At 36.5% G+C, this 238,338-nt stretch overlaps 15 protein-coding genes and 2 long non-coding RNA genes across 19 annotated transcripts; 1 reads left to right on the top strand and 16 right to left on the bottom strand.

Moving 5' to 3' along the window:
* Positions 1 to 1,181: 1,181 nt before the first annotated feature.
* LOC114529952 (deleted in malignant brain tumors 1 protein-like) lies at positions 1,182 to 11,732 on the bottom strand (the record flags this gene model as incomplete). The annotated part of the gene is made up of 8 exons (XM_028551518.1): positions 11,558 to 11,732; positions 10,568 to 10,665; positions 8,058 to 8,387; positions 5,813 to 6,133; positions 4,240 to 4,575; positions 3,785 to 4,123; positions 2,685 to 3,029; positions 1,182 to 1,556 (listed from the first exon to the last, which is right to left on the bottom strand). Coding segments are annotated over exons 2-8 (2,110 nt in total), but the record flags the coding sequence as incomplete, so codon positions are not given.
* Positions 11,733 to 13,917: 2,185 nt separating this feature from the next.
* On the bottom strand, positions 13,918 to 25,911 carry LOC114530002 (deleted in malignant brain tumors 1 protein-like). The gene is made up of 11 exons (XM_028551575.1): positions 25,793 to 25,911; positions 24,581 to 24,679; positions 23,323 to 23,652; positions 20,481 to 20,801; positions 19,868 to 20,203; positions 19,413 to 19,751; positions 18,955 to 19,290; positions 17,458 to 17,805; positions 15,273 to 15,653; positions 14,976 to 15,020; positions 13,918 to 14,414 (listed from the first exon to the last, which is right to left on the bottom strand). Exons 2-11 carry the CDS (start codon positions 24,645 to 24,647, stop codon positions 14,203 to 14,205), a joined length of 2,715 nt encoding a protein of 904 aa, XP_028407376.1. The 5' UTR covers positions 24,648 to 24,679; positions 25,793 to 25,911; the 3' UTR covers positions 13,918 to 14,202.
* A 3,556-nt stretch (positions 25,912 to 29,467) lies between these two features.
* On the bottom strand, positions 29,468 to 30,255 carry LOC114529984. The gene is made up of 2 exons (XM_028551559.1): positions 30,205 to 30,255; positions 29,468 to 29,795 (listed from the first exon to the last, which is right to left on the bottom strand). The coding sequence occupies exons 1-2, from the start codon at positions 30,252 to 30,254 to the stop codon at positions 29,498 to 29,500; spliced, it is 348 nt and encodes a 115-aa protein (XP_028407360.1). The 5' UTR covers position 30,255; the 3' UTR covers positions 29,468 to 29,497.
* A 6-nt stretch (positions 30,256 to 30,261) lies between these two features.
* Positions 30,262 to 31,155, bottom strand: LOC114529982. Its single transcript, XR_003687718.1, has 3 exons — positions 31,133 to 31,155; positions 30,508 to 30,690; positions 30,262 to 30,284 (listed from the first exon to the last, which is right to left on the bottom strand). It is a non-coding gene; the product is annotated as an uncharacterized LOC114529982 (long non-coding RNA).
* A 9-nt stretch (positions 31,156 to 31,164) lies between these two features.
* On the bottom strand, positions 31,165 to 34,898 carry LOC114529950. Its single transcript, XM_028551517.1, has 11 exons — positions 34,866 to 34,898; positions 34,704 to 34,753; positions 33,727 to 33,790; positions 33,355 to 33,392; positions 32,933 to 32,990; positions 32,684 to 32,727; positions 32,386 to 32,546; positions 32,152 to 32,249; positions 31,925 to 31,972; positions 31,294 to 31,508; positions 31,165 to 31,171 (listed from the first exon to the last, which is right to left on the bottom strand). The coding sequence occupies exons 1-11, from the start codon at positions 34,896 to 34,898 to the stop codon at positions 31,165 to 31,167; spliced, it is 816 nt and encodes a 271-aa protein (XP_028407318.1).
* A 1,087-nt stretch (positions 34,899 to 35,985) lies between these two features.
* Positions 35,986 to 50,206, bottom strand: LOC114529949 (deleted in malignant brain tumors 1 protein-like). Its single transcript, XM_028551516.1, has 19 exons — positions 49,984 to 50,206; positions 49,331 to 49,657; positions 48,758 to 49,084; positions 48,084 to 48,410; positions 47,514 to 47,840; positions 46,245 to 46,571; positions 45,567 to 45,893; positions 44,849 to 45,084; positions 44,330 to 44,488; positions 43,636 to 43,730; positions 42,454 to 43,051; positions 42,012 to 42,133; positions 40,775 to 41,046; positions 39,933 to 39,999; positions 39,273 to 39,697; positions 37,615 to 37,953; positions 36,940 to 37,269; positions 36,466 to 36,792; positions 35,986 to 36,341 (listed from the first exon to the last, which is right to left on the bottom strand). Exons 1-19 carry the CDS (start codon positions 50,204 to 50,206, stop codon positions 35,986 to 35,988), a joined length of 5,511 nt encoding a protein of 1,836 aa, XP_028407317.1.
* Positions 50,207 to 51,130: 924 nt separating this feature from the next.
* On the bottom strand, positions 51,131 to 60,694 carry LOC114529948 (deleted in malignant brain tumors 1 protein-like). The gene is made up of 7 exons (XM_028551515.1): positions 60,661 to 60,694; positions 58,228 to 58,554; positions 57,221 to 57,547; positions 55,993 to 56,319; positions 54,757 to 55,083; positions 53,499 to 53,825; positions 51,131 to 51,492 (listed from the first exon to the last, which is right to left on the bottom strand). The coding sequence occupies exons 1-7, from the start codon at positions 60,692 to 60,694 to the stop codon at positions 51,131 to 51,133; spliced, it is 2,031 nt and encodes a 676-aa protein (XP_028407316.1).
* A 29,959-nt stretch (positions 60,695 to 90,653) lies between these two features.
* Positions 90,654 to 98,083, bottom strand: LOC114529947. The gene is made up of 6 exons (XM_028551514.1): positions 97,097 to 98,083; positions 93,204 to 93,293; positions 92,638 to 92,811; positions 92,003 to 92,084; positions 91,201 to 91,346; positions 90,654 to 90,987 (listed from the first exon to the last, which is right to left on the bottom strand). The coding sequence occupies exons 1-6, from the start codon at positions 98,081 to 98,083 to the stop codon at positions 90,850 to 90,852; spliced, it is 1,617 nt and encodes a 538-aa protein (XP_028407315.1). The 3' UTR covers positions 90,654 to 90,849.
* A 2,019-nt stretch (positions 98,084 to 100,102) lies between these two features.
* On the bottom strand, positions 100,103 to 104,886 carry LOC114529965. Of its 2 annotated transcripts, XM_028551537.1 has the most exons (6): positions 104,129 to 104,886; positions 102,860 to 103,020; positions 102,206 to 102,379; positions 101,571 to 101,652; positions 100,766 to 100,915; positions 100,103 to 100,552 (listed from the first exon to the last, which is right to left on the bottom strand). In XM_028551537.1, the coding sequence occupies exons 3-6, from the start codon at positions 102,298 to 102,300 to the stop codon at positions 100,415 to 100,417; spliced, it is 465 nt and encodes a 154-aa protein (XP_028407338.1). In that variant the 5' UTR covers positions 102,301 to 102,379; positions 102,860 to 103,020; positions 104,129 to 104,886; the 3' UTR covers positions 100,103 to 100,414. The 2 variants fall into 2 exon arrangements, with proteins under 2 accessions (XP_028407338.1, XP_028407339.1); XM_028551538.1 differs by lacking the exons at positions 102,860 to 103,020; positions 104,129 to 104,886 and adding an exon at positions 102,766 to 102,838.
* A 16-nt stretch (positions 104,887 to 104,902) lies between these two features.
* LOC114529964 (scavenger receptor cysteine-rich type 1 protein M130-like) lies at positions 104,903 to 117,571 on the bottom strand. The gene is made up of 7 exons (XM_028551536.1): positions 117,320 to 117,571; positions 113,083 to 113,409; positions 112,129 to 112,392; positions 108,413 to 110,705; positions 108,154 to 108,195; positions 107,862 to 107,913; positions 104,903 to 105,942 (listed from the first exon to the last, which is right to left on the bottom strand). Exons 2-4 carry the CDS (start codon positions 113,297 to 113,299, stop codon positions 110,413 to 110,415), a joined length of 774 nt encoding a protein of 257 aa, XP_028407337.1. The 5' UTR covers positions 113,300 to 113,409; positions 117,320 to 117,571; the 3' UTR covers positions 104,903 to 105,942; positions 107,862 to 107,913; positions 108,154 to 108,195; positions 108,413 to 110,412.
* A 786-nt stretch (positions 117,572 to 118,357) lies between these two features.
* Positions 118,358 to 123,613, bottom strand: LOC114529946 (deleted in malignant brain tumors 1 protein-like). The gene is made up of 6 exons (XM_028551513.1): positions 123,397 to 123,613; positions 122,803 to 123,138; positions 121,988 to 122,320; positions 120,790 to 121,122; positions 118,461 to 118,796; positions 118,358 to 118,365 (listed from the first exon to the last, which is right to left on the bottom strand). Exons 1-6 carry the CDS (start codon positions 123,611 to 123,613, stop codon positions 118,358 to 118,360), a joined length of 1,563 nt encoding a protein of 520 aa, XP_028407314.1.
* A 4,931-nt stretch (positions 123,614 to 128,544) lies between these two features.
* On the bottom strand, positions 128,545 to 137,987 carry LOC114529945 (deleted in malignant brain tumors 1 protein-like). Its single transcript, XM_028551512.1, has 6 exons — positions 137,969 to 137,987; positions 131,244 to 131,328; positions 130,549 to 130,878; positions 129,722 to 130,067; positions 128,616 to 128,789; positions 128,545 to 128,557 (listed from the first exon to the last, which is right to left on the bottom strand). The coding sequence occupies exons 2-6, from the start codon at positions 131,311 to 131,313 to the stop codon at positions 128,545 to 128,547; spliced, it is 933 nt and encodes a 310-aa protein (XP_028407313.1). The 5' UTR covers positions 131,314 to 131,328; positions 137,969 to 137,987.
* A 600-nt stretch (positions 137,988 to 138,587) lies between these two features.
* Positions 138,588 to 141,058, bottom strand: LOC114529962 (piggyBac transposable element-derived protein 4-like). The gene is made up of 2 exons (XM_028551534.1): positions 140,903 to 141,058; positions 138,588 to 140,660 (listed from the first exon to the last, which is right to left on the bottom strand). The coding sequence occupies exons 1-2, from the start codon at positions 141,043 to 141,045 to the stop codon at positions 138,752 to 138,754; spliced, it is 2,052 nt and encodes a 683-aa protein (XP_028407335.1). The 5' UTR covers positions 141,046 to 141,058; the 3' UTR covers positions 138,588 to 138,751.
* A 203-nt stretch (positions 141,059 to 141,261) lies between these two features.
* On the top strand, positions 141,262 to 187,681 carry LOC114529966. Of its 2 annotated transcripts, none has more exons than XR_003687714.1 (4): positions 141,262 to 141,351; positions 142,165 to 142,228; positions 142,773 to 142,866; positions 185,527 to 187,681. It is a non-coding gene; the product is annotated as an uncharacterized LOC114529966 (long non-coding RNA). The 2 variants fall into 2 exon arrangements; XR_003687713.1 differs by having other exon boundaries at positions 141,262 to 141,356.
* LOC114529963 lies at positions 171,109 to 173,695 on the bottom strand. The gene has a single exon (XM_028551535.1). It carries the CDS (start codon positions 173,350 to 173,352, stop codon positions 171,610 to 171,612), a length of 1,743 nt encoding a protein of 580 aa, XP_028407336.1. The 5' UTR covers positions 173,353 to 173,695; the 3' UTR covers positions 171,109 to 171,609.
* Positions 187,682 to 190,399: 2,718 nt separating the features above from the next.
* LOC114529961 (deleted in malignant brain tumors 1 protein-like) lies at positions 190,400 to 211,758 on the bottom strand. Its single transcript, XM_028551532.1, has 12 exons — positions 211,657 to 211,758; positions 208,114 to 208,199; positions 207,001 to 207,321; positions 204,998 to 205,321; positions 204,483 to 204,818; positions 197,925 to 198,260; positions 196,061 to 196,387; positions 192,751 to 193,014; positions 192,090 to 192,353; positions 191,586 to 191,849; positions 190,941 to 191,204; positions 190,400 to 190,761 (listed from the first exon to the last, which is right to left on the bottom strand). Exons 2-12 carry the CDS (start codon positions 208,181 to 208,183, stop codon positions 190,415 to 190,417), a joined length of 3,117 nt encoding a protein of 1,038 aa, XP_028407333.1. The 5' UTR covers positions 208,184 to 208,199; positions 211,657 to 211,758; the 3' UTR covers positions 190,400 to 190,414.
* A 2,930-nt stretch (positions 211,759 to 214,688) lies between these two features.
* On the bottom strand, positions 214,689 to 222,831 carry LOC114529944 (uncharacterized protein KIAA1958-like). The gene is made up of 3 exons (XM_028551511.1): positions 222,684 to 222,831; positions 214,924 to 215,592; positions 214,689 to 214,705 (listed from the first exon to the last, which is right to left on the bottom strand). The coding sequence occupies exons 1-3, from the start codon at positions 222,829 to 222,831 to the stop codon at positions 214,689 to 214,691; spliced, it is 834 nt and encodes a 277-aa protein (XP_028407312.1).
* Positions 222,832 to 238,338: the final 15,507 nt, after the last annotated feature.

Here is a 238,338-nt window from a genome sequence, read left to right as displayed (position 1 = left end):
AAAACTTTCAAATTCAAATTGGCTGTAACCTGTTGTACGTAGCAATTAAAAAGATAAAAAACCTAATAATAAATTCTAACTAAATAAAAAATTTACTGGTTGGTAAATTTCTGAAAAAATTGGTTTGGAATATCAAAAAATTTCCCGTTTATAACAATGTTTTCATGGCGTATTGATTCAATAGATTACTAATTTTCCATACTTTGTTCCTTCCTTTGTCTTCCTAAGTGCTATGTTTTTGCAGTCTCATACAGCAACTTTATTACACAAATTGCAACCCTTAATAATTCTCAGTAGCCTACGATCCTTTGTTTTTTAATAGAAGCAAACATATAAGAATATTAAGAGGGTTGCAGTTTTTTTCATACACCCTGTATATATTGTTTCATGAACAACGAAACTATGTTAGGAATCTACAATAACGAAAGTTCAGCTTATCACGAACGTGACATGTCTATTCTACGGCAAAAATTTATCTGTTCTGGAAATACCGTTCTGGAAATACAATTTCAGTTTACTTTTCCGCGCCCAGTTGCGAAGTATGTTACGAGATTGGCAACTACGTTTCGAATTACGGAAGTACGTTGCCAACTTCCGTATCTAATTCCAATTGTAAATTTGAATTTACATCGCAACGAAGTACGTTGTTTTACCTTGTTACTTACAGCTTTTTCTTGCGTTACGAAGTGCTTCGTTCCATATTTATAATTCAAATTGATTCAATTCCTGTATACTTTACATATTTACATATTTGCATAACTGCTAAGAACAATTAATGTACTTTGTTGCGACCTAAATTCAAATTTACAATTGGCAACGTACTTCCGTAATTCGAAACGTACGTAGCTCCAATTTCCTAACAAACGTCGTAACTCGGCGCGGAAAAGTAATCTGAAATTGACGGTAACAGAATCAGTTGGACTGCAATTAAAAATGAAAATATGAAATATTCAGTCTATGATGCACCCTAACTTCCTGGTCCAGCATTTATAACATTTAGTGCTGAACAGATGGTCATGAAGTAGTTTATACAAGCAAACCTCTAATCTTAATTCCTCTTCTTCTAATTCATTCCCCACGCCAAATACCTTTTTTGCAAAATCTACTATCATGGTAGTACACTTCAATGCAAACTGGAGAAGTGTATAGTTCTCTACGTCGGTAAATACGAAAATTCTTACCATTTGCTGTACATTCAACTCCGACGTCATTCTCATGCGAGCAATGATTATCCCCCCAACTACTAAGAGAACAATTTTCTATTTTTTCTTCATTTCCTGAACAATCGATGGAATCCAACCATATTCTCCCAGAACCGAGTGGAACCTCGTCTCTTTGTAGAGCCCTAACAGCATCATAATACCCAAGCTGACGACATATAACCCTGTAGCTAGCATTTGCTACAAATCTCGTGAACAAGGGCCATCCCTTCGATCCCTTATGTTCATGTCTACAGATTGTTCCCCACTGCCCATAGTAGAAGACCTCAACACGGCCACTACCATTTGCACTCATTGGTCCTTGTAACCTCAGTCGCAATGGTATAGCGGTAAAATCTTAAAGAAATAGTAATGAATGGTAGTCGTACCACAGATAGCCTCCTAACAATCGCGCACGCCGTGGTATGTATTATATATCTATATTGCTTCATAAGGTTGGCAACTCCCGCTCAAATTTTCAAATTTACGAACTGTATAGACAAACTTACACATGAAAATACGTGTACTTAAATACATAATATACACAAAAAATTAATCTATGTGGAAACTGACTTTTCTAAAACATTTGTAAAACATTTTTTCTTTTAAGAGCCATCGCATATATAAGAAATTTTTGAAAATACAAAACTTTTTTATTGAATTTTGTGAAAAGTCGTCAGAGGGGCTCAGGATCCTATCATCCTGCCTACGTCACAGCAAATACGCGATCTGATTGGGTGGTTGATGTAGACAAAACTCAAAACTGGACGAATCAGATCGCGTATTTGCTGTGACGTAGAGCAGAGTAATGGGATAATGGCGGCTTTTCCAAAAATTTAACATAAAAGTGTTTGTATTTTCGCAAATTTCTCATATTTGCAACGGCTATTATAATAGAAAAAAAAACTGGGAAATGGTTTAGGGACATCAGTCCCCAGATTGATTTAGCCTTTTTGTGTATAATTTTGTATTTAAGTACGAGTAGTTTCATTTGTAAGTTTGCGTATACAGTTCGTAAATTTGAGAATCTGAGCGAGAGTTGCGAATCTTCCAATTTCGTATACTTTGTAAGCAAATGCCTCAACTTCCAGTCTTTGATTTAAAATTATTTGGATTTCAAACATCTCATCCAAAAAACGTATTGTTTTATACTTTTCTTAAACATTTTAAAATTGTCTTCTTTTTAACCCAACTTTTCAGGTCACTTTGCTACCCCAATGATCGACAAACCAAAAAACGTCAGAACTGATTTCATTGTTATAGAGAATAATCATAAAAACAACCCATTTAATAGGCTATATATAGGAAAGCAATTTAAAAAAATATGTCTGCGTTAAGGAGATAAAGTGGAATGTTTTTACAAATCATGGCAAATCTAAACGCAATATTTAAATACTTTTTTAAACATTAATATTTTGATAAAATTTACACGCGATTTTCTGGATTTAATTATTCGTTGCATTGCATTATTGTATTATGACTTACCTGTCGGGGAACATTGCACACCGGCAATTCCCCCCCTGGGATGGGCTTCTGAAGTAAATTTAAAATCATCGTGATAACAGTTTGTAATGTTTTGTTCATGCCCGGTACAATCGATATTTCCATACCACATCGGTCCAGGACTATGAAGAACAAGATTCCTTTTAAGAGTCGTTGCATTATCTGGATTATAACCAAGTTGACGGCATGCAACCTTAGCATTTCTTTTATTCCAATAATAACCAGACATTTTTGCCCAATATCCGTGATAGAGTATTTCAACACGACCAGTACCATTTTCACTCAATGGTCCTCGTAATCTTAGTCTCACGGGTATGCTGGTAAAATCTTGGAAGAATAATGGAGTGTTTTAGCTCAAGCCGCGGTAATCGTAAATTTGATTAACTGTTTTTTATGATGTGTTTTATAAGATTTACAACGAAATGAAGGCGAGGGCATGGTTGTAGAATCGTATCAATCACGAACGAACTATTTTAACATTCTTTCTTATCAGTTTATCGGTGCAGTTTGCAATAAGCATTTAAATAGACTTGGAATTCAAGTCTATTTTTCTCTCCAAGGCTTTTTCTCAGTAAAGTTTTCACATCCACTTTAAAACCGCCTTAGCTCACAAGCGCAAATGGTTGGTACAATTATGAATTATTGTTACGAAGTTTCAAACCCTTTAATTAGACGAACTTATACATGGAAGAAGCACCCTAAGATTTATGGGTGGGAATGCATGTGTCACTAGCTTCCACCCACTTTTACTTAAACTATGCAGCTACAGTAATAATTCATTCTGTCCTTAAAATTCGGACAAATGTTCCCGAAGTACCTCAAACGCCCTGCCTGGCAGTGCTCCCTCTTCCCCCTATTTTTTTATGCCCGTAAGCTTTGATGAGATGATTGATCTTAGTTTTTTAACATTTCCATAAACACAGTTGGTGAAGGGTTTATTTCTTTAACTTTTAACTTTATACAAGTTCAAGATATAAATATACGTGATCAAAATATACTGGGAAAAATGTGAGTTGAGTTTTGTAATATGTCTAATATCTATACACATCCAATTGACGAATTATTCATTTTTAACTTTATACCTGTTGTACTGCATTCTACGCCAACGTCATCATCATGAGAGCAATATCGATGCTCCCCCCAAAGAGTGTGACGACAACTTGTGATATTTCGTTCCAGTCCGGTACAATCGAGGCGGTTTAACCATATATCCCCTGAACCAGAAGAGAACTCGTTTCTTTGAAGGGTCCTAGCAACGTCTTGATAACCAAGTTGACGACATACAACTCTGGCATTTCTCATATTCCAACCATGATCACAGATTGTTCCCCAATATCCATGATATAATATTTCAACACGGCCAGAACCATTTGCGCTCGACGGTCCTTGCAACCGTAGTCTCACAGGTGTATCTGTTAAGTCTTAAGAGTGTATGCGATTTGTTAGATCAATGTTGAAAAATCCTCTAGTTATTATCTTACAACATTTGATTATACCTCCGATGATTGATGAAGTAAATTATGCGGTAAATTCGTACCTTGTGTACTGCATTCTACGCCAACATCGTCGGAATGAGAGCAAAAATGAACACCCCAACCCCTATGAGTACAACTTGTGATATTTCGTTCTTTTCCAGTACATTCGACGTCAGATAACCATATCTGCCCTGAAGCAGAGGGAACCTGGGTACCACGAAGGGCCCTAAGAACATCTTGGTAACCAAGCTGACGACACGCAACCCTGGCATCTTTCATACTCCAGGCATAATCACAGATTGTACCCCAATATCCATGATAGAATACTTCAACTCGACCAGTTCCGTTTTCGCTTAGTGGTCCTTGTAATCTGAGTGGCACATCCGCATCTGAAAAGTCTAAAAAATATGTGTATGCCATCAATCAACGAAAGTAGTGGAAACACTTCCTTAAACACAACTATAATATTCTTATAGAATTTAGAAATGCGGCGCTGTTATTGCTTAGATCTTCTATCATAGTTGAAAGTCCTTTAAATAACCCAGGGTGTATAATATGAGATACTCCAGGTAAGAAAAATTATTATATTTTGCCCTGACTAGCAGAAAAAAAGAAAACATTTCCCGCCATTTTCGTGATACACGGAGGCTCGCGTTTTCCGCATATTGATATTTACCGGTGAACATGAGTAATATTTACTGGTGAATGTAAATAAAACCACCGCTGCAGCGAATACGGATGACGTAAGCGCGATACGGTTAAAAATTGCATGATCACGTGGCAAAAATCTAGCTTTCTCATTGGACAGTTGGAATTTGAGGTATAATATTTAACACTCATTTACCGCGACCGAAGGAACAACTATGTTTTGTGGTGCCGCGAGATCGGTCGATATTAATATATACCGCTTGTCAATAAAAAAAAAGGAACAGCAAGGTAAACAGCAAATTTCGCCACCCTCGCATGATTCGCACTCACGAAACGCTACAAACACCAAACTTTGATAAGTGGTATATAGTAATTTTATTTGACAAGCATCAAGCATTATTTTTTGTGAATTGGATTTATGATCTACTTAGTGATCGTGAGAAGAATTTTCACCATTTTTCTGCAATAGTCGCAATTGACAGGCGAGATGAAAAACAACGAAAACGGAAGTCTTTGAACTGTTAAACGTACAGGTTATATATTCATATTTTCCGTAAGAATGCACGAACGTTTGCTATTCTTGAATGTTTTAATAACTAATTAAAATTAGGAACGTATTTCTAATATTTGAAATATTTTTGTTGTAGAAGTGCTATAAACGCACTTAGTACTGCAGTTGACTGTAAAAGATGAATTTTTATTGCCTCCAATACATCTTCAAATGTCTTATGGTTCCCCTATTTTTTTACTGCCCCTTTCATCCTATATAATTATCATTATGAAACCTCTTTACGAATAGTTTACAACAAAAATGAAATTCAAAATGTGTCATTCACAATGAAATGAATGTAAAACTTTCTCTCGTAGCTATTCAGGGGGGATGGTGGTTATAACGTTTCACATGTTCTGTCACAATACTTGTGTGTATTTCTAAATAAATTAAAACATTATATTCCGAACAAATCAAATTAATCGTCAATTTTCTACCTGTTTTTGTACATTCAACACCAGCGTCGTTCGAATGCCGCCAATAAGGAGAACCCCAACGTCTGTGAAAGCACCCCGTTATATTCGGTTCTTCCCCAGTACAATCCATTCCAGACAACCATATTTTCTCAGAACCAGAAGGAACCTGGCCGCCATGAAGGGCCCTAGCAACATCTTTATAGCCAAGTTGACGACAAACAACCCTGGCATCTTTCATATCCCAATTATCGTCACCGATTGTTCCCCAACGTCCATTGTAGAAAACTTCAACACGACCTGTGCCATTTAAACTTGACGGTCCTTGCAGCCTTAGGGGCACAGCTAAAAAATCGTAGGAGAAATTGAACATGAATGTCAATGCATCTGTACGAATTAGAGCTAAAACAAACCAATAGGTTATGTTATTCCAGAACGATATACTCTTTATCGAATCCCGGAGTGATACTCTTTGTGTTTTTCTATTACCACTAGAAAAACATGCATGTATTACGTACAACCTCTAGCCATTTCAAACCGAGCAAACCATTTTCTATACATGCTAGCAAGTCATTTCGATTAAATTTACCAGCCGCATACATTAGCTACAATACCGACTGCCGGCAAAATAAATTATGGGCGCATTCATGCTATCTTATACAATATACAGACCAGATGGAAAATAGCATAAACTTATAATTAAACACAAATTTATAAGCAAGTAGTGGAACGTGTAAAACTATAAAGGACAAGGGATTGTTTTTTATCTCGAAGCTTTTGATCTTCTCTAAGAAAAGCTATCTTTTTCAATCACTCTGAATCTTTCAATTGGCCTCTGGTTATCGCGTAATAATCCGAGATAGATCAGAATTATTACGCGATAATCGCTTACTGTACATAGATAATATTATAAATAACACTAGAGGGGGCAGCGAGGAAAAAATTGGGGAGCGCGTTAATGGGTGGAAAATTCAAGTAGGGATTTTCACTCACTCACGATGTCCGAGAACAAAATAAGTCGTTTTAAAGGAGTTTTTAATTTCTAAATGTTTTTTGCCTAAAATATCATTTCAGGATTTCTAAGGTAGTAAAACAAGTTCCAAAAAAACCCTGCCGGTTCTCCCTCAAATTCTCCCCATAAATTTTTAATACAAATTTTAGTTGTTGCTAACGTGGTTGCTATGGAGGCATTGACGTAGCCAATAAGGGCGAGGCTTGGCATCCGGGACTTGAACTTGCCCCACATTAAAGCGCTCCCTTTTTCGACTGATGCTTCCGATAACAAATCCTCTAGTTTTATTTATGATCACTATGGTACTGTAAGCGAATTTTTCAAAATGGCGGGGAGTTGTTTTTCGGTTAAAGTGACATATGAGAAAATACGTCATTTTCGCAAAAATACTGTACCTGAAACCACAAAAAAGTAAAAAAAGTAGAGGAAAAAATAGAATTGTTTTCAAGGTAAAAATTATTTTCTAGAACGCTTATCTTGCGAAAACATTGTTATATTTGAATCACCGCGAACTGTGGACACATTTGTTTACATTTGTAAAACTGTTATTAGGGGCGATCACGTAATTAGGGCCCCCCCCTCGCTGGTAAAACCTGTATTTTCTTTCCTCTCGGTATTTATTCAGCAATACTCACCTTGCCTTCGGCAAATAATTATTATTTATAGACTTGGGTGAGGGGGAGTCGACGAAATATTTCCTGGAAATATTATTACTCAGGAAAATATTTTTCAAATTCACTCGAGCGAAATGTCTATAAAAGATATTTTATACGGAACTGAGCTTGTAGAATAGCCAAACATACAAACAGTAGAAAGGTTCAGAAAGGATTTCTATAAATCAGTAAAAGTACTCGAAGAACTAGGCGTAAAAAATTACTGCAAAACGTATTTTAACACAAGTGAACTTTTTTCTGTTTTTTGTATGTCTTTCGTCGAGACTATGGTTAATTCTCTCATTATATAATCGTTAATTTTTTTATTTCAAACAAACAACAACACTATTCCCGCCATTTTCTTCATACATGGAGGCTCACGTGGTTTTTCTGCGAATTGGTATTCGCCAATGAATATGAGTGGTATTCACCGGTGAATATAAAAAAATCTGGCACTGCAGCGAATACGGTTGACGTTAGATCGATACGTTGAAATATTTCATGATCAATTGGCAGAAATCTAGCTTTCTAATTGGACTATTTGAATTTGCGGTATAATATTGCTTTAAAATACACTAGAATAAAGAACATGATGTAGCTATACCTGTTTTAAGACATTCAACTCTGACGTCGTCAAAGTAATTGCAAGAATCACTAACCCCCCAGCCATTGTGGGAACAACTTGTTATTGTTTCTTCTTCACCAGTACAATCGACATTTTTTAACCATATTTTTCCAGAACCAGAAAAAATCCAGCTTGAATAAAGTACCATACCCGAATCTATATACCCAAGTTGACGACATACAACCCTAGCATCTCTAATGTCCCATCCATCATTACAAATTGTTCCCCATGTTCCGTTGTAGAATACTTCAACACGACCAGTGCCATTTGCACTGCGTGGCCCTTGTAATCTGATCGGCGCAGTTATAGCTATAATTGAACAAGAATAAAAATAAACGATAAAATATGAAGTCAAATAGTCAAATGGGGAGAAATTTTTCATGTTCACAGACCTTAAAAACAATCTATTTGAAAAGAAATAACGTAAAACACGAATATATGATTATGTCCCCCCCCCCTTATGAAGCTGGCGAAACCACTGGTATTAGGTCAGTTTCAGTCAAACGTGCCGAACGCAGTTAAACAAATGATCGTTCCTTGTCTTGTTGTTTAATGCGTTCGGCACATACGAGTTGAGCCAACCAGGTTTGAACTTCGGAACAGGCTTTATTTGATACGACCACGCCGGTCCAAATTAGCTAAATTTCTCCCACCTGTGCAGGCTAATATTGTTAGCGGACAACTTACACAAAATTGAGAGTCGTGCCCAAAGCAAGAGTGGGAATTTTGTTTGCGCTGGTAAAAAAAATGCGGGCGTGAAGCTTCTTTTTATAGTTTTTACGTTCGAAGTGGGTTTTTGCTTTTGCTTCTGTTTTCAGTCTGGCAAGTCAACGAGATTTTGCTGAGATTTGTTTTCAACAAGCATTCTTTTTAAGTTCAGACCAATCACGAACTTGGATTGTGAAGCCAGATACAATTTAAGCTGCGAGAAGATAAGGCAAAACGCTTGTTGAAAATATTGTCAATTTTTAAGACAGTTATGGAGCAAAAAACTTTCTTCGGGAAACTAAGGGTAAGTGAGTATATATATGATTTTTTAACTCACAGAAAATGTTTAAACATTTTTTACTGGATCGTCACACAAGATGATTGCCGTTCAAACTTCGTTTTTTTCGGTAATATCAGATATTTCAGGAGAATTTGTGAAAAATCTAGTCAAGTGCCTCGAAACGAGAGCCGCTTTAAAAGAGCCTTTATTCTATAAACTTTTTATTTTTACACGAATTGTATAGTCGTAAAAATTCGGACTGATGCGAATTTCGACACATTTTAGGACTGGGTGTTTCATTATCATTATTAATTTGTGGCCGCTCAAATGCGCTTTAAAATCATATTATTTTGTTTAGATTTGTTTGAAAAAAACGTAAATTATTTTAAGATTTTGCCAAGTGCCTCAAAAATGAAACAGGGATAAAAATAATGTCTCTTAATCATAGTTCTTGTACACAAACTCATGATTGCTTTCAAAATTCGGCCTCATATAGATGATAACATGGGCCTATTAAAGCGAAATTTCGAAACGGGTGGAAGACATGAGCGCTTTACCAGCGTACTCCGACCGCCGCCCGAGCATTCAACGAGTGTGAAATTCCTATTGCTTTGATTTAAAATTCTATTTATTATCCAACAAATATCTATTCAAATAATTCTATTCATCATCCAAGCAAAAGTCGAAAATATCGATACGTGCTCAAGAGAACAAAAAGCGAAGAGAACAATAAGCGAAGGTTCAGTTTTCTGTGCATCATTTTGTTTATTTTGGCTTTTAATCTCTTAAATGCCTTAATTTTCCCGCGCTTCCAACGGAAAACTTTCTCGCGTCTGTCACGCACTGACGCGTGTGTCACGCGCTGAGCCCTCTGTACTGAGCCCTTTTTATTAGAAGAAAATTTACCGAATACGGCCAATGTGCTTGGACAGTATCAGCAAACACAAAATACGGCTAACACAAAATCAAAATAAATATCCGCTTGGAGAAGACTTTACAAAAAAAATTAAAGGGTTTTATGAGACGTCTGACCTTATATTTTACGTAAAAATAAAAAAAAACTTTTACCATAACACTAATGATAGTTGAGTAATTTAATTCACACAATGGTTTTGCCGTAACCAAAAATAATTGGTCACTTGCATGCATATGTAAGAACCAGTACGAAATGGCTGTTTTAACCAATAAAAATAAGCGTTCTTAATAGTTATTTTAACCAGAAAAAACTGGTCAACACAACCAATATATTGGGTTGGTTGACCATTTATTACTGGTTTAAAATAACCCAGCCAAATGACTAATGCCTATTCAAAAAGCTCACTCATACTCATTGAGTACGATCAAGATTGCTGATTAATCTGTTTTAATCTCTGGAATGATTCAAGATTGAAAATTCTTATTTGTGAGAAGATTGAGATCTCCCATGCACTCAATGAGTTTGAGTGAGCTTTTAGAATACAGGCGTAAGTGAATAAACAATAATATATAAAAAAATATTTACCTTCACAATGGTGTGATACAAAATGTAAACCAAAAATCACGCCAGTTATGATGGCGAGACTCATTATTTTGTGAACCAGCGAAGCGAAAGACACGTCACTTGAAAAAAATAAGAATTTCAAATTGTACGTGAAATCAAGGGTAAACTATCTATTGCATTAAGAAAACCTGCCGTGATGCATATGAGTAATATTTTCAGTTTATAATTTTGATAATCTTTAGGCTAAACTAGTCAGTTGTGAAAGTGTGAAGTATAGCTAAAATAAAACATGTAATAAAAGATGCGTTTCATGTACAAGCATTTTCAAACGTGAGGGTGCATGTTCATATTGAAAAGCCGTTTAAATCGTTATGAATTTTACAAATTGAATGGCAATGAATAGATTTAATGACAGATGTATATGTACTTCTGTTTGGTTCGAAATCATAAACAAAGCGTTTATTTTCTTATAATCATTTGGATCCTTTCTATGTTTTGTTGAGGGATATATGGAGCCGTATAATATAATATAAGTTTTAGATTTGGATGTATATTGGAAAGCAAATAACCATGCGATGTTGAGCATCGATAGGGACTTTCTCAGCTTACTATTATTTTTGTCGCTTAATACAATTTGATAGCTTTCCAAACGTAATAAAAAGATCATCATATATGACACGAGACATTAATAAACATAATTTAAATAAGCCAAAAGAAGCGACAGTATACGTAGGACTACTATACACAGTAGTTATATTACGTCTTAAAGCTCATATGTGAAGGCCCCCTATAAAATGCGCATAGACCAAATGTGGTGAATCAATTCTGATTCTAGATTTCTAAAGGGGCCGCCAAAACTGCGATCATGAGATAAGATGCATGCATGGGGATTTAAAAGATTTCATAACAATACGTTGCCACAAGGTTACAGGATAATCAGTCTTTTTATTATTAACCGAAAAATAGAAAGATGGAGCCTCAACTATATAATTTTAGCAGAAACGTGCTTACCGTATGTTCTATACTGCTGATCGGTTTCCTGATCTGTTTGTTCCCTGATCTGTTTGCAATATGACCTTTCTGTCTGGACCGACTCCCTATATCGTTAAATAGAATTAAGCCTCTATAATAAACGTTAAAGTATAATACAAACGGCGCATACGAAATATACAATCCGTATTCTAGATCTCGACTGCGTTTTAGACAGAGATAGCACTGAATTACATCAGATTACAGTGAAGGTTAAAACGGAGTAACATTATACCAACAACTTCCTGGATACAACATACAAGGAATGTATAAAAAGTTTTCTATAACAACAGCATAGGACAGGTAATCCTGACGCTAAAAAACAAAGGCGAAAATGTTGTGCTAAATACAAAATTCTCGAAAATTGGTCTCAAAATTCTCGAAAAATTATTAACTCGACCTAAATTGACGCTGCGGACAAAGGCGTTTAATTCATACTTGCTCTAGAGATAAATGAGACATCTGCTTTTGAATGAACCTGAGATATTACGGGGCGCAAATCCGATCTACTTTCTCACTTTTTTTAACTGACATGGAATGTCAGTTTAAAAGTAAACATCAGTATATTAGGCATAGATAAAGCAATCTTTCATAATGGAATGCGCATTGTGGGATGCATGGACGCATATTCTGCTTATTAGGGGCGACTTACACGAACCCTAAAGAGAGAGTTCGCTCCATCAGTATATATAGGGCTAGTTCGTCACCCTCTTAGTACGGCTGGGTTCGCTCTCAAAAACCTCGTTGAATAGCTTCTCAAATCATATTATGAATTATGTTGTTTAGAAATAAGCAAATTTTTGACGACTGAATGTAATTAGTAGACTGTAGTGCTGCATAAAATTATTTGAATGGAAAAAGTCGAATGTGCTTGAGGCGAATACGGTGGTTTTTAACTCAGCCTTATTAAAATAGAAGGGCCAAGCTTTCCTCTCTGAAGTATACGAGATCTCGCCAAACAGCATGCACTTCATGTAAGGCCTATACGTTATAAACAGACTCTATATTGACAAACTCCGAATTTCAGGAGTGAAATTTGAAATTACGAACAAACAGAATGCAGAAATTTAATTTCAACACACAATGATGACATAATAAAGGTTTTCCTGTGAAGCGCATCAAGATTTCACGACGGCCATTATTTTGACAGTTTGTTGATTTGTTTGATCGTAAATGATCTTACGCTAATGCACCTTTGTTAAACCACATTAAACACTCGACTGAACTTTACGCAACCATCTATCGCTTTTGTTCTAGTAAACAAATTACAATTTACAGATTACAAGTTTGGCGCCAAAGATATATAATACAAATCAACAATTACAAGGATTAAACATACGTATATAGCTACCTAAAAGTACAACGAATAAGGGCTGCTTTAATTTCACTGTCGCGTTTTTTTTAACCCGCGGAAAATGCTTTCAAATTGTTATTATTTCACAAATGGGTCAACAAATTCATACTAAAATATGCGGAAAACCAAGTTCTTTCGATTTATTTACCTCGCTTTTCCAAATATGAGGTAATAATTATTATATAAGCATTTAGACTTTTACCTGCGTGTGCGTGCGTAAAAAACGCGACTGTGGATAGCAGCCCTATGAATTACTCACCAAACGTCGAGGTCAATAGCTAGTCTTGTATAACTACGCTCTGCTCAATTCTGAAGTTTTTGTAATTTAGCGGTTAGCGTTTCACCAAATTCATGCCAAAATGAGCAGCAATAATGGGACATGTCGCAGCTCTCGGAAGCATTCATCCAATTGGATAATGCTTTTCTATGCTTTCGAAAGAACGAAGCTATGCTATTGGTTGAAACAGAAATGTATTGTAAAGTTCAGCCAATGAAAACCAATCTTGCGAGAAGCTGCGATACTACCCGCAATAATCAAAGAGAGGTTGGATTAGTGCATTACCAATTATAGTCGTCAAAGACGAGGTGATTACTAGCCTGCACTCACCAAGCTCAAGGCGAGGTGAATATAGGCTGTTAATCACTGAGCATGGGGCGACTAACGCCTGTATTCTAAAAGCTCACTCACACTCAAACTCGTTGAGTGGGAGATCCTAATCTTCTCATCACGTTTCAATGGCGGTATTTCCAGCCGAAAAGGGGCTTGATTTTCAGTGATTTACCTTATATCTTTCCATCTATTGAAAGAAAACTTTCTCATTTGCCAGAATTAACAAAATTCATATGCCACACTCGATGAGTGTGAGTGAGCTTTTTGAATACAGGCGTAATTGTTTAGTATAAATTTCAAGGTGTTTACTATTAATAATCAACACAATTTCATAAAAAATTTTAATTATTTTAAATTTTTTATTTAAAAAAACGCAACAAAAAGCTATAGTCACCGACCATGCAGTTACTATCACTTCCCAGACAGTGATTTTTGACTAATCAGAATGCAGGATGATTAATAGTCACTTTTAAACTTGCACTGAAAGATATTGTACTTTACAAATATTGCCATTGCCTGATAATAGTATTTAGTATAATCGTAAACGTACTACAAACTATCATTTATCGCTGGCTCTGATTGGTTGCGCTACTATTAAGCTTTCAATGATAACTCGGCTTCAGCTTGTCGAAGATCACCTTATGGAAAACTTGGTCACGTTGTCTAATTTTTTTTATCGAGGATTATAACATGCTCATCTTTTGGTAAGAAAAGGATAGCTGGAGTTTTGGAATCTAGTTTAATGTATTTTATTCTTAACCTTCGACGGTGAAAAAATATCGCGACACAGACAACGATAACGATAATGATTGCTGGTATTGTCATCAATAAAGGCCATTTGGGTTTATTTGATTTCTCGCCTGATTTTGATTTTTCTGAAAACGAAAATAGAATATTTTGGTATTGGTAATTGATTGGTCATGGTTATCATTATATATACTGGTTTTTTAAACAGCTGAATCATTCAAATTAAAATGGCTGTAACCTATTGTAGTAATAAAACAGAAAATAAAACAGCTAAATTCTAACTAAACATTAAATTTACTGGTTGGTAAATTTCTGAATGAATTGGTTTGGAATATTAAAACCATTTCCGTCTATAACAATGTTTTCATGGCGTATTGATTCAGTAAATTACTAATTGCATGTCCATACTTTGTTCCCTCCTTTGTTTTCACCCAGAATTTTTTACAAGTGCTATGTTTTTGCAGTCTCATACAGCACCTTTATTATACAAACTGCAACCCTTAATAATTCCCAGTGGCCTACGATCCTTTGTTATTTAATAGAAGCAAACATATAAATATTGAGTGGGTTGCAGTTTTTTTTATACACCCTGTATATTATATTGCTTCATGAACGAAACTATACTAAGAATCTACAATAATAAAAGCTTGTCATGAACGTCGCATTTCTATTCTATTGTAACAATTTACCTGTTCTGAAATTAACTGAATCAGTTGGACTTGCTGTGGTAGTTACTGCAATTAAAAATGAAATATTCAGTCTAAAACTAAAGCTGCTAACTTCCTAGTTCAACATTAATAACATCACAAAATATGTGGTGCTGAGCAGATGGTGATTAGTCTCCATAATTTTTTAAAGAGATTTCCAAAGAAGTAGTTTATACCAGGGAATCCCTTATCTTAACTCTCTGTTTGATACCTCTGTTTGCAAAATCTACAATCATGGTAGCAGCTACAATTTTTTAAAACAAATACGAAAATTCTTACCATTTGCTGTACATTCAACTCCGACGTCATTCTCATGCGAGCAATGATTATCCCCCCAACTACTAAGATAACAATTTTCTATTTTTTCTTCATTCCCTGTACAAAAGACGGACTCCAACCATATCCTCTCAGAACCTAGTGGAACCTCGTCTCTTCGTAGAGCCCTAACAGCATCATAATACCCAAGCTGACGACATATAACCCTGTAGCTAGCATCTACTGCATGTGTCTTCTTGTGCCATCTGTTTTGTCGCATCGATCGCCTGTACTCACTTTCACAGATTGTTCCCCACTGTCCATAGTAGAAGACCTCAACACGGCCAATGCCATGTGCACTCAATGGTCCTTGTAACCTCAGTCGCAAAGGTATAGAGGTGAAATCTTTAAAAAATAGTAATGAATGGTAGTCGTATAACAGGTAGCCAGCTAACAGGCGGGCACGCCGTAGTATGTATAATGTATTACATGTATTGTTTCATAAGGTTGGAAACTCTCGCTCAAATTTACGAACTGTATTCAAAAACTTAGTAGTGAAAAGATTTGTACTTAAATAGCATACACAAAAAAACTAAATCTATGTGGGAACTGATTTCCCTAAAACATTTGCAAAACATTTTTCGTTTTGAAAGCCATTGCAAATATTAGAAATTTTCGAAAATGCAAACAATTTTTCATTGGATTATGTGAAAAGCCGTCAGGAACTCAGGATCCCATTGCCATGTCTACGTTACAAGAAATACACGATCTGATTGGGTGGTTGACGTAAACAAAATTCAAAACCGGGCCAATCAGATCGCGTATTTAGTGTGACGTATAGCAGGGTAGTGGGAATCATGACGACTTTTCAAAAAAATTTAACAAAAAATGTTTGTATTTTCGCAAACTTCTCATAATTGCAACGACTTTTAGAACAGAAAAAAATGGGAAATGTTTTAGGGAAGTCAGTTTTCATGTGTAAGTTTGTGTACTATTTACTTCGTAAATTTGAAAATTTGAGTGAGAGTTGCCAACCTCATGAAACAATGCAGAGATTTAGCATGAGGACGTGGACGTCAAAGACGACGTCAAAATGGCGAGAAACTGGCGTCGCATGTCCACATTTGGGCGCATCACGCCATTTATTCACCATTTTTACGTCGCCTTTGACGTTCACGTCCATGTGTTAAATCACCCTAATATAAATACCACGGCGTGCGCGCCTGTAAGCTGACTACCTGTGATCGTATACAGTAAAGCTCGTTTTCCTCTGGAAGAATTTACTCGCGCGACGCGAAGCGATATCTGAAATCCTGTGATCTGATTGGTTTGCAAAAAATTCGCCGCGAAAAAGTAGAAACGCTTCCCACTTTTCATTTGTTTGCGCAAATAAATTTGCCTAGTGGAAAATGGGCTTAATGTGGAAAGTTTTGCGCGTGCGTCCAAAACGTGTGAAAATCTTTTTGGAAAAAAGTCAAAGGTCTGAGTTCACAGTCACTGTTTTTCTTTTGAATTGGGAACGCTTGCGAATAAATTTATTTATGGCTTTTCAAAATTGGTTGACGAGCGGTCTGGACCAGTATCCTGGATGCCTCATGCAGTTCAGCCATATAATCGAACGTTCATTGAGGGCAACCATCATTTCATTATATATATTGTTATGCGTGGCTGAACTCTGTTGAGAGTGATAATGTTTAAGAAATTCGCCAGGCATAGGTAGAAAATATAAAGTTTAATATGGCTCCCCTCAATTGACGTTCGATTGACCCCAATGGTTGTACAATTTAAAAAATTCGTATACTTTGTGAGCAAATGCCCAAACTTCCAGGCTTTGATTTCAAATTGGGTATCAAACATCTCATTTAAAAAACAATTTTTGTTTTATATACTTTCTCAAACATTTAACAATTGTTTTCTTTTTGACACTACTTTTAAGGTCACATTGCTACCCCAGTGATCCCCGAACCAAATAACGACAGATCTGATTTGATTGTTTTTGAGAACAATAATAAAAAACCACCCATTTTATAGGCTATCTAGCAAAGCAATTTAAAAATTTGTCTGAGTTTAAGGAGATAAAGTGGAAGATTATTACAAATCATTGCTAACCTAAATGCGATATTCAAATACTTTTTAAACATTTCGATAATAATTACACACGACTTTCTGGATTTAATTGCTAGTTGCATTGCATTGTATCATGACTTACCTGTCGCGGAACATTGCACACCGGCAAATCCGTCTTCGAGATAAGAAGCGTCCGAATGAAGTTCCCAACTAAGGTAAGAACAGTTTGCAATGTTTTGTTCATCCCCAGTGCATTCGACATATCGTAACCACGTCCGTCCAGAGCTATAAGGAACCAGATTCGATTTAAGAGTCTTCGCATTATCTGGGTTATAGCCAAGTTGACGACATGCAACCTTAGCATCTCTTTTATTCCAAAAATAACCAGATATTTTCCCCCAATATCCATGATAGAGTACTTCAACACGACCAGTACCATTTGCACTCAATGGCCCTTGTAATCTTAGTCTCACAGATATATTGGTAAAATCTTGAAAGAATAATGGAGTGTTTGAGTTCAAACCGGGGTATCGTAAATTTGATTAATTGTTTTTTTATAATTTTTTAACAATCACTATTAACTTGAACGACTGTGTTTTAAAAGATTTACAACGAAATGAAGGCGAGTGGTTGTAGGATCGTGTCAATCACGAACGACCTATTCTAACAATCTATCTTATAAGTTTATCGGTGTAGTTTGCAGTAAGCATTTAAATAGACCTGGAGCCGGTTGCATCAAGCTTGTTTAGCTTAAACGGTGGATAAGTCGAAATTAAATGCCACGCTTACATCTCTCTGGAATGAGTCAACTTGAATATTATGCACTAAATATGTAGTTGTAGACAGTATTTTTGTATTAAGGTGAAAAACATTTAGTTCGCTTGTTGAATAAAACGATTGACTTGCTTTCTATTTTGAACTTAACAACCGTTTAAGCTAAACGGGCTTGATACAACCGGCCCCAGGAATCTAAACGCACCTTTTCACATTAAAGCCGGTTTTCACATTCACTTTCCAACCTCAGTTAACAACTGGCATATGGTTGGTAGAATTATTAATGCAAACTTCCAATGAACCCTTTAAGGAACTTATACACGGACTGATGGGTACACTAGCGGTGGGAATGCATGGGCCACTAGCCTCCCCCACTTTTAGACTATGCAGCTGCAGTAATAATTCATTCTGTCCTTGAAATTCGTACCATTTTCCCCGAATACTTCGACCGCCTCCCCTGGCCCTGCCCCTTTTTCCCCCTATTTTTTATGTCCGTACGCCTTTGATGAGATGATTGATCATAGTTTTGATGATTCATGAAAGGTTTATTTCTTTAACCACGGTTAATTAATAGAATATTTATGCAAGGTTTATGCAGGTTTATGCAAAAAATAGTGCCTTTCTTGTCACGTGTCTATTGTATTTTAGCCTAAAATACCAATGGCATTCATCTTGCTAAGCTCATCAACCTTGACTTGAAAAATATGTTAATTATAAGATTGCTATTGGTTTATCTGTGCAAAATGCAACAGACACGTGATGAGAAAGGAACAATTTTTTGCATAAATCTACCTCAACATAGTTAATAAGCTGTACTGTAGTTTCATGTGGTCTCCAAACCATTTATATTCTATTAACTTTATACCTGTTGTACTGCATTCAACGCCAGCATGTTGAGGATAAGAGCGACACCCCCAACCCCAAGGCTTATGAGTACAGCTTGTGATATTTTCTTCTTCCCCAGTGCAGGCTACTTTGGACAACCATGTCATTCGAGAACTGCGAGGTACCTCGTTAGCTTCAAGAACTCTGGCAACATCTTGATAACCAAGTTGACGACATACAACTCTAGCGATTTTCATATCCCACCCATCGCCACAGATTGTTCCCCAATATCCATGATATAGTACTTCAACACGACCAGAACCATTCACGCTTAATGGTCCTTGTAATCTCAGTCTTACGGGAGTAGTTGAAAAATCTTGAAAAATATTGTTCAAGAGCATGTGATCAATATACTGGGAAAAATCGAAGTTGAGTTTTGTAAGATGTCTAATATCTATACACACCCAATTGATGAATTGATCATTTTTAAATTTGTACCTGTTGTACTGCATTCTACGCCAGCGTCATCACCATGAGAGCAAAATGGATACTCCCCCCCAAGAGTGTGATGACAACTTGTGATATTTCGTTCCTCCCCGGTACAATCGAGGTGGTTTAACCATATATCCCCTGAACCAGAATAGAACTCGTACCTTCGAAGGGTTCTAACAACATCTTGATACCCAAGTTGGCGACATACAACTCTGGCATTTTTCATATTCCACGAACTGTCACAGATTGTTCCCCAATAACCATGATACAATATTTCAACACGGCCTCTACCATTTGCGCTCGACGGTCCTTGCAACCGTAGTCTCACAGGCGTAGCTGTAAAATCTTAACAGTGTACGCGATTTGTTTGATCAATGTTGAAAAATCCCCTAGTTATTATCTTACAACATTTGATTATACCTCCGATGATTGATGAGGTTAATTATGCGGTAAATTCGTACCTTGTGTACTGCATTCTACGCCAACGTCCTCGGAATGAGAGCAAAAATCAACACCCCAACCCCTATGAGTACAACTTGTGATATTTCGTTCTTTTCCAGTACATTCGATGTCAGATAACCATATCTGCCCTGAAGCAGAGGGAACCTGGGTACCACGAAGGGCCCTAAGGACATCTTGGTAACCAAGCTGACGACACGCAACCCTGGCATCTTTTATACTCCATACATAATCACAGATTGTACCCCAATATCCATGATAGAATACTTCAATTCGACCAGTGCCGTTTTCGCTGAATGGTCCTTGTAATCTGAGTGGCACATCCGCATGTGAAAAGTCTAAAAAATATGTGTATGCCATCAATCAACGAAAGTAGTGAAAAAAAAATTAAAATTCAACGCTTCCCTAAACACAGCTGTAATATTTTTATAGAATCTAGAATCGTGGGACTGTTATTGCCTAGATTTGATAATTGTATATACCTAGATCATAGTTGAGGTACTCCAAGTTCAGTACGTCAAGGAAGTACATTTATCATTTATGGACCAGGATTTAGGGGGATTTGGCGAAATATTTCCTGAAGTACCCAGCACCGAATTGACCGTTAACCTGTACCTGTTGTTGAACATTCAACACCAGCGTCTTCCCTATGTTCACAAGAATGAAAACCCCAACTTCTGTGAGAGCACCTCGTTATATTCTGTTCTTCCCCAGTACAATCCATTTCAGACAACCATATTTTCCCAGAACCAGAAGGAACCTGGCCATCACGAAGGGCTCTAACAACGTCTTTATAGCCAAGTTGACGACATGCAACCCTAGCATCTTTCATATCCCATTTATCATCACAGATTGTTCCCCAACGTCCATTGTAGAAAACTTCAACACGGCCAGTACCATTTAAACTTGACGGTCCTTGCAACCTTAGGGGCACAGCTGAAATATCATAAGAGAATAAATGAGTGCAAGAGATCATTGATGATGATGGTCAAAGTGTACGAGTTAGTGCTAAAACAAACCCGCATGTAATGTTATTTCAGAGCGATACTCTTTATCGAATCCGGGAGTGATACTCTTTGGGTTTTTGTAGAAAACACTAGAAAAACATGCATGTATAACAATTAAGAGCCGGAACCCCTAGCTATTTCAAGCCTAGATTTTTTAAACATGCCAGAAAGTCATTTCGATTAAATTTACCAGGCGCATACAATAGCTACAACACCGACTGTCGGTGACATAAATTATGAGAACTAGGCATAAACAAAGTATTGAGTTTATCAGGGGCGCTAGCGGAAGCAGTTTGGGGGGGGCAAGAGTAGAATTTGAAGATATATAAGGTTAAATCGTTCACGTGAGATGTCAATAGCTAAAAATTATAAATTAAACATAAGTGCAAGATGGCGAAAGGTCACTATGAAACGAGCTCGATCGAATCCGAAATAAACTCCTTAACATAACTCCGAACATATTAAACTCAATCATGTGTGTTATGATGGAAAGCGGATCATGTGGTGCCATAGTTATGAAACCCTGCAAGATTTCGTTTAATTTGCCTTAGGTCAACAAGGCAAATGGTGGCTTTCTGGGGGAAATTCGAAGAGGTTTGATGCACTTGACTTTAGTATGACATGGCACCCAGGCAAGCTAAATACGTTGACATTTAAAGGTGTATAAGTTGGTGGTTAAATTAAAGAAATTAAGCCTCATAGACCTATGTTAAGCTCCAACGTGTGATAACGAACACACTGCCAATACTGCAAACGGGTGCAATGAGTGTCATGAAAATAATGAAAATATGATGCTCGAGTTTGAACTGTTGAAGTCAGAGTAAAACGGACGCAATGTAAAGCCTTATCGACTCCCAGGGTTCTTCCCTGATTGAACTGAACAATAATATTGGACGAATTTATGTTGAGCTTGATGAAGAAGGGCTTAGAAATAGGGCTTTGGAGATCGAAGTTGGTTGTCTGAAAGACGAAATCATCATAATTAATTCATATAGAAATGGCTCAGTGAGCCCTAGGTAACCCAAAGGTATTTGTGTTTTAATCTAAAGCGTCCATCCAGTTTAATATCGCGGTCTGTGACGTAAACACCAATTGCTATATTTGTATTATAATAAGATAAGGTTGGGAACTAAATATAAATTAAAGACGTACAGCTTCAAAACTATCGACAAAAAACATTGAAAATATGAAACATAACTCACAAAAAACATAATAACAATAAAATTTGATGTTTTTAATTGCTCCCCAGTACATTTTCTTGTTGAAAACAACTATAGAAATACGAAAAATTTAGCGATACTTTTCGTGTTGCCATGAATTTTTTCGACATTCATAGCAACACGAAAAGTATCGCCAAATTTTTGTATTTCTAGAGTTGTTTTCAACAAGAAAATGTACTGGGGAGCAATTAAAAACATCAAATTTTATTGTTATGATGTTTTTTGTGAGTTATGTTTCATATTTTCAATCTTTTTGTCGATAATTTTGAGGGTGTACGTCCTTAATTTATATTTAGTTGCCAACCTTATCTTATTATAATACAAATATAGCAATTGGTGTTTACGTCACAGACCGCGATATTAAACTGGTTGGACGCTTTAGATTAAAACACAAATACCTTTGGGCTACCTAGGAGTGAACCTGATAAACAATGTCTCTTTGAATGAAGTTAAATGACGTAGATAGGTTCCAAGATGCCTGTCAAAATACAGAATTAGACACTAATCAATTACCCACTGATAACAGTGTTACTTTGGTGAATGAAGCAATCACTGACCAGAACTGTTCAGAACTTAACTGATGGCATTACAGAAATGCACAATGTTGCCAGACCAGACAAGAAGTTCTCGGGGCAGAAGAGAGTTCGAGGTATAGAAATGAAGTTAGTAGAGCAGGCCCTGGACCCAATCAATCAGTGTCTTGGCTCAAATACGAATGTATCAACGTCTTGTGAAAATCGATTAAACAAGCAAATACAAGAGTATCGGAGAAAACAATATCAGCCGTTTCTGCGAGAACAAAAAAATAACAAGAGTACAGTGAAAATCTACACGTAGTATCTTATACAGAGCGCCAATGTCCTGAGTCAGTCAATCAGGTTCGACTCCCAAATAATGAGCACCTTAAATCAAAATGTATCACCGCCTTACGAATATACTGAGTAAACAAGCAAATACAAGAATATCGGCGTAAACATCAACTTACAGAAGTTTTTGCAAAATTACAAGAAACACCAAGAGCGCGATAAGAATGTGCACGCGAGATCTCGTACAGAGCACAATTGTTCTAAATTACTTCGCCAATATTATCCTTTGGCGAATAGTTTACGAAAGAATAGGGATCAAAATTTTCTAATACGAAAGTCCAAAAAAAATCATCGGTTATAGATTCAACATTCGGTGAATAATGCTTTAAAATACACTAGAATAAGGAGCATGATGTAGCTATACCTGCTTTAAAACATTCAACTCCGACGTCGTTATAGTGATAGCAAGAACCAGTAACTCCCCAGCCATTGTGAGAACAACTTGTTATTGTTTCTTCTTCACCAGTACAATCAACGTTTTTTAACCATATTTTTCCAGAACCAGAAGGAAACTGGCTTGAATAAAATACCATATCCGAATCTATATATCCAAGTTGACGACATACAACCCCAGCATCTCTTATGTCCCATCCATCATTACAAATTGTTCCCCATGTTCTGTTGTAGAATATCTCAACACGACCTGTGCCATTTGCACTGAGTGGCCCTTGTAATCTGATAGGCGCAGTTATAGCTGTAATCGAACAAGGATACTTACAATAAACGATAAAATATGAAGTCAAATAGTCAAATGCATGAGGGACATATTTTATGTTCACATGCAGACAGGAAAATTAAACAATTCATTTGAAAAGAAATAACGTAAAAACGAATATATGATTATGATCCCCGTTATGAAGCTGGCGAAGCAATTTGGTGTTAGGCCAGTTTCAGTCAAACGTGCCGAAAGCTTGTTGCACGAGGTTTGAACTTGAAACAGGCCTTATTTGATACGACCACGCTGGTCCATTGATCATTTCGACCAATCAGTTTTTACAGTGTATATTTTAACTATTTTATAGGCAAAACTCCTTGAATAAAGTATTTAACACAACTGTTGCCCCCGCTTTACAAAAATATGAATATAGTATTGGAATACAATAAAAAGTAATTTCAGGCTTAGAAATTCTCACACTGATTTGGCTGTTCCAAATTAACACCAAAGTTTCAAGTATTGCGCTGTTTGCCTGTAGAATATCTCAATCATGAATAATCTCGAAGCCTGCAAGCACGCTGACTGATCAATTTTCTCCACCAAAAGTTTTTCATAAAACAAAATATTCATTTTAGTAATAGTTTGAATTTTTTATTCACACATTTCTGGACGTTTCTGTGGCTTTTAGTCAAATTTTAGATATTGTATGGATGCTGCATGTTGATGTCATTCCCGCGGAAATCAAATTTTGTACCTGTCGCACTCAATGAGTGCGTCATAGAAATTTTAACTTGTTATTACTGATTAATGAGAAAGTTCTGTATTAATTAGTGGAAAGATCCAAGGTAAAACACTGAAAATTAAGTTCTTATTTGTGAGAAGATTGAGATCTCCCACTCAATGAGGTTCAGTGAGCTTTTAGAATGCAGGCGTAAGTGAATAAACAATATTATAAAAAAATATTTACCTTCACAATGGTGTGATACAAAATCTAAACCAAAAATTACGCCAGTTATGATGGCGAGAATCATCATTTTGTGAACCAGCGAAGCCAAAGAACACGTCACTTGAATGAAATAAGAATTTTAAATTGTACATGAAATCAAGGGTAAACTATCTATTGTGTTAAGCAAACCTGCCTTCATGAGTAGTAGGTATTTGTATTATATGAATTATAATAATTATATGCATGATCACATATGGTAATTATTATAGATCTGTATTTAAGTAGGGGTGTGGATAATGTGAATAGATTCCTTCGACAAGTAAGCAATACGAGTGTGCTTGGTTTATCACTATATAAACGTTCACTACAGTATTCTTTTAATTTAGAATTTGCATGTAGACCAAACTATAATCGTGAAAGTATGAAATATAGCTAAAATAAAGCATGCCATAAAAGCTGCGTTTCATTTACAAACGTTGTTACGCGTGAGGGTGCATGGTTCATATCGAAAAGTTTAAATCGTTATGAATTTTACATATTGAATGGCAATGAATAGATTTAATGACAGATGTATCTAGACATGTACTTCTGTTTCTTTCGAAATCATAACAATGATTTGACAATGATCTTATAATGAGATCCTTTATATGTTTTGTCAGTGAGGGATATATAGAGCTAGTACTATATAAATATATGGTGTATAATTAAGCGTTGGATTTGCATGCATTGGAAAGCAAACAAGCATACGAAGTTGAGCATCGATAGGGACTTTCTCAGCTTACTATTATTTTTGTCGCTTGATAAAATTTGAAAGCTTTCAAAACGTTATTAAAAGATCATTATATATGACACGAGGCATTAATATGATGTACCAATAATCAAAATCAGTAATTCAAATCGGTAATTCAAATAAGCCAACAGAAGCGACAGCCGCTTTGTCACTTATTTCTGGTAATGTATACGTAGGTCTACAGTAATTATATTGAGTCCTAAAGCTCATATGTGAAGGCGCCCTATAGAATGCGCATACCAATGTAGTGAACCAATTCTGATTCTAGATTTCTAAAGGGGCCAAAACCGCGATCACGCAAGATAAGATGCATGCATGGGGGTTTAAAAGAGTTCATAACAAAACGTCGCCACAAGGTTACAGGATAATCACTCTTTTTATCATTAACCGAAAAATAGAAAGGTGGAGCCTCAACTATATAATTTTAGCAGAAACGTGCTTACCGTATGTTCTATACTGCTGATCCACGGTTCCCTGATCTGTTTGCAATATTATGACCTTTCCGTCTGGACCGACTCGCTGTATCGTTAAATAGAAGCCTCTATAATAAACGTTAAAGTAATACAAACGGTGCATACGAAATATGCCATCCGTATTCTAGATCTCGAATGCGCTTTAGACATCGATAGCGCTGAATTACATCAGATCAAAATAGAGGCTAAAACTTATTAATATTATACGAATTACTTCCTGGATACAAGGAATGTATAAAAAGTGCTCTATAACAACAGCATAGGGAAGGTAACACTGAAACTATAAACAAAGCGGAAATTTTGTGCTAATTACAAAATTAACATGATAGATCTTTTCTCGAAAATTGGTTACCAATAACTAACATTAACTCAATTTAAATGAACTCTGCGGACAAAGGCGTTTAATTCATACTTGCTCTAGAGATAAATGAGAGATCTGCTCTTGAATGAACCTGAAATAGTACAAGGCGGAAATCCGATCCACTTTCTCACTTTTTTTAACTCTCATGGAATGTCCGTTAAAAAGCAAATATTATATTAGCGATATAAAGGCCATGTTTCATACTCTTAGCTATATTTTGCATGTCAAGGGCGACTCACGTGAGCCCTAAGAAGACAGTGCATAGGCTCTATCAGTATAGGACTGGTTCATCAGCCCTCTTAGTTCGGCTGTTTTGCTCTCAAAAACCTCATTGATTAATGACTTTCCGAATCATACTATGCATTACGATGTCCAAATTTATAGTTCAGAAATGGCCAAATTTTTGTATGCTAACAAACAGACGACTGAATGTAATTTTTATATTGTTGTGCTGAGTATTTGAATCGAAAAAAGCGTCGTAAAGTCAAATGAGCGTGAGGCGAATATGGTAGTTTTTAACTCAGATTTACTAAAATAAAAGGGCCAAGCTATCCTCGCTGCGTTTAAATGCAGTATTTTCAGCCCTTCTAGACGAAATCTCGAGTAGTGAATAGCGAGATGCCGCCTGATAGGATTGGCCAGCCTTTCATAATTATAGAAATTTTGTCATGAAACTTGACAAACAATTCCGAATTTCAGGAATGGAGTTAATAAACCGGATGCAGAAAGGTAATTTTAACTGTAAATCATACCCTAATTAAGGTTTACCTGTGGAACGCATCACGATTTTATGACGGTGATTATTTTACCAGTATGTTGATTTGTTTCATCGTGAAGGAGCTTACACTGATGTAGCTATGCACCTTTCTCAAACACTCGACTGAAATTTACGCCAGCTTCTAGTGCGGTTTCATTCTAGGGAACAAATTACAAGTTACAGATATAGTAACAAATTTGGCGCCAAAGACAATACAAATGGAAAATTACAAATATTAAACATACGTACGTAAAAGTACAACGAAGATGGGCTGCTTTCCACTGTCGACAACAAATCGGTCAACAAATGCATACTAAAATATGCGGGAAACCAAGTTCTTTGGATTTATTCACCTCGCTTTTTCAAATATAACATGCATATATAAGCATCTAGACAAAAAAAACGCCACATTGGAAAGTAGCCCTATAAATATTACTCACCAAACGTCGATGTCAACGATAAACTTAGACGTATAGTAAACATTACTGTTAGTCTGTCTGTAATACCCACAATACATGCCTTCGAGAGGCCAAAGTTCATGTGTTCCGGTCCGAATAGTGCTGACCTGTATCATAGGGGCATGTCATAAATTATGACTCATACTTGACATGGATGGTTGAATAACTTGTAAAATGGCTGTAAAGTCTGTAATCTAAGAGCTAAACGCTAGCTTAAACTCGAGTAAACTTGAAATAGACCTTATGCATAATGACGTATCAGGCCGTGACGCCTGCAGGGAATTCTGGTTTTAGTAGTCACTGCGAAAAATTCAAACTTCAAAATTTCCTGCCGTGACTACTAAGACCTTTGCAGGTGTCACGACGGCTTGTTACGTCTTATGCATAAGGTCTATTGATCACACATTTTAAGAACTAATATACTAATTGTTAATAAAAGTCATTTTCAAAAGAAAACCTATAAAAATTATTTAACAAAATTTACAATGCTATAATATCAATGATATATATTTATTAAAATGCATCTTACATATTCATAATTTCATGCACTGACAACTATTTACGATGATGTTTGCAATTGATCTTATACAAACATTTGCACAGCCTGTTCTCTAAACTAGTTTAATAATGCTCCTTTACTCTCCTGCAATCACAGTCAGACCATTGATCTTATAATGGCCTAGAGACTTCTCAACAGAATACTCTCAGACGATTCATAGACCTGTAATTGTCGACACAGACGACACTTGCCGTAACATTCTGGTTGATCAAAGCAGCTCCCTGCACATAACCGCCACATGGTTATGTTAGCTTTCTCCGGAATGGTGCAGGTCAGGTGAATGTCCAACTTCGATTGATCGACCATTGAAGGAGGAGAGCACCAAAAAGAACAATTGGCATTAGGATGATTGACCAATCACCGAGAACATGAATAAGTTCAGATGTATAACTTCAGAGCATTCGCTTAGTTCTTCAACACTGCTCGAAAATATGTTCTTCCTACTGGCCACCAATGAGATGTCTTATTTGATGGCAGAATGGTATGACAGGATATTCAGCTTGGCGTTCGTGGCTCCGGGTTCGCGAATTGGTTTCATACAAACCGATGTGGCCGCTTCGCTTTTAATGGAAATCAAAAAATTTAAAAAGGCTATTTTTTGTTATATTGTTAAGAACATGGCCGAAAATGAGAGTTTTATTTCATTTAGTTTGCTCGCAATAGATCCGTAAAGTTGGCTAATTTTTGCACAAAGTTGACTGGTCAGCGGCATGGGCGACAGCAAGGCTTTATAAAAGTTCGATTTACTAGCTTAGTTTTTGTAAAAACCAAAAGATGGCGATTCGAGAGAAAGCTTATGAGAATATCTGACTTCTAACTTTCTTCTAGCTTGCGAAATAACGACAGGAAACTTATTTATTAAAGTCTAGCCGTCTGATTTCATGCACGTACCTGTGACATAAATGTAATCCCTTCGCGAAGGCAACTAACCCGGTTTCTGCAAATTTTTGTTTTTCCACATAGGTTTTTCCACATATGATCAATGTCAATGTAAATGTCATATGATCAATATAACAATTGATCATATGACATTTACATTGACATTGATCATATGACATTTACAGTTCAATAAACCTATGTGGAAAAACGCAGTAACCGGGCTAGTTGCCTTCGCGAAGGGATCCGGATTAAATTTATGTCACGGGTGCGTGCATGAAATCAGACGGCTAGACTTTAGAAGGTTAGAAGTATAAGGATATTCTCATAAGCTTTCTCTCGAATGGCCATCTTTGAGTTTTTACAAAAACTCGTCGTAAAGCTACTAAATCGAACTTTTATAAAGCTGCCGCTGACCAGTCAACTTTGCGCCACCTTTAAAAAAAGCCAACTTTACGGAGCTACTAAATAAGACTCTCATTTTCGGCCATGTTCTTAAGAATATATATAACATTACAAAGAAAAATTAAGGCCTTTTTAAATTTTTCGATTTGCAAAGCAAAGCGGCCACATCGGCTTGTATGAAAACTAACCACTCCAACTCCGTTTTCGCGAACCTGGAGCCGTAAGCCTGGAGCTGAATATCCTGTCATCAGAATGGTAACTACTGGTCGCAATGGCTGGCCGGCTCATCGACAGTGATCGGCCATTCCTGGTAATTTTCTTCCATAGACGTCTCCAACAATTCCTGACTGTTTATCTGGGATTGGTTCGATGACTGGCCAACAGATGACTGGCCACTAATTGTTGGCGATTTGCTTCCAGCTGTTTGGTGAAGAGCCTGGAATGACGTTTGTTTGGCCATGGCCACGGCAGAGACGTCGTACGAACCACGACGTCTGTGGAAAATACGACGGAAAAAGGATGACAGTCGTTCAGTAAATGAACGCTTTACTCGCAACCTTAAAGAGAAAAAAACATAATTTCTATAATTGTTGCTGTAGACCCCTAATCCTGATGATTTGAAGAATATTGTCATGCTAATAGACACAGCAAAACAACTTTCACAACAACACAGCCTTGTTTCAAAGCGTAAACGATTAGACAGAATTTATACGGAATTCAATATCTCATAAAGCGTAAACGATTAGACAGAAATAACGTTGCAAAGACTTCGCAACCAGCAAAGGTGGATAGTAACAAACATCTAATGATCTAACAACTCAGTATTCAACATCAGTACATCAGTAAAGCAGGTTTACATCGTCGCTGCGACCACTGACCAGGAACCTAGGCATATTGTTGCACTATTTCGGGATCACACCGTCTCCGAAATACATATTGATATTAGTTGAAGGCGAAGTTACTCACCAGGAGTGCTTTGCAACTTTTTTTATACTTGGTCGGGCCGCTGGGTCCATGCTAAATTTTTCTCATTAGGTCTTGCAAATCTACAGATAAAAAATTCGAATAGAAAATCCTGGATGGCCTTGTCGTATATATGAGAAAAACGAAAAAACAACAAACAAGATTTAAATATTCTTAGCAACAACGGTTGGTGTGATTGATATGCATTCCAACTTCAAAAGGGAATTCGGAAATATATGTATGAATGCTGATCTCTATATTTTCCGGCTTTCTCTAACCTGTTATAATTTCATGAATTTAACTCACCTTCAGATAAATCATCCAGTTTTGGCGGTCCTGATATAACATCTGCAAATGTTGTGTAATCCGTAAAAGCTGGTTCGCCGTGCAACATTTCATATATCATGACTCCAATAGACCGCACAGCTTCCTTGCAAGGATCATACAATTCATGCAGAATGTATTCTGGAGGCATATTGTATGGAGTGCCTGAGGGAATAAAACATGTACAATGCAATTAACCAGTCTTTTTGAATGGAATAAAACTACTAAGCAATGACCGGAAAAGTTGAAATTTAAGAAAATGAGAAATATTACTGGGGTTGATAGTTTTACAACAGATTAAACCTGACTAAAATTAAAGCCAGTATTTTGAAACCTGAAAAAGTGAATTCTCACAGGTTCGATCAAGGATTTTTAACAATGTAGCTGATGAATTGCTACCTTGGAAGAGAAATTGGAAAGACAAATTTGTTTTATGATAACAAAATCTCACGCTAAAGGTGCATGGGAACGGAATTTGGTGATTAAAACTCAGACAACAGAGATAACAACCTCGTACCCAGGGTCTTTTTACCTCCGCTCCAAGGCCCACGCTGGTACGAGGTTGCAGAGGTAAATTATTCATGACATTCCAGGAAAGTTTACTCACCACAGAAAGCGTCAACTAGATTGCCAGGTTTATTATACCCTGCAAATCCAAAATCAAGCAACTTGATTTCGCCAGTATCAAAGTCATAAAGGATGTTCTCCAATTTCAGATCACGATGAACGATGTTCTTCTTGGACATCGCCAATACAACGTTGACCAACTTCTTCATGCATTGTTGAGTTTCATCCTCGGTGAAGAAACCTCCTACGTCCCACATGAGGCTTCGGAGATCTTTGCAATGAGTCGGTCTTTCGCAAATGATCACAAATTCCTCAGATGATAAAGACTGATAATGATAGAACTTGATGACATTTGGATAATCTTTCATCTTCTTCAGGAAATACACTTCACTTGGTACATCACCGAGGTCTTTATCCTGTTAAAGAACAATTGTAGGAGAATTCGATATCGTTGTTTAGCAAACGAATGACAATTGTTCGATAGGGTGTCCTAGTACAGTACCCGCTTCTATCCGCTGTTTCAAAAGTGGAGGTGCACAATGCGAAAATGATTACTTTTCTTCATGCTACACAAATCTTTGATACGATCAAAGAACCATTGCTGATTTCACGAAATTTTAGGTAACTTAATTTAATTTTGAAATTCAGACTGGAAATTAGATACCTCTTTGATTCAAAATGGTAATTCAACGTCGTCATGAGTGGAAACGGCTAACAAAATTAATCATTTAATATGTTTGCAACACTCAATTATCACGGACTGTATGCTATATCATCTCTTATGCCCAAAACTTCAACCTCGTGGAGTTTCTACGACCTTACTGTTACTCACCTTGCGATACTCACGAACCGTTTTATAATCTATAAATTTCAGGGCGACCTAAGAGAAGAAAAAAATTAACCACTTACATCGATGGTTTTCCTGAAAAATTCAACGGTATGGCTGACAACTAGTAAGATTTGGGCATTTTACTTCATCTCAGAAGCATGCAGAGCAATATGGCAAATAACGCCGAGGATTGTTTGTTTTTGGAAGGAGAGACATTTTGTAAGAATTACCGGTGTTTTTTTGGTTCCTTTTATGGCATAACCCTTGAAAACTCCACCAAATCCACCTTCGCCAATCAAGCCATTTTCGATATAGTAGTATGTCACACCTGAAAGTCAAAAGCAATTGCTTGTTAATAAAACTAAATAACAAAAGAAATATGTAAAGTAAAATGGATTTTAGAATAAAAAAACAAATGCTAAAAAAATAGGTTCGTGATTTCTATAACGTTAGAATCGACTTGCCTTTTGACTTGCAAACTTCAACAAGGTTTTCCCCATCGACAACTCTAGTGACGCGTGGCACATTTGAAGGTTGGAAAGGTTTGACTTGGCATTCTTTCATGATTTTCCACTTGATGAGTTTTTCTTTCAAAATGTTACGCTTTCTCTTCACGTCATAGATGCTTGGAATATAAATTGAAAAATTTTTTGTGTGTAATGGGAATATTTTAATAAATACAGCTGTTGTTAACTTGTTTGTTTACTTTACGGACTGCATGTAGCTACACCATCTTAAATTATCAATAAATACCGCGCCTACCATTCATTTGTGCTATCCGGAACTGCAGTTGAGCAAGATTGAAGCTATGAACATAAAGAATATCGTTATGGATTAGTGAGTTGACTTGTGCTTATTGTGTTTCTGTTTAATTGCATTAATATCAAAATATTATTGAACAAAAACTTGTTAGAATCAAAAGTACTGAAGTTTGCCGATCTTTCATTGCTATTTTTGAGATAAATTTAATCTTCAAAAAGAGTTTTGGATTGTAAGCTGCTCATTTCTTACCATTTGTTGAGACGACTGTGAGATTTGGAAGAGTTCACCGGCAGAATGTTGGCTTCCACTGTGTATTAATGAAAATGAAGAATATTTAGTCAAAGACTGAAAGATGAAGAATATCGCATTTAGAAATTGCTGCCATATCTTTTACTACCTAGCTAGATGTTTGTCGACGTATATAATAAAGGGTGACCACAAATATTGCGCTGAAGACAGGCGCAAACAGGGGCGTGTTCTAAATTTTGATGAAGGCTGGCGCACACTTCGCAAGTACAAGATTAAGTCAAAAATAATAATGAATACCCCCCCCCAACTTAGCAGTTTTCCGCGGCCCCTAAATAGCCCCACTAAATTCGCCTTGGAAAACGCATCATAAAACCTGCAACTAGCACTTTATAGACTGAAATTGTAGAGAAATAAAATCTTACCAATCCCAGGAATACTCCATGTCAAAGAAGCGTAAAAACTGAAATAGTAAATTTCAAATAAACACTACATCAGTTGTGTCATATTCAGCTGAACGAGCCATGTTAAGATAGCAGCTCAATACGAGAGAAGTGACTTCATCAATTTCAAAGCTTGATTAATTGAAGAGTTGAATTGACTTCTCAAACTCAAACCGCAAAGACGCGCCTTTGAAATAATAACATGTGTCATTTCAACATTTCATAACCATACTACTTCCTAGAATATTTATTCAGGGATTTTACAACATCAATTAGAGTAATTTCCTTTGTTTCGAACCATGAATTATATCAGGAAAAAATTAGAATACAACCTAAAATTAAAGAATTCTTTACCTCAGAATACTCCGAGATTTGAGACGCGTTTACGTAATCAAATGAACACTGGACACTACCAGCACTAAAAACGATATTTTGTATTAATGTAGGGGACTTGAAGTGGTAAAAGTCTGTAACCTCACCAAATAAAAGAACAGGTTTATATATTGAGAGGGTAAATCAATTACGTTTATTTAAGTCTTATATTACGTAATATATTAAGTTTTACTCAAGCATCCCAAATTCAAGCCAGGAATAGTCGAGAAAAAAGTTGTCAGGTATCGTTGCCTTGTTAGAATTCAAACCTACGCCTTTGCGATGCCGACATTACCATCGTAAATACACACTAACAACGCTCGCTCCTATGAGCTACCCGTGTTGCCCATCATTGCACCGGCATCATAAAGGAGAAGGTTTGATTTCTGCCGAAGGCCACTTCTAAGAGGCATCAGGGGCCGGTTGTTCGAAAGGCGTTTAGCTTAAACGGCGTATAAGTTCAAAATGAAAAACAAAATTATTCATTTACTGAACAACTGAGCTGAAATATTTCGATGTAATAGTTTAATTGTCGATGAAAGTACATATTTAATGCATAAATGTAGGTTCAATCATTTACAAGATGTATGAAAGTATTTTTAAACTTTGGCTCATCCACCGTTTAAGCTAAACGCCTTTCGAACAACCGCTCGCAGAAAGTTTGCTAAATTTTTTGTCTAGTACTGACACTAGAACAAATTCCACATAAACTTAACATTCCCCCCTTGCGTTGAAAGATGAGGGTAGCTAAATGAGTAAGAAGCGCTTGTATGGTTTGTCGTGACGCAAGGAATACCTTTTTATTATTATACTTTATAATAAAATATTACGTATTATTATCATCGTTATTTTTTCGTATCACAGATGAATAATATTTCCCCAAAATGAAGACAAACACGTGTCAATATAATAAAACATCCTTATGTTATAGCTAGACGCAATGTAAATAAAGATCATACCTCAGAGATCTCTCAAACGTTTCTTCTTCAAACGAAAATACTGATTCCTCCTGTGAAAATTAGAACGTTTATAAGCTTATTAAATTACTGCTTTAATTCCCGATTTCCAATTCAATCTTAAAATCACAGAACCGTCCACAAAAGAAAATAACTAATTCATACCTTATAGGAGATGCGAGAATCATTAGAATTCATATTCCTGGACAGAGGGGAAAGAAAAAATGCATGAATAATGTTAAAAAGTTTTAAACAAAAATTCCCTTAAAGATCGAAGCGCAGTCTTAAACATTTAGAGAGTGAGAAACACGCAGAACCCAACTCTAGGCCATTCATACGCCTAAATGTAAAAATATTACACATAAATTCTTATTACAAAGCCGTGAATTGACGTGGAGCGGGCGTTTGGATTTACGCGCGCGTTTTTATTAGCGCATGCATTTACTTTGTTCGTTGCGCTGAGCAGCCGTATTTTTAGTATATTTTGTTTTCCATTTCTCAAATCAAATCTCAAAACTTGTTTACGTTGTCACTTTCGACGGTGAACTAAATTCTCTTCCTTCCGAAACACAAACGGAACTGTGTAAACACTTTTCTCTGTTTATACTTTATAAATTAAGCCACTTAATAATACGCAAAATGAATTAAAACAAAAAATATATGTAAACCACAATTATTTTTACACTAAACAATAAAATCTTAAATATACTTACAATTTTCTCGATAATTTCAATGTAGAATATTGAACAACAATATGACAACGCTTTTGAAAACAATTTGCAACGAACTAACTTCGCGAAATGTGAACCTCTCGAAAAATTTCGACAAGTGAGCGGTCCTTTGTTGACGTAGATAATTAATACTTTTGCGCGCGCGAGTTTTGGTGAGCAAGCCAGACATTGAGTCAGCGTTCGCGAATACCTCGTAATATTGAAAATGTTATAATATAAATTACTACATACAATTATATGTTATGTGTAAGTACATATTTATGCTAAAGTAGGCAATCTGCAATCTTGTTGTAATGTTCAACGACTTCTTAGACCTCGTTTACTTTTGCTTTTTAGTGCGATTTTCGAAAGAGCTCTCAATAGAGAGTTCGAAAAGTGCCTATATAGCATACGTGACGAAATTTGTTTAAAAAGTTAGAGCTATAATATAGCTTATTTTTAAATGGATTTTTTAAATCAATAATCCAACGAAAGATAATAACCCCCCCCCGGTTGATTAGAATTAATGAATAGATAATTAGAATGAATGAGTGAATAATTAAAATGAATTAGCATTAGCCTTTGATTATATTTGGAATAGCTTTGTCTGTTGTATTACATTCCACTCCAGCGTCTTTTATATGATCACATTTGTGGATTCGCCATCCGCGATGAATAGATCTTGTTATTTTATTCAGTTCTTCTCCATCACAATCGATATCATCCAACCAAATACCTCCAGATCCAGGTGGCACCCTTTGAAGGGACCTGACGGCATCAGGATAACCAAGTTGACGAGATACTACCCTTGCATCTCTAAAATCCCATTTATTATCACAGATTGCTCCCCAGGTTCCATTGTAGAGTACTTCAACCCGACCGGTGCCATTTGCACTCGGTAGTCCTCGTAATCTTAGTGATACAGGCTCATCTAAAAAAACGTGAAAGAATGTGAAAAGATTTAATAAAGTTCATGCTAGTTTTACGTAGATCGAATCATGCAAAATGTACATCAACCATATCTTTTCCGTACGAAATTTACTATTATTTTATACCGGATGTGCGGCATTCAACTCCAGCATTTTCCAAATGTGAACAAGGATGAACCCACCAGCCTCGATGAGTACAGCTTGTTATATTCCGCTCTTCCCCTGTACAAAAGACGTTGATTAACCATATCTTCCCGGAACCAGAAGGAACTTCGCTTCTTTTAAGAGCCCTAACAGCATCTGGATAGCCAAGTTGACGACATACAACCCTTGCATGCCTGAAATCCCATCCATTATCACAGATTGCACCCCAGGTTCCATTGTAGAATACTTCAATACGGCCAGTACCTCTTGCACTCAGTGGGCCTCGGAACCTCAGCAAAACAGGTTTGTCTACAAGTACGAACAAGAGTCAGATGTTTGAGCATGGTTAGTGGTTCAAGGCTACCAATAGTTAAAAACAACGAGCTGTTTCCAACAATAGTAAATTCTGTATGAAGTACAGCTGTACAGTTGTGTCAAGTGAAGTACATACCTTACTTTCTGTTGTACTGCATTCAACTCCAGCGTCTTCATGTTGTAAGCAACCATGAAATCCCCACCCGCTGTGAGGAGAACTTGTTATGTTCTGTTCTGACCCAATGCAGTCCACCTCATTTAACCATGTTGGTCCAGAACCATGAGGAGTCTGGTGCCCTTGAAATGCACCAACGGCGTCGACATAGCCAAGTTGACGACACACAACTCTGGCATCTCTGAAATCCCATTCAAGATCACAGATTGTTCCCCATTGTCTACTGTGGAATTTTTCAACACGACCAGTACCAACGGCGCTTAATGGTCCTTGCAATCTTAGTGAAGCAAGACTACCTGCAAAAATTTAAAAACAACAATCAACGTCATGTTATTTTTACCGAATTTTCTTTTTCCAACAGTGAAATACGAGCCGCTAATACAACGTTAAACAATATCTTAATCTCAATCCTTTAAGGAATAGAAGTCCGCAGTTTGAAGCGAAGTTCAAAAGCTTATGATTGTTTTGAAATCAGTTTATTTACGAAAGAAATGTGTGTGCAGTCAACAATGACCAATTTGAAAACGGGAATGAAAACCAATTTTCACCCGGATCGTTTTTCGTTGGTGGAAATGACTACGACTAAATATACACCAGGATCAGGAGAACACCGAAACATGGATATAAATATAAATTTCTACCAATATTTTTGCCTGTGCTACATTCTACCCCAACATCTTTTGAATGATCGCAACCATGTCTCCCAGAGCCTGGATGAATACATCTTGCTATATTTTCTTCGTTTCCAATACAATCGACGTCTTCTAACCATACACGTCCAGAGCCAGACGGAATCTTCCAAATCTGAAGAAATCTGACAGCATCTGGATAACCAAGTTGACGACATACAACCCTAGCGTCCCTCATATCCCATCCCTTTTCCCAGATTGTTCCGCATTGTCTATCGTAGAGTACTTCAACACGACCTGTACCTTTTTCACTTTTTGATCCTTGTAACCTTATTGTGACCGGCTTACTTGCTAGGAATAACAGGAATATGTGGTCTGGTTGTAAATAGAAAGTTTTGTAGAAGCAGAAAATATTAACTCGATTATGTAAGTGAAAGCAGCTTGTATACTAGATAAGCCTGGTTTCCATGCAGTAGTAATTGTCGCGAACACAACAAGATGGCTGATTCATATGAGTTCCAATGAAGAAAAAAAAGGGCGCCTGTATTTACTTAATTTATCGATATCAAGGTGATGAGTGATTTACCACAAATGCAAATTTTGTATACCCAGGACTTGACTGGATGCGACGCTTGGCGATTGAAGAGCGTATGTGGCGGTATTTATCTTTGTCAAAGTTTTGTCTCCCAAGAGTTGTGGTGCACCACTCCAAATCTTTGGCGAATTTTCCGATTCGAGATTTGATTTCACTCGCATGATACGGCAATTCCTCCAAGAGGAATGCATGTAAATTTAATACATGTAAATTCTGGTTGATTTTAATAATATCGCTGAACTTCAGTCTATTCTTTTTAAAGTACGACGTGCTTCTGAATGTCGAACAAGATTTAGCCGGTTCTCAACACTTCTATATTTTTAAAACACAGTGTGTTGTCTGAATATCAAACAACATTTAGGTTCGCAAGGCTTCTAAATCAATGAGTATAAACTGCAGTGTTTATATTCACAAGCTTTATATTCAAGACTTGGACGTGCGGCACGCCGGAGTTAACGCCAGAGCAGGCGTCTTGTTTAATATTAGATTTTTAGCCAATTGCTGCTTTTAATATACCCGAAGTAAGCACCTATCGCGAAACCAAAAAAGTGGGTAATTTAAACTAGATTTATCGAATAAAATCTTTTTTGGCGAAGAAATATTGATAGTTTTAGAATGGTGGCGCCTGACAATTTTGTCCTGCTTTTCTATTATGGTGGTGTTCATTGACTCTGAAAACAATGAATTTTTAAAGGAATGAATAATGATAATAACTAAAATTTTCATAGCATGACTACAACCCGATTATAGTGGCTGCTCCACTGAATATACAGGATATCAAAACTTACAACAGGTAAATTTCTTTCTTACGTTTTTTCAACCGCGTACCCAGGACCTTCTCGTAGTGAGGGAGTAGAAGGGCCTAAAAAGGCTGCCCACATTTGCCCAAGTGACTCCTATTTTTTGCGGAATTCGGTGAATCCAAATACTCGTATCTGAATACTGCAAAAAGCTCGTCGCGTGGGCTGCCATCTTCATGGCTTTTTCCTCCCCATACGATAAGGGCCTAGGTACGAGGTTAACGTTTTTTATGACGTTTTACAAGAAAATGGTTACACGTTTGCAACAGTGTTACGTGTAGGAGGCATGAGAGAACTCTCCTCTTTCAGCTGCTTCCGTCGAGGATCGCGACGTTGGACTTGTGTCTTTTTCCCAGCAAACTTTCGAAGTTGTTGTCTTGTACCAGTGGGTAAAATAACAAAGAAAATAAACACAAACAGTCCTTGAAGTGAGTTGAAAATGGCAAATAAATACTGAAATACGACTTTAGCATCATCAATCGCAAGGATGCCAAAAACCCAGGTCAAGCCAAGGAGAAACATAATCGCAATTCCTTGTTTGGCTTGCTGAAAACCCGATCGTTTGCAACTAGATGTAACTCTCGTACCGGAAGTGAGCAATGACCGAATGATAAAGCAAAAGGCAACGATATTACCAGTGAAGATCACAACAGCTGGAGCGAGAAATGCCACAATGAATGGCAAGCCTTGTAGTCGACAACTAAAAGAATAAACAATTCCCATATAACCTTTCCATTATGTTCTTCCTATGATTGATAAGTTTGAATTGGATGAAGAAGCTCCGTTATACTGAATATTGTCAGTGGCCGCGGAAGATCGATGAATTATCGGCTAGCATTCATATAATATTTATTCCTGTTAACAGACCGTAACGAAGAGAAAACTTAATATGATTATGACAACATATATTAATGAGAATACTCAATTCTACTTACTAATTATTGTCGCCATATTCATCCATGGCAACCACCATTGTAATTGCTACTATTATACCAGGAGTTCCTAAAATGTACTAGGCATTATTAGGAATATTTAAGACAAATAATACATATTATATAACAGTTTAAAATGCAAAAAATATCATAGGCAAATCGTCTTACAGAAGACTTTACTCAGTCTTTGCATTATTGCAAAATAATTGCTGTAAACTAAACTTTTTATGTTCATTGAGACAACGTTTTATTAAAATTTTGAAACGTTTTGTAAGTTATTTACAAAGTCACATCATGTTATTTATATCTTTCAAATAACATGTATATAACGTGTGTTCTGACTTGTCGAAGTCCATGTTTGGATCAGGCCATACAAACACAGAAATTGATTTCCTTATTGAAATCAAAAATAGAACACTACCTTGATGTTGCTATTTTATAAAACAATCACTTAATGATTTCCCGCGTTTGGACGGCCTGATCCAAACACTTGGCAATGTTGCCTGAGTTAGGAAAAGCTCGCAATATCACTCGCCTTCGGCTGTTGTTTCGCGCGCTTTTCTTACAACTCTCGCAACATTCCTGCGTGTTTTGATCAGGGACATGTCGCAGCACTCGAAGGCTTTCGTCCAATTGGATAATAATTTTCTATGCTTTTTAAAGAACGAAGCTATGCTATTGGTTGAAACAGAAACTGTATTGTAATGTTCAGCCTATGAAAATCATTCTTGCAAGGAGCTGCGACACTACTCTTTGATCAAGCCATCCAAACACGGAAACCACTACGTAACTGTTTAATACAAGCTCTTCCATTTCCTCGTTATAATATATTTACTAAGACGTACCCCAGGCAAATAAACAGCACTTCAGCATGAACTTGAATTGAGACGAATAAGAAAATACTTTAACAAAAGCCAGATACATATTAAACCCTTCCACAGCCATCCACAAAAACGCTGCTAACAAGAAGTAATGCAAGGCGACTGCCGCTGCTCGACAGCCGAACACCGGCAATGTTTTTGGCAACTCGGCAGAAACCAGGAAAACAATCAGCATTAATGCCAACGCGATGCAGAAGTTTAACAAAATCTGGCTTGGAATTTTCGTTCGGAGTTCTCTAAACAGGGGAAGTGAAAGTTTTATTAATTTAAAGAGTATTAGTTGTCTTTATTCAGTGTCTTATTTGAATTAGCTTTTAGAATTATGATGAAGTTCCATATCAGATTTTCGTATCGTGCTTTATTTATGAAATATTTCACTAAAATTAGCTAACTGTCCGCCATCTTGGATTATCACGGATATGCATTATACGTCACATGTGGGATCACGTCATCAACATTTTTATACATAGTTTGGAATATACTAAATAAAAGTAAAATACAAGTTATACAACTCATTAACCATGTTATTGTACAGGGGCCGGTTGTTCGAAAGGTGTTTAGCTTAAACGGTGGATAAGTTCAAAATGGAAAACCAAATTATCTATTTATTGAACAACTGAGCTGAAATATTTCGATGTAAATAGTTTAATTGTCAATGAAAGTGCATATTAAATGCATAAGATGCAGGTTCAGTCATTCGCAAGATCTATGAGAGTATTTTTAAACTTTGGCTTATCCCCAGGTTTATGCAAAAAATGGTTCCTTTCTCGTCACGTGTCTATTGTATTTTAGCCAAACGTACCAATGGCATTCTTTTAAAAGACTGCCATTGGTTTATCTGTGCAAAATACAATAGATATGTGATGAGAAAGCGACAATTTTTGGCATAAATCTACCTCAACTAGGCTTGAAAGTAAACTTGAAAAAGATCCCATAGACCAAGTCTGCATACTTATTCTATTCGCTAGAAGTAATTCTAAGCCAGCTTGTGACGTAATCAAAACTGTAGTTAATGAGGCTAGAAAGTAATCCAAGATGGCGGACAGTTAGTCACAATATGACAAAATTAATGTGAAATAGAACTTTATCATAATTTTTAAACCTACTTCAAAGAAGACATTAATGCCCATACCTTGTAATGATCAAAAGGAAAGATTGTGTGAAGCGACAATTCTTAATGGCAAGTAATAGTTTACATTACCTCAATATTGTAATCGTAATAATTGTCAAGATGAGACCAAGCAATGAAAGCGCGCAACCAATAGTACTGATTACACTAAGTATTCTGTCATGCGTCGTAGCCTCTGCAGGTGGGCTGATGTCCTAAAATGTAGAAAAATCAAAATATTCAGTTCAATATTTACAGGAACTCTGATAAAGAAATAATTCAATGCCTTTTCTCACTCACTTCATGCACTCACAACTGATTACCGATTATTGGTTACGTTATATCTCTTTAAAAACTAATTTTATTACTTACTTCATATTGAAGGTTTTATTATCTTCCTGTCTCGTTCCAAAAAATTTTTCTATTCATTTCGCAAATGCAGGGATCGAAAAAATTCTAAACGCTCTAAACTCTAATACGTTTTTTTTGGAGCAATCGCTCCTTTTTTCATATCTTGCACATTGTGACGACTTACCATCAGCATCGCAAAGTTGGTAAAATGGTTACAGTTACAAAGTACTCTGCCATCTTTAAGGGCTCTTTCAAACCAACAACCTTCTTGTGACCAATCCTGAAGACTGAATTCCCAGTAAGAACACAAAGTACTGTTCATGTCCCCGGGAGAAATGCTCTGAAAAGCGATTTTCACAGGTACCTTTAAATTTACAACTGATACGTCCTTAATATCCACAGAAATTACGAAACTATTCAAACGGTTCAAGGTGTTTCCATCCGTAGTGAAGAAGTTTGTTTCTTTATAAAAGATAAAAATGAATGTGCAGTTTCCTGAACAGTTTGCGACAGCTATTTCGTCGAATATCGTTCGTGGAATAATTAGCGAGGTTGATAAATAACTTGGAAGACTGGCGTTGGATTCGACTGAAATGCTGTTTTCTCCAAAAGACTTTACTTCACGTTTCCAATTAATCCCAGTCCCAGAAAACGTTATCCCGCTAAAGTTTTGTTGTTGTATAGCTTGGAGATTAAGAGCGTAATTCTTTTTGACTTTTTCAAACGTGCCGTTCGGATGAAGGACTAAATTATGAGCAAATTCATTCAAAGCTCGGACGATCCTGCAATCCCAGAAAAAATTAACATAGAAAATTAGAAATGTGCCATTTTATTTCTCTTCAAAACCGAAAGGGCAAGAATTTCGCGCGATAAAATAAATTAATGTCATCTTTTAGTCGAAGAATTCACCCATGATGTTATCTATCTGCAGTTGCACAATTCAACTTTCAGTAAAGGAACATTGTCCCTGCTTGCCACATTTTTACAAAAAAATAAAGAAAAAATGTGTTTAAATCTGTTTCCACACATTGGCTATAAACATCTCCAAACGGATTCGTTTCTTTTTGCGGTCATTCTTTCAAAATGGCGTCTGTAAATTTTAGTGCATGTGAATCTAATTTTTGACGCCAAATTAGTGCAGAGAAGACCAAATTCACCAAAAAGACACTGCAAAAAGTGAGAAAAATGCAAGGAAAAAGTTTGAAGTGCATCTGAAGTCTTGGAATTGACGACCTTCAGCAACGAAAAGTTTGAAATTTGAATATAACTATATGAGGTGATGGACAAATTCACGGATTCACGCTTCGGAAGATTCTTCAAGGTAAATAAGACAAGAAATATTCCTGCAAAATATTGATATATCTACCTGGAAGAGGAATTGTGTTGCCGTTCACTTTGGATAATATCTTCACCTTTATTACTTAGGACATTGTCTACCGTCGTAAGGAAATCTTCAGAAATCTATAAGATATATGCAAAATCCAATACAATTCGACATATGCGTATTAAAAAGAGCATATCCCAAGACGAAAATCTTATAGTTACTCCATAGGTCTGTTCACACGGTCCACTTTGTTTGATCCAATTCACTTTGATGGGTGTCAAATGGCCTGTTGACTTGCAATGAATATGATCAGCAAATTCACTGAAGCCAATTCAGTATTGCTTTATTGATAATACAGTACATCCCATGCATACGTCAGAAGTGATTTGATCCAACAAAATTGGGTCGTGCGAACAGACCTTAAGGATTAAACTTATACGAAAAGGGAACAATTATGACTACTAAACTTCGAATATATAACTTTCTAATTCCTATCCTCTCATCCCAACTTATTTAAAGATAGCCCGTCGCACACTGGAGCTATCAGCTGAGCTAAACGTCACTCGTGACGGTTGGCATAAGCAGGTTCCTCTAGTCTGCGGTGGCGATTTGAGCCCTTTCCGGCACGCGTGCCATCTGCGCCAGATATTCAACATGTTCAAGTTGTTATTTGAAGTTTGTTTCGTTTTACTTTTTATCAAATTGCCGGTTGGTAAAGAAATATGAAGTAACAAACCTCGTTAGATTTCTGTTTGACTGCGACAATTTTCTGTAATGTTTTTGCGATATTGTTAATTTCTCCAGCTTGAGAAGTTCGAATCTTCTCGGGATCAACAACAGACAATTCCTTCAGTTCCTCGGTGGCAGTAACCACGTTTCTGGTATTAATATCTTTCTAAACATAAATTCCAGCATTCAATGACTCAGGAGTCGATGTTTCTAATCTAATTGCGCGCAGTCATTTGAAATGAATAATGAATGAGCACAAGACAGGCACTTAGGGGAAAGATAAAGAGTATATACGTCGTTATAATTTGGCATCCTTTTGCCTGTAAGAAAAGTTACAAGAAATATTTTACAACGAATTTATCCAAAAAAGAAAATTACTATGGAGAATTAAACTTCGACTGGCATATCATATCTTAGACTAAATATCGGAAGAAAAATATCATGGAGTTTAGATTCTTTTCATATTTACAGCATTAATATTACTAATCGCTCGTAAATCCACGTTGTTTTGCAGACGTTTAACTACCTGTGACAATTGAAAAAGATCTTTGCTTCGTTTGTTTTGAAATTTGCAACTACTTGCCACAATCCCACTCCAGATGCTTCCACTTATGGTTCGGTTTGAATACAAACATTCACGACTAGCGGTGGACTTGTCGTTGTAAGGACAAGGAAGTGTTGCACTTTTTCCGATTGGTGTTTCAGGCCATTTGAAAATGCCAAATGCTTCGCGTGTGCCGACTATGTCGCTAGCACAAGGACCTTTAAAAAGACAAAGTGGGGAAAACTGTATCAAAACAGTCATACAATATTACAGTATAAAATATAATTTACTCACTCGCAATGTGTTCTATAGAAAATCTGAAGTTATATACCGGAAGCAATAACTGTTTTCAAATACTGTGAACCAAGGCATGAACAAAAAACTCTCTTTGTACTCTCCATTGATTGTTGCGATTTCCTTGACTACATGTATTTTAACCACACCGTATTCTTATGATCACGTTATTTGTTTAAGTTGCTTTACGGTATCTCTGTCTGCAGAATTTTTTCATTAGATCATGTGAAAGCAATGATATTATCATACTTTTGGGGTCAAACTGGTTTAATGTCATGAAATGTGAAATCAAACAGTACAGTCGTAAAATTGTAAAACAATCAAGAGATTTTAGACCGATATTTAAGACGTTTTGCTAAAACACCTGTAATAACGAAGTGAAATTATCAGCACACGCATGCTATACCTGTGTTAGTGCATTCTATTCCAACGTCTTGCGAATGCACGCAACTATGGTTTCCCCATCCATTGTGAGAACAACTTGTTATATTTCGCTCTCTTCCATTGCAAGCAACGTCATCCAACCATATACGCTCAGAACCAGGAAGAGCCTGCCTCCAATGAAAATGTCTGACGGCATATTGATAACCCAGTTGACGACATACAACTGTAGTATCTCTCATATCCCATTCATTATTACAGATCGTTCCCCATTGACCATTGTAGAATACTTCAACACGACCAGTACCTTTTGCGCTCTTTGGTCCTTGTAACCTAACTGAAGCAGGGTTACCTGAAAGAAAGTAAAATCTATAAAGGTATATTTGTCGGATATAGCAGTTTTTACGATAAGTAAACATTATATAGAAACTTTCTCCGGCACACTATTTTGAAAACAAAGTAAATTATAGCATTCAAGGATATCTACATGGGTGTATGAGGCAAAATATATAATAGTTATAAATTTATACAACAGCGTAAAACGATTATGTATATTGTATTGTAGCCGAGTAAACGCAGATAAAAATGGGTATACTAGCACAATTTTTTTCTCGTACCGCGAGTGCAATTAAGTCGACTGTAGCATAAACTTAGCTGTTGTAATAAATCTATAGCTTGAAACAGACATATTTCCTAACTTCACCTGTTTTACCACATTCTACTCCAGCATCTTTCGAATGATCGCAATTATTCATTCCCCATTCGGGATGAGAACAACTCGATATATTCTGTTCTTTTCCTGTACATTTGACGTCAGCTAACCATATATGTCCAGAACCTGATGGAACCTGCCCCCCTTGAAGAAATCTGACGGCATCTGGATAACCAAGTTGACGACATACAACTTTAGCATCTCTAAAATCCCATCCATCGTCACAGATTGTTCCCCATAGTCCATTGTAAAACACTTCTACTCGACCAGTACCATTTTTACTTGAAGGCCCTTGTAATCTCACCGACACATTTGAAGCTGTAAAAAGGGAAAAACCATTCGAGTACGCAGATATAATGATAGAAATTAAAATAGGTATAAAAACATTTCATGACCAACTAAACGTCATTGCATGGCAGTTCAAGCCGATGGAAAAAAATGCAAATGCTTCCAACGATTTGAAATGTCCAAAGTGGGGAAAACTGTATCAAAATAGACATGCATACAATATTACAGTATAAGATATTATATCTTCAGTGGCGTAGCCAGCCTGACGATTTTTTCCGCTGTGTAAATTTCGTGTTATTATAATTATCATTTCTTTGTAGAAATTCATTGTTTTCACAGTCAATAAACACCAAAATATTAGCAAAGCGGGAAAAATCGTCAGGCTGGCTATGTCACTGCATATCTTATCCACTCGCAATGTATTCTATAATTATAAGCTGTTGCATAGAAAATCCTAAACGATGTTACCGGGAGCAAAAACTCTTTTCAAATTATGTGAACCAAGGCATAAACGACAAAATCTGTTTGTCGTATCCGTACTTTTTATATACGAGCCAGGTCAATATTTAACAAGAACATTGTCAGCTATACGGGATGTCGTCTCTGAGAAACAGTCACTTCAAATTCAAATCAGCAGCTACAAATAATTGTGTTTACTTGATTGTTGTGATTTCCTTGACCCCATGCATTTACACTATACACCGGATTCTTATGATTACGATATCTGTTCAAGTTGTTTTACGGTATCTCGTTCCGCAGAAATATTTCATTTGATCATGTGAAAGCAGTCATATCATCATACTTATAGGGTCAAACTCGCTTGATGTCATGAAATGTGAAATCAAAATGTATAGTCGTAAAATTGTAAAACAGGCAAGAGATTTTAGACCGATATTAAAGACGTTTTACTAAAACACCTATAATAACGAAATTATTACAAAAAGTGAAATTATCAGCACACACATGCTATACCTGTGTTAGTGCATTCTACTGCAACGTCTTGCGAATGCACGCAACTATGGTTTCCCCATCCATTGTGAGAGCAACTTGTTATATTTCGCTCTTTTCCATTGCAAGCAACGTCGTCCAACCATATACGCTCAGAACCAGGAAGAGCCTGCCTCGAATGAAAATGTCTGACGGCATATTGATAACCCAGTTGACGACATACAACTGTAGTATCTCTCATGTCCCATTCATTACCACAGATCGTTCCCCATTGACCATTGTAAAACACTTCAACACGACCAGTACCTTTTGCACTATTTGGTCCTTGTAACCTAACTGAAACAGGGTTACCTGAAAGGACGTAAAATATATAAAGGTATATTTGGCGGATATAGCAGCTTTTACGATAAATAAGCGATAATATTTTTCTGGTACCGAGTGCTAGTAAATTGACTGTATAGCATAAAATTAGCCTGGACGGGGTATTTGGAACGGAAAAACATTTGAAGTATATATTATTACTAAAAACATCGAAGTTTCAGTTGGTGATTGGCAATAAATCGATAGCGGAAAACAGATATTTCGTAACTTCACCTGTTTTACTACATTCTACTCCAGCATCTTTCGAATGATCGCAATTATTGATTCCCCATTCGGAACGAGAACATCTTGATATATTCTCTTCTTTTCCTGTACATCTGACGTCAGCTAACCATATTTGTCCAGAACCTGATGGAACCTGCCCCCCTTGAAGAGATCTGACGGCGTCTGGATAACCAAGTTGACGACATACAACCTTAGCGTCTCTAAAATCCCATCCATCATCACAGATTGTTCCCCATAGTCCATTGTAAAATACTTCTACTCGACCAGTACCATTTTCACTTGAAGGCCCTTGTAATCTCACCGACACATTTGAAGCTTTAAAAAGGGAAAAACCATTCGAGTACGCAGGTATAATGATAGAAATTAAAATAGGTATAAAAACGTTTCATGACCAACTAAACGTCATTGGCAGTTCAAGCCGATGGAAAAAAATGCAAATGCCTCCAACGATTTAAAATGCCCAACGTGGGGAAAGCAGTCATATTATCATACTTTTCGGGTCAAACTCGCATGATGTCATGAAATGTGAAATCAAACAGTACAGCCGTAGAATTGTAAAACAGTCAAGAGATTTTAGACCGATATTAAAGACGTTTTGCTAAAACACCTATAATAACGAAATTATTACAAAAAGTGAAATTATCAGCACACGCATGCTCTACCTGTGTTAGTGCATTCAATTCCAACGTCTTGCGAATGCACGCAACTATGGTTTCCCCATCCATTGTGAGAGCAACTTGTTATATTTCGCTCTCTTCCATTGCAAGCAACGTCGTCCAACCATATACGCTCAGAACCAGGAAGAGCCTGCCTCCAATGAAAATGTCTGATGGCATATTTATAACCCAGTTGACGACATACAACTGTAGTATCTCTCATATCCCATTCATTATTACAGATCGTTCCCCATTGACCATTGTAGAATACTTCAACACGACCAGTACCTTTTGCACTATTTGGTCCTTGTAACCTAACTGAAACATGTTTACCTGAAAGAACGTGAAATATATAAAGTATATAATAATTTGTCGGATATGGCAGTTTAGTTACGATAAATAAACGATAATATTTTTCTCGTACCGAGTGCCAGTAAATTGACTGTAGCATAAACTTAGCATGGGCGAGGTATTTGGCATGGAAAAACATTTGACGTATATATTATTAAAAAACATCGAAGTTTCAGTTGGTGATTGGCAATAAATCGGTAGCGGAAAACAGATATTTCGTAACTTCACCTGTTTTACTACATTCAACTCCAGCATCTTTCGAATGTCCGCAATTATTGATTCCCCATTCGGAATGAGAACATCTTGATATATTCTCTTCTTTTCCTTTACAACGGACGTCAGCTAACCATATTTGTCCAGAACCTAATGGAACCTGCCCCCCTTGAAGAGATCTGACGGCATCTTGATAACCAAGTTGACGACATACAACGTTAGCGTCTCTAAAATCCCATCCATCGTCACAGATTGTTCCCCATAGTCCATTGTAAAATACTTCTACTCGACCAGTACCATTTTCACTTGAAGGCCCTTGTAATCTCACCGACACACTTGAAGCTGTAAAATAGGAAAAACCATTAGAGTACGCATATATATTGATAGAAATTAAAATAGATAATAAAGCGTTTCATGACCAACTAAACGTCATTAGCAGTTGAAATCGATGGAAAAAAATGCAAATGCTTCGAACGATTTAAGAGCGTTGAAATTTTTGTTGAAGATGAGCAATGAGTAGAAAATAAGAAAAATAGGAAAATAAGCGATGCAAAGATTATGAGTCATGGCTTCCAATATTGTGTGCTCCATTTTTGTGTTTTCCTATATATTCAAGGAAAATTATTTTTATTAAGGATTGATGCTAAGGTATTTTTTGGAAACTTCACCTGTTTTACTACATTCAACTCCAGCATCTTCCGAATGAGTGCAATAATTAATTCCCCATCCGAGATGTGAGCATCTTGATATAACCTTTTCTTTTCCTGTACAACCGACGTCATCTAACCATATTTGTCCAGAACCTGATGGAACCTGCCCACCTCGAAGTGATCTGATTGCATCGATAACAAGTTGACGACATACAACCCTAGCGTCTCTAAATCCATCCATCATCACAGATTGCTCCCATAGTCATTGTAAAATACTCTACTCGCGGTACCATTTTTACTTGGAAGGCCCTGTTCGCACGGACACATTTATAGCTGTAAAAATGCAAAAACTACTTGAATACGCAGTCAATGAGAGAAAATATAGGTACAAGAGAAGGTTTGAGTGACTTTCGTATAAAATAGCATAAACATAAGACATTAAACACTCCGCCTGATATATATGAAAAAAAATATTTTGATCCCCTCAAAGTTTGGCCACAGAATAACAAACATGCATCACGTAGACCGTTAATTTCGGCGTTCTTGAAGTCGAATAATACGATACTAGTCACCATCTTGAGTAGGGCGAATAGTTTTTTTACAAAAAGCCTTTATATGAAAGAGAACACGCAGGGGATAGCAGTTAACTTATAATTTTAAATATAACTTTCATGTTCGCGAAGTCCAGCGAAATTTGGAATAAATTGAAAAGCATTTGAGGCAAGACTACAAACAAGAACAGAATCAAGACTATCAAGAGCTTAATGATTGTTCTATATGGCCAAAGCTCAAGCCACAAATGCAGGATTTGAATATTAATGAAATGTTTTAAGAATGAAATTAAAGAAAACTTGGTAGTTTTTTGGGGGCATAGCCAGTGTTATCAGTTGCGGTATGAATGCATGAGACTGTTGCTTGAGAACTTTCACATGTCACTTGTCAGCGCTCTCAATTTAAACCGGCGAAATTGGACTTGGACTACTAATAGACACTTTAGGCATTCATTTGTGCAATTAATGATTGCATATTTTAATTTGCCCAGCCAATCAGCGCTATACTATAGCTACAACGAAGCCTCAATGTATGTGGAATATGAAAACAAAAATGCATGATTCTTCCGACGGTTCAACAAACACTAAATTTTCATTTAAAAATGGGCCGTGAATCAATAAAGTAAGCAAATATTTTTGGAAACTTCACCTGTTTTTGTACATTCTACTCCAGCATCTTCCGAATGATAGCAGTTATTTATTCCCCATCCGCGATGAGAACAGCTTGATATGCTATTTTCAGTTCCGAAACAACTAACATCATCTAACCATATTCGTCCAGAACCTGAAGGAACCTGATCCCCTTTAAGAAATTTGACAGCATCCAGATAACCAAGTTGACGACATACAACCTTAGCATCTTTAAAATCCCATCCATCATCGCAGATTGTTCCCCAAGTTCCATTGTAGAAGACTTCAACACGGCCAGTACCGTTTTCACTCGAAGGTCCTTGTAATCTGACCGGCACATCTAAAGCTGTGGAAATGCAAAGGCTAATTCAGTACGCGAAAAATTACCTAAAGAGTATAAGGCAACAAAGTTAGTATTTAAATAGGCGAAGACCTCAAGCCTCGTTCTCAATAATAAACAATAATAAACTAAAAGTTTTGACTATATCCGTATTAATTTTGGGTCGAACTCGACGCAGTTAACCGAATTTCTATACCTCACAATATTATATAATCATTTTTGCACTCACTTTGTACAGTATATGTATACTATATAATGTTGGCGTTCCATACCCTAACGCCGAAAGTAGCCTTTTTATACGAATATGAACATTACATATTACAACTTATGACTTCAACGCTACACGTCATGTCGTCGTTTTCATATCCATTTCAAATTTATTGCACAAAGCCGTTCTCGCGTATCCGCTCAGTGGTTTTCAAATTCCGCAGGTACAACACCCTCGGCATGCTTTACAACAAGCCTTCTAACTGCAACAGTCACGAAAACTAAAGAGAACTCTATATTATGTGAACAGGAGCGATAATTCCGGCGGCCCTGTGTTGAAGCCATGCATTTTTGGACCGAATTGAAGGAATTAAAAGTCCAGTCTTTTAAATAACACTCTTTAATTTACTTTTGATCTTGTCATTTTTATTAGTAATTTGTTTGTCTTCTGATGTTGTAAATCTCGTTCAAAACAACGTGCTTTCGCTTTACTTTTATTGCAGTATACTGTTTAATTTCATGAAAGCGAAACAATTACAAAGCCAAACATCTACAGCCTACCATACACATAATCTATTTGCACTATTTTGGTGCGAAATTTAAGCAAACATGGATGACAAAATTCTTCGAAGAGAAAATAAGAGAAAATAAATATTTGTTGAAGAAAGAGGCCTATGAAAGAGGCCTGCAAATGCGATAGTGAAAACAATTTGCATTTTTTTGTTTTAAAACTCTTTTCTGGCTGATCAGATGACGTTTAAAAGTGGTCGGCTTAGTTTTAACTTGCGTCTCCTGCGCGAATACTTGACCGATTTTGATAAAATTGAACCATTTTAAAGAGGAAATTATATATCCTCAATCGATAGATTTTTTTAGTTCTATGTGTTGCAAATTCACTATGATATTTACTTTAAAATGCATGCAATTTATTTCTTATTCGATATTATTATACCTGAAAAGCGGCCTAATCCTTAGAATATTGTCCAAAACGCAAACGAAAACTGATTACAGTGATTTAGTTCACATTTCTAGGATCATTTTGATACACTTAGCTTCAAATTAGAGGCTTCAGGCGATTTGTGTTGATTTTTTATTTAAATATTCATAATCTGCATGATGAATTATCGCGTAGCTCACGGCAAGCATTTCACAATTATAGAAAGAAAAAGTTCGGGCAAAAAACCCGAAAAACTGGCCGTTTGGTCCTATTTTACGTCAGAAATCGATGTTATCAAAGATGCTGCAATATTCAATTGAAAAGTTATGGATGACGGGTATTCTTCGCTTCAAATGTGGTATATAACAACTGCCTAAAATAGACAAAAATACTCTCGACCATGCAGGAAGAGAAAATAGATATTTGTAGAAGAAAGAGGCTTGCAAATGCGATACTAAAAGCATTTTTTATTTTTGTTTCAAATTGCTTAGAAATTTCTGAATTGATTAGGGTGTCTAAATTAATCAGCACTATAGCTAAGTTAGTTAGTCTATTTTGGAAACAAATTTGGAGCCAAAAGGAATTTTATTCTTTAATATTATGCGGTCCTTATGTTATTAAGCGAAGTTTCTATTTTATCGTAATTGTCGTGAACGAGTCATCTTCACCGATGAGAATTAGTCCGATTGTAAATTTGTCTCTATTTCTCTTTTCAAAGTAGAAACGCATAATTGCACATAAATAGAAATATTTCATCGCATCAGCGACCATGACATGTTTACGACACTTACGACTTAATGGAACAAAGCATTAGGCATGGTTCACACTTGATCTAAGAATCGGTAACAGACAATTTAGGTAACTTCACCTGTTTTACTACATTCAACTCCAGCATCTTCCGAATGATCGCAGTCATGAATTCCCCATCCGTGATGAAAACATCTTGATATATTCTCTTCTTTCCCTTTACAACTGACCTCATCTAACCATATTTGTCCAGAACCTGAGGGAACCTCATCCTCTTGAAGTGATCTGATCGCATCTGAATAACCAAGTTGACGACATACAACCCTAGCGTCTCTCAAATCCCATTCATCATCACAGATTGTTCCCCAAGTTTCATTGTAGAAGACCTCAACACGACCTAGACCACTTTCACTTGAAGGCCCTCGTAATCTGATCGACACATTTGTAGCTGTAGAAAGGAAAGCCAGTTATATTTGTAGCTCTTTTGTCTCGCCAGCTCGCTTGCTACGTTTTTATCCAATGAAAATGCCTTTCGGTAAAATTATATGCGAGCACTAAAAGTGATCTTGCGAGAGGGTTTTTGCGATGTTCGGGATTTGCAAATGAAAAAATGTCAGGGTGGCTGATGTGATAGAATGTTTTTGTGAGTGTGCAGGCAACAACGACGCATTTCAATACAGGAAAAAACTTAGATTTAAGTCCGGACTATTTCTTATGGGTAAAAATGACTTGTTCACGACCTTTACGACAAAATTAAAAACAGGCTTATATCGAGACTTGTGTCTCACATTTTATTATTTTGCCTTTGTCTTTCCCTATTCTTCGCTCCCATTATGACGTAATTGTCGTAAAGAAGTTGTTTTCACCGATGGGAACTAGTTCGATGTAAAACTGTCTTTATTTCCTGAATTCTTAGCAGACATTGTTGACTGAGCACGGGTAGCAATATTCTATTACATCATGACGTGTTACGAAAAATACAATTAAATGGAAACCAGACTTTATGCTTATGCTTACGTCGCAACAGAAAATCAGAATTTGACATTTCTCCTTGATGTGGGCAAGATTAATTAAGGTCTATCACCCTTGTGAATAATTTGTTAAGAGTATAATATTAAATATATTTAGCTATTTTCGGCCATTGTATTGTAGAGTAAACGCAGATAAAAATGGGTGTACTGGAAAATTTTTTTTTGTACCGAAGGCCAGTAAGTTGACTGTAGCGTAAACTTAGCCTGGACGAAGTATTTGGCACGGAAAAAAATTGAAGTGCAAGCATAGCAAGAGGATTATTTTATAAATTAAAAAAAAACCATTAAAGTTTCAGTTGGTGATTTGTAATAAATGGATAGCTGAAAACAGATATTTCGAAACTCCACCTGTTTCACTACATTCTACTCCAGCATCTTCCGAATGATAGCAGTTATTGATTCCCCATCCACGATGAGAACATCTTGATATATTCTCTTCTTTTCCTGTACATCTAACGTCATCTAACCATATTTGTCCAGAACCTGAGGGAACCTCCCACCCTTGAAGTGATCTGATTGCATCTGAATAACCAAGTTGACGACATACAACCCTAGCGTCTCTAAAATCCCATTCATAATCACAGATTGTTCCCCAAGTTTCATTGTAGAAGACCTCAACACGACCTAGACCACTTTCACTTAAAGGCCCTCGTAATCTGATCGACACATTTGTAGCTGTAGAATGGAAAGCCAGTTATATTTGTAACTCTTTTGTCTTTATTTAATCTTAATAAAGTTTTTATCCAATGAAAATGCCTTTAGGTAAAATTATATGCAAGCACTAGCAGTGATCTTGCGAGAGGGTTTTTGCGATGTGTGAGATTTGCAAATGAAAAAATGTCAGGGTGGCTGATGTGATGGAATGTTTCTGGGAGTGTGCAGGCAACAACGACGGATTTGAATACAGGAAAAAACCTTAGATTTAAGACCGGACTATTTCTTTTCGGTGAAATGACTTGTTCACGACAATTACGACAAAATTAAAAACAGGCTTATGTCGATTCTTGTGTCCCACATTTCATTATTTTGCCTTTGTCTTTCCTTAGGCTTCGTTCTCATTATGAGGTAATTGTCATGAAGAAGTCGTTTTCACCGATGGGAACTAGTCCGATGTAAAACTGTCTTCATTTCCTGAATGCTTACCAGACATTGTTGACTGAGCACGGGTAGCAATATCCTATTACATCATGACGTGAAACCAAAAATACAATTCAATGTAAACCAGACTTTATGCTAATGCTTATATCGCAACAGAAAACCAGAATTTGACATTTAATTCTTCTTTATTTGGGCAAGATTAAGGTCTATCACCCTTGCGAATAATTTGTGAAGAGTCCTATCAAACATTTCTTGCCATTTTTGGCCATTGTACTGTAGCCGAGTAAACGCAGATAATAATGGGTATACTGGCACAATTTTTTTCTCGTACCGAGTGCCAGTAAATTGACTGTAGCATAAACTTAGCCGGGACGAGGTATTTGGCACGGGAAAACATTTGAAGTGCATATTATTAAAAAACATCGAAGTTTAAATTGGTGATTGGCAATAAATCGGTAGCGGAGAGCAAATATTTCGTAACTTCACCTGTTTTACTACATTCAACTCCAGCATCTTTCGAATGACCGCAATTATTGATTCCCCATTCGGAATGAGAACATCTTGATATATTCTCTTCTTTTCCTGTACATCTGACGTCAGCTAACCATATTCGTCCAGAACCTGCAGGAACCTGCCACCCTTCAAGAGATCTGGTGGCATCTGGATAACCAAGTTGACGACATACAACCCTAGCGTCTCTAAAATCCCATCCATCATCACAGATTGTTCCCCATAGTCCATTGTAAAATACTTCTACTCGACCAGTACCGTTTTCATTTGAAGGTCCTTGTAATCTGACTGGCACATCTAAAGCTATGGAAAAAGGGAAAGGCTAATTCAGTACGCGAAAAATTACCTAAAGAGTGTAAGACAACAAAGTTAGTATTTAAATAGGCCAAGACCTCAAGCCTCGTTCTCGTGTTATGGTTTACTTCCGCACTTATTTGTTAAAATGTAAAATAAATTATCACTTATTTTTAAGGTGGTTCTAAACTTAAAACAATAATGTTGGGACGTGATTATCCAAAAGGAACATTATGCTTGCTATGGCAAGTTGCATGTCTGCAAACCGAATCCGGGCCGACGATGCGTTGCATCATAACGTGCAATGTATTGATAACATCTATTGATAACATAAATTATGTTGTATTTATGCCTAGTTTCCATTCAGTCGTTAGCTGTCGCTTATACATGTCTTTCCTTGTCTTTGGAATATTCGTGAAAGACCGATAACGAATTATGGGAATAATCATCTCATTTCCTGTCTTTTTATGTTGTTGAGATAGGATTTGTTCTATCCGAGTGACACCGTCGTCTTCTGTTTCTCCCAGTCGTTACCAGTCTTTCACGATTATTCCAAAGACACGGAAATACATGTGACGACAGCTAACGACTGAATGGAAACTAGGCATTAGCGCTCTCGAAGTGAAGTGGATTACTTCCGATTTCTATATAAGGAAATACTTGAGACTGTTGCTTGAGAACTTTCCCATGTGACTTAATAGACACTTTAGGCATTCAATTGTGCAATTAATGATTGCATATTTCAAATTGCCCAGCCAATAAGCGCTATGCCATAGCAATCAACTAAACGTGAATGTATAGGGAAGATGAAAACATGCATAATTCTTCCTACGATTCAACAAACACTAAAGTTTGACTTAAAAATTGGCAATGAATCAATATAGTAAGCAGATATTTTTGGAAACTTCACCTGTTCTTTTACATTCTACTCCAGCATCTTCCGAGTGATAGCAGTTATTTATTCCCCATTTGCGATGAAAACAGCTTGATATGCTATTTTCAGATCCTAAACAATTAACACCATCTAACCATATTCGTCCAGAACCTGCAGGAACCTGCCACCCTTCAAGAGATTTGACGGCATCCGGATAACCAAGTTGACGACATACAACCTTAGCATCTTTAAAATCCCATCCATCATCACAGATTGTTCCCCAAGTTCCATTGTAAAAGACTTCAACACGGCCAGTACCGTTTTCACTCGAAGGTCCTTGTAATCTGACCGGCACATCTAAAACTGTGGAAATGCAAAGGCTAATTCAGTACGCGAAAAATTACCTAAAGAGTGTAAGACAACAATGCTAGTATTTAAATAGGCCAAGACCTCGAGCCTCGTTCTTGTGTTAAGGCTTCCTTCACCCTTATTTGTTTAAAATGAAAAAAAATTATCACTCATTTTTAAGGTGGTTCTAAACTTAGAACAATAATGTTGTGACGTGATTATCCAGAAGGAACATTTGGTACATTAATACCAACTTTAGCTACTTTCAAGTATTATATTTTAAGCGCTGGTAAAAATGGATATACCGGTATCAATTTTTACCGTGCCAATAAATTAACGATAGTGTAAACCTGCCATGGAACTAAAAGAGTTATTTCGCTTTGACACAACAAAACATTCGAAATGGAGCCAGAAGATCATACACAACGAAGATCCTTTTTGCGAGAATTTTGCAGAGAGAGAATATTTATCAGGCACAACGCCCATTTCCGCGTTTTTAAAGCTAAATACACCAGTGGCTACTGGATTGGAGGCCACCCTTTTGGACAAGGACTACAACAAAAATGAGAGCATAAATACTGTATAGGGAAGATGAAAACGTGCATAATTCTTCCGACGATTTAACAAACACTAAATTTTCATTTAAAAATGGGCAATGAATCAATATAGTAAGCAGATATTTTTTGAAACTTCACCTGTTTTTATACATTCTAGTCCAGCATCTTCCCAATGAGTGCAATCATGAATTCCCCATCCGCGATGAGAACAACTTGATATGCTATTTTCAGTTCCGAAACAACTAACATGATCTAACCATATTCGTCCAGAACCTGCAGGAACCTGCCACCCTTCAAGAGATCTGATTGCATCTTGATAACCAAGTTGACGACATACAACCTTAGCATCTCTAAAATCCCATCTATCATCACAGATTGTTCCCCAAGTTCCATTGAAGAAGACTTCAACACGGCCAGTACCGTTTTCACTCGAAGGTCCTTGTAATCTGACCGGCACATCTAAAGCTGTGGAAATGCAAAGGCTAATTCAGTACGCGAAAAATTACCTAAAGAGTGTAAGACAACAAAGTTAGTATTTAAATAGGCCAAGACCTCAAGCCTCGTTCTCGTGTTATAACTTACTTCCACACGTATATGTTTAAAATGAAAAAAAATTATCACTCATTTTTAAGGTGGTTCTAAACTTAAAACAATAATGTTGTGACGTGATTATCCAGAAGGAACATTTGGAACATTAATAACAATTTTAGCTACTTTCAACTATTATATTTTAAGCGCGGGTAAAAAAGGGTGTACCGTTATCAATTTTTACTGTGGCAATAAATTAACGATAGTGTAAACCTGCCATGGAACAAGAAAAGTTATTTCGCTTTGACAAAACAAAACATTCGAATTGCAGCCAGAGGATCATGTATCTTGAAAATCCTTTTTGCGAGAATTTTGGAGAGAGAGAGAATATTTATCACGCACAACGCCCATTTCCGCGTTTTTAAAGCTAAATACACCGGTGGCTGCTGGCCATTCTAACTAGTACAACGGCAGGAATGGAGGCTGTCCATTGGACAAGGACTGCAACAAAAACGAGAGCGTAAATATTGTTGCTTGCCATGGCGAAGTTTTCACCTACAAAAACACGAATTGAAGAATTGCATGTCTGGAAACCGAATCCGGGCCGACGATGCGTTGCATCATAACGTGCAAGGTATTGCAAAAAGTTTTTTTTATTTTCTACGCGAGGTAGATGATCTTTTACAATAGGTTAACTAAAGTTCATTAATGTTCTCTTCTTGCTTCGTTCTTTTCTTCTCTTCAAATATTCGTCGTTGCTGTTCTTGTCTTTGGTCGTCGGTTCTATAAAGGTTGAGCTTCTCTAACGTTTCATATGCTTTTTACTCCGCTAGTCCACTGAAGGTTGGGGTGTTGTGCACTCCCTTTTATAGTGACGGTTGAGGAAAACTTGCTCACGTCATCAACCAGAGTGGGCTGATCCTTATCCAACCAATCAGCGTTGTAAGTTAGAAATGTGGGTTGGTCTGAGAAGCTCGTTTCAGCTCTCATATCTTGTTTGTTTAAGGCGTTGTCGCACTAGTCGAGTTTGTCTTCTGCTCAATCGATCAATGCTTGAAATGTTCACAACTTAAAATATTTATCATCAACAACTGGTAAAATTAACAAACAATACCTCTGTGAACAATATCTTTCAACTTAAACTATTTTAACTCTTATTTTACCGAATTGAGCTTTTGATGACGTAATCTATTACATGCTCGACCGCGAAACATTTTTAACACAATTGATTGACATAACAGCTTGCATTGCCTACAGCATGCACATTTTTTTAAAAAAATGCGACCATTAAGATAAGTGACGACTTACGACTGTTTATCCAGGTATTAGTTCTGAGAGGATTATAAATATTAATATTTTAACCTTATTACTTATTTAATCTCACGATATGTCATACATGCAAGGGAAAGGCGATTAATGTTTGCTAATGGCCGAAAATTATATTTACTCAGGCGTCCTGTGGCAAAAATCATTCACTAATCCCTGTTATGCTATTGATATTCCTTTTTTTTTATAGGTACTTTTATATGCATATCTCTATAAACGCAATAAAGCCCTGTGTGACAGTATTGATAACAGGCATTGATAACATAAATTATGTTGTATTTAGCGCTCTAGAAGTGAAGTGGATTACTTCCGATATCTAAACAAGGAAACTTGTATATCAGACAAGTCGATATTGTAACTGATCAATCGTCTACGCCTTGTCTGCATGGCCGTCTTAATCGTACGTGTCAACGGGCGTTTATATAACAAGATGCCCGCTATGTATTAAAGCTGCCTCGTGTTTATAGCGGTCGTATTTTGATCTCTGTGTTATTTTCACGAGACAGGAAGTCTTCAGCAAATTAGAAATACAAAATAGCGATTCGTTTGTCAGATTAGTTGGCGCATCAGCTATTCTTTGTGTTGCAACCCGCAGGCTAGTAAGCGCGCAATGCATTTAGACTCGATAAGAAAGGAAAATAATAATATCTACGGCAAAACTATGAACTGGCGTCATTCTGACGCACCTAATAATTATTTTTTTTGCAGACCGGATACCTGTTTTTTTGCAGACCGGATACCTGTCAGACATGCTTCGTATACACGATGAATTTTTTAACTAAAAAAAGATATGAAATGTTCGACCGGATATTCTGAAAAAGCACATGGAATATAAATAACATTATATATATAAAATGCGGTCTTTTTAACAAAACGAAAAGCGCAGATCATTGACGTGGCATTAGTCTTGGCCAACTTCAACAATATAACTGAGGGGAGAAAGCGAACCTCCAGTTGCTTAGGACTCGTGCTTTGACAATGATCCCCTCCTCACAACTTCTGCATCTTTAAATATCAACTTCCTTTTTGTTTAATGTGCCTTTCTTCTACTATAATTTCTTAAAAAGGCTCCGTGCTCGCTATCGCGAAGACCTCACTTAAGGCTTATTTAGATGCAATTATCATTCTGACGAATGCAAAGGAGGACAAATGCCACTATATTCATCAAGTTCTGTTAAGGGCGGAATTTAAAGTGTTACGTTTGCATGACTGTGCCGGTACATGTTTATACGACACTATCTGCATGTCTAAAGGTCGCCGTAAATCCTGGCGTATCGCCGAGTCTGAAGCTAAATCTTTTGAGCGGAAACCTGAAGTCTGACTTGATAGCTGTCCGTATAGAAAATTAACGAATTTCCGAAAGCTAATGGTAAAATTTGATTTGGACGCCAGAACCATTTCATTCTCATACTTGTTTTCTTGACCGTGTGTCCTAATGCAATACTAGCTACTTACTAACTAACTGAGTTTGAGGTCTGTAAAGGCGCATGGATTTACATTATGCGATTTGTTGTATACGATTCGTACCCATGCATATAGGAACGAAATGCAGAGCTTATGACTATCCACATTAATTCCGCGTCCAACTCGGCGCAGTTAAACGAAGTTCTATACCTCCCAATATTATAATCATTTTTATTTATACCAATATGAACATGATTACATATTACAACTTATAACTTCATACAAGTCTATTGAATGTGGAATTTTTCATAAAATTAATAAATATGAGTCTTTTTACCTTTGCACCGCCAAGGCAAACGTTTCCCAGCAAATATAACGATAGTTATGAAGACGTAACTCAGCATGGCTTTAAAGTTGGCTTCACGCAACGAGGAGGAAACAATGCAGTGGCGTCGCCTGCTTGGTAAGTGGCGGGACTTATTCATATATTCGTGTTTTACATTATTCATTTCTTTTCAAATTGATTGTTTTTACGGTATGTGAACATGAATATATGAATATTTCCGCCCCACTTATCGATGCTGGGATGCCACTAAAGCGATGTATAGAATAATGATTGCTGGCATGCTGCATAAGCCTTCCCGGCCCACGTGAAGCACTTCCTCTTCTTAGTATCGTAATATCATGGACTTTGGAAAAAGCTAACAAAAGTTTTTGAATATTTTCTAAATTTAATCTCGGAAGATACAGCGAAATAATTATTTGCATAACTATAAGGACTCGTCTACACGATGCCAAAGAATTTGAAAACGGAAGAATATTTTACTTTGAAATAATTATGTGAACAAATATTTTAAGTTAAAATGTCGATTGGGAATCAATTAAATAAATACCCCTTTATACGAGGGAACGTGGTTTCATGGGCGGGATTTTAAACGCTACGCGTCATGTCGTCGTTTTCATATCCTTTTCAAATTTATTTGGCAAAGCCGTTCTCGCGTATCCGCTCAGTGGTTTTCAAATTCCGCAGGTACAACACCCTCGGCATACTTTACAACAAGCCTTCTTAACTTCAACAGTCACGTCAATTAAAGAGAACTCTATAATTATTATGTGAACAGGAGCGATAATTCCGGCGGCCCTTTGTTGAAGCCAATCTTGGACCGAATTGAAGGAATTTTAGTCTAGTCTTTTAAGTAACACTTTTTAATTTACTTTCTTGTCATTTTTATTAGTAGTTTGTTTGCCTTCTGATGTTGCATATTTTGTTCAAAACAACGTGCTCTCGTTTTACTTTTATTGAAGTATACTGTTTAATTTCATGAAAGCGAAACAATTTTGCATAATAGGGTGTTTGCATAGTAAGAATTCGCCACATTAAAACAAAATTATTCTGTCGGAGTCTTTTGTCTTTTCGACTTCTTATTATAATAAAATCATAGCCATATCTTGAAATAAACGTTCTTAACTTTCACATATTTGGCGGCGTATACTTCACACATTTCGCTTTACATCAACGCCAATATCAGTATTTAAAGTAATGTATAGCTAAATGAGATTGTGGTAGACAAAACACTGTAACATTGTGACTACAACAGCCTTATCGTCCCAAAAAGAATTGTCGAGGGGGCAAATTTTCCACCTACAATGCGCCCAGCGTTTTTGCAAAGAACTAGTTTTAAAACAAGCAGATAATGATACAAAATAAAACTGCTAAAAAACACTTCATACTTTATCAACAATCACGAAACTCGTACAGTATAGCCACAACGCTATGAAAGACCTGTGGGCAACAAAAGAAGTCATGTTGTGTATAGATGTAAAAATTGTCGTATGTTAAATTTGAAAATTTTACTCGAATAAAGGGTGATGTTTCAGCCACGATATACTCTAGGGATCAACTTAATTTTTTTTAAACATTTTAAATATTACTACATAAAATATTAGATTTTAAACTTACCTTTATTTCGTGAAGGGGGCAGCAAACGGATTGAAGTTATCAACGTTTGAAATTTTATCAAAAAACAAGGCGTTTACAGCGAAGGCATTTTTGGCCACAATTTCTCCACCACAACAGCTTTCATTTTGAATGAACAAAAAATATATAGCCAAAATATGAGTTTATTAATAAATTGCCTAAATTCATGTTCGCAAGAGAAAAAGGAAGAAAAAATATACATGAAAACAACTCAAACCAAAATGCATATTTTTCCCAAATTTCTCAAAAACCTGCTTTACCATGCAGGCTACTTCCGCACAACACGTCGATCAGCGCGCTATAACTATAAGCGCCCTTGACAGTTTATACATGCATATGCATGGGATTTTTAAAAAAATGCAGGAACCACACTGAATTGAAGACATCAGTTTTTATCAAGAAAACAAGTAATTGAGCAATCATATTTTGTTTTACTTTTTAACGTCAAGGAAATACCAAATTGTCCAGAATCTGAAAATTTTCAGAATATATAATTGTTCAGAAAAATTTGCATATTCTATTCGACAGGATGGAATGAAAGAGATTCAGTTATAGATGATGTGCGGGATCTTATATTGCATGTGTTTATATATTAATTAAGCAGGTAGCGGCGTGGCAGCGTCTTCGCTTCAAATGTGGTATATAATAACTACCTGAAATGGACAAAAATATTCAAACGTTTCGACCATGCACGAATAGAAAATAAATATTTGTTGAAGAAAGAGGCTTGCAAAATACGATTTTCATTTTTGTTTCAAATTGCTTAGAAATTCCTGGATTGATTAGGGTGTCGAAATTCATCAGCACTAGCTAGTAAGTTAGTTAGTCTATTTTTGAAACAAATTGGGAGCCGAAAGGAATTTTATTGTTTAATATCATGCGGTCCTAATCTTAATAAACGAAGTTTCCATTTTATCGTAATTGTCGTGAACGAGTCATCTTCACCGATGAGAAATAGTCCAGTTTTTAATTTGTCTTTATTTCTCTATTCAAAATTGAGACGCATATAATTGCAAATAAATAGAAATATTTCATCATGCACATCAGCCACCACTGACATGTTTACGACACTTACGACTTCATGGAACTAAGCGTTAGGCATGGTTCACACTTGATCTAAGAATCGGGGATCCATTGTAATTTTTTCTGCCAGAAAAAGGATTTTGCGCACCAGTGCATGACCGCAGACAAACAGAGTCCAAGATTCTTGCGACAAGTGTGAACCAGGCTTAAACGTTCTATTATCTTTATTAATAGTCAAGAATCCCTTTGCGCTTTCAAATTCGCTGATTCGTCTTTTGTGGAGAAAAAGCCGGATTCTCGTGGACGGAAGTGGGCCTCTCTATCTTTACCCGTTTTGACGTTTTCAAACTTATTCGAATACGTTAGGACTGGTGGTAAATCAGCGGAGGTTTAAACATTAATTTCTTCTCGAGGGGTAATACTGTGACCTTATATTAAGCTACAGATGGACTACACCTAAAATAACTAAAATATACTCCTTTATATTGTTTGCGTACCAGAATTCTTTAGACAATTGTGCTGCTAGAATGTGATTACAAGCCTCAAATTCCATGGACCAAACGCCTTTTATGTTGCTAACCAATGTGGATATTAATCAATATTATGTGTTGTTTATTTTCATACACTTTGCACAAGTGAACATACCTATCTCAAAAGATTGGTTTTGAAACGCAAAAAAATTGCCTGCAAACGTCTACAGAGACTTTACTATAAGAACGGTAAGACTTTTTCGCGCGTAATCCTAACTTACACAAAATTCACACGATATTTCTCTAGCAGAGGTAAATATCGCCGTGAGACTGCCCAAATTTGGGTAGTGCGCTGACTGCGCTCTTATTAGCTATCGTCAAACGTAATATCGAACCGTGTTTACAAAATCCTAATCAATTTCTAGAAAATAGTAATTGTTAGCCAATCAGAGTGGATCAACAACAGACTAGCAACAGATCATATCAACCATGCAGAAAAGTAAATATTACATGCATGCACTGATCATCTGTATTATCCGATTAGCACTAATTATATTGCCATGTTTAGATATTTTCATGTCATGTCTTGTCACTTAATTGTAGTGTGATAATATTATTTGCAATATCTCAGGCTGTCATGTCAGTTTTTGTCCTACAATTTCATATCTTATTTGGTCTTGTATTGTCATCAGATTTTATCAATTTTTCAGATTTCATTACTCACTTTTCCATATTTTCCCTAGTCAAAGTAGGTTAGTTAGCCTTCAAGGCAAGGAAAAGGGGCTATTTTAGGGGGCTAGGTTTTTTTTACTCACCCTGTAGTACTTGAAAACTCATCCTTGTCCCCAGGGCCTAGCTAGCTCTGTGGAGAGCAACGGAGCTAGACCATGCGGACGAGGATGTTAAATTGAAAACTTAAATGCTCATTTGTACCCAGGACTTGACTGGGTGAGACGCTCATTGAAGAGCGTATGTGACCGTATTTATCTACGTCCAAGTTTTGTCTCGCAAGAGTCAAGATCATATCAACCATGCAGAAAAGTAAAATATTACATGCATGCACTGATTATCCGTATTATCCGATTAGCACTAATTATATTGTCATGTTTAGATATTTTCATGTCATGTCTCCTCACTTAATTGTAGTGTAATAATATTATTTGCAATATCTCAGGCTGTCATGTCAGTTTTTGTCCTACAATTTCATATCGTATTTGGTCTTGCATTGTCATCAGATTTTATCAATTTGAGAGTAATCGTTTCATTACTCACTTTTCCATATTTTCCCCAGTCAAAGTAGGTTTCTTAGCCTTCAAGGCCGGGAAAAGGGGCTATTTTAGGCCCGAACTTTTCATGTGCCCAACCTAATGTTAATCGGAGATTATATTATTATTCCGGCATCAGCGACAGAATTGAAAATATGCTTGTAGGTCTTGCTTTGTTTTTGTTAATTATTTTTCGTCGTCCAAGTGTGTTTTGGCGCGAAATATACTATAGTACTTGAAAACTCATCCTTGTCCCCAGGGCCTAGCTAGCTCTGTGGAGAGCAACGGAGCTAGACCCTAGGGACGAGGATGTTAAATTGAAAACTTAAATGCTCATTTGTACCCAGGAATTGACTGGGGGCGACGCTCATTGAAGAACGTATGTGACCGTATTTATCTACGTCCAACTTTTGTCTGGCAATAGTTGTGGTGCACAGCTCGAAATCTTTGGCGAATTTTCCGATGCGCGATTTGATTTCGCTCGCATGATACGGAATCTTTTGATACTGTTCGATTAGTCAAAGTTAATAGAACTATTAACTGAGATTAAGTTTAGGTTTAATTGGAGTGAGAATATATTTAGTGCATGTGGATTGTGCATGGTTCTATTTTAATAATATTGGTGAATTTCTATACTTTTTAAAGTACGATGTGCTTCTAAATGTCGAACGACATTTAGCGGGTTCACAACACTTCTATAATTTTAAAACACGGTGTGTTGTCTGAATATCGATCAACATTTAGGTTTGCAAGGCTTCTAAATCAACGAAAGTGATAACAGAAGTGCAGAAGTACATTGAGTACTCTGTATTAACTTTACTAAACACTGATACTTTAATTAAAAACTACATAATTACTTGTAATATGTTTTTTAACCAGACAAATATGCACGCACACGCCGCACATATAGCCAGGTTTTGTGAAACAAAGTAGACTTACTTAACTGTAGATTTAAAAATTTTTTGGGGGGTTTTAAAAAAGCCGTTTCCTTGAAATAGCTTTCTTACGGTAGTTTTGGCCCATTTTCATTCAGAGTGTTATAATTAATATAGCCTAAACCGCAGCGCCATTTCGCATCTTCGCGGCCGGAAAATTAAGTCCCACCAGAGAAAAAAAGCTTATACTAAATGCAGGATATCAAAACTTACAACAGGTAAATTTCTTTCTTACGTTTTATCAACCTCGTACCAGGACCTTCTCGTAGTGGGGGAGTAGGAGGGCTTGGGACCACGTGACTCAGCATTGCAAATACGGTAAATCCAAATACTCGTATCTGAATACTCCAAAAAAACTCTTCGCGTGGGCAGCCATTTTTAGGGCTTTTTCCTCCCCCCTACGATAAGGCCCTAGGTACGAGGTTGACGTTTTGTGACGTTTTACAGGAAAATGGTTACACGTTTGCAACAGTGTTACGTGTATGAGGCATAAGATAACTCTCCTCTTTGAGCTGCTTCCGTTGAAGATCGCGATGTTGGACTTGTGTCTTTTTCCCAGCAAACTTTCGAAGTTGTTGTCTTGTACCAGTGGGTAAAATAACGAAAAAGATAAACACAAACAGTCCTTGAAGTGAGTTGAAAATGGCAAACAAATACTGAAATACGACTTTAGCATCGTCAATCGCAAGGATGCCAAAAACCCAGGTCAATCCAAGAAGAACCATAATCGCAATTCCTTGTTTAGCTTGCTGAAAACCCGATATTTTGTGGCTAGAGGTAACTCTCGTACCGGAAGTGAGCAATGACCGAATGATAAAGCAAAAGGCAACGATATTACCAGTGAAGATCACAACAGCTGGAGCGAGAAATGCCACAATGAATGGCAAGCCTTGTAGTCGACAACTAAAAGAATAAACAATTCCCATATAACCTTTCCATTATGTTCTTCCTATGATTGCTAACATTGAATTGGATTAAAGAAACTTCGTTATACTGAATATTGTCAGCGGAAAAAATCGTTAATTATCGGCTAGCATTCATATATTCCTGTTAGCAGACCGTAACGAAGAGAGCAACTGGACACATTTTAAAAAATATATGACAACATATTTCAATGAGAATACTCAATTCAAGTCTACTTACTAATCATTGTCGCCATATTCATCCATGGCAACCACCATTGTAATTGCTATTATTATACCAGGAGTTCCTAAAATGTACCAGGCATTATTAGGATTATTTAAGACAAACGATACAATTATAACAGTTTAAAAGCAAAACAATATCAAAGGCAAATCGTCTTAGTCAAGACTTTACTCAATCTTTGCATTATTGCAAAATAATTGCTGACTTCTTGTAAACTAAACTTTTTATTTTCATTGAGACAATTAACGTGTAATTAAAATTTTGAAACGTTTTGCAAATTATTTACAAAGTCACATTATGTTATTTATATCTTTCAAATAACATGTATATAACGTGTGTTTTGACCTGTCGAAGCCCTTGATGTTGCTATTATATAAAACAATCACTTAATGATTTCCCGCGTTTGGACGGCCTGATCCAAACGTTTGGGAATGTGGCTTAAGTTAGGAAAAGCTCGCAATATCACTCGCCTTTGGCTGTTGTTTCGCGCGCTTTTCTAATTACAACTTTCGCAACATTCCAGCGTGTTTTGATCAATGACATGTCGCACCTCTCGGAAGCTTTCGTCCAATTGGATAATGCTTTTCTACGCTTTCTAAACAACGAAGCTATACTATTGGTTGAAACAAAAAGGAATTGTGATGTTCAGCCAATGAAAATCATTCTGGCGAGGAGCTGCGACACTACACTTTGATTATAGGCCATCCAAATACGGAAACCACTACGTAGCTATTTAATACAAGCTCTTCCGTTTCCCCGTTATAATATATTTACCAAGACGTACCCCAGGCAAATAAACAGCTCTTCAGCATGAACTTGAATTGAGACGAATAAGAAAACACTTTAACAAAAGCGAGATACATATTAAACCCTTCCACAGCCATCCACAAAAACGCTGCTAACAAGAAATAATGCAAGGCGACTGCCGCTGCTCGACAGCCGAACACCGGCAGTATTTTTGGCAACTCGGCAGAAACCAGGAATACAATCAGCATTAATGCCAACGCGATGCAGAAGTTTAACAAAATCTGGCTCGGAATATTCGTTCGGAGTTCTCTAAATAGGGGAAGTAAAAGTTTTATTAATTTAAAGAGTATTAGTTGTCTTTATTAGTGTCTTATTTGAAAGAGCTTTTAAAATTATGGTGAAAGTTCTATCTAAGTCTTTTTGTATAGTGCTTTATTTATGAAATATTTCACGAATATTAGCTAACCGTCCCCAATCTTGGATTATCACGGATATGCATTATACGTCACATGTGGGATCACGTCATAACGCAACATTTTTATACATGGTTTGGAATATACTAAATAAAAGTCAAATACAACTCATTAACCATGTTATTGTCAAGGTTTATGCAGAAAATGGTTCCTTTCTCGTCACATGACTATTGTATTTTAGCCAAACGTACCAATGGCATTCGTCTTGCTAAGCTCCTCAACCTTCACTTGAAAAATATATTAATTAAAAGATTGCTATTGGTTTATCTGTGCAAAATACAATAATCTACCTCAACAGAGTTATTTAAGAATTATAATATAAGTATGATATAACGAGCAATTTGATTGGCTACCGCGCGTGCATTGTGAGGCCATAATGCACGCTTCTGGCTTTTGAAGTTTTTGTTGCTAAGCAACATCTTAAATAACATGTAAGGAGAATTTCATTATTGATCAAATAAATAAATTTTGTTGTTGCCCTATAAGCTCGTCGCGTGCCTTTATGGTGTAATACTGCACTCGGGGAAATGTTGGAAGAATACTCGAGAAGCTTGTAAAACACTCGGCTACGCCTCGTGTTTTACAAGCTTCTCTCGTATTCTCCCAACATTCCCCCATCGTGCTTTATTACACCATAAAGGCACGCGACTCGTTTTTTAATTCTTAATTAAATTATGGCCTCAAAATGCACGCGCGGTAGCCAATCAAATTGCTCGTTATATCATACTTATATTATAATGAGTTGTATTGTAGTTTTATGCGGTCTCCAAACCATGTATATTCAATTAACTGTGCACAAAGATACGCCGAAGTAACTAGGCTTGAATGTAAACTTGAAATCCCATTGACCAAGATTGCATAGTTATTTTATTTGCTAGAAGTAATTCTAAGCCAACTTCTGAGGTAATCAAAAGTGTAGTTAACATGGCTAGAAAGTAATCCAAGATGACGGACAGTTGGTCACAATATGACAAAATTAATGTGAAATAGAACTTTATCAGAAGTTTAAAACCTATTTCAAAAAAGGAACAAAAAATAAAAACTAAATTTTTATTGCCCATACCCTTTAATGATCAAAGGAAATATTGTGTGAAGCGACAATTCTTAATGGCAAGTACTAGTTTACATTACCTCAATATTGTAATCGTAATAATTGTCAAGATGAGACCAAACAATGAAAGCGCGCAACCAATAGTACTGATTACACTAAGTATTCTGTCATGTGTCGTGGCCTCTGCAGGTGGGCTGATGTCCTAAAATGTAAAAAAAATCAAAATATTCAGTTCAATATTTTACAGGAACTCTGATAAAGAAATAATTCAATGTCTTTTCTCATGCACTTCATGCACTCACAACTGATTACCCATTATTGGTTACGTTATATCTCCTTAAAAACTAGTTTTATTACTTACTTCATATTGAAGATTTTATTTACTTCTTGTCTTTTTCCAGAAAATTTTTTTTTATTCATTTCGCAAATGCAGGGATCGAAAAAATTCTAAACGCTTATTAGTCGTGTTTTTTTTGGAATAATCGCTCCTTTTTTCATATCTTCTACATTCTGACGACTTACCATCAGCATCGCAAAGTTGGTAAAATGGTTACAGTTACAAAGTACTCTGCCATCTTTAAGGGCTCTTTCAAACCAGCAACCTTCTTGTGACCAATCCTGAAGACTGAATTCCCAGTAAGAACACAAAGTACTGTTCAAGTACCCGGGAGAAATGCTCTGAAAAGCGATTTTCACCGGTACCTTTAAATCTACAACTGATACGTCCTTAATATCCACAGAAATTACGAAACTATTCAAACGGCTCAAGGTGTTTTCAGCCGTAGTGAAGAAGTTTGTTTCTTTATAAAAGATAAAAATGAATGTGCAGTTTCCTGAACAGTTTGCAACAGCTATTTCGTCGAATATCGTTCGTGGAATAATTAGCGAGGTTGAAAAATAACTTGGAAGACTGGCGTTGGATTGGATTGAAATGCTGTTTTCCTCAAAAGACTTTACTTCACCTTTCCAATTAATCGCAGTCCCAGAAAACGTTATCCCGCTAAAGTTTTGTTGTTGTATAGCTTGGAGATTAAGAGCGTAATTCTTTTTGACTTTTTCAAACGTGCCGTTCGGGTGAAGGACTAAATTATGAGCAAATTCATTCAAAGCTCGGACGATCCTGCAATCCCCAAAAAAATTAACATAGAAAATTAGAAATGTGCCATGTTATTTCTCTTCAAGACCGAAAGGGCAAGAATTTCGCGCGATGAAGTTAATGTCATCTTTTAGTCGAAAAATTCAACCATGATATATCTATCTACAGTTGCAGAATTGAACTTTCAGTCATGAAACTTTTGTCCCTGTTTGCCACATTTTTACAAAAACATTAAAGAAAAAATGTGTTTAAATGTGTTTCCACACATTGGCTACAAACAGCTCGAAACGGATTAATTCGTTTCTTTTCGCGGGCATTCTTTTAAAATGGCGTCTGTAAATTTTAGTGCATGTGAGTCTAATTTTTGACGCAGAATTAGTGCAGAGAAGACTAAATTTGCCAAAAAGACACTGCAAAGAGTGAGAAAAATGCAAGGAAAAAGTTTGAAGTGCATCTGACGTCTGGGAATTGACAACCTTCAGCGACAAAAAGTTTGAAATTTGAATATAATAATATGAGGTGATGGACAAATTCACGGATTCGCGCTTCAGAAGATTCTTCAAAGGTAAATAAGACTAGAAATACATGCATGCAGCAACCCCTCGCTATTTCAAACCAAGTACACAATTTCCTGAGTTAACCTGACCTAAATTTATATTATGAAATGATACAAAACTTAAATCAGTCTTATTATATTTTACCGAGTATATTATAGCTAATGTTTCCATCATTCAATAGAAAAATAATCATAAACCTAGTGTAAACATTGCCCGTTCAATTTTGCTGCATTATACCATGCCAGGAAATAAGTAACGGTTTAAAATCGAAGTTTTAAACGATTAAAACAGTACAAAATTTTCACAGACAAAGAAAAAACTTCAAATGTTATTTTATTCTGTAATTGCAGTCGACGCCGGCGTCTAAAAGTTTTATACTTTATAAATAGTGTGTATTTTTGATACCAAAATTCAAATTACACTTTCAAAAACACTTTTTGAAGTTAAAGCAAAGGTGTAATAGCCTTTCACAGGTTTATGCGTTTGCATAAAAAGCTGAAAATTTAGCAAATAAACGGCATATAAAGCTGAAAAGTATACAAATACGGCTCATTCTTATCGCGAAACAAATACGAAATAAACAAAGTAAACACGTACCCTTTGAAAACATTTATAAGTTTGCAGATTATGAATTATTCCTCTTACACCGCTTTGTCTTGACCGTATCCACGTTCATCTTTGCTAACTGTCATGCTTCATATATCTTGTTTCTTCTCGTTTTACTTTTACTTTCTCTGCACAAAGTTTATGAAACACTTTTACAAAAATGTTTACGAAATGACAGCACAGTTTAATGATATACAGTTATGGAACTCGCGGCGGAACCCTTTGATGTTGCTGTCCCCCTGCCTACGCCATTCCACGCGCCACGCAAATTGCTCTGGCAAGTGTATTTTGACTCTAAAGTAAGGGAAAAAGGCGTTCCAAAGACGAAAAATGTTAACATTTTAAAGCTAGCTCTATCGATCTGCATTTTTGCGCCTAAATTTTAAAAACAAATGGTAAATGGTTGTTTTTTTGTGAAAAATATATGCGTTAGGTTAAAGAAGTAAGAAATACAAGCGCGAATGATTTTTTTTATAAATATCAAGTTGATTGCCAACATCGTTGCCGACTATAAATTAGGCAGTTATTTTTCCATCGAGAAAACATCTGAGCTGATCTTAAAACAAGCATGATTGATGTGTTATTTCTACAATTCAAAACACACGAAAAAATTTCTTTGAAAATAATTTGTTTTGCCATAAAACTAGCAAAAACTTCATGTGTTTTATTCGAATCTTCAACTTGAATTCAAAGGATTTACAATAAACAATTACAAATGCAACTTTTACCTATATATATATATATATATATATATATATATATATATATTAATATATATATATATATATATATATATACAAGACTTTTTACATGAGTATAAATCCAACTTCACACACTGACACAAATGGTAAATGCTAACAAATATTAATTTCAGTTCATACATGATTGTAATATTCATGAAGGACATGCAAATCAATTTCCAATCTAATCTAAAATTAATTATGCAATTCTGTGTGGTTTCTATGAGAAGATTGAAAGCTATTTTCGATGTGAATATTTAATGAAAAATATTTAATAAATGTTTTGTGCTCTGAAACTATAATATGATGATGAATGTGTCCTAACCTTCCCTTTTACATGGAGTTTTAATGTTGTAGAATGTGCATTGCATGGATAGATTCAAGAACAAGGCTTTTTGTTGAGATTAATTACATGAATGAATTTAGACCAAGCCTAAATAATTTGAGCAGTTAATGCATAAGGGTAATATAAAAGCTTACCTATATATGAATAACATAAATTTCTTATACTGATATGCAAGCTATAATTCCAGAACCATTGTCTAACCTTGCTCCTGCTGCTAGATAATTCAGCTCTAGAATTTCCATTTGGAACGGCCCAAAGAGGGTCCGAAGAGTCCAAAGTGAAATAATAATACGCATAGGAGACAACATAGGGTTCACAAATATCAGTAAACTGCGTATACGTTGTAAAACATTTTTTAATAGCCATCTAACTTGCTATCTTGAACTGTTGAACAATAGAACTCAATGTCTTGATATGTCCATCTGCTCAAAGTTAACTTTGAGAGATTGTTTTGCCATCTAGAAAAAAATATGACTGTATGTTGGCGAAATAGTTATATAGACCTACATTTATTACATGAAATACCAAACCTTCAATTTTTACCTGGCAGTTCTAGAAGCTTCGTGTGAAAATCGCACTCCTCGTAGTTGTATTTCCCGTTTTTTTTTTCGTTTTAATTCGTATTATCGCAGTCATTTTTAATCCAAAAGGAGCAATGTCGGATGGATAAATAAAATTTGTCAAAAAAACGAAGGGCAAAGACCCATGGCTTTAATATTGCATTCATTTTTCTGCTAAAAAATCCTTCCCATTTTTTCTGCTAAAAAATTTTCCTTATTAGAAAGTGCAAAAACACTTGCCAGAGCCTAGCGCATGCGCATTAAAAACAGGGGGACAAAATTTGCCGCGAGTTCCACCTCTGTGTAGTACTCTGTGATGTCAGTTAATATAAATTGCTGACGTTCTCATTGAAATACAAACTTTCTGTCTTAGCCAATCAGAACGTTCGTTGATTACCAGACGCCACTCGCGCATGCGCATAACTTACAAAACCACCCAACGTCGACCGTCCATGACAAAGAATTTGGACAACTTTGGATTCGCCTATGTTCCACCGGGTTCCGGGTGTAATTCCTAATCTCCGAGCGGAATTAGTACCCACGCAGCGCACCGCGCCCGCTCGGGGACAAGAAATATTCCTGCATGCAAAATTGCAGCCGTTTTTTATTGATATATCTACCTGGAAGAGGAATTGTGTTGCCGTTCACTTTGGATGATATCTTCACCCTTATTACTTAGGACATTGTCTACTGTCGTAAGGAAATCTTCAGAAATCTGTAAAATATATGCAAAAAATACAATTCGACAGTTTACATTCGTATGAAAGAGAGCATATCCCAAGAGGAAAATCTTGACGCAATCAAGACGAAAAAAACTCTATAGGTCTGTTGACACGATCCAATTTTGTTGGATCCAATTCGCTTCTGATTGATGTTTAATAATAGCCTGTTGACTTGCAATGAATATATTCCGCAAATCCGCTGAAGCTAATTTGGTATTGCTTTATCGATAATACACTACATCCCAAAATTTTACCTCAAAAGTGAATTTGATCCAACAAAATTGGGTCGTGTGAACAGACGTTGAAAGATTAAACTTATACGAATAGGAAACAATTATGACTACTAAACTTTGAATGTGTCATTCTCCAATTCCTATTCTCTCATCTCAACTTATTCAAAGATAGCCCGTCGCACACTGGAGCAATCAGCTAGGCTGACTGTCACTCGTGACGGTTGGCGTAAGCAGTTTCCTCTGGTGTGCGGTGGCGATTTTAGCGCTTTCCGACACGCGTGCCATCCGCGCCAGATATTCAACATGATCAAGTTGTTATTTGGAGTTTGTTTCGTCGTTTTACTTTTTATCAAATTGCCTGTTGGTAAAGAACTATGAAGTAACAAACCTCGTTAGATTTCTGTTTGACTGCCACAATTTTCTCTAATGTTTTTGCGATATTGGTAATTTCTCCGGCTTGAGAAGTTCGAATCTTCTCGGGATCAACAACAGACAATTCCTTCAGTTTCTCGGTGGCAGTAACCACGTTTCCGGTATTGATATATTTCTAAACATAAATTCCAGCATTCATTGACTCAGGAGTCGATGTTTCTAATCTAATTGGGCGCAGTAATTTCAAATGAAAAATGAATGAACACAAGACAGGCAATTAGGGGAAAGATAAATAGTACATACGTCGTTTTAATTTGGCACCCTTTTGTGGCTAAGAAAAGTAACATGTAGAAAAATATCATGCAGTTTAGATTTCATATTTACAGAATTAAGTTATTCTTAATCGCTCATAATCCACGTTATTTTGCCGACGTTTAACTACCTGTGACAATTGAAACAGATCTTTGCTTCGTTTGTTTTGAAATTTGCAACTACTTGCCACAATCCCACTCCAGATGCTTCCACTCTTGGTTCGGTTTGAATACAAACATTCACGACTAGCGGTGGACTTGTCGTTGTAAGGACAAGGAAGTGTTGCACTTTTTCCGACTGGTGTTTCAGGCCATTTGAAAATGCCAAATGCTTCGAGTGTGCCGACTATATCGCTAGGACAAGGACCTTTAAAAAGACAAAGTGGGGAAAACTGTATCAAAATAGTCATACAATATTAGAGTATAAGATATCATATCTCATTCACTCGCAATGTGTTCTACAGAAAATCTGAAACGATGTTACCGGGAGCAAAAACTGTTTTCAAATACTGTGAACCAAGGCATGAACGAAAAACTCGGTTTGTCGTATCCGTACTTTATATACCACCCAGGTCAATATTTTACAAGAACATTGTCAGATATACGGGATGTCGTCTCTGAGAAACAGTAAATTCAAAATTCAAATCAGCAGCTACAATTGATTGTGTTTACTTGATTGTTGTGATTTCCTTGACACTATGCATTTACACTATACACCGGATTCTTATGATCACGATATCTGTTCAAGTTGCTTTACGGTATCTCTGCACGCAAAAAATTTTGATTTGATCATGTGAAAGCAGTCATATTATCATACTTTTCGGGTCAAACTCGCTTGATGTCATGAAATGTGAAATCAAAATGTACAGTCGTAAAATTGTAAAACAGTCAAGAGAGTTTAGACCGATATTTAAAACGTTTTGCTAAAACACCTATAATAACGAAATTATTACAAAAAGTGAAATTATCAGCACACGTGCACGCATGCTATACCTGTGTTAGTGCATTCAATTCCAACGTCTTGCAAATGCACGCAACTATGGTTTCCCCATCCATTGTGCGAGCAACTTGTTATATTTCGCTCTCTTCCATTGCAAGCAACGTCGTCCAACCATCAGAACCAGGAAGAGCCTGCCTCCAATGAAAATGTCTGATGGCATATTTATAACCCAGTTGACGACATACAACTGTAGTATCTCTCATATCCCATTCATTATTACAGATCGTTCCCCATTGACCATTGTAGAATACTTCAACACGACCAGTACCTTTTGCACTATTTGGTCCTTGTAACCTAACTGAAACAGGGTTACCTGAAAGAACGTAAAATATATAAAGGTATATTTGGCGGATATAGCAGTTTTTACGATAAATAAACGATAACATTTTTCTCGTACCGAGTGCCAGTTAATTGACTGTAGCATAAACTTAGCCTGGACGAGGTATTCGGCACGGAAAAACATTTGAAGTATATATTATTAAAAAACATCGAAGTTTCAGTTGGTGATTGGTAATAAATCGGTAGCGGAAAACAGATATTTCGTAACTTCACCTGTTTTACTACATTCTACTCCAGCATCTTTCGAATGATCGCAATTATTGATTCCCCATTCGGAACGAGAACATCCTGATATATTCTCTTCTTTTCCTGTACATCTGACGTTAGCTAACCATATTTGTCCAGAACCTGATGGAACCTGCCCCCCTTGAAGAGATCTGACGGCATCTGGATAACCAAGTTGACGACATACAACCTTAGCATCTCTAAAATCCCATCCATCATCACAGATTGTTCCCCATAGTTCATTGTAAAATACTTCTACTCGACCAGTACCATTTTCACTTGAAGGCCCTTGTAATCTCACCGACAAATTTGAAGCTTTAAAAAGGGAAAAACCATTCGAGTACGCAGATATAATGATAGAAATTAAAATAGGTATAAAAGCGTTTGACCAACTAAACGTCATTGCTAAGGTATTTTTTGGTAACTTCACCTGTTTTAATACATTCTACTCCAGCATCTTCCGAATGATCGCAATAAATAATTCCCCATCCAGGATGTGAGCATTTTGATATAACCTTTTCTTTTCCTGTACAACCGACGTCTTCTAACCATATTTGTCCAGAACCTGATGGAACTTTCTTCCTTTGAAGAGTTCTGAAGGCATCTAGATACCCAAGTTGACGACATACGACTCTAGCATCTCTAAAATCCCATCTATAATCGCATATTGTTCCCCATACTCCATTGTAGGATACCTCAACTCGACCAGTACCATTTTCACTTAAAGGCCCTTGTAATCTGACCGACACATTTGTAGCTGTAAAAAGGCAAAAACTACTTGAATACGCAGTCAATGAAAGAAAACATAGGCACAAGAAAAGGTTTGAGTGAGTTTCGTATAAAATAGCATAAACATAAGACATTAAACACTCCGCCTGATATATATGAAAAAAAATATTCTGATCCCCTCACAGTTTCGCCACAGAATAACAAACATAGTCACCATCTTTACTAGTGCGAATAGTTTTTTTTACAAAAAAGCTTGATATGAAAGAGAACACGCAGAGGAGAGCAGTTAACTTATAATTTTTAATATAGCCTTCATGCTCGCCTAGTCAAGCCAAATTTGGAATACATGGAAACGCATTTGAGGCAAGACTACAACAGTCAACAGGAACAAAATCAAGGCTATCAAGAGCATAATGATTGTTCTATGTTTCACATGTCACTTGTCAGCGCTCTCAATTTAAACCGGCGACATTGGACTTGGACTACTAATAGACACCTTAGGCATTCAATTGTGCAATTAATGAATGCATATTTCAATTTGCTCAGCCAATCAGCGCTATACTATAGCAATCAACTAAACGTGAATGTATAGAGAAGATGAAAACATGCATAATTCTTCCAACGATTCAACAAAAACTAAATTTTCATTTAAAAATGGGCAATGAATCAATATAGTAAGCAGACATTTTTGAAAACTTCACCTGTTTTTATACATTCTACTCCAGCATCTTCCGAATGATGGCAGTTATTATTAATTATTCCCCATCCGCGATGAGAACAGCTTGATACGCTATTTTCAGTTCCTAAACAACTAACACCATCTAACCATATTTGTCCAGAACCTGAAGGGACCTGATCCCCTTTAAGAAATTTGACGGCATCCAGATAACCAAGTTGACGACATACAACCTTAGCATTTTTAAAATCCCATCCATTATCACAGATTGTTCCCCAAGTTCCATTGTAGAAGACTTCAACACGACCAGTACCGTTTTCACTCGAAGGTCCTCGTAATCTGACCGGCACATCTAAAGCTGTGGAAAAAGGGAAAGGCTAATTCAGTACGCAAAAAATTACCTAAAGAATATAAGACAACAAAGTTAGTATTTAAATAGGTCAAGACGTCGAGCCTCGTTCTCGTGTAACTTCCACACTTATTTGTTAAAATGAAAAACAAATTATCACTCATTTTTAAGGTGGTTCTAAACTTAAAACAATAATGTTGTGACGTGATTATCCAAAAGGTACATTTGGTACATTAACAACAACTTTAGCTACTTTCAACTATTATATTTTAAACGCTGGTAAAAATGGGTATACCGGTATCAATTTTTACTGTGCCAATAAATTAACGATAGTGTAAACCTGCCATGGAACTAGGAGAGTTATTTCGCTTTGACACAACAAAACATTCGAAATGCAGCCTGACGATCATACATCACGAAGATCCGTTTTGCGAGAATTTGGCAGAGATTGAATATTTATCAGGCACAACGCCCATTTCCGCGTTTTTAAAGCTAAATACACCGGTGGCTGCTGGCCATTCTAACTAGTACAACGGCAGGAATGGAGGCCGCCCATTGGACAAGGACTACAACAAAAACGACAGCATAAATATTGTTGCTTGCCATGGCGAAGTTTTCACCCACAAAAACAGGAATTGAAGAAATGCATGTCTGCAAACCGAATCCGGGCCGACGATGCGTTGCATCATAACGTGCAATGTATTGATAACATGTATTGATAACATAAATTATGTTGTATTTAGCGCTCTAGAAGCGAAGTCACTTCCGATTTCTAAATAAGGGGACTTGTATTTTAGACAAGTCGATATTGTAACAGATCATTCGTCTACGCCTTGTCTGGCCGTCTTAATCGTGCGTGTCAACGGGCGTTTATATTACAAGACGCCCGCAAGGCATTAAAGCTGCCTCGTGTTTATAGCGGTGGTAATTTGACCTCTGTGTTATTTTCACGAGACAGGAAGTCTTCAGGAATTCAGGAAATACAAAATAGCTAGTCGTTTGTCAGATTAGCTTGCGCATCTGCCCTTCTTTGGGTTGCAACCCGCAGGATAGTAAGCGCGCAATGCATTTTGACTCGATAAGAAAGGAAAATAATAATATCTACGGCAAAACTATGAACTGGCGTCATTCTGACGCAGCTAATAATTATTTTTTTGCAGACCGGATACCTGTTTTTTTTGCAGACCGGAAATTTGCAGACCGGATACCTGTTTTTTTGCAGACCAGATACCTGTCAGACATGCTTCGTATACGCCATGAATTTTTAAACTAAAAAAGGATATGAAATGTTCGACCGGATATTCTGAAAAAGCACATGGAATATAAATAACATTATATATATAACATGCGGTCTTTTTAAAGTACCGATATAACTTGTGGGATCTTTACGGATTTGAATAGGGCTTAAAAAAATTGTTTATAAGTTCTACAACCTTTTTTATATAAATAAATAGTTTCTAAAATACCTCGATTGGGGGGACTGGGGCTCAGGAATGATTTGCAAACACGCCGTCTTTTATAATGTAAACATGAAGAGTTTCACTGGCGATATGGTTTGCGCTTTTCAAGAAAAAAATGCGGGAACGGTGCGTTGTAGCAACTGGGCGAGTTTTTCTCAAAATATTTTACGTTATTGGAAGATCGGGGTAAAACTACAATTGATCATATTATGTTTGACAAGAACTCGGTTCCTGAGTACTAGGCAGCGAGTACGACGGAATATAGGCAAATCGTCATGTTTAGATGTAAATATTTCCAAAACTATTTAACTATATCCAAAAGGTTTGTAGAACTTATAAACTAATTTTTCAAGCTGTATTCAAATCCGTAATGATCCCACAAGTGATATAGGAACTTTAACAAAACGAAAAGTGCAGATCACTGACGGGGCATTAGACTGGGCCTACTTAACAATATAACTAAGGGGAGAAGGGGAACCTCCAGTTGTTTAGGACTCGTGGTTTGAAAATGATCCCCTCCTCACAACTTCTGCATCTTTAAATATCAACTTCCTTTTTGTTTAATGTGCCCTTCCCCTACTATAATTTCTTAAAAAGGCTCCGTGCTCGCTATCGCGAAGACCTCACTTAAGGCATATTTAGATGCAATTATCATTCTGACGAATGCAAAGGAGGACAAATGCCACTATATTCATTAAATTCTGTTCGGGGCGGAATTTAAAGTGTTACGTTTGCATGACTGTACCGGTACATGTTTATACGACACTATCTGCATGTCTAAAAGTCGCCGTAAATCCTGGCGTATCGCCGAGTCTGAAGCTAAATTTTTTGAGCGGAAACCTGAAGACTGACTTGATAGCTGTCCGTGTAGAAAATGAACGAATTTCCGAAAGCTAATGGTAAAATTTGACTTGGACGCCAGAACCATTTCATTCTCGGTGGACTTGATATTTTATTGTTTTAAATCTTTTTCCTTGTCCTCGTTTTCTTGACCATGTGTCCTAATGCAATGCTAGCTACTTACTAACTAACTGAGTTTAAGGTCTGTAAAGGCGCATGCATTTACATTATGCGATTTGTTGTATACGATTCGTACCCAGGCTTATATGAACGAAATGCCGAGCTTATGACTATCCATAATAATTCCGCGTCCAACTCGACGCAGTTAAACGAAGTTCTATACCTCCCAATATAATAATAATTTTTGCACTCACTTTGTATAGTATATAACGTTGGCCGCCCATACCCTAACGGAAGTAGCCTATTTATACCAATATGAACATGATTACATATTACAACTTATATAACTTCATACCGGTCGATTGAATGTGGAATTTTTTATAAAATTAATAAATATGAATCTTTTTTACCTTTGCACTGCCAAGGCAAACGTTTCGCAGCAAATATAACGATAGTTATGAAGACGTAACTCAGCATGGCTTTAAAGTTGGCTTCACGCAACGAGGAGGAAGCGATGCACTGGCGTCGCCAGCTTTGTAAGTGGGGTGGACTTATTCATATATTCGTGTTTTACATTATTCATTTCTTTTCAAATTGATTGTTTTTACGGTATGTGAACATGAATATATGATGCTGGGACGCATCTGAAGCGATGTATAGAATAATGATCATGATTGCTGGCATGCTGCATAAGCCTTCCCGGCCCGCGTGAAGCACTTCCTCTTCCTAGTAGCGTAATATCATGGACTTTTGAAAAAGCTTACAAAAGTTTTTGAATATTTCTAAATTTAATCTCGGAACATGCAGCGAAATAATCTTTGCAAAACTATAAGCTAGGACCCGTCTACACGATGCCAAAGAATTTGAAAACGGAAGAATATTTTACCTTAAAATATTTATGTCAACAATATTTTATGTTAAAAAGTCGATTGGGAATCAATTAAATAAATACGAGGGATCGTGGGTGCATGCATGGACGGGATTTTAAACCCTACGCGTCATGTCGTCATTTTCATATCCTCAGTTTCAAATTTATTGCATGGGCAAAGCCGTTCTCGCGAATCCGCTCAGTGATTTTCAAATTCCACAGTTACAACACACTCGGCATGCTTTACAACAAACCTTCTGCAACATGCAGTCACGCCAATTAAAGAAAACTCTATAATTATTATGTGAACAGGAGCGATAATTCCGGCGGCCCTGTGTTGAAGCCAATCTTGGAGCGAATTGAAGGAATTTTAGTCTAATCTTTTAAACAACACTTTTTAATTTACTTTCTTGCAATTGTCATTTTTATTCGTAGTTTGTTTGCCTTCTGATTTTGCATATTTCGTTCAAAACAACATGCTTTCGTTTTACTGTTATTGAAGTATACTGTTTAATTTCACGAAAGCGAAACAATTTTGCATAATAAGATGATTGCATAATAGGAATTCGCCACATAAAACAAACTTTTTTTGTCGGAGTCTTTTGCCCTTTCAACTTCTTATTATAATATAGCCATATCTTCAAATAATTCTTAACTTTCGCATATTTGGCGGCGTATTTGACACATTTTGCTTTACATCAACGGCAATATCAGTATATTTAAAGTAATGTAGCTAAATGAGATTGTGGTAGACAAAACACTGTAACATTGTGACTTCAACAGCCCTATCGTCCCCAAAAAAATTGTCGAGGGGGCAATTTTCTACCTATAATGCGCCCAGCGTTTTTGCCTAAGAACTAATTTTAAAACAAGCAGAAACAGAATAAAACCACTTAAAAAACACTTCATAATTTATCAACAATCACGAAACTCGTACAGTATAGCCACAACGTTATGAAAGACTTTGTCTTTGGACTTTGGATATCGTGATGCTAACTGAAGACAACACACTGGTGTTTTTGAGAAAATCCAATGTATGATTTCCTTTTATATTGTAATTCTCGTCCAATATCGTCAACATGAATGCTTTACCTGAACGTCCTCTCACCACGTAAACATTGTTATTCATATCAACAGCGAGCGCCAGTAAAATATTACCTGCAAATTTAGGTAATTTAACCCGTTTGATTTTTCTTGCCTCATGGATAATCATGATGTGGTCACGAGACCCAGTACCAGGGACAGTAAGAACATCCCCCAGACCGTTCACAGCAGAGAAGTCGGGTGTTATTTCTTCACCAAGGAACTGTTCGTAGGGAGGATGAGGTAATTCCTCTCACATGGACTTTCTTGTTGAAATTTCGTACCAATTTCTTATTGGGTTAAAACTACGAACAGGACGTTCAATCGTTGGTATGCAAGCGGGCACTTTAAACAAATACTTGCTGCTGAATTTCCTGACATATTTAAACAACACATAGTTGATTAACATAACCGACTTGACGTTCTCCACTCGTTGAGTTTTATTCAACAATGATTTGACTCCGCCGTTGAAATACACCGAGAATATTTCTTGAATGGCTGGTAAGCTATGAAGCTTCTTCAAAAACGACAAACACCCAGTGATTGCGGTCTCAGGACTATCGAGATGTTCCAGTATTTCTGAAATTATTCGTAGCTTCGCAGCAAAAATTCGATCTTTGATATACTAAATGCATCATTCCTGAAAGCAGTGGTTGGCGAGCGCTTTCTCGAATCTTTTTCTCGCAGTTTCAAACTCTCTGTTCGAGTTGATTTTAAGCTTTTCCATGGCGCGAGGAAGCTCTATTCCTTGGTTTAAGATACCAGACTGAATAACGCTCAAAGGTTCACCCGGTTCGTCCTGAGTTTCGCTCGCTTTCTGCTCGGGATTTGATTTATCAAGAGAATCAGTTAGTAACACAACTCCGTCTTCTAGAAAATCGTAACTGGCGAGTAAAGTTGATCTAGAAAGGCCATCGATTTTAGACTTGATATCATTTAACTCTCGTACGACAATCTTACGAATTTCTGCATAGGTTACATCGCCGTCTTTGAATTTGTCTGCCGTCGAGTCTCTGACCTTATTCCATAATAAACCAAGTGTTGAACCAAAAGAAATCTAAAATCTCTTCAAGATGGATGGACCCACCATCGTAACTCTATCAAGCCATCCTCAGAGACAGTCATAGAGGAATCAAAATTACCCTTAGCTCTTTTAGGAGCATCTTTTTTATCCATTTCAAGGTACCTATAATGAAGAGTTCCATACTGAACCCCAGGTAAGGAGGAGACTAGGTAACCAATAATCTTGGCTACCTGCTGGATAGGAATGTCTGCTGGATGTTACATTATGTAATAAGGTTGATATTATTAATGATGGGGTTAATATTTAATAAGTTGTTAGGAGGGTTGTGATTGATAAGTGGGTGTGAAGGACAGAGACTTGAAATGAAAAGGTTGTAATTTGTTGGACTGAGTTTAGGGAATAAATATATAAATATACGTATATGTTACAAAGAGAATAAACTTGAAACACTGGACATTCAATAACATCAAACAAAAATTGTTTAATTTTTTCTTTTTTCTCATTTGTAAGCTGTAACTTGGATAGTCATTGTTATCAAGTTAATGACAAATCCTAGAATAATTACCTCTTGAGAAGGGGAAGGAGTGGACTTATCAGGATGGATAACTAGATCTAGGCAGTAAAATAACTAAAATTCTTCAACTGTATCAAGAACATTTGTAGCACACTTAGCATATATAAATATATAAATATATATATGTTACAAAGAGAATAAACTTGAAACACTGGACATTCAATAACATTAAACAAATTGTTTTAATTTTTTCCTTTTTTTTTCATTTGTAACTTGGATAGTCATTCTTATCAAGTTAATGACAAATCCTAGAATAATTACCTCTTGAGAAGGGGAAGGAGTGAACTTATCAGGATGGATAACTAGATCTAGGCAGTATGGTAAAATAACTAAAATTCTTCAACTGTATCAAGAACATTTGTAGCACACTTAGCATATGTATCACCCTGCAGATAGAAGCCATCAATATACCCACTAATAATATGATTCATAGCTCTAAGCTTAGCCAGGGGTGGTTTCATAAGTTTAAATTATGTTAAGAACCTGATCATTTATTACAAGAACAAAGAAAGTTTTCACTATATTATATCATATGAAATAGAATTCATACGCTTTTAAATGTCATTAAAAGCTTATTGTCCATGTTGGCGAATATCAAAAAACATTATTATTTCAATTATTTAAATATAAGTTACACTTGTCTCTCTTACAACAGAAACAGGAACACTTTAATGGAACGTAATTCAGCAAAGTCTCACAAATTATATAAACCATGCTGCATCTATTGTTTGCTTTAGTTAATTCAAAGTTGCACTATTTAAGACAAGTATTTACTGTGTTTTATGCAGGAAATGTTTGTTCATACTAAATCTCATTAAAGGTAAGTGATGCTTCTGCCTCTTACAACAACAACAGGACCCTTGGGATGGGATAACAGATACGTAATGAGGCCAAGGAAGGAATTTTCATATTTACAAAAGAAGGTAAGAGTCTCCAGCTCCCCGCCTGCTTCAGGGTAGCACAGAATGAAATAGGAATCTTTTTCCTTAACCCTGGTTAAAACCAATATTTTACAAATTTCGTAGTGAAATGCCACGCTCCATACCTTATGATCTTCTGGGACTTTTATTGTTGTCTTCAGATTTCCTTCCTTGGTGTATATTTGAACCGCTGTATGATCGTCTGTTAGTATCATGATTTCATTCTGCTGGGAAATACTCAATGAAAATGCCGCACTCGAGTCACGTTTAAACTTGTATTTTAATTTAGCCGTCTTGTCACAAACATACACATGAGGGTCTGGGTCTTTGTGTGTGATGATGATAATATCATCGTCTTTGTATATCGCGATCTCAACTAGAGAAAAATCTTTTTCCTTGAGAAAATCCAATGCATGATTTGCTTTTACATTGTAATTCTCGTCCAATATCGTCAACATGAATACTTCATCTGAACGTTTTCTCGCCACGTAAACATTGTTATTTATATCAACAGCAAGCGCCTTTAAAATATCACCTGCAAATTCAGGTATTTCAACCCGTTTGATTTCTCCTGTCTCATGGATAATCATGATGTCGCCACGAGACACAAACCCAGAGACAGTAACAACATCCCCCTGACTGTTCACAGCAGATAAGTCGGGTATTATTTCTTCATCAAGGAACTGTTCGTAGGGAGGATGAGACAATTCCTCTCCCATAGACTTTCTTGTTGAAATTTCCTTCCAATTTCTTATTGGGTGAAAACTACGATCAGCAAGTTCAATCGTTGGCATGCAGGCGAACACTTCAAACGAATATTTGCTGCTGAATTTCCGAACATATTGAAACAACACATAGTTGATTAACATAACCGACTTGACGTTCTCCACTCGTTGAGTTTTATTCAACAACGATTTGACTCCACCGTTCAAATACACCGAGAATATCTCTTGAATGGCTGGTAAGCTATGAAGCTTCTTTAAAAACGACAAACACCCAGTGATTGCGGTCCCAGGACTATCGACATGTTCCAGTATTTCTGAAACTATTCGTAGCTTCGCGGCAAGAATTCGATCTTCGATATACTAAATGACTCATTCCAGAAAGCAGTGGTTGCTGTCTCGCGTGCTTTTTCGAATCTTTTTCTAGCAGTTTCAAAATCTCTGTCCGAGTTGATTTTAAGCTTTTCGATGGCGCGAGGAAGCTGTATTGCTTGGTAAGTTAAGATACCAGACTGAATAACGCTCGAAGGTTCACCTGGTTCGTCCTGAGTTTCGCTCGCTTTCTGCTCGGCATTTGATTTATCAAGAGAGACACTGAGTAACTCTACTCCTTCTTCTAGCAAGTTATAACTGGCGAGTAAAGTTGATCGGGAAAGGCCATCGATTTTAGACTTGATATCATTTACGTCGCGTATGACAATCTTACGAATTTCTGCATCGGTTACATCGCCGTCTTTGAGTTTGTCTGCCGTCGAGTCTCTGACTTTATTCCATAATAAACCAATTGTTGAACTGAGAATACTTGTCACAATTGAAGACATAACGAGTTTTTTTACTGAAGACACAAGCTAATACTTAATTTTCACTGAACGCGAACACAGGATAAACACAAACTCGTGCACGAACAATTCTTGTGTAGATGTTGAGTGTTCAGTCCTGGTTTCTGCATCCAACTGATTCAAGGGTTGGTCAAGTTTACATTGTCAGAGTTTCTTTATCTAAACTATATTGGAACAGGATATTGCATTATGCAAATATTGCACTATATTTACACTTCAATCGCAAGGGAAGTTTTGTCCACAATCACCTGGGAATATTTATTTGTTTTCATCTTATTAAGATTAGGTGTGTTATCGAGTGTCTGATCACATGAGCCTAGATTTCTAACGGAAGATGATATTGTTGCTATTGGAAACGAAATATCCGTTGTTCTGAGCTGTCACCGTCCGGTTTTCCGCGAAATACGAAAATGAAACAATTCGTTATAATGGCGAAAAATACCGACTGAAATTAGGTTTAAAACTAGGTCAGCGGGCCAGCCGGGAAACGGGATAAACTTGTCGTCGGGATAGAGATTATTTACAACGCCTTTATTGGCTTTGCGTTTGAAGTTTGTTTGAAGTTTATATTACATTAGTATCAGCATTTAGTAAAGTACGTTGCCACCGTTTGTTCGTTTTTAATCATGTAGTGTTCAAAACTATAAAAAGAAACGCTGAGGAACATCAAAAATTGTAAAAATTGGTTCTACTCCGGTAACCGGGCCAGCCCGCTGAGAGAGTTTATATGAAAATATTTTTATCCCGCTAAGCAAGATCTCCCTCTTTCGAGCAGGATCTCGCAGAGCGGGCCAGCCAGCCTGTCCATTTTTACTGAAGACACAAGCTAATACTTAATTTCGACTGAACACGAACACAGGATAAACACAAACTCGTGCACGAACAATTCTTGTGTCGAAGTTGAGTGTTCCTGGTTGCTGCATCCAACTGATTCAAGGGTTGGTTAAATTTATAGTGTCAGAGTTCCTTTATCTAAACTATATTGGAACAGGATATTACATTATGCAAATATTGCACTATATTTACACTTCATTCGCAAGGGAAGTTTTGTCCACAATCATCTGGGAATATTTATTTGTTTTCATCTTATTAAGATTAGGTGTGTTATCGTGTGTCTGATCTCATGAGCCTAGATTTCTAACGGAAGATGGTATCGTTGCTATTGGAAACTAAATATCCGTTGTTCTGAGCTGTGTCACCGTCCGGTTTTCCGCGAAATGCGAAAATGAAACAAGTCGTTATAATGGCTAAAAATACCGACCGAAATTAGGTTTAAAACTAAGCTGGATTGCGCGTTGTTATATTTTGGTAGTGGCGGTTGTTGTAACTAGGAACTGAATTAGAGCTATTTTGTGCCCATGGTGGGTATAAATATAAACTTTTGATATTGTATGCACATTAAACTGATGGTATAGCTGACAGTAACGATTTTGGGCTCTGGCAATAATGAATATCTTTGGCATCGTTGCAGATGGTTTTAATATAAAGAGGAACGATAGAAACTGTAATAACAGGTGACCAAGGTGGGATGATAATTGATGTTCAGAGATAATAATGTATTAATATGTATACACATTGGATGATAATAATGGACCACAACAAATAGCTATGTATGATAATGTATGATCGATGGATAACGGTGAACAATTATGGACAACGATGGATAACGAGTATGACGAATGGAATAAAGGTGATATCTGGTGTGATGATTAATAATGAGAAATTGTGATGATGAATCACTTGTATTTCTTACCCGTTCTAGTAATATGATATTGATCGATACCAGTTTTTCCTGTTTCTGATGGTCCTTTGTAAATATTCATCCTTATTTACAGAGCCACTGACAGTATTTCCAGCGTGAAATGACAGTTATCTACATAGGTTGAAAGATTTGAGCACCATTAGTTGGGCAATCTCGCCTCTCACTTATTAAGTCTTGTGGGAAAACTGGTGTAATGCCAGAACAGAGATAAAATAATAACAGTTCACCTAACGTACCTTTACAAATTCTGCATCTCGACTGGCAGAGATCAGGTGTGATTAGGCCCAGGTTTAATTGTGGTGATACATGATTTTCTGGTAATGTAAACCGTCTTTTGAAGTCAGCTTGAAGTTTTAACTCAGCCAAGAGTTCTCGTTTGTGCTTGGCTCGATTCAATGAACTCAATAAATGCACGCCTGTCCTTTTTAATAATAACTGGGGATGAATTTCAACCTGTCTTGACTTGACGAATTGTGCAGTCATGTCAAAGAGATGTTTGTATTGGAAAGATGTCTGTATTACGACCAAGTTTTCTTCTTTTGATAGATGCAAACAAGTAGATAAGTTATGGACGTTCAGATAAGAGCACGCATACATCATTACGTCATTATTATTTCCTCCTTCACATCAATCAAAAGTTAAAATGTCTGTAGTGTAGAGATAGGGATGTTTGTAATAGGGAGACGTTTGTATTAGAGAGACTTCTGTGTTAGAGAGACGTTTGTATTAGAGAGATGTCTGTATTAGAGAGATGTCTGTATTAGAGAGATGTCTGTATTAGAGAGATGTCTGTATTAGAGAGATGACTGTATTAGAGAGATGTCTGTATTAGAGAGATGTCTGTATTAAAGAGATGCCTGTATTAAAGAGATGTCTGTATTAGAGAGATGACTGTATTAGAGAGATGTCTGTATTAGAGAGATGTCTGTATTAAAGAGATGCCTGTATTAGAGAGATGTCTGTATTAGAGAGATGTCTGTATTAGAGAGATGTTTGTATTAGAGAGATGTTTGTATTAGAGATATGTTTGTGTTAGAGTGATGTCTGCATTAGAAATATGATACTCGTATTGATATCAGTGCTAATATTAATAGATGTCAATTATTTTATTTGCTTCAAATAATCATTAAACGCAATAGTGGGCTGTTTCTATTCAAAATTAAAATAAATATGTATACAATACTGAACGGTAAACTCTCTATAAGAATAGATTTGCACGGACGCAAGTCTTCTTCTTTCCAATCTTTGTGACTTTTGTCATGCAATTTCCTACATACTAGTGGCTTAATCCTAAAATATTGGGAATGCTAAGATATAGATAGAATGAAAATAAAACGTATCTTATTTCGTGAATTTATAAACATAATTCGTGAAATCTTTTCCGACACCAGACCAGCAGTCGTTGGAAGCACCATATTTGTCATATTCAATCATACTTCTTGCGCCCCAACACTCTCCATAAAACTGCACAGCAAAATACTAAATAACAACATAGTCAATGCTTGTTCATTGAAAAATGGAAGCGAAATTTATATTAGGTTAACGCAATGCAGTATTATTACTGTAAACATGAGAGGAATTGGTTCAAAATATCCATGTTGTGGATGGTCCAGTTATAATTGACTTTATTGAGGCCTGAGACAAACATGAAAGCCTTGCACTGGTCTGGTATTTTAATAATTTTATAAATACCTTGTATCCTTTGTCATAAGCAACACAGGCGCATTCTTTGACGGTCTTTTGCATGTCATACCAATCTATTTTGTCCCGGAGATTCGCGATCAAGTCTGGCAAAGCTCTTTTATAACGATCGTTAAAACATCCCAAGTGTTGTACACCTAAATATATACGAAGAGCTGTGTTTGACGTTTGCCTTGTGTGTTGATTTCAAGAACCGAACAATTGTCATTTGAACAAAGAGCTTTTGTAAAGCTCGTTTAAGATAAGCTTGCTGTAACAAAGTATCTTTGTTTCAAAACATGAGCCCCTCTTTACTGTAGAAAGTTCACTTGAATATTTATCTTTGTTAATGGACACTAAAGTCATTGATGTGTACTTAATTTTATATTTAAAAAATTACAGTGAAAGTCGGTTGTTATCTGATGTCCTAAATTCTGATCAATGGCCAGTCAACTCGGTTTAAATCGCATAGAACTCTTGTTCACGTTTGACCAAGCATTGATAGTTCATCAAAAAAATCCCTCATGCAGAAAAATTAACCTTTGTTTGCCAACTCGCATTCTCGTTTAATCAATGTTTCAAATGCAAAACCACTGTTAGCATTAAAAAATGATTCCAATTTCTACCATCGCGAGAATCATGTTTTATTGAAGGATCAAGGCATTGTTGGTCTTATCAAAGGCCCTCCTTCATCTATCGGAAGAACCAGTGGGGGTCCCTTAAGTAGTTTCAGAGTCAATCAGAGATGTACATTAATTTGAGGACCATCGATGAACTAAAATGATCATGTTTATCCCAGAATGTAGCGACTTACCACAGGGCATTTCCGTGAAATGGATGTCATCCAAAGCCATGTCAGAATAAAAAGATCGTCCACGAATTGCTTCAAATTCCACCTAAATGAAAATTTATCAGTAATTTTTCAAAAATTTGTCACGTAAGAATGTGAACAAGCAGTAGTTTTTCCACAGGAATAAAACCGTTTTAAGTAAACATTCGAAGATCAAAGATGCTTGGAAAGTATCGAATGATATTGGATGATTTTGGTCATTGCCTCATATTTACTCCAAAATAAAACTGCTAGCTGGGACTACAAGGTTGAGTCTAAATCAACGGGGCGGTAGAACAAATTTACTTTTAGGCCAGGGAGGGGCCCTCAACCCTCCTGTGTCTCCCGCTCCTGGTTTAGAATAGTGACCTGTTATTCCTATACCCTCATGCATGGACAAACTAATCAAAGAACAAACTAATCCTACGAAGTTGTGTCGAACGATGTATTTCAATACATGGACAATCACAGTTATCTACCAAGAAATAAAACTGAGAATATTCCATCATTAGTTTAACGAGACTTCGCCTGAGCAGCTAAAACGCTCTTCAAACATGATGAGCAGGCAGAGACAAGATGTTGTCTAACCAAGCTGAAATGATCTGTTCCAAAAAACAAACCTGGGTTGCATGTACTGTTGGCGTAGCAATCTTTTTCTTCCTTCGCAACCCCTGAGCAGTCGTTCCCGCCATGTATCGGGGCGGGATCTGAACATTTTCTGGATCGATGACGCTTGCAATTTTCATCGCATTCTGTCCAAGAGGACCAGCGACCCCAGTGACCAGCAACAGCAGCTGAAACGAGAAAATATAGGCGTTTAACGAGGATAAACGAGCTCAGAGGTTGTATTTCTGAAAGGCTATTGGCAACCTGCCAAGCCATCGTGGGCCGTGGAGCGAAGGTGGAAAAGGCTAGCTTGCGGGGTTAGGTCATTGGTTGCGTTCTAGTCAATGACTCATACAATTATATCTAGCTATATATGTGTCACTGGTTCTCTCATAAGCGTAGAGGTCCGTGGGGAGGACGGGCAGGTATTCGTATTTTTACAGGATGAAGGTCTCTATCATTGAAAATGTTAAAAGATTTGTTTTGCCCCAAATGTGGCCGAATGACTCAGCATCACCGCACATGCCAACACTGGTCAACACAGTGTGGGATCAAGACATCGCCACGCAACACGACTTACACGAGTCACGACAGGAAAAGACAACTTCTCAGCCACTGATCTACGTATGTCACTGATATCCGATAAATTGAAGTGCTCGAAGTAAAGGACCTACTGTAACATTCCTCGTTCGTGCAATTCTGCCATTGAGATTCCACGCCATGCGACGATGCCCCAGGATAGTCAGCGTGGTTTGAAGAGAAACAATATATTCGCCTTTCCTTAACACAATCTTTGCTGCAAGGCGAAAAACTGGACCACTCGCTCAACCCAGCGCTATTGATTATTTGAAAAACGTGATATTACTTTAAGAAAGTTGAACTGTTCCTAAAAATTTGTTATTGATCAAATAACATGGAGCAACAAGCTGTCAGTAACAAATTTTAATCTTGCAGCAAGACTTAATTTTAATGCTGCAGAGATCCACAAACCACTCTAACTATAGCCACCGTGATAAAACCAAGTGGAAAGACATCTCGATATACAGAGAAGTATATTATATAAATAGTATATTATATATCCTAGGAACAATTAACGCGTTTGTATAGCACTCTAACACCGAAGCGCCAAAATTAAATTCCTCCTCGCTCGGTTTATTATAAAACCGTTGAAATGTCTGTTCATTCGACCATCCTGCAGATAACATAATATCCTTAATGTTACAGTTATTGGACGCTAAAATAGATGTAGTTGCTGCTCGAACACTATGACCTTTAAATTTGCTAACATCTAAACCTACAGCTACCAAAACAGACTTTATCCATTTCGAAAAAAACTCCAAAGCCGGTTTTCCACTAGCGATATTTTTCGTGCGAAGCGACGTTATTCTTTTGTATTTGAGCAATTTGTTCCAGATGGTTGCAGTTGAGAGCTCTGGAACAAAAGTAAAATGTCGCTTCGCGCGAAAAATATCGCTAGTGGAAAACCAGCTTAAGACCTTGCTAACATCCCATGTTGTCTGGTAACGCGGTGGAGCCGGGCGCAGTTTGAATAAACTTGAAACACTGGACATTCAATAACATCAAACAAAATTTTTTTTTCTTTTTTCTCTTTTGTAACTTGGATAGTCATTGTTACCAAGTTAATGACAAATCCTAGGATAATTAGAGTGGACTTATCAGGGGCCGGTTGTTCAAAAGCCGGTTAACGCTAACCTATATAGGGTTAAAAATGCCTAACCCAGGGCTAAATTTTTTAACCTTGGTTGATTTGCGTTGCACAAAGCTCGGTTAGCGTTAACCCTGGGTTAAAATTGATAAAAAATTAACCCTGCTAGATAGGTGGGTTAACTTTTTAATCCTGGGTTAACTTCGATTAAAAATGGATGAATAAGGTGCTGAAACACGTAAACACGTGAAATTCGTCATGAATTAAACACTTTTGAAAGGTTTTAGGAATAATTTCGACAGCAAAGAATTATTTAAGATTGACTTCGTTCGGTTTGAGCTGATGAATATATTGATTTATTTAACTTCGCTTCAATGCAATACACGATAAATGAATACAACCGTAAAAATTGAAACATCGTAATCGAAATATTTGTTTCGGATGCCAAAAAAGTGGTAAGGCTACGTTTGTTCTTGAATTTTGAATAATCAAAGAATGCCTGAAATTTTAAAATAGATTGTTCATAATTTGCTTAATTTTATTTCACATCGACATTGTTTATCATACAAAATGGCCTTTCATTTCGAATCTTTCCAAAATTCCATGCACGGAAATTGCTGTTCAAACAACGTCTCTGCGACCCTGCCTTCACGGCATATAATCTTTCGACTAACAATATATCCTCGTCGGGTAAAGTTTTGACGCTCGTGTTAAGTAAGTTTTCATTTGTATATGCGCAAGGTAGGAGATCTTTACAATGGTTTTACTAAAGTTCAATAATGTTCAGTTTCTTTTCTGGATTCTCCACTCTTCACTTGATCTTCTGATCTTCGTCGTTTTTGAGTTCTTGTCTGATCGTCCGTTCTGTCAGGTTGAGCTTCTTAACGTTTCATATGCTTTTTACTAAGCTAGTCCACTCCTTTTAGTCCACTCTCGTGTTTAGTCCACTGAATGTTCTGTTGCTGTGCGCCTCCTTTTATAATAAAATTTGAGGGGATCTTGAAGACGCCCTGTGCAAGATGGTGTGATTCACACAATCCAATCAGCGTTGTAGGTTGTAAGTGTGGGTTGGCGTTAGAAGCTCGGTCCAGCTCTCATACTTTGTTTACTTAAGGCCGGTGACGCACTAGTCACGTTGGTCTTTTACTTAATCGATCACTGTTAAAATTTGTTCACAACTTAAAATATTTATCATTAACTTAAAGTACAATTATCAACTTATTACTCTGTGAACCGTATCTCAACTTATAAACTATTTTACTAATAATTTCATCGAATTAAGCGTTTTGTGACGTAAGTGCTTAACCGAGCAAAATATAACAAAGAAATGATTGACATAAACTAGTATCCGCCAAGAACTTATGTTTTTGAGTCGTGACACTTGTACTTTGTACGACATACTATTGTTTCGGAGAAAATCCCATGGGCTGTAACCTCATGACAGGAAAAGTAATTTTGTGATTTCGAAGGGTCATAATAATATTTGCTTTACACTTCATTTTATGTGACATGTGCCCCAAGTAATTTCCTCATCTATATTGACCTTCTATTTCTTAACAATACTAAATTACATTATATATACGCATTTCGTAACACTCGTTTATTGACCAATCGAAAACGTTCTTATATCCAATTTAGTGCTTAAAATACATTTAATCTTAGGTTAAATATTTTAACCCTGGGTTAACTAACCCTACCGCTAACCCTGCTTTGAACAACACAGTTTTAACCCAGGTTTAGCTAACCTAGGGTTAAGGATTTTAACCCAGGTTTAGCACTAACCCAGGGTTAAATTTAACCTGCTTTTGAACAACCGGCCCCAGTGAGATCTTTTATTACAAGACCAAAGAAAGTTTTTACTATATTATGTCATATGAAAAAGGATTCATATGCTTTAATTCAAATGTCATTAAAAGCTTATTGCCCATGTTGGCAAATGTCAAAAAACATTATTATTTAAATTATTTAAATATCAGTTACACTTGTCTCTCTTACAAAAGAAACAGGAATACTTTAATGGGACGTAATTCAGCAAAGTCTAACAAATTATATAAACCATGCTGCATCTATTGTTTGCTTTAGTTAACTCAAAGTTGCACTATTTCAGACAAGTATTTACTGTGTTTTATGCAGGAAATGTTTGTTCATACTAAATCTCACTAAAGGTAAGTGATGCTTCTGTCGCTTACAACAACAACAGGACCCTTGGGATGGGATACCAGTTTGGGAAAACATGAATCACCATCTTTAGAGAAGAAGGTAAGAGTCTCCAGCTCCTCGCCTGCTTCAGGGTAGCACAGAATGAAATAGGAATGCTTTTCTCTATCCCTGGTTAAAACCAATATTTTACAAATTTCGTAGTGAAATGCCACCCTCCATACCTTATGATCTTCTGGGACTTTTATTGTTGTCTTCAGATTTCCTTCCTTGGTGTATATTTGAACCGCCGTACCATCGTCTGTTGGTATCATGATTCCATTCTGCTGGGAAATACTTAATGAAAATGCCCACCTCGAGTCACTTTTAAACTTGTATTTCAATTGACACGTCTTGTCACAAACATACACATGAGGCTCTTCGTCTTGGATGATGATAATATCATCGTCTTTGCATATCGCGATCATAATAGCAAAGACACTTTTGTCCTCGAGAAAATCCAATGTATGATTTGCTTTTACATCGTAATTCTCATCCAATATCATCAACATGAATGCTTCACCCAGACGTCTTCTCACCACGTAAACATTGTTATTCATATCAACAGCAAGCGCCAGTAAAAAATTATCTGGAAATTCAGGTATTTCAACCCGTTTGATTTTTCCTGCCGCATGAATAATCATGATATCGTCACTAGACTCAGTTTCAGGGAATGTAAGAATATCCCCCTGACTGTTCACAGCAGATAAGTCGGGTATTATTTTTTCATCAAGGAACTGTTCGTAGGAAGGATGAGGCAATTCCTCTCCCATAGACTTTCTTGTTGAAACTTCCTTCCAATTTCTTATTGGGTGGAAACTACGATCAGGAACTTCAATCGTTGGCATGCAGGCAGGCACTTCAAACAAATACTTGCTGCTGAATTTCCCGACATATTGAAACAACACATAGTTTATTAACATAACCGACTTGACGTTCTCCACTCGTTGAGTTTTATTCAACAACGATTTGAATCCACCGTTCAAATACACCGAGAATATCTCTTGAATGGCTGGTAAGCTATGAAGCTTCTTCAAAAACGACAAACACCCAGTGCACGTGATTGCGGTCTCAGGACGATCGACATGTTCCAGTATTTCTGAAACTATTCGTAGCTTCGCGGCAAAAATTCGATCTTCGATACTAAATGCCTCATTCCAGAAAGCAGTGGTTGCTGTCTTGCGCGCATCTTTGAATCTTTCCCTCGCAGTTTCAAACTCTCTGTCCAAGTTGATTTTAAGCTTTTCCATGGCGCGAGGAAGCTCTATTGCTTGGTTTAAGATACCAGACTGAATAACGCTCGAAGGTTCACCCGGTTTGTCCCGAGTTTCGCTCGCTTTCTGCTCGGGATTTGATTTATCAAGAGAAACACTGAGTAACACAACTCCTTCTTCTAGAAAATCGTAACTGGCGAGTAAAGTTGATCGGGAAAGGCCATCGATTTTAGACTTGATATCATTTAACTCGCGTACGACAAACTTTCGAATTTCTGCATCGGTTACATCGCCGTCTTTGAATTTTTCTGCCGTCGAGTCTCTGACCTTATTCCATAATAAACCAAGTGTTGAATTGAGAATACTCGTCACAATTGAAGACATACCTAGTTTTTAATCATGTACTGTTCAAAACTATAAAAAGAAACGCCGAGAAACATCAAAAATTGTAAAAATTGGTTCTACCTCGGCAACCGGGCCAGCCCGCTGGGAGAGTTTATATGAAAATATTTTCATCCCGCTAAGAAAGATCTCGCCTCTTTCGAGCAGGATCTCGCCAAGTGGGCCAGCCTGCCTGTCCATTTTTACTGAAGACACAAGCTAATACTTAATTTTGACTGAACACGAACACAGGATAAACACAAACTCGTGCACGAAAAATTCTTGTGTTTATGTTCAGTGTTCCTGGTTGCTGCATCCAACTGATTCAAGGGTTGGTCAAGTTTACAGTGTCAGAGTTTCTTTATCTAAACTATATTGGAACAGGATACCTTGCATTATGCAAATATTGCACTATATTGATACTTCATTCGCAAGGGGAGTTTTGTCCACAATCATCTGGGAATATTTATTTGTTTCATCTTATTAAGATTAGGTGTGTTATCGCGTGTCTGATAACATGAGCCTAGATTTCTAACGGAAGATTGTATCGTTGCTATTGGAAACTAAATATCCGTTGTTCTAAGCTGTGTCACCGTCCGGTTCGTCCAATTTGTTATAATACTGACCGAAATTAGGTTTAAAACTAAGCTGGATTGCGCGTTGTTATATTTTATTAGTGGCGTTTGTTGTAACTAGGAACTGAATTAGAGCTATTTTGTGCCCATGGTGGGTATAAATATTAACTATTGATATTGTATGCACATTAAACTGATGGTATAGCTGACAGTAACGATCTTGGGCTCTGGCAATAATGAATATCTTTGGCATCGTTGCAAATGGTTTTAATATAAAGAGGAACGATAGCAGGTGACCAAGGTGGGATGATAATTGATGTTAAGGGATAATAATGTATACACATTGGATGATATTGATGGACCACAAAAAACAGTTATGTATGATAATGTATGATCGATGGATAACGGTGGACAATTATGGACAACGATGGATAACGATTATGACGAATGCAATAAAGGTGATATCTGGTGTGATGATTATAATATTGAGAAATTGTGATGACGAATCACTTGTATTTCTTACCCGTTCTAGTAATATGGTATTGATTGATACCAGTTTTTCCTGTTTCTGAGGGTCCTTTGTGTTTCCAATAGCATTTCATCCTTATTTGCAGACCCACTGACAGTATTTCCGCCGTGAAATGACAGTTATCTACAAAGGTTGAAAGATTTGAGCACCATTAGTTGAGCAATCTCGCCTCTCACTTATCAAGTCTTGTGGGAAAACTAGTGTAATGCCAGAACAGAGATAAAATAATAACAGTGCACCGAACGTACCTTTACAAATTCTGCATCTCGACTGGCAGAGATCAAGTGTGATTAGGCCCAGGTTTATGTGTGCTGATACATGATTTTCTGATAATGTCAATTGTCAACTGTCTTTTGAAGTCAGCTTAAAGTTTTAACTCAGCCAAGAGTTCTCGTTTGTGTTTGGCTCGATGATTGAACGAACTCAATAAATGCACGCCTTTTTAATAATTTGGGTCAAAAACTGGGGATGAATTTCAACCTGTCTTGACTTGACGAATTGTGCAGTCATGTCAAAGAGATGTTTGTATTGGAAAGATGTCTGTATTACGACCAAGTTCTTATTTTGATAGATGCGAACAAGTAGATAAGTTATGGACGTTCAGATAAGATCACGCATACATCATTACATCATAGCTATTTTCTCGTTCACATCAATCAAAAGTTAAAATGTCTGTAGTGTAGAGATAGGGATGTTTGTAATAGAGAGACGTTTGTATTAGAGAGATGTCTGTATTAGAAAGATGTCTGTAATAGAGAGATGCCTGTATTAGCGAGATGCCTGTGCTAGAGAGAGGTCTGTATTAGAGAGATGTCTGTATTAGGGAGGTGTCTTTATTAGAGAGGTGCCTGTATTAGAGAGATGTCTGTATTAGAGAGATGTCTCTATTAGAGAGATGTTTGTATTAGAGATATGTTTGTGTTAGAGTTATGTCTGCATTAGAAATATGATACTCGCTTTGATATCAGTGGTAATATTAATAGATGTCAATTATTCTTATTCGCTTTAAATAATCATTAAACGCAATAGTAGGCTGTTTCTATTCAAAAATTAAAATAAATATATATACAATACTGAACGGTAAACTCTCTAAAAGAATAGATTTGCACGAACGCAAGTTTTTTTTTCCAATCTTTGTGACTTTTGTCATGCAACTTCCTACCTACTAGTGGCTTAATCCCAAAATATTGGGAATGCTGAGATATAGATAGAATGAAAATAAAACGTATCTTATTTCGTGAATTTATAAACATAATTCGTGAAATCTTTTCCGACACCAGACCAGCAGTCGTTGGAAGCACCATATTTGTCATATTCAATCATACTTCTTGCGCCCCAACACTCTCCGTAAAACTGCACAGCAAAATACTAAATAACAACATAATCAATGCTTGTTCATTGAAAAATTGAAGCGAAATTCATATTAGGTTAACGCAATGCAGTATTATCACCGTAAATATGAGAGGAATTGATTCAAAATATCCATGTTGTGGATGGTCCAGTTATAATTGACTTTACTCAGGCCTTAGACAAACATGAAAGCCTTGCACTGGTCTGGCATTTCAATAATTTTATAAATACCTTGTATCCTTTGTCATAAGCAACACAGGCGTATTCTCTGACGGTCTTTTGCATGTCATACCAGTCTATTTTATCCCAGAGATTCGCAACCAAGTCTGGCAAAGCAAGCTCTTTTATAACGATCGTTAAAACATCCCAAGTGTTGAATACCTAAATATATACGAAGAGCTGTGTTTGACGTTTGCCTTGTGTGTTGATTTCAAGAACCGAACAATTGTCATTTGAACAAAGAGCTTTTGTAAAGCTCGTTTAAGATAAGCTTGCTGTAACAAAGTATCTTTGTTTCAAAACATAAGCCCCTCTTTACTGTAGAAAGTTCACTTAAAGGATATATCTTTGTTAATGGACACAAAAGTCATTGATGTGTACTTAATTTTATATTCAAAAAATTACAGTGAAAGTTGGTTGTTAAATGTTGTCCTAAATTCAGATCAATGGCCAGTCAACTCGGTTTAAATCGCATAGAACTCTTGTTCACGTTTGACCAAGCATTGATAGTTCATCAACAAAAATCCCTCATGCAGAAAAATTAACCTTTGCTTGCCAACTTGCATTCTCGTTGAATCAATGTTTCAAATGCAAAACCACTGTTAGCATTAAAAAATGATTCCAATTTCTACCATCGCGAGAATCATGTTTTATTGAAGGATCAAGGCATTGTTGGTCTTATCAAAGGCCCTTCATCTATCAGAAGAACCAGTCGGGGTCCCTTAAGTAGTTTCAGAGTCAATCAGAGATGTACATTAATTTGAGAACCATCGATGAACTAAAATGATCATGTTTATCCCAGAGTGTAGCGACTTACCACAGGGCATTTCCGTGAAATGGATGTCATCCAAAGCCATGTCAGAATAAAAAGATCGGCCACGAATTGCCTCAAATTCCACCTAAATGAAAATTTATCGGTAATTTTTCAAAAATTTGTCACGTAAGAATGTGAACAAGCAGCAGTTTTTCCACAGGAATAAAACCGTTTTAAGTAAACATTCGAAGATCAAGGATGCTTGGAAAGTATCGAATGATATTGGATGATTTTGGTCATTGCCTCATATTTACTCCAAAATAAAACTGCTAGCTGGGACTACAAGGTTGAGTCTAAATCAACGGGGCGGTAGAACAAATTTACTTTTGGGCCTGGGAGGGGCCCCCAACCCTCCTGTGTCTCCCGCTCCTGGTTTAGAATAGTGACCTGTTATTCCTATACCCTCATGCATGGACAAACTAATCAAAGAACAAACTAATCCTACGAAGTTGTGTCGAACGATGTATTTCAATACATGGACAATCACAGTTATCTACCAAGAAATAAAACTGAGAATATTCCATCATTAGTTTAACGAGACTTCGCCTGAGCAGCTAAAACGCTCTTCAAACATGATGAGCAGGCAGAGACAAGATGTTGTCTAACCAAGCTGAAATGATCTGTTCCAAAAAACAAACCTGGGTTGCATGTACTGTTGGCGTAGCAATCTTTTTCTTCCTTCGCAACCCCTGAGCAGTCGTTCCCGCCATGTATCGGGGCGGGATCTGAACATTTTCTGGATCGATGACGCTTGCAATTTTCATCGCATTCTGTCCAAGAGGACCAGCGACCCCAGTGACCAGCAACAGCAGCTGAAACGAGAAAATATAGGCGTTTAACGAGGATAAACGAGCTCAGAGGTTGTATTTCTGAAAGGCTATTGGCAACCTGCCAAGCCATCGTGGGCCGTGGAGCGAAGGTGGAAAAGGCTAGCTTGCGGGGTTAGGTCATTGGTTGCGTTCTAGTCAATGACTCATACAATTAGCTATATATGTGTCACTGGTTCTCTCATAAGCGTAGAGGTCCGTGGGGAGGACGGGCAGGTATTCGTATTTTTACAGGATGAAGGTCTCTATCATTGAAAATGTTAAAAGATTTGTTTTGCCCCAAATGTGGCCGAATGACTCAGCATCACCGCACATGCCAACACTGGTCAACACAGTGTGGGATCAAGACATCGCCACGCAACACGACTTACACGAGTCACGACAGGAAAAGACAACTTCTCAGCCACTGATCTACGTATGTCACTGATATCCGATAAATTGAAGTGCTCGAAGTAAAGGACCTACTGTAACATTCCTCGTTCGTGCAATTCTGCCATTGAGATTCCACGCCATGCGACGATGCCCCAGGATAGTCAGCGTGGTTTGAAGAGAAACAATATATTCGCCTTTCCTTAACACAATCTTTGCTGCAAGGCGAAAAACTGGACCACTCGCTCAACCCAGCGCTATTGATTATTTGAAAAACGTGATATTACTTTAAGAAAGTTGAACTGTTCCTAAAAATTTGTTATTGATCAAATAACATGGAGCAACAAGCTGTTAGTAAACAATTTTTATCTTGCAGCAATACTTAATTTTAATATTGCAGAGATACACAAACCAGTCTAACTATAGCCAGCGTGATAAAACCAAGAGGAAAGATATCTCGATATATAGAGAAGTATATTACATATATGGTATATTTTATATCCTGGGAACAATTAACGTTTGTATAGCACTCTAACACCGAGGCGCCAAAATTAAATTCCTCCTCGCTCGGTTTATTATAAAACCGTTGAAATGTCTGTTCATTCGACCATCCTGCGGACAACATTATATCCTTAATGTTACAGTTATTGGACGCTAAAAAGGATGTAGTTGCTGCTCGAACACTATGACTTCTAAATTTGCTAACATCTAAACCTATACAAGCTACCAAAACGAACAGTTGATAGAAAAATGAGTTAACTATCGGTCCTCCGGCAGGAATCGAACCTACGCTTTTGCGAAGCCGGTGCAATGTTCTTGCCTTAGTGGCAACATTAAATATAAAGTGAAACATTAATATTTTTCAAATAAGCCAGCAGAAGCGACAGCTAACCTCCTGCGGATGCATCTCTTATGTATTTATATTAGCCATATATATTTGGCTTGGGTTAGCTGTGTCGGGGAAAGCGAGGAAGAAAGCGGGAGAGATCTCTCGCACACACCCGACATAACTAACCCAAGCCAAATATAAATGCCTAATATAAATACATAAGAGATGCCTGCGGAGGAGGCTAAGCGACACACTTTGTCAATTATTCCTGGTAATGCCTATACAAAGTAATTAAGTGCCCAATATAAAGCTCTTTTGTGAAAGTGCCCAATAAAATGTGCACAGAACCATTTTGGGTAAATTCTGGACCTTTTAAGTTAAAACTGCGATCACGAGATAGGATGCATTAAGATTTGAAAAAAATTCATAACAAAAGGGCTCCACAGCCGATAAAATTACAAGATAATAACTCTTTTTATCATTAACCAAAAAATAGAAAGGTGCAGCCAGCATGATTCTAGCAGAAAAGTACTTACCGTGTGTTCTATATACTGCTAGTCCACTGTTCGCTGATCTGTTTGCAATACGACCTTTTCGTTTGGAACGTCTCGCTACAGTTTATCGTTAAATAGAAGCCTCGACTCTTATATGAGTAATTATATGAGCATGTATAATTCTTAAAAAGTGTAAACACATCAATGATTTAGCGTATCTGCTATTAATATGTGTAATAAAGACCATTTACCAAAGGGGTCATGTTATCTTATACAGACCAAGTGGAAAAGAACATAAACTTATAATTAAACACGGATTTGTAAGCAAGTTGGGGAACGTGTTTTAAAACTATAAAGAACAAGGAATTTTCGGTCTTTTTCAATTAACCTTTGATTGGTCGATCGACCTCGCAATACTAAGCGGTAATCACATAAGCGAATTTTCAAAATGGCGGCCAGGTGTTTTTGTCAAAGTGACAGATGAGGAAATACGATATATTGACAAAAATACAGTACCTGAAAATACAAAAGGAGTGAAAAAAGTAGGTAAGGTAAAAATTCCTTCTAGAGCGCTTTTCAACCATATCTTCCGAAATCATTGTTATATTTGAATCGCCGGGAAACTATGGACATATTTGTTTACATTGGTAAAACACAGGAACGCGGGAAGGAACACGTTGTTAGGGGGGCGAAAACTACATTTGAGGGGCACTTTTAGGGTGAAAATTAAATAAGCAAAAATAAAACCTGTAATTTCTTTCCTCTCATATTTTTTCAGAACCAGAAAAAATCCAGCTTGAATAAAGTATAAATCTATATACCTGAGTTGACGACAACCTAGCATCTCTTATGTCCCATCGCGCTGTTTGCCTCTAGAATAATCTCTATCATGGATAATCTCGAAGCCTGCAAGCAAGCTGAATCAATTTTCTCCTCCAAAAGTTTTTCATAAAGCGAATATTCATTTTAGTAATAGTTTGAATTTTTTATTCATACATTTCTGTACGTTTCGGTGGCTTTTAGTCAAATTGTACATGCTGTATGGATGTTGTGTGTTGATCGATGTCATTCCCATGGAAATCAAATTTTGTACCTCATTGAGTGCGACATAGAAATTTTAACTTGTTATTGCTCATTAATGAGAAAGTTCTGTATTAATTAGTGGAAAGATCCAAGGTAAAGCACTGAAAATGAAGTTCTTATTTGTGGGAAGAATGAGATCTCCCACTCAATGAGTTTGAGTGAGCTTTTAGAATACAGGCGTAAATGAAAAACAATATTATATAAAAAAATATTTACCTTCACAATGGTGTGATACAAAATCTAAACCAAAAATTACGCCAGTAATAATGGCGAGACTCATCATTTTGTGAACCAGCAAAGCCAAAGAGTCACTTGAATGAAATAAGAATTTCAAATTGTTCATGAAATGAAGGGTAAACGATCTATTGCATTAAGAAAACCTGCCTTCATGAGTAGTAGGTACTCTTTTAATTTAGAATCTGCATGTAGACCAAACTATAATCGTGAAAGTATGAAATAGCTAAAATACAGCATGCCATAAAAGCTGCGTTTCATTTACAAACGTTGTTACGCGTGACGGTGCATGGTTCATATCGAAAAGTTTAAATCGTTATGAATTTTAGAAATTGAATGGCAATGCAAGGTTGTAGGATAATCACTTTTTTTATCATTACCTGAAAAATAGACCGTAACTACTAGCCTCAACTATAATTCTAGCAGAAAGGTACTTACCGCGTGTTCTATACTGCTCTAATCCACGGTTCGCTAATATGCTTGCAAAATTACCTTTCCGTCTGCATGGACCCACTCGCTATATCGTTAAATGGAAGCCTCTATAATAAAGGTTAAAGTAATACAAACGGTGCATACAAAATATATGCCATCCATATTCCACAGGGTGTCCCAAAAAAAACGAAAACTATTGAAATCACCCATAACAATGTAATTGTTAGAGTTTGAATGCCTAAGCACTCTGTTGGGACCCACAAGTGTGTAAATGTTTACCATAAGCATTTTTATGCATGCATATGATGCAGTAAAATTTGCTCGTACGCGAAAATGATATTTATTAACAATATTTAAATGTGCATCTCAATCACCATGACCTTTGACATGTCCCCTTTCTCTAGCAACACAAAGCATTTAGCATTTCACTGAGTTGCATTAAATCCCCACGGGTTAAAATTCGTGCACACGGCATTCAAATTTTAACAATGAGTGATTTCAATAGTTTTCGGTTTTTTTTGGGGCACCCTGTAGATCTCGAATGCGCTTTAGATATCGATAGCGCTGAATTACATCAGATCAAAGTGAAGGCTAAAACTTATTAATACTATACGAACAACTTCCTGGATACAAGGAATGTATAAAAAGTGCTCTATTATAACAATAGCGTAGGGAAGGTAACTCTAAAACTATAAACAAAGGCGGAAATTTTGTGCTAATTACAAAATTAACATGATAGATTTTTTCTCGAAAATTGGTTAACAATAATTACCATTAACGCTGCAGACAAAGGCGTTTAATTCATACTTGCTCTAGAGATAAATGAGAGATCTGCTCTTAAATGAACCTGAAATAGTACAGGGCGGAAATCCTATCTATTTTCTCACTATGTTTAACTCTCATGGAATGTCCTTTAAAAAGTAAACATCAGTATATTAGGGATATAAAGGCCATGTTTCACACTCTTAGCTATATTCTGCATATTAAGGGCGAATCACGTCAGCCATATAAAGAGAGAGTGGGCTCCACCAGTATAGGGCTCGTTCATCAGCCTTTTAGTTCGGCTGTTTTGCTCTCAAAAACCTCGTTGAATGGCTTCCCGAATCATACTATGAATAATGATGTCCAAATTTATAGATCAGAAATGGGCAAATTATTTGAATCGAAAAAAGCGTCGTAAAGTCGAGGAGCGTGAGGCGAATACGGTGGTCTTTAATTCAGATTTACTAAAATAAAAGGGCCAAGCTATCCTCGCTGCGTTTAAATGCCATATTTTCAGCCCTTCTGGACGAAATCTTGAGTAGTGAATAGCGAGATGCCGCCTGATGGGATTGGCCAGCCTTTCATAATTATAGAAATTTTGTCATGAAAATTCCGAATTCAAGGAATGGAGTTAACAAACCGGATGCAGAAGGTTTATCTGTGGAACGAATCAGGATTTTACGACGGCCATTATTTCACTATGCAGTATGTTGATTTGTTCCATCGTGAAGGACCTTAAGCCGGTTTTCCACTTGCGAATTTTTTCGAGCGAAGCGATAATTTTCGAGGCGAAATATTTCGCGCGAATGGGTAATTGTTTTCCACAGGACACAAAAAACGCGCGAAATACAAGCATTCTGTTTCACCGGTCGCTGTTTGTAACTCTCACTGTTTACGTCCCATAAAAATCGATATTTTCGTACTTCTTCTAAGAAAATTTCTTTGTCAAAATTATCGGCTGTCTGCGGGGTAGATGGTTGGGAAATTGCATTCCTTTCATGAGCAAACTCGTTATTTGAGTTGCTATCGACAAATTAATTATGCACAAACAAAAACACTGAAATCTGATTGGCTAGCGACATTTTTCGTCGCGAAAAAGTAGAAATCATTCGCAGCTTTCGCCGTGGCGAACAGCTTTCGAATATTATCGCCATGCATATGTGACGTCATTTGAGAGATGCGCATGCGTGACTTCGAAAATTATCGCTTCGCGCGAAAAAATTCGCAAGTGGAAACCCGGCTTTACACTGATGTAACTATGCACCTTTCTCAAACACTCCACTGAGATTTACGCCAGCTTCTAGCGCGGTTTCATTCTAGGGAACAAATTACAAGTTACAGATATAGTAACAAATTTGGCGCCAAAGACAATACAAATGGACAATTACAAATACTAAACATACGTACGTAAAAGTACAACGAAGATGGGCTGCGTTCCACTGTCACGTTTTTTACGCGCAGACAATGTAAATGCTTCTAAATTGTTATTATTTGACAAATGGGTCAACAAATGCATACTAAAATATGGAAAGAATAAAATGTATTTAAATAACTACCGTCAATAACCACCCACGATGAGACAGCTTATTTACATGTGCCTAAATATAAATGATCACGTCAAATGACCCTGAGTTACTAATAAAACAAGTGGTTATCATGACCTTTGGGACAAGTAGACCGAAACCTTTGAACGAGTTTGGGAAAATGGACCAGTCGCATAATCGATCAGCTAATGATCCAGATAACAAGAAGGAAATAAATCATGCACAAAGAGCAAACTAAAATTAGTATTGTTTTGTATTTATTTTGTAATACCTTGTTGAACAACTCTCATCATCTCCGATGACCGACGAAACGGGCACGAACTCTCATCAACTCTCTTTAAAATTTGAGCTACATCAAAGTCGACAAGAGTGCACGAGAGATTGCGGTCAAACGCAAGGGGGCTTTAGCCTCTGTTTCTTTGGACCTAAAGTACGAAGTTCTTTACCTCTTCTAGTTAAGCATTCTTTAGAAGAAAATGTTTGAAATATGTATCAGAACAAAAATAAATGGCTTCCAACCATGGTTCCAAGGGTAATGTATTCAAAAAAGTGTTTATAGGCTGTTCAAACAATGATACTTTTCACTTCGAATGCTGCCGTTTTTTAAAAATTATTAAAATATTCAACAAAAACAAATGTCTCTTTAAAGACTGTTCGCGAAAAAATAAGTGAAAATTATATTTCAAAATAGCGAAATTTTTCAATAATATACTTACTTACCTGTCAGTCAACTGCATTTCCGTTTGGCGGCAAATTTCTTGAATTTTTACCTGTTATTTGTGTCCTGTTAGTTTGGTTAACAGTCTAACATAATTGTTTCAGCCGGGCATGAATGCTCTGTTGCATATTCATATAATTATTCGGACAGATTTATCTGCAACTAAATTATGAGCGATGAAGATAAACTCAGTTCCCTGGAATTTTTTGTTTGTGTCATATAAGTTGATGATGAATTTAACAAGAACACTAAACACTAATACAAATCTGTCGTATTTAAACGCACCAACTAACAATACGCTATAGTCTTTAAAACAGTTTTTATCAGGAATATACTGAACAAGACGCCTGCTCTGGCGTTAACTCCGGCGTGCCGCACGTCCAAGTCTTGAATTTTGAACTCCGTCGCTGACACCGGAGTAATAACAGTACTATATGAGAAAAGGTAACCACGTAGCCGAACCATGCTTTGTATGGTTGCACCGCTTATAATTGCCAGCTTGTAGGTGATTGTGAAAATGCGAAACAAAATTCAACCGCAATTATTTAATTATATCAAGGACGATGGGCGTTATTTTTAGTGACGCGTATATAAGTCCCCACCAAGTTAAAACCAGCGATCAGCACGTTGCTTATTTTCCGTCGTTCCTTATACCAGTCTCTACTCGTTCAAATTTCGGGCACACATAACAAAACCATCCAACGTTGACCGTCCATGACATAAAATGTTCAGTCAAAATATCTGTGTATAATATATCTCCGAGCGGAATTAGTACCCCTACCGGCGCTTCGCACCAGCTTCGTACTTCGTACCCTTTGAAAACGACGCTCGTGTGCACATAACCTCAGCAGCGAAAAGGAAAGGACGCATAAAAACCTATTGTTTGCATGAGTACCTTTACTTGAAGTTTAATTCATTAAACGTATCGCTTTATTTACTTACCGCCATAGAATAAGCTATTTCATTTTATATAATTCCTGATTCCTGCGTTTCCTTTTCAATTAAGATATTTCTGAATAATTATTACAGGACATTTTGTCAGTGGATGATTGAAAGACATTTTTCCTGGATAACTCAAGCCCATTTTGCCCTGGATAATCCATGGCATTTTTTCCTGCATATTTCGAGGACATTCTCCCTGGACATATCAAGGGCAATTTTCCTGGATATTTCAAGGACATTTTGCCCTGAATAATTCAAGAACATTTTGTCCTGGATAATTAAAGAACATTTTGCCCTTCATAACTCAAGAACATTTTGTCTTGGGCAATTAAAAAGCATTTTGCATGGATATCCCAAGGACATTTTGTCCTCTATAATTCAAGGACATTTCATTTCATGTCCAGGATACTTCAAGGAGGTTTGTTTTGTCTTGGATATTTCAAGGACATTTTGTCCTGGATAATTCAAAGAAACATTTTTTCGATATTTCATACACATTTTATGTATTTTGACATAAAGGGAATTAAACATTTCTTTAAGGAAAGCTAATTCGAGATTTTAGCAATAGATTTTTGCCTGTGCTTGCAAATCTGCATGCCTGCATGGCAAAATTAATGATAAAAATTAAATCTATACTTACCGTTGAAAAGCACTTCAATTGATTTTTTATCTGTGAGATAGTCGCTTTTCCCCACGCATACGTATGTTCCACCAACATTTCTATTAATGTTACTGAGAGTCAAAACATTTTTTTTCTTTTTCGTCTCGCCAATCTGGACGTCATTTTTATACCACGTCACATCGGCTGGCGGGTATCCGTTTTTTCCCTCACAAAGACATATTACTTTATCACCATTATTAACTGTGACTGGACTCGAACAATTGATTGTTAAATTTGGTTTCTCTGAAAGATTAATATGTATCATAAGGCCTGCTGGTTCACATTTGCTCCTAAGAATCGGGGATCCGTTGTGTCATTTTCCGATAGACAAAGCATTTTGCGCACTAGTGAATTAAAAAAAAACTGGAACCTCCGATCCTTAGGACAAGTATGAACCATGCCTAAAAGATGCAAGTTGTAAAAAAAATTGGGGAATGCATGCCCAACGCCTGTATTCAACAAACTAACTCACCATCGTACTCATTAAGAGCGACATCAATCATGTTGTCTTTCCTTACTCAATGGTAAGATTTATGATAAAACTTTTTGGAGTAGAAATACAAGTCGTGAAATCATTGTGTTTTGATTAAGATCGCGTACTCGATGAGTTTGGGTTTGAGTGAACTTTAAGAATACAAGCGGTGAAACTACGGCCAAAGGTTGTTGCCTAGTTTAGTTTGATATGTCGAATCAATCCCTAGGGAGACTACTTTTTGATGTTGTATTTCAACTAAGAAATTTGAAGTAGTTATAAATTTTAATGATATATTATTATGATTATTATTTGTAAAAACCTCGAAATTTTTACTTCGGCGCAGAAAATAAAGGCTTGTTATCACCCGGGGCCGGTTGTATGAAAGCCGGATAGCGCTATCTACCGGATAGTGATTTTTTCAACCGTTCTAAAAATGCTCGAAAAGCGATAAAATTTCATTTTTGGAACCAGCAATTATTAAAAAGGATACTCGATTTAGGAATACTACGGTTTAATTAAAGTTTTAGCAAACAACGGGCGATTTTAAAGGGATTGAAAAAACCACTATCTGGTGGATAGCGCTATCCGGCTTTCATACAACCGGCCCCTGGTCTTCGGTAACTAATTGTTAAGTAGCTAAATCCGTGCATGGATGTGATTTGTTTAAAATAAACTATCGTTTCTATGGCTAGTTTAACTGTTTATGTTTGCCAAACAAAAGACAAACGTGACGTTTTTTTAAAGGCTTAATACTTCTTATGACTTTATCTTGGAAAGCAAAGTCTTCGTCTCGAAAGTACAATTAGTGTATACAAATGTTTGTTTAAATTTCCATTGTGTGAGAATCCTCTGAAAGGATCTTCGCCACAAACTTGATTCGCTGAATTCCCAGACCCTTTGGCGAAACGATTTTGTTGTACAACATTTTTTTTTCTAAACGCAAGCGAGTGTTCAGGTGTAATGAAAAAATAATTATGTAATGTAACTTTTACTTCAAAAACCCTAGGCCAAGCTTTACTGTCAGTATTCCTTTGGCCCCTGGCTTTACAGCGACATTACCCGTGTACGAGTTTGGCTTGACCAATCAGTGGCGCAATAAGATCCCTAGCCTGCTCGCAGCCCAAAATCGAAAATCCCCACCTTTTGTGTTTACCCATTTTTATTTAATGTATTTTTTAGAATTATATTTACCGTAAAAATCGACGTAAATTGATTTTTCGTTCGCAAAAGTTTGGCTTTTTCTTGTACATGTGTATGTTCCAATATCTGTTTCATTGACATTACTGAGAGTCAACACGTTTTGTTCCTGTTCTGTGTCACCAAACTGGACACCATCTTTATACCATGTCACATTGGCTGGAGGTTTTCCACCTTTTGCTTCACACAAGCATGTTATATCATCACCAAGATTTACTGCGATAAAACTGGAGCAATTGACTGTTACATCTAGTCTCTCTGAAATGTTAGGCAATAGAAAAAACATTTTTAATACGTTCTTACACTCGAACAAATATCGGGGTTAAAATGTTACGTCCATGCATGGGAAAATTTTCGTGAATATAACATTTTAAGAAGTATTCAAAACACGAGAAGGAGCGTTTTATCATATTTAAAACCCGAGGCGCAGAAAATGCGTGCACGCACGCAAATTCCTCACGGGATATTTCAAACGTTGAAACGCGTCAACAAACTAATAGCTCGCGTAATTTAACCGTGTTTTTATTTGTACGTTACCTGTTGATTGCTTAAATGCATGAAACTTAAAGTCTAATTAGAATTGCATATTTTGTGTAATATGATTGAAATCCCATGCAAATCTAGTCATATGCATTTCTAATTATATATATATATATATATATATATATATATATATATATATATATATATATATATATATATATATATATATAACAATTGTACGCATAAATAACAAACCCTTTATCATTGCCCTGCTTAAAGTCCTATTTAAATAATCACCCCAGTGGCGTAGCTAGCACGATAATTCCAGGGGGGGGTGCATATTCATATATTCGTGATACGTAGCATTAATTTCGTTTCAAATCAATTTTCTCTACAGTCTATTAACATGAATTTATGAATTTGCCCCCCCTCCAATCATCGATTCTGGCTACGCCACTTAGTCACCTGAACATTCTACGCCGGCGTCTCGATCATGAGAACACGAACTATAACTGACACCCCAACCATAATGTAAACAACTTTTAATACTTTCTTCTTCTCCCGTACATTGAACGTTGTTTAACCATATTGGTCCAGAACCAGGAATAACCTCGCTCCTCTGAAGAGTCCTCACAGCGTTGTGGTAACCAAGCTGACGACATACAACCCTGGCATCTCGCATATCCCATCGATTGTCGCAAATTGTTCCCCATTGTCCTTTGTAGAGTACCTCAACACGACCAGTTCCATCTTCACTCAGTGGCCCTTGTAGCCTGAGTAACGCGTGTATAACTGTAAAAATGTGTGGATATAAATGAATAAATAAATATTGTATTCGTTTAAAAACGAAATATGGATACAATTGTTCCTTGTGATTGTTGCCATTAATTTATAGTTAAAAATAGAAAACCGATTCCCGTTTCTTTACAGTTTTAGTACAAATTTCGAGATGTCTATTGATTTTCCTGCATTCTGATTGGTCAAGATTCACCGTCTCTCGCGTGATAGAGTGACTATAGCTTTTTGTTGCCGTTTCTCAAAATAAGAAACTTGTAATTATAAATAATTATAATTATCAATAATTATAAATTTTTATGAAATTGTGTTGATTCCTATTTGTAAACACCTCGAAATTTATACTAAAACAAATTAGTCGCATCAGGCTCGGTGATTACCAGCTCGCCTCAATGAATGTAGGCTCGTAATAACCTCGCTCACCTTCGGCGACCAATTGTTAAATAGAAACACACATATAAGAAATGCAGGCCATTATTAAGGTCAAGCAAGCACGATTTAGAATTAGCGCTAATTTTATAGACTCCGTAGTAAAATGCCGTAACGTATAAGAAATACTTGCAGCTAAAGACAAGAAACTAGTCTGTCACCGGCTGCGGAAATTTTTAAAGACAAATACACTTAAAAATAAACCTGTCCCACACCTAACCAAACGGTATTTTAGAGGTTCAATAATATATAATGGATCGAACCGGGATAATGCGCAAGCAGTGCGAGCTCGTTACCTTTCGACCACCGGAACGCTGCTAAATTTTGCGGTAGTTTAACTTCATTTATAGTGCTCAAGAACGAAAAATAGATCAAACACGCGTGGTTACTAAGCTAGGCAATAACAAGCCGGACTAGATTTTTGTTTTTATCCGCAAGTATATATAAAAAATGAGAGGGAATTGCTAAAATTTGTTTTTTTATGTAACCCATAATTGAGAAGTCCAGAACATCATTATTTATCGATCTTTAAACACTAAAAATTTGAGGACAAGTAGAGATGCCCAAGTAGGTTCAGTTTTTGATGCCCAGTTCCCGAGAAAGAATATTTTTACGATTGAGATTGTATAAGAAAGTATATACACCGAGAATATTAGACACATTACAGCTCCAATTTCTGTTTGTTGGCAGCATAGGGAAATCGCTACGTCTGAGCTGGTTCATAAAGACTCTAGCTTTATTTAGATAGCATTTTAGAAGCTTAAAAAGACGCGTAAACGTGTTCCCCCGACACGATGAGATACATAAATTTTGTAGTGTGATTTTTGAGAGCCATTATTTTCTTTAGCTTTTGCTGTTGTGATACCTGACTCGCCCCCAGTCGCTTCTATCGGTTTGATAGTAATTATCTACTGAGATAATTATACTCCATTTACTGGGATAATTATTCTCTATTTACTGAGATACTTACGCCTGTATTCAAAAAGCTCACTCACACTCACACTCACTGAGTGTGACATATAAATTTTGTTAATGCTGATCAATGAGAAAATTTTCTCTGAATACATGGAAAGATATAAGGTAAATCACTAAAAATCAAGCCCCTATTCGGCTGGAAATACCGCCATTCAAACGATATGAAAAGATTAGGATCTCACACTCAATGAGTTTGAGTGTGAGTTAGGTTTTAGAATACAGGCGTTATTCTCTATTTACTGAGATAATTATTTTTCTGCGGGGCGCAAGGGATTGCGGAAAGGGTCTTATAACCACTCAAAGCGAGCTCGTTTTGATATTTCGGTACAGGATTAATTCAAAATATAGAATTACTGCTTCTGGACAAATCCGAGGTTAGTTTTCAAAATACTCTGAGGATAATTTACTGCAGTTTATACAGAATGTCATTGTATAGAGCAGTATATTTATATATGGAGCAGTTTTAAAAATGCAAATGCTAAACAATAATATAATATTTAAAAATGCAAATGCTAAACAATAATTTAATACATTGAAGAAAAAGACAACAGAATCCAATAAGTCCCTTTTTAAGTCCCTCCATGCAAGTGATGCAACATAGCACAACGAAAAATACAAAATAATTTATATGCCAAGCTTAAAATTACTGGCTGTAATAACATGAAAAGTTAAAGATATACCAAGAGCATTCTTTCAAATTCGTTTCAAATATGTTTTTAAATTAGTGGACAAGCGAAAACCAACACTAAAGATCCGTGGTTTTAACTTATTGTATATTGTGTGATTTTTCTATTATGAGTTATACTAAAAAGAAAAATTAATTTGTGGAAGAGTAAATCTGTTATAAAAACTAGTGTATTAAACACTTTGTATTTTCAATGAGTATGCTTCACATCATTTTTTTAAGTTGTAAATCTTCAAGCAAAGCAAACCTTATCATCATTTTGCTGAGAAAAGACTCTGATGATGTCTTCTCAAAGGCAACTTTTGGATAAGAAAAAAAATTGAACCTTATTGAATTATAACCTTTAGAATATTGGAATGACGGCGAAAGTTCGAGGGCTCAATGCTGTGCTTTTCGCTGTGCAAAAAAGAAGAAAGTTGGAGAAAACAAAGGAAAACCACGTAGTGATAGCAAAGGAAGTAAGGATGAAGAGAAGACATTAAAAAGGAAATTCTCTAGAGCATTTTTTGTACGAAAAGTGGTTCATCAAATGCGTTGGCCCCAGATTTACACTACAAGCATGAAGGTATAAACACTATAATACTATATACTACTTTCTACATGTATAAAGCAACCCCTTGCCTCGGTTAAACGAAATTAGGTATAAGAATTGGGATGGTAACATGATAGTTAGAAAACTCATCTGGGTTAAGGGCACTTTAAAGGGGTTTGGAAGGTACGTGGTATATGAGAAAAGAGGTATGGAAATATTTTTCTTGAAATGGAAGCACTGTAGTCATAGGAACTGGCAACGGCCATGTGTTTGCAACAGTGAACTCAAATGACTGGAACGCTCACTCTTTGACTTCCCCTCATTAATGAATGAAGCCAAGATGGCGGATCATGTAAGCTTTCTTGCAGTATGCCTCAGGCCTCCATTGCCGCCATCTAACCGACGGACATCGTGAATGAGTGAACATCCAGCACATGGATTTGCCCCCCATTAACGCACTCCCCAGTTTCTTCTCGATGCCTCGTCTAGGATTATTTGTAATCTCTATGATTTGCACATCGTGGGTGTAATCCGAGCAGAATTATTACTTTTGCAAGCTGCTCCGCACCGGCTCGGGGATAACTCATTATAACAATACAGTAAAGTACTTGAGTTCTAATTTAAAACAATTAATTTAAAACCATCTCTACTAGTTTACCAACTGATGAAAATAGGAGAAAACAATGGATAAAAAAATCATCGCAATGATTGGTGCCCAAGCAAGAGTTCAGTTATATGCTCAGACCATTTCAAGGAAAGCGATATTGACAGAAGTGGACAAAAAACTAGATTGGAGAATAACGCAGTACCCACAAGATTCAAGAAATTTCCAAAACACCGAATAATTGTAATTTTTCCAAATATTTTATGGACTCCCTCTTCTCTAGAGATTAAGATGGTCTTGTAACATTTTTTTCTTTTATTTGAAAAATATAAAAATCTTTTCATGCCAAATTGCATGTGACCACCTAAATTGTCATAAGATGAGTTGCAGCAAGAGGTAGAAAAGAAAAATGCAAAGATTGAAAAATTAAAAAAGAAAATTAAAGTCATCACAACCAGACCCCTACATGATGAAGACACTAGACCGGAGTGTCGAAACGTTGGGTCGTGAAATTGGGTTGGATCTTTGTGTGGTGATTACTTTCATTTATTAAAACCAGAGTAGCGATAATTACGAGGGTCTGAAATGTTGCCATTCATTAACTCGTTTCTAGGTTATTAGTAGTGTTAGATAGATTCATTTGCTATATACGCTATCCTACATTGATTTTAGATATTTTTACCTGTCCTAGAACATTCAACTCCAACGTCGCTAAAATGAGAGCAAGATTGAGCTTTCCCCCAACCACTATGAAAACAACTTGTAATATTTTGTTCTTTCCCAGTGCAACCAACATTGGTTAGCCATATTTTTCCCGAGCCAGGAGGAACCAAGTTCCTTTCAAGAGTTTTGACAGCATCAGGATAACCAAGTTGACGACATACAACGTTAGCATCTCTCAAGTCCCATCCTGAATCACAAATTGTTCCCCATTGGCCATTGTAGAATACTTCAACACGACCAGTACCTTCTTTACTTGATTGTCCTTGTAACCTGATGGACACGGTTATAGCTGCAAAAGAAGCGTAAAAACGTTTTCTTAGGCAGTAAAATTAATACAGAAATATACGCGAACAGCAGCACCACAGACACAGAGTGTGCCTATATAGATGGCGACAAACTTTGGAATAAAAGTATCCATACGCCGATTAAAACTTTTGGTTACAAACATACGGGGTTACTTTTGTTCCTGAAATGTAAAAAAATATATACAGCATTTGTAAACAAAACGCATTTGATAATCAAATTCACGGTCTTTTAAATTCAAAACTGTGCTAATAACATTTACAACCAAACTTTGCGAATTCCAATGCAGCAATCACCCGTAAAGATGATTTAGATGTTTTAATAGAAGGCTGGATAGCGCAATCCATGCACCGGATAGTTATTTTTTTCTACCGCACTGAAAATGCTTGAAAAGCAATAAAATTTCATCTTTGGAACCAGCAATTATCGAAGAGGATCCTAAGATTTAATCAAAGTTTACACCCACCAACGGGCGATTTTAACGCGATTGAAAAAAAACACTATCCGCCAGATAGCGCTATCAAGCTTTCTTACAACCGGCCCCATGTAGTAACGGGTTGATTTTAAAAGGGGTCGGACTTCGCATACAAGGTGTATAAAATACATGCATTACCCACTTAGTGTTTGCGTAAGTTCGCTTTCATTAAGTAAAAAAAGATCGTAGCCCCTGGGAATTATTAAGGTTGCAGTTTTTTTATATTTCTAGTAAATAAATAGAAATAAGATATTTTAACAAAACTATTGTACCCAAAGTAGCTTTAATGGCTTTACAATATTAATGTATTATAAGTACCGACCTGTCGTGGAACATTGAACTCCAGCGTCACGATCATGGGTGCAAGGACTAACTCCCCAAGAACTATGAGAACAACTTGTTATATTTCGCTCTGCCCCAGTACAAGATACATCTGTTAACCACACTTGTCCAGAACCTTTGGGGACTTCGTTCCTTTGAAGTGTCTTGACAGCATCCAAGTAGCCAAGTTGATGGCATACAACCCTAGCATCTCTCAAATCCCATGAATAATCACATATTGTACCCCAGTATCCATGATAGAACACCTCAACACGACCTGCCTCTTTTTCACTTGATGGTCCACGTAACCTTAGCGTCACAGGTGTAGTTGAAAAATCTATAACGACATGTATGTTGTGCAATTTAAAAGAAAGAATATCAACGTAAATGAGGTTGAATAATGACAGCGTAGCTATAAAAATATAGCATGATATTTTGATGTAACATAAAATATGCAATGAAATATCCAATGGGACCATCACTGCGGTCGCAGTTCGGTTGCGGTCGACCCGACAGAAACTGCTGACGACCGCAAAGGAAAAATTTTATCTCGCTCGCCGATCGCTTCCGAACGGATTGTTATGAACTGCTGAGAACGACAACAAAATAATCAAATCGAAAACATCTTAAGAGTCTTAAGAAATGTCTGTCAGACTGAGTTGAATAAATGTCCAGCATCGGTCTCACAGCGGTTCGACCTCGGTCTGATTTAGGTTAACCGCGGTTTTTGTTAGGTTATTTCTGGACATTACTGTATATTGAATGATTTATTCAAGTATACATTTTTAGGTGTTATATAAGACAAATAATGTCCGTTTTATTCGTGGAATGGAAGGAATATTATCACTCGGCTTCTCCACGCTTTTCACCTCATGAAAAGATTCTCACCTTTGCACTCATAAAGAATTCTAATCTTTATTAGTACAAAGTTACATACCGCATAATGATGCTTATCGTGGTAATGACGAGTGGTCCCATTTTAACCAGCAAATCGAGACGAAAATTGACTATTGACACGATACATTACTAACCAGAAAAAGTAATTTTAATTTAGATTTTAGTTTATACAACTAAAAAATATTCATACCACATTGTGACGATTCAGGTGGCTAAACCTTTCAACTTATCTACAGGGTGTATCAAAAAAATTGTCCCTAATGTAAAACTTCCGTTTTGCAGGATATTTTGTAGAATTTGGCAAATTTTTGTTTTCCCAGAGATAGTTAAGACTTATCTGGTATACCTAGGCCAAGTTTGGTTTTTCATTAACAAAATTATGTTACCGAGGGGGGGGGGGGTGGTTCCTTTCCACTGATATTGAGAGAGCTTGCGAGCGAAAATGTGAAGCTGAAATTGAGATATTATTTAGCTGTCTAAAAGTAGGAAAGCTTTTTAATAAACTGTCAAAGTTTCAGGAAAAATAATGCAAACTGGGAGCAACGCGCGACGCCTAAAAGTGACAAATATTTCATTGCGCGCAGTGGATTAAATGCATGGTTGATTTTAGCGTGACCGATCTCATGCAAGGCTGCATGGGCAAATGAATAAATTAAAGCGAGAAACTGAACAAGAAGACGAAGCGATTTAATAATAAGATTCTTATTCTTGATGTTAATCCTCAACATTTCCACCATTCTAAGCAAACTCTAAAATTCTAAGCAAACTGCGGCTTGTCTTAGCATGGTAAACACTGAACGGCGAACCACATTTGTCTGTCCTGCCTCAAACTATCCATTTCGTTCGAAATTCTTTCTTGCAAATCGCCTACGCTACCACCGGCAAATCTAGGCGAATGGACAAACAAATGGTTCGCTGTTCAGTGTTTAGTATGCTCAGACAAGCAGCAGTTTGCTTAGAATGAAATGGTGGAAATGCTGGGGATTAACATCACGAATAAATCGCTTTGTTTTTGTTTTCAGTTTCTCGCTTTAATTTATTCATTTGCCCAGCCTTACATGAGATCGGTCACGCTAAAATCAACCATGCATTTAATCCACTGCGCGCAATGAAATATTTGTCACATTTAGGGGTCGCGCGTTGCTCCCAGTATGCATTATTTTTCCTGAAACTTTGACAGTTTATCGCGCGCAAGCCCTCTCAATATCAGTGGAAAGGAGCCACCCCCCCCCCGGTAACATAATTTTGTTAATGAAAAACCAAACTTGGCCTAGGTATACCAGATAAGTCTTATCTATCTCTAGGAACACAAAAACTTGCCAAATTCTGCAAAATATCCTGAAAAACGGAAATTTTACATTTGGGACATTTTTTTTGATACACCCTGTATATAACTTCATTCAGTTAATTAATCTAATAATTTGTCAATTTACCTGTTGTACTGCATTCAACACCTACGTCTGTTGAATGTGAGCAATAAGTATACCCCCAACCTCTATGAACACAACTTGTTATATTACGCTCCGATCCAGTACATTCGAGATTTTCTAACCATATCTGTCCTGAACCAGAAGGAACGTGGCTCGAGTTCCCTTGGAAGGCCCTTGAAGCAAATGGATAACCAAGTTGACGACACACCACCCCGGCATCTCTTAGATCCCATCCATGGTCACAGATAGTTCCCCAGGTTCCATTGTAGAATACATCGACACGACCAATACCATCGTCACTTAATGGGCCTTGTAACCTGAGTGGTGCAGTTATAGCTGAAAAATAGTGAACATGGACGATTGAATATGTGATATATCAACTCCGGCGCCAGAGTAATTAGCTGCTACTCCTGAGCAAGTCGAAGGCAGCCGCATAGTGGTTTGTAATACATAAGCAGTGAGTAAAATGTCGTGATTCTTCTTATGCAGCAAAAAACTAATATACTTCAATACCATATGTAATCTGTTAAGCTGGATTTCGATCAATTCATATTAAGATGGCTCGATACAGTTTTCAAAAATTCCATCGTTCATCACTTTGACACGTTCAAAAAACGCATTTTAACGATTTATTCTAGAGATATTGGGGTTTTTATATATTTGATGTTCCTACTTTTGAATCGTATTAGTTTTAGTAACCAATCGTCCGTTGCTATGGCGACATACGTGTACAAAATTCACTCAAAATGACCAATTGCCTCGGATAGTTGGAAAAGAAGCAAGATGACCCCAATTTCTTTTCGTGCATTATTTTACTTGGAAGAAAAACTAACAATTAACACGATATAAAAAAATTCTATAATCATTTTTGCATTTTTCAAAAATGTGGCATTATAGAATTTTTCTATATTACAAGTATACAATGAAGTATGTAATAGGGCCAAACATATTGATGTGAAAATTGCATACTGAAACCTTTTTCACCGCGGTATTCGAATTCATGTGTTTTTCTTCACAAGGAACTAAAAGAAGATTTCCACATGCTTGATACGTATACTGTACATATTCATAAAAGTGTTGAAAAATTTTGAAAAATTTTTTGCCATCCGTTTTTCTGTAAAATTTGTAGCGCGTGACAATATATAATCGAGTTTATATTTGACGAGAGGTTATAGTGCTCTCGTGAATATCTTGGACTTACCTGTTGTTGAACATTCTACTCCGACGTCTGCAGAATGTGAACAATGACGATAATGCAATCTATAAGAACAACTTGTTATATTCTGCTCTTCCCCAGAACAAGCGACGTAAGAAAACCATATCTGTCCAGAACCAGTAGGAACCTCGTTACTCCGAAGAGTTCTTACGGTATCGGGATAACCAAGTTGACGACAAATAACTCTAGTGTCTCTTATATCCCATCCATGATCACAGATTGTTCCCCAATATCCATGATAGAACACTTCAACACGACCCGTTCCTCTCCCACTTAATGGACCTTGTAACCTTACCGACACAGGTGTGGCTTGAAAATCTGAAAGAATGTTCCATATTTGAGAATCTATGAAATCTGTACAATGTAAAACAATAGAGATTTTGCGCCTACAACGTTCACTTTGAAATCAATTACATGTGTTATAGTTTGTATGAACGTTAATATTGTTTAACAGCAGATTACACAGAGCGAGCGAGGAAGGCAGCGGACTCTAATTTACAATTGGCAGAAATCAAAATTTGTGTGGGGGGGGGGGTTATTTCAAAAGTGTTCATTATTTATAAATAACTGGCAATAAAAATCATCAAAAAACTAACAATGCAAAAAAGGATTATGAATGTAGTCTAAACTCTGAACAGACTTCGTACCACCACTTTCACTGCCTTTTCTGCAAAGTTGATCTCTTAACACGTCCAGCAAAGTCGCAATCTCTTTTATAGGGAAACCCCGTGAGAACAAGTTTGACATCATAAATTTTCCCGGTATTTATGCCCTAATATAATCTAGTACTATTTATTTACCTGTTGAGGAACATGCTACTCCGACGTCTTTATAATGGGAGCAATAATGATCCCCCCAACCATTATGAGAACAATCTGAAATATTCTTTTCTTCCCCGGTACAAGCGACATAAGATAACCATATCTGTCCGGAACCAGAAGGAACCTGGTACCTTTCAAGAGTTCTAACAACATCTGCATACCCAAGTTGTCGACATACAACTATAGCATCACTCATACGCCATCCATAATCACAGATTGTTCCCCAATATCCATGATATAATACTTCAACACGGCCTGTACCATTTACACTCAGCGGTCCTTGCAATCTGACCAGTACAGGTGTGGTTGAAAACTCTTAGAACACATAATTTAATTGTTTTGAAAATTTTATGAGTTTCTAGTTTTGCATATCACTTGCAAGTTCATGTGCACGGCACGACTCGTCACAAAACTAGCGTCAGCAGGTTGCATGCGATAATTTTGAGAAAAATCAATAGGAGCAATAGCGTACAAAAGAAAACAGTCAGGCATAAGATGAATATATGAATACGCACTGCCCCCCCCCCCCAATTAACTACGACCCTAACACTAATCACTAATAATTATTAATACCTTTTGTTGAGCATTCAACTCCGGCGTCCCTAGAATGAGAGCAGGAATAATCCCTCCAATAATTACTAGGACAGCTTACAATATTTTTTTCTTTGCCAGAGCAGGAAATATAAGATAACCACGTCTTTCCAGAACCAGGAGGTACCTCGCCACCTTTGAGGGCCCTAGCAGCATCTCGATAACCAAGTTGACGACATACAACCTTGGCATCTCTCATATCCCATCCATCATCACAGATTGTTCCCCAATATCCATGATAAAATACTTCAACACGACCTGTACCATTTGCACTTAATGGTCCTTGCAACCTTACCAAAACAGCTGCAAGATAATAATATTTTTCTCACCCAAGAAAAGAGTTTCTCCCACGAAGAAAATAGGGGACCATCTTTATACATTTAACTTTACGCTTATTCAAGCGTAAAATTTTTTTACACATATCCGGTATATAATATATAATATGTAATAGTTAACATGCAGCAATTCAATTACACTGACAAAATTCTCACAATATAATTGAGAATTGTAAACCGACTGTAAAAATACCTTTTGTGGTACATTCTACTCCGACGTCTTCATAGTGAGAACAATAATTGTTTCCCCAACCATTATGAGAACAGGTTGTTAAATTTTGTTCTTCGCCAGTACAAGAGACGTAAGATAACCATACTGGTCCAGAACCAGAAGGAACAAGGTGGCTAGGAATTGCCCTAGCAGATGTGTGATCTAGATCATAACCAAGTTGACGACATACTACCTTAGCATCCCTCATATCCCATCCACTATCACAGATTGTTCCCCAATATCCATGATAGTATACTTCAACACGACCGGTACCATTTGCACTTGATGGCCCTTGTAATCTTATTCGTACAACCTCATCTGCAAAATCTTAAAAAAAATCTGCGTCAGCCTGTGTTCGAGCTAACAAAAATTTGATGGATTGTTAGAAATGCAGGGGCCGGTTGTATGAAAGCCGGATAGCGCTATCCACCGGATAGTGATTTTTCCATCGCTCTAAAATCGCCCCGTTGTTGGCTGAAACTTTGATTAAACCTTATTGTTCCTAAATTGAGGATCCTCTTTAATAATTGTTGCTTCCAAAGCTAAAATTTTGTTGCTTTTCAAGCATTTTTAGAACGGTTAAAAAAATCACTATCCGGTGGATAGCGCTATCCAGCCTTCGTACAACCGGCCCCAGGACAATCTACGTGAAACATGTAACGAGAAAGTTTAAAAAAATGCTATAAGAATTTAACTGCCAGCTTGATGATTTTTGCCCCAAGGTGCTCACTTCCTATGGCGATGGATGTGAATGCGTGCTTACTGGAAGGCTACCTCCGGCGGCAAATTTGAAGCCAAAACTTGTAGTCATACTCAGTCTTTTCACGCAACTAAACACGCGTTTTTTTGAAACTTCGAAAACAATACTTCAAGTCTTCAACATGCCGCATGCAAGCACTAAAAACATATTTTAGAATACATGCATAAAGTACATTTTCTACACCATTTTTACGATTATAACACAGAATAAAGTATTTTAAATTTATCTGTATAACACTTGGGATTAAATTGCCCTTTTTTATGAAAAACGTTGAACGAGAAGATTTAATCAATCGTTTTTCATATCTAATCCTTCTGAAAGATATTTCAACAATATATATATTACATAACATTAACTACAGTTACATTTTTTTATATGTTTTAAGAGTACATAATTTATAAGAACAAAATATATAATTTTTCGTTTTGTTTTGTCATGAAACCTTTTGGAGGTAGTGATCGTTTTCGAATATACTGTATACATTTTCCTTGAAATATCACCATGCACGTCATGGTTCAATATATGCTTTAATCAGCATCGATAATACAAAGTTAGAGCTTAAATGGTTAAAATAAGCAATAGTCCGAACGAATGTAACTTCGCCGCCAAACAGCTCATGTTTTCCTCATGATCGTTCCTAAAATGGCCCTTGCGGGAATGTCTCGCAACAAGTACACGCGGCCTGAAGGTTAAACACGCGTGTCTGGAGGTAAACAATTTTGGCTATTTTAATCAGGAAGTAACCTTCCAGTTCTTTTGAGTTCAATGGTGTATTAAAGCGGTGAAATTCTAAAATTAAACCGGGGCAAAACCGTCAGGATGTACGCCACCGTTCAAAAGATGTTGAAGCATCATTTCTTTTAAATCCATCGCTAATAATTGAATATACTTTTTTCTGGCATTATTTAGCCTGAACACAGAGCTTCGTTTCCCCCGCGTTAAGATTCGCAGGAGACGCAAATGCGACACAAAGGTCTCAGAAAAATGTGGTCAAAAGCCAGCCTCGTACCCAGGTGCTTTAACAGTAAAAAACATTGCATTCAGTTATTTTATAGGTCAGCTGAAAGAAGGTAAGCGTGCGGGGTGTTTGCAGTGGGGTCTGAATGCGACGTTATATAGTTTACTTTGATTTTACCATTAAATCGGCTGGGTACGAGCCGGCTCAAAAGCGCCTCCTCCCACTTTTTCATTTTTAGTAATTAACGCTGATGATTAATAACACATTTGAGTCTTAAAAATGAATAAAATTAAGCTTGTTGGAGTATGTCGGGCGAGCGTGCCTTTTGTTTTGGCAACACACGTAATTACACGAGTTCGTGATAATAATAAATCGTGATACTATTACTATTTCCTCAGACGTTTGTTTCGTCTTTGTGTCTGCCCGCGAACTTTAGGGAGGGTGAAACGAAGGCCTGTGTTCAGGCTAGGTATTCTTTGTCTTGGATGATATTTTCATACCTGTTGTGGAACATTCCACCCCAGCGTCTTGATAATGATCACAATAATAATAAACTCCCCAAGGGCTGTGGTTACAACTCGTGATGTTTTGTTCTTCCCCATTACAAGCGACGTAAGATAACCATATAAGTCCTGAACCTGAAGGAAAAGTGTCCCTTCGAAGTGTTCTCACAGCGTCTTTATAACCAAGTTGACGACACACAACTCTCGCATCTCTCAAATCCCATCCATTATCACAGATTGTTCCCCATTGTCCGTCAAAAAATATTTCAACACGACCAGTGCCATTTGCACTCAACGGTCCTTGTAACCGGAGGGAAAAAGGCTTTGCTGACAAATCTTAAAACAACATCAAGGCGCGATTAATTATGATGTTAGTATTGTTTCCTTACACTAACGCGTTGTTTTTCTCACATGATGGTAAATTAATTAAAATAAGTTATTATACATGTAATGTATGCTTAATGTATGCTTAATGTATGCTCACGAAGGAAATAGTGAGTTTTGTTTTCCTAAGAGACTGAATGTTTGCCTGTCTTTTTTTGAAACATTGAGACTCGAGGGAAAACAAAACTTATTATTTCCCGAGGTAGTGTACATTAAGTGTTTTGTTATACAGGGTGTCCCAAAAAAAACGAAAACTATTGAAATCACTCATTGTTAAAATTTGAATGCCGTGTTGACGAATTTCAGCCCGTGGGCATTTAATGCAACTTATAAAATGCTAAATGCTTTGTGTTGCTAGAGAAAGGGACATGTCGATGGTCATGGTCCTTAAGATGCACATTTAAATACTGTTATCCTGCTTATCCATATTTGTAAATTGTAAATATTGTTAATAAATATCATTTTTGCGAACAAGCAAATTTTACTGCATCATATGCATGCATAAAAATGAGTATTGCAAACATTTATACACCTGTGGGTCCCAACAGAGTACTTAGGCATTCAAACTCTAACAATTGCATTGTTATGGGTGATTTCAACAGTTTTCGTTTTTTTTGGGACACCCTGTATAGGAACGAAAACATACATGCTACACAACAATTTCATTTAACAAGTACGATCGTACTATAGGGACCAGGAACTGCGTAACCGAGTTTAATTTCTGAACTGCATTGTATTTATAACAATGGATCCGGAGAGGACAATGTACAGGGTGTATAAAAAAAAACGCAACCACTTAATATTCATGAATATCCTCTTTGTTCTACAACACAAAAGACGTTTGGCCCCTGGAATGCGAGAAAGCTTGTAATCATATTCTAGCGGCACAATCGTCGGTAAACAAAGTCGGGAGCGTAAACCAACGAGCTGAATTGAAAGTATTTAACGAGTAAAATTTTATTCACAATTTATTTTACAACTACAAGGTCGACAGTTAGCATTCAAGTTATCATGCACGACAATAAAAACTCGTTGTTCGGTTGTTAGCTGCACTATTATTAGTTTAGCTGATTTGACCATTAGCAGTTGAACTGTACGATTAGAAGCCATTTTAAAATCCAAGGGGCATAAAATTTATTGAGCTTATGAACAATATGAATTTTAGAATATTAAGTGGTTGCGTTTTTTTTGAGACACCCTGTATTTCTAATCGTTTCCGTTTACTTATGTATAGGCTGAATATTAATGATATGTATATATTATTTGCTGCAAATATATCAAGAATTGCTTGTAACTTGCTTCAAAGCTCAAAAGTAGAAATTCGAACTCCGTCAATCGATGCGGAATATTGCTTAGAATAATTGTGCAAAGTTTCATTCCGATCAAACAAGTAATGATAGGGCCTTAGGGTTTTTTTAAAGAGCGTCGCCCCCTAACAACAACAACAACAAGATTAGCAGCGGTTAGGGACCAGTTCCTGGTCCAAAAAGAAACTCACTTTACTTTGTTATCCTTGTTCCCTGGCGGGAAACATTGCATTTATTTAAAGTCATGTGACTCCGAATGAACCAATCACATTTAAAATACAAAGCACCTATATAACAATAATATTTATGCGAGTAGCTTCTGGAGACTCGGCATTTCATCACAATTAAGCTTATCGTTTGGAAAAGCTTTAGGCAACATTCTTCTCGTTTGCGTTTTATAAGATTGAAAACAGCAGATGTTTTTGCTTAAATATCTTGAATGGAATGAACTTAGAGAAACCGTGACAAAATGCAAGGCTTGGTAAGTGCAAGGCTTGGCCTACACGTGATTTGTGAACTAAGCTACTTTTTGGATACATCCATTTAAGATAACATTTTACGATATTGATTTCATTGAAATCCAAGTCGTACCTGTACTACTAATACATTCAACTCCAGCGTCTTCATTATGAGAGCAATATTTAACTCCCCAACCCGTGTGGTGACAACTTGTTATATTTTGTTCCTTCCCATTGCAATCAACGTGACCCAGCCATATTTGTCCTGAACCTGAAGGAACCTGCCCAGCATAAAGTGCTCTGGCAGCATCTTTATAACCAAGTTGACGACATATAACCCGAGCATCTCTTATGTCCCATCCATCATCACAGATTGTTCCCCATTGTCCATTGTAGAAAACTTCAACACGACCAGTACCATTTGCACTTATTGGTCCTTGCAATCGTATCAATCCCGCTTTAACAGAATACAAACGGGTGTTTAATTAGTGCTTAACACGGAAAATAAATCTGGAATGGTATTAGCAGCAATTTCAATGTATATTTACATAGAAGGTGAAGTAAACATCAATCATTTCCCCGCGTCATTAAGCAGGCACTCGCAGATAGTTGTTGGAAACTTACAGCTTAGGCAACGGTTAAAAATGAAAATTAGGACATCAAAACAGTACAACACATTTTTAAAAATTAAACGTCGTAGTTGTTTTTCAAATATGAATACAGTAATTGTTCTTTTTCAAAAAATAATACAGTTAATACAACTGAACTTTTTGTCTCCGCAAATCAGTTAGTTACTGATTACCAGTCTTCTACTCGTCCGAAAATTGCGCATGCGCAAAATGGTAAAGGCCTTTTGAATATCATTCGATTCAGCTATGTACCGTCAACATACACGGCAAAAAACGCTCAAGTTGTTCCCGCTTGATGAGAACAGGCCTCAACAATGTTGTGCTGCACCCCATGAACAATGTTGTCAACAACATGTTGCAATATTGTTAAGCGTAACAAGGTGGGACAACATTGTTGACAACATTGTTCATGGGGTGCAGCACAACATTGTCGAGGCCTGTTCTCATCAACCGGGAACAACTTGAGCGTTTTTTGCCGTGTACACATGCGCAAAAAATCAGCCAGCGGAATCATTACCCTCGAACAGCCCCTCGCGCCGGAACAGGCATTAAATGCTCAAGATTTAACATTTGATACACAGCGTTGCAAGATCGGTACATCCCCAACCCCTCTCTATCTCAACTAAGAACCTGCTTGCCGGTAAAGAATTTTTTTTAGCCTAGTCGATAAAACGGGTATAGAACGTTCAAAAAGATATATAATCAACACCAGTATAAATGTTGATTTCAAAAATGTTGATTTCATAACGCCTCTTACCTCTCGTGTTAGAACATTCAACTCCGGCGTCGTTAGAATGAGAACAATAATTAATAGCCCCCCAACCATTATGAGAACATCTTTTAATGTTATTTTCCTTTCCATTACAAGCTACGTGGGCTAACAATATCTGTCCAGAACCAGAAGGGACCAGGTTTCTATGAAGAGTTTTACTGTGTACATGATCTAGATTATAACCAAGTTGACGACATACAACTCTAGCATCCTGCGTATCCCATCCATAATCACAGATTGTTCCCCAATATCCATGATATAATACTTCAACACGACCAGTACCATTTGCACTTAATGGTCCTTGTAACCGCAGTTTCACTGGAGTAGTGGAAAGATCTAAAAAACATGTATGATTCTAATGGGACAAAAATAAGTGAGAATTTACATAATAGTGGTGTAAATGTCAAGTGTTGCAATCAAGTAATGATATTTTCAAATATATTCGTAAATAAAGGCCTGGACTGAGAAACGTTTTACTGAGCTAAATTGAAAGGAGGCGAATTATTAAAGACTATTTCTCGATGCTCGTTAACAAATATCCTTGCTTCTAGCCCAGAAATAATCTTCTTTTTACGAGAGAGAACGTGTTGAAAGAAGGTATTTGGATAGAATTTTTGGCAACTAAAGAAATTTTGGTCTTGCTAAGCAGTTTTTCAACTATCATAATTTTCAGAACAGGAAGGAACTGCGTGTTTTTTTCGAAACTTCTGGTGCCTGCAACTTTGGTTCACAAAGTTTTTTTCCGCTCCATATTTTCTAACCACAGTCTTGAATTTGCAGATTTGGAGGTTTACCAAGTTTATTGACACCTTCATACCTGTTGTAGAACATTCTATTCCGACATCTTGAGAATGAGAGCAGGAATGAATCCCCCAACCATTATGATAACAGCTTGTAATATTTTCTTCCTCTCCAGTACAATCGAGAGCGACTAGCCAAATACGTCCTGAACCAGAAGGAAAATCGTTCTTCTGAAGAGTTCTTGCAACATCTTGATAACCAAGCTGACGACATGCGACTTTAGCATCTTTCATATCCCATCCATCATCACAGATTGTCCCCCAGTACCCTTTGTGCAATACTTCGACACGGCCAGTACCATTGCCACTTAATGGCCCTTGTAACCTTAGCGACCCAGGTGGGAAACCTAAATTGATAATGCATCTCAATTGTTTTCATGCAAATACACACTTTGCTGTCGATATTTTAGGAAAAAAATGGGAAGTTCCTAACAAAAATATGACGTGAAAATCTTGCAGTAGGCGATTTTTATTCGCATTCTTCAACGTGTAGCTGTTTTAAGAGATTTTCAGTGTTTGCGACTATGCATGCGTTTATTCAGAACATTTTCCAAAAACCTCGATTCGTGATTGTGAAAATTGGGCGATGAAATGGCTAGCTTTTCCCCTCGAAGTTTTCTTCCTTCAAATGGGTATTTATGGAAATGAATAACTGTATTTCAATACCATACATAGGTCGAAGTATCGTAGTTTAAACTTGCTAGTGATTTACCTTGACACCGATGTGGTACAAATTGAAGTAAAAAAATAATCACGCCAGTTATGAAGGCAAAGCTTGTCATCTCGTGAACACGGAACTAAAACGATAAAATATACTTTAGTTAGAGTTACATTATTTGGTTGACGCAGGCTCAAACGCAGTGTTTATTTAGTATACCATTTCACAAATTTTTTTTCCTTTTACAAATTTTTCAAAATTTTTGAAATATTTTGCACACAAAAAACCGCCTATAGTGGCTAGTACATGGAAAGCAGGCATGGAATTTACGTAATTTGATAGTCCTCTTACCGCATTGTTAACAGCGAGGAAAATAACGGATTTTAGAAAGCCAATATCATTCTGATAATTAACGTTTATTTTCCATAATACCTCGCTCGTGTGGGTGCAAAAAATACCAGTTTTATAACAAAAGATAAGGATTGTATGAGGACAAAGCATGTCTCAATTTAGCTATACCTGAAAAAGAGATTATGACTTGTTTGGCTTTGCCTGCCATGCACTTGTGATTGATAAGATACAACATAAGGCCCTTTATTCAAATTAAGCTTATTTATAGGATACCCCCTAGCTGGTATTAATGAGGAATTTTCTTTTCTCAGGACCATGCACTGGGTGTTTGTAAATGGGACGATGCTTGCCCCTCTCTGTTCGCCCGACTGCAGTTAGACTAACAACCAAGTTTAAACTCGGAGCGACGGAATTGGTTACATTTAGTTGTAAATATTTTTGCCTTGAAGCTGAACATAAAATGAATAAAACTTTTCGAGCATTAAACGTTTTGTTAGCTATGTAAATATAAAACTTCGACGATCTATCTGAAATAAACAGTTTAGCGTCAGATGTGGTATAACAACTGGAGAGTTAGTAGGAAAATAAATAGGGCAGAATACATGTTTTGTATGGGGGCAAAACACATGATAAAAATGGGCCTATAGAAAACAAAAAATCAAAACAAATCGGAGTACATTACATTGCCAAAGACATGCCTGATTGTGGGCTAAGAATAGCCTGCAATGAGGGAAGCCTGATCAGCAATGAAAACGCATTATAACCAGCTTTGATGTAAACAATGAAATGGGAGTCATATCACTCTGGGTCAAGTAGCTTAAATGAAAGAGAGTTTTTCATTTATGCCAGAGAGATGGAGAGTGCCAAGACTGTGGATGAGTCGCAGTTCTTGTCGTTTATGGCTATTGTAAGTACTGGAAATGGGACAGAGGGGTCTAATTTTCATGTCCCTGAAACAATGATTACCACAGTCAAGGACCTGTATATGAGTTTGTATACATTTCATTTAGAACAGGTAAACTCAGCTGTTTTAGGGTAAGTTGACCATGCCAGTCAACATGGTAATGCTGCCCGAACCATAACACAGGGCGAAACATCCGAAACTGACCACACCCAAAAACGGCACATTCACTATAGTGCTATCTGCCAAACCAAAAAAGCTTTGAATAATCTGAGCTGCTTATATGGTTCAAAGATGGTGCTTTTAGGGGTGGTCATTGGTAAGTAGAAAATGCCTGGCACTAATACTTTATTAAAAAGAAACTGACCATGCAAAATTCATACACGAGTGTCAAATTCAAATTGTGGCTATAAAAACTTCAAATAAACAGCAGTGGGCCTGCACCGCCTTTTTTCCCAAATCTTTTTTATAGAAACATAATTCGTACATTTTTAAATATATTATCACTGTTTGGTGTAAAATGATGTTTTTGTGATGTTTTTTTTTGCGACTGATATATTAATTTGAAATTCACTTACTTCCTGCAAATGGACGCATTTCGCCGATTTCCAAGTTCACTCCTCTGTTTATCAGCGAAAATCATTTGAATCCTTCTGAATATGAAAGTCAGTCGAGACATAATAATATCATTTACATTTTTAACAAGTTTCCATGAGTTTTCAAGTAGATTTCAACTGTTTAACCAGATGTCGACAACGTAAACCCCAACTTTGACCAAATGCGGCGCCATTGTGTCATCCCGTGTCGGTTGTTAACAATTCCGGATTGTTATTCTTACATTCAAGGCCTTTTAATTTCAGCGTTAACAAATATGACCTTTATAAAAGAATTTAAAAACATGAATAAAATATGAGAAATACAGCATTTTACCACCCTTTTAAATTTGCATATGAGTCGTTCAAAACAATGCATACAGATTTCGCGCGAGGAACGGGACAGGGCTCTGACAGGGGAGTGAATATGTTCACAGATGATAGAAAGCCGCATCGGAAGTCACAAATTTGAACGCTTTGGAGCTATCCAATGTATAACAGTATATTTCTGTAAATAAATTTATTAATACATTGGTTGAAAACTTGGTCTTTGATTACAGTTATTATGCCTTTGTAAATTGTAATGTTGTCGAACGCAGCTTTTTTCTTATCGTGTGGAAAGAGATCAACCCCCCTGGCATACCTTTATCACGTTCCTCGCGCGAAAACTGACCGATTTTTTTGAAAGACTCATGTGTAAATTTAACAGGGTGGTAAAACCATAGGTAGCCCAATGCGCTGCATTACGTACGTCACTTGGGTCACGTATATAGTATATAATAACATAAGGTTGGCAAGAATATTTTATTTTCAATATACATCGTTTAAATATGATCAAAATTTTAACATCTATTCTATAAAATACGCCAAAAAAATAACAGCCCCTAAGTGTAGGGTAGTTTTACTAAATTTGTACGTCGTTTTTTTGCAATGAAACGCAATTAAAAAATGAAAATATGCCAAAAGTTTGTTGAAATTTGCCGTGTCCCGATGCGGGATGCCTGTTGCCGTGCAAAAACATCAATTTGAAAACTCGTATACGCGATCCTATTGGTCATCACAAAACGGTCAAAGCTGCATGACCAATAGGATCGCGTATACGAGTTTTCAAATTGATGTTTTTGCACGGCAACAGGCATCCCGCATCGGGACACGGCAAATTTCAACAAACTTTTGGCATATTTTCATTTTTTAATTGCGTTTCATTGCAAAAAAACGACGTACAAATTTAGTAAAACTACCCTACACTTAGGGGCTGTTATTTTTTTGGCGTATTTTATAGAATAGATGTTAAAATTTTGATCATATTTAAACGATGTATATTGAAAATAAAATATTCTTGCCAACCTTATGTTATTATATACTATATACGTGACCCAAGTGACGTACGTAATGCAGCGCATTGCGCATTGGGCTACCTATGGTAAAACGCTGTTTTCTCATATTTTATTCATGTTTTTAATTTCAAGTCCTTTATAAAAGTCATATTTGTTAATGCTGAAATTAAAAGGCCTTGAATGTAAGAATAACAATGCGGAATTGTTAACAACCGACACGGGATGACACAATGGCGCCGTATTTGGTCAAAGTTGGGGTTTTACGTTGTCGATGGTAAACAGTTGAAATCTACTTGAAAACTCATGGAAACTTGTTAAAAATGCATATGATATTATTATGTCTCGACCGACTTTCATATTCAGAAGGACTCAAACGATTTTCGCTGATAAACGAGGAGTGAACTTGGGAATCGGCGAAATGCGTCCATTTGCAGGGAGTAAGTGAATTTTAAATTAATATTTTAGTCACAAAATATTAACTTTTTCACACCAAACAGTGATAATATATTTGAAAATGTACGAATTATGTTTCTATAAAAAGAATTTGGGAAAAAAGGCAGTGCAGGCCCACTGCTGTTTATTTGAAGTTGTTTGCCGCAATTTGACACTTGTGTATGAATTTTCCATGGTCATTTTCTTGTAAAGTATTAGTGCTAGGTATTTTCTACTTACTAATGACCACCCCTAAAAGCACCATCTCTGAACCATATAAGTAGCTCAGATTACTCAAAGCTTTTTTGGCTTGGCAGATTGCACTATAGTGAATTTTTGGGTGTGGTCAGTTTCGGATGTTTTGCCCTGTGTTATGGTTCGGGCAGCGTTACCATGTTGACCGCCATGGTCACATGTTGACCGCCATGGTCACATGTTGACCGCCATGGTCAACTTACCCAAAAACAGTTGAGTTTACCTGTCATAAATGAAATGCATACAAATTCATATACAGGTCCTTAACTAAGGTAAAGTGTCTGGCAACAGGCTTGGTGTTATCCAGGTTTGTTAACCAACTTATGGTCTTCACCAGACCTTACCCTTAGAGATTTTCAAGTTTTGCCGAAATATAGTAGCATGAGATGCAATAAATGAGGTCAGAGGAGAGGCATGTGAAATGGTGCCTGATGAAAAACTGTGAATTGGGAGTCAAAATATAATAAAAGTGCGGTAATCGGTAAATAAGCATGTTTTACATTGGCCAATGCCACTAGGGAATGTGCCATTGGGCTCTGAAAAGTTTTGCAGTAGAGAGCTGTGAATCAATGTGTCCCGGATATTTTTATTGTGCCGAAAAGAGACTACGGGGTTATCCGTGAAAATGGAAGATGTCTGGGGATCATTCCGCAGGATATAAAAATTCCCTAGCGTATTCAAGAATCGGTCTGATTACACTACGGTATACTGCTACAAGTTCTGAATGGCCAACTTTTGTCTTTCGTAACATACGCAAGATGTAAAGTCTTTTATTCGCTTTTTTGACGATGTAGTTAATATCAGTGTTCCATGACAGATGGCGACTAAGGAAAACTCCTAATAGTTTATGTGACGTTACTCTCTCGATCTGTTGTTCGCCAATCATTAAAGCATCCTCATATTGTAGTCTATACTGAAGAAAATCAATCACCATTTCCTTGCACTTTTTTGAGTTCAGCTGCATGCCCCTTGTTTCAGCATGTAGTTGGACATCGTTGACTAAAAGCGGTGTTAGACTGGGCGAGCACCTCGGAATAATTTCGATGGTCGCCAAGTCGTCGACAAACTTGACCCTTAGGTTCCAGTCGCGAACTAATCGATTTATCAAAACCGCAAATAATATTGTGCTCAATTTAGTGCCTTGTGGTATACCACCATTTACATCTTTGAAGGAGGAGTATGGGATCATGAACACCGAACACGGACACATTTTTTCCTTCCAGTAAGGAATGCACGTATCCATCTAACAATAGAGGGATCAATTCTATCAATTATCAATTCGTCGATTAGCCGGACGTTGTGATTCACCAAGTCGAAGCCTTTACTGAAGTCAGCGAAGAAGGCACGTACGGAACACTCACCTTGATCAAGTGCCTCCAAAAGATTGTGTAGTACGAGAACCAATGCCTGTGTTGTTGATCGGCCCTTTATTGCTCATTGAAATGGATCCATTTTGTCGCTGATATCTTCAAGTAGGGGTTGCAGAAGCCCTCTGTCGCTTTTCGAGAGCCCTCTGTCGCTTTTTTACTTAGACTGAACGGAATACACCATTTCTAGGTTCACCTCCGACCCAATTGTCTTTAAAGTCAACCATGAAAATTTTCCCAAGTTTACTTTATTACTTTTTGAGTTATCGTGTACGAAAGTAAGGGGAATGAGAATTTCAGTTTGCTTAGAAACGCTATGCAAGCGTCTTATTGTTGCAGCAGCGAGCGAACCTGAAACGAGAGAGCAAGGCAGCACTCCTAATCTATACATTAGGAGGGAAAATATCGATTTTGCTATGCGCTATGCATTGTAGTATATCTTTTATATACATTATTTCACTTTTACGGGCATGCAATGCGGTCGGATAATGACGCATATTTTGAATATAAACGAGACATGATACGTTTCATCACAACTGAAAGCTATTGGGCGAAACCTCACACTATGGTCTGTTACCTTCGTCTGCGCTAGAAATTCATTGTGTACTCCATTATCATGCCGATTACCCAAATGTTGTCAAACTTTGTACGTTTATTTATTGTAAAGATGTCTTAAAAACACTCCAGTTCCGATATGGTACGCGCCGTAAAATATCATCAGCTAAAATCAATATGTAGATCTCCCACACTATTCATTGTCAATACCCCTTCCCATACCCATTAAGAAGTATCTATAATCAACATTAATGTCTACTGTCTGCAACCCAAAGCGTCGAGTAGCACTGTAGCAGCTAGGTAAATTTTACTCCACAAGGTTTATACATCAGCAAATTAAATAGCATCAGTAAATAGCAACCAAAATAACAAACATTGGGATCAGGAAGTGAAATATTTCAACTAGGAACTAGGTTTAGGTAAATAGCTTTCGTGCAGGACCTTGTAGACAGAACGAGTTGACAACCCGAACACCATGGCATCATGCTTTTTAAGTTTTATGCATTTATTTCCCATTTCCCGTGTTTTCAGGATCCTCTTGTGGGACCCCAAGTAATTATGCTTTATAATTACACATAATAGGGAATTCTTGGGTTTAAGAAATGTCGGGAAAAGCAATGGCCAATGTGGTCGAGGTTTACACCTGTATTTCAAAAACTCACTCGAATTTACCAACTCTAAAACAGAAACCACGGTTTTCTTTTGCCAGTCGAACATGCATGCAGTGACTTATCAACTGCGGAATCTTGGATGAAATATTCATAATAGGTTTGAAATGATCAATTTTTAACATCTGAAATGTGTAGGCGTGAAATTTCATAGAAAAATTTCAGATCTTATTCCGGTTTAGTAAAATATCAGTATTTTAAAGCTGATAAAAGAGAGTCCTAATAATCGCCCACTATAAGTACACTGCAACAAATCACTTCCTGGATTCTCTTCCCGGAATTGTATCGTATTTTTGTAAAAGTAAGCACATATTACGTACTTTTATTTTTCTGCACCTTTCAGCTGTGGTTCAAACGATATCCAATGCCCAAATTCCTCAAAATCTGATACGCAGAATAAAGTACCAATTTTCATATACGTCTCTGAATTTGAATAAATACGGCTTTATCGCACTCGAGGATCTCTTACTGTTTTCCGGAAGTTTTGTTTACGCAAGGCTATCTTAGCAAGTATTTACCATATGAATACGCAGGTGTCATTTAAAGCTCAAAGTATGATCTTTCATCTGATGTATTTGTTTTTGCGGTTCATACTATCTGCATTCCCCCCCGGATTGAGCATAAACATACAAAGATTGCGCAATTCAATTTTGTTACACTTTCGTAAAACTTGATATTTGGCCAAAACGGGATGCATTTTAGGCTATATTGTAAATGAAATGTTAGTTTATGATTCAGCAAGTGTGCATACAAAATTATATGAAAATTGACATAGTAAAAGTATATTTTTTTATTTTTTGAATTCGGCCATTTTGTATACATAAACACAACAAAAAATATTCACCACATCATTCATAGTTTTCAACTTTCATTTGAATATATTTATACAGGTATAGGTAAATATAGGGGAAAGTAGAGTATAACTATTATATAAAAATGTAAAATATAAAAAATGTGTGCTTCACATTGAATGGTATTATCTCACAAATACAGAAGAATGTCAAATGCGAAGAAACATGTAAACCAAATGCAAAGTACTATTTAGTAACAAACTTCACACTAAATGAAAACAGACTACTCTTTGCAGCTCTTTATCAATACTCTCATCTGCGTCCAGCGTAGTTTTTTGAGTGCCATTCTTGGAAGCAGGTAAAGCCTTTGCCAACATGTAAGAACTTTTGACACTGCGGAGCTGCACAGTACGTCCAAACTCTCAGCTGTCCCTTCCCAGTTGCATAACATACAACACAATTCTTCCTTTCACTCTCAGATGTCATTGGCATATGTTCAGTCTCATAGGTATGAACTGGCTTGACATTGACATTTACTGGTGGTAGACCTTTCTCATCCAACCCAACCATCTGACGAACCAAAGCTTCCCTGAACTCAACAAGAGAGTATTTGCCCGGCCTATTCAAGTTTGAATCATTCGGATTATTTTTTCTATGAATCTGGAAGAGAAGAAAGGAATTTACAAGAGCAATTTCTATCATGTGGTAGAATAATGTCTTCCACCAACGTTTACATTTACGTGAAATCTTGTGAGCAGCAATAATTTGATCAGATCGGTCAACCCCATTCATGTAATTGTTGTACCGATGAAAGGCTAGGGGTTGGCGCACATTTACTTTCTCAAACCCATTTTCCCTCTTGAGCCTTCTCTCTACCATCCTATAATCATTGGCAGTATCAATACTTGATAACAACGAAACAGGATTATTATCACTCCACTGGATTACCACCACCACACCATCTCTCTGCCAACGCATGCTTCCTCTCTCAACAGAACGCCCCCATTTTTTTGCATCAGCAAAGGCTTTGGGAAAACCTTTTCTGTTGGGCCTAACAGTTCCAGAAGAAGGGGTTCCCTGTAAAAAGAGATCTTTGACTAACTGATGAGAGGTGTAGAAGTTGTCAAAGTATACATGATAACCCTGGTTGAAATAGGGTTCTACAAGTTTCATGACAACATCATAGCCTAATCCATGCTCAGAAATGGGCTTGGCAGTTTTCCCAACATAAATATCGAAGTCAATGGTGTACCCATTCAAGCTATCTGCCAACACCCACAGTTTTACTCCCCATTTTATTGGCTTGTCTTTCATGCACATCCGTAGACCAGAGCGATGTTTAGACTTAACCATTCGCTCGTCTACCGCAATATTTTGGGATGGCTGATACAAGAGGTGACACCGCTCTTTGAATGAACAGATGAATTCTTCAACTTTCCGTAACTTGGAAGAAGGATTCTCATTACAGGGGTCAACAACATGAAGGAATGCCATCAAGGCTTTGAATCGCTTCAATGGCATTATACTTCTTGCCCAAAGACCATGGTAGAGTGTCTTAGTGCTCCAATATTTTTGCACTGAAGACCTAATAGTGACCAAGCTGAAATATATCAGAAGAGAGATAAGATTATAAATTTCATCATTATTGGTCAACTTCCAGGCACCTTGGGAATCAGTGTAGTTAGAGTAGCCTCCTGATGCTACTTTGATGAAAGCATAGGAGTTTGTGTGTGTTACTATGGAACTAACTATTTGGTGGGTAAAAAACAATTTGAAAAATTCCATCTCAGTCGTGAAAGCACCACGCAAAACAGCCCTATCCAAGTGGAGCCCAGGTTGACGATTAGGCTCAAAAGGAGGAATAAGATTACCAGCATCTTGGTCATCATAACTGCTATACTGCTCTCTACCACCACCCCCTATACCACCATGTTCCCTGCCGCCACGTCCTCTACCATCGCATCCCCTACCACTGCCTCCCCTACCACCGCATCCCTTACCACCACGTCCCCTACCACCACGTCCCCTACCACCATGTCCTCTGCTACCATGTCCACTACTACCACCATTTCTGCCACACTGTCTACCACCAGAGTCAGTTTGCTCATCAACATTTCCAATGGGAGAACGGTCCCTGTTCACATTACTGCTGGTTTCAAGACTTTCATCATCAAATAAAGTCTGGTCTGCAGCAGAAGTTTCTTCTAGTTGAGGTTCACAACTAATAAACATAAGGATAATGAATCATCAATCACGTTCTAGTTTTAACAGTTTGAAGCAGAAATTGTAAAACGCGAAAGATTTGAAAAGAACTTTGTTAACTCTTTCAAAAAAAAATAAGGGATTTGCACTGGTTTGGAAACAAACTTTGGATGCAAATAAGGTGACAAGACAACTTACAATAATGCGGGACGCACATGTCATGTGCGATCTTGTATACATAAAATACAGAAAAATACTTACTCTGAATCTCCATCAGACAGCATGAGCTCAAAGTCTAAGTTTATTTCTTCATTTTCAGACATACCCCCAGTGCTTTCATCGCTAGAAGACTCATTTTCAATTCGAGAATACGCTTCATCTGATGTAAATACCGCCTCGGCCATGATGGAATTGAAGTACAGTACAGATTAGCTATATACAGATATGAAACTTCTGTGTTATTGCCACTGAGCTATATAACCACTGTGATAATCACTGTTTCATATCTGTATATCTGTATATAGCTAATTTGTGCTTGCCAAGCAAGTTACGCATGCGCACATTGGGCAAAAAACCATGTGATTCGTCTTGTCTTCACTATATAGCTATTATAAATCTGTGTGGGTCATTCAATCGTGTTGTTTCAAACCGTCGATTGAACTGGGAAAATTGCGGATCTCTCGATGAATACATGCTCAGCTTGCTGTGATGTAAGGTATATCTTTTAAATTTGTAACTAAGAGTTCAGTAAATAGATTCTATAAACTATAAACTTTAAGGATTTCGCCCAGAATCCTTCCTGAATGTTTGCACGTGGTCGCGAATTACCCGGTATACTAGTTTTCTCCTTTAATAAGTTTCTGGGTTCCTTTTAAACGGCAGACAATCTCAACTGTTCTAGACCCTGTTTAAACGCTGCTTTTTTTACTAGGCAGGGTCCGGTTGTATCAAGCAATTCAAGCCCGTTTAGCCTAAACGGTGGATAAGTCAAAATTGAATAACACTCTTAACAACTCTCGTGAATGAGTCAACTTGAATATTATGCACTGAAGATGTAGTGGTAAACAGTATCTTTGTATTAAAGTCAAAAACATTTAGTTCGCTTGTTCAAAAAACTGCAGACTTGCTTTCTATTTTGAACTTAACCACCGTTTAAGCTAAACGGGCTTGATACAACCGGCCCCTGCTTATTATGGGCAGCAAACATTGCCTATTCATTCTATTAGTATTATTATGGTCTTGATGTATAATTATATATTTTTATATATTCTCACAAGTAATATATCGTATATATTATATAAATCTTGTTTATTTTATGCGGGTTAGAGTTATGTGGAATGTTTACTTTATGACTAAATAATGAGTGCAAAAATATACCATGCTAACTGTTGTATAACCTTTCACTATTTCCACAATGTGATAGGCCCAAATTTATTTAATAATGGCTTTAATTTTTAGGTTGGTTTGCATTGTTTATTTTTTTATATCATTGTAATTTATGTGTGATTTTCTTTCTTTGATAGATGCAGATAAGTAATTCGAGTGGGATATTAAAATTAAAATTATCTTCAATCTAAAAAAGCAATTGTAAGTGTAAATTATTATCTCCCTCAAATTCACCATCAGAATAATGCCTGTATATTTAAAGAGCTCACTTAATTACACTCATATTTATTGAGGTACTGGTGAATGAGCTACCTAGAAATCTTGAATCAACCCCTAAAAATATAAGTAAACACTGTTATGAGGGGGTTGACATCACTCAATGAGCTTGAGTGTGGGTTAGCTTTTAGAAAACATGGGTAAAACTATACCTACTGTATACAGGATATCAATTGTGATTGTATGTCATAATAATTACTTTACATGGCAATCTTCCATATTGTTCATCTAAGTCCCTGAAGTGTACTATAGAGGGGGGCAGGGGGAGGGGTTAAAAGCTTTACAGATTACAATAAGCAAGATAGAAATGTGTATTTATATTTTCATACAACTTGTCTGCATGGTGCACCAATAATCTGTGTTAGTTAAGACCACTTACCTGTAGAACTGAACTGTCTTCTTTTGTATAAGGCTTGCAACATGATTGTAAATACTCTACAGCTCATAAGACTTTTTACTTTGCTACTAGACAGCCCACACAGATGAAGATACTACAAAATCCACAGATTTTAATGCAGTAGATTCAGAATTTATCTCTCCAGGTAACCTTCCGAATGACCAAGGTAAAAAAATTTTTCTGTTATGTAAATTTAGTCATTTAGTTTTCCCTTGTGGATACTCTTAATTATGATCCTATTCAAGATTTTATAAGATTCAATATAAGCTCTTATTTAGGATCTTTTTTTGATGGGTCTTAACAAGATCATGTAAAATCTAATACATGATCTTCAAGATCATGGGTCTTGCAAGGAACTGTGAGTTCATGATACAGATCCTAAGCACTCTTACAGGATCTTATAGGATACTTATAAGATCACATGCAAGGTCATTGGTATTCTATTTTACCAGGTAGAATTTTTAATGAAACAATTTCTTTACTTGATCCCTTTTCAATTCTGATGGGTCAAATGAAAAAGAAAAATCTAAGGTCTTTTACGAAGGTCTTTTTATATATGGGCTTTATCAACTAAACATGGTGTTGTATGTTGAGGAGCCACCATTTCCAAGCATTTTAGTATACTTTAGCCCTCGTGTAGCAAATGACTGTTCAAAAATTCTAACAGCCCCAGCTGTCTCTATGCTTCCAGAACATCCTCCGTCGTTCATCCTGCACTTTTAGGAGGGCTTCCACGCATTGTACTTAGGATCTTGAATCTTTTTCCCCCACTTTTGACACTGCTTACACTTGCCCGATAATACTTCAACATCCAGGCATTTCTGCGTATCCAAGGAGATCATTGTTGCAACCCCTTTGTGTGATGAATATCCTCTCTTCTGCCATGTCCCATCAATTGAGACTTCACATTCTCCATCATTATTACTCTCATCTCTGGTTTTATCAGCATTGTTGACCATACTATCATTAACCAACTTCTTTACAACTGGCGAAACCTTTTCATTTTGAATTTTTGTGAAAGTCCGTCTCCTTGGTGGAACTAGCATATTCATCATCTTATTGAATGTGGTCCGTGGCATTATAATTTTAAACAAGGGCCACTTGCAACCTGAAAAATGAGCATTTTGTAGGCTAAAATCACATGTTTTGTTAAAGTATCATACGTAATAGTCCTATTAATAGTAAAAAAAATGATTTTTAATTCATAATTTAAAGGGGAATAACCACATATGAAAGTTTCTAACACGTCAGCGAAAAAGAAAATATCAAATTGTGTGTATGTAAATATACTTACTGACACTATCTGTTAACTTAAACACTGCCTTCGTGTTTAAAACACAGTGACTCAATTGGTAATGACTCATGGGGTATTTTCTATATTATATATATATATATATATATATATATATATATATATATATATATATATATATATATATATATATACTGCTGCAAGGAACGTACAATTATTAAAGACATTTCATAACATATTATGATAATGAGTGACTTTATGCAGAATTGTCTGTCAAGTAAGAACAACCACTTTTTAGCTTCTATTTTTTCACTCAATAGAATAGAGTTACAAAATTTTCGCGTCGAACGGGTTGCTATTGTGACGTCAAACACCTTGTTTCGCACCAGTCTCATTTGCGTGGTTTTCAGAGTTTTCATGCACTCCACTAAAATCAATGTTTAGATGGCAATAACTCGAAAAATAAAAATCCAATTTCAATTTTGATTTAGAACTTACTAACTCATTTCAAACAAAGATTCTAAAAATTTAAATTCCCATTTTATGGCATGGGCACTTTAATAGTTCTAGCTACTAGATTCTCTTGAAAACAGCTTACGTAGAAGCATAGCATCACCACTTGCGTTCTCGTCATCATTTTTCAACAACTTGTTGAGCAAATCCTAAATCTCCGGTGATACTAGAAATGCACTCACTTTTCTTGCCAAGTGCTTAACGAGACCAGAAGATGTGGTCCTGTCATCGAGAAGTGTTGAATTGTCATCTTTTAGAAAGTCGGCGGCAATAATAGCCAACAATAATTGTGTATATGTTTGTCGGTTGCTCGTGGGCAATTTGTTTTTACCGGCCATCCGTTTTTAGCTGAAACAAATGAGGTTGTGGTTAGCTATGTGGGTGGGCGCCAGGTAGCCGATAGATAAATCACATGATTGAGGTAGCTTAATCCCCTATATATTATTACCTCCGCCAGGAGGTTATGTAATCATCTGGGTTTGTATGTGTGTGTGTTTGGCTGTGAGCACGATAACTCAAAAAAATACCGAACATATTCGTACAAAATTTTAGAAATGCATTTCCCATCGGCAAAGGAAGAAGTGATTAAAATTTGGTTGAATTTAGTTGAAAATTGAACGAGAAATGAACAAAAGTTTTTCTTGCTTTTCCCGGTCAATTAACCCTTTAAGCGGCAAATATTCAATTTGAGGGGAAAAAAAAATTTTTTTCAAAAGTAACTTGAAAATTAACCTCGATTACAAATGAAAAAGCAAAAATAAAATTAACAAATTTTGGGGGCTCGAATAATTTGTTGCAGACATGCTACATTGCTACAAAAGGGTCGAAAAGGTAAAAATATAAAGAATCAATTTCATTGAAAACCTTGTGGTTTTTGTTGGTTTATTACACTACAACCTAAATATAACTTTCTATAAACTTCTGAACTTTGTTAAAAAATTATTTACTATAGTATAATACAAGTATAAGATAAAGCTATAATCAGAACAGTATAAAACAAGCACAGTATATGGATCATTAGGAATTATTTGCAATGATAGAACGGTGATGGTGTGTTGGGTTTTCGGCCAACCTTTGACACTGCTGATGGGTTGAAAACTTCTGAGCTCCTTCGCTTGGTGGGTCTGCCTGGTTTTTCACTTAATGTTGCCGCAAGAACTTGCTTGTTAGCACTTATCAATCCCTCTGCTATTTCAAGAATAAAATCTATAAAAGGCAATCTTTGCTTTTTGGGGATTCCCAAAAGTTCACAATGTCTGCGATACAGTAGCCAGGCATTTACTTTTGCCATATCAACAAGATGGCAAAAGATCTTGATGTACCATCTCTTGGTCTTCATGCAGATCCGGTAAATGCTATAAGCATATCAGCCTTATCAACTCCGCCCATCCCCTTGTTGTATTCTAAAACAAGTCGTGGGCATGGAATCTGCTTTCTCTGCTTATCTTCCGTGCACCACCTTTCGACAGAACCCAATGGTTCCACACCAACATAATTGGATGCAATATGGACAGCATTATTGTCCAACCATTTGACAAGAATCACCCCCAATTTCGTGTCCGACTTGTAATCTATGGCGCCACGTCCCACTTTCTTCATTTCCTTGTTCGACTCTGAGGCGCAACCTTGCAATCTATTGCATCGAACTGTACCACATGCCAATATGCCTGTATTTTTCAAATCTAAGGTAGTAAACCAATTATAAAAAAATAATTGATGACTGTTGTTACAAGGCAAATGTTCACAAAAGCGTGCCACAACTTGAGCAGACTTTTGCAAGTGCTTGTAATCTGAATCTTCATCCATAGCAGCATCTTTACCTGGATAAATGTAGAAGTCGTACATAAAACCGGAAGCACCAGCTCTGACCAAATTCTTAAAACCCCACTTTACAGGCTTTTTTGGGTTATACTGGCGAATGCCACTAAACTTTGTTTTTGCTGGAATAATCTGCTCGTCTACTGACTGGCTCTCTTCTGGCTGAACCTTCACACATTGCTTGCGAAAAAGGTCGATTATAGGTTGAATCTTAGCCAGCTTAGAAGTGTTGGCTTCAATAGCACTGTTGTCTACGAAATGAAGGTTTGATCTAAGCTTTTCATACCTTTTCAATGGCATTCGGTCAGCTATAGGTGGATATCGCATCTTCTGAGACCAGTACATCTTGTAGGATGGAAGCTTGATTATGCCCATCTTCAGGTGCATGCCAATAAATTGTTCAGTTTCTGCCTTTGTAGTGTTGATTGAAGAACCTGTTTTCTGGTGCTATAGAGGTTTGTAAGTACCGCACAACCAAGTTGATTATTTCATCTGTCCAAAACTAAGTGAAATATTCAAGGGGCGACTTGGTTTCTTCAGTGTTATCTACATTGGGACTAAATGTTTTATCAGCTGTCGGAATGTCTTTCTTTCTCCATCGAAACTGGGTTTTCTCTTTAGCCTGTTTGGTATTGGTTTCATGTCCTCCATCATTATTACCAGAACCTTCACAATCATCACTACCATCATCGCCAACATAATCACCATTATCATCAACATCAGATGCAACATCCAACTCTTCATCAGAACTTAGGTCTTCTAACTCTGATACATTTCCATTACAGATTCTATCAAAGGCATCTTTAAAACCAAACTTTCTAGGATTTTCTCTAGACAATTTCTGCAATATATATGCAAAAGAATCAATACAATATTCAAAATATCTGCTAATACAAAATCTCTCATTTGATTTATACTCAAGCTGTATATAGACTTTATCAGCATAATGTTTATAGTATAAAACAAAATTTTTTAACTTGAATACTTTAGGCAGTAAACTACAAAGTATTTTGTATCAAATCTATCTAAATGCAACTTCAAGTAATTTGAGCCACAGTGACTATTTCGTGGCAATGTAGCAGATGTGCAACAAATATATTTCAGGAAATATTCAATGAACTCGAACAAATTTTTTCTTACAGTAAAATACGATATGAAATGACTGCCAAATAACAAAACAAAACACAACAACAAATATATCCTGAAGCGCCTCACAAAGACAGAACACTGTGACAAATTTAGAGCGTTTAAACTTACCGAAATCGTGTTTGGAAGTACAACGATCTTCCAAACACGTGTGTCATTCAGGACAACATCTCTTCTTCTTTTGGCGAATGTGTTATCCATTAACTCCTTAATCTTTGCAAGGTCCGGTGACCCTTGGTTGAACATTTTTATTAACTGCATGCTTCCTTTGATCTTCCTGTGTGTTTTCCGTTTCACCCTCAGGAAATGAAGGAAGCGTTGGGATAGTCTTGCTTTTCTTCCTGCCAGGTTTGCCTTTGGTGATGACAATGTCTGATTCTAAGCATATCCTCTTCTCCTTCCTTGATGCTCGTCTTCTTAGGTTCAGAACTCAGGAATTGCTTAGCATCGTCATGAAACCGATAAGCGTTTTGTGGATTTTGTTGAGAGTCGTTGATGTGATAGTTGTATTAAAAACTTGACGTATCAAATCTTCAGGCTCGGTACTGAGCTGTTGCGTTGCGTTTTCAATTTCCTCTGAAGTTGGACAAAGAGTATTCGGCACACCTACCAGAAAGCTGTCGATCAAGCCTTGCCCTTGGTCCATCCTTGCAATTAGTTTCGCTGCATTGGGCATTTGCGTACAACCAAGAGTAGCGAAAGGCGTGTTTGCGGGATTAATCCGGTTGTGTTCTGTGGCGTATATGAGTAACAATACGCTTCGCCGTACACAACAGAATCGCGTAATAGGCCAACTTTTGACTTAGGCAACAAAAAAGAAATTTCTGAAAAGTGCATACTAAATTTAGTAACACCCAGGTACATTGACTCGGTGCGTCTGACGGTCGCTGGTTCTTTTCTTAAAAGTCCTCACTCCTTCTTTTTCAGCTAGTTCAACTGCCATGTCGTAGTAGAATTGATGGACCTCGTCGATGTCTTAACGATGTTCGTTAATGGTTACGTAGAGAAGGGAAACTTTTTCACGAGCTTTACCAGCGTCAAGAATAAGAGATTTCAGTTGCAAGGTTAATAGCTTGGTGCATTTAAGGCAACGCTCGACGACGACAAGGGAGACGATGAGCTCAAACGACTTAATGCCATACCTCCGGCTTCGTAGCGCCTATCAAGCTCATTGGACTTGTCATTTTCCACCACTCCTTGCGCAGCTAAGACCGCCAAGTAAACTTTTCGAAAGATTCAGAGGCCATTAATTATTGCCACCCATCTTGTATGGCAAACATTGAATAGCTTTTCGTGGTGGGATTCTGGGTACAATTCCTTAATTTTCTCTTTAACTCAGTAGTTCTTTTGGGTGAATTGTTGAAGAAGTCGGACAATGAACGGACATTATTCATCATATTTCGAACCATCTCAATATTACAGGCGGATGCAACACATAGATTTAGGTGTGGGGACCACAATGCACCTATACTACTTTCTCGTAGCTCCGTAGAATTCGGGCAGCCACCACGACATTCTTTCAGGCGTAAGCCATTTTGAAGAAAATTCTTTTATATCGGTGGAAATTTGCCAGTAATGATGAACATCATCACGATGACCTCTTAACGCTAGATTTTGGCATCCACATGTTATGATGCAATCGACAAACTGACGAAGTCGTAACCGATACTTCTCAATAAGTTCTTGCTTGGCTTTATTCAGCTGCACATCAATACCAAGTGCCTTATTCTCAATCAAACGTTTGAACAGTGCAGTGCGGAGGGCTGGTGTTTCGTAAGCCCTGGATTTCTCACCATGCTGAATTAATTTTTGGACCGTAGAAGTACTTGGAGGAAGAGCACTGATCATCAGTCGATTGAGCTTGCTTGCATTATGCGTGCTTTCACCACCAAAAAGAACACAAGTAACGCAAAAACCTCCGTTTTCCACAGCAGTAAGCCAACCATGGAAAGCGCGATAACCATGCAGACTGAAAATGTCTACCAGTTTTTCGTCTAGAGGAAAAGAAAAATCAGAATCGTGTTTCTAATGATTGCAAAGAATTTCGTACTTCTTAGTTGTAAATATCATTTGGCCACGAATTGGTAGGAGTTCCTTGCGTTGCCGTGCTAGATTTTTCTAAGGCAGGACCAGTTTTTGAAGTTTCAGATGAAATTCCTTTACTAGTACTTGAAGTGGGACATCTGATTTCGCCATGGATGGTTTCTTGTGTGGTGCACCTACGTTTCACAGGAAGGGTGTCTAATTTAACACGTTTTCTTTTTGAACCAGCCGTCTGCTTTTTAGTAGTTACTAGAGAAACTTCAGTAGACTTTGTAGAAGTAGACACTGTTGTAAGAGAAACTTTAGGTTTAACTTGTGTGGGACAAGCAGGCTTCAATAAAAATGGAAGATAGGCTTTAAAATAGTGGTCTCCTTGCTGAAGTGCTTTAACTGGTTTATACAAGGTAACAAAATGATTTTTGGTAAATGGAATTTTTCGGTCCACCAAGTAAGAGGGTGGCAAAGCAGCATAACGGAAGATATGGACATAAACAATTTCATTGCTGTTGAGATAATCTCTTGAGTATATGGTATAGCTGAACATTTTCGCCAACGAGTCTCAATCTTGTTTTTCTGCATGATCATTGGTGAGTGGGTAGTAGGACTGGATGGCACACTGAATTACACACCATTGGTGGAGGAATTATTGCTTGGACTCCAGTCTCTTCTTCTTCTCTTCCTCTTAGACTGCTGTGTGGATTGCTCAATTTCCAAAGTTTGTAAAAAATTTTTGGTGATCTCCTTATCATACACACCATTGGTGAAAACGTATAATTTTTTGCAATTTGCTTTGCTTCTTATAAAACTGTTGCAACTTATTTTCAAATTAGAATACATACAAAAGATGTCCCCAAACAAATACTTACCACAGGTAACCAAACGTAGATATGATCGTAATGTTTTACGATCATTATTAAATTAAACTAATTTTTCAAGTATGCAAAAGTAAGCGTACTATATAAAGTTCGACTGTAATTGTTTTTCTGCGATATATATATATATATATATATATATATATATATATATATATATATATATATATATATATATATTTATATATCGACAAATCTGTGCTATTTGCTTGTGGATTCGTGTTCCGAACTAAATGGTGCTGAGCAAAATGATTGCAACTTTTTATATTTTCTAAAAAAAAAACTCACTTGCTTACTTTGTGCACAAACGACGGCATAAATTTAGTCTGAAGTCCCTTTTAATAGCCCCTTCTATATCACCTTCGGCATGCAGCGGCAGCCAATTGGGTATGTAAACAATACTGAAGCCGACATCTTTACGCTATTTTTGCCTAGCCAGGGTCTTTTCGCTCTTTTCGCCCTTCGAAGTAAGGATTATTTCTAAATGAAAATACATACAAAAGATGCCCCAAAAGGTAGGCAAACGCAGATAATATCTTTAAAAGAAAGCCCAAGGAAGAACACATCAAATTTCGTGGCAAATTTGTATTAGCAAAGTTGGAAATACAAACGTATATTGCTGAGATACTTACCATGCACTTGCTGCTAAAACTGTGCCAAATACCAATTTCAGCCGTTCTTAGGGGCCCTCGTTTTTGAATCTCCAAACATAACCATGCCCTCCTTGTTTGGATTCTTGAGCATACTTAGTGTAGTGCTCTATATGTGTTTCAAAAATTCCTCGTTTAAAATGCTCGTCTCATTTCAATCAAACCAGTGAACCAGTACGTATTTCATGTTGATTATAAGTTAAAATGATTGCGCTGTAAGACTAAATTCAAATATACTCAAAGACTCCTCGGATGGTTTGATTCAATCAAAATTCGAAATTTAAATTACGGTGGTCAACCCCTCTTGAATAACTTTTTTTTTAATTTTGAAAGATATTGCGGTTAAAATATCATTTTCTGAAAGGGTTAGGGGAAAGAAAATAACCAGGCCAAATGTGCCAATGGCCTAATTCGCCAATATGGCGGCCGTTAATTTGCAGCCATATTGCCTACCGTCGTTAACATGATATCTCAAAAACCAGTAATCAGAATGTAATGAATGATATATATATATATTTAAAAAGCGTACAACCAAGTCTAGAAACTGACCATCTTCAATTTTCTTTGAAAAATTTACCGTCAAATTTTGGAGTTGTGCCATAATTCAGGTTTTCGATCCAGTATTTTTTTTAAAATTATGCAAATAATTCATCCATGATAAAAATATTGAAATTTGAAAATGGTTGGTTTCTAGAATATATATAATTATATAGTGAACAAGTATGCCAAACATCAACCTTCTACAATGAATACTTACAAAATTACAGTGTCACAAAGATCAATGGCTGATGCAAAATTGCGAAATAGAGAAAATTCAATTTATAGTTTTGTTCATGTTTCTTTACACCATAAATGGTTTAAAAGCTGCCTGATTCATATGTGGTACCTTCACTATGCTCAGCCTTGTCTATATACTTTTTGAGGTTCTCAGGCATTTTCTTCTTACTTTCACTTTATCAGAGCTCTTTTTGGCTGATAGCTTGATCCTTGCTTGATCACAGGCATGTGTGCCTTTGCAAGTAAATAGTCCAGGTTCTATGTCTAAATCTTCAAAGATTTTCAAAAAGGAAACATCACCATCATTGAACTTTAGGACAGCCAGGTGTGTAGCAAGAGCTACTGTTTCTTGCTCAACATAGGTGGTCTTGGGACATTAGTCCCAAATGAGGCCATTGAGGCATTCATTTGGATTTTGAGTCAATCCATGCGTACATTTGTTCAGTAATGTGGGATTAGCCAAATCTTCAAAAATAGGCTCCAAGGCCATTTTTGCAAGGCCATTCTTATGTTTATGACTTTCTTTGTCTCTTTGGTAACCACACCAAGTATCACTTCCTTTCGGGAAAGGATTATGCTGTGGTTTCTGTTCTGTTTTTTGAAATAATGTCTAAAATTCTGCTCATTAAAGGGGATGACTACCTTACGAGCGCATGATGACACGTGAGACATCAGGATAGTAATGCCGGTTTTAGTCACAAGACGTAACCTCCGAAAGTGTTCACAAAAAATATTGAAGGCTTTACTTTACACTTTATATTTCGACCCTTGGTTTCAATTACGCATACCTTATTATATTTTTTATACGAAATTTTACCGTTTATCGCTTGACATAATTACATGATATAGGTGCTTTGATTTCACGTAATTTTAGTTTTTTGTCTACTTTAGTCCAAGATTTTCTGGTACTCACAATCAGTAACTCTGGTATTATGCTATTTAGTTAAGTTTGTACATTTTATGTAAGTGTCATATCAATCCTCTGTTTTAAACATGCGAGAGATTTTAAACATGCGAGAGACACGTGTGCTCATATTGTCAATATTTCAAAACGTTCCATGCTGCTTTATGGGGACATGCGAACCACATGTGGAACACATGCGAACCACAATTGTTTAAATGTCTTGGAACTGAACTTTCAAAAAGTGTTTTAAATTTATCATGCATAAGCAAACCTGTCGGCTATGGCTTTTACCGGCTGCCCGGACCGAGGAATTCAAATGCAAAACTACATATCTAAGCGCCATTAATTAAGCTATATAGCTTGTAATATGTGATGCTGAATTTCCATTGCAAAGCAATCTGTAGTTATGAGACGACCTTAACTGCAGATTCAGGTAGACCGTTAAATGAGAATAGTAGTCGCGTTAGTTTTAACCGTCTCGGTGATGACGTTTCTAGGCGGATTTTGACACGTTTCCAGGCGTGGCTGTTCAAAAATACAGACGTTGCTGACAAAGCTGACAAAAATAGAATGCCGAGTTTTTTACATGCAGACATGATTTGAAATTTCATGAATAATCACATTCGAAATGTGAATGTGATATAATGAACTCATAGAATTCTCAAACAGAATATATGTGCCAAATTTCGAGTTAGTAGTGGCAACAGTTGTGACTTGAAGGGAACGAAAAGTAGTTTTTTAAACGATAACTTTGCACATTGCTCTAATGGTTCGCCATATGAAATTTTGTTCATTCTATAACCTCTGTTGTCGACTGTTCAATTTCGTCTAATTACTTAACTAGTATTTTTTTTTCGTTTCGTCGAAAACGTCCAGTATTTCCACAATTGAAAAGAAATAGGTGAAATTATAATGAATATATTTCTTTAATAAATCTTTACAAAAGAGAGAATTTGCTTTACTGATGTGGGTGCTTTTTTTCTGGGTGAAGTGAAGAAAAGCAATGAATCGTTTTCATGCAGTTAAAGTGCATGGTTAAGACAAGACATTTTATATTTTATAAAGCATAACCCGGTCTTCTTTTATGTGTCACCTCTTGCACAACGTTGTTTCTCTTCTAACTCTTCGTATATTCCATCATACATAATTCCTCCTTTATTGTGTATTTTCAACCAATAGTGAACTTATAAGGCAGGATGTTTTACAACTCTTAGTTTCTGAAGCCTCTGCTTGGCTGAATCATGAACATTCACGAATATGATGGAAATCATAATATGGTGTTAAGAGTCTATCAGTAACAGAAACCCATGCATATCTGAAACACTGATGCCGTCCTTGTATTAAAATTCATTCAAACTGATTGAGATCAAGAAATTTTCGTGCTGACCTGTTCTAATGAAATTTCAACGAATCATTGAAACGTTTTTGCTGAAGATAGAATTGTGTCAACTATGAAATCCCCGAAACATATTCAAACGGAGTATATTTAAGTAGTCGATGATGGCCATTATCTGATTTATCTATTCGCACTTAGTACGAGATTTTTGAATAAACACCTTCCTGGATTACACCATGCTGTCTTAGTTTGAAGACACACGAAGTATAACGCTTTTATGCTCTAATACAACAACCAAAAAAGCATAAAACTATTTAAGTGTATCAACAGTCAAATTAGTTTGCGCTTCAGGAAGGAAAAGACAAGACAAGAGAACTGTTGTTTAAAACGTTAATCGTCGTATAGTTACAAAGCTATAGATCAAATATCTAAGGAATATCCAAAAGTGGCTGTGAAACTTGAAGACAATGATGGAGACCTACTAATGACCGTTAATGACTTCAGACAAAAACATTGTCCTTGACCACCACAGCGATTTAAAGATTATGTTCTAAAAATAACGATGTTTTGTGGTGAACGTTCATCGCCAGTTTGAACAGAGGAGATATTTTATACAATCTAACTAATGGTGGAATTATATTAATGTAAAAAGAGAGCATCTACCTCTCTGGATGAAGTGTTTGCATTTTGGTTTAACCAGTCATATGGTGATTGTCCTAGTCAAACTCTGAATATCTGGATATCGTAGACAGTGCAAAGGACTGAAATGATAACAGAAGATACCTTTGGTGATACTGGAGAAAAGTGCGGTAGGCAATACTTCAACTTCATTATGGTATTTAAGTTCCACCAAATCAAATGTGACTGAAAAGCCATTGTCGCGACAGCTTAGTTGCCAAAAGCTGATTGAGATATTGATAAAAAAAAGGGAGAAAAAGATGATTGATGATGTCAAGCAGAGGGCACATGTAACACACAAACATATGCATTCATTCATAAGTATTGATAAAATTTATACTAAACTCACTCTGAGCTTATGCGTCCACCGTTCTCATGTGATGTTTTGCCTCATATTTACACCAATGTTTCTTGTCTACAAAGAAGCATTCTGTTGATTCCTAAAATTACGAATCATTTTTTCAACCTTGTCTACTTTTCCAAGGTTGTTGGTGTGAAATAACTATCACAAGTGTGATAGGATCATCTTTGAGGCTCCCTGGTTCTTTTTATACCTTTTTACCTCCCTCCTTTGCTTACACATTTTTTGTTTTCAAACGATGTAAAAACGTGCACTTCCTTGAATTTAAAGAATCGGCACTGGTAAAGCAATTTCTTACGTGTTTTGTGTGGCCACATTCTGGAATTTTTAAAAAAGTCACGAATTTTGTCGGAAATAACGTACGGAGGTTTCTCGTGAAATTTTCTCGGTCTAAATTTCTAGTCTAGGAACGCTTGGAATCCGTTAAAACCAATGTGACAGAAACATACAATACAAAATGAACTAGGAGGTTAAGTTTCAAAAATATTTATTAAGAAGACATTGACTCCTTTTTCCAAAAATGCATTCATATATCCGTAGAGAGACAATTTGACTGTATTTGTGTAATTATTTGTTTTTTAAAACAAATATCAAAATAACTGATAGTATCGGAACAAGTTTCTTTTCGGCTAAACAGCTAACTTTATAGAAGTGAAATTAATAATGGTGTTCTGTGAATTGCAACTGCATGACCAGTCGTTACATTGTGATTCGCAATATCTCTTAATTTATCGATTTATGCTTTCACTCTGATACAGTAAATACTTTTGTGTTCCCTTTTAATTATAGCTGTTGAAACTGCTTGTTCTCAATCGTTAGAATACAGTGAACATGTTCACAAGGACGAACGTTTTAAAATTTCGAACACGTTTACACAAAATTAAGTGAATATTTCCTATGGGGCACCTGCCTGTTGTAATTGTTTATACTGTAGTTACCTTAGTTGTTGATAACATGATTTTGGCATTCTTACGTATTTTGATTTTACAACGTTGATTTACATATAAAATCCCAGCGGTCCATTTCATAAAGAATGCATGTTATCACAAACATACTTTGATGGAAGAATTTGTTCTTATTTTTCATATTTATAAATTTCTCTTTTTAATTTTTTTTAAAACATTTTTAATTTTCTCCCTTCATGCGCTACAATTATATGTCTCTTTGATTTGGGGCTCGCATTTCCTTTGTTACGCCATCTCTCAGATATATGGCCTCTACGTTTACCACATCCACGAGAACGACTTTCCAAGCTGTCGTTCATTCGCATAGTAGCATCCAACCGCAGGATGATACTTTCAGTCCATTTCAAGCAAACTATTGTTTGAACAAGTAAATTTTTCTTGCTAAGAATTTTAAAATTTGCTGCATGCAGCAGGGGCGCTCGTGTCATTGAACAATAAATTATGCAGCATGGTTAGACCTAGCTCATGGGATTTAGCATAATCCGCACCAGTTAAATAAAACAAACCAATCAATGCCAAGACTGCTTATATAATGCTTTTTAGTTCCGAGGTAAAAATTAGGGTTTCTGCGCATCGCACGCTTTAAGATCCCTTGGGGGAATCACAAACCCCTGCGGCCCAAACACAACAAACTGCCTTGTACCCATTGTACCTATATTTTGGATACCGAGCTGAAACTAAGCCATGCATATGGATCTCATTCAGATTCTGAGTGGGACCAAGTACATACACATCTGCCTAAAAAAATGTGTTCACCAACGTGCACCTCTCTCATTCGAAAAGGATGATTGATATTTTTGTATTCTTTTCATTCGCAGCTGCTACTTCGAATAGGTTTTTATCAAAATCATTGGGTCAAAAAATCGAACAGAAATGCTGATAAGAACCATGCGCGCAGGTAGTTTTGAACCGAAAAATAATCGGTGACAGATATCTGCATGTAACAAACGTCATGCTATGAGAGTGATGAAATAGCGCTAGTTTCACAAAACACTACGCTTGGTTTTCAATCTGAAATACAGCCGGCATAGTATATTGAATGATATAACAGTAATTAACAGTAATGAACCTACAAATTCAATACAGAACTTATGTTGAAAATGGCAAAATCCCAATGCCAATGTCACTTTGTTAACATTAGAATCTTGAAACAATTTTATTGTCACACTGTTTCAGGATTTCTCTTTGCGTTGCATCTAGTGCCGGTAGAATTGAATGGGGAATTGTGGCAACGTCGTTAAAAACCGTTCGTTCGTTACAGCAAAGTTCGTTATTGTATGCAATGAAGATAAATGATAATAAGTGTTGCTATAATCCTGGTTATAAATGAACTGCCTCGCTCGCTCACATTTTCGTATTTCCGGTCGTTGTTTGCAAGACCACAATCTCGTAGGAATGTGGCGACGTACCTGAATGCCAGGCCTTGGGGGGGGGGCGGTTGTGTATGAAGTTGTAGGAGGTGGTACAGGAAGAGGAGCCCTTCCAGGTGCAGGGGTGAATAGGTTATTAAAATGTGAATTAATGCTGCTCAGAGGATTTGCTGCAGGGGATTGCATCCGCTCAATATGCAATCCATTCGAAAGTGCATTTGTTGAATGTGTCCCATTCATGCTAAAAACTTGCTGTTGAACATAATTCTATCACTAGCAGGGGCGGATCTAGAAGTTTTCAGGTGAGTCATTCGACTAAGGTAAAAATTGCACAGGTCCGGGTCGATATATCACACCGTGCCCCTTCAGTTGTGCTTGCTTATATCACACGGTCTGATTTTGATTTTGATGAATTTTGATTTCTCATTGGGAAAACACTAGTAGAATTCAGTTCCTCTTCAGGTAGCATCTTTTTATTTGGCAAAGGAAATAGGCGTGCGGAGATGAAACGCAAAGATAAGAAAATAAGATGAAAGGGGGCAATTATAAAACAATAATATTATAACAAATTTTATATGCTTTATAAAACAAATTAAACATTAAAACAATATTATAAGAGGATATTTATATAAAAATGAGTAAATGTTTTAACTTGAAATTATGTAGCAAACTCGAGCTTTTCCCATTTAAAACAACAGTCCGTCTCACGCCCTGAGTTCAACTGTCTTTTATTTCACGTCTGTTATCACTGATATAGTTGCATTTTCATCAATAGTTAGTCGTAACCGTAACGGAGAGCGGCCGAAGATTTTACCGCAGGCGTGCTTCCCTAACCCTGGGTTGAATGTGCCTAACTGAGGGCCTAACAACTTCACCATTGTTGATATTATCATTTGAAATATTCACGATAATGTTTTTTATCGTGGTTTTTGTGGGTGGCTTTCCGTCAAGTGGTGTCATGAAAGAATGCTTTTATGGCTTTTCTTTCATGAGCATGTTGTATATTGCGGGGAACTGTGTCTGTTTCCCCACCAGGCGTTTGCGGATGGTTGCTGTCAATGTCTCGTTGGACATTGGTATGGGTGTTTGTGTTGGTTTGATGGGTGGAGGTGTCGGTTTGGGAAGGGGATGTGGCCGTTTCCGAAAACCCGAGGGGGTTGGTGGTGTTGTTTTGGTGGGTGTGTGGTGTTGTTTGGTGGGTGGGTGGTGTGGATTTGGTGCGTTTGTATGGTGGTTGAAGGGTGGACTTGTGGCGGCTTATATTTTTTTATGTTTTTATTTATGTTTTTGATTAGAGGTGCATGTCAAGAATGGTGGTAGAGACGTCTTTTGTGTAGGTGTTTTGGACAGATTTGGAGAGTGTGGCTGTGCGTTTTCCAATTTTTTCCAATTGTTGAGTGTGGTGCTGGTGTAGTATGGAGGTGAGTTGTGTTTGGCAGTTTTGGATGTCGTTGTCCCATGCTTGTTGGTGTTGTGGGGACAACTGAGTCCAGGGTTGTAACGTGATGGTTAAACCAGTGGGTGTTGTGTGATGATTGATGTGTTTATTGAGGATGGTTTGTTGGCGTTGATGGTATGAATGTGTTTTGTGGAGTTCAACCAGTTGGTTGAAGGTGGTGGATGGTGTGTGGCTGAAATTGGTGGGAATTTATGAAGTGTGGATTTGTCAAATGGATGGTTGATGTGGGGCCAGGATGGTAGGGCTATGGGTGTTGGGAGAGGAGGTGTTTATTAGGTTGGGAGTGGCATGTTAGGGGATGTGGGTGGGTGGGTGCTGGCTGTGGGAGGGTCGGTTGAGCTTAAAGTGACTGGAGATGTGGTTGGTGTTTGGGAGGATATGGGGGGTTGGGTTGTGTTGAAAGTTGGGTAGTTGGGTCTTGGTTGTGCCAGGTGCTTTAGGGAAACTGGTGAATCTTGGGTGGTTGTCTGGGTATTTGGATGGGTTGGGGAACTGAGGAATTTATCCATCTCATGATCCGATAAGGCGAGCAGGGTAGCCAGATCCCCCCCGTCAGTGTCTACGTGATCGATCTCTATTTTATTGGTCTTTCGAATAAAAGAATTTTCTAGATATGGATGGGGTGAAAAAATTGTGGGGAGAGTGTGGTTTTTATTAGTGGCGTGGTTGTTATTGTGTGTCTCGTTATCATTAAATCAATAACACATTTAATCAATATATATATATATATATATATATATATATATATATATATATATATATTGATTAAATGTGGACTAGTGTTGTGTGTTCTTTCAATGTTGTGATATCTGAACCCACAATAAGGATATCGTCCAGGTAAATGAGAAGCCGAATGATTAAAGCAGATTAAAGCTCAAACAGTATATATCTTTCTGTTAAAGAATCAGTTGACATTAATAAAATCTAACCACGCCCTTATCGTTTTCAGCCACCGATATATTCATCCACTGATTAGTAAAAAGAATTTCGTAAAAGGTCCAAATTTCTGTTTTCATTATAACTACTGATGTTGTTTACAGAATGTAGTTTTTTGCAGATTACTACTCGGACAGTGTCTCTCTGTAAGAATCAGTTGAAATTTTTAAAATCTAACCGCGCCTTCATCGTTTTCACCCACCGATACATTCATCCACTGATTAGTAAAAAGGATTTTGTAAAAGGTCCAAATTTCTGTTTTGATTATAACTATTGATTTTGTGATGGCGTGGATGGGGGAGTTTTCGAAGGGTTATGGGGAAATAAAGACTAGTTATTTTGAACTTTCGTGTATGTGTGATTCTTGGGAGGCGAGTTTCATACAGGACATTTGAATGGCTTATTATAAAAGTTCTTGAGTTTGTTATACCCGAGTTTATATACCTTAATTAAATTAACATGAGTCTCAAATCAAGCCTCAACAACACAATTGAAAATATTTTAAAAATCTCGTTTTATCGAGATTTTCAAAGAGTCCGGAAAAAATTCCAAAGAGTCCGGAAAAATTCCAAAAAAGTACGAAAGTCCGACCAAAAACTCGCCGGAATTTTGAAAGTCCAAGAATTCCGTACACTTTTTTTGGAGTGGTTTGCCCCTCGGATTTTGGTTTGAGATATGTCTCTTTAACAAAAATTATGTCGCCTGCATAGGTACTTTAAAAGATGAGATCTATATGTAAATCATCTGTGTCTCTACAGGTTAAAATAGATCATTTATTGCATAAATCCCATTAAAATATGAACCATTAGCATAGCTCTCCTTTCTTAATTGATAATAGTTCAGCTTACTGTTCATGGTACATTCTACACTCCGTGCCCACTCCATTTCCAGTTTTCAGTGTCCTTAGCATTGTCCAAATACTTTTTTCTGAGATGCCTCAGTGTTTTCCTTCTTGATTTGACCCAGGCTGAGCTCTTTCGGGCGGACAGCTTGATCCCCTTTCTCTATCATGTATGAAATATCCCCATCATTGAACTTTATGACTGCCAAATATGTGGCAAGAGCTACAGTCTCCTGTTTTACATAAGTACTTTTTGGACATATGTTCCAGATCATACCATTTAAACATTTATTTGGATTCTGCGTCAAGTTATGGATGCATTTCTTTAATAATTCAGGGTCAGCCAAGTCATTGAATATAACTCAACCAGTTCTACAATGGTCTCAGGAATACCACCCTTCTGTTTGTTGGTTGTATTGTCTCTTTGATACCAACCACACCAACTCTCCTCTCCTTTCGGAAAAAGATGATGTTGAGGATTCTTTTCTGACGACGCAACATGAAATTGAGAAGCCTTCACAGCTTTGACCATATCTTCAACACTTCCAAGGTTTTCCCTAATGGCCAAACCATAATAGTTCTGCAGGACATCCATCTTTGTTGTGGTTAGGCGACCTTTGCCAGACAATCCTTTGCATTCAGAGAGTTTTCTACCATTATTCAAACTCTCTCCGCAATCTACTTCCTACTCGCTTCTGGACATGCCCAACACATTCCAGTTTCTTAGGTATGCAATCCTCTCCATATGGTTTTTTTTCCAGAATAGCACTATAAGTTGATGAATCACCATCGCCAAGCGTATCTTGATATTTCAGTCCTCTGGTAGTATGTGACCTTTCAAAGATCGGCAAGGCACCATCCGTCTCCATGCTGCCTGAACGGCCAGTATGGTTAATTTTACACTGGTAATTTGCTTTTCCACTCAGCATACTTTGGATCATCCATTCTTTTGCTCCATTTAAGATATTGCTGGCACTTGTCAGACATGACTTCGACATTAAGGCATTTCTTTGTGTCGAGGAAAATCGCCATTACAACACCATTGTGGGATGAGTAACCTCGCTTCTGCCATGTACCATCTATGGATACTCCACATTGTCCAGCATCACTTTCAATAATTTCTTTAACTTGGACAGCATTGTTCACCATGCTATTATTGGCACACTGCTTCACTACAGGAAGTAGCTTTTTATTTTGAATATTCGTGACTCACATGTGAAATTGGAACCATTAAAACACATGTGGTTCACATGAGGTACACATGTGGTAGTATCACTTGTGGTGCACATGTGGTTCACATATGAGTCAAATGTGGCTGAATAATGTGGATCTTGAACAACCACATGTGTGGCTCACATGTTAGTCTGTTCGACGTGCACATGTGGTCACATGTGATCCACACAAACTGCTGTTTCCCATCATGCACTGAGAAGGCGCAAAATAAATTACTCACTCGTACTGAGTAATGAGAGTATGATCACAAGGTGAAGCAAATGCACATATATTAATAGCCATATAACAAAATTACATGAAACGTTTAACTAAGGGCTAGCTGCTTTCTACTGTCGCGTTGTTTGCACGTACATACACACGCATGTAAAAGCTTAAAAACTTCTAAGTTGTTGCATGATTATTTTTATGCAAGAAACAAACACAAAATCATCAACAGAATCCAACCCTATAGATGTATTCAATAGACCTTTCTTATAATGACGTCAAACGCGGAAAGTCTGATGTTACACGAAATTTGATTGGCTCCACAAAACTATCCAGCGAATCAAACTTTGTGTAACATCAGACTTTCCGCGTTTGACGTCATTATGAGAAAGGTCTATTGTTGATTTCGTAAGTAGCATTTAAATGATTTTAAACTTACGTCGTGCGTAACAGTATATAATATAGGTGCAACATACGCGACAGTGGAAAACACCCCTATGTTAAGATATTCCTATAATATATATATATATATATATATATATATATATATATATATATATATATATATAATTTTTATTTATATATATATGTATATGTATGTATATATATGTATATATATATGTATATATATATGTATATATCTATGTATATATGTATATATGTATATATATAATATTATATATAATATATATAAATATATATATATATATATATATATATATGTATATATATATGTATATATCTATGTATATATGTATATATATATATATATATATATATATATATATATATATATATATATATATATATATATATATATATATATATATATATATGTATGTATGTATGTATATGTATATATAAATTCTACATTTAGTCATCCTACTGCAGTCCCTAATTTTCTTGCTTTTTTCTTCGAATTTCCATTGACAGCCTTAAGTCTTTGCACTTTTGTGCCATTAGCCTTTATGATCGTGTCATTTGCTTGTGGAAATTTCTTGATGACCAAAGCTGGAAAAAATATAAACAGGATTGTTAATATTTTTTAAACTACTGAATTTTATTATATGGGTACTGGATATTAATAGAAATGTGTGTATAACAGGCCTCTGCGGGCTGTCATTATTTTGACAAGTAAGAGATATACATAGTATGAACTGAAACATGTTATTTTCACTACCTATCAGGTTACCTAAACTTGAATTATAATGATAAGTTTGTCCTATGTAGGCATAACAAAATACAGATACTAACCTATAATCAGTTCCACTTTAGCCAGATCTAACGCAGGACGCCCTTCCTTGCTTTTTCCTGTCACAGATGACTCCGCCAATATTTTTGTTTCAAATAAAGCTGTCATCAGGTTAACGGTCATTTTTTGAAGTTTGGCGTCCTCAACTTCGCTAATTTGAACTGAGTCAATATAATCCTAAATGCATAGAAAAATAAATATGCATGAACAGAAATGTCGGTCATTTGAGCCTGCGCATTTTTCAGAATTTCAGCGGTTATGGCTTACGCAATATTAATAGGCAAATATGGCGGGTAATGATTTTCTCGCAGTGAAGTCACTTCCACAGCCTTAACATTTCCGGTCGTTGTTTGGCAAAACCACAATCTCGTAGGAATGTGGCGACGTACCTGAATGCCAGGCGTTGGGGGGGGGGGATGAAATTGTAGGAGGTGGTACAGGAAGAGGAGCCCTTCCAGGTGCAGGGGTGAATAGGTTATTAAAATGTGAATGAATGCTGCTCAGAGGATTTGCTGAGGTTTACAGGGCTAGTTTTGTGCCACACGTGTGGCAAAACCCCCTTAAATTTATAACGCCAAATCAAAATAATATCCTCTGTATAGTGTATGAAGTTGTAGGAGGTGGTACAGGAAGAGGAGCCCTTCCAGGTGCAGGGATGAATAGGTTATTAGAATGTGAATGAATGCTGCTCAGAGGATTTGCTGCAGGGGATTGCATCCGCTCAATATGTAATCCATTCGAAAGTGCATTTGTTGAATGTGTCCCATTCATGGTAAAAACTTGCTGTTGAACATAATTCTATCACTAGCAGGGGCGGATCTAGAAGTTTTCAGATGAGTCACTCGACTAAGGTAAAAATTGCACAGGTCCGGGTCGATATATCACACTGTGCCCCTTCAGTAGTGCTAGCTTATATCACACGGTCTGATTTTGATTTTGATGGATTTTGATTTCTCATTGGAAAATCAACACTCTCTAGTAGAATTCAATTCCTCTTCAGGTAGCATCTTTTTATTTGGCAAAGGAAATAGGCGTGCGGAGATGAAACGCAAAGATAAGAAAATAAGATGAAAGGGGGCAATTATAAAACAATATTATACCAATTTTATATGCTTTATAAAACAAATATTATTTTCATTTAAAGAAAATTAAACATTAAAACAATATTATAAGAGGATATTTATTATAAAAATGAGTAAATATTTTAACTTAAAATTATGTAGCGAGCTCGAGCTTTTCCCATTTAAAACAACAGTCCGTCTCACGCCCTGAGTTCAACTGTCTTTTATTTCACGTCTGTTATCACTGATAAAGTTACATTTTCATCAATAGTTAGTCGTAACCGTAACGCAGAGGCGGCCGAAGATTTTACCGCAGGCGTGCTTCCCTAACCCTGGGTTGAATGTGCCTAACAACTTCACCATTGTTGATATTATCATTTGAAATATTCACGATAATGTTTTTTATCGTGGTTTTTGTGGGTGGCTTTCCGTCGAGTGGTGTCATGAAAGAATGCTTTTATGGCTTTTCTTTCATGAACATGTTGTATATGGTGGGGAACTGTGTCTGTTTCCCCACCAGGCGTTTGCGGATGGTTGCTGTCAATGTCTCGTTGGACATTGGTATGGGTGTTTGTGTTGGTTTGATGGGTGGAGGTGTCGGTTTGGGAAGGGGATGTGGCCGTTTCCGAAAACCCGAGGGGGTTGGTGGTGTTGTTTTGGTGGGTGTGTGGTGTTGTTTGGTGGGTGGGTGGTGTGGATTTGGTGCGTTTGTATGGTGGTTGAAGGGTGGACTTGTTGCGGCTTATATTTTTTTATGTTTTTGTTTATGTTTTTGACTAGAGGTGCTGGCAATGTCAAGAATGGTGGTAGAGACGTCTTTTGTGTTTTGGACAGATTTGGAGAGTGTGGCTGTGCATTCTCCAATTTTTTCCAATTGTTGAGTGTGGTGCTGGTGTAGTATGGAGGTGAGTTGTGTTTGGCAGTTTTGGATGTCGTTGTCCCATGCTTGTTGGTGTTGTGGGGACAACTGAGTCCAGGGTTGTAACGGGATGGTTAAACCAGTGGATGTTGTGTGATGATTGATGTGTTTATTGAGGATGGTTTGGTATGAATGTGTTTTGTGGAGTTCAACCAGTTGGTTAAAGGTGGTGGATGGTGTGTGGCTGAAATTGGTGGGAATTTAAGAAGTGTGGATTTGTCAAATGGATGGTTGATGTGGGGCCAGGATGGTAGGGCTATGGGTGTTGGGAGAGGAGGTGTTTATTGAGGTTGGGAGTGGCATGTTAGGGGATGTGGGTGGGTGGGTGTTGGCTGTGGGAGGGTCGGTTGAGGTTAAAGTGACTGGAGATGTGGTTGGTGTTTGGGAGGATATGGGGGGTTGGGTTGTGTTGAAAGTTGGGTAGTTGGGTCTTGGTTGTGCCAGGTGCTTTAGGGAAACTGGTGAATCTTGGGTGGTTGTCTGGGTATTTGGATGGGTTGGGGAACTGAGGAATTTATCCATCTCATGATCCGATAAGGCGAGCAGGGTAGCCAGATCCCCCCCGTCAGTGTCTACGTGATCGATCTCCATTTTTATTGGTCTTTCGAATAAAAGAATTTTCTAGATATGGATGGGGTGAAAAAATTGTGGGGAGAGTGTGGTTTTTATTAGTGGCGTGGTTGTTATTGTGTGTCTCGTTATCATTGAATCAATAACACATTTAATCAATATATATATATATATATATATATTGATTAAATGTGGACTAGTGTTGTGTGTTCTTTCAATGTTGTGATATCTGAACCCACAATAAGGATATCGTCCAGGTAAATGAGAAGCCGAATGATTAAAGCAGATTAAAGCTCAAACAGTATCTTTCTGTTAAAGAATCAGTTGACATTAATAAAATCTAACCACGCCCTTATCGTTTTCAGCCACCGATATATTCATCCACTGATTAGTAAAAAGAATTTCGTAAAAGGTCCAAATTTCTGTTTTGATTATAACTACTGATGTTGTTCACAGAATGTAGTTTTTTGCAGATTACTACTCGGACAGTGTCTCTCTGTAAGAATCAGTTGAAATTTTTAAAATCTAACCGCGCCTTCATCGTTTTCACCCACCGATACATTCATCCACTGATTAGTAAAAAGGATTTTGTAAAAGGTCCAAATTTCTGTTTTGATTATAACTATTGATTTTGTGATGGCGTGGATGGGGGAGTTTTCGAAGGGTTATGGGGAAATAAAGACTAGTTATTTTGAACTTTCGTGTATGTGTGATTCTTGGGAGGCGAGTTTCATACAGGACATTTGAATGGCTTATTATAAAAGTTCTTGAGTTTGTTATACCCGAGTTTATATACCTTAATTAAATTAACATGAGTCTCAAATCAAGCCTCAACAACACAATTGAAAATATTTTAAAAATCTCGTTTTATCGAGATTTTCAAAGAGTCCGGAAAAAATTCCAAAGAGTCCGGAAAAATTCCAAAAAAGTACGAAAGTCCGACCAAAAACTCGCCGGAATTTTGAAAGTCCAAGAATTCCGTACACTTTTTTTGGAGTGGTTTGCCCCTCGGATTTTGGTTTGAGATATGTCTCTTTAACAAAAATTATGTCGCCTGCATAGGCACTTTAAAAGATGAGATCTATATGTAAATCATCTGTGTCTCTACAGGTTAAAATAGATCATTTATTGCATAAATCCCATTAAAATATGAACCATTAGCATAGCTCTCCTTTCTTAATTGATAATAGTTCAGCTTACTGTTCATGGTACATTCTACACTCCGTGCCCACTCCATTTCCAGTTTTCAGTGTCCTTAGCATTGTCCAAATACTTTTTTCTGAGATGCCTCAGTGTTTTCCTTCTTGATTTGACCCAGGCTGAGCTCTTTCGGGCGGACAGCTTGATCCCCTTTCTCTATCATGTATGAAATATCCCCATCATTGAACTTTATGACTGCCAAATATGTGGCAAGAGCTACAGTCTCCTGTTTTACATAAGTACTTTTTGGACATATGTTCCAGATCATACCATTTAAACATTCATTTGGATTCTGCGTCAAGTTATGGATGCATTTCTTTAATAATTCAGGGTCAGCCAAGTCATTGAATATAGCTCAACCAGTTCTACAATGGTCTCAGGAATACCACCCTTCTGTTTGTTGGTTGTATTATCTCTTTGATAACCACACCAACTCTCCTGTCCTTTCGGAAAAAGATGATGTCGAGGATTCTTTTCTGACGACGCAACATGAAATAGAGAAGCCTTCACAGCTTTGACCATATCTTCAACACTTCCAAGGTTTTCCCTAATGGCCAAACCATAATAGTTCTGCAGGACATCCATCTTTGTTGTGGTTAGGCGACCTTTGCCAGACAATCCTTTGCATTCAGAGAGTTTTCTACCATTATTCAAACTCTCTTCGCAATCTACTTCCTACTCGCTTCTGGACATGCCCAATACATTCCAGTTTCTTAGGTATGCAATCCTCTCCATATGGTTTTTTTTCCAGAATAGCACTATAAGTTGATGAATCACCATGGCCAAGCGTATCTTGATATTTCAGTCCTCTGGTAGTGTGTGACCTTTCAAAGATCGGCAAGGCACCATGCTGCCTGAACGGCCAGTATGGTTAATTTTACACTGGTAATTTGCTTTTCACTCAGGATACTTTGGATCATCCATTCTTTTGCTCCATTTAAGATATTGCTGGCACTTGTCAGACATGACTTCGACATTAAGGCATTTCTTTGTGTCGAGGAAAATCGCCATTACAACACCATTGTGGGATGAGTAACCTCGCTTCTGCCATGTACCATCTATGGATGCTCCACATTGTCCAGCATCACTTTCAATAATTTCTTTAACTTGGACAGCATTGTTCACCATGCTATTATTGGCACACTGCTTCACTACAGGAAGTAGCTTTTTATTTTGAATCTTCGTGACTCACATGTGAAATTGGAACCATTAAAACACATGTGGTTCACATGAGGTACACATGTGGTGCGTATCACTTGTGGTGCACATGTGGTTCACATATGAGTCAAATGTGGCTCAATAATGTGGATCTTGAACAACCACATGTGTGGCTCACATGTTAGTCTGTTCGACGTTCACATGTGGTCACATGTGATCCACACAAACTGCTGTTTCCCATCATGCACTGAGAAGGCGCAAAATAAATTACTCACTCGTACTGAGTAATGAGAGTATGATCACAAGGTGAAGCAAATGCACATATATTAATAGCCATATAACAAAATTACATGAAACGTTTAACTAGGGGCTAGCTGCTTTCCACTGTCGCGTTGTTTGCACGTACATACACACGCATGTAAAAGCTTAAAAACTTCTAAGTTGTTGCATGATTATTTTTATGCAAGAAACAAACACAAAATCATCAACAGAATCCAACCCTATAGATGTATTCAATTGTTGATTTCGTAAGTAGCATTTAAATGATTTTAAACTTACGTCGTGCGTAACAATATATAATATAGGTGCAACATACGCGACAGTGGAAAACACCCCTATGTTAAGATACTCCTATAAATATAAAATAAAATTATATATATATATTCTACATTTAGTCATCCTACTGCAGTCCCTAATTTTCTTGCTTTTTTCTTCGAATTTCCATTGACAGCCTTAAGTCTTTGCACTTTTGTGCCATTAGCCTTTATAATCGTGTCATTTGCTTGTGAAAATTTCTTGATGATCAAAGCTGGAAAAAATATCAACAGGATTGTTAATATTTTTTAAACTACTGAATTTTATGATATGGGTACTGGATATTAATAGAAATGTGTGTATAACAGGCCTCTGCTGACTAAAAATATTATTTTGACAAGTAAGAGATACACATTGTATGAACTGAAACATGCTATTTTCACTACCTGTCAGGTTACCTAAACTTTAATTTTAACGAAAAGTTTGTCCTATGTAGGCATGGCAAAATACAGATACCAACCTATAATCAGTTCCACTTTGGCCCGATCTAACGCAGGACGCCCTTCCTTGCTTTTTCCTGTCACAGATTACTCCGCCAATATTTTTGTTTCAAACAAAGCTGTCATCAGGTTAACAGTCATTTTTTTTAAGTTTGGCGACCTCATAACTTCGCTAATTTGAACTGAGTCAATATAATCCTAAATGCATAGAAAAATAAACATGAAACTTGATAGGAAGGAAAGGATGCGAGGGCTAGGAAGGAAAAACTCCTTTGAGAAGAGTTTTTGCCGCGGGTTGTTTTCTAGGGAGGCGCGCGGGGTGCTTTTGTGCTTTTACTTGGGACCTACCAAGTGTTGCCGCAAAGTGTCATTTTTGTGAATGTGACGCCCGATTGTGTCCTGCGCGAGAGGAGACAGGAATGTTCAAAATAGCACAAAATGTGAAGCACTTACAAATTGTATTAAGAAAAGAGAAAGTATATTGAAAAAATCTTTGAATGAAGGCTTTCCTCAATCTGATCAATTTTTTTGGGTTAGTGCTCTGCGAGGCACTTCCAAACTCTGGTCTGAAACTTTTTGGGAGTTGTATTATTGCTCGCCAGGGACGCTTTGTATTCACTACAGGTTCATGTTCGGGCGATGGGGGGATTGGCTTGCTGGGAGTCGGGGACTAACATAAGTACAATTTGGCACACTTTTTTATAGACAAAGGTGCATTAACAAATAAGTACTCACTATTAGTCTACCAATGCTAGATTAAATTGAATCATTAATGAGTGAGCTCACACATTCAAACAAGAGATTGTAGTTACTTCTTGAAAAATTGTCAAAAACTAATTATCTAAATTTTCTATGATTAGATAATCATAGAGCATTTTTAATTTTGTCATCTGCTCCTTTCGCGGTATTTCTTGGACTTTTGAGCTTGATATGCTCTACGGTTCTTCATGGTTCAAGTTGCTCATGTCCAGAATGCTGTTAACATCTTCAGATGCTTTCTTTGAGGCATACCACGCCTCAAACTTGACTACAGCATCTAAATTTTCTATGATTAGATAATCATAGATCATTTTTAATTTTGTGATCTGCTCCTTCCTCCTTTCGCGGTATTCCTTTGACTTTTGAGCTTGATATGCTCTACGGTTCTTCATGGTTCAAGTTGCTCATTTGTGTCAAAAGCCTACTTTATACAAACAAGCATGTGTCACTTGCATAATAATAAATTATAATCGTATAATCATAATATAAACAGTGAATGTCTCCAGTAGCGTGGCCAACCATCTGGCGATTTGTCCCGATATGCTGATATAGCGTTGCGTTGGTAAAATATTCAATAGATTGGTGAGTTCAGTAGCAAACAGCCAATGTCACGAGATTAACACATAATGTTTTAGCGTCCGTGTCAACCGGATGACTATACATATGCCTACAATGCTGTAAAATGCTCACTATTCACTTCGCGTCGTGTTGGTAAAAGATTCAATTAATGGGTCAGTCCAGTATAGCAAACAGCCAAAAGTTAATAAAAATCATGACCGACAAAAAATGTTTCGAATATTTATAAGCTTTGGTCGTGACAATATGAATCTCGAAGGTCATTTCCAGATTGGATATAAAAGTAAAACCATAAAAAACTATGGACAGGTTGAAAATAATTTGAATGTTTCAATAACCAGCAATAATGAGCCGTCATCAAATATGTTATCCAATGGAAGAGGCAGTAATGAAAATGTCGAGGAATAAAGTGATTTCCAACTACGAGTTCTTTTTCATTTACAGATCAAACCCCACTTGAACATTTTTTTCAGTTTTTTATGATATCAATGTGGAAATATCATATTTTGAAAGGTTTAAGGATAGAAAATTAATTTATAGAAAAAAAATTTGGGAAAATTGTTAATTACACTAATTATCCAATATGGCGGCCACTAATTAGCGCATAATTGCAAAGCGTCATAAACATCATTACTCATGAACCAATTAAACCAAATTTGATGAACAAGATATTTTTACAAAGCTTGAAACATGAACTAATGCCTAAAGCTCTTCAATTTTGATTAAAATTATTTCTAAAAAAAGTTAGGCCAGTTTTCAGATAATTGAATATTTTTTGGAATAAATTCATGTGTTTGCGGAAGGAATTAGCAAATAATTCATGAATGATAAAAGATATAAACATCTGGACTGCTTTATTCACTAGATAATAGTATTGAAAGTACCCAAGCCAAATATCAATCTGATACATTTAATATTTACAAAATTATGATGTCACAAAGTTTGATGACACCTGAGAAATGGTAAAAATTAGAAAATTGAATTTAAAAGTTTGCTATACTGTCAATGTATCTTACATAGTGTTAAAAGCTCCCAGCTTCATAAACTACACCTTCTTTCTCTTGTATATCATCAATATACTTTTTTCCAAGGTGTCTTAATGTTTTTCTTCTATCTTTTACCCTTTCTGTGCTCTTTTTGGCAGATAGCTCAATTTGCGATTGATCGCAATCTTGACATCCTTCAACAGTAAATAGACCTGGCGTGATATCCAAGTCTTGAAGTATTTTTAGAATGGAAATGTCCCCATCATTAAACTTCAAGACAGCCAAATAGGTTGACAGAGCTACTGTTTCCTGTTCCACATATGTGGTTTTGGGACAGCGATCCCAAATTAGGCCATTTAGGCACTCATTGACATTTTGTGTCATTCCATGTGTGCACTTTTGGAGCAATTCAGGTTGGCTCAGTTCATTGAAGATAGGTTCAATTTCCTTCACAATGCACCCAGGAAGACCATTCTTGTGCTTGTAGGACTCTTCCTCCCTCTTGTATCCGCACCAACTATCTTCGCCATCCGGACACAGATGATACTGGGGATTCGAGTCGGTTGAAGCAACATGGTACAAACTTGCTTTGATTGCTGTGGCCATTTGGTCTACATCACTTAAATTCTCCCTAACAGCAAGTCCATAGTAGTTTTGTAGTACATCAATTTTGCCATCAGTTAATCTGCCTTTACCTCCAAGTCCTTTCCCATCAGCCAACTTCAAACCTTTCTTCGAACTTTTCAACCTCCGCAACCTGCTACCAACCCGTTTTTGGACATGACCAATGCACTCCAATTTCTTTGGTATACATTCATCTCCATAAGGCTTGCTCTGGACAATGTTATTGTAGGTTGAGGAATCACCATCACCAAGCATGTCCTTATATCGTAGACCTCGTGTTAACTGGGACCTTTCGAAAATACGTGATGCACCAACTGCTTCCATCGAGTTAGCACTCCCGGTGTGGTTTATCTTACACTGGTGGTTTGCCTTCCACTCTTGGTATTTGGGGTCATGTTGTTTCTTATTCCATTTCTGGCATGCTTGACACTTGTCGGAGAGTATCTCGACATCCAGAACTTTCTTGGTATCCAAGCTTATTGCCGTGACGACGCCATTATGTGAGACATGGCCTCGTCTTTGCCAAGTACCATCCAAAGAAATACCACACTCACCCCTCTCATTTCCACAAGACTCTTTAACATTTATGGCATTCTTCACCATACTGTCATTTGCTACCTGTTTTATAACAGGCAGTAATTTTTTGTTCTGTATTTTCGTGAAGTTGCGACGTGTTGGTGGTGATGGCATGTTCATAAGTTTGGTAAAAGTCACCATAGCATTATGACCTCTACCAATCTCTCTAAATGAAAGGACAGCTCTCACATTTACTTCAAATGATGGTCCTTGTTTCTTTGAAGTATTAAAGCAGTATTTCCAGTCACACTCGGTATGTTCACATTCTAGCACAATGTAATGTGAGAAGCCATGCTTCTTCTTCAAGTCAACATGAGAAGTCATTTTGTGACCACATTCAGGACATTTTAAAACTTCGTTAAACACGCCAAATAGAATTGACATGTCCATAAATATAGTTCCTTCATTTTCTGAGCCCATGAAAGCAGAGTTCTTGCCAAACCGTCCCTCTATATCGCCAATCTTCGTCTTAGAAGGTCCGAGATTTTTATTACTTGATACGCCATCTTTGAATTTTTTGGTTTGTTTCTGCCAAGCAACTCTTGCCCGTTTTCGCTTCCTATTACGAACATTTCCCATTTTCGTACGGGAAACCAGAAACAAATAACTAAACCAAACCAATATTCAACAAACAAATGTAATTTGCGACTAAATATCGAGGAAAACGGAAGAATTTCGAACAGAAGTTTACAGCCAACGTGTCAAAGACGATCGTGAATTTGCTATGCAAAAATATGAATATATGATCAAGCATGCTTCTAAAACGGACCAATCAAATCACAGCAAGGAAAATAGGTCTTTAAATACCATACTTCAAAAGTAGAAACCAGAAAAGCTAGTTCATGGCTGTATCGGGCGAGGATATATGGTAAAAACGCGTTGCTAAGGCGTTGCTAGTGAGGATAATTTGTGTAACCACAACTTTAGGAGCATTTTTCGCATTTAGAAATTATAAATTTCATGAAAGTAATTTAAAATTCGAAAAGTACACTAGTTAAAATACCCAAAACCTACAAAATCAAAATTTCGAAAACAATACGATAAATGACTTACAAAAGGGATATGACTACCTTAACAGAAGGTGTCTTTGCGTAAACATGGATGAATACCTCTCAAGTGTTTATTATAATGCTAAACGAGTGGGTGGGTTTGGTGGTGTTAATCGTTTATATGCCGATATAAAAAAGAGGGAAAATTTAAAATTACCCGTCAAGCAATTAAATGATTTTTAATGAAACAGGACGCATACACATTGCATAAACCAGTGCGACGCAATTTTAAAATAACCGTTTTTTTTCGTCTGGAATCAATGAGTCTTGGCAATTAGACCTCCAGTCAGACCTCCAGCCGACGTTCAGTCAATGCAGAAGTTTAAAGACGGCTATCGTTATCTTCTAGTTTGTATTGATGTGTTTTCAAAATATGCTTGGGTAATCCCTTTGAAAAATAAAATAGGAGGTCCTTCTTTGGTTGAAGCTTTCAAAATCATACTATTGTCAGTGCGCAAGGCTGAGAAAATTCTGACAGATCAGGGAACAAACATTTCGGGCTTTGATGAGAGAACAGGATATCGAACTGTACAGTACGTACGAGACAAAAGCATGTATTGTGGAACGATTAATTAGAACTCTTAAGACTAGAATGTGGAGATACTTTACGGCTAATATAACTATGGGATTTATTGATATGTTACCCGATTTAGTGTATTCCTATAATCATAGCGTACATCGTAGTATTAAAACAGAGCCTGTAAACGTCACCACTGAGAATGAAAGGAAAGTGTGGCATACTTCGTATGACGATCATAGGGTTGCAAAAAATGTAAAGTATACTTAACTATATAAGTTTAAGATTGGTGACAAAGTTAGAATCAGTAAGGTTAAACGTAAATTTGAAAAGGTATACTTGCCAAATTTTTCAAAAGAAATCTTCACTATTAGTAAACAAATAGCTACCTCGCAAAGCTCCTGTGTATAAGTTGAGAGATTATGAGAGGTTGGTGTATTTTTCGTCATAAGATCTGCTGGCATTCATTTTCTGTCCTGTCGAACTGTTCCACATGCCAGTGTCTTATTCTCATGCAGTTCTTCATAAAGAGCAGAAGAACTATAAAAATTATCCATGAACAATCTGTGACCTTTGTTCAAATATAGTTCCGCAAGGTCCATTACATCTATGGGAAAGCCCAACCTCGGGTGTTCTTTCGTTTTTTCCTGTGTAAATTTGAAAGTTACACACATAAGGCATAACAGAGTCAGCAAGAACCCAGTTCTTTACACCAAACTTTACAGGTTTTTTTGGCATGTACTGGATGAAACTAATTCTACATCTGGTGCCTATCATTTCATCTATACTGATTTCTCGATAAGGTGACCATTCCAATATATGCCATTAGTTCTTTCACAGAAACATTGACCCATTTTATATTAGAGGGCTTTCTGTTTCTCATTTCAGCAGCATATCGATTTGTCTCGTCAAACTAGGTTTGTACAGCGCAAGCGGAATGAACAAGTTCAATACATCCATGGCTGTTGTTGCTTGTCGAGCTTGTCGTGACCGGCCAGGCGTTTCAACATATGGAACTAAATATCCAGTGTTACCTTTGATTCCTGTAAAAGTTTTTGTATGTGCGCTGGTTTTCGCCTTTTTCGTTTTCCTTTTTGATTTCCCTCGACTTGCTTTTTCTCGTCGACAGCTAGGTCCAGGCTCATTATCAACCGTAGTCGACTCTGGTGAAAGAGTCTTTGTCCATGCAGACATGATAATGTTTATTTTGCTAGCATTATATCATCAGTATTTCCCAAGAAAGACGGAAAAATAGGAAATATATCGCCTTTGGAGTAGTGAAAAATGCTCTGATTATTCCTGGCTACTATGATGAATTTCAATTAACAAATCCTCCTGGCCAAGGACAAAGGTCCATAAATTAGGTAATAATTTTTCGTAATTTGACCCAAGTATTTCATTTAAAATCCTTTGGCAAAACACCGTATATACAGTTTTCCCGTTTTAGACGGCGAGTGTCATCACTGTCAGTGATCTGGCAGTTTCTTGCTGACACGAACTTCTGTCTCCTCACCTGCTGTCTTCCTTAAATTAATGCTTTGTGAAATTTCTAATGTCCTCCTTTTTTTGGAAGATTTTCCCCCTTTTTACTTTTGCAACACTTGTCCTTTAGGCTACAAAACATAGTGATGTAAATATAGAAAACACAATGTACCTCAGAATCAGCGTCATGGAACACAGAGTCTTGATAGCAAGGCACGTAATCTTCATCCCTAGCACGCGTGTTGTTGTCAATTTTGTGATCGTCATCATTCTCATGCTCCGAACCCGATGTATTTTCGCCACTTTCAAATTCTGAGGCAGTTTGAGCCGTTAAATCGTCCAAAACGTCCACAATTGACTTGTGCATCGTACCAGACGTCATTTTGGATTTTAAGTGTCACAAACGCTTGAAAATCTTCACAAAAATCGCCTCAAAACAACCAGAAATCCAACAACTTTTGAGTCAAAATGAAAGAACGATATATCTGCAAGCATTTGCACATGTGCTAACTTGCATAACCACCGACAACATATGAATGCAGGCCTCGGTTTGAAATTCAAGAAAGAAGAAGATTAAGAAAGAAACAAACTTACTTAGGGGGCTTTCTACTCTCATTTTTACATTCGCAACCTTCTGATGCAAAGCCGCATCTATTTCATTATTATTTAAAGCCTGTTTTCCACTAGGCGAAAAAGTTCGAGCGAAATGAAACTTCGAGCGAAATTGTCTGTCAATTTCCATGTAAAAAAACGCGCGAGTTTTCAAACGAGTGAATTTAGTCAATTTACGAATTTTCAAAATGGCTGCCGTGAATAATAGATATTACTTAAGGCTGTTGCTATTGTTATGCTTGTGATTACGCCCCAGGAGACGCAGCGAAAAATATAAAAGGTTTTGGGTTTGAAAAATCTATCAGGAAAGATGTGGAAAAGGTGAATAGCATCTGTTAGTGAAAGAAATGATGTTGTTTGACCATGAGTACTTTGCTAGAAGATTCAGAATGTCACCTGCAGCATTTGAACGAATTTTGACATGGATAGGGTCAGCTCTTTAGAAAAAGTCTACTTTAATGAGGTACCCAATACCACCTAGTGAGCGTTTGGCGTTGTCATTGAGATACCTAACAACTGGGGATGCCCAAGTGACTATTGCAGCAAGTTACCGAATTAGTTCAACTACCACTGGTAGAATAATTCATAAAAGCCAGTTGTTGCCAAGTGATAGCTTGCAGTTTCTGTCTTTGTAAGATGACAGACTCGTGTTCCATAGGCATTCGTATTTTTGCAGTATATGAATAAACACTTCAACATCAAATTCTTTGACATATTCATTATCTTCCTGGGTAGCAAGAATGCTAACATCGCCACTCTCTTCAACGTCCGCCATGTTGAATTCGCTCCACGAGCGAAATCGAAAAAAAGTCCCTGAGATTTAAACTTCATGGCAAAAAGAATTGTATCGCAGTCGAAATTGCCAAGCAGCTATTACGCATGAGTAGTTGGAATTACCGTCGAAAATTTTTATTTCGCCTACTGAAAATCCATCCGCCTTAAAGCATATGCAATGTTCCATATATCATTTTGAAGCTTAAGACATGATCTACAAAACTATGATAAAACTTTAACCTGTGCATATTTAAAATCTAAGCATGCAAATATGCTGAATTTAACTTAAATAATAAATAACATCATAGGATATTATGATGATGATCCAAATAATTCATATTTAAAAAATCTGATATGATAAACAACTGATTTTATTCAATGGTTTCTGCTTCAACGAATTCTGTCTTCTATAACTACTACTTAACACTAAGTATAGCGGCAAAATATGCCATACTTTATCTGAGCCTAAGTCATGATGCTTAAAATTATATTTATGTCACTGGTATCCAAAATCTCACGCTGTCGGTCGTTCAAACTTTCGAATGTTTCGCGAGAGATATAAGCATGACCAGCAAAGACTGGATTTTTCCGCCTAATATGTAGGCTTTGCAAGTGGTAATAAGTATTTGTAAGCTCATTTCTGAAAACAAGTCCTCCCTGTCTGCGCACATTTACGAATTACTCTCCTGTCAACATGTTTAATAACAGTATTAATGGGGCTGGAGCTGGGGGTAATGGAGCTATTCTATACTTTTCAGCGAATTCATTTCCACCGCCATACTATTTTTTTTACATTATTTGATAAAAAACGACTTCGTAATGGAAGGGAGACATACCAGAATGCCATTGCCCATCGGCTGGCGAGAATTGCATGTAATTATACTGAGGTGGTGGTACTGGTGTATTAAACGTTTGACCATAGTATTGTGCTTGTGTTGCCATGCTTCTTGGACGTGCTTGAAATAATTAAACACACTCTGATTTCATGTTTTATATTTTATATTTTAAACTACAAAACTTCCCCAAACTTTAACACGCTCTTCTTTCTCGTATCTCTCTCGTCCCCATGCTCCCGCCTAATAACGTCAATCATTACAGTGCTGAGCAAGCAAGTCGCGTAATTTGTGTTGGTCGCTGAAATGGCAAAAAAATAGCAGGACTTGCTGAATATATACTCGATGTGGGGATGCTTTTTAGCGTCGCTTCGGTTTCGATTATTCTTCTGCTAGTACTGCAGGAAATCTTTGGACGACAACGCGTTGTAGAGGTCGAGATTTCATTGCGAGTTTTTGTTTTCTTTCTGCTCTTTTTCTCATTGGGACGGAAACTTGTGCAAGGATCGATAGTCCTAGTTGTATTTAAATCATTTCTCAAAATTTCAGCGCCTAGCTTTTTAGCATGGCTTAACTCTCGCGCATGTGCCCTCTTTTTTCTTTCAACAAACGAAGAACCAGAACCACCAGTTGAAGTTCCAGCAGCATATGCTTTGATCTCTACTGCTAAACTAAGCGAATCGCGAACATCTGCATGAGCAACATTAAGTAACGACGTATTTGGTTGATCTCTGTGTGCCCAGCCTGCGTGGATCACCTCAGCTTGGTTCATAAATGGCCCCTGGTGCTGTCCAAATGCACGGAAAATAAATCCCCTTCTAGCATGCCACCATAAAATCCAAGAATGAAGAAATTTGCGATCCTTTTTTGCCGAAATAAATGCAACAAAACGCTTCTTTACCAACTCATATTGCTCTTCAGTAGCACTTTCCAGCAGACCGTCGCATAGTTCCTTAAATTCTTTTGATTCTTTTCAATTCTAGTCATGACCACAAGGAATCTCTGCCAATGCTATAACCTCCTGACGACCCTCTCGACCACAGTCGAACAGCAAAACTGCTGACATACCCGCCATCTCAATATAGTTGGTCCTTTGAATTTATGCTTTGGTGCTTTGGACACACCACACTGTTTAAACATTCATTCTTGTTCTGTGAGTATCCTGGCAAGCATCGAAGCAAAGTAGTTCGGTCACTCTTAAATACTGGTTTTAAAAACTGCAGGAAATTGGGATCAAGATACTGACTCTTTTTTTGAAGTGTTTTCCTGTTCTTTTGTAGCTACACCAGGATTCCTCACCATGCATCAGGGCAAATTTGCGCCTTGATTGCTCATCATCCTGAATGACACAGTGATATAGCACCGCCCATACTGCTTTCATCATTTTTTTTTCACTTCGGTTGACACTTCATTGCGATTAACATTCGATCGAATAGCTTTTACATATTATTGAAGCATATCAATTGTCTTCTCTGATAGCCTGTGTCCTTTGCCACCTATTGCCTTGCCATCTGCTAACTTTCCCTTTGTCTTTCTTTTCAATTTTCGAAGCGCTGTTCCAAGGCGTTTTATGACATGTCCGATACAGTCAGGTTTAACAACCTGATTGCAGGCAAAACTCTCAGTCTCATATTCATTCTCAATTTTTCAAAGGTGATTCTCAGATTCACGCTATTTCTTATATTCTGCACAGACTAGAGATAAAGGACGAGTTAACTCGGAGGACTAACTTGTGCTACAGACGTTGTTTTCTTCAGTCAAGGTTGTACATACGGACTCGTATGTATCTGATGTGTAGTCCTTAATAGCTTTATCTCGTTGTACAAATGAGAACATTTTTGGTAGGTCTGGTACTGGGTCGTATTCCAAAAGCTTTATTTTCATTTGCTTCGGCAAGCCTTTCATGAACTGCCCTGTTGTTAAAACAAGGCAGTTGGAGCTTGGAGAGTTTCTAAAAAAGGGTATCTAAATCAACACTCCTAATTTACTGGGTCGAAGCTGTCCTCCTCCCGCTTACTGGGGACTTGCCGTGCCTATTTTCATGTATCCTTCCTTTCAATATTTTAGTCTGATGGGTTTTTTTTTTGGTCATGGGAAAAATCTAACTCTTTCGATTCTGCCGTTCGGAATATCGTTACTCCTACTGAGGTTAAGTGGGTTAACTTTCGCAGAGAGCCCCTTTACGTTGGCGGAGGGATGGCAGCAAATTAACACCTACGGGGCACCGTGCAGTTTGTTCGCCCACGGTAAACCGTGCAATTTGTTCGCCCACGGTACACTGCCTGTAACTCCTAGATGATAAATCTGTAGGTTAATTATCAAGTAGGTTGATTAAAAAGTGGGTTGTAGTCCTTAATAGCTCTATCTCGTTGTACAAATGAGAACATTTTTGGTCGGTCTGGTACTGGATCGTATTCCAAAAGCTTTATTTTCATTTGCTTCGGCAAACCTCTCATGACCTGCCTTGTTGAAAGGGTCGTTTTCGAGGCGACTTCGATGTTAGGTTGAGCCCTCACAGAATTTGTTCTAATTCCCACTTAAACGCGGACGAGTCTTCGCCAGGTCGTAACATTCGTGATTCAAAATCAGCAAAGTAATTCTCCCGGCTGGCTTCTGGACACATTGCTTCTTTCAGTGTTTTTGACGCGTCTGCGTATGTTTTGCGGTCATCTTCTAGCATAGGCATAAAAATGACTCACTGCGCACCAAATTTGTGGCGAGCTGCCGAGATACAAGTTACCAGCAGAGCTACCTAACCAAGGGGCTGTTCACATGAGCTGTTAGGATGATAACACGACTACCAGAATCGTGTTATTTACTCATTTCAATACCTTAAAGTCCATTTTACGCTTCGTTAAATCTCGGTAACCGGGCAGATATGAACAGCCCCCAAGTCTGTGTTAATCCCAATGGTAGAACGGAACGATATTGGAGTGATGAATCATTAACTCTTAACAATAACCAATGAGATAACGCTTGGGTTGAACAGTGCGCAGACAAATCAAACTCGACAGAATTTGTGAATCGAACAAGCAAAAATATTATAAACTTTAATCCGAAAGTTCGTGAAGTTGATACACGAGAATTGATACAGAAGTGTAGCAATCGTTAATCGTGAAAATCGGTTCGAACTAAATAACATGACAATGCAAAAATATCTAGTACTTAATGGTAACACAATAACTAATTGTTCACGCAGTATCATAAAACCATGCGATTATATGAATAACAAGTAAATCTATCGAATACACTATGAATTAAGTCTAAAGTCTGTACACGATAAATCCTTTGACCAGTTCGGAATAACAAAATAGAACGGACGCTACGAGTAACCTGACTAACAATCAAATTGTACTGGTATTAAAGAAAGATCAATCTGCACTTACTACGCATGCAGGCGGGCGGCATGTCAGACACGCGTCAAACCGGCGCTCCAATGCATTAGTAGATGCAATATGGTATCGCACGCGAACACCATTTGACCCGCTCAATCCAACCAATTAGACTCCTTTTCCATTTGGCGCGAAAAAACAACCAATAGCATTTCAGAGGGTCATGCATAAGCACCATGCACAAGCTCAATCGCTCTGCTCAGTCTGCAAAACAAGAAAAAAACAATTTTGCAAGACACAGTTTGCAAAATTTAAAGGTATTATTTGCGTCAAATCGAAACATTTCTGCTGCTTTAGTAATCGAATAAATAAAAATACAAGTTCGGGCTTGGAAGAAAGCGCCTGATTGTCACGTTCAAGCTCATAGACTCAGCATTAAGTTATTGTAATCATAGATCAGTCGAATCGTATACTGTCCTACTAGCGTGTGCGGTTGGTCAGGTTGATGTCTTAGAAGCTAGCTACCTCTTTCATGGTATGTAGCGTGTGCGCATACATGACATCACATGTCGTTTACTACAAGTAAACGTTCGAACACCGCATATACCCACATCAACTCTCTGTCACCATTTGTTTCATTGACTCTCATCAGTAATCGCCTCTGTATGTGCCTAAAGTATATTTGTAAGAAAAACGCAATTTATGAAATAGAAAAACAAGAAACAAATTTACTTGTCTGACATTATAGTATTCACCAGCTTCTAATAATATCCTTAACTTCAAGCCATTATACTACCAATTTTTAACTCTCTACACCTCTCGCTTTCACCTGAAATACTATACCCGCATCATCTACATAATATTCATTTTACCTCTCAATACATAATTACCATATGAACTCTCAAACGCCTAATACCCACATCAACTCCCGAATACATCGTACCTACACCAACCCCAAAATACCTCATACATCAACTCTCGATAATCCCATACCTACAACTCTCTTTAACGTTCATCCCATATCCACGCACATCAACTCTCGTTTACTTTATACCCACATCAAATCCGACATCACTCCTAAAGACATCATATTCACACAAACTGTTGTTAACTCCATACTACATAGCAATCCCAATAGCTCATACCCACATCAACTTCCAAATAGCTCATACCCACATCAACTTCCAAATAGCTCATACCCACATCATCCGAACACCTCATACCCACGTCAACACTCGTTTACTCCACACCCACATCAACTCCGAAATACTTCAAGCCACATCAACTCTAGTTTACGTACTCCATTCCACATCAACTACAAAATTTCTTATGCCCACATCAAATCTTGTTTATATCAACTCTCTGTCACCATTTGTTTCATTGACTCTCGTCAGTAATCGCCTCTGTATAAGCCTAAACGTCTAGCTACTAATGGTCACACTAAAGGTAACTAGAGCCACCAGTTTCTTCATCCCAATCGTAGGACACATAAATTTTGACAATAGCTTTCGGCCACTTTTGAAAGACTAATGGAAACGGTACTTGCAAAGTTGCCGTGGCAAACGTGTTTGGTTTACCTTGATGATATCATTGTTCTTGGTAAGGATTTCAATCAGCAAGTGGTAAATCTGCGAGAGGTGTTTCAACGTCTAAGAAACGCTAACCTAAAGCTAAACCTAAAGTGTTTTCCTGTTCTTTTGTAGCTACACCATGATTCCTCACCATGCATCAGGGAAAACCTGTGCCTTGATTGCTTATCATCCTGAATGACACCGTGATGTAGCACCGCCCATACTGCTTTCATCATTTTTTTCTCACACTTCCATTTATTTGGTTGACACTTCATTGCGATTGACATTCGATCGAATAGCTTTTCCATGATATTCTTGAAGCATATCAATTGTCTTATCTGATAGCCTGTGTCCTTTGCCACCTGTTGCCTTGCCAACTGCTAACTTCCCCTTTGTCTTTAATTTTCGAAGCGCTGTTCCAAGGCGTTTTTGGACGTGTCCGATACAGTCAGGTTCAACCCTATTTGTACCGGGGTTTTTTGATGTTGATATGACCGGGGGTGCGCTAATAGAGCGCACCCCTCAGAAATTCTGTCGATTACCTGAAATTATCCTTTTATATAGTTATATTTTTTTAGGAAATTTTATCTCTCTTTAACCTAAAAATAACAAAAAAGTTGAATTCACATCCAAAATGCTGCGTTTTGGCCCCGTTCGATACGACCACTTATCGAAGAATGGCAAAAATCCCTAAATATTCTATGATTTTGGTTCTTTTCTTTGAAGAGACCATGATGGCCCTGCATTTGGATGTGATATTTTTTGTTTTTTTGGATTCAAAAGACATACCGGGTGTCCCAGAAAAAAGTACTCCGGTTTGATTAATAATAGCTTCTAAACTAGCTAAGCTATTAAACTGACATAAGTTTCACTAGATAGAGGGAAGACTAACTTAGATTTTGATATCTTACAGTTGTATTTTACTTTAAAATTTACGGAGATATCAATGTTCAAAATTGGTAGCATATTTCTGGATGTGTCTAAATTATATTGATTAACATTTGATACGGCGTTTTTTGCATAATTTAGACACCTCCAGAAATATGCTACCAATTTTGAACATTGATATCTCCGTAAATTTTAAAGTAAAATACAACTGTAATATATCAAAATCTAAGTTAGTCTTCCCTCTATCTAGTGAAAGTTATTTCAGTTTAATAGCTAGTTTAGAAGCTATTATGAATCAAACCCGAGTACTTTTTTCTGGGACACCCAGTAGTTTAATGTTATGGCATACCTCTGATGTCCATAAATACTACTATTTTTCTTTGGAAACTTGGCATTTCTGCACCATATGTTCCTGACATGTAGGATTACCACACGACTAGCAGAGCGATTTCACACACTTTATGGACAGTTTCTTTTTAGAATATCCCTTTCCATCTGCTGCTCTCTAACATAGGGTGCACCTCCTCCTACTCTCTCCAATGCAGGGCCATCATCTGCGTTAGGTTGATCGTTTTGTCCGTTGTCACCGATTATTAGTGCAATCTTTTGTTTGACAACCATGGGCAAACAATGTTGGCTTTGCATTGGAATATACGGTTTTACCAATTGCATTACCAACTCAAACCCATACTCAAAAGACTTTTGTTTGAGAGGATCAACCTTCTTATTCAAGGCATAAATAGCGGATGAATTCACATAAGCTGTATCAATCATGTATGCTAATGCGACCATGGCCCATCTTCGTGACTTGGTTTTGCTTGTGTGAAATGCCATTCGTTGATCAACAATGTCAGTACCATCTTTGGCGAAATCATAGAGCTTGTACAATGCCAACTTATTACGGCTGTCGTCTTTTGTTGTACCAAGGATTTGCTTCAGTGTTGATAAAATCAGCACATTCTTCTTCCCGGTTGTTGTTTCGACAACGTATGATTATAAGGTTAGTGGACCATCTTTCTGCCAATATACTTCAGATGATAAGTTCACCCTGTGTTCTGATATGTGAAATGATATCTTTCATTTCAACTGGAACTCCTTTTCGATTCATTTGCATTGTGCCAAGGCAGTGCGCAGACAAATCGAACTCGACAGAATTTGTGAATAGAACAAGTAAAATATTATAGTTTCACGCGTTAGATAGCGTGGCGTCAAGGCATGTTAAGACTAAAGTTGTCTAGGTGTCTGCTTTATTCTCAATCATCTCACTTATTTAGATTCCGTCGATTTACGTATCATCATTACTTAATTAACATGTCCATCTATCCCATTCTACTTACAAGATTAGTCATTTGGACAAACATTAATTGATGACACCATAATATTTTATTGCACGTCACAAGTGAGTAATGATGAACAAGAAATTTTATCAGATGAGGAAAACAAAAGGGAACGACAAAGAGTTTCATTCAACAGAGTTCGTGGCGATGACAAGAGGCGACATCCATTGCAAAATACCAAGCCATGATACAATACTGATTTTTTTTTGTTTTCGTCACCGGACTAAAAGCTTTTTTGAATACTTTTGATTTCTCATTCAAATGAAAACATTTAAATTTACACATAAAATAGTTTTTGTTTCCGTTCACAATGAACGGGTTTCTATTTTGTATTTCGCTAATTTCTTCTCTTATTTAGGAAACTAATGGCAACCATTGCTGCGAGTTGATGAAGATTATTGGTCTTTTGGATTGCTTGCATTGTGGGCTAATCCAATTCTCAGAAATCGATCGTAGAAACCCCGACGTAAATCAGCTCAACCTGCGACTTAACAATAAATTGATGATTCCGGTGAATCAAATATTCCCAAATTTGCTTCCTAAATTCCCAATTGGTTGATGTACATTGAAATCCTCAGAAGTATGGCGACCTTCATTTATTCAAAGCCATTTACTTTCAAATACCCAATTACCATATGAACTCTCAAACATCTAATACCCACATCAACTCCCGAATACCCCGTACCTACACCAACCCCAAAATACCTTATACATCAACTCTCGATAATCCCATACCTACATCAACTCTCCTTAACGTTCATCCCATATCCACGCACATCAACTCTCGTTTACTGCATACCCACATCAACTCCGACATCAACTCCTAAAGACATCGTATACACACAAACTGTCGTTTACTCCATACTACATCAACTTCCAAATAGCTCATATACCCATATCTACTCTTGTTTACTCCATACCCCCATCAACTTCCAAATAGCTCATACCAAATCAACTTCCAAATAGCTCGTACCCGCATCAACGGTCGTTTACTACATTCCTGTATCAACTCCCAAACACCTCATACCCATGTCAACACACGTTTACTCCATACCCATGCACATCAATTCCTAAATACTTCAAGCCACATCAGCTCTAGTTTATACGTACACCATTCCACGTCAACTACAAAATTTCTCACACCCACGTCAAATCTTGTTTACTCTCAACCCACGTGAAGGTCCGAACACCGCATATACCCACATCAACTCTCTGTCACCATTTGTTTCATTGACTCTAATCAGTAATCGCCTCTCTATGTGCCTAGAGTATATTTGTAAGAAAAACGCAATTTATGAAATAGAAAAACAAGAAACAAATTTACCTGTCTGACATTATAGTATCCACTAGCTTTTAATAATATCCTTAACTTCAAGCCATTCTACTACCAATTTTCAACTCTCTACACCTCTTCGCTTTCACCTGAAATACTACCCGCCATACCCAATTCCCATATGAACTCTCAAACACCTCATACCCACATCAACTCCCGACTACCTCGTACCTACACCAACCCTAAAATACCTTATACATCAACTCTCGTTAATCCCATACCTACATCAACTCTCCTTAACGTTCATCCCATATCCACGCACATCAACTCTCGTTTACTGCATACCCACATCAACTCCTAAAGACATCATGTTCACACAAACTGTCGTTTACACCATACCCCCATCAACTTCCAAATAGCTCATACCCACATCATACCCATTCACATCAACTCCGAAATACTTTTAGCCACATCAACTCTAGTTTACGTACACCATTTCACATCAACTACAAAATTTCTTATACTCACATCAAATCCTTTTTTCTCTATACCCACGTAAACGTTCGAACACTGCATATACCCACCATACTTCTTTCAGTAGGGTTATGACTTCAGAAATCTTTCATTGGTCGGGGAATGTGCTTGTCACTAGAGGGCAATTTATTATATGCGTATAAGAGGACCGAGTATAATTGGGATCTTTAATCACATGCGTGCCGATTTTATTTGGTCCTGGGGACTTATTACTTGGCATGGCCATGATAATTCGTTTAACCTCTGTACAAGTAACGGATTTCAAAATTGAACTGTTGATCAGATGGATAAGTGATTACGATAAACAGAGGATCTGATAGTACAACATTGTTGTCTGTGGCTAAATTTATGGCTGTCTCAGAAGCGTTCCGACCCACAGAAGGAAAAAAAGGTTGAACTCTTTTGCAATTGTTTTTCAGTCTTTAGTCTAAACTTGCGTTTCCTTTTTTTTTGGGGGGGGGAATTAAGTAATCGATTTTTTTTCTATAGAGATCTCGATGCTCTCTTACTTCGTTAAATGTGTGATCCTTCGCTGTAGCTTTAATTTAGTTTTTACGCTATTCTTTGTAAACTACCCAATCACCTTCATCACGTGTCAATTGAAACCGACGGAGGTGTAGGTCCCGAGACTTCATGAGTTCTTTTATTTCATTGGTGACATATGGGCATGATCTATTTTAACTGTAGTAGGACGTACACTGGTAAGTGATCACTCTCAAGAACCAGTGGTGTGAATGAAACTGTAGACTAAAATCACTAAGCGTTTGGGAAGTCGAAGAGATTCTAGTTGGAGTTTTAATGATCTGTGTAACATTTAACTTTGTAGAAAAATTTGCTCTAGCACCCCTAGCATTAATTCTAATCCCTTAGTTCTAACACATCATCCATTCAATTTTGCTGTTAGGGATGTCTTCCTTAGGAATTTTCATATCCTGCAGAATGATTCTGAGACATCTTCCATTTTCACCGATAACCCCCTAGTCTCTTTTCGGCACAACAAAAATATCCGGGACACAATTGGTTCACAGCTCTCTACAGCAAAACTGTTCAGAGCCCAATGGCACATCGCCTTCTGGCATTGGCCAATGTAAAACATGCTCTTTTACCGATTCTGGCACTTTTATTTCGGCTGCCAATTCACAGTTTTTCACACCATTTCACATGCCTCTCCTCCAACCTCATTGCATCTCATGCAACAAATGTGGTTTACTATATATCGGCGAAACTGGAAGATCTCTAAGGGTAAGGTTTGGTGAACACCGTAGGTCGGTTAACAACCACGATAACACCAAGCCACACACCACCATACCACCACATTTGATGCTAAGTTGTTTGATGAAGACACAGCACACGCTGCTCTCTGGTTATATTGGAACGTATCTGCATGGTGTTCAGTAAACCAACCATTGGCTTTAAATTTCTAGCAAGATATTTAGCTAAATTATAAGTCGGTGTACCTGGTTTATGTATTTTAGGTAAACCATAAAATTTAGGACACACACTACATGAAAGTCTAATCTTTAACTTTGTTGTGAAAGCCGGTCAAGTCGTTTAAATGATTTATCAAAATACTTACGTGGTGTAACTACAAGCTAATGTACTTATTGATGTCACCATGCAAACTTACATGAATATTATTACAGAACTCTATGGAGAGTATTTTAATAAATCATTTAAACGACTTGACCGGCTCTCACAACAGCGTTCAAGATTAATCAACAACTTAACCTTCTTGGAAAAGGGGTCGAGACGACGAAGTTTTTTCGAAAGGTTTGTGCATGGTTAATTTTTTCCACACTTAGCATGCAAGTAAAATCTTGAAGAAAGAAGAGCTGGCACTGTTGCGAGAAAGAATTGCTTTGACGCGTAAACAACTAAGCAGAGTGGATGACAACATCGCCACTCTTACATAAGAGCTTTGGCTATCATTTGAAAAAGAGCATTTTGCTGTTGCAAAAAGAATGATAGATGCTTCTTTTACGCGTATCTTTAACAAAGCACGCTGAATACAGATCGCCAAATACACAAGATTCACGTCTAGAAGATCAAAAGATAAAAGAAGACAAGAAGATTTGTCTAATGGCACTCTAAGACGCACTGTTGGTTTATATGAAAATTTAGTATATATGAGTAGACTTGGTAGTTAAATTATTTACCACAATAAAATTCATTTCGGAATAATTAATACAAGTACTTTATTGTATACTTTAATAGTATATAAGGATAAACTTGCTGTTTCTGCTGTAAGTTTGTAACTATCTGCCAGAAATTACTTAGAAGGACCGGAAGCAATCAAGGGCAGACGGGGGTACTAAAACAGGTAAGGCACTTTAGTTTACTAAGTCTGTAGACAGTCTTAACTTGGTTCATACATCCAATGTCTATGAGCATGCGTATATAGGGTAGGCTCCATATTGCCCCCCCCCCCGCCCTTGATGTTACTTGTTGTGCAATGTTACTCAGAAAGTGATTAATTTGGAAGTACTGTGTTAAATTTAATTAGAAACGTCTAAACCCTTTGTTGAGATAACATTGGTATTTTGTCAGCAAACTCGGCTCAATCGAGGAAAATCGGCAACAGGACGCATTAAAATGTGTCTCTAAGAGTCTCTGAGGGAATTTCTTTAATATTTATTGATAATATATTCTACAGAAAAGGTTAAGTTTAACTATATAGGTAAAAGGTATAAAGATGTATGCATTCCAATCATTTTCTTAGTTTATACGATAAATGAAGTTAAATTCAAAGGGTGGATCCCCGTAAGACTTTGTCTACTACACTGTTTTTTAAATTTACTGTTCATTATGTCTCATGCTTCTCCAGATGCTTAACTGATTAGGCAGTCACTCGTACAGTATCTTTTATGAACTTAATAACTAACATTAACTAGATATATTTGATTAAAATTAATTTGATTATAATTATGGAATGTTGCTGGCTATTCAAACCGGAGAGTCTTAACATTCCAAAATGATTTCAAAGTGAGTAAGATACCAAACCCTCTAACACTTCTACTTAGCCCTTGGGAAATTCCTTAGCCCCTCATTATTTTTCAATAAAAGGCCCCTTTTCCTAAACAAATGTCTTTTTGCCCTTTTTCAAAGGCTAAATTTTGATCTGATTGCAAAGTGTGTTAATTGTGGTTTGCAAGGTGTGGGTTCTATTAAAAATTTTAGGACCAACTTGCCTCATATAACCCGAGAGCTGTCTTATAATGGAGTAGGCAACTCAGTTTATTATGCCAGCACGCATTTTTCGCGGATCGCAGATCACCGTAGTATACAAATTTACATTATGACTATACGTCAAGATTTAAAAGCAAATGAATATATTGAAGTGAAAATGTCAATGAAATATAAAAAGTAAACTCTGATATCCAAACTGCTAATAGTCTGGAAAGCTCAATATATTACCATAGCCCGAGGGACTGTACTCACACTACAGCGTCTTGGTATTATAAGATTCATACGTGTTTTCTCTGTCTCTCGCTTTACTTAGGTCAGCATAATTTGAGTAACCATCGTTTGTTGCACTACTTGCTGACCCATAATAATTCTGCGCCACATTTTTGAGATCAACAACTTCGTACAGTGGATCTTGATTTGGATCTTGATTTGGATCTTGAACATCTGGACCTGGTTCCGCCGACCCTTTTCTTAGCCATCGCCGTCGGAAATAAAGCACAGCACATACAACAAAGATTCCAACAAGAATTCCAGCCACAAACATAATGAAAAACATATACAATTCAGTCTTATTATCACCCTCTTTGGAGTATAAGTTTTCTAAAAATGAAATGAAAAACGTAATGAACATTAATTACGTCATGCTGAGTGCATGTGTGGGTATGAATCTAAGCTCTTGGTTTCGGTTAGTAATTGGAAATTGAATTTCACCAGTGTTAATTGTTTGCTCCTGCCTTCCTGGCAAGGTTAAGAAATGAAACTAAATATAACATGATTACCATAAAAAATGACTTGAATTGAGTTCTTAGTGCTGAAAGTGAAGCTTTTCAACTCGCATACGTATGTTCCCCTATCAGTTCTGTCAACATTACGCAAAGCCAGAACATTTTTTTCCTTCTTTGTGTCACCAATCTGGACGTTGTTTTTATACCAAGTCACATCAGCTGGTGGGTATCCGTTTTTTCCCTCACAAAGACATGTTACGTCGTCACCCACAATTACTGTTATTGCACTCGAGCAATTGATTGCTATATTTGGTTTTTCTAAAATATACAGAACTCAAAAATAATAATATTGATGCCTAAGTAGCCTCTGTAACTGTGTTTTTCGAACGTCGAAGAATGTATACGTTTTTTATTTATTTTTTTATGTATCTTTTGTTTGTCGTTTTGCAAAGACATAACTGCATTCGATACACTATTTCTTTTAAAAGGGAAAGCCTAAATTTGAGAGTATAAATTTGATTCTCGATATAACAACAGTTACTTGGAAGATCCACATAGACAGGACGCGATTTCGCAACGCAGCACGATTTTTCATAGTTTTTTTCTTCAAATAGCACAAAAAACTTCATACACTGAATGTCGAATTGTTTGCGATCGGCAAAGTTAATAAAATAATTAAATTAAACTAAATATGCTTACCGAGACAAATTACTTCAATTGTGGTTTTATCTTTGAAACCGTTACTTTGCCCTACACATACGTACGTGCCATTATCAGTTCTATCAACATTACTGAGTGCCAGAACATTTCCTTCCTTTTTTGTGTCACTAATCTGGACATCCTTTTTATACCATGTCACATTAGCTGGCGGGTATCCACCTTTCCCCTCACAAAGACACCTTACGTCATCACCAATGTTTACCGTGATCGTATTCGAACAATTGACTGTTACATTTGGTTTCTCTGAAAAATTTAAGTACATGTATTTTGTAAAAATCTCATGTGAACAGCCCTCAAGGGCTCATGTGAACAGCCCTTTAGGTACATGTAGTTAATATTCGCGAAACGACAGTTGAAATTACTACAGGTAGATCGAGAATCTAATAACTAAACTAGAGGCAAATTGTCCATCGGCTACATCAATGCCATATCGGAGAGCATTTTTTTACACGTGACTATTATATGAATTATAACTATATTCACCGTGAAAAATGAGGTCAACTGACTTTTCATCAGCGAGAGTGTAGCTTTTACCAACACATTTGTATGTTCCTCCATCTGCTTCATTTACATTACTGAGGAGCAATAAAGTTTCCTCTTTCTTCATGTCACCAATTTGGACGCCATCTTTATACCACGTTACATCGGCCGGAGGTTTTCCATGTTTTCCCTCACATAGGCATGTTATATCATCACCAAGATGTACTGTGATTAAACTGGAACAATTGACTTTTACATTCGGTTTTTCTGAAGTGTAATGCAATAAATAACATTCTAAGACTATGTGCACACGGTAATGTTTTCGAGCGTTTTCTCATTCGTTTTCATGCCAAAATGGTTTTAAACACCGTCGATTTACAAAAGAAGTTGAAGCTAATTTAACATATTAAGCATTTTCTTCCTTGGATATGCGATCGTGTGAAAAGGGCGTCTAAACAATAAAATAAATAAAAGCGATTTTGAAAATGCTCGAAAACGATGCTCGTGTGCACATAATTTATTACCCTTAGAATGCCAGAGATATTACTTATGTAAGATTGTTATATCTGTGGATCCTGGTTGGAAAATATGTTCCAGTCTGCGTGTTCACAACGATATTATTATCATCTTTGTGTGCACGCTTTGCGCAATTTTTAATATTTACCGTTCAAAATCAGCTGAACAAACTTTTCATTCGTGACAGTAAAGTTTTTGCCTACACATTTGTATATCCCATTATCTGTTTCATCGAAATTACTGAAAGTCAACACGTTCCGTTCCTTTTTGTTGTAACCAATCTGGACACCATCTTTATACCATGTCACATTAGCCGCAGGTCTACCACCTTTTCCTTCACATAGACACGTGACGTCATCCCCAAGATTTACAATCATCAAACTGGAGCAATTTACTGTTACATTGGGTTTCTCTGAAATATGATGCATATAATATTACTTTCAAGGTGACCTCTTTTTAACCAGAAAAAAATACCCTGTCAAAACGATATAGGTTATTTTTTGTTAGTAGAGGTTGTAATATTAATAATTCAGACAATTACACATATATGTACTGTAGGGCATAAAAAGGTTTATGATAATAATCTTGATCATAATGGTCCCAGGAATTATTAATCAGTCACGTTGGGCCTAACCCTTTTTAAAACGCTTATCTAATAATGTCTCATCCTCAGGCCTTTTTGAGCACTGCAGGTTCCCGTTATCCTGCCCCCATTTTTGCTCTGCCCTCCTTTTGCCGACCGAGTTTAAATTGTTATTTAAAAAAGGAATCGATTTTTATCGTTGTTTACTTTTACTTATAACGTAGAGTTTTCTTTTCATTGATTAAAAATTATGATAATCGAATCTTAAAAGTGTATTTTAGGCAGCTGAAAGTTAAGCCAGTTATATTCAAATAATTGATTGGAAGGTGTGCTTTAAGGTATACTTGCTCAAGCTCATATGTAATCTGCATGAATAATTTAAAGAGTAAAAAAGGCGCTGCGGCGTTTACTGAATGTCTGGATCACGTTTTCGAAAATGAACACTAAACTAAATATTACCTGCCTATAACCTTGGCCTAATTTAACGCCGTAATCCGAAAGGCGGGAAACGAAACCTTCCACTACAAAAAATATGATTTATTCTGTTTTCAAAATCTCTAGGGATGCACACTTAAGTGATCCCTAAGCGATTCTGAATATTTTTTTCTCTAAAATATACACAAAGAAGGCGAGAATTAAACTAAAAGCAGTTTTTTAATTAGGGTCCTACCCCCGAACAAACAAAAAGGATCGATTTCTTATTCTATTGTTTCATTGTTCGATTGTATTGTTCTCTAAAAATTATGAAGATAGAATTATGCGAAAACTAAAACTAGAAATACATTGCATGCAAAGTCCCCTCGCCTGAAGCAATAAACGTATATTTCCATCACTGAAATTCTATAATACTCGTCTCTGCTGAATGATCGAAGCCGTATAAGTAAAATCCTATATCAAGTACAATTATAATGTCGACTCTCGAGCTATCAAATTCAACTATAATCGTAATTCATTAATTGTGCTACGAATAGTTTTAAATACTACAATTTTTAGCGAAATTTCGATTCCTTTTTAAACAGATTGACCTTTAAAAATAAATGCTTTCCCAATCAAAATCATTTTAACGAAATTGACGAATAAATTCAAGGTGGTGTCGTACGTTTGTTGATAAATCTACAAGTTAAACTTACGAAATACTTGCATGCTTTAAGATACAAAATCTACCTGTTTTCCTGCTCAAAAACACTCCAAAAATGCTTTAAAATCGTAGATTTTTCACCACCTATTTCAATCAAAGTTTTTCTACCCGAAAGCATAATCTGCTTTACATTTTAATCATTTTTACGAGTGAATTTTTCCGTATATTTTCAAAACCATCCAAATGAAAAATATTTTTAAAAAAGTTTTATAATTCAAAATATCAGTTATGCTGACGCGAACCAAAATTTTAATTTAGCCAATCGCACGCTTGCAAACGTTTGCTGGTTACCAGTTTTAACTCGTCTTAAACTCACGCATGCGCATAACTTACAAAAACGCCCAACGTCCATGACATAATGGCGGACAACTTTCATTTCGCATTTGCATTCTCGGGCGTAATCAAAATCTCCGGGCGGAATTAGTACCCTCGCCCGGTGCTTCGCACCGGCTCGGGGATTAAAATTTAAAAACTAAACTAGAACTAAAATTCTCATTCCCATTACTTTCGTGCACGATAACTGAAAAAATAATCTCCCGTCGGTGCGAGGGTAATAATTCCGACAGGAGATTAGAAATTACATCCGGTTATTGTGGCAGAACATAACGGAATCCAAAGCTGTCAAAATTCTATGCCATGGACGTTGGATGGTTTTGTTACTTATGCGCATGCGCGAAATTTAAATGAGTGTAAACCGTTCATCCGCAACTTTCTGAATGGCATTTGACAATTGCATTTCAGTAAAACTTCAGCAATTTAACTGTAAACTCGCAAACTTTTTTACAAAACTGTTTTTGAAAATTACACCAAATAAAATGGGGAAAATAATAACGTTATATTCTGCGAAACGTTTAATAGTAAAAAAGGTTTTTTTATTCGAGGTTGAGCTGAATGAGCTCCGAGACAAAATATTTAAAACGTAAAAGTTATCGTGTCTAAAAAATTCTTCTATTTTCTACCATCGGGTGTGTCTGGTCTACTAGTAATATGGCATGAACAGATTTTTATATATTTTCAAGATTAACTGAAAAAAAATTGTAGTGGACCACCTTAAATAACCAGATACGCTACGTTTGGAGAGACTGCTGTTAAGAAAGTAAAGACCCGTTTACACTACACTCAATTTATCGGCACGGCTAAAATTGGTACCCGTACCCAATTTTGTTAGTGTTCAGGCTACCAAAACAAAGGCCGAGCACAGATGAAATGGGTACGGGTATCTATTTTAGCCGCGCCGTGCCAATAAATCGAGTGTAGTGTAAACGGGGCTTTGGAATAACTAGCCTACTTAAAGAGGTAGCCCAAGCAGGGATAAAAATGGTACGGGTGCCAGTGTTATCCTCACCGTACAAAATATCGCGCGTAGTGTAAACGGGGCTTAAACTGCTTGTGAAGGAGTCAGTCCCATTGTTGACATTTATCAATCTATTTTTTCTATTTGAATAGTGTAGAGAAGTTTTAACTATTTAAAAACGTAATTTTTTTAAAAAAACTGTTACTAATTCGTGTGCCGACTTCCGATTTGCGTCTTCAAGTACACCCTGCCCGCCTAATTGAGCAAAATATTCTTGTACTGAACTTTAAGACAATTTCATGGTCATGTAGCATTCCATATTTAGGTAATCATTTATGAAGCCCACTATTGAGCTTTACTAGAGGGATTTCTCCTTATTATATTAATAAAAGCATTATTCTCAAGATTGAAATACCAATAAAGATTAATCTGATAACTTTTACCTGCCAAAATGCATTCAACTCCAGCATCTTCCGAATGTCCGCAATTATGAATACCCCAACCTCCATGATTACAACTTACTATAGTCTGTTCTGTTCCGGTGCATTCGACGTCATCTAACCATATCTGTCCAGAACCAGGATGAACCATGGGCACTTGAAGGGTTCTGGCGGCATCCGGATGACCAAGTTGACGACAAACAACCCGAGCATCCCTGATATCCCAGCGGTCATCACAGATGGTTCCCCAAATTCCATTGTAGAATACCTCAATACGACCTGTACCATTTCCAGTTGAAGGCCCTCGTAATCTAAGTGACACTGTAATTACTGGAAAAAAAAGTGAGCATAGACGATTAAATATGTTCCTGAATGACACCATAACTATGGCTAAGAACTGGTCGCGGAAATAACAAATAGAATTTTTTTCAAACTGGTAGCTAGATATTCGTTTCGTTATTTTTTACTTATTTGTATAGTTATGAATGCAGCTCTTTTACTTTACCGGGATTTCGTTTAAAATTTTAAAATCTGAAGTAACATTACATATAAATGGATGAATGCGTACGATTCGTACGATTAGGGTGAAAGATTGATGGAACATGACATTTTATTGCACTTCAAATGCAGAGGAAAAAAATGTACTAGAAAAGCAATAATGTTTCATTTGTTTGGGTTTTACGGGCATTTGATTTTGTATATAGTCGTGTATTCGGTCTGGTATTCCATAGCATTTTTCGCCAAAACTGGCAAAAAGATACCTAAAATTAGCCCAGTAAAGAAGGCAGTTTCACACACCTTTCTCTTTATCTAATATTAGCTATGTTTTTTTGGGTATTTCAATAAATAATTCCAATTCTAAATTTTGTTGATGTTCATGTTTCTAAACCCGTTATGATATATTAAACGAACGAATATGTCGTACAATATCTCGCCTGGCTTTTATACAAAACTCTTTTCGCGTCTCGGATTTAAAACAACTTTCCGTGGCAGGCCCAGCCAATATTTAATTTTAAACTGAAAAGAGAAATGCAAATGCTTTCGCTGCACAAAACATTGCCCCCCAAAACGTTTAACGACCGGTCATGTAGGTAGTAACGCGATTTTGTGAGCTGTTGAGGGAAAAGATTTTCCATTTAAAGTGTCAAACGATACAAGTAACCGCGAAGAAGAGCAACATGCTTTTCGACGCTTTTCGCCGTCCTTGTTTTTACAGCGCCGAAGGCAGCTCGGTATGGATTTTTAATCGACAAGGCCCGATTTTGCTCTGATTCGCTAAAATTTTCGATTCAGATCACCTGGATATGTATTAAGGTCTGTTCACACGATCCAACATTGTTGGATCCAATTCACTTCTGACGTATGGGATGTCGTGAATTATCGATAATCCAGTACTGAATTGGCTTCAGGGGATTTGTCGCCCATATTTATTGCAAGTCAACAAACTATTAAACATTTATCAGTGTGAACAGACCCTTACAGTTCAATTTCTTTGTAATTTTGTTCAATGGAATTTAGATATTCTTTTCGAAGATTGGATAATATCCCGGATGTGAAGATGTCTTGAATTTCAGAAAAGTGTTTTGAATCTAACTCCTATATTTGGAAATATTTTGAAAAAAAATAAACAAATTGCCGCCACAATGATCGTTTCACGTGTGACGAATATCGTACGTCCAATCAAAAGCTGCTTATGGCATTTTTTCACGTGTAAAAAAATCGAATGCCCAATCAAATCGCATGAAGTTAATTTACCCGGTGAAGAACGATTTTTACCTCTAAATACATAATATAATAATTTATTTTTTTAAAAATCTTTGGTCCTTTCTTCCGCATTACATTAATGGTACGTTAGAAGTAACCTGACCTGTTGTGGAACATTCTACTCCAACATCATTAGAATGAGAGCAAGAATGAAATCCCCAAGGATCTCGGGAACAACTCGTCACATTTTGCTCCTTTCCAGTACAAGAAACGGAAGATAACCATATCTGTCCAAAACCAGATAAAAACTCGGTCGCTCGAAGATTCCTAACAACATCTGGATAACCAAGCTGACGACATACAACCCTAGCATCTCTGAATCCCCATGAATAATCACAGATTGTTCCCCACTGTTTATTGTAAAATACTTCAACACGACCGGCACCCTTTCCACTCAATGGTCCTTGTAACCTGAGCGACACAGGCGCGACTGTAAAATCTAAAAAGAATCCCAAAGAACATATAATTACATACATGGTGTACATAGGCTGCAAATTCCATAATTTGTATGCACGAGATCATACATTGGAACTTTAATGCATGCGCATTTAATTTAGCTTCTAAGATTTGAAAATATATTTCTTAAGGGTTCAAAAAAAGCACACAAAATGAATTCAACTGATGAGTTCCATTACGAATGGCCCAGTTAAGAACAGAACTAAGAGAATTTCTTCTTCAGTTATTCAATGTATATATGTATACGAGCAAACTCAATATGATGCGCCAGGTCATTATTATGCAAGTGCTAGCCCTTTGCCGTTTATATATACGCATGACTGATAAGGGATGGTAGTATAACGGGTTTGGCGACAGGGGATTTTTGGTTTATCCCTTAACTGAATTATTATGATGGAAGTTGGAATGCACAGTTGGCCGCGAATAGAGAGTGCTAGATAAATAACTGCGAATACATAACACTCTTGCGCCATCCTGCTGCAAAAAGTCCCAACCTTAACAAATTGGTCACGAAACGAGTGCCGGGTCATTGAAGAGTGACTGCGAGGACAACAATCGTGCGCCATTGTTTTTTGAAATAAATTGGAATGCGCAATTGGTCGCCAGACGAGAGTACTGGCGTCATTGAAAAGTGACTGCGAAGACAACACTCTTGCACTATTGCTGCAAATAACACTAACGTGTACTGCTGACTGTGAAGAAGAAACCTGAAATTCCGATCTTCAACCCAACATGTCTTTTGATAATTTGATTGCTTTGACCGATGTCGATGTGAGAAACACCAAAATGCTTCAAATGACGCGAGTTCAGTCGAAATAGCGTATTTTTGGTTGCACCTATGTAAATTTTTTGGCTGTTCCTACTTTTAGTTCGAAACACACTAATTAAGTTCGCTTCCTAAGATTTTGATAATCAATCAAGTATGATTGCTTTCGAAATTAATGTAAAGAATCATTGCTGTAAATTTATTGATTTCTACTCCGTTGCAAAGGTTTGAACGCGAGTACTGGCGCCTTAAGCTTATAAACAGTCTGCATTTGCTGATGTGAGAATGGCTGTTCATGTCGGAATCACTAAAATGCAAAAAATCATGGTAGTATCACAAAGTGTACATTTTTACTGCAAATAAAACAATTCGCCATTGGGCTGCCTATGAGTTAACTTCTTAAAACATAGTTAAAAACGGCGTTAGTGAACCTTGGAGGAGCGAGTAAACATTATTTTAGTTATAAGTACGGGATTTGATGCTATTAGCGACCTTAAGCAATAAATAAGCATACGCGTTTTAGCGATGACGATGACGCTAGATAAAAGACACCGGGGCCTGGCACTACATCGTCGCGTTATCGCTGCTAATTTGTTAAGCAAGTCAATGAGGACAACGTACAACGGAAGCTGATATAAAATAGCGTGCAAATTATTCGAGTTAACATGTATTTCAGGGAAATCCGAGAGCTCGCTACTTTGTGTTTTGGCTTAGGTTACATATCTGCAGCAGAATTTTGAGTGAATACAAATCCTGCAATCAAGATTTTCCATATGAAGAGTATGTGCCTTTCAAGCTTGACGATATGGATGAAAATGAATGCTTAGCAGAGTTTCGATTTGAAAAAGAGCATATTCCACTTCTAGCTGAAGCGTTGAGAATCCCAGCTTATTTCATTACGCAGCAAAGAAGTGGAGTGAGTGGCTTAGAAGGGTTGTGTATGTTGTTAAGGAGAGTGGCATATCCATGCCGTTACAGCGACATGATCCCTCGATTTGCTCGCCCATTTCCAGTATTGTGTATGATCACAAACCAGGTAATAAATAATTACCTTCATCAAACTCATGGCCATCGAATCACACAGTGGAATCATACTATTCTCCATCCTGAAGCACTTGAACAGTACGCTCAAGCAATTCATAATAAAGGTGCTCCGTTACCAAATTGCTTTGGTTTCGTTGATGGAACTGTCAGACCCATTTGTCGTTCGAGAAGGAATCAACGTGACGTTTTCAATGGACACAAACGTGTCCATGCTCTAAAATTCCAGTCCGTTGTAATTCCAAATGGGCTTATTGCGAACATGTATGGACCAGTAGGTAAGAGAATATTTATATTTGTTTGAATTAAAATGTTATTGCATTACTGAATTACCTATTTTTTTCACATTTATACAGAAGGGAAAAGGCATGATTCAGGAATGTTAGCAGAATCTGGTCTGCTGCAGCAATTGGAATTGAATGCGCACTCAACCAGTAACCAACCAATGTGTCTCTATGGGGACCCAGCTTACCCTCTTAGGGTTCATCTCCAAGCACCTAACCGCATTGCACATCCAACCGAACAGATGAGGCTCTTTAATACCCAGATGACTTCAACAAGAGTCGCTGTTGAATGGTTATTTGGAGATATAATAAATTATTTCAAATTTGTTGATTTCAAAAAGAACTTAAAGATTGGCCTTAGCAGTGTAGGTAGAATGTATGTGACATGTGCACTACTGCAAAATGCTCACACATTTTTGTATGGTAACCAAACATCTACTTTTTTTTGAGCTTAATCCACTCACACTTCAACAATACTTTGTTTGAATGTCAATATGAACATTTAATAACAATTTCTTTAAAACTATAAACAACAATGTCCAGTAAAAACCAAATGAGTTTTGGGAAATGCCCCTATTCCTTCTGGCTTCTTCATATTGTCAACAATAGATGAGAATATTATTTGAATAGTAAAAGTAAATTTTAGCATTGAAAAAGTAAAATAGCTAAGGAAATAAAGTAAGCAAGTGAACAATGTCATCCCCTCATCATTAAGTGTATCATTAATGGTTATTTCTGGACTTTGTTGGTTAGTTTATAAAACATAAGTGTCAATTAAAAATCAAATTTTAAGAAAAAACCCAACAGGTAAGTTATGATACGATTAAGTTTTTATCTTTCACACAAGTGTAACCTTATCATGTTTTCCTTTCTATCTGTTGCAAATATGTCAATGTTAGACAGTGTTCATAATGGTGTCTTTTATGTTTATAAGTTAAATCTATGACGTCATTACTATAGAACATACCCAATAGGAAGAAAGGAAGTAATTGTTATTATAATATAAGTATGATATAACGAGCAATTTGACTGGCTACCGCGCGTGCATTGTGAGGCCATAATGCACGCTTCTGGCTTTTGAAGTTTTTGTTGCTAAGCAACATCTTAAATAACATGTAAGGAGAATTTCATTATTGATCAAATAAATAAATTTTGTTGTTGCCCTATAATTTCTTCTTATATTACTCGGCTACGCCTCGTGTTTTACAGGCTTCTCTCGTATTCTCCCAACATTCCCCCATCGTGCATTATTACACCATAAAGGCACGCGACTCGTTTTTTAATTCTTAAATAATTGTTAATCAGTAATTAAATAGCGCATGAGATATATAGAGCATCGACACAGGTCGCTGAAGGAGCAACATCTATATACGAAGTCAGATTTATTACAGTTAAAGTTTTGATAACTAGAATTAAATAAAATTTTGGAGTATAAAGTCAACGTTGTGAATCACTTTTGGCGTCACGCGAACTGGCAAAGTAACCTGCACATGGTACGAGGTAACATCAACATTTGCTGTTGCTGTTGCTGTTGCATCATTAACATCATTTGCTGCTGTTGCTGTTCTTGTTGTCTGGCACTGTCTTGTTGCTGTTCTGCAAACAATTGCACAAGGGTTGTCTGGAGTTGGTTTTGCTGTTCAATTTGCTTATTTGTGGCTTCATTTCTTTGTTTCGTTGCTTCAAGTTCAGCTTTTCTCAATTCATATTCTTCCTTGGTCCTTTCCTTCAGAAATTCGACAGCCTCATTCCCACTTCTTCTTTTCTTACTGGCAACTTTTCCTGCAGCACTCCCACTCTTTCTCTTCATTGTTTCGCCCAAGGTTTCCATGGCCAAATTTCGGATCTCTTCAGCATTGTGCTTCTCTTCATCAACTTTCTTTTTTTTTTGAGAGGTTTATTGGTACTGTAGACTCCATCTTTTCCAAAATCTCTTCCAATAACTCTGACTTCTCATGCAATTCTGGGTCAATACCAGATGCATTTAATTCTTCCTGATTCTTCTTTTTAAACCACTTCAACAATGTATTAAGTTTATCCCTCAAATAACGCTGATTAACTCGCATTCAGTTTGTCTGCAATATCATCCCACACTTGGCCTCTTTCAACACTGCTCTTTCTCTACAGGAACAGGTCACTCACAAGTACTTCTTTAAGAAAGAGCATGTCATGCTCTTCAGACCAGGTTTTACTACAGAATATAACAGCAGGCGGCAATTGTGAAAGAAATCAAATAATATCATTAAGGTGAAAAATCAAAGACTTTTACTAAAGTACTACTATTACAGTCAGTACAGTATATTACAGTAAAGCACAACTATTTTCAACAAATAATGGTGAACAATCACATTTTGATTAATAATAAAGAAAATTTCACTCACCAAAATAAATATAGAATATAAATACCTTCCAGTGGTCGCCGAGTTTGTCTCCTGAGATGCCATGTGAAATTCAACGTCAAAAAATGTGATAATCTTGAAACTGATTCAGCGTTATCGCGATGACCAGAAATCATACCAAATCAAGTCGTCGTAGAGGCGACTACGACGCGAGCTCATAAAATAATATGCAAAGTCAGCAAAAAAACAGAGGCTTCACAACAACAACAACAACAACAACAACAACAACAACAACAACAACAACAACAACAACAACAACAACAACAACAACAACAACAACAACAACAACAACAACAACAACAACAGCAACAACAACAACAACAACTACAACAACAACTTCAACAACAACAATAATGATAATATTACTAAATTCTATAACGGAACAAGTTTCCGATGCGCAGTATTGATAACAATATTTGTACGAAACGGAAATGCTAAAAGCTGGAATTTCATCGCAAAATACACTTGATTTGACTCTAAGTGACTAGATGACACAAAAATAGTATTAACTATAGAAGGAAACAAACTTTCCTGAACTGTCAGGCAAGGGTTTACGGCTTTTTCCTAGCAAAACCGTCTTACTCCGCATTTCCAAAAATAGCTCCATAAGATGCGTTCTACTAACATTAAGAATGTCCATAGTTAATAAATTATGGAATGTCACAGCCGGCTAGGATTACCGACTCAAAACAAGTTATTTGTCTCCCTAAAATTTTTTTGGGCGTTTATATCAGATTTACGGAATCACAACAAAATAATTCTTTTGTTTTGCCCGTGTTTTTTTGCGTGTACAGACTGTGGGTGACTTAGCCTTTACATTCAGTTAGAAGGTGTATCACGTTCCAGTTATTTTCATTTTACTAGAAACTCAATGCGTTTAAAAAACCTCCGCTAAACATTGCTTCTGCAACACGTTTTCTTTAAATATTTTTGGCTTGCAGCATCTACCGGGTGTCCCAAAAAAAACTTTACCTCTTTGTCTTAATATAACTCAAAAACGAATAAAAGTCATTAAATTGAAAAAAACTCCACTGCATGCAAGCAGGGCTAACTTAGATTTTGATATATAACACTAAATTATTGATGCGATATTTACGGAGATACAAGCATTTGATGTCGCAAGGTACTTTCAAAATCTGTGCAAAATTGACAAAAATCGGCTATTAAATTAATTCGAAACTAATACTTTAACTTTTACGTTTTTAACTTTAGTGATTTTAACTTTAAATGTACGCTTTTCCATTGCAAACTTACTCTTATATAAGAGCGAACAATTAAAGTTAAAATCGCTGAAGTTAAAAACTTACCACGGGAAGTGGCATGCAAGTATTTTCGAATTAATTTAATAATCGATTTTTGTCAATTTTTCACGGATTTTGAAAGTACCTTGCGACATCAAATGCTTGTATCTCCGTAAATATCACATCAATAATTTAATGTTATATATCAAAATCTAAGTTAGCCCTGCTTGTATACAGTGGAGTTTATTTCAACTCAATAGCTTTTATCGTTTTTGAGTTATATTAAGACAAACAGGTAAAGTTTTTTTTGGGACACCCGGTAGTTTTAACCAAATTTTGTTGTGGTGTAGTATTTCCTATTTAAACATGAAAATTTGTGATAGCAGAAGCTTATCGAACATTAAAATTTCAATGCCGCCAAATTTTCCTACATTAAAAACGATTACCAATATCAATTTATCCGATAACTTCTACCTGTTGCTTTGCACTCCACTCCGGCATCTTCGGAATGTGCGCAATCATGAACACCCCAACCACGATGAGAACAACTTGCTATTTCTTTTTCTTTTCCAGTACAACTAACATCATCCAACCATATCTGTCCAGAACCAGGAAGAACATGGCTCGAGCTCCCTTGTTGAAAGTAGTTTAAAGCATCTGGATAACCAAGTTGTCGACATACAACCCTAGCATCTTTAATATCCCAGTAATCATCACAAATTGTTCCCCAAATTCCATTGTGAAACACTTCAACACGTCCAATACCATCTTTACTTAATGGTCCTTGTAACCTGAGTATCTTGGTTAAAGCTGTAATAAAGTGTGCAAGACTATTAAATGTGCGGTTTTAATGATATGCTTGATTGAGACACTGGTTATTCGAATATTGAAGAGCAATAATTTCCTAGCTAACTTAGCCAGCAGCCATGCAGGTCCTTTAGGTGCTTTAAAACGGTGCTTGGTTTTTTGGGTGCTTTTATTACTCTTACCTTTTGTACTACATTCAACTCCGGCGTCGCTATTATGTGAGCAATCATGAACACCCCATCCTCTATGAGAACATCTTGCAATACTTCCTTCTGCTCCAGTACAATTGACGTCATCTAACCATATCTGTCCTGAACCAGATTGAATCTGGCTTCCATGAAGGGCCCTACCATCTCGATAACCAAGTTGACGACATACAACCCTAGCATCTGTCGTATCCCATCCATCGCCACAGATAGTTCCCCAAGCTCCGTAATAGAAAACCTCAACACGACCAATAAGACTTGCACCTGATGCTCTTTGTACCCTGAGTGACACAGTTATAGCTACAAGAGTAAAGGTTTAAATACGTATGTAATTCAAAGGAAAATGATGTTAGTATACCGTAAAAGAAATCAATTTTCAAAGAAACTAACAATGAGTAATGAATATTTGCCCCCCTCCCCACTCAAATACCCGCAGTCACTCACCCTGACTGCATGAAAGTAATTCAGTCAAATACGTACGAAACAGTAATACTTTGCAAACTGGTAGGTATTGACATTTATTCAGGAGCGATTTACCGTCGTACCAGTGAAATACATCCTTGCATGTACACGGAACGTTAAAGACTGCTCGGTAGTATAATATTGTTTTTTAGTTATATAGATTGGGGTTATTTAGCGAGAACTAAAACCCTCGAAAAACTCATACGCCGCTACATCCGGGGGTACGGCGCATGCATGCATGCACGTATTTTCGGTATATCACGTTTTTTCAAGATTTTGCCCTATTTTCTTTGTTTTTGTTGTTGTTGTGAAAATACAAATGGTCTTTGGTTGGTATATAAAACAAAATTAACGCTTGAAATACGCAGAAAAACAATTAAAAGACATCTTTAGATAAGTAAAATTTATTCCATATTTATGTTTAGGCTATAATTTAAAAATATTCGCTTTTATACTGGTCTTTCGCAGTCTTTTGTGTGTATTTTTGTCACTCTGAATTTAGCCCATATGATAATCAGAACATTGCACGGCTGCGAGTAGATTTGGATTTTTATTAAATGGATGGGGGTATTTTACTGAGAACTCATACGCCACAACATTCAGGGTACAGTGCGGATATTTTCCGTATGTCACGTATATAAAACGAAATTAACGGTTGGAGGTACAAATTAAAACACTTAAAGGACATCTTTAGTTAAGTTATATTCATTCTACTTATTCTTAAATTTCAGGCTATAATTTAAACTATATTCGCTTTTATAATGGTCTTTCGCGTTACCATACTTGTTGTCTTTGTGTGTATTCTTGTCACTCTGATTCAGTTATAGCCTTGTTACACGGTGCAATTTTTCTTGCAACTTGCAATGCAATTCTACTTTTGACATTGCAAGTTGCAAGAAAATTGCGCCGTGTAACCTGGCCTTTAGCGCGTATAATAAATAGAACATTACACAGTTCGCTGGAAGATATGGCTCGTGTCAAAAGCAGTATCTAACGCGTTCGCAATACGGCAATTTTCCCCCCAAACTTGACAAGCAAAGTTATGTAATGAGCATTTATAATTGAATCGAATGACAATATTTTTATAAAATTTTTTTATTTAGTTATATTATAAAAGAAATAAAAACATTTTCCCGTGTTTCTGTATAGTTATGGAAACACTTATTATCCCGCTGATTATTTCTCGTTCGCCCAAACTCCTATACACGTGTTTTTATAACTGTATAGAAACACAGAAAATGTTTTCTATTTCTTAAATATATTTGCATGATGAGAATAATATAAAGACGTCGTTAAGAAAATTATGCAATAATGTTGGAGTTTTCAAGAGAACTTGAATAACATGGGATTAAATGGAAATATCCCTGATGTACGTATAATATTTAGAGAACAATCTTTGACAGAAACTGTTGAGAATCAATAACGATAAAAAAAGTTTGAGCTATTGAATCCAAGAAATCAAATGCTAAATGAAATTGGGATTTTTGGTCTCAAACGATTTTTATTACAACTTCTACCTGTAGTATTACATTCAACTCCAGCATCTTCGGAATGACTGCAATCATGAAGGCCCCAGCCATGATGAGAGCAATTTTCTATATTCCGTTCTGTTCCTGTACAAGCAACTTCATCCAGCCATATCCGTCCAGAACCAGACGGAACCTGGTTGCCTTGAAAGGCCCTACCACCTGGATAGCCAAGTTGACGACATACAACCCTTGCATCCATAGAATCCCATGCATCATCGCATATGGTTCCCCAAGCTCCATTGTAGAATACTTCAACGCGGCCAGTAACATTTTGACTCCTTGGCCCTTTTAATCTGAGTGACACCAGTGCTATAAAAAGTGGGCAGATGTGAATATATATGTAAATAAATTATATGATATCTAATTCTATATAAAACATTCGTGACTGAAATAACAAACAACAATTTTTAGCTGGTAGCTAGGCATTTATCTCATTCTAGTATTTACGCCTGCGATGGGTTCGAAAACAGTGCATGATTAGGCACAACGTAACAGTAACGTACAGCAACGTAGCGTGTTATTTTCTGGCTGCGAGGTCCGCATAGATATTTTTCTATTGAGAGCGACCAAAATGGTAAATAACGTATTTATTTTTTTACAAAAAGCAGCGTTCGGTCGCATTATCATTCAGTAGTCAGACAGAGCAATGGCGACAAAAACGTAAACAATCAAAACCTTATTTGTTTAATTTACTAAATTTCACTCAATTAATTCTATCGTGTCCATATATTTTAAAATATAAAAAGCAAAAATTTGCGATCGCGGTTGTCGTTCGCTTCGAACGAAATGTTATGAACAACTGTGAACGACAACACAATAATCATCCAAATCTCTTAAGAAATGTCTGTCACACCGAGTTAGCCGAGGGTAAACCTCCGTCCCACCACGGTTCAACCGCGATCAGACCGAGGTTTGATCAGGTTGACCGCGGTTCTTGTTAGGCAATTTTTGAACAGTACTGTATATAAGTCGACAATCTGGGGCGCGGGTTTAACGTTTCTCGTTTTTTTCCAATTTCCCCACCCTTGAAACAGGAAAGTCTTATACTCGTAACCGTAGACCGAAGCCAGCCTCTTATCTTTGTATTCAATAATTATTTACCTTGACATTGATGTGGCATAAAGTGATTTAGAAAAAAAAGCGCACCAGTTATGACGGCAAACCCCCTCATCTCTTGAATAAGTAAACTAAAACAATGAAAATATATTAGCTATATTATTGTGAATTTTGTAGAAATACAAGTTTATTGTTGTTACATTCACACAGGTTGGTAATTTAGCCGTTTCCCACTTGTCCAACATTTTGCGCGATAAGCGTAATTTTGTTATTTGGATAATACCTTAATTTAGGCTGGTTATAACTCCAGCAAAAAAATATCCCGGTTCTCCTGACGGAAAAGAAGTATTTAAATGTACAAAGTCTATTTGGAAATGGTAATGAATATATTTAATATTTATATCCTAATTGGAGTTCATTCACCTATGCGTTGACCAATGGGAGTTCTTTCACATACGCGTTGAGAGTGACCAATCACAGATTCTCAGAAAGCCACAAGCATTAATACGCGTACAGGCGTCAGGCAAGCTGGTTTTCTTTCCGACCCATTTCCCGTGTAGGCAAAAAATTAACAATTTCTCTGGACAAGTGCACTTACGAGTCAGGTTTATGCAGTGGAATTATTGTTAACCACAAAGCATGTCTTCATTCGTACAAACACAAAGTTCATTGGTTGTGAGTGGAATACCACAGTCACGTAATTATCGTAATTCCGAGGATCATTTAAATTCCGAGGATTAAAGGATTTATCCGATAAGGCCCGTCTCAGACGTCGAACTTTCATGTGGTGAATCGAATGCAAATGAACTTGAAGAGTTCAGTTGATTTGCATTAGGTTCGGCGCATGAAAGTTCGACGTCTTAGACAGGCCTAGGATTTCCTTTTTGCCGTACCTGCCGTTAAAAATGGATACGTTAGGCGTCCGGCCAGATATATATATATATACCGGGTGGCGCCAAAAAATGTTCCCCCTCTTAGACTTATCGTAATTAAAAAACTAATACAGATATCTTATTCAAATAAAGTTTGTTGAACGGTGTAATGTCTAACTTAAATTTTGATATATGTCTTGAACAATTCTGTACAATATTAGTCGAGATCGAGCCGTTTAAAATAAAGGTGCATTTTTTGACGAAGCGAATAACATGACTAAATATCGCGACTCAACTAAGTTATTTTCAACTTCCACGATAGGCGTTTTTTAAAGCGTTTTTTTCATGTATGTTGTCTTTGCATGTTTAAAGATTCTTAGATTAGGGTATTCGAAGTATCTTGTAAGTGTATTTGATGTTAAAATGATACTGTTCATCGTTCGAACAAGGAGTTGCAATGCACAAGGGAACGAAAGCAAAGGAGCTTGCCCGCTTTGTTATAAACATGCCTCGTTTAACGATACGGCAACGAGTTTGGATTTGTTTGGAATATGCGATGACTAACAATGCAAGAGAGGTTTTACGTCGATGGCAAAATCATTGGAATAATATTCCATCTCCAAGCATAAAAACAGTGAGGATTTGCCAGACGAAGCTATCAATATTTGTTCTTACTGTTGCGTGATGTTTTCATTCTATTTTAGAACATTTTTTGCTTCTCCCAGAAACGCTACCTTGAGTTTAAACTCCTATATCTTGCCTAATATTGTATAGAAATGCACAAGGTTTACATTAAAAATTTAAGTTAAACACCACTCCACTCAATAGACTTTACTTGAAAATGATATCTTTTTTAGTTTTTAAATTAAATTAAGTCAAAGAGGAGGAACATTTTTTTGCGCCACCCGGTATATATATATATATATATATATACACCCGTTTGCAAAAACGTTGGCCGCAGATAGATATATAGATAGATACCCGAAATCTAATTAGAATTGCATATGTTGTGTAATATGATTGAAATCCCATGCAAATGTATTCACATGCAATTCTAATTAGATTCGAGTATCTATCAATCTATCTATCTGCATGCGGCCAACGTTTTTGCAAATGGGTGTATATATATATATATATATTTATTGAATTTATCTTAAAATATTGTCGTCGCTACACGGTGTTTCACGCCTGACTCATTGATGATTGAACTCAATCCTGTATTTGTCGCCTGAAGATCGTCTGACTGTAAAAGGTCAGGCGTGAAACACCGTGTAGCGACGACAATATTTTAAGATAAATTCAATAAATGACTCGCTCTACTTGTAATTAGTATTGAGCACTCTTTTATCCATTACAAACAATTACATTTGGATATATATATATATATATATATATATATTATTTATATATATATATATATATATTATATATATATATATATATTAATATATATATATATATATATAACCAACAAGTATTCCCACACTGCTCGGTAGCAAAGACATATAGGAAACAATTGTAACTACCACGGCCAGAAGTAAAACTAAAAGATTTTATTAAAAATATACTAAGCTTAAATTTTCGGCCACATGCCGCAGCCTTCTTCAGAAATAGCGGCATGTGGCCGAAAATTTAAGCTTAGTATATTTTTAATAAAATCTTTTAGTTTTACTTCTGGCCGTGGTAGTTACAATTGTTTCCTATATATATATATATATATATATGTGTCTGAAATCATTGCTAATATTGGTAATTTTTTTGGTGTTTGGGGCATGTTAATACTTGCTGTCATGTTATTTTTCAAGGAAGCTTAGCAATTTAGGCTAGACTAGGATGCTGAATTAGGTTGGATTTCCACTTGCAGAAATGAGCTAGAGCAGTCAAGCTGAACTAGTTTATTTATTCTGTTAAAATTAAAAAAAATAAATTTATGTAAATATCTCGTTAGCCGAACTATTCCTCTATAAGTGGAAATCCATTCTTAAGCCTTGTTTTCATATGTCGCATTGATCACCGACAATAGATCGTATAGAATATCGCCGACGAATTAGGACATATGAAAACCAGGCTTTATCCTATCCAATTTATTTATTTGAATAAAGTTATATATATAACCATGAAAGGCACGGAATTCTCGTGTTTTATCTTGTGGAATGCGAAACGGTAGATTTTGAAATTAATACGCTTGTAACTTAGAACTTTACACAATCACCACATTGACAAAACTATAGCTCAAACCGAATAAATAACAGCTTTTTTAGACCGTCATACAGTGACCAATCAATGGAAATATAAATTACATGCAGCATTAGAGGGCATTCATGCAGCATTTGCTCAGAATAAAAGCTAGAACTGTGAAATCACTTTAAAACATGATTCTGTCATTCGATAGCTGTCCTAATAATATATAACATGTGCTAGCTTGTTTGCTTAGAACCGGCCTTAAAATCTTGCCATGTTTCATTAAATTTCGCGGAAAACCTCATAGAATAAAATATATCGCACTTAATTGAAATATATAGGGCGAATTTAAAATAAGTTTCGCAAAATAGAAAAATATATAAGTACATCATTCAAAATCGATAACAGACGCCATAATGTATTTGATATGTTATAGAACTAATACCACCCTGAGGTAAACTATTTCCTGATTTGTTGTCACATAATTGAATCGTCGCAAACATTTATATAATTAAATGCCATGCTGTATACTTACAATTCTTCTGCACCACGAAGCTATGTTTCAAACGATGTCCAACCCGTATAGCGATGTCAGTGATTACTTTGGTGAGTACAGTGTGTTATATGTAACACAGAATAAAGCGTCTTCTCCATATGCTTTCAATTTCAAAAGTGCTTATTAAATTTAAATATGGTTTAGAAATGCACTTCTTCTATTCTTATGATAATATGATCCTGCTGTTGTTATGAATTCCTTACATTTTTTTAGAAACGTAACAAACAGACGGAATTATTCAAAGGAAATTATTAAAAGGATAAAAATATACGGTGTAAAAATATATTCGATTCTCACCGCGGTCAAGTAGAATTTTCTGCTTGGCCGGTTGGTTATACTTGTGTAGAAGAACAAATACACCTAACATACATATCCACAAATGAACACATGGCTCAATTAAGAGTAAAAGTACAAATATATCAACATTTACAGAAGTAACTGCATAACGACATGTAAAGGACGAAACTCCGCATTGTCAATAACAACTTAAGTAAAATCACAGTCGTTCCCAACTTGGCCTTGTAGCTCAGACGGTAGAGCATCGTTCTAGAAATGCGAAGGTCGCGGGTTCGATTCCCACCAGGGGCGCCGGAATATCGATAATAACGCGGGCAGATATTCATATATTCGTGTTCGCAGATCGTAAAAACAATCGATTTCAAAAGAAGTTAATAATGCAGAACACGAATATATGAATATCTGCCCCCGTTATTATCGATATTCCGGCGCCCCTGATTCCCACCGCGGTCAAGTAGAATTTTCTGCTTGCTCGGTTGGTTATACTTGTGTAGAAGAACAAATACACCTTAAATACATATCCACAAGTGAACACATGGCTCAATTAAGAGTAAAAGTACAATATATATATATATATATATATATATATATATATATATATATATATATATATATATATATATATATATTTTGATATTAAGCACGTTTAGGCTTGTGCACTCTCGTTATAGTAAATTTTGTATGACAGCTCGCGACTGATTGTCCCGCTCATGCATGTGAATAACACGTGAATGCGTGTTAGTAATAATCCCACATTAGTAATATAATACAATGGCATCACATCTTCATTTCATGAATAAAATCTCTTTTATGTTTGTGTGTTGGTTTCCTTCCTCCTTTTAAACCAGCCATTGTCCAGTCCCAAGCCTGGAATGAGAAATTGGTGAGGGGAAGGAATATTATTGTATGTAGCTAAAGTGGAATTGATCATGGTAAGCAATAGTGATATGTTGTCCTGCTTGTAGCTCCTCATACTATCTCGGTAAATTTATATATATATATATATATATATATATATATATATATATATATATATATATATATATATATATATATATATATATATATATATATATGTATAGGTTATCACATGAGGGGCGAGGTGATATCAGTTTTATCGCTTGAGGGACGATATCATAAATGTCACGAGTGAGCGCAGCGAACGAGGGACATTTATGATATCGTCCTGAAAGCGATAAAACTGATATCACCTCGTCTCGATTGTGATAACCTGTTTATCACATACTTCTTTTTGATCTATAAAGCAATCGACATTGACTGAAACAAACCTCGAACTGCTCGAGTCAGCCATCTTTGTTTTGACAGCGGCAAATGCAGCGGGACAAAAAGCGATATCAGTGACAAAAAGCGATATCAGTGACAAAAAGCGATATCAGTGACGATATCGTTTTTATGTCACCCTGTTATCGCCCTGATAAAGGCACAAGTATGTGATAAATATATATATATATATATATATATATATATATATATATATTATATATATATATATATTATATATATATATATATATATATACAGTAGGAGGCAAAAGTTTGAGTCCAGTCGTTGTAGAATTCCAGTATTAAATCCTGGCAGCGTATTGGAGTTAAGACATGCGTGCTAGTGTTTCAGTACTGTAAACTATATTAATTGCACACTGTTTTGGTCCTAATGATCTAAATTATAACAAAATAAAGTTCTCATTCCTTTACACTGCCCAAGATGGGTAGGAAAAAGGGCAAAGTGATGGTGCACAAGGACAAATAGTTCCATTAAGTATCGAAGGATTCTTTCCTCGTAAGATCGCAGAAGAAGTGAGAATTTAAAAAGGTGGTATGCAACTAACCTTGGAGAGGTTCGAAGAAACTAAATCATACTCAAGCAAACTTTTAGCTGCTTTGGTCATGCTCGGTTTGGCAATATTGAAAGATATAATAGGATCCTAATTAAAGAAAAGTATCATCCAATTCTTCAAGGACATGGAATTTCATCTGGTACAAAGATGATCGCACGTCTAACTACATGATAATCACCCTAAGCACATGCACATCTTCTATGTGCCAGAAATCGTTTAGAAGCAAACTCATTCTGGTGATCTCGTTGTCATGGCTTTCCACCTCATATTCCAGATCTAAAACCTATGGAGCACTTGTAGAACCGTTTTAACCGGAAGAGGGCGAGGCACAGACCCGCCAGCCAGGCTGACTTGAGGCAAGTGGTCAACGAATGCTGGCAAGGTATTGAACGTGTGACATTAAAAAACCTATGGAATCTATGCGAGCAAGAATAAAGGTCATTTCAAGAGCAAAAAAGAGGGAACTAAGCAATGACATGTAAATGCATGTTTGCACATTAAAATACGTAAAAATGAATATCATAACATCTCATAGTTGTTGTACAGCATGTATTTTTCTGTTTACTTGTTTACTTTTTTCTAGTTCACTTATCGGTAAGGTTTTCTGTAGAATATTAATATATGCTGCTGAAACAAAGAAATACAGTCACTGGACTCAAACTTTTGCCTCCTACTGTATATATATATATATATATATATATATATATATATATATATATATATATATATATATTTATTTAATCTTAAAACAGTATTAGCTGCTACTTAAAGTTTCATGCTTCTTGCAATCATCAGGCAACTGTTCTTAGCTCTGAACTAAGAACAGTTGCCTGATGATTGCAAGAAGCATGAAACTTTAAGTAGCAGCTAATACTGTTTTAAGATTAAATACATAAATATCGCTCTACAAAAATTGTGTTGAGCACTCTTCAATCTACAACAGATAAAAAGCATTTGTTATATATATATATATATATATATATATATATATATATATATATATATATATATATATATATATATATATATATATATATATATATATATATATATATATATATATATATATATATATATATATTGCTTCGTACTTCGTTTCGCGACTCGAAGACCTCCGCTTCTTGTTTTGGTGGGATTTTCATTGAATACAATAGATTCCGAGCCATCGTCGTGTCTACGAATAGTGAAATCTTCCACATATGCGTCGTAGTGATCTTGACGTCCTCGCAAACCCATTTGTTCAGAAAGACACTTAAAATTCGCATTTGTTAGCGCGACTGGCGAGTGATCTCCGAGCGAACCGTTTTCCCACAACGTTTCTTTCTCGCTTTGGTTTAGTGCCTCAGCTTTGTTAGGACGCTTACCCATCCCTTGTTGACGGAGACTGGCTGCTTTGGCGTTTAATGTCTTAATGGACTGGTGAAATGGCTTCGAGGAAATTATACTTTCGCCGTAATTTTTGTCACGTAAGTAGCGATCAATTGCAGCTTGCATTACGCGAAGGCTTTCTGTTTCGTAGTCTGCTCCATTCACTTTTTTTACTTCGGCATAAAATTTGCTTAGATGCTTATCCAATTGTTCATACGAGAAAAGTTCAATTGGCTGAGTTATTCCTCTAGCAGAACACCAATTTGACCAGACGTTCAACCAGGTTTTAGTTGATCTTTCTGTATTTATCTTGACATTAGCGTTTTTAATTTCTTCAATGTCGTTTTCGCTTAAATTTGGGAACCGTGTTGTGTCAGGTTCATTTTCGTCTGCTAGGAGAACAAGTTGGTCATTTTCTTCAGCAAATATATCATTTAAAAGGTCAAAATTTTCAAAATCATTGTCAAATTCCTCCATTTTTAAAAATTTCGCGCCCCAAAAGAAAACAAATTCTTATTTTGTATCCTGAATGCTGATTGGCTACTTGTAAAGCTATGCTGAATTTCATTGGCTGTGAACAAGAGTGCGATTACAGCTCACCAAGAGTGCGATTAATGATTAATCGCACTCCTGTAAACCAATCAAATTGAAGTATTTGACAGAGATTACAGAAGATGGATAATTAATCCCATAACGGCACTGCCGTGGCGTTGTTGTTATATAACATTCAATCACGTGGTACAAATCGACCAATCAGATCATAAGTTTACAAAAAATTAATATTAATGCAGTTTATCTTTTATATTTATCAACTTTATCAAGTACAGAAATACTTATTCCATTGATTTTGTGTTTTTTAGAATGCATGCTATTTGCTTGTGTTTGTGCTTGTGAAACTAATGCGTTTAGGCAAACACACTAGGGCAACGGTAACTGGCCCATAACAAAGAGAAAAACCTGCAGTATTTTCCTTCTAAGTAAATCCTTGTAATTAATATGAAATTTCTACCGTGTAGCCTAACAACATATCAAAAGGTAAAACTAAATTCAAGTTTGTGAAAACTTGTTCATCAGCAACATCGATTTGACCCGTCACTCCTCGAATCCTATTTATTTAGTTTTTCCCGTTTCAAAAAGGTTTATTTACACCAATTCCTGATAAAAACGTGCAGCTCCAACTCCTTTTATAAATTACGCGACAATGTACCCACCCACCCATCTACCCACCCATCTACCCACCCATCCATCCATCCGTCTATCCATCCATCCATCCATCCGTCCGTCCGTCCGTCCGTCCGTCCGTTCAAAGCACTTCATCTTGTACCGCTCATTTTCTGACTAGGTTCTCCAAATTAACTCCAACAATTCTTTAGAAAGACAGCATACCAAGCTCGTAATTCCACGTTTACAACTCTCTTGTACTTTGCCTTCAGGAAATATACCCACTTGCCAGACTGGCCGACAGCATGTTCTACAAATATCTTCAGCATTTCGAACAAATCTACCCATTTTATTGGTATTCCGTCATTTATTATATGTGTATAGAGATTTATGCACAGCAGAATGATGAAATAAAAATCGTATTTCACTGTGTAAATTAATTTCATGCAATTTGATTAGACGTACGATGTTTTTCACGTGTGAAAAATTATCGTATGTCATTTTGGCGGCAATTTGTTTACATTTTCTTTCAAGATGGCGTGGAAATATAGGAGTCAGATTCAAAACATAATTCTCATATTCAAGATATTTTTACATTCAGCGCATTCTCAAATCTGTCGGAAAGAATATTGAACAAAATTACAAAGAAACTGAACGGTAATAAATATGTTTCGTGCATAAAGTTGCGATTTTTGTTGCTCGCAGTGTTTTTGTATATTAAAAGCGTGTCGTTGTCAAATTGATCTCTATACACGTTTAATAAACAAATTACTTCATGGTTGGCTGGTTTGCACGATTTTTATTATGCACTCGTTGCGAAGAATCGCAAACTCACTCGTTCGTTTTGCGATCCTTCACAACTCGTGCATAAAAATCGTATTTATTACCGTTCAGTTTCTTTGTAATTTTGTTCAATATTCTTTCCGACAGATTTGAGAATGGGCTGAATGTAAAAATATCTTGAATATGAGAATTATGTTTTGAATCTGACTCCTATATTTCCACGCCATCTTGAAAGAAAATGTAAACAAATCGCCGCCAAAATGATAAACGACAATTTCTCACGTGTGAAGAATATCTTACGTCCAATCAAAAGCCGTGTATGGCATTTTTTCATACGTGAAAAACATCGTACGTCTAATCAAATTGCATGAATTTAATTTACACAACGAAATAAGATTTTTATTTCATCATTCGGCTGTGCATAAATCTCTATACACACATTATAAATCGGATTGACTATATTAGCTATGTAATACGTGCATTCGTTTCTAATAAAAAATACGCCAAAGTTTTTTTTTTACTTTTACTGCACGGTATATTGATGACGAACCTTAAGCGTTTTTCAACATGCAGATCTTAGAGAAAATAAGATTTAATTTATACGAGGCCCTAACATGCATTATCATCAGAAGGTAGTATAGTTAGACTAAAGACTGATATGTGTTTACTCGATCTCTTGCAACGCTCAGCCCAGTATAATCCGAGATATTTTGATTGTTTGCAGAGGTTTCTACTGGCTCGTAGCCGTCAGTTATACTATTTGTGTCAAACACAAATTCTTGGAGATTAACATCGTCATATATTTGTTGGTCTTCAGAATTTTGAACAACTATTGTCTTTCTTCTTAAACAACGACGATGGGAACACAACAGAACGTGTGCAATGAAAATACCAACGACAATCCCAGCCACGGCGATGCTGAAAAAAATATACCATTTTGTTCGATTATGCGACTTCCTGAATATTGATATTTCTAAAAAAAATGAGAATGGTTTTTCAGTTTGTGAATTAACTTCATTGTTCTAGGTGGGATGGAAGTTTCCCTATATATAATTTTTTTGAATTGTTAGTATTTTTGTCTGTTTATATTAACAAAGGATTATGCATGGCTCGAATTTTCTAATATCCTGCACAATCATTAAATTCTATAACATTATATTATATTACTAGAAATACATGCATGCAGCAACCCCTCGCTATTTCAAACAAAGTACACAATTTCCTGAGCTAACCTGACCTAAACTTATATTATGAAATGACGCAAAACTCAAATTAGTTTTATTATATTTTACCGAATGTATTATAGCTAATGTTTCCATCATATTCAATACAAAAATAATCATATGCATGGTTTAAAATCGAAGTTTCAAACGATTAAGACATTACAAAATCTTCAGAGACAAAGAAACTGAAGCTCGGCTCAAATGTTATTTTATATACTGTAATTGCAGTTGACGGCTAAAAGTTATATACTTTAATATAGTGTGTATTTTTGATATCAAAATTCAAATTACACTTTCAAAAATACTTTTTCAAGTTAAAGCCAAGGTGTAATAGCCTTTCACAGCTTTATGCGTTTGTATAAATCTTCATATATCTTCTTTCTTCTCGTTTTATTTGGCACAAAGTTAATGGTTTGCTTTTGCAAAAAGGTTTACGAAACGATAATTATAAATTGCTGACGTTCTCATTGAAATAAAAACTTTCTGTCTTAACCAATGAGAACGTTTGTTGATTACCAGTTTTTACTCGCGCATGCGCATAACTTACAAAACCACCCAACGTCGACCGTCTATGACATAGAATTTTGACAACTTCAGCAATGTTCTCCCGGGTTCCGGGTGTAATTCCTATAATCTTCAAACCGAATTAGTACCCTCGCAGGCACTCCGCGCCTGCTCGGGGATTATTTGCATTTAAACAGTAAATTCGTAAATCTTTAAAATATATAAATTGATCTTCATTTAATGAATACTCCTAAATAGTGTTAGCTTAGCTAAAATCATGAATGCTTTTTTAGGCCCGACGAAAACAACTTTTGATTTAAGTTAAATAATCAATTTGTGGGAACCACAAATAATTTCAGAAAAAATATATGTGATCTTCCCACAAATTGGTCATTTAACTTAATATTTCACCAGGTCCATGCAAAATTTCAAAAATATTATATGACTTTTGATTTGTTCCTATACATAAAACAATTATTCGAGGAAAAGAAAATATGTAGCTAGATTTACCCCACAGACGAGTTTCGACTGTTTTTTCCTCCACATAAACCGAGCTTTTTCCAACGCATTTGTATATTCCAATATCAGTTCTATCAATATTTTTGAGACTAAGTGCGTTTCGTTCTTTTTTTATGTCTCCAATCTGTGTGCTATCTTTATTCCATGTTATATTGGCTGGAGGAAATCCACCTTTTTCTTCACATAGACATGTGATATTATCTCCAATTTACCATAATTAAATTGGAACAATTAACTGATAAGATGGGCTTTTCTAAAATATGAATTTATACTTAGCGCGAGATGACTTTTGCAAGAGATCGCATTTTTTCTTAAAAACCCATGTAAAAAAAGGCCATATTCTACATAATAGGGACTTGGCAAAAAAGCTCATATAATTCTATCCTTTTTATCACATATTTCGAAAAGCAAAAGACGGCAGAAAACCACTTTCTATCACCGTTAGTAATTGAAACACAAATTTTTGGCACCTCCGAGCATTTATAGTTGTTAATGAATTTAAATTTCCTTTCGTACCATAAAAACGAGCTTCCACTGTTATTTCATCTGTACGAGTGTAGCTTTGTCCAATGCATTTGTATGTTACTATCATTTCTGTCATATTATTGAGAGCAAGTGCATTTTGTTCTTTTTTATGACGCCAATCTGCGTGCTATCTTTATACCATGTTACATTGGCTGGAGGAAATCCACCTTTTTCTTCACATAGACATGTATATTATCTCAACATTTACCATAATTAAACTGGAACAATTGACTGATAGGATTAGCTTTCTGAAATGAAATTTACATTTAGCACAAGATGAGTTTTGTACGAGAAAACGTATTTTTGCCTAAAAGTCCATGTAAAAACTCTGTATTGTACATGCTGGGGACTTGGTAAGAATGTCAGATGTTTCTATCATTTTTATTATGTATTTCACGACGCATAATTTTTCAAGACAAAAATGACAATTGACAAGTACATGATAATGAATTTAAAATAAATTTAACTAAGTGGGCTTGGCGCTTTAGAGAAATGGGAATACCACAACTAACTATAATTACAAAACCTGTTATTCATAGCGCATTAAAATAAAGAATAGGTAAAACGTAGCGTTAGCGACCATTTTCAAAAGAAACAGAAGAAAGATTAAAATAAAAACTTTAAGGTACAGCGTGACTAAAACGGAATTCGCCACTTAAGCATGCTCTTATGCATAAATATTGAGTCCAACGATTGATTCATTAAATAGAAAAAGAGAGAAGTTATTAGACTGCTCTCGATATATCTTCTTATGCCATGCATAGTCATTGAAATTTATTACCAAATAATCGTTTGTTAAATACAAAGCCGGTAGAAAACCACTTTGCGACACCGCTATATATTATTGAAAACAGTTACACAATTTATTGGCGCCTACAAATATTTATAATTCATAATAAATCAAAATTTGCTTCGTTTTGCCATCAATTCGGTCAACTTTAGTTTTCCATCCCCAATTTTTATTTAAAAATATGTGATCATTTCTTCCCGCTTTGAATTGAAGAAAGGAATCATTGGGAATTTAAATACTGCTCTTTAGTTTAAATAATTAAATTTAGTATAACTTTAATTTGTAAAAATCTGTTGAGTTTCACTGAGACACCATGTATCAAGTCGGTATAAGTATAGTTCGCTTCCATGGTATAGATTTTGAATTTCAAATCAAATTATAGGTTATTAGCAGCAATAAGAAAAAGAAAATTCATGTCTATACTGCCATATAATTTTCAACTCGTGTCTGCATCAAATGGGTTTGAATACTGTATATAGCGATAAGAACTAAGAGCACGTACCGTAAAAACGCACTTCCACTGTTATTTCATCTGCAAGATTGTGGCTTTGTCCAACGCATTGTATTTCCACTATCATTTTTATCAATATTATTGAGAGTAAGTGAATTTTGGTCTTTTTTTATGGCGCCAATCTGAGCGCTATCTTGATGCCATGTTACATTGGCTGGAGGAAATCCACCTTTTTCTTCACATAGACATGTGATATTATCTCCAACATTTACCATAATTAAACTGGAGCAATTGACTGATAGGATTGGCTTTTCTGAAATATGAAATTTATTTTTAGCAGAAGATGAGTTTTACACGAGAAAACGTATTTTTCCCTAAAAATCCATGTAAAAACTCTATATATTGTAAATGCTAATATCCTGCACAATCATTAAATTCTATAACATTATATTATTTTACTAGAAATACATGCATGCAGCAACCCCTTGCTATTTCAAACCAAGTACACAATTTCCTGAGCTAACCTGACCTAAACTTATATTATGAAATGACGCAAAACTCAAATTAGTTTTATTATATTTTACCGAATGTATTATAGCTAATGTTTCCATCATATTCAATACAAAAATAATCATATGCATGGTTTAAAATCGAAGTTTCAAACGATTAAGACATTCCAAGTCTTCAGAGACAAAGAAACTGAAGCTCGGCTCAAATGTTATTTTATATACTGTAATTGCAGTTGACGGCTAAAAGTTATATACTTTAATATAGTGTGTATTTTTGATATCAAAATTCAAATTACACTTTCAAAAATACTTTTTGAAGTTAAAGCCAAGGTGTAATAGCCTTTCACAGCTTTATGCGTTGTAAAAATTCATATATCTTCTTTCTTCTCGTTTTTTTGGCACAAAGTTAATGGTTTGCTTTTGCAAAAAGGTTTACGAAACGATAATTATAAATTGCTGACGTTCTCATTGAAATAAAAACTTTCTGTCTTAACCAATGAGAACGTTTGTTGATTACCAGTTTTTACTCGCGCATGCGCATAACTTACAAAACCACCCAACGTCGACCGTCTATGACATAGAATTTTGACAACTTCAGCAATGTTCTCCCGGGTTCCGGGTGTAATTCCTATAATCTTCAAACGGAATTAGTACCCTCGCAGGCACTCCGCGCCTGCTCGGGGATTATTTGCATTTAAACAGTAAATTCGTAAATCTTTAAAATATATAAATTGATCTTCATTTAATGAATACTCCTAAATAGTGTTAGCTTAGCTAAAATCATGAATGCTTTTTTGGGCCTGACGAAAACAACTTTTGATTTAAGTTAAATAATCAATTTGTGGGAACCACAAATAATTTCAGAAAAAATATATGTGATCTTCCACAAATTGGTCATTTAACTTAATATTTCACCAGGTCCATGCAAAATTTCAAAAATATTATATGACTTTTGATTTGTTCCTATACATAAAACAATTATTCGAGAAAAAGAAATATGTAGCTAGATTTACCCCACAGACGAGTTTCGACTGTTTTTTCCTCCACATAAGCCGAGCTTTTCCAACGCATTTGTATATTCCAATATCAGTTCTATCAATATTTTTGAGACTAAGTGCGTTTCGTTCTTTTTTTATGTCTCCAATCTGTGTGCTATCTTTTTCCATGTTATATTGGCTGGAGAAATCCACCTTTTCTTCACATAGACATGTGATATTATCTCCAACATTTACCATAATTAAATTGGAACAATTAACTGATAAGATGGGCTTTTCTAAAATATGAATTTATATTTAGCGCGAGATGACTTTTGCAAGAGAAATCGCATTTTTTTTAAAACCCATGTAAAAAAAGGCCATATTCTACATAATAGGGACTTGGCAAAAAAGCTCATATAATTCTATCCTTTTTATCACATATTTCGAAAAGCAAAAGACGGCAGAAAACCACTTTCTATCACCGTTAGTAATTGAAAACACAAATTTTTGGCACCTCCGAGCATTTATAGTTGTTAATGAATTTAAATTTCCTTTCGTACCATAAAAACGAGCTTCCACTGTTATTTCATCTGTACGAGTGTGGCTTTGTCCAATGCATTTGTATGTTCCACTATCATTTCTGTCAATATTAGAGAGCAAGTGCATTTTGTTCTTTTTTTATGACGCCAATCTGCGTGCTATCTTTATACCATGTTACATTGGCTGGAGAAATCCACTTTTTCTTCACATAGACATGTAATATTATCTCCAACATTTACCATAATTAAACTGGAACAATTGACTGATAGGATTAGCTTTTCTGAAATATGAAATTTACATTTAGCACAAGATGAGTTTTGTACGAGAAACGTATTTTTGCCTAAAAGTCCATGTAAAAACTCTGTATTGTACATGCTGGGGACTTGGTAAGAATGTCAGATGTTTCTATCATTTTTATTATGTATTTCACGACGCATAATTTTTCAAGACAAAAATGACAATTGACAAGTACATGATAATGAATTTAAAATAAATTTAACTAAGTGGGCTTGGCGCTTTAGAGAAATGGGAATACCACACTAACTATAATTACAAAACCTGTTATTCATAGCGCATTAAATAAAGAATAGGTAAAACGTAACGTTAGCGACCATTTTCAAAAGAAACAGAAGAAAGATTAAAATAAAAACTTTAAGGTACAGCGTGACTAAAACGGAATTCGCCACTTAAGCATGCTCTTATGCATAAATATTGAGTCCAACGATTGATTCATTAAATAGAAAAAGAGAGAAGTTATTAGACTGCTCTCGATGTATCTTCTTATGCCATGCATAGTCATTGAAATTTATTACAAAATAATCGTTTGTTAAATACAAAGCCGGTAGAAAACCGCTTCCCGACACCGCTATATAGTAATTGAAACAGTTACACAATTTATTGGCGCCTACAAATATTTATAATTCATAATAAATCAAAATTTGCTTCGTTTTGCCATCAATTCGGCAACTTTTGTTTTCCATCCCCAATTTTTATTTAAAAATATGTGATCATTTCTTCCCGCTTTGAATTGAAGAAAGGAATCATTGGGAATTTAAATACTGCTCTTTAGTTTAAATAATTAAATTTAGTATAACTTTAATTTGTAAAAATCTGTTGAGTTTCACTGAGACACCATATATCAAGTCGATGTAAGTATAGTTCGCTTCCATGGTATAGATTTTGAATTTCAAATCAAATTATAGGTTATTAGCAGCAATAAGAAAAACAAAATTCATGTCTATACTGCCATATAATTTTCAACTCGTGTCTGCATCAAATGGGTTCGAATACTGTATATAGCGATAAGAACTAAGAGCACGTACCGTAAAACGCACTTCCACTGTTATTTCATCTGCAAGATTGTGGCTTTGTCCAACGCATTTGTATTTTCCACTATCATTTTTATCAATATTATTGAGAGTAAGTGAATTTTGGTCTTTTTTTATGGCGCCAATCTGAGCGCTATCTTGATACCATGTTACATTGGCTGGAGGAAATCCACCTTTTTCTTCACATAGACATGTGATATTATCTCCAACATTTACCATAATTAAACTGGAGCAATTGACTGATAGGATTGGCTTTTCTGAAATATGAAATTTATTTTTAGCAGAAGATGAGTTTTACACGAGAAAACGTATTTTTCCCTAAAAATCCATGTAAAAACTCTATATATTGTAAATGCTAATATCCTGCACAATCATTAAATTCTATAACATTATATTATTTTACTAGAAATACATGCATGCAGCAACCCCTTGCTATTTCAAACCAAGTACACAATTTCCTGAGCTAACCTGACCTAAACTTATATTATGAAATGACGCAAAACTCAAATTAGTTTTATTATATTTTACCGAATGTATTATAGCTAATGTTTCCATCATATTCAATACAAAAATAATCATATGCATGGTTTAAAATCGAAGTTTCAAACGATTAAGACATTACAAAATCTTCAGAGACAAAGAAACTGAAGCTCGGCTCAAATGTTATTTTATATACTGTAATTGCAGTTGACGGCTAAAAGTTATATACTTTAATATAGTGTGTATTTTTGATATCAAAATTCAAATTACACTTTCAAAAATACTTTTTGAAGTTAAAGCCAAGGTGTAATAGCCTTTCACAGCTTTATGCGTTTGTATAAATCTTCATATATCTTCTTTCTTCTCGTTTTATTTGGCACAAAGTTAATGGTTTGCTTTTGCAAAAAGGTTTACGAAACGATAATTATAAATTGCTGACGTTCTCATTGAAATAAAAACTTTCTGTCTTAACCAATGAGAACGTTTGTTGATTACCAGTTTTTACTCGCGCATGCGCATAACTTACAAAACCACCCAACGTCGACCGTCTATGACATAGAATTTTGACAACTTCAGCAATGTTCTCCCGGGTTCCGGGTGTAATTCCTATAATCTTCAAACGGAATTAGTACCCTCGCAGGCACTCCGCGCCTGCTCGGGGATTATTTGCATTTAAACAGTAAATTCGTAAAAATTTAAAATATATAAATTGATCTTCATTTAATGAATACTCCTAAATAGTGTTAGCTTAGCTAAAATCATGAATGCTTTTTTGGGCCTGACGAAAACAACTTTTGATTTAAGTTAAATAATCAATTTGTGGGAACCACAAATAATTTCAGAAAAAATATATGTGATCTTCCCACAAATTGGTCATTTAACTTAATATTTCACCAGGTCCATGCAAAATTTCAAAAATATTATATGACTTTTGATTTGTTCCTATACATAAAACAATTATTCGAGAAAAAGAAAATATGTAGCTAGATTTACCCCACAGACGAGTTTCGACTGTTTTTTCCTCCACATAAGCCGAGCTTTTTCCAACGCATTTGTATATTCCAATATCAGTTCTATCAATATTTTTGAGACTAAGTGCGTTTCGTTCTTTTTTTATGTCTCCAATCTGTGTGCTATCTTTATTCCATGTTATATTGGCTGGAGGAAATCCACCTTTTTCTTCACATAGACATGTGATATTATCTCCAACATTTACCATAATTAAATTGGAACAATTAACTGATAAGATGGGCTTTTCTAAAATATGAATTTATATTTAGCGCGAGATGACTTTTGCAAGAGAAATCGCATTTTTTCTTAAAAACCCATGTAAAAAAAGGCCATATTCTACATAATAGGGACTTGGCAAAAAAGCTCATATAATTCTATCCTTTTTATCACATATTTCGAAAAGCAAAAGACGGCAGAAAACCACTTTCTATCACCGTTAGTAATTGAAAACACAAATTTTTGGCACCTCCGAGCATTTATAGTTGTTAATGAATTTAAATTTCCTTTCGTACCATAAAAACGAGCTTCCACTGTTATTTCATCTGTACGAGTGTGGCTTTGTCCAATGCATTTGTATGTTCCACTATCATTTCTGTCAATATTATTGAGAGCAAGTGCATTTTGTTCTTTTTTTATGACGCCAATCTGCGTGCTATCTTTATACCATGTTACATTGGCTGGAGGAAATCCACCTTTTTCTTCACATAGACATGTAATATTATCTCCAACATTTACCATAATTAAACTGGAACAATTGACTGATAGGATTAGCTTTTCTGAAATATGAAATTTACATTTAGCACAAGATGAGTTTTGTACGAGAAAACGTATTTTTGCCTAAAAGTCCATGTAAAAACTCTGTATTGTACATGCTGGGGACTTGGTAAGAATGTCAGATGTTTCTATCATTTTTATTATGTATTTCACGACGCATAATTTTTCAAGACAAAAATGACAATTGACAAGTACATGATAATGAATTTAAAATAAATTTAACTAAGTGGGCTTGGCGCTTTAGAGAAATGGGAATACCACAACTAACTATAATTACAAAACCTGTTATTCATAGCGCATTAAAATAAAGAATAGGTAAAACGTAACGTTAGCGACCATTTTCAAAAGAAACAGAAGAAAGATTAAAATAAAAACTTTAAGGTACAGCGTGACTAAAACGGAATTCGCCACTTAAGCATGCTCTTATGCATAAATATTGAGTCCAACGATTGATTCATTAAATAGAAAAAGAGAGAAGTTATTAGACTGCTCTCGATGTATCTTCTTATGCCATGCATAGTCATTGAAATTTATTACAAAATAATCGTTTGTTAAATACAAAGCCGGTAGAAAACCGCTTTCCGACACCGCTATATAGTAATTGAAAACAGTTACACAATTTATTGGCGCCTACAAATATTTATAATTCATAATAAATCAAAATTTGCTTCGTTTTGCCATCAATTCGGCAACTTTTGTTTTCCATCCCCAATTTTTATTTAAAAATATGTGATCATTTCTTCCCGCTTTGAATTGAAGAAAGGAATCATTGGGAATTTAAATACTGCTCTTTAGTTTAAATAATTAAATTTAGTATAACTTTAATTTGTAAAAATCTGTTGAGTTTCACTGAGACACCATATATCAAATCGATGTAAGTATAGTTCGCTTCCATGGTATAGATTTTGAATTTCAAATCAAATTATAGGTTATTAGCAGCAATAAGAAAAACAAAATTCATGTCTATACTGCCATATAATTTTCAACTCGTGTCTGCATCAAATGGGTTCGAATACTGTATATAGCGATAAGAACTAAGAGCACGTACCGTAAAAACGCACTTCCACTGTTATTTCATCTGCAAGATTGTGGCTTTGTCCAACGCATTTGTATTTTCCACTATCATTTTTATCAATATTATTGAGAGTAAGTGAATTTTGGTCTTTTTTTATGGCGCCAATCTGAGCGCTATCTTGATACCATGTTACATTGGCTGGAGGAAATCCACCTTTTTCTTCACATAGACATGTGATATTATCTCCAACATTTACCATAATTAAACTGGAGCAATTGACTGATAGGATTGGCTTTTCTGAAATATGAAATTTATTTTTAGCAGAAGATGAGTTTTACACGAGAAAACGTAGTTTTCCCTAAAAATCCATGTAAAAACTCTATATATTGTAAATGCTAATATCCTGCACAATCATTAAATTCTATAACATTATATTATATTACTAGAAATACATGCATGCAGCAACCCCTTGCTATTTCAAACCAAGTACACAATTTCCTGAGCTAACATGACCTAAACTTATATTATGAAATTACACAAAACTCAAATTAGTCTTATTATATTTTACCGAAAGTATTATAGCTAATGTTTCCATCATATTCAATACAAAAATAATCATATGCATGGTTTAAAATCGAAGTTTCAAACGATTAAGATATTACAAAATCTTCAGAGACAAAGAAACTGAAGCTCGGCTCAAATGTTATTTTATATACTGTAATTGCAGTTGACCGCTAAAAGTTATATACTTTAATATAGTGTGCATTTTTGATATCAAAATTCAAATTACACTTTCAAAAATACTTTTTGAAGTTAAAGCCAAGGTTTAATAGCCTTTCACAGCTTTATGCGTTTTTATAAATCTTCATATATCTTCTTTCTTCTCGTTTTATTTGGCACAAAGTTAATGGTTTGCTTTTGCAAAAAGGTTTACGAAACGATAGTTATAAATTGCTGACGTTCTCATTGAAATAAGAACTTTCTGTCTTAACCAATGAGAACGTTTGTTGATTACCCGGATTATTTGCATTTAAACAGTAAATTCATAAATCTTTAAAATATATAAATTGATCTTCATTTAATGAATACTCCTCAATGTTTTAGCTTAGCTAAAATCGTGAATGCTTTTTTGGGCCTGACGAAAACAACTTTTGATTTAAGTTAAATAATCAATTTGTGGGAACCACAAATAATTTCAGAAAAAATATATGTGATCTTCCCACAAATTGATAATTTAACTTAATATTTCACCAGGTCCATGCAAAATTTCAAAAATATTATATGACTTTTGATTTGTTCCTATACATAAAACAATTATTTGAGGAAAAGAAAATATGTAGCTAGATTTACCCCACAGACGAGTTTCGACTGTTTTTTCCTCCACATAAGCCGAGGTTTTTCCAACGCATTCGTATATTCCAATATTAGTTCTATCAATATTTTTTAAACTAAGTGCGTTTCGTTCTTTTTTTATGTCTCCAATCTGTGTGCTATCTTTATTCCATGTTATATTGGCTGGAGGAAATCCACCTTTTTCTTCACATAGACATGTGATATTATCTCCAACATTTACCATAATTAAATTGGAACAATTAACTGATAAGATGGGCTTTTCTAAAATATGAAATTTATATTTAGCACAAGTCGAGTTTTATACGAGAAAACGTATTTTTCCCTAAAAATCCATGTAAAAACTCTATATATTGTAAATGCTAGGGACTTGGCAAAAAATATATGTATTACGCGACGCATAATTTTTCAAAAAAAATGACAAGTTATTAGACATTAACATTAACATTGTCAGATGGATTCATTTGCTATACTATATGTGACGTCTCGTTATGGTTGAACAGTCAAACCGACTAACATTACAACAGAGTCTTCTAATTATATTTCAAATTAACAGTGATTAAATGAACTCTTTTTTAAAAAACTTTAAAAAATAAAAATATAATATATGCATGCTTTATTTAATGTAACTGGTTATGATGATAGCGTAAGTTTTGTGATTAGGTTTTAGACTTAAATATTTGTTTGAAGAAAACGAAGGCAGTTGCTTTAATAAAGTTTACACTATAACAATCCTAATTTATTATTACCTGGCATAGAACATTCTACTCCAGCGTCACTAGAGTGAGAGCATTGAGCTTTTCCCCAACCACTATGAAAACAACTTGTAATATTTTGTTCTTTCCCAGTACAACGTACATTGGTCAACCATATTTTTCCTGAGCCAGGAGGAACCAACTGGTTTCTTTTAAGAGTTTTGACAGCATCAGAATAACCAAGTTGACGACATACAACGTTAGCATCTCTCAAGTCCCATTTGTAATCACAAATTGTTCCCCATTGTCTGTTGTAGAATACTTCAACACGACCAGTACCTTCTTTACTTGATGGACCTTGTAACCTGATTGGCGCGGTTATGGCTTGAAGGGAAGTGTACACAACAAATTTGTAAACAAATTTATTTTCAATTGAGATCAGCCAGGCATAACAAAATATATGAACGTGGCCCCCCTTAATTAACTGCGTTCGATTGACGCCAATGGAACGTTGTCAGACTTCTTTATATTGCCTTATACTTAAAAGTATTCAGTTCATTGCCCATGAGGGAAGTAAGCCGCTTAAAACGATTTTAGTGTTCAGTATAGCTAAAATTTATCCAGTTATTAGGTGTATTACCAACAAATTTGAAATTTGTATTATCCAGCGCTTGTAAATAGTTATAATTTATAATATCAGCGCTAGTAAAACTTGAATTTGCAGCATTAAAATAAGTTATTAAGTTAGATTAACTTCCGCACCGAATTAACTTTAATGTATTTACATTATTAAAATAACGACCTTTTCAACCTTACGTAAGATTGTTTTCCAACCTTCAACCGACAACAAATTGGAAGTTTATATACTGCATAATGTGTAAGTACCGACCTGTTGTCGAGCATTGAACTCCAGCGTCGCGAAGATGAGTGCAAGGATAAAGTCCCCAAGAACTATGAGAACAATTTACTATATTGTGCTCTGCCCCAGTACAATGGACATATGCTAACCACACTTGTCCAGAACCTTTGGGGACTTCGTTTCTTTGAAGAGTTTTAACAGCATCCAGATAGCCAAGTTGATGGCATACAACCCTAGCATCGCTCAAATCCCAAGTATAATCACAGATTGTACCCCAATATCCGTGATAGAACACCTCAACACGACCTGCTCCTTTTTCACTTGATGGTCCACGTAACCTTAAAGTCACAGGCGTAGTTGAGAAATCTATAAAGACATATTTAAGAAAAAGAGTAAAGTGAAACGAAAATTGTGTAACTGCGAAGCCTTGAAAGAATATCAACGTAAATGAGGTTGGATAATTATATATAAGCATTATAGCTATAAAAATAAAGCATGATATTATAATGTAGGCGAAAAAAATCTAGCGTTACATATGCTTGACGCATGCAACGGGATCCAAATTTACAAACTGTTTACTTCAATAAATAATTCAATAACATTATTTCTTTTTGGTGTTCTTAGGTGTTACATAAACCAAATAATAAATGTTTTGATTCGTAGAATGAAGGAACATTTTCATGCAGGAATGATGCGAGAGTTGGGAAAAGCGCGCGAAATTCGAGCTGAATGTGATTAATTGTTTAATATTAACCAGTAATTGTAGAATAAAAGTAGATTATTGATGATATTAACCGGAAAAGAGTTCACTTTAAATAAAAAAAGTAGTTTAAAGCATTCTCTGTAAATTAACCGTTAATTGTGGGGGACCATATTAATATATTCTGCTATACGTGGCTAATTTCTTTTGAAAACAATTCTCTTTCAATACAAATCAGCCTGGCATAACAGAATGCCCTCAATTAACGTTCGATTGACGGCCATGATTTAAAGTCATAACGTAACTAAAATATTTTCAGAAGACATTGTCATAATTTATAAATGTAATAATTTGTCAAAATATTGATTTTTTCCATCTTTTACCTGTTGTACTACATTCAACTCCTACGTCTCTTGAATGTGAACAATAAGCAACACCCCAACCTCCATGGAAACAACTTGCTATATTATGCTCTGAGCCAGTACATTCCAAATTTTTCAACCAAATCTGTCCAGAACCGGAAGGAACGTGGCTCGAACCTGCTCGGAAGGCCCGAGCAACATCTTGATAACCAAGTTGACGACACACCACCCTGGCATCTCTTAAATCCCACCTATTGTCACAGATTGTTCCCCAGGTTGCATTGTAGAATACTTCAACACGACCAGTACCTTCTTTACTTGATGGACCTTGTAACCTGATTGGCGCGGTTATGGCTGAAAAGAAAGTGTACACAACTGTTTTCTTACATGAACAGCGTATTTTTGTTTAATTACGCTAATAATGTCTCATTTTCAAATTTTCTTTGCAGTGTAGCTACCTGGATGGCGACAATTAAACTATGCAATGAAAGTATACATAGACCATATTACTATTCTCTGCTGATTTCTTAGGATACAGCATTTGCAAAATGAATTTGTATAATTGAAGGGAACCATATTCATATATACTAGAAATACATGCGTGCAGCAACCCCTCGCCATTTCAAACGAAGCAAAATATTTCCTGAGCTAGCCAGACCTAACCTTCAATATTATGAAATGTCCTAAATGTAAAGCCGATAGCTGATGTTTCAAATATTTCGGAAACAAACACAGTCGTAAAGGTGAAGTGACTGCTGCTTTCCGTTGCATTAAGTTATAGACTTTCACAGTTTAAGTGAGAGTTAATACTTCATTATAGCTTAACCTTCAAAGCATCAAAACAGCCCAAATAATATAAATAACCAAGCAGTGAACGTCGAATGTTGTTTTTCGATTATTAAATTCTTGCAGTGATTGCAGTCGACTATATATAAACCTTTAAAGTGATATTTGTTATATTAAAACTCCCAATTACACTTTTAAGGACTCTTTTGGAAGTTAAAACGATGATGTAAAGCCTTAAATAGTCGGTCACGTCTTAGCAAAACCAGGGCGTCTATAAGATAGGGCGGCGAAACGCACGGATGGCGTGTTGAAACATGTGTGATGTGCGGACCCCCCATGAAGATTCGAAAAACTGTTTTCAAAATGGCGGTGGGTTACTTAGATGACGAAGAACTTGAGATGTTTATTAGTTTGGATGACACTGATCTGGCAACAGATGACACAAATTCGTCATTTCCAGTTGGAAATACTGTTAATTTCAACGTAAAGGAGTTAATTGCTGTTCTTGAAAGGGTTTCTTCGTGTTTTTTATACCCGTCCCAGTCCGCTGGTTACCAAGACAAGTTTGTAAACATGGTTCCGTTTTATGGTTGTCGTTTTCCAGAGAAAATTGTGAAAAAGGTTCAAAACATTATGCAACAATTTGCATGTGGAATCGATGTTAATGAACAAGGGAGTTATTTTCTAAATTTTCCAGCTTTAGGAGCTATGGCAAGGTTTTCAATTTTTTAATGGAAATTTTGTATATTGAAAATTCGAAAACGTTGTTGCGACGCGGTCAAATGCTCTTGCAAGTAAGTTAGCATTTTCGTGTTTTGTTTTTAGCTTGGCCAGGTCGACATTGCCATGACGAAAGAAAAATATATCATATTTTCAATTCGGAACGTTATCTAAGTATATAATATAATTTAACGGGATTTTGTGTTGATATTTTCCGACCTCGCAACCGTGAAAACAATTTTGTTGTAAAAAGTTTGAATACGTTCACTTCTACAAATGATTGCAAAAAAGGTTCAAAACGTTGTGTAGTGAAATTTGCTACAAATGTTCGTCAATATTCTGTACACCAAATCTTGAAGTATAATGCTTTTGGGGATTTTCCTCACTGAGAAAAATCAAAATATGTATGATACATCTAAAAACAGACCAAGTAGCCGTGCGTATCCGTAGTTTTAATTTGACAAATTCGGTCAGTTAACTTTTGAAGAAACAATTTTAAGACACAATATTAATAGAAAGAGTTATAAATTACACAGGAGAAATCTTATTCTAGATATCGCGTTCATAGTTTCAGAGGTTGAGTGGTTTTAATCGAGCTTGTTAAAAACCAAGTAAATATTGTTTCGTTCGAGAATTTTTCGCCGACCGCCCCGTCCCAGTCCTAAAATCGCATCACACATGTTTCAACACGCCATCCGTGCGTTTCGCCGCCCTATCTTATAGACGCCCTGGCAAAACCGAGCAAAACGACATACTGTACCAAGGTCATAAAATGTATTCGTACAGCAAACACGAAAAAAACCTCGAAATAAACAAAATAGACTCATACCATTTCAAGGATTATAATCGAGTTGTTCCTTTTCACCGCTAATTCCTCCAGTTCTGATAATATTTTAAACTCTTCCCAGTGTTTTATCTGTTTTTTGATCCACATTTCATATTTTGTTTTCGAAACATTTTTTAAAAAATAGTTGCAAAATGACAGTTAAATTGCTGACGTTTTTCACTGAAGCACAAACGTTTCGTCTTAGCCAATCAGGAAGTTACTGATTACCAGTCTACACTCGTTCGCATTTCGCGCATGCGCACAAGTACCATGACTATTGAACGTCCATGACATTTGGGCAACTTTGGATTCCGCTATGTTCTCCCGGGTCCCGGGTGTAATTCCTAATCTCCGGGCGGAATTAGTACCCTCGCACGGTGCTCCGCACCGGCTCGGGGATAATATATTGCACTAATTTCGTTTGTAAACAAATTCATTTTCAATAGAAATCAGCCAGGCATAACAGAATATATGAATGTGGCCCCCCCTCAATTAACTGCGTTCGATTGACGCTAATGGAACGTTGTCAGACTTCTTTATAATGCCTTATACTGAAAAGTATTGACTATTCAGTTCATTGCCCATGAGGGAAGTAAGCCGCTTAAAACGATTTTATTGTTCAGTATAGCTAAAATGTATCCAGTTATTAGGTAATTTACCAACAAATTTGAAATTTGTATTATCCAACGCTTGTATATAGTTATAATTTATACTAGAAATACATGCATGCAGCAACCCCTCGCCTAGGTTAAACGAAATTAGTTAAGCGTTGGGATGGTAACATGATTGTTAGAAAATTTATGTGAGAAATAGAAATTGAGAAAAGTATGGAAATAATTTTCTGCACGTGGAAACACTGTAGTCATAGCAACTCGCAAGTCGCAACGGCCGTATATTTTTAAAGAATCAAAGTTTACCCCACTGAGCTATATAATAATTCCTGGAGGACCGGTTCCTAATGTTTTTTTCTCAAAAAGTGAAGCAAGAAACATGGCGGATTTTTCGTGCTGACGCCAGATATGGTCCCACTGGGCAATGGTAATGACCGCTGACACGGCTCAATATTGAGCCCGCTCCAACATTCACTCCCCCCTGCATATTTTTTGAAAACACTTAGCGGTAAATTGTTTTCGTTATGAATTTTTATTTTTCGACCTTTTTTCTACTATTTGTTAATTTCATTTTAAGATCTACACAACTGACACGTACTTGTCGTGCTTTGAATGTGGCATACGATTACTAAAAGCTGAAAATTTTCAGTAAATAATGGTGATATGTGAAAACATTGGCGAACTAAAATCTCGAAAGAAGTTTGAATATGAAGTTTTTCATATCATATTTTAAGAAAACGGAAATTATTTACGTTTAGGTATGCTTGGTTGGCTTAAGTCGTATTATATATTCACCATTTATGATATAAGACAGAGTAATAACTATAAACCACAGTTTGACTTTGTATGTGGGAATCAGTTCATTGTCATTGTGCTCACACTCAGTCTTTCACTAGCTGGTTGAAAATCTCATGCTATATCATAGTGCTATATATGTGGAAAAACAATTATAATCAATATCATTTAGCCAAAGGGCAGCTGTTTCAGAATAGTCTATTCTCATTTGAAGAATTAACCCAAAATTTGAACAGGTCCAAGATTGCCAAACTAACTGAATAAGCTGATCAAAAAACACAGGAATATTTTCCCCATTTGTCCTTTATATTTACCTTGGCTTTTTACCAGCTTTTAAAACATAACTGACCAGTCTAGCAGAAAGCTTTGACAATATGAAAAATCAAATTATAAAGCATAAGAAACTGAGCAGATGTATGTAAGTTCAACTATGTTTCACATTAAATAGTGACCAAGGATCACCAAGCAGATTTTGCATCTTGTGTGTTTTAATTTCGATAGTTTAAATCCTTGCTTAATTTGCATGAAAATGGTGATCACTCAGAGCTTTGTTTTATATTTTAACAATAGGTATTACTTTTGACCCAAGCAATTAGTATGTGGACTGCATTTGCTATTGAAATGTTAGAAATTGAGAAAGAACTGAATAAAAATAGTAATATATTAACATTACTTTGCATTATTATAGACCATATAGGGTCTATCATAGTCATAATTGGTAATTTTGTATTGTGTGTAGTTTTCGCCTAGATGGAAAGTAGGCAAAAATTTATTTTCCCACAATTGACATATAAACCAGGCATTCTTCTACTGATTGACTAAGTTAAAACAGTCTCATTACTCTCAAAGAATAGCAGTTTATAACACCTCTTTTGGACATGTCTGAATTAATAAACAACTATTCAGCTTGATGGCATAGATACAGATGGATACAAGGTTTAATAATAATAAAATGATATTAAACAATGCCCAGGCAAGTTCAAGGATCTGGCAAATAAATTTAAAATAGATAATTTAGGACAAGAAATCCAAAGGATTGCAAAAACAACTCTACTTATAAACTTTATATGAGAAACAATTTATGCGGATAAAACTATAAGCGTGAATCTCAATTCATTTTCTATGAGAGCTGTCAAAAATGCCATCGATGAAACTTTAGAAGTAAATATAAATCGGCTTACAAGTATGAGTCGACATTCATCCCTTCTGGAGACTAATTGCATCAACACACTGCAAAAAGAGTCCATTGTTTTTAAAGGTCGAAAAAATAGTAGAAAATAGTCGGATTCGTTTGAAAAAAAACAAAAAACAAAAAATATTTTTCTAAGGCAGCCGGAGGGCGAAGGAGTGCGCCTGAAGCACTGTATCGCGGTTGTCAGTGGTCATTACCATTGCCCAGTGGGACCATATCTGGCGTCAGCACGAAAAAATCCGTCATGTTTCTTGCTTCACTTTTTTGACAGGAGCCGGTCCTCCAGGAATTATTATACAGCTCAGTGGTTTACCCTCATATTTTTGTGAAAAAATGGTAAAAATACGACAAGATTCTCACCTTTTTCTGGAAGTTAAGTTACTCATCTATAGTCAGTGTCATGGTAAATTATTTTAATTATTAAATACCATGAATTATAACATCAGACGTCTCATACAACTTCCGAAGTTTTATGTTACGCTTCGACTGGTTTTTGCACGGGAATGTTTTGATTTCCTTTTCATTTTGTCATTATGAAAACGGAGTTTATAAATGAAATTATAATGTCGTTTATCACATAACATATTCAGATTTATAGTGAAATACATTTGAGAATATTAAAGTTGTGTTTACCCCAAAATAATTACTTTTTAATGCTGTGTCAGATGCAATATTATCAAGTGTAAAATCTTTCGACTTCATTATACACGGTGAATTCGGTCGAAAATTTGGTCTTGTTATTTGTTAAACCGTGAAAAGTCCTGACCTCATTCGAGTTTCCCTCTAATTTAGTAAAAATAAATATATTCCATATTTATGAAAATAGAAATTTGTAAATTTCATCAAAATTTTGCTAAATGACAGTTGTTCATTGACGTTTGAAAATACAAATTTTTCTCTCGACCAATCAAGAGCTTAGTTGTTCACACTGGTGCATGCGCGTAACGTAGAAGACCGTCCATGGCGTGAGGTCCATTGCATAATGGCGGACAACTTTGATTTCGCATTTGCACAACGTGGGTGTAAATATCCGAGCGGAATTAGTACCCTTGCACGGAGGAATATCAGCGCTAGTAAGACTTGAATTTGCAGAATAACTGTTAAATATATTTGGAAAATAAGTTATTAAGTTAGAATAACTGCCGCACCGAAATAACTTTAATGTATTTACATTATTAAAATAACAACCTTTTCAACAAGATTGTTTTCCAACCTTCAACCGACAACAAATTGGAAGTATATATACTGCATAATGTGTAAGTACCGACCTGTTGTCGAACATTGAACTCCAGCGTCACGATCATGGGTGCAAGGATAAAGTCCCCAAGAACTATGAGAGCAATTTGTTATATTGTGTTCTGCCCCAGTACAATGGACATATGCTAACCACACTTGTCCAGAACCTTTGGGGACTTCGTTTCTTTGAAGAGTTTTAACAGCATCTGGATAGCCAAGTTGATGGCATACAACCCTAGCATCGCTTAAATCCCAAGTATAATCACAGATTGTCCCCCAATATCCGTGATAGAACACCTCAACACGACCTGCTCCTTTTTCACTTGATGGTCCACGTAACCTTAGCGTCACGGGCGTAGTTGAAAAATCTATAAGGACATATTTAAAAGAAATATTAAAGTGAAACGAAAATTGTG

Source organism: Dendronephthya gigantea, unplaced genomic scaffold (genome assembly GCF_004324835.1).
Source record: "Dendronephthya gigantea isolate DGI-Jeju-01 unplaced genomic scaffold, DenGig_1.0 000058F, whole genome shotgun sequence".
NCBI classification, from domain to species: domain Eukaryota; kingdom Metazoa; phylum Cnidaria; class Anthozoa; order Malacalcyonacea; family Nephtheidae; genus Dendronephthya; species Dendronephthya gigantea.
This window is presented reverse-complemented; position numbering and strand designations above follow the sequence as displayed.

Bases quoted from the DNA above. Each gene is read 5' to 3' on its own strand.
- LOC114530002 (XM_028551575.1), bottom strand. From the start codon at position 24,647: ATGATGATTCTCGCCATCATAACTGGCGTAATTTTTGGTTTAGATTTT. The intron at 20,204-20,480 runs GTACAGGTTAAC...CATATTTTTTAG, and splicing joins TGTTGAATGTTCAACAACAG to ACTTTTCACATGCGGATGTG. The intron at 19,291-19,412 runs GTACAAATTTAA...ATATTTTTCAAG, and splicing joins CGTAGAATGCAGTACAACAG to ATTTTTCAACTACTCCCGTA.
- LOC114529984 (XM_028551559.1), bottom strand. From the start codon at position 30,254: ATGGACCCAGCGGCCCGACCAAGTATAAAAAAAGTTGCAAAGCACTCC. The intron at 29,796-30,204 runs GTGAGTAACTTC...TTTCTCTTTAAG, and splicing joins AAAGTTGCAAAGCACTCCTG to GTTGCGAGTAAAGCGTTCAT.
- LOC114529950 (XM_028551517.1), bottom strand. From the start codon at position 34,898: ATGAATTCTAATGATTCTCGCATCTCCTATAAG. The intron at 32,991-33,354 runs GTAAGATTTTAT...ATTAATACACAG, and splicing joins ATGGAGTATTCCTGGGATTG to TGGAAGCCAACATTCTGCCG. The intron at 31,509-31,924 runs GTGAGTAACAGT...GTTCTTTAACAG, and splicing joins CGGTTCGTGAGTATCGCAAG to GATAAAGACCTCGGTGATGT.
- LOC114529949 (XM_028551516.1), bottom strand. From the start codon at position 50,206: ATGGATGGATTTAGAGACGCTAGGGTTGTATGTCGTCAACTTGTTATC. The intron at 43,052-43,635 runs GTAGATATATCA...CTGGGATTGCAG, and splicing joins CAACACAATTCCTCTTCCAG to GATCGTCCGAGCTTTGAATG. The intron at 40,000-40,774 runs GTACGTCTTAGT...AGTACATTTTAG, and splicing joins GTGCTGTTTATTTGCCTGGG to GAACTCCTGGTATAATAGTA.
- LOC114529948 (XM_028551515.1), bottom strand. From the start codon at position 60,694: ATGTCTGACAGGTATCCGGTCTGCAAAAAAACAG. The intron at 56,320-57,220 runs GTGAAGTTTCCA...CTTTTTCCATAG, and splicing joins AGTAGAATGTAAAAGAACAG to CTTTAGATGTGCCAGTCAGA. The intron at 53,826-54,756 runs GTGGAGTTTCGA...TCCTTTCTACAG, and splicing joins AGTAGAATGTAGTGAAACAG to CTACAAATGTGTCGATCAGA.
- LOC114529947 (XM_028551514.1), bottom strand. From the start codon at position 98,083: ATGTCTTCAATTGTGACGAGTATTCTCAATTCAACACTTGGTTTATTA. The intron at 91,347-92,002 runs GTAAGTCGCTAC...GTATATATTTAG, and splicing joins TTTCACGGAAATGCCCTGTG to GTGTACAACACTTGGGATGT. The intron at 90,988-91,200 runs GTATTTATAAAA...GTTGTTATTTAG, and splicing joins CTTATGACAAAGGATACAAG to TATTTTGCTGTGCAGTTTTA.
- LOC114529965 (XM_028551537.1), bottom strand. From the start codon at position 102,300: ATGTTCAGATCCCGCCCCGATACATGGCGGGAACGACTGCTCAGGGGT. The intron at 100,916-101,570 runs GTAAGTCGCTAC...GTATATATTTAG, and splicing joins TTTCACGGAAATGCCCTGTG to GTATTCAACACTTGGGATGT. The intron at 100,553-100,765 runs GTATTTATAAAA...GTTGTTATTTAG, and splicing joins CTTATGACAAAGGATACAAG to TATTTTGCTGTGCAGTTTTA.
- LOC114529964 (XM_028551536.1), bottom strand. From the start codon at position 113,299: ATGCGAGATGCCAGGGTTGTATGTCGTCAGCTTGGTTACCACAACGCT. The intron at 112,393-113,082 runs GTGACTAAGTGG...CTAACATTTCAG, and splicing joins CGCCGGCGTAGAATGTTCAG to AGAGACTAGATGTAACAGTC. The intron at 110,706-112,128 runs GTAAATATAATT...TTAATCTTTCAG, and splicing joins AATTTACGTCGATTTTTACG to AGAAACCAAATTTAACAATC.
- LOC114529946 (XM_028551513.1), bottom strand. From the start codon at position 123,613: ATGAGAGATGCCAAGGTTGTATGTCGTCAACTTGGTTATCGAGATGCT. The intron at 122,321-122,802 runs GTAAATAAATAG...ACATTCTTTCAG, and splicing joins AGTAGCATGTTCCTCAACAG to ATTTTCAAGCCACACCTGTG. The intron at 118,797-120,789 runs GTAAATTGACAA...ATGTCGTTATAG, and splicing joins TGTTGAATGCAGTACAACAG to ATTTTTCAACTACACCTGTG.
- LOC114529945 (XM_028551512.1), bottom strand. From the start codon at position 131,313: ATGACAAGCTTTGCCTTCATAACTGGCGTGATTATTTTTTTACTTCAA. The intron at 130,879-131,243 runs GTAAATCACTAG...TTATCAATTTAG, and splicing joins TGTACCACATCGGTGTCAAG to GTTTCCCACCTGGGTCGCTA. The intron at 130,068-130,548 runs GTATGAAGGTGT...CATGTTTTTTAG, and splicing joins AATAGAATGTTCTACAACAG to ATCTTTCCACTACTCCAGTG.
- LOC114529962 (XM_028551534.1), bottom strand. From the start codon at position 141,045: ATGGCCGAGGCGGTATTTACATCAGATGAAGCGTATTCTCGAATTGAA. The intron at 140,661-140,902 runs GTAAGTATTTTT...TATGTTTATTAG, and splicing joins CTGTCTGATGGAGATTCAGA to TTGTGAACCTCAACTAGAAG.
- LOC114529963 (XM_028551535.1), bottom strand. From the start codon at position 173,352: ATGGGAAATGTTCGTAATAGGAAGCGAAAACGGGCAAGAGTTGCTTGG.
- LOC114529961 (XM_028551532.1), bottom strand. From the start codon at position 208,183: ATGAGGGGGTTTGCCGTCATAACTGGTGCGCTTTTTTTTCTAAATCAC. The intron at 207,322-208,113 runs GTAAATAATTAT...CACTTTTTATAG, and splicing joins TATGCCACATCAATGTCAAG to CACTGGTGTCACTCAGATTA. The intron at 193,015-196,060 runs GTAAAAGTTATC...ATCATATTTCAG, and splicing joins AGTTGAATGCATTTTGGCAG to AGAAACCCAATGTAACAGTA.
- LOC114529944 (XM_028551511.1), bottom strand. From the start codon at position 222,831: ATGGAAAAAGATAGCACACAGATTGGAGACATAAAAAAAGAACGAAAC. The intron at 215,593-222,683 runs GTGGGGTAAATC...TTGTTCTCCTAG, and splicing joins AAAACAGTCGAAACTCGTCT to CAGACGAAAATGAACCTGAC.